The sequence below is a fragment of the Clarias gariepinus genome, chromosome 18, assembly GCF_024256425.1.
Source record: "Clarias gariepinus isolate MV-2021 ecotype Netherlands chromosome 18, CGAR_prim_01v2, whole genome shotgun sequence".
Classification (NCBI taxonomy): domain Eukaryota; kingdom Metazoa; phylum Chordata; class Actinopteri; order Siluriformes; family Clariidae; genus Clarias; species Clarias gariepinus.
The window spans coordinates 17,698,726-17,980,828 of NC_071117.1; the positions used below are offsets into that span (position 1 = coordinate 17,698,726).

At 38.2% G+C, this 282,103-nt stretch overlaps 11 protein-coding genes and 1 long non-coding RNA gene across 13 annotated transcripts; 9 read left to right on the top strand and 3 right to left on the bottom strand.

Moving 5' to 3' along the window:
* Positions 1-1,828: 1,828 nt before the first annotated feature.
* hpxb (hemopexin b) lies at positions 1,829-7,954 on the bottom strand. The gene is made up of 10 exons (XM_053477734.1): positions 7,854-7,954; positions 7,506-7,522; positions 7,275-7,400; positions 6,299-6,462; positions 5,953-6,106; positions 4,888-5,100; positions 3,375-3,458; positions 3,135-3,265; positions 2,286-2,430; positions 1,829-2,148 (listed from the first exon to the last, which is right to left on the bottom strand). Exons 1-10 carry the CDS (start codon positions 7,916-7,918, stop codon positions 1,931-1,933), a joined length of 1,317 nt encoding a protein of 438 aa, XP_053333709.1. The 5' UTR covers positions 7,919-7,954; the 3' UTR covers positions 1,829-1,930.
* Positions 7,955-54,183: 46,229 nt separating this feature from the next.
* LOC128506796 (helix-loop-helix protein 2-like) lies at positions 54,184-57,894 on the top strand. Its single transcript, XM_053477387.1, has 2 exons — positions 54,184-54,713; positions 55,996-57,894. The coding sequence occupies exon 2, from the start codon at positions 56,065-56,067 to the stop codon at positions 56,434-56,436; it is 372 nt and encodes a 123-aa protein (XP_053333362.1). The 5' UTR covers positions 54,184-54,713; positions 55,996-56,064; the 3' UTR covers positions 56,437-57,894.
* Positions 57,895-72,715: 14,821 nt separating this feature from the next.
* Positions 72,716-130,141, top strand: LOC128506209 (vang-like protein 1). Its single transcript, XM_053476548.1, has 9 exons — positions 72,716-72,887; positions 93,910-94,181; positions 104,413-104,542; positions 115,178-115,609; positions 116,315-116,490; positions 120,633-120,766; positions 127,146-127,299; positions 128,507-128,741; positions 129,815-130,141. The coding sequence occupies exons 2-9, from the start codon at positions 94,111-94,113 to the stop codon at positions 130,073-130,075; spliced, it is 1,593 nt and encodes a 530-aa protein (XP_053332523.1). The 5' UTR covers positions 72,716-72,887; positions 93,910-94,110; the 3' UTR covers positions 130,076-130,141.
* Positions 130,142-137,716: 7,575 nt separating this feature from the next.
* LOC128506604 (calsequestrin-2-like) lies at positions 137,717-146,699 on the bottom strand. Its single transcript, XM_053477132.1, has 11 exons — positions 146,394-146,699; positions 145,326-145,410; positions 145,137-145,237; positions 142,887-142,998; positions 141,652-141,725; positions 141,262-141,392; positions 141,127-141,172; positions 140,958-141,012; positions 139,681-139,781; positions 139,520-139,594; positions 137,717-138,775 (listed from the first exon to the last, which is right to left on the bottom strand). Exons 1-11 carry the CDS (start codon positions 146,628-146,630, stop codon positions 138,539-138,541), a joined length of 1,254 nt encoding a protein of 417 aa, XP_053333107.1. The 5' UTR covers positions 146,631-146,699; the 3' UTR covers positions 137,717-138,538.
* A 2,682-nt stretch (positions 146,700-149,381) lies between these two features.
* poglut1 (protein O-glucosyltransferase 1) lies at positions 149,382-157,096 on the top strand. The gene is made up of 11 exons (XM_053476616.1): positions 149,382-149,486; positions 149,983-150,073; positions 151,650-151,793; positions 152,245-152,380; positions 152,776-152,897; positions 153,472-153,531; positions 153,621-153,720; positions 153,813-153,871; positions 154,027-154,194; positions 155,792-155,848; positions 155,942-157,096. The coding sequence occupies exons 1-11, from the start codon at positions 149,411-149,413 to the stop codon at positions 156,096-156,098; spliced, it is 1,170 nt and encodes a 389-aa protein (XP_053332591.1). The 5' UTR covers positions 149,382-149,410; the 3' UTR covers positions 156,099-157,096.
* Positions 157,097-158,632: 1,536 nt separating this feature from the next.
* timmdc1 (translocase of inner mitochondrial membrane domain containing 1) lies at positions 158,633-167,387 on the top strand. The gene is made up of 8 exons (XM_053476636.1): positions 158,633-158,722; positions 160,468-160,728; positions 161,005-161,170; positions 161,952-162,040; positions 162,138-162,205; positions 162,564-162,642; positions 166,707-166,817; positions 166,922-167,387. The coding sequence occupies exons 2-8, from the start codon at positions 160,493-160,495 to the stop codon at positions 167,055-167,057; spliced, it is 885 nt and encodes a 294-aa protein (XP_053332611.1). The 5' UTR covers positions 158,633-158,722; positions 160,468-160,492; the 3' UTR covers positions 167,058-167,387.
* A 1,530-nt stretch (positions 167,388-168,917) lies between these two features.
* gk (glycerol kinase) lies at positions 168,918-194,285 on the top strand. Of its 2 annotated transcripts, XM_053477432.1 has the most exons (21): positions 168,918-169,054; positions 173,643-173,716; positions 174,008-174,114; positions 175,484-175,561; positions 175,688-175,767; positions 178,432-178,569; positions 179,187-179,296; positions 179,883-179,949; positions 180,421-180,438; positions 182,058-182,093; positions 182,202-182,269; positions 184,024-184,066; positions 184,159-184,239; positions 184,360-184,438; positions 186,123-186,219; positions 186,351-186,435; positions 186,520-186,640; positions 187,194-187,337; positions 189,023-189,109; positions 189,632-189,718; positions 191,563-194,285. In XM_053477432.1, exons 1-21 carry the CDS (start codon positions 168,962-168,964, stop codon positions 191,571-191,573), a joined length of 1,704 nt encoding a protein of 567 aa, XP_053333407.1. In that variant the 5' UTR covers positions 168,918-168,961; the 3' UTR covers positions 191,574-194,285. The 2 variants fall into 2 exon arrangements, with proteins under 2 accessions (XP_053333407.1, XP_053333408.1); XM_053477433.1 differs by lacking the exon at positions 180,421-180,438.
* Positions 194,286-199,433: 5,148 nt separating this feature from the next.
* LOC128506651 (nicotinamide N-methyltransferase-like) lies at positions 199,434-203,210 on the top strand. The gene is made up of 3 exons (XM_053477202.1): positions 199,434-199,627; positions 199,792-199,999; positions 202,113-203,210. The coding sequence occupies exons 1-3, from the start codon at positions 199,468-199,470 to the stop codon at positions 202,543-202,545; spliced, it is 801 nt and encodes a 266-aa protein (XP_053333177.1). The 5' UTR covers positions 199,434-199,467; the 3' UTR covers positions 202,546-203,210.
* A 7,501-nt stretch (positions 203,211-210,711) lies between these two features.
* Positions 210,712-214,022, top strand: LOC128506855 (nicotinamide N-methyltransferase-like). The gene is made up of 3 exons (XM_053477460.1): positions 210,712-210,936; positions 211,077-211,284; positions 212,905-214,022. The coding sequence occupies exons 1-3, from the start codon at positions 210,777-210,779 to the stop codon at positions 213,335-213,337; spliced, it is 801 nt and encodes a 266-aa protein (XP_053333435.1). The 5' UTR covers positions 210,712-210,776; the 3' UTR covers positions 213,338-214,022.
* A 2,289-nt stretch (positions 214,023-216,311) lies between these two features.
* On the bottom strand, positions 216,312-234,787 carry pwp2h (PWP2 small subunit processome component). Its single transcript, XM_053477545.1, has 21 exons — positions 234,653-234,787; positions 232,642-232,754; positions 231,502-231,596; positions 231,328-231,427; positions 231,081-231,224; positions 229,917-230,052; positions 229,147-229,418; positions 228,892-229,035; positions 228,605-228,675; positions 225,607-225,743; positions 225,383-225,531; positions 225,146-225,293; positions 224,863-225,013; positions 223,000-223,180; positions 222,699-222,846; positions 222,448-222,556; positions 221,833-221,898; positions 220,483-220,701; positions 218,482-218,632; positions 216,846-216,920; positions 216,312-216,703 (listed from the first exon to the last, which is right to left on the bottom strand). The coding sequence occupies exons 1-21, from the start codon at positions 234,668-234,670 to the stop codon at positions 216,529-216,531; spliced, it is 2,802 nt and encodes a 933-aa protein (XP_053333520.1). The 5' UTR covers positions 234,671-234,787; the 3' UTR covers positions 216,312-216,528.
* Positions 234,788-237,650: 2,863 nt separating this feature from the next.
* On the top strand, positions 237,651-239,819 carry LOC128506897 (uncharacterized). The gene is made up of 3 exons (XR_008355759.1): positions 237,651-237,719; positions 238,558-238,670; positions 238,857-239,819. It is a non-coding gene; the product is annotated as an uncharacterized LOC128506897 (long non-coding RNA).
* A 40,114-nt stretch (positions 239,820-279,933) lies between these two features.
* On the top strand, positions 279,934-282,009 carry LOC128506722 (transcription elongation factor A N-terminal and central domain-containing protein). Its single transcript, XM_053477288.1, is given in 3 exon segments — positions 279,934-279,955; positions 279,958-280,008; positions 280,366-282,009. Coding segments are annotated over 3 exon segments (1,143 nt in total). The 5' UTR covers positions 279,934-279,942; the 3' UTR covers positions 281,445-282,009.
* The last annotated feature ends 94 nt before the right edge of the window (positions 282,010-282,103 follow it).

Here is a 282,103-nt window from a genome sequence, read left to right on the forward strand (position 1 = left end):
CCTTTAGGGTTCAGGTTCGATTCCAGCCTCGGGGTCTGTGTGCATAGAGTTTGCATGTTCTCCCTGTGCATGATGGGTTTCCTCTGGGTTGTCCGGTTTCCTTCCACAGCTCAAAGACGTGCAGATTAGGCCGTAGTGCGTGAATGTGTGTGTAAATGTTGACCCGAGCTCCTAACATGGCTGTAAAAATGGGAATAAATAAAATGGTCACCATTGCTCTCCACAGTCCCTAGTTGGACTACAGAGGTTCCTAGATGGATGGGTGAATGGATGGAGAGGGCGGTAATGCAAGCTACTGGATTTTAACCATTGTTAAATAAGAAAAAGATACAGAAGAAGAAGAAGAATGAGAAGACAAACAGGGAACAGAGAACTAGCTTGGTATCCACCAAATATTCGAAGTGCAGTGCATTAACAAGGGTGACATCATAATGAGTCAAATTAGGTTTGAGGTTTTTTCTGACCCATTTGGGAAAATTAATTGTGTTTATTGGTTGCAAGTTCAGACATATGCATCAATAACATTTCTGAATTAATTTGAATGCTATTAAATCCACTGGCTCTTATTGATATATAGATAGACAGGAAGACAGACAGATATGCTGTCAGGAGAATGATTTCATCTCTGATCATGTTTCTAGTAAGGCCACTTGGTATTCTCACCCTGCCTTATCTCAGAAAGTATAGGACTTCTCTTTTTCAGATGTCCACTTGGTCTTCAAAGCCATTTATCTTTTCTTCCAGAAGACAGCGATACCTAAATTGGCCATAATGTGATATGTCCAATTCTTTATTAGTCTCCTAATTTTCTGATTATGATGAAGCACTGAAATATCCTCTAGAAACACCAAAATAAGGACATACCATTTTAGATTCATTTAAATAAATGGTTCCATGGATGATATTTTAAATGGCATTCAAAGTCTGGCTATTTAAAGCCTCTGTCATGCAAACAGATCCAACATGAATTACCAGGTTCATGAGGTGTCAGTGCATGGTGCTCAGGCTTTAATGCAATAAACAAGGGGACATATTATAAAAAATTAATTTTTTTGTCATGTTAGACATTCGGGTGTGTGTGTTCAAACACAAAATGTGATTTTCTCCGCCTATTTTTTAATTGGCCCGGGCCTTAACAAACAATTTGATTTGTCTTCTCTTGTGACCTCATATCAGGGGATACACCCCCCCCCCCTCCACCAGCTTGTTACTCAGCTCTGCTGTTCTCTGGTTCTCAGCAGTAGCTGAGAGAAGGGAAATAAGGACAAACATTGTCTGAGAGGTATTTCAGTTGGAACATTAACCTACACAGTTTAGGGGTGACCTGTGTTAACTTGTTAAGGAAATAATAAAATATGGGACCTTTTAGACAGTGAACCCATTTTGGGCTTTAAATAAAAGTCCTGATAGTATGAAACTCTCTGGGGGTTAATTTCTTTTTGTTTATAGCTGGGAGTGCTTTTAATTTAGCATTATACAAATATGAATATGAAAAACTGTTTCCATGTAAATATTTTTGTAACTCTTAAGTCACTAGCTCTGAATTTAGCGCTAAGACATGGGACCAGTGACTAACATTTACAGTCTTTACAGGACAAAGATCGGAACAGTTTGATATAGTATTTGTTTTAAATGTTGGACAAGTTATTTTTTAGCTATATAATCTAAACTTAAGTTAGCCAGTATTTGTGGGACCCACTATGATCCTGATTAGAATTAGATTCTTTAATAAAATATACCGTATATAGCATCTACTGAAACCAACAGCACATCCGTCTGAGGATGCCTAGAGAGTGAGTGGTGTGGTGAAAAATTACGGTAACAAAAATTAAATGAAATATTTATTTAAATGTATGATGTACAGGAAATTTAATAAAAAGGCATTTAATGCATTTCATGTGAAGTTTGTTTCTGTTTGCTTCTGTTCTCTTCAACCAAATATTTCAGATGAGAGCTTATGGGGTAGTGGGTTAATTTTGCTTGTAGCCAGCTCTTTAGGGCTTTGGTACTGGTAATATACCTCACCAACAAACACTTTCACTCCCTCAACGTTACACGTCGCAGCATCAATTTTAGGGAAAGGAAGTGGAGCCTCCACCTTCACAGCTCTTGGAGTCGCTGCCAGATCAATATCGAGCATTTTCTGACCTGTGTGAAGAATTCAGTCATTTCGAAATCATTTACTCAAAGTGAATTAAAGCTGACATCATTTGTGCATTTACTAAAATGTGTTCATTATAGTAACTGGAAAATATTGTCACGACTGAGATGAAAGAGACACATACCTTGTATAACATGGACAACATGTTCGTTACATACAAATGCAGCATCCACAGGTCCCTTGATGCCCAACTCCTCCTCTAGTGGTTTGGGATATCCTTCAATGAGTGTGTAATGTGCTGCTGATTTGTAGATATATATTTGATCACCCTGCCAAAATAAATGGTAAAACTTTATATTAAAGGTTGCTAATTACCTTAACTATAGAAATAAATTATTAGTCATAACTAGTACACATCGTCTATACTGATATCCTGAATACAGGTTCGTGGGGACCTGGAGCCTATCGCAGGAGGCATGAGGCAGATGATAGGGTGCAAATCCATTGCAGGGCACACACACACACACACTATGGCCAGTTTGGGAATGCTAATTAGGCAACTATGTATGTCTTTGGACTGTGGGAAGAAACCGGAATATCCGGAGGAAACCCACCAAGCACGGGAAGAACATGCAAATTCCATGCAAACAGAGGCAGGTATTAAACCTGGATGGGAATCGAACCCGGACCCCGGAGGTGCAAAGCAACAGTGTTAACCACTAAGTCACTGTGCCGCTGCCATAACTAATATTAATTTTTAAATCTTAGCTACAGAAATAATACATATTTCTGAAAAACTTGTTAAACTCATTAATGCAATAAATTCCAAGCTTATTATTCGTATTATTTATTTTCATAGACTTGACAAGTGATTGTTATTTATTACAATGCAGATGTTTTAAAGTAGTAATGCAATATACAGTTTGTCCTAGTATGTTCAATTTATGTCTTACCTGCTCAGCTCAACTGTAAGTTAAATGGTTTAATATTATTTACATTAAAGTTAAAAACAAACTGTAGTATTTTGCTTTACCTGGATGATATAAATCTTGTCATCATAAGAGAAGACTGCATCTACATGTCCTGAGACTTCCTTCCATGATCTTACAATGGGGAAGGGATGAATACCATCACGGTGTGTGTCCAGTCTAATGTACATTGTTCCTAAAATTGTAAATAAACAGATATTTCACTTGATTTTTCATATGAAATCTAATTCTACAATATTCTCTCCATTATCCTCACCCACACTGTTGCAGGGAATTATACTCACCCATGAACGCATATGATTTGCCAGTGCTGTCTGTGGTGATGGCGTCGAGTTTAGGAAGGGGCCTTTTGTGGCCATCCCCGTGACCTAGGTTGATAAAAACCAAAATATAATCTATGGGAAATTACCGTATACACTGGAGTTTAAGTGTTAAAAAAATGTGCAGGCTAATTTAATTTGCATAAAATTATCATATTCTACAGTATATTTGCTGCATTTTTATACCTCCATTTTTCATTTCCATTCTGTAAAATGCATTCATATTTGAATTCTACAGAACCTTGAAGTGGTTAAATCATAATTTGTTTAGGGGGTAATTAGTTCCTTTAGTCTTGTTCATAACAAGAGCACAACTTTTACAAAATTGTTACAACAGACTTTTTAAAAAGTTGTGCACATTTTTTAATAAAACACACAAACATTTTTACTAAAGTGCAACCACAGGGGGTGCAATCCAGTGTCTTCTTGTGCCAGTCCCAAGTCTGGATAAATGCAGAGGGTATTGTCAGGAAGGGCATCCGACGTAAAACATTTGTCAAATCAATAATGCGAATCACAAAGAATGTTGTGTAGTCTTCAGGGAGGAGTTGAGACAGGCTATGGGAGGTCAGGAGGTGCTTTCAGTTGACTGGACAACTACAGCCAATGTGATCAGGGAAACAGGTGGGAGGGTACTTGGTGTATCATCAGGAAAGGGCAAACTGGACAAGCGGACTTGGTGGTGGAACAAGAAAGGACAGGAGAGAATACAGAGGAAAAGGCTAGCTAAGAAGAAGTGGGACCCTGAGAGGACTGAAGTTAGTAGACAGGAGTACAGGGAGAAGCAGCGTAAGGTGAAGGTAGATGTGGCAAAGGCCAAAGAAACAGCATATGAGGACTTGTATGCTAGAGGGAATACATGTGTGTAAATGAGAGGGACCCAAGAGGAACGGTGAGGCTACAGGGAGCAGAGGAACAGAGGGTGCAGGACTTTAAGTACTCAGGGTCAACGGTCCAGAGCAACAGAGTGTGGAAAGGAGGTGAAGAGGCGGGTACAGGCAGGTTGGAATGGGTGGAGAAAAGTGCCAGGTGTGTAAATAAAGAGGGAGAATGAAGGAAAGGTGTTCAAGGCAGTAAGACCAGCGATGCTCTACGGCTTAGAGACAGTGGCACTGAAGAAAAGACAGGAGGCCGTGCAAGAGGTAGCAGAGCTAAAGATAATGGTGTTCTCTTTGGGAGTTACAAGGATGGAAAGGATAAGTTCAGAGGGACAACCCATGTTAGATCATATTATATTATATTATATTGTATTGTATTGTATTGTATTGTATTGTATTGTATTGTATTGTATTGTATTGTATTGTATTGTATTGTATTGTATTGTATTGTATTGTATTATATTATATTATATTATATTATATTATATTATAGCCTTAACACACCAATAGACGATAAAGATAAAAAACAAATATTAAGGTACATTATTACAAACATCACACAAAAAAGAAAAATTAGGTAACAAAGTTTGACCACAAACCAATATTTGGGCATTTCATGAAGTATCTTCTAGTCTCCTTCGGATAATTTCCTTCCACGTTCCCAGTCACCGGGTGAAATCTGGTAAAGTTGTGACCATGGAAACAGTAGTAGTGCTCGAGCCAGCGGAATGCAGATGTGCAGACTGGCAAGTGATCCCACACCTTCTTCTTCACTGTCTTGGTCTTGATATCAAAGATGGACACTTCATGTCCTAATGAATGAATATAAAATAATTTCTCAGGTTACAGAACCATTCTCTCCTGTTAGATTTATCTAGCTGTGTGATTATCTAAGTCTGTAATATTAGATTTTAGAATTTTGAAACAAATATAAAATGTACAAGGTAACTATAGCGGTGACTACTTACTATATTGAAAAGTTGATGTTTAAAATGTTTAATGCCATATTTCTCGGCCCCTGTTTAAAATGTAAGCAAATGTCTGACATTGACCATGCTATTCAACATGAGTTTAAATGGCTGTCTGATTGATTTTATCTTAAATGCATCATTGGTTTTGCACAACGATTGTAGAGTACATGCCAGCTCGGCATTAAAGCAAAAAAGAGGACAGAACAAATATTGAGAAAATGTAACATTTATGTAAACATTTGAAATATTCCACTATTCATTTAAGGTGTTTTTTAAGTATAATAAATAAAAAATTGTCAATAAAATACTTTGTAATATATATATTTTATTTTAAAGAACATAGAAATGTTTCACTATTGCTTTTAGACTTTGAAGCCTCACTGTACTCATAAACCGATGATGAAGCATGAAACCAGATGTGACCTGTTGGGTGCTTGGGCCCTTAACGCTATGTGCCAATATATAATACAGCGTTACTGAGATACAGTGTATCCTCATTGCCAATCCCAAACCTGGAGAAATGGACTTGTGTATACATATGTATTCCAGTTCCATAATTTTTAGAAACTTTCTAAATAACTTTATTTCCAGAGGTAAAATGATCATTTTGTCATTGGTGTCTGGACGCAAAATATCTACCAATATCACAGTACATGAAATATCATAGATATGGAAATATGAAAATGTATTTACCCTTGAAGAACAGGACTGAGTCAGTGGTGCACTCTCCCTTTGGACACTCCACCGCAGCATCAAGGTGGCTGGGAACATCTGGAAACACCTGCTGGATCTCCTGAGGGAAGCCTTTCTCCAAAGTGTGGTTGTAGTAACTAAAGACTTTGTCATCCTATAAATAAAATTGATACTTATGAAATACATCACACTTACTTCAAATTCAAAAGCAGGTCATTAAAAAAAAACAGCCAAATTAACAATTTAATGAAATTTGGAGGCATTTTAATAAAGTTTGGTAAATTCTTTTAAACTCAATGCAGATGTGTGAATGTGTCATGCATTAAGATATCTGACAATATCATACCAGAAAGAAGAAGACATGGTCATGGTGTTTGCTGTCTTCCTCGTCTTTATTGTGCATGCGGAAAGCTGCTTCCACGTGACCCAGGTGATGATTTTCATCTAATGCCTGAAATGTACCATTCGCAAGCTCAGCAGGGCCTGAAAACCCCTTCCATAAATGGTCTCCTGTAGGGTTTCAAAACAAAGTCACTAATGTGGCCAAGAATTTTGATAAGAATACAATTAAAGCCAGAGCTGACCCCCCCCCCCCCCCTTTTCTTTTTTAAAACAAAAAAGCTAATTAGAAATTCTTAATTATAGACATTGATTGGACAATTATGTGATTTATCTAACCTACATTATTATTATTTTTATTATTATTATTATTATTATTATTATATAAGTTGATATTTGTAATCTTTATATTTTTAACAGTTTTATTATTTGACATTTACTTCTTACAGATATTTAGGGGCAAAAATAATATTAAAACTCATTTTCCCAAAAAGTCAGGCAGAATTTTATATAATTCTAAGGATTCATATTTATTTATTTATTTATTTATTTACCCACTTATTTGTAATCAATGTTAGCTTTGCATAATATTAGCATAATATGCAGTGGGATTTAAATGTTATTTTATTTTAAATGTTATTTCTGGCCATCAAGAGGATTATGATCTACAACACGCTTTCTTAACATCAGTTCTAGCGGCTCTTCACACTTGTCTCAATAGCTCTTCACATGGCCATGTGTCATATGTCTTTAAAATAAAAACTTAAATCTCTAGTGAATCATTAGGACAAAATCTCTACAGAAGAATATACAGTAAATCTGAGAATATAGGAACAACCCATCGTTATTGAATCTAATCCAGACATACTTGCTCTTCTGTGGTTCCTCTCCAGACCAGCCTGATTTAACCTGATGTTCTACTTCAGCTTGGCTTTCTGTACTTCGACAGTAATAAATATAAAATAAAACTGAATTGAATGAACCTTTAAAAAACAGCGTGGTCCCTTTCTCGTCAGGGGCGATGGCGTCAAACTCGATGCCCTCACAGCGGTCGTACTTAGCATTGTGAGGGGAATCTTCATCAGCATGTGGCTTTTCTTCAGGATGAGCTAAAACAGCATCATAAATAATCTGGCTGTGACTTAATCAATCAGCACAATTGCAGAAAAGTCAGAAATGCATTGCTGACATAGAAAAACACTGCATGTACTTACCTATGGCATCATGAAGGCTACAATGAAAAGAAAAAATATTATAGGTTATTTTCTAGTATGTATTTAAAAGTACTGATAATTTAGCATTGAATTAGAAATAATAGGAAATGTAAATGTAAATGTAAGTGTGTGTGTGTGTGTGTATGTGTGTGCGTGTGTGTGTGTGTGTGTATGAGTGGTGTAAGCCTCTACATGGGAGTTTAAAGGGTTAATAGTAAAGTTAACTTTGGTCATGCATTATTGATCCAACACTGTACTTTGTACCCAAAATATCACAATATGAGATTTAAAAAACATATATAATATAAAATCTAATTTAAATTTCTCTCCTCTGTAGAAGATACTCACGCTGGTGCTGCACAGCTCAGAACCAGAACAGAACACGCACAAAAAAACACAAAGAGATGCTTCATGATCAGCCGTCTTCTCACACCAGGTCAAAATGCACCACAGCAGTAACAAGGTCAGACTTTTATACTGGTCCCTGCACAGGGAGGGTTCAGGTGGAGGACTGTGTGGGTTTATCTGTTTATGGACAATGCGGAGGACGTGATGTGATTTCCCGCCAATGACAGAAAGAACGAAAGGGTGAAAAGTCCCATGTTACAAAAGTTTGAAGTGAGGCAACCTGCTCCCAGGACAGGACACTAGACATATAGTGACTTTGATTTCCTTATTATTTACTTATTTTGTTTAATATATATTTTGCTGATTCAAGGCATTGGTTATGGAAGAGAAGTTAAAGGAATTTAATGTTTATAAAAATTATAATATTTATAATCTATCAACAATGGTTTAATTAAAATATGAGAAAAAAATGAGATATGGCAAATAATAAATAATAATAAACTATAATAAACTCCAGGTCATAGACTCACCAAATATGTTAATGATAAACAGTAGTGGCCAAAAGTATTAAGAGAAAAAATTTTATTTAATGTTTTATGGAAATTCTCCAATTTTTAAATAATGACAACCATTTGTTATTTTATGCATCCGTTATTTATATGAAGTCCTTTACTCGTCAAAAAGACGTCTGCGGTACTCTGGTGTCACTCACTCAGTCCATGCCGGCTTAAATGTTTCCTGTAGATGGTTTTTTAACTGCTACTGCATTCTTCACCATTTGTCCAACAGTTTCCTATCTACTTTAGGTCTAGTTTTAAGCTAAATAATAATGACGTGACAGCATTTTACTACTTTTTTAGCCCAACTCTTCAGCCAACTGATTAGTGTCGTCAGCAGTTCTGTGCACAGGGAGGATTATACTGTAATACATGGCATATATTGTCTGAATACTTTTGGCCACCACTGTAAATTTGCATTAGCAAGCTAAATATTTGGCATGGAATCTAAATGAAGTCCAATTCAGTTCCAGGTTGTAACAATTTTTAATCCGTTACTTGTCACTAAAATTAATGTTCTGGTAAAATTAATTTGAGACTCCTGCACTAAACCAAATGAACTAGTGAGTTGAATCAGGAACGTCCAAGCAGGGAAATCATGAAGTCAAGTGGACTCTGACCTTCCCCTCTATTGGAATTGGACACCAGCACTAGTCTCTAGCACTGTTCCTATCAGCAAACATGGACAGCATTCTGTGCGGTTTGGAAAATAGATTTTAGTGGTGTTAGTAAGGTCTTGGAGGGGTTTATAACAGTTTTGCACTCACTGTGTTGTACCATTCATATTTATGCCGGGATCTAAACAACTGTATTTCATAATCCTAGAAAAACAGCTCAGATAATATACTGAGTAAGGTGTCTGTGTCATGACTGATATATGGGGTGGGGGTTCATACAGTATACCTTTCTTTTTAAAATATTAAGGATGAACTTTTAAACTTACATTGTATCAGTCTTAATTCTTCATCGTAGTGTAAAATAAGCAATATATTAATACTTTATTTTAGTTCTAGGCAGCACAATGGCTTAGTGGTCAGCACTGTCGCCTTGCACCTGAAGGGTCTAGGTTCGATTCCCGTCTCTGTGTGCATGGAGTTTGCATGTTCTCCCCATGTTTGGTGGGTTTCCTTCGGGTACTCGGTTTCCTCCCACAGTACAAAGACATGCAGATTAGGCTCATTGGCTTTTGAAAATTGCTCGTAGTGTGTCCATGATGTACCCCGCCTCATGTCCTAAGTTTCCTGGGATAGGATCCAGCAACCCTGAGACCCTGTATACAGGTATTAAGCAGTATAGACGATGTGTGAGTGAAACAATGGTTGTAAATTTACATCTTATTACACCTGTCTACTAATTACAATAATAACTTAAGTATTAATAGTAAAATAATAGTCAACAGACAAACACTATTTTTCTATCACATTATGGTCCATTATGTGCTTATTTGTGGACCTTATAGTATACAGTAGTAAATAAAGTCAAAGCAACTGATGCACTAATTGCAGGTATTTCAATTGGAAGTGTACTGTAGGAAATGCTTTGAAAGACTTTCCCCAGTCATGTACCACTGTTTGCTTTTTAAGGAGATGTATACTTGCATAATCATGAACCAGAAGGGAATTAAAGTCACACTGCTAGTAACAGAATTTTAACATTTTTACAATAAACAGACTCATTAATACTCTCATCAAAAATCATCGAGATAACACTTCGATAGCAATAACTGGTGTGACATCATCAATACTGAAATACAATTGATTGCTACTTTTTCAAACAGAATCAGATAGCTTGTTAAGACTACAGAAGTGATGGCATCAAAAAGCCAGGGACTTGTATTATTATGGCATTTCTAAACCTGATTATTGTTTTATACAGCTGTTAAGGAAGGATAATGGGGTCAAGTCAAAGCATGGGTAGGTAGAGTGTTTCAAATTGCATAATGCACCTGTGGGTTAGAAAGGAAAGTGAGACATTAGCAACCTGCCATAGAAACATAGCTACTGTAGGATACTCTCACTTACTTATCATCTATACCTCTTTATCCTGTATTCAGAGTCACGGAGACCTGGAGTCTATCCCAGGAGGCTTAGGGCACAAGGCAGGGTACATGCTGGACAGGGTGCCAATCCATCGCAGGGCACACACACAAACACACACACTACAGGCAATTTGGGAACCCCAGTTAGCCTAACCTGCATGTCTTTGGCACTGTGGGAGGAAACCAGAGTACCTGAAGGAAACCCACCAAGCACAAGGAGAACATGCAAACTCCATGCACACAGAGATGAGAATCGAGCCTGGCCGGGAATTGAACCCAGACCCTGGTGGTGCAAGGCGGCAGTGCTAATCAAAACACCACCGTAGTTTGAACATACTGAAATGAACATATAGAAGTTATAACATAACAAAACTTAGCATAACATAAAATAACATAATATAATATGTATACAATATGTAGAATTCATCTGTATTGACATGAGGCGGCAGATTAGGCTAACTGACATTTTCAAATTGCCAGTAGTGTAGGAATGACAACGTGAATTAGCACCATGTCCAGGCTCCCAGCAACCCTGTACAAGATAAGCGGTATAGAAAACAGCAATAACTGTAATAAATGAAAGTAGCAAAGTTACTTGGTTGACACAAGAGGTCAGTTGTTAACTGATCCAGGAACAACAATAATGGTTAACATTGTGGCTAGCTCCTCTGGTAACCACAAGACCAACTGTTTGTTCAGCTTCACTATACCTAAAAAGCAAGCAGGCTGTTGCAAAGAGACCCATGTGGCCACTTACTGTACCTACCTACTGTACGATGTCATCTTCTGGGAATTCTGGTGATTGTTCCACCTTCTCCTTCCTTCATTTCAGGATGAAAAATAATATCTACTGTACCTCAGATGGTTGAAACCAGAAGTTGATACACCTTGATTTCTCAAGAGCATGCTATTTAACTACCTGATAAGTTATGCATTTTTAAAATTTAATTATTTGATATTTTTAGTTAAATTTTGACCGAGTCTGATCACTAGCACAAGTTCAGAAATAATACTGTGCGAGCATTCTTCGAGACACATGCAGTCTGCCATCATATCAGCCTGGATCACAGTAGATCTACATTTATTAATTAGAGATCAACAATTGGTCAGAGGAAGTAAAACATGGATGCATGTATTCATACCAGCACAGTTTTTATTTGATGCTAAGAGATACAATATTGTCAAACTGAAATTGTATTGTTAAACATAATTCCCATACATTGCATAACTCAACAAAACAAAAACAAAAAACTTCTAACTAAAAGTTATTTTAGATCCTGATATCTTTCATTTGTCTGACTTTTATTTTTGCAATGTCTAGTTTTTGCCTATAATATGTCTCAAATGTCTAATAATTTGTATGAAAAAAAACATCAATACTAATATTTTATAGAGTAATTTTGACAAAACCAACTGTACAAGTGAATGAATCAGATTGTGCTATAATGTATAAGCAATTTGATAATTTTAGAAATTATAGAATATAAAAAAAAATATATAATAATAAAAAGTTGGAGAGAAATTGTAATCACAATAACTAATCTTTTAAAAGCTTAAACAAACTGTGTAACGTATATATACGTATACAGTATACTGTATATATAAAACAACAAGTACAAGCATTACTTGTAGCGATAGATCTTAATGCAGTGGTTCATGCTATCCGAGACCACAAGGTGACCTTCAGGCAGCAAGGCAAGACCTCTAGGGCTGCTTAGTCCTTGAGTAACAATATCTCGACCCACACCAAATGCGGGGTACAGCACCACACGATGCTGCTTGCCCCAGTCTGCCACAAGGACATTTCCATCTGCATCAATGCATATACCCCAGGGGCTGGTAAGCACAGGTCCCATGCCAGAGCATACACCCAAGGTGCGAATGGTGTTCCAACCAGGTTCCAACACCCTCACACAAGCTGCACGTCCAGTTTCATTGCCCCTCTCGGTCACAGCCATGAGGCCTGTAGTGGGACATGCTGCCACCAGATAGGGCCTGTAAAATCCTGTGACAACAGTACGCTCTATCTTGGTTCCTGTTTTAGGGTCAAGTTTAAGAGTTGTCAAAGTGCCACGCCGAATATCAGCAACTAGAAACTCATCTAGCCATGTCACGGTGACACCTCTCGGAGCCTCAAAGTCTTGCTGTGCACCAGAGCTCCCAAAGGTCTGTAAGAGGCGACCATGGCGGTTAAAGACCAGCACAGCACGTTCTGCAGCACATGTCAGTGCTATCAAGCCCTTGGAGTTAGCAGCAACATCAAAAAAATTGCGACAATGTCGAGAGGTAGAGTCAACTGCAGGTAGAGTTACTTGCTGCACAATGTTCTTCTGTAGGTCCGTTACCTGCACGCGAACATTTCCACAGTCCACTACAAATAGCTGACCTTGAGCTGTTGCATGAACACCGCTAGGCAAAGTGAAGTCAGTGCGTCCTGAGCCCTGCTTTCCAAATTTCTTTACCAGAAGTGCCGCTCTTAGTGTTCGTCCCTTTTCCACAACCTTTTGCAGGCCTGAGGCTCCCCGTTCTTTTTTGCTTCTGTCTACATTATGGTTAACTCTGGTTCCATTTCCTCTTCCTTCTATATCAGACATAGACCAAGAACGAGATACTTGTTTGGATCTCTCACAGCAGTCTTTCAGATGCTGGTCTTTTAAATCTAATGTTTCAGATCTTTTAAGGCCTTGACCCTGGGGCCTAGGTGAATTATTCTGATTTAACTTCTTCTGAATTTTGTCTTTTCCATTCCTTAAATGATGACCCCCAGCAGATAAGTCAGAGGTGGAGATAGAATGTTGGTTTTCTTCTTTTAGCGAGCCACTGCAGCTACTGGCAGACCTGATGGTATAGGTGTAACTGGAATCTGTGCTGCCTGCTGGGGAAGGGGATCGTCTTGGTCCACCAAAGCTTTGACCATATTGTGGAAGTTCCTTCCAAGAGAGGTCCACACAACTATAACTCGATTTAGCTTCTGCAAAAGATGTCACAGGAGATGACATTTCTCTTTGGAATCCAAGGTTTTGATCATAATTCTCAGGCCTTCGTTCCTCTGGTGGACAGGACGGCTCTTGGCTTGAAACTGGAACAAGGACTCTTTGTTTCTGGTGGCCTTTGGAAAAACTATGTCTCATGATTTCACTTTGCTTGGATATAGGGCTTTCTGCCTCCAGTTCTCTTTGGCTTGATGTTGTATCAATTGCGAGGAACAGGTCTTCTCCATGTGCGTCAGAACTAAGAAATTCCTCATCCTGAGAGGATTCTGAGGTGTCGCGCTTACGTGGCCATACCTTATATGTTTTGGGCCTGGGCATCTTTACCTTCTCAGCTAAGACATCATCTTTGGCTGTCGATAAACGAATCTTTCTGACAACACGACTTCTTCCACTGTTTGATTTTGTGGATCCTTTTTCTCCACCACTATTACATGAGGCACAAAGCTGTTCTGATACAGCCACTGGATTGTCAAGTTTTATTTCACCAGTGTGAAGGGCACATTTTTGCCCATGTGGTCCACAGACTCCAACTGGGAAAGTCAAGCTGTGTTCTTGAACATTAATCTCCCCAAACTGAATTAAATTTGACTCAGGACTGGGCTGGAAAGTAACTCTTTTCAGGGAAAGAGAGATCTCCCAAGGTTGCATTAATTCTTTAACTCCTCTCAGCAACTGACTTTTGTTTGGTCCAGTTGGGCATCTACCCCACATACGAATTTGCTCCTTAAGCTGGCCCATCTTTTGCATCTGCCGGTCAATTAAGGATTGGCCTACCCGTGCTGCTGCTGCATTTTCTCTTTTGAGCTGTTGCAGTCTTTGTTGGGCTTCCCGATGGTCTTTCTCAACCTTCTCCAGTAAACGGCGCTCTTCTTTCTGAGCAGCAAAAATTGCAGAATCAAGGTTCTGGTTTACTTCATCCACTTCAGCTGTTTGTTTCTCTGTAAGGCGGTGAAGTTCTTTCTCACCGTGTCCTAAGTCACATAGGGCCTGTGTTATCCATGTAGGCAGGGAGTTGAGGGGCTCAGTGGAGCTGTATACTTGCTTAGAAACCGTGCCAAGGGAGGGTTTACTATTGAAATGCGATCCAAGTAACATCATTATGAGAGTTTGCTAACTTTTGTCCAACAATTTACTGATGAAATGTTGCTGTTAAAAGAGAAGAACAGCCATTAGCTTAATAACACTATTTAATGCAATACATGCAAGTAAACTTAAAAAATTAAAAAATCTAGTGAACAGAATATGCATCCAAAGACAATCATTTGCTCCAGGGTGGTGTGACGGTGGTTTTAGCCATCATATGTTGCAGTGATTTGACAACGATTTGCAATTTTGTATTTACTCAAGGACACTTCATGCTTTTGATGTTGTGTAACATCTACAAGACATATGTGAGCATGACATAACATATGGAACTTTACTAGCTTCCATTTAATTCTGTCTTTTAAAGTTAATAAGACAAACATACCATATGATATTCCAGAGAAAGTGGAAAAAGTAACCAAAAAAAAAAAAAAACAATTCCTAATGGCAGAAAACTTAATGCCTGTTATAAAGGACTGACACAGGAGTCTCCTTCCATAACTGGTAAAAAACATGTAAATAAAACTTTTCTGTAACAATGAGTATACAACAGGTAGTTCTGACCAAGAGATCTGATTGGATGAGAGGCATTTCACAAGTGTTAATATGGAACATAACAGCACTGGGACAATTGTACTGTATGTATCACTTCGGTTGACTGGTGTTCTAACAATCATTAATTACGCATGGGTGAAAGTCGGTCAGGATGGTCTGGAGTACTGAGGGGAAAGCAGCTGCCTGACAAAACCTACATTCAAAACTAATCACAGAAGCAGTTACAGTGAGAAAATATCCCATAATCTGACACTTTGTCTCCTACAGTAAGTCATTCTGAATTGCCTCTGAACCATCCGTCTTGTTTTGTTCATGGCTAATGTAATCTACAACGCTAACTGGAATTATTTTAAATTCAAATCCCTTTTTAACCCCTGACCACTGGCACTACTTGTCATGCGAAACAAGGGATTCTAATGTTTCCCCTACTGTATATAACACTCAAGCTTTCCATTTAACACTATTAAAAGCTTTAACCCTGGAACCAGGTAGTTAGGCGATATTCCAAAAGCAGAACAAATGGAAATAAAAAGTTAAACTTGTAAGTTGAAAGTGGTTAAATAGTACCGTTAAGACTTTAAAACTACTTTCATCTGAAAATTACTGCTGTTAACAACTGTCCATCACTGTCCATCGGTCGCCAGCTCCACCAGTCGCGGTTAGGTCCCTTCAGGAAAATGAAGAAGGATATGTGTTGGAGAACCAAAATGACTGGTTAAATAAAGAAACAAATCATGATCTGTTAATAATAAATGTCACTTGTAGTACATCACTCCATCTCATGTAATATTGATTCATTATTATATGCTTTTCTTTGTCAAATTACCAATACTGTATTTGTTTATTATTAGGCTTTCATTATCCACCTTGTGTGAACTGTCGCCATAGAAACAGTAGCACATTAAAACAAGTGCATTAATAAAAAGCATTCATATTACAGTATTTGAAGTTAGGACACTCTACATAAGCTTGATCATCAATCCCATATGCTCTGATTGATGAGTAAATCTCTGAAAAACTTTGATATGGTATAAAATTATTATCCCTTCTTTCTCACCACAGTCTGTACAAGAATGTACTGTATAATGGAATGCACTCTCTCATGCCCTACAAAAACAGGGCTTCTTGTGTGATGAAAGGTTAATGGTGTCAGTTTACCAGGGTGCTCGGACAAACAGATTCCCTGTGTGCTGTATACTGTATGAGCATCAGCTTATTCACTCTAACCTAAATACTCCTGATGCTGTCAGTGGATGGACTGTTTAGGATTTTTAACACAGTTTGTGATTTTTAAACTAGATATATATATTAATATAGATTTGAGAATTATGCATTATAATAAATAATTGACACTGCAAATGGGTCTTTTTTTTAACGGTAAAGTGCCACTGTGTGTTAGTGCAACAAATCCACTCCTTTAGTGTGGCCACCAGTGACCTATCAGATTACTTCACATTAAAGATGAATGAGGGCTCGGGTTGCTAATGTACCAAAGAGTCTGCGTAGCATTGGTGAGTGGATCAACAGAAAAAAATATAAACAATGCTGCACCATCCGTCGTTCACGCTGTTGTAAGGATATTTGGCAACCGTACTGTATGAAATTATATTGCTAAACATCTAGTTTGCAAATTTATTTACATTCACAAACTTTTTTTTTTTTTAAACATGGATGCCACTAAATGGCATGCATGCATGTATTTGTAAATACATTTCATGCACATGCATGTCATATATAACCTATTACATCTCTATAAGGAAATAGACATTTTTTACACACTCCACACACACACACACACACACACACACACACACACACTGCACATACAGCCTGATAATATGAACATTTCATGTTATATTTATTCATGCATATTTATACACTGTTATTAACTAGGCAGATCTAAAATGTTCTTACCTGAGCAAAGGTGTTCGTCACATGCCTTATTCAGACTGGGTGTACACGAGCAAGCCCTCCCTCTGTTCCTCTCCTCTGCATCCTCCCACTATCTCTCATGTTGCAAACCCACACAGCCCCCCTCCACCTGTGTCTTCACATCAAAAATTATTTATTTACCTTTTCTGTTTTATTCCATCACATCACATATATATATATTTTTAATACTTGTGGTTGACCTTTATGATGCTGTAATTACAGTGTGTTAATGGCATTACTCTACCCTATGTTAATTTACAATTCCTAAATATGCCTTCATCAGGACGTTACCTGAAACGGAAAGACTGAGTCTAAAATATTTACAACGACACCAGGAGAGCTGGCTGGAATGGACGTCAGTTAATTAAGGCACTAATAGTTCAAGCCCCAGCTGCACTAATCTGCCACTGCTGGACCCTTGAGCAAGGCCCTTAACCTGGTCTGCTTCAGGGGCATATGCAAAGAAAAAATAATTAGCCTTAAAAAAAGAAAAAAAAAATGCCTTAACTTTAGTCTTGTGCTATAAATGCACAAGCATTAATAATTCATTGATTCTCCACTAGATGGCATCCAACATTCTTGTTGGTGTTGTTCTTTAATGGTGCAGCAATACAATACAATCCTCATGTTCAATACCTCAGTAACACTAATAGTCACATGGACTTTAAATGTGAAATGCACTGTATGTGTGATGGTTTACAGATTTTCCACATGAACTTGTGTTTCTATTTTATTTGCTTGTATTTGATTTTATTTGCTTGTATGTTATTTTTATCATGGTTCATGCATGATTTATTTACATGTAAGCCCATATTATCCACAACATCACGTGATTGCTCTGTAACAGACACCATGACCGCTGGGGAAAGTGTTCGGATTACTACAGTGACTTATCCTTCTTAGAACATGCAGTTTCTGTTTATTAGCCCCTGACTGTTAACTGATTAGGCGGCACAGTCGTGTAGTGGTTAGCACTGTCGCCTTGCACCTCCTTTGATTCCCACCTCTGTGTGAGAACTCTGCGAGTTTGCATGATTTGACATTAATTAAACGGATGGCGGGCAACATTGTAATGCAAGACGTTTACGCATTTAAACATGCACATACTGCAAGCATACGGAACACAATAAGGTTACAGGAAGCACCAAAACGAGACGCTTAAAAAGCCCTGAGACCAAGTGGGCGAGATTCAGTTACACTGGTGCACTAGTATGATACACAATCACTGTATGATGTGAGTAACAGCGTAAACGCTTATGTTTAGATTAGAAAAATCAATGCACTGTCGTGTGATCATCATCTGAAAATTAACGAGTCTGTTTAAAATGAAGTGAGTAAAAGTACAGGTTTTTCATCCAAAAATGTATTGAGTAGAAGTAAAAAGTATCAATTCTCAAGATAAACAAAAAACAAAAACAACTCAAGTACTGTAATGAAGTATATGCACTTTGTTACTGGCCACATCTGATGATTGTTGTCTTAAATCAGGAAGAAGTTTGCCGACAGTCCTTATACACACTAGTTACAGTAGAAGAAACTGTGATGTTCAGGTTTATACAAGGACAGTCAAGTTTCATGGGGCTACAGTTAAAGCTAAATAAAATAAGAATTTGTCCTGGAAAATGAAGAAGTTAAACCTGGTGAAGTTAAACCATTCTGAAGGTTCCTGGTTCAAAATTTTAATCACTAAGGTTTAACGTGAACTTTTTGAATGAAATGCATCATAAAACCTTTAAGATGGATCTGTGTGAGACGATCCTGTGGTTTGTTACCACCACTGAATCCTGAACCTCATTTCACTTGTTCCTAGAAAGCTTCACATTTCTGTTAAAGAGTTAAATTTGACAAACGCCTTTATCCATATATTGTAAAATTCTAAGAGATACAGGGTTTCCACAGTAGTGGATTCTGTTGTAGTTTTAGGATTTAAAGTCACACGCTCTTAATAAGTAGCTGTTTATTAAATGAATAATTACTGTTCTTACTCCTGGTTTCCAGAAGAGGGCATCTGTAAGCTGATGCAGTGCTAGAGGTAGTCATCAGGGTGGTCTTTTTTCTTCTTCTTCCTCTCACTGGGTGTCTGCCATTCCTTGGAGGTTTAGCTGATGGTGGTTCAGCATCAAATGTACACTGATACATTTGATCTGGCGTTATCATTCACATGTAAATATTTCTGTTTAATGCATTTTTAAATCCTGTTATACTGCATTTCTCTTGAAATAGGCCTATGATTAAAGCACTTTCTCTAAGCACGTCAGGTTTTTCACTTTTTAATGCTGTCTAGGAAATTTTTGTCACCAGGTTTAGCCGAGGTTTAGATAGAAACCATTATTCAACTTAAATAGTTTTACCATTCAGATACATTTATCATCCACACACAGCCAATACTCTTGCAGGGACAAATGTCATGACATCATCATTTTGATACTTGACCCCCCCAGGGGGGTTTTCTTAAGGTTTATTTCATTTATTTTTTTACAGACTCATCTCTGAATCATATTCGTTATTACAGTATGCTATACTGCTGCTGTTGTTGTTGTTGTTGTTGTTGACTGTGGTACCTTCTATGATGTCACTAAGTTATAGTGTTGCTGTAGCATCCACTGTGTAGCTGCTGAGGTGCTCAGACGAGGCCGCCTTTAAAAAAATAAAAAAATAAAGAAGGACAGAAAAGCTTTAAATCACTGCAATGATTGCCATCATTCATTATTTATCCAGCAATTATTTTATCCATCTGGTTGGCTTCTTCTTGAGGAGGCACAGATATTCATATGGTTAAAGCAAGACACTTTGGCATCGTTCTACTGAACAAGACGAAACCGTTTGTTCTCCGATGCAGATCGGCATTTAATTTCCGTTTTAAGCGTGCAGAAGGTTAGATTGCTTTGCTTAGGCACAATCTGGCTTCTTCATATTGCAAACTAAACTATTTGCACATGAATGTTGACCCCTGAACTATCCTTTCCCATCTGGTCAATAGAGAATTTCCTTCTAATTTGATTGTAAGTCTATATGATTCTTCAAGATTTATGTTTTTATGAAATTAAGGCAATGTTGCAATGTGAACTCGGGACTATTGCACTGTTATGATAATCAAAATGAGTTAAGTTAACCAACAAGGTAAAACTAAAAAGGTAAAGATAACCCTCCCTCTTAACTGTAACTTATTGATAATCAGCTCTTTTAATGATTCTTATGCATTGTATACATCATAGGCATGATAAAGGAATAATTCAGTTACAGTTCGGACTGCTGAAAGGATTATCGGAGCAAAATGCACCCTAAAATATTTAATTATATTTTTTATCTCAGGCTGCTTTTCATTCATATTGGATTTAGGTCTACATTACCATTTAATCCTGTGGCATGAACACAATGAATAATCTGTACATCAATTAGCCAGAACATCAACACTACCAACAGGTGAACTGAACAATATTGATTACCAACTATGCCCACCCATACCCACAAAGACCAAAAGCCAGCCCATCTGGCCTGATTCCACCGAGAAGCCAATGCAGCACAAATAGCACAAAAAAGTCAATGCTGGCTTTGACACAAACTAAACAAACACACCAGAACACCCAGTGCATCAGCCTTCAAACTCCCCAGATTCCAATCCAATTGAGCACCCATGGGATGCACCAGACAAACATGGATGTCCAATCCACTGAGGCCCCACCGCACATCCCACAGCACCCAAAGGGTCCACTGCTAACATCCTGATGCCAGATGCCACAGCACACCCCAAATGCCCTGCAGAACCATCCCCCAAGTGGTCAAAGCCATCCCAGTGGCACAAGGGGAACTCCAAACCTGGGTCATTTATAATGTTAATGGCTGATTGGTGTAATTATGCAGGTTTCTAAGTTGTGATGGTTTAATTTTGCTTCTTAATAAAGATGCAAGCAGACACAAACTTGGAGAAGAGGAGAGGATCTTATTGAAGCTTCATGAACGTACACAGGTGATGTCCCTTCAGGGTTCAGTTCTCAGCTAACTACTGTACATGCCAAAACATTCTTTTCTTAAAAATCAAGCCAAAAATAACACTTTCTCCCAGTTCCAGATCCACACTCTTGCCCACAATGTCTCTTCACTGAAGAGGATTAGTGTTTAACGTGTTCTAATAAATCTCCCATACAAGGTTGGTAGTCAGTTAATAGCACAAAATCTAAAAGGGCTGAAATAAGAATCTTTCAAAATACAGGTCACAGATTTCAGTTAACAGTTATATTATACATATCAAACCATCACCCAGTCTTTTTTCATTCTTCGTCTGTGCAGTTTTGGTGAGCATATGGCTCACAGGACTGAAAGCTGATATGGTCATCTGTTGCTGTAGCCTGTCTGACCCCACATTTAACCATGTTGTGCATTCGGAAATGCTTTTCTGCTCATCATGAGTGTAAAGAATGTTTGGTTGGTTACTTCCATTTAGATTTTACCAGTCAAGTGATTTCCGGTTATTAGCTTATCGTTCATACTTTCACACAATGGATATTTTCCATCGTTGGTCATATGGTTGTGGTTTTGTCATTGTTACACTCGCCAACGTAACAACGGCAGACAAACGTAATAAACCACAAACGTAATACAAATCTGCAGCTTTTAATGTAATAATCCCACAAACATCATACATTAGACACGGCGTTATATTTGTGCACAGTTATTAAAATTTTTAATGTTAAAGATTTTCACCTTCCCGAAAACATAACAAATTCCTGCAAATCATAATTATTCTTACATTTGTCAGAAATTTGCCATGCTTATTGGATTAAATGCTGCAGATTTGTATTATGTTTGGTTTATTACATTTTTATTACGTGCTGTTATTACGTTAGAGACTGTTACTGTTCTGATCACTGTAGATGTACATGACTGGACAAACATGCATTCCACTAAACCTGTCTGTTTTACACAGGAACTACAGTAGTGTTTTAATACTGAGCATCTGCAATCATGATTCAAAATAATAATAATAAAATGTGCTTAAATGGAAGTGTGTTAACAGGGAGGCTTCAGACATTTCTGATGTGTTAGGTAGAACAAATTCATTTTTTTTATTTTATAATTTTTTGATCATAGAAGCACGTGATCAATTGTATCTCTGCTATTTATTTGCTTATATGGCACATTTTTTACATTTTGTTAAAATGAACAAAAATTCAGTATATCCTATTTTTTGCTGAAATATACTATACACTCCTGAGCCTTATATATGTTTATTTAAAAAAACAAACTGAAAAATGTTTTTTTTAAAGCCTACTTGTGCCTGCGCCACACACAGTATTATAGTTGTACACTACTGTAGCATTCATTCATTAGTAATGAAGCATGAATCATTACTCATTCTAAATAGTTACTACATCTGTTCAGCATTTGCTCTGGCATACAGCACTTATTGTAATGTCTGGCTAGCTTTATACTACTGTTACACACTCCGGAGTTAAAAATTTACAGAAAACATTCTGTATACTTCTTATACTTTTTTAAATCATAATAAACTTTTATTAGGTAAAACTACAAGATCAGCTTTGATAATCAGATATCCTCTCATGTTCGCTCTTAATAAACTTTTACTGTAATGGAAACAGCTGTTTCAAATTGATGTTACATAGCAAAGTATGTTTAATGATTATTGATTGAGGATTACTGACGGAACCGGTCTTAAACCTGCCCATGAAGTGGATCTAAAGTAAAGTAAATAGAAGCATTGAATAGATACTGTGTAATATTGTAGACATTAGGTTGAAAAAGGCATGAATATTTCTCAGACTATGGAACAAATCACACTGGTATAAAGGAATAGAATTCGTCACAATGCAACTCCATGATGCAAATCCAGATAAGCAACATAAAGGTTTTAGTGCACAAAAGGAAATTGTAAATCAATGTGTTCCACAGGTGTACAAATCAGGGTCTTTAAATGAGGGTCTTGAGCGTGTTTAAATGAGGGTCAGTATGAATGTGATTTCGAGTTCCATATGCCAAGATCAAAATCTTACAAGTCTTAAAGTCTTGGCATGTAGCATCTGCTCCAATGCACAACTTAAAAAAATTGGTTATTAAAGTAAAGTTATAAAAGAATGGGCAAATATGTGATTTTACGTTTGTCAGATAAACAGCCTAATATACCATGTCAGAATGTGTTGTCAGAGTTCAAATAGAAATACAAATGAAGGGAAATATAGATTATGGATTACAGTATGTTGTTGATTGATGCTAAATAGGGCTCAGACCAGGAGTCTGTACGAGTCCACAAATGATAAACATTTTCACAACTAGCCATGAAAATCCTTTTTCTACAATCCAATCCTCATAGTATCCACTTTCACTTTCCATCTCTTCCATCTCTAATCCTGACCCCCCCAACCCCTGTTCCCTCCCCTGCATCTGTCCATCACACATGCCTGCCGCCACTCATCCCACCCTCTACAGAGCACATCATCTTCTTTCTGTTTCTGACGGAGAAATGCTAGCGCTGTCTACATCGTTATATCCGTAATGCGTGATAAATGTTCTAGCAACCAGAAAAGCAAACCTGGTACAATTGAAGAATTTCACCTCACGTTTATTGGATATTGCATAGGGGCAATTACGGAGAATATTTGCTTGCCACGGCCAATTTTGAGTATTGTTTTCCAGATTATTGTCTTGTTTCAAATAATCTTTCCCAAGCACCTGCACCGCTGACGATTCAATAAACATGTTGCCTTATTGCTTTACGTCTTTGACAGTGAACAATGAGGCAACGGGGCAAACAAATATTATGCCTAATGCCAAGGGGGTCATGCGAAATGAATTGTTCGACACCACAGATAGGCAGTGCTGGTTATGTAGGCCTAGCAGTAATTCCAGAAATACCCAGGATGTGCCCTGAAAGACAGATAAATGGTTGGAGTCTTTCTAAATTTTGAATACGTATTTCACTTTCTCATATCTTCACAGGCAGCAGAAGGACTGTCAAGGTAGTCAAATTAAATCCTCCCCCTCCACGTGAACTTTTTTTTTTTTTTTTTTCTAATTCTAATTCAGAGCATATAACATTATAGGAACAATCGCAGAAACAAAACGAGCTGGAACTACCGAGTCGGGAACAGATGGCCCATAATTGCCTCGTGGAGGAAGCCAGGGAGTCAATTTTTACAGGTCTCGAGGGAGTGGCAGATGCAAAAAAAAAAAAAAGTGCAGGTGCATTCGGGTTTGATCCGAGACGGCCTAAAGGAGGCATCTGAAAAAGCAAAACATTAAGGGGGAATTGAACATAGCTCAGTGTTCATGATCAAGGCGGCTGCTTGAGCTTAGGGCCGGCGAGATAGGGGGAAAGTAAATAAATAAATAAAAAACAAAACGTGACGGCAGCATGAAACCACAACAGATGCGGCACGAATTAGTCGCATCACGGTGCACAGATAAATCAGGGAGCACGTCAGTGGAAAAAAAAAAAAAAAAAAAACAGCAACAGAGACACGACACATTTTCCCCTCATGTCGTTACAATTTCACATGCAAGCATCGAACCCTGTAAAAAACAAAAACAAAAAAAAACTAAGGTTGAGGTTGAGCCAAGAGAACCTGTGATCTTTTTTTTTTTTAACGGGAAAAACCGCATGCACACCCCCGAGGTCACCGCGCTGTATTATTACTGTGATTTATTATGTCACAAATCAGCATCAAGAAACAAATGTTGGGCCTCGTCGACTGTTTATCAGTTCTTTTGTTTGGGACAGTCTAACAGCTTTTATTTTCAAACATGTTGATTGATCTATAGCCAAATACTGTTTGAGTATGAGCAGCGTTCAAGTCAAACCGGGACTGTAGGTCTGAATGATCTGATGGACTTTTTCAGCAGACTTCAAACTAAATATGGTGATGAGACTCAACAAGCGAGACGCCTGATCCTTGACAAAATCAACGCATAAGTCTTGTTACCAATTTGCAGAAGAGAGGCATCCGTCTGTGGGAACTGAACACACTATCATCCACCAGCACTACTTGCACATTACAGGAACTGGTCTGGGAGGCCCAAGTACAGTCTTGACCTTGCTCCAAACCACTTTAATGGTAATGGAATTCTTGGGAGGCCAGCGTTTTAGATGTGAAATGATCATAGTACTGAGAACACATTCTACAAACAGGGATTGTATAGAGAAATAAAGGGGAGTTTTTACTCTGGTAAATGTGTTCTGGTATTCTGCACGATCAAAAGTCCCGGTTTGACTTGAACATTACTTGTATAAAGTGTAAACCTGTTTAAAAGTAAAGAAGTGCGTAAGGCTGTATTTTTTTTTATACATAACAGACAGACAGACAGACAAATAAATAGATTTGTGCTTAACATACTCATATGATTTGAAAGAATTATATTGATTTATAATTCATTACCGCTTATATAATGTGAAATAATTGCCCACGATCATGCTTATCTACTGAGATTTATCCATAATATGTTCTTATTGGATTTATTTTAATACAAACTTGTACTGTATGATACGCAAGACAGAGCCTCACACAGACAGGCTGCAGGAAGAGAAAAATCCACATGCACTGCCCACGTCTAAGCGAGCCCATAGAGAGCTTTAATCTGATTGACTGTCTTCTATTTTACCTCATTTAGCGTTTCTCGTCCTTCAGACATCATAATCGAATCGTTAAACAATACAAATGAATCATTTAATTGATTCCTCCGTAGAACAGGCTGCACCCTGGAGTCCTCCTGGTTACTCTTATGAGCAGTGACAGTGCTGGCCATATTCTGAACGAAACACAGCCCAAGGCTGGTCACTTGTCAGTCTCCGTCGATACTGGTCTCCATCACCAACGCCATAAAGAGCGCTCTTAAAATTCAGCCCGCATCCTGAATATGCTTTGTTCCAAGCGCTACCCCTTTTATAATCCCAAACTTGAGCGGCCTGGCAATATCAAACTAATAAATTACATCCTGCCTCCCCTATAACTCCCTGATAAATAAAAAAGAGGCTCCACTTTCCTCGTACAGCTGTGACCCAGGGTTACCTAGCAACAGGTCATGCCCAGATGAAAAAGCACAAGGTGGAGATCCACCTAGGAAGCTGTGCGCAAGGTGGGGGGGGGCGGTTTGTCTGTGCGTGTGTGTGTGTGTGGGGGGGTGTGGGGGGGGGTGTTGCATCTTCACTCACTGACCCTTGACAGATAGAAAACGCACTCAGAAGAAACGTTTCTCGGAGTGACAGTGGTGTGAGGAGAGGCCTGAGCTCATCTGTGGCATGATTTCAAAAGCGTATTGTCAAGGCTGGGATGTGTGTGTGTGTGTGTGTCAACTGCAGATAATAACAACCTTATCAACAACCTTTCAATTCTAAGATCCAACATGACTTATGCTTTCGAAAAAAAAAAAATTAAAAACAACAACATAATTTTGCTGTTAATGCATTAGATCGCTATGTGCAAGAATTAACCCTGTGTAGTATATACTGTAAGTGTGTGTGGGTGCATCTAATATTTCACGACAGTATTTGTGACATTTGTGCATTTTGGATCGCCAATATTATACTCCGGTCAATGCATTAAGCATTATTAACACCTGAAACGATATTTGTTCTCTTTCCCTATTAGCCAAATCAAGGTGAATCAAAGCGTGCTGCCTCCAATAACAAACCGCCTGTGTCGCCTCACGTGTCGTCCCTGTGGAGCCAGGCAGCTGTGTGAGCTTAGCGCACGCTCGAGGTGAGCCCTCACACAGCACACACATAATCAAAGCCTATTTTATATGCGATATAAAAAGAAGTAAGACGCGTGTGGCTAAGACACACTCGGCTATTACCATAAAGATGAAATGTAGAAGTGAAACAGTTACGTCTTCAGCGGAGCAGCAGGATCGTGGGCCATCATTTTTCTTGCAGAAAAACCAAAGTAGGAAGGAAGGAAAAAACCTGTGTGTTTGTGTGCAGGGTTTCATAACCATTATCTTGATTCATAGTTGCTCCTCCTGAGAATCCACCGTCCTCGTTACCCGTTAGGACAAACGCATGTGTTGTTGCCGGCTGAAAAACAGAGCATCATTGTGTTTACAGACTGCGGATAAGTCATAGAGAAGAGTGGGGGGGCATTTTTTGGGGGGTGTTTTTGTGTTGTCATTGTTTTCCAGTTGCAACAGTGCAGTAAGTACATCTCAAATCTCAAATTTATAATTGATATACTTTAATCTTCTGGATTCATAACATCATCCATCCATCCATCCATCGATCCATCCATCTATGATTATATGTGTAAAAGTGCACTACAAATTCTAATCCCAATCAAACAGAAATTAATATAATCACAAATCACACTTCCAATTCCATACACACCAATACACCAGTGCCATGTACTTATGTACATACACTGTCAATACACACCATTAAAACTCAAGGGTTTGGAATAGAAAGTGTTATAGTTCCAGCAATCATGGAGGTTTTCATACAAACTCCGATAGAACAGGGCATAACTCTAATGGGGTGTAATGGAAAAACTGTGCAATGGGGAAAAAATGTGTATTGGAAACAGGTTGTAATGGAAAAAACTGTGTATTGGAAATAGGGTGTAATGGAAAAAGTGTGTATTGGAAAAAGGGTGTAATCAAAACAGGGTGTAATGAAAAAATGGAAAGATGGTGCAATGGGGAAAAAATGGATACAGGGTAGAAAACCTGTACTGGAAACAGGGTGTACTGGGAAAAAAATGTAATGGAAGTGGTTTATTCGATTCCCGGCCAGACTCGATTCCTGTCTCTGTGTGCATGGAGTTTGCATGTTCTCCCCGTGCTTGGTGGGTTTCCTCCAGGTACTCCAGTTTCCTCCCACAGTCCAAAGATATGCAGGTTAAGCTAATTGGCACTCCCAAATTGCCAATTGCCAAAAGTGTGTGAGTGTATGTGTGTGCCCTGCGATGGATTGGCACACTGTCCAGGGTGTACCCTGCCTCATGCCCCAAGCCTCCTGAGATAGGCTCTAGGCCTCCCGCGACCCTGAATGAGAATAAAGCGATATAGAAGACGAGTGAGTGCGTGGTTTAATCTGAAAATTGTGCAATGGAAAAACAATGTAATGGAAACTGGGCAAAAATGTTAAAATGAGGACATACTAAAAACAATGCACCAGCATAAACATAAAAAAATTGCATAGCGGTAAAAGTGTAACAGAAACGGTGCATAACAAAAATAGTGTCCTGCCATGCAAAAGTTTTCTAAACTCTGCATGAAAAATTCATCTAAATCCGAGACATGAGCCATACAACATAATAGTAACTAAAATGTCCAAAATGTTAGCATTGAATGGACAGTCCATAGTCATGTACGCACTTTATTCACAAACAGGACAAATCATAATGTCCAAAGTTAATATTGTAATATGGTGTCTTATCTGAAATAATGTTTTGACCAAAGTTTGTACATAGACAGGATTAACAAGTTAGACGATCCATATTAGTTTAATGGTAATTTACAGTGCTCCCACAGACAAACTTACAGACGATACAGTATCAACAAACGCCTGAGGTGCTGGGGGATGGGAGAGACGAGTTACAAAGCCGACTCCTGTCAAAGCGAGCCCCTGAATATTGCCCTATGGGCACTGCCGTACCCGATACAGGACAAAACGCCGACACCTCGCTTTTGAGCCTCCAACCAGATGGATGCACATTATCCCACCCCAGAGGAACAACCCCCTAAAAATGTGCTTTCCGTACTGCGCCCTTCCACTTCTACGAATCGGCAACGTTTCAGAAAGAGTCAAGACATTCATACGACTTCTCGAGATTCTTACCATCTAACTCGTGTGATTAGATAAGAGTACAGGAGTAGCGAGATTTGTTATGATTATTTATTTATAAATATCTTCTGTACTTCAAAGAAAGGCACGTCTGTGGATTTAGCTTGAAAGGGTTAGAAACAGAGTGTACAGTCTGCTGTGTGCCCCTGCGAGCAAGAACACGCGTGTAAAAAGTGGGCATGAGGCCACGATAACACAGACCACCCCCCGCCTGTATCCGCGCGGAGGCTGAGTCAATGGGCATCCATCACTGATGCTAACAGCTCTGATTAAAAATACATCAACTGCAACTGGCCTCCTGATGGCAGTGCGTAGTACTGCGCATAATTAAAGGGGCCAGGGAGCTGTGATGATGAAGGGCAAGGCACACCTGCTCTCCGTTAAATCGCGCTTCTGTTGCTAGAGCTTTGCCTATTTCACCCTCAGCAAATTAATTAATATCAAATCAAGGGAGGCGGATGCTGTTTATATTTACGGCCCAAACTTTGTTAACTCGCTAATGCGATGTGCCAACTCTTGCACTTCTGTGCCTCTTCCTATGATTTCCAAAGTGCAACTTTTCATTTGTTCGTTCGTTAACTCGCCACATATCCATCGCTCTGTTTTTTTTTTTTTTTGTATGTGTGTGTGTGTCTCTCTCTCTCTCTCTCGTTCTCTCACACATTCTCACTGTTTTTCCCTCAGGTTTGTGTGTGAGAGGAAAAGGCGACTGCTATAGAAAGCTCACCGGGCTAACACTTGCGGTGTTGCGTCCAGCCTCACCCAATTTACACCTTTTCCTCTCCTGTCAGCGCCACGCCATTTCCCCTGGTGAACAGAGCCATGGCAACTGTCATCCCCACTCCTTCCATAAGTAGCACGTGGGACAGAAAGTCACAAGTAGCAACACGAACAAGTGCAAGGCCTTGACGTTCTCTAGAAGGAGAGCCAGGTGAAATCCCCACTACCCTTACCAGATAAAAAAAAAATATATACAAGCCATCCACAGCGACGCCTGTTTAAACAACTTGATGGGATTAAAGCGGAGTTAAAGTGTTTGGTAGTCGCCGTTAATTGAAGCGGATGGGATTTTTAATAAAGCATGCAGAGGCAGCAGCTGACAAACAGGCCTGCTGGCTCTTTGGGGAGATGCCGCTTAATGGTATCAGATATGTGCTCTGCCGGAACCCATTGCGTTGCGCTTTTTTTTTTTTTTTTCTTTCTCCTCTCTCATTCACGCTTACCTTAATCGTTAAGGTTTTTTTCCACTTGAGTTTTAATTACGGTTCATGTGCAGGATTACATGGGGAATAAGGGACGGGCAGGCAGATGAGCAGGAGAGAGAGAAAATCAGCGTGACAAGCAAGGCCTTCGTCATCTTTATCAAACAAAGCTCATCATCACAGGAGCAGTTATTTCCATTCTCCCAAATCTCACTGAGTAGGTTTTTCATCATGAGTGAAGATCCACTGATGCCATGAATTGGCACTAAAATTGGCACTTTGCTTCATTGTAACAAATGAACTGGAAAATTTATAGCAGCGGAGGTGTAAAATATTGTCAAGGAACTGTAAACTGTAAACGGGTTAGAATCACTTTAATGAAATGCTGCCAGACTAATGTTGGGACTGTTGGGATTAAGGTTGAACGAATGACCCCAACATGACACGAGGTTGCAAATGCAATGTTGAAACAACATTTATTTATGCCATCTATTTTTTCTTGCACTTGAAAGATGGTACGTCCTTTTGTTGCCTTTCTTTAGCCAGTGCCCTGCGTGAGACTCGAACCGCGGCAGTGTGAGCACTGAGAACTTACTACAGAACATGTCCACCAGAAAACCCGCTGTTTAGGCTAATGTGTTCGGCGTGAAGTCAAACCCAGACTTGCGATCAATAAAGCAGAAATCCAACCACAGTCCAACCACTGATCCTGGCCGAGGTGACTGGGAACCTACCATGGATAACTTGCTGTCAAACTTCTGTCTGTGGGAACTGTACACACAACCATTCACGAACACCACTTGCACGTTACAGGAACTCTTTCAGGAGTTTTGAAAGAGTAAACTGAAAATCTGACAAACTTCAAATTTGTCCTTTTTCACATTAAAAGGTTCAGAGCAAATACTGTAAATGCATAGCTATTTTTATTAGTTGGAATTTCCAATTTATTTAGTAACAATCAAATATTGATAAAACTGGATCATAGGCACTGCTGTCGAACCCCCTAGAACACATTTTCCCTAAAACTGGATTCTGCTATTTAAACTGAAACCTTACATTTGGGGGTTTGCCTTAAGGAAAGACCATATAAAAGCACCTGCTGGGAGAACTCGTTTTTATATTTCACTTTTACAATGGCACGGTCAGTCCTGCAGGGACAAGGCCTCATATCATGGGACAATTAGAGAGTTTCATTTTCCATCATATCAGTCACACAGCTCATGAATAAAAACAATTAAATGCTCATAAGTCATACAATCGGGATCCCTCCCCGGTCCTTCGCATGTGGAAACCAAAGCCACCTGGGTATTTCCTTCTTTATCTCTCCAGGTTTTGGGGAGGGAACAGGAACGACAGGGTGAAATTCAGGCGCTTTGGGTGGGTGGGTGTTGGTGGGGGGGTGGAGGCTAAGGGGGAGGTGAGAAAGAGTGAGTGACAATGCAGGACTCGTTACTGAGCTCGAGCTGTCTGCAGAGCAACTGTCAGTCTTTATTATGGAGTGGAAGGATAGTGTAGCTCGCAGGTATGGTGGGATGAAGCAAGGACAGGGGAGGGGAGGGGAGGGGGGTGGGAGGTGTTGGAAATAGGGGTGGCAGCTGTGGTACTGTGTCCTGCTCTCCTCCAGCAAAACACCAGCTTTCCTACTGCGCTGAACCCATCTCCTGCTCTCCCACAGGGGAGGAATAGAAAGGAGGAGGTCTGTGCCAATCATCAGAGCTGTCCGTCATGTACGAGATACACTGATACCATCAACTACACTCTGTGTCGTGCTCCAGGCGCTGGTGCTGACCAAACTCACACCGTCATCACGAATTTACATTCTGAATAAAGTGGAAATGCGCGGCAGTGTTTCATAGTAGACGTCGATTCTGAGACATCAGTTGCACAGGCTGTTAACCATGAATATTTATTAGCTTATTCATTTGTTTGTTTATTTGTTCATTATTTTCTTTATTTGAGTGATTGCATGCGTTTGTTTGTCTGATTGCTTGTGTGCTTATGTTAGTTAGTTTGTTTATTGCTTTCATGTTTGCTGAGCACTTCTTATTTTTCCTGTTTGTTAAATAAATGCTTACAAAAAATAAAAAATAAATAAATACCAATGCCTTTTAACCAAACGTAACTTAGTGTTTATTTGTTTGTTTCTCTGATTGCTTGCTTGTATTTGTTTTTTTGTGCTTGTTTATGTAATCGCTGTCTTTTTTATTTGCTTGTATTTGCTTGCTTGCAGTTGAGTTATTTTATTATTTGTTAAGCAAATGTTACACAACCTAAGCTAACCTAGCGTTTGTTTACTTGTTTATATGATTATTTGCTTGCTTGTACAGTATTTGCTTGTTTTTCCATCTGTTTGCTTGCTTGTGTTTTTTTCACCTGTTTGTTTGTTTGCTTGCAGTTGAGCGCCTAAATTTTCTTTATGTAACATAAGTACCACAATGTTTTTAAACTAACCTCATCTAACATAACTTAGTATTTGTTTGCTTGCTTGTTTGCAGTTAAGCACTTATTTTATTTGTTAAAGAAATGCTTTTTAACCCAACCTGACTTGATGTTTGTTTGCTTGCTTGTAATAAATTTAAAATTCACACAAAGTTTAAAGTTCACACAATATCAGAAAATCCTAACAGTTTGTTTGTTTGTCTGTTTGCTTGCTTGTGTTTGATCACTTGTTTGTTTTTTACTTGCTTGCACTTAAATGTTTGTGTTTTCTATTTGGTAAAGAACTGCAAACATGTTTAAACTAACCTGACCAAGGGTTTTCTTGTTTGTTTGATAGTCTTTTGTCTTGCTTATGTTTGTTTGTTTGTTTGTTTGTTTGTTTGGCTGATTATTTGCTTGTTTGTGTGTTGGTTTTCTTGCTTGCAGTAGGGGACTTCTACAGTGCTATTTAAACTTATGACTGTCCATAAACAAGAATTTCATATATTGGGGAAATATAAAAGAAGCAAAAAGAAAAAAAAAAAAAAGCAGGTTTGCCTTTCTTATATTTGGAACTTGATGTCTCATAGCAGTTGTTGAGTCAATAAACATTTTAAAATCAGTCATTTCTATCTTGTCAGGGTTTGGACGTGAAAAAAGATACAAGTGCAAATACAGGACAATTTTTTTTATTTCAGTTTAAGTTAGGAAAAAAACAAAATCATAAACATGCACTATGAATTCATGACAAACCCATCAGATAAGGAATTGAGTCCAACAATTATGAAAATTCAAGACTAGGAACGTTTATGCACGAGTGAAAACAAAAAAATCATGTGTCATTTTTGTTTGTTTCTTGTTTGTTAAACTGATTAGTCACTAGCATGTTAGCTTGTTTGTTCATTTGTTCCATTGATTGTTGCCTCACTTGCTTGTAGTTGAACAGTTTCAGTTGTAGCTGTTTGTCTTCTTGTTTGCTTGTTTGTTTGCTTGCAGATGAGCGCTTGTCATTTTATTCTGTTTGTTAAAGAAACGCTTTAACGCCATGCTATAAATACTGGGGCTTATTATTCCAAAATCTGATGCAAACAGTCATGTGACATGACACTGTGAGGTGCAGTGGCTGATGGGAGACGTAGACGTATTTGGCACAACCATGACAAAGCTCGGTTATGCTGTGCTTCCATTATTAGATTAACTGCTCTGACTCAAGTTTTATTTTAATTTTAATGATCATGAGAAACATTTTGTTTACAATCAAAAGAATTTCGAAATTTTTATGAGATGTGAACGTGTATGAATCAGAATGATAAGATGAGCAAGCCAAGGACGACGCCGACAGTGGCAAGGAAAAAACTTCCTGAGATAGTAATAGGAAGAAACCTTGAGAGGAACCAACAGGGATCTTTTCTTTAGTGCAATAATAAAAAAATATAAATAATAAAGCATTTGATCATCCACTGTGCAGCTCAACTATGCTACTTATGCTCTGTAGAAATTTGGACAAAATGGATAAATCCTTTTTTTTTTTTATCATAACCAGTTTTCCAACAGTATGGAAAGACTGTAGGATATTAAACAAGAGTTCTTGAGTGTGTGTAATAGAGCAAACTATCAGAAGCTTCACAGACCTCATTCATAGTGTGAGCGTATGTTCTAGCAGATTGGACGATTTAGTAATGTAAACACTGGTGAGCCGTTGTTTACCAGACATACTCTCTCTTTCACACACACACACACACACACACACACGGACACATACACCTAACTCACTTTATTAGCTGGGTCAAACACAATCACAGCTCAGCCACACAGGGTTAGCTAATTATGGGTGGCAGCTGGCAGTGAGGGCTTCCTTTAGAGGCTGGCTGCTGGGTAATGTCCATGCGTGAACTGTGTGTGTGTGTGTGTGTGTGTTGTTTTCATCTTCTTTTAGGGAGAAAATAGACTGAAAAGACAGGAATTTTTAATCATATTTGGACATTTGCTCACTAAGAAGAATTGTTTGTTTGTTGTTCATGATTGCTTGTTTACTCATTTGTTTGTGTAAATGTAGAGTATGTTTGTTTGATTATTTATTTGTTCACATTTGTTTTTTTGTTTTTTTGCTTTTTGCTTATTGTGTTGTTTACTTGCTTGTTTTCACTTTCCCATTTAATTATTTGATTTGTTATTTTAATCAAATTATTTTTCATTTTTTCTATGTTAGTTTTTTGTATGTACTGGTTAGTTCATTTGCTTGCATGTTTGTCTATTTGTGTCCTTTTTTGTTTGCTGTTCTGTTTGTTTTGTCTTTCATGTTGGATGTTTATTTTTTGTTTGTTTGTCCAGTTAATTGTGTTTGTATGTTTGATACTTTGTGTTTTTCTATTTGTTAGTTTGTGTGTACTGTATGTTTGATTAATTTTTTTTTTGCTATTTCATTGTTTTTTTGTTTGCTTTGTTTTATTCTTGTGCTTGCTTTTCATCGCTCACCCGAGTTTATACTGTTTGCCTGCCTAAATGCTTTTTTAGTTGTTTGTTTGCTTGTCAATTTTTATTGTTGTTTTGTTTTACCTGGTTTCCCTAGGTTATCTATTGTTAGTTTGCTTATTTTTTTGTATGCTATACTGTATCTTGCTATACCTTGATTCTTATTTATTTATTTTTTTAATGTTGGCTTTTTTGCCCACTTCATTTTTCTTTCTTTTTTTTTTTTAGTTTTATTACAACTTATACTTTCAAAACTAAAATAGATTATTCAGGGATCAGGGCAAGGTGTAGACACTATCAACGTACTGTCGTGTATAAGTAAGTGCTCCCTTTTTTAACTCTTTGTTTTTTTGTGTAATGACATAATAAAGAATATCCGATTGTAGCAGGCTTCGGTACTAAGCAACCTCTAAAAAAACTAAACTAAAAGTAACACATGCAGGCAAGACCAAGTACCCCACTGATCTAATAACTTAAGCCACCTTTAGCAGCGCTAACTTGAAGTAATTGTCTCAACTCATTGTAGAATTTTGCCTCATTCTTCTTTACAACCTCGCTTCAATTCATTGAGGTTTTTGGGCATTCGCTTATGCACAGCTCTCTTAAGGTCCCACCACAGCATTTCAATTGAGTTGAGATCTGGACTTTGATTAGGCCATGAAAATACCTTGATTATTTTATTTTTAGCCATTCTGATGTGGATTTACTGGTGTTTTCGGATTGTGCTGTTGGCCCCACTCAGTGTCTGCAAGGTGCCCAAAAACAAGTCTAAACCTTCACCTTGCTTCCATGTGCTTTAGACTAAAGAGGCTTTCTCCTGGCAAACTGTAGTTTTTCAGTCTTCTTCTAATTGTGCTGTCATAGACTTTAATAATTAACATGCTCAGTGAGGCCTGTAGGGTCTGATTTCTCTAAACATTGCACATTCTGCCGTTGAGGTGAATGTGTTGGGACGTCCACTCCTGGCAACAGTCTTAAATGCATTCTACTTGTAAAATAAGCAACAACCAAGACCAGCAACCTGCCAAAATGTCTGCATTCTTTAGAGGTCTGGACACCTGCGGATACTCATTTAATCAGGGGCTGATGATTAGCAGCACCTGGCTACAATCTACTCTTTTAAATCATGTAGAAGCATAAAGGGGGTTTAGAAGCATTAGTCTTGCCTGTATGTTTTTTTTTTTTGTCTTAATTTCAGGTTAAATAAATAATAGCATGGCAAAAACAGTTATATCTTCTTGTTTTTTCTGAGGTTATATTTGTCTAATATTAGGACCCACTACAGACAGATTTAAAACATAGAATTAAAAGGATGGCCATTAACCTTAACACATGACTGTATCTAACATATTGTCAGTTATTCAGAAAGAATTGTGCTTGTTCGAGTGTGTGTGTGCGTGTTTGTTCATGGAGCATGAAGAATGCATCTAACATTGTTGTACACAGCAAACTGTTTGCCTGCATATTGATTTCAGGACAGCCAGATACTGTATGTGGAGGCGAGCCTGAATTAATTAAGCGAATGAGGCATTAAATTAATGCAATGTAGCTCGTTTTTTGAGTGTGTGTGTGTGCGTGTGCATGTGTGTAAGCGTGATAGAGATCCAAACAACAGTATAAGTAGCTGTTATGTTTCTAGAACCGACAGCCTTACCTGTGCTGCTGTTGTATTGATGGTATTGAGATAAGTTATTTGATGACCAAGTGATGGTGAAACATTCTATCCTTCACACAAATTGATCCAAGGCTCCTTCGTCCACTGTGCTCTATTTGATTTAAGTCTCAATTTACACGAGGCAAAAAAAAAAAAAAAATTGTGATGACCAAGAAAAGAGAATCCTTCACAACCAACTGGCGGTGCTGGATATTCTGCAAATTGGACGGCAAGAGGACGAAAAGTAATTTCCATGAAAATCAATATTAATATCTGTCTGCACGAGTGGAACATTATCCTCGCACCCTTAACCTACTGCGGGTGAAATATGAAAGGGAGGGATATGAGGGGAAATAAAAAAAAAAAGAAACCCATTCATCGGGCACACTAATTTTGATTCTGATAGGGAGCACTAGAAAACAGCGTTTCTCTCCTCCTTCAGCAGTCAAATTGGAGGGAAAATATATATCAAAGTTGACAGGTTTGAATAGGAAATGCAAGGCTACTCCGACCTGCCAGGGAAAGAGAGTGAAAAGAAAACAACTGCATATGACAGGCGGAGAGAGAACATGTTTTCTTGATAAAAAAAGTTATCTGTGCGAAATGGAAACACAAACAGCGAAGATTCGACGAGAATAAGGGATTAAAAAAAAGACTATAAAAGAGGACCTTATTATACCCGTCATGGAGAAGAGAGGCCGACATGGTATATTTATTTTTTGCTGAATGATTTACCTGCAGGCAGGATGGTAGTATGGTGGTGAGCACTGTGATCTCACACCTCCAGGGTCGAGGGTTTGGTTCCTGCCTCGGGTCTGTGTGCATGGAGTTAGCATGTCTCACCTCCCCGTGCTTGGCGGGTTTCCTTCATTTCCTCCGGTTTCCTCCCACTGACAACAACTAATATAATTTATTCAGGGGTCAGTGCATGATGTAGAGACTTAACCGATGTATCATCCAAAGAGCTTGTGTGTATGTGGGTGAGAGAAAGATTTACAATACATGTAGACATTTCCAAATCGACTTTAGTGCATGAGTGAGTGTGTGTGCTTCTGTGCCCTGTGACCTGATTGGCATCCTATCCAGGGTTTACCCTGCCTAGTGCCCCATGCCACTCCGTAGGCTCCATGCCACCTGTCACCTTGTACAGGCTAAAAGGAATAGAGAATGAGAGTCAGAAAGAGATGTGACCGAGGACGAATTGCAACTTCTTGCTTTTAGAAGCACACACACTTGGTTCGAAATACCTTAATTCATAATTTAAAAACAATTTGGCTTTACTTTTTTTTTTTTTTTAGCTTGAACCACATCAGTCGTTAATTCTCTAATCTGATTGGTCAGGATGTGTTGATTAGTTTTCTATAACAGGTAGTGTAATCTACAATTCAATCATGCAATGTTAATGTGATCGTTCTTATATATTAACAATTCTACTGTAACAACCTTGGGGGCTTAAAGACATTCCCAAATTTGATCCCGAGCTGGTGCAATCCCAAGATCTTCGAAAATCAAAATGCCATTATCTGGAGGTTCATCAGAGTTTCATACCTACTACCATGCATATCTGTATCTGTTGAGACGGGCATCCTTTAGTTAGTTAGTTGCTCCCAATGCACGAGAGAAGACACTATAGGTGAACTAAAAGTACATGATCTTGCTTAATTATCACTAATTGGTAGTGCTGGGCTTCAAGTCCTGCCACCACCAGGATGCCACTTTTGGGTAATACCCAGGCAGTAAAGATGCAGGGCATCCTCCCCTCCGGTGCCTGGAGAAATGGAGGGCATATGGCATAAAGCCTGTGGGAATAGCTTGCAGATCGAGTGATCCGATGAGGCAACCCCGAAAAAAAGGGAAAAGCTTGGGGGGAAAAAATGATCAAATCTGTTAAACAGCCACAACCATTTAGTTGAAGTTCTTTTTGATGGCATTAACTTCAGTCGTGCCTTTTCATTAAACACACGCGTAATTAGGAAGCTATTTTTGGATGTCAGTTTTTTTTTTCACATTGGACAAATGAAGATCATAGTTAACAAACGGTGGACATCGGCTAGACGTATATCTGATGTTATTGAAGAGGGGGATAAAAAGACAGGCTGGAAAAAAGACAGGAACGACTTTTTTTATAGCTGATATGACATAAGGGATCTAAATCCAACTCTGAATGGATGAACACAATATTTAATTTCTTACTATATTGGCTTCTGCAACAACATCTTTGAGAGTAGTTAAAGCGGATGACAGGTTGTGCTGTCTATAAATGCACTCCTACTTCTATGCTATTGTAATATCGTGATCGTGGTAGAAACACTGGCCTCCCAGGAACTCCTTTAATGGAGTGTAATCAATGGATTGTGATTTAACAAAGGTAAAAACGTATGTATGTTATACACTGTATTTACAAAGGAATGAAGTAACTACACATACAAATAAATATGTAATATGTAATAAAAAAAGTGTTATTATTGAAAGTAAGAAATAATTTTTTTTATTTTTTATGATACATTGCTCTGATATATAGAGGGAATAAAGCTATTTGCAAGTGTTATTGCTATCCAACATTAACATTCATTATTTTTTGTCTTTTATTCCATATTTACTGTATCTACAGTAACGCCTGTTAAAACCTACATACTCCCACTGCAGTAAAATGAAATAATATAGATTGTATAATATGGTGTGGTGTATAATCCTAAACTTCACAATCATGCCAAAATGTACACGATGCTCAATATATTACTATTCTGTGTGTATTTTATTTTTTTTTTAAAAGAGTTGAAGATCTTGAAAAAAAAACATGCACACACACACACACACACACACACACACACACATTAGCTTACTGCCTACCCCAGAGCAAAGATGCCTGATATACTGTCTGGATTTATCGATCCACTTCATCCTGGCGAAATGAGATGCAGATAGCTGTGTCCCGTCTGTAGAAGCCATAATCATGATCCAATATGGGCTATCCTGACCTCACTATTGAATTTTGGTATGCCTACATAAATCTGATCGATGTCTTATTAGCGTTCGTAGTGAGAACATTTGTGTAAAATATTCCTCACTGTTTTATAACCTTGTATCGAGTTTGAGACATTTATCCTTGGATGATATTATTCGAATATTTTTTTTTTTCGCAGAGAAAAAAAACACGTTTTCAAACAGGGAGCAAGAACAAATTCTCTGGCAGCAAGACAAACTTTTCTTCCTTTAAAGAGAATAACTTAACCCTAGAACAGAGGAAGATATGGGGATTGAGGAATACTCCTAACAAATTTTCCGCGTATGTCTATATTTGTTTGTTTGTGGTGTGTGCGTACACTTTTCATCTTTGCACTTTGCCTTTCTTGCTTTGCCCCCCCCCCCTCTTCCCAAAGCCCTTGTAGCCATGGCAACAATGCTGATCGATCCAATGCCATCTGATGCCAAACCCCTAGAATTACTAAAAAGACGAGAAGGGGAAGACGGGAGATGATTTTGGTTTTAAATGTGAGCCGGATTAAGAGGCACTTGAAAATGATAGAGTGACTGATTTATGGCTGATTTATGGAAATTTTTTAAAAATAATAATGCATTTAATTGTGAAATTGAGTCAGAGATACATAACCAGGTTGGAGAGACGGGCAGTTATCGTGCTGTCTATCAGCAGAACACGGAGACGAAATGAAATTCTTAAAAGCACCTGCATGCACATATGTACTCGATTCCTATTGAAGCACAATCCAAATGCCATGGGGGTTCAGATACTCTGCGTGTGTGTGCGCGCGTGTCTTGCAGTGTCTCAGTTTCTGCATGCCTGCGGGACTCAGGACTCCGATCACAGGCACACGTCACATGCTGTTTCTTCATCTGGGCCAGGGCCATGCGATTGTCTGAACTCCGTGAACTGGAGCCGCACGTAGCTGTTTTAGGGTACGACAAGACAAAGGAAAATAGCTGGCTTGATTAAGCATATGATCAACACTGAATTTGATTTAAGGCCAGTGGAAAATATTACAGCTTCCAGTGGGTAGTTCGGGATGATATCACGAATAGAGGCACATTATTGAGAATAATGGTTTTGTGTCTAGGACCAGGACCGTGCCTGTTTTTACTCGTAAAAGATGCCCCCAGCACTGACCCCAGGTGCTACATCATTGATGTACTAATATACACAAAATAATAGGGCACTGGATGTATTTTGCAATTACTGATGGCAGGCGAATCAACAGACTGTAAACTGTGCTATAGTGCAATATCAAGAGATGGAACTCTGGTACATCATACATTTGACCTGATAAAACATCTTAAGCATAAAACTAGACGCACACAACAGCAACCATTTCAGCTCTTCCCTGGTATGATGTTCTGGATAAACAGAGTGAGAGCTGTTGAGATCATCTTCTCCACTCAACTCAATCCAAGTTAACTAATATAGATAGTAAGTGCATGAACTTAGCTCATGAAATCAGCTTATTCATTTACAGCAGACACCCTTATCCAGAGCAACTTAAATTTTTTCCCATTATATGTTGCAGCAGTTGAGGATTAAGGGCCTTGCTCAAGGGTCCAACAGTGGCAAATTGTTGATTGTGGGATTAAGAAGGCACCTGATAACCTCTGAACTGAAGTCCAATACCTTACCCACTGAGCTATTACTGACCTCTTCTTGCCGACTACATTATCAGCATGCCGGTGCCAATCAGACTGCCTGCTTCACATCTGAAACCCCGGCCTCCCAGGAACTCCTTTAAAGGCCCCAATGTGCAGAAATTGGAGTGTACAGGGGATGTTGCAATAATTCTGAAATCCAGCTGAGTTCCTGTAATGTGCAACTCATGTTGGGGATTGATTGTGTGTACAGTTCCCACTGACAGACGAATCTTTTCCACAAATTAGTGACAAGTTATCCAACAATTTTCAACTGACTGGATGTTGATTGCAGTGGGTTCTGTGCGACCTCGCCAAGGATCGTCATTTGTTAATGTACTGCCTTCTTTAAAAAGTTTGCATCATTCATATATTTTACTAGGGCTAAGAGTCTCATCACAGTTCTGTGTTTGATGTCTTCTCTAGCTAAAATTTCATCACAAGCCCTGATTTGATTTAAACGTCCTTCATAATAATTTAACTTAAAATAAGCTCCCAAAACCAATTTACAGCATATTAATAAAGTGCACTGTCTTTCTCCTGCCAGGAGGTCATACAAGAACGCAGCTGAGATACGTCTGGTTTCAGTATCAGTAACAGTGAGCATTAAAAAACGTCGACTTACTCTTATAATTGGTCTGAATAAACAGGGCATTGAGGAAGCACTTGGAAAGAGAGTCTTTAAAAGATAAAGTGTAAAGAGTCTCCGATCGCTTTTGTGCCTTCATTAGCCTACTGGAGTTTAGTGATTTCTGGCAGTAGAAACTGGGTTATGTTACTGGTGATGATGATGATGATGACATAATGCACCTATAATATTTTGGGAAAAAGTTTAAATAAAAACCCATGATAGCTGTTGCACAAATATGAACACAAATTTTCCTAAAAAACTTTTTCTTGTAATACCACACATCTTGGACTCCAATCTTACTTGCTTCAATTCTTCAAAATCCATCTTCAAGTCATACCGCGGGTTTATGATAGGATTTAGACCTTGATTCTGACTGAACTGTTGGTTCACGTCTTCTAAAGCTGTTCCTGTCTTGACTTGGATTCGTACCTTGGATTGGTATTGCATTAAAAGATGAAATTCTGGTTCATTCTCAGCTGTCTAACAGAATCAGTATGATGCTGCCACCACCATGCTTCATCCTGGACAAGTTTTTTTTTTGGATGATAAACTTTTCTTTTGTCCTAAGCTTATCCATTAGAATTATGACCAACAAATTCCACCTTGTTAGCACAGCTACGTATTCCTGCTGTGTGAATGGCAACACTGATCAATGCTAACTAAGAGTTATTTGACTGAGTTTCATGGCATAAAACCAGTTTCTTAAAATCAAAGACATCGAGCAGGTAGTGACCATATCAAATAAAGTACAAAGGACGTTCGAGTCAAACAGGGACTTTGTTATGAACTTTCTCGTGAATGAAGGTGTAAAACGAATTGAAATTTACAGAAGACTTCAAGCAAAGTACGATGATGAGATTCTTAGCCACACTAAAACACTTGAATAACGCAAATGTTTTACAAAAGGTCATAGGACTGAAAATTAATAAAAATCCCAGCTGATGTGGCTTGGAACAAACTGCAGTCATTCCTGTGAAAATTCAGCAAGTGAAACACCTGATCCTTGAATAATGGAAAACTTGTCAACAACGTGCAGACGAGACACATCTGTGTGTAGGAACTGTTCACACAATTATTTGTGAACACCACTTTCACAGTAAAGGAACTCAGCTGGGTGTTATTGCATTATCTCCCATACAGTCTTGACCTTGTTTCAAGCCATTTCCACATGTTTGGGCCATAAAAGGAGTTCCTGGGAGGCCAGCGTTTCAGATGTGAAGCAGGCAATTCGGTCATGGATTGATGATATCCAAACACTAGTGAAACACTGGGAATAAGTGTATTAGTGTAGCAGGGGATTATATAGAGAAATACAGGGAGTTTTTACTCTCATAACTGTCATGTGTTATTTTGCACAATCAAAAATCCTAGTTTGACTTGAACACCAATCTGTAATTTTCTTCCTATTTGGAAGCAAATTATATATAATCTCTTTTTAATCCTTTTTTAATTCTGTCTGTACGATCATAAAAAAATGAATATATAAGTATATATTTCCATACCTACTGTATATACTGTACAGTGGAACCTTGGATTACGAGCATAATTCATTTTGAAGGCGAGCTTGTGTTTTAAAATACATGTAAACCAAATCAAAATTTTCCCATAAGAAATAATAAAAAATCTAATTATTTGTTCCACAGCCCAAATAAAAAAAAAAAACATAATAGTTAACACAAAATATAAAGTAAAAATAAAACAAATTAACCTGCACTTTACCTTTAAAAAAAAAGTAAAAAATTAATCCTGTCTGATAAGTGTTTGTGCGTGCAGGCGCTGTTTGTGTGTGTGTGTGTGTGTGTGTGTGTGTGTGTAAAGCTAAAGTAAGGAGCCCCTCCCTTCTCCCCCTTTTTGTATTACACAGTTACCCTTCCTCCACTCTTTTCACACACACAACGAAAACACTGTTTTATTGGCAAAAAAAACAAACAAGAAATCTCTCTAATGACACTCGATTGAGCGACACACTAACGGAATAACAGCTGTAAGGTAAAAATAAAACAAATTAACCTGCACTTTACCTTTTAAAAGAATCCTGACAGAGCAGTGTTTCTGTGTAGAGCAGAGAAAAAGAGTGTGTGTGTCTTAGATGGTAAAAGTAGGAGGGGTCTGTATGTACGGCTGATACAGAGAGAAAAAATGGATCTTTAACCCCTCTAATGAGACTTGCTTTTGCTTTACATGCGCGCTGTACACTCACGCATACACACGTGGTCACAGTGTTATAGTAAACAGTACACGCAGACACGGATGTTAATTATACCAGTAAGAGACAAGCACTAAGACAGCACAGGAGACAATTGCCCACAATTCTGCAGCACAAGAGAGTGAAAAACCGTTGGCTCAGTAGTGATCATGTGACGCTCGGTGTCGAAACAAGAAGCGCATGCGTGATACATGATACTCGGTACTCATAAACCAAGACTTGTTCGTTTTCCAAGTCAAAATTTATTAAAAATCTTTGCTCGTCTTGTGGAACACTCGCAAACTGTGTGTACAGTGGAACAGATTTTTATGTGTTATACAACGAGATAGTCGAGAAAAGTCTACTTATGTACACATCGCTGAAGCAGCTCCAAAGCCAGTTATAAACAACAGCAAATAAACAAACAAACAGGAGGTTATGCTCGGATAGCGTAATTGGTAGTGCTAAAGAGGTGCGATTACGCAAAATGGTGTGAAGGAAATCAAATAGAGAGAAAGAAGAGACGAGGATAAAAGGAAGGCGAGCGTAAAATGTTATTAGGGGAAAAACAGATGGCCGAATTCAGCAGACCCTGGGGAATACAGGGGACAACTCGCCACACCTATGCTTATGAGCTCCAAGTAGGGTTTTAATAAGTGTGTGTTTGTGTGTGTGTGTGTGCGTGTGTGTGGGTGTGTGTGGGTGTGTGTGTTGTGTGTGGCAAAATGCACTTTTAGAAAGTAAATCAGTGCTGCATGAGTGATGTCATAAAAGAAAGGGAAGAAGTCTGCACTGAATGCCGAGTACCTCACATATGCAACATAATACGCTCATACACTCACACACACTCACACACACACACATGCGCACGTACTCAGATGACAGGCAGAGAGTGTAAATGAAGGATTTGGGGTTCCATCCCGTTACATTATGCAGCAGATGGCGTACAGGCCGAGCCAGGCCGGGGCAGTCCCAGGGGTAACACACGCTGGAGGGGGAGGGGAGAGGGGACAAAGCTGCCCTCCTGCCCTTCTCTTCTCCTCTCCTCTCATCTCTTCTCATCCCCTCTTCTCATCTTCTCCTCTTCACTCCTCCCTCGTCTTCTCACACCTCTCCTGATTTCTGATTTCCTTTTGTCACGCTCATGTCTGAAGCACAGCATCCTTCACTTCTTCAGCTGCTCCTCACCTTCACCGCTGTCTCTTTTCTTTTTCCTCTTTCACGATTCTGCCCTGTTCTGCTCAGATAACCATTACTTCAACCTTCCTCAGAACTCTTTCCCTTTCTTTTTTTTTTTTGCTTTCTCTCCACTCAAGTGAAGCTGCACCTGAGGACCACTGCAATAGATGGTGAACCTGAAGGACCGGAGAACCCATGTGGGTGTGCGTGCATGCGTGTGTGTGTGTGTGTGTGTGCAGATGTGGCTGGATAAATGGAGGGTTTGAAAAAGACAGATGAAGAACCTGACTTGTGTATGCATACAAAGAGAGAGAGAGAGAAAGAGAGAGAGAGATAATTACAATCATCAGCAGCATGGTTCTGGTTGTTGGTTTTAGAGTTATGCTGATTAGCATCGTTATGTTTATGATCGCTTTCGCTGTGCAGGTTCATTAGTTTAGCGCTGCTCATTACAGCCCGCTGCTGTACCTGAAACAAGGGCACACAACAAACACTGAGTTAGAACTATTGCTCAATCATTGTCAATATGATAATAGACTCCTCTACCGACATTTAAAAATCACTTCTCCATCACACAATACACAGGTATGAGGTTATTTTCATTTCGCAACTCTGACTGCACTTGATGTTTACCTGAAGTTAAAACAACCTGTATGTGAAATATGTAAAGTTTTGTGATTTTTTTTAGTTTTTTGCATCTTGATGCATCTTAAAGAAAACTTAATGATTTCACAATCAGGTTTACATTCTTAGAACATATAGGATTTTGGGATCTTTAATCCTTAATTGGGCAAATAACAATGTTTGGTAACTGCAGAGGACAAAATTAAAAAATATCCACAGAAGTTAGATAAAGAAATCTAAATAAAATACTGTAAGTCCTCAACATACGAATGAGGGCTCGTTCATAAGTCCGATTTGTTTGTAAGTACGACAAACACTGTCAACGTACTAGGATACTAACACAATTAGCTATACACAGTATAAAATTATCATGTTTAATGATCTTGCACTTGTTCTTTGGTTGAATGATTTATGGTAAAAGAATGAGCAATGTCTGCCATCTTTTCACCTCGCTCCATTCTATCAATTACTTTCTATCACTTTTGTCTCCATTGTTATTGCTTCCTGCTTCTCAGCAGCACCAGTTTCACGCCGCTGCTTTTATGCTAGCTTCCAGATATCCAGGGATACACGCTGCACACACGTGACAATGTATGCCAAGCATCGATATATACAGTACTGTGTAAAAATCTATAGGCACCTTATTATATACTGTACCAATTTTGTTGTATATGTTCATCATGTCTGTGTGTGTGTGTGTATATATAAACAGTGTTATTACCACTTCAACCAGATAATCAAATAAAACACGTTAGATCAAATTACAGATAAAAAAAAAACTAGGCTAAACAAGGAGCCAATTCAAAACATGCAAAGGTCAAATAATTAAAGGATATACAGCTTGGTAGGGAACTGGATATAAATCACAGTGTGTATGTACAGTACAGTATGTGTGTGTACCGCACAGTGACTACAGGTTTCACAATCCTATTTATAGTATAGAGAGAGTGTGTAATGTAGTTCAGTGGCTCATTTGTATTCAAGTGACCTTAAATGTGTATGTGTTCAGAGTTGTGCAAGGCATGTTCAGGTCAAACTGGGACTTTTGATTGTGCAGAATAAGAGAACATAGAGAACATAGATATAAGAGTAAAAGTAAAAGTAAAATTTCTCTCTTTATGATCCCCTGCTACACTACTGCACCTATCCCTGTGTTTCACTAGTGCCTGGATACCATCAAGGTAAAAGATTTTCTCAGTACATGGAAGCAATGATTGGACTGCCTGCTACACGTCTAAAACGCTAGCCTTCTAGGAACTCTTTTAATGGCCCAAACATGTAAAAATGGAAATTGGTGAATGATTGTGTGTGCACTTTCCACAGACAGATGCGGCTCTTCTGCAAGTTGGCGACAAGTTATTCATGGATCAGGCGTTCCACATGCTGGGTGTTCATGGGGACAGCTCCGAGCCAGGATTGTCATTCTTCCCAAGTCTTTTGTAAACAAATTTCAGTTAATTCACAAGAAATTATTACTTTTACAAGTGTTAACCTGGAACAATTAAGGAATAAAATGTGTATTCTGTTATAGGAAATAAATTCAAAACTAGGTGATTAAAAAGAAGCCCAAAATGTGAGCATTATAGTTTCAGTTATTGTTGTGTAACATCAATTCAGTTATATTCCACATGGTGTCAAAAAAAAATTTCTGTAAAAATGTAATACTCCAATAGCTTCTCGTTCTTGTCTTTGTCTTGAACTTCCAAAGAAAATTTCTTTCTGTCATTTTACCAAACTGAAAGTCTTCCATCCATGTCAGAAAACATAAAGCTTTCAGCTTCACCGCTGACTATTAAAAAACTGGAGACTCCTTCCATATATGTAAATATCTCTCTGCATATCAACGATAATATATGGTTTCCAAATTCATCTTCCTAATGCAGAGCATCTATACTTCCCATGTAAGTTGTTACTATAGTAACAGTAACAGATTTGAATGTGGGGATCGATATAAACCTGTGCTATGGCTTGCAGCCAAACTACTGTCAGAGCTGCTGTTATGGAAAATTAATCAACACCATCTGACCAATCAGAATAAATAATTCACTAATGCTGCTGTAAAACGTAATAGAATGAAATGCATTTGAACGTAAAGGTTGCTTATACGGAAGATTTGCCGGGAAACAGTCAATTAACCTTATCATCATCCTCTTTTCAGACTTGATTTCGACACAATCAGATAATTAGATAGTACTGATATATATTGTCCCGCTGTTCTGAAGTGAGCTGCATTCTTCACATGAAGTCACATTTGAAGTTTAATGTCATGTTTTCGTAGCCCTGGTTATCAGACGGGAACAGAGAGAAGGATCTCCTGAGGCTTCTCCAGAACAGAGCTGTCTGCTTTCACATTACTCTGCCACAATCCCCATGTTCTCACAGTGTTCCCAACACCTCCTGCTACACCATAACAAGAAAAGCCTCCCGACATACTGCTTCATGTGAATGTGCAGTTCTTTAAGGTAAATCACCAAGCTTGTGATTTAATCCAGAGTTTCTTTAAAAAAAAAAGAAAAAAAAAAGACACACACACACACACACACACACACACACACACACACACACACACACACTTTTTAATCGCCAAGTTATACGATCTCAGGTTTGTCTTGTTTGGCTTGTATAGTACCTCATTGCCCATTCGATCCCTTGCCATTTTTATTTGTAGCAAAGGACATAGCAAATCTGAACAGAGCAACCAATGCCAGTGCCACGCAGCCATCCGCTTCGCAGTCAAACAGCCCGTCTGGGTGCCAAGAGGCTGGTTGGATTCTTGTAATTCAGGAGCTAATGAATGAGCCAATGCACAAACAAGTTCATTAAAGCAGAGACACTCAAGTCCAAGTCCACCCAAAATGGCCTCCCCCACTCCATATACTACCATGTGGTCACCCTGGATGCTCGTCCCAGCACCAGGGTGGATGCCAAGGGAGCTGTGAGGGGTCTGCAAATTGCAGACACACACACACACATGCAAACACCCTTGTGGTTTTACTGGGGCATTGTGGAGTCCTGGCATGGCTGTCAGTCTAATGAACCCATCAGCCAGCTGGAGGAGCAAAAGAGGAACGATTTAAAGAGCCGAGCAAAGCCGGGCCACGCTGCCATACAAACGCAGGCCAAGAGGTGGTGGAGGAGGGAGCGAGGGAGATAGAGCGAGAGCCTGAGCGAGGCTGGGTTAGATGTGAAGAGTTAAATGAAGAGAAGCAGCATGAACGGTGACCCAGGGTTAGGTGGAAAAGAGTTAAGAGGTTTGAGTGTGCCAAGACTCAGCCTTCTTAAAGCGCTGATTGAAAGGCTATAGAAATTGAACAAAAGGGTTGAGTGAGAGTTATTGGTATCGGGTGGATGGAATGAAATGGATTAATGATAGACAGAAGCACTGGCCCAAAACATGAGTATGAGAGAAAGTGGGAAAGCGACTGGCAGCAGCATTAGCGAGCGAAGGAGAAGGGAGATCAGGCGTTGTTGTACCCAGATGCTTGAGACATCTGTATGTACCTGAATCACTAGCTAGCTAATGGGGCCTCTTCTCACCTGTCCAACTGATGTTTAACATCTTTATCAGTCTCACCCTATGCTTTGTTGGCGTTGTTCCCTCTACACAAGCCAAGAATTTAGTCGTAGCATCTGGATCCAGTGCAATTTCTGTCTGGTGCTGCGTGGAACAGTGAGTTGGTAGTACACATTGCACTATGCTGTGATGAGGAAATATCAGTGTTATGGAACAGTATTTATCTTTAGTAACAGCTTTGTGATAGTAAAAGATTCAGAATGTACCCCAGGAACACTGGGCACCAAACACAGATACACCTTGGGTGGGATGCCAGTGCGATATTTCCTGTCACTGTGGCTTTCTGATATTCACAACAATTTTTTTTCAGTAATATTTATTCATTCCAGTCTTCCCAGTTTTATAGGAAGGTAGTATATGTAGATCTAGAAAAAAGCCAAGAATGCATTATAGATTACAGTATATGCCAGACCATTACAGGGCACCAGACACACTCACACTCTACACACAAGTGCATGTGTGAATGTTGAGTGCAGGTCCTACCACGGTTGTAAAAATGGGAATAAATACAATGGGGTCACCATTGGCCTCCATGGTCACTAGTGGGACTACAGAGGTTCTTAGATGGATGGATGATGGATTCAGAGTGAAGATGCAAAAAAAGCCATTAACCTGATCTCAGGATTGAATAGGTTTTCTTGAAGAGAGCACACAATTCCAGACAAACAAAGATAACGATAAATTAACCATTTTAAAGTTTCATACAACTTGATAATTTCACACAGGTAACTTCTGCTCTGATGGCAACATCTGCTTTGATGATTGATTCACAATCATCAAAGAACATAGCAATATACTGTCGAATAGACCTTTCATCCAGCTGTATTAAACATTGTTTTGTACACATTTAACAACGAAACTGTTGGAGAAAAAAATAAATAAATAATGTAATAAGCAGATTTGTTTTACTGAGCCACAGCAAATCACCGACAATCTCAATATGCCTCTTATATATGCCTCCATGTGCGAGTGTGTGCACGTCTGGCTGCATGTATGTACTTGTGCATGAGGGAGGGGGATCCCTGCTGGGACTACAGATGGTGCAGAAGGCTCGGTGATGGCCACATTTTCACTTGGGACCGCCGGCCCCCTGCTCGCTCTCCCACACCTCCTGTTCACTACTGGCCAGCTTCAGTGTCATTGTTGAAGCCTCCTGCCACATGCACACAGACACACACATACACACGCGCGCGCACACTGCCAGAAGCAATGAACAGAAACGGCAAAGGTGCCAAATTGTAACACAAATACAAAACAGTGTTTAATAGCTTGAGATCGAAATAAAAGTGTGATACGGACTCTGGAGTACGTCTCGAGCTGGGTGCAAACTAGCCGGGAATCCAGCTTCAGCAGTGTGAAGATCCGAAGAGAGAGATTTGGATACATCCCCGATGGTTGACACTACATTATCAGTCGGTTTTCAATTATTCACTCCCAACAGATGTGTAAACAAGCCCCTGTGCTGCGCTCCCCTCACTACTTTTTTTTACCGCCTAGTGTCTGAGTTTAAACACCGAATTAGGAAAACATCCATCTTGATGTGGTTTAACAGTCCTAGCCCACATATCCTCTTCTCTTAATCCCTCCTATCTTGGTGCATCACAACAACCAGAGTGAACAAGTGAAACGGGAGATGGGTAGAACACGAGAGAATCCGTGAGGACACTTCTCAGCATTTTAAGGGCTTTTGAACAAGTCGTGCCAACTCTAAACACTTAAGGTTTTCAACACAGATTCATTATAAGCTGGCATGGTTACAGACAAGGTTACACAGAGTTGCAGGAAGTAAACAGTCATGCATTTTAGCTATTGATGCATTAATAATACTTGCTTGACTTTGCCTTAGCTGCTTTAGGAAGAGCAACTTGTCTGGGCATAGAACGAAAGAGCGATACTTTTTTTTAAACAGGTCATGACTCTGTTGATGTTTTATCCCTCGTTTAAATTAAAATATAATTCTTTTGATGGTACAAATGTGGATTTTAATATTTAAGAATTATTTTTCCAAGATATTCTAAGCTTAAAAGAAAGAAAGAAAACAAAAGTGATTATGATAATGGCAAGTAAGTTTGGTGCATAACTTTTTATTATAGAACTATGTGTGTACTGTATTAATATGTCTGTTTGTTCTCCTCAACCAGACTGGTTGTGTTTCGGCCCTACTAATACTGTTTGAATGAATAAAAGAGCCAATAATATAAAATGTCTGTCTAATTGAAAACAAAGGTTAATGTTCTGTTTCTGACCTTTGATCAAGGTGTGAGTGATGTCCTTGTTGCACATTGTTTTCTGGACAATAATTGCCACGTTAGAGTTGGAGTCTCAGGATAGGTGCTTTCTGCCTGCCCCTACTGACACTACACAATTAGAGTGACCCCATGTGTGCTCCCTGTCAGTGTAGCATTCTTCCTCTCTTCTGACAGGTCTCCAATACCACCGGCACACACATGCATACATTCTTGGCTTTCTCTCCATGTCACATCTTTCTCGACTCAGGCCTGAAGGCGACTTGTCCATCATTCACACACTCCCTCTTTCTATTTTATCCCTCTGTCTACCCCTCTGATGCACCCTCATCAGCCCTGCGGGCCTAAACCTCTCCAGTCTCTCCTGATTCCCTCTATTGCAAAGAAGGCTTTACTAACCCTCAGACAAACACAGGCACCAATGCACACACCAACACACATACTGTACAGTAGAGGCAGACACTCCCCATGCAGTGGCTCAGGGCCACAATACCTCAGCGGAGCCTCCCTCATCGTTTTAATCAGCTCGTTAGGCACGGTCGGTCGCCACGACACACTCCCTGACCACCACCACAGGCACATGAACACACTTGCACAGCCATGACCTAGACCTACTGCTCTCCCTGGGTGGGATGTGGAGCAGGGGCAGGGTAACACCAGGGTCACGATACAGATCCAACTGCTGCCAGGCTGCTGCTTGGATGCCAAGCATACACAAGAATCACTGATGCAGTCAGGTGGAAAGATTCGGGTAAGAAAAAGAAAGAAAAGTGCTTGAGTAGAACACGGATTTTTTTTTTTTTACAAATCCAATAAGTCTACATGTTTTTGTTTGTTATACTGTCTGCAGTTGAGGTTCGGGATATTGCTGATGTTGAACGCTGAGTTTGTTCTAGGAGTTTGAAGAAACCGATTGTTTGAATCATAGTAGCAACATTTCGATTAAAGTATTTCAAGAAAACACTGTTTGTTATAAGTTAACATATTTCTTCTTTTATGATGTACGGTAATGAAATATTTTGTAATGAAATGTAGAAGGACTTCTGCATGAACTGAACCTAGCAGTTGGGTAAACTGTGATCACAAATCCAAAAAAGATCCTTTAGCATCAGTTTAACCCCAAAGCAACTACCTTGTTATCTCTACAGTAGATCTAATTTTCATTTATATCATTTAATTTTCATTCCTGTTTCATTCAACTTTATTTGAAATCATGTCATCTTTGTGGTTAAATTGCTTTTATTGTGTAAAATATTTTCATCAACTTTATCCCTTAATCCATTCCTTGGGCTGCTTGGAAATACATTCTCAGTCTGACCAAAACTTTATTTATGAATTCACTTGTCAATACCTAAAACCAAGAATCATCAAAAACTGAACTTTTAAGTGATTATTAACTACAGATTATAATTATATAATGTGAAAATTGGTGGCTCAGGGGTAGGCTTCTCATCTGCCATGTGGCAGGCCTAGATTGGTTTCCCAGCCAGTGCCACAAATTCAGAAACTGGATGCAAGGCATCCTTAGTGGCGGCTCCAAGCACATAAAAAATATGAGGGTTGCATCAGGATGGGCATCCAGCATAAAGCCAAAAGAACAATGACAAAAACATTTTATAATACAGTATTAAGTTAATATTGAACATATTAAATGTAATCTGAATGTATCCAAACACATGCAATAACCTATTCCACCATGATGCAGTAATTCATTTGCTTTTTAAACATTTGCTGTAATTAAAGTGTAGAGAATGATCAACTCAAGACAACACTTCTTGATTTATCACAAAACTATTTTATCTGTTATGAAAGATTTTACCCTAGGTATAAAAGCTGTATGCTTAATGGTAAGGACACATTGATAAAGGTAAGGTACAGATTAGTACTCTGAGGATCTAGGCTAGCATAATGTGTGACAGATTGTGAACTATTCAATCTGTTTTTATGATGTTCGGAATATAATGAGCTCCAAAAAAATGATGTTTTTTTTTTAATGTTATGCTTAATAGTCCATAAATGACGAAGCAAAGTTGTCTCTCATTTTGCAAGGGGACACAAATAGGACTGTAATATCTTGTAAAAAAAAAAGATCTACAGAGGAAGTCTTAAAACCCTACAAATATTAGGCTAACAGTTGTCCTTAGAACTGTTTTTTAAAAGTCCTTACTCTAAAGTTGTCTTGAAGATGAAAGACCACTGTTGAGTTTTACACACCTTCAACAGACAGACATGACGGTTACAAGTGCATGTCCACTGAGCTGCTCATGACACCAAATCTGTTGGACTTTCACTTTTTACATTTTTTTCCAGTAAAATTATGATTTTTTTTCTCTCTCTCTCTCTCTACGCTCAGCATGATTGTCCATGGACCCTTCTTGGTTTCTTGGGGTTGAGAGGGAAAGAGTGATAGAGGGGGGAAAAGAGGGAGAAGGGGAGGGGGGGGAGTGGGGGTGGAGAAGTGAGGGAGGTGTGGTGGCAGAAGGGGCGGTGTTAGACAATACCGCCCCACAAATATATTCCATCTCTCCGTCAATCGGGACAGCGCTTCACTAGGAAGTAGTATTTTATTCCTCTCTTACACGTTCCGTTTTTTTTTTTTAAATATCAGGAGTGGACACGACAGCGCACGGGTTCGGCAGCCTAGAGAGGAAAGCGAGGAAATGCTTTTTGATTTGAGGACTGTTTGCTCTGCTGGCATTCGGTGCTTGTGATCGTCCAGGAGATAACGCATTTCTGCACTTTCCCCATCATCTTTATCGCCACTGCCATCTCTATTGTCTGAAGCCGGGGGTCAGGAGACATCACGGTTGTTTGTTTATTCCAAAGTCGATTACTCCGGAGGGGGGGAAATTAATCGGATCGACTAATATACACAAAAAATAGACTAGATGTTTAGATAGAATCTAGATTCAAAATAGCTTTGCCGTTCCAGCAGCTGATTTGTTTCTGGATCAGATTCAAAGTGATTTGCAAGAAGAAGAAAAAAGGATGTTGCATGAAAAAATCCACGGAAAGACCCGAGAGTAAAGAAAAGAGTTGGAGCGAGGACTTCAAGATCATCAGGACTTTTTTTTTGGACCTGTCACAGTTTATTACGGTTGGTTGAACAAGAGTTATGTTTTTAACATTAATTAGTCTACAAATACTATATACTTTTTGTAACTATATTAAGTTGAATGTGTAAACGAAACAACATGAAATCATGCAGTTAGTCAGATTTTATTTAAATAAAACAATAATAATAATAATAATAATAATAATAATAATAAACAAAATCTTTAAAACAGAACTATTTGAAAAAATGTTTGTAAACGAAACTACTTTAAAGTAAGATTTGCAACAATGTTGCATATTGTATTCTAAACGAAAATTCTTTCAAGTACAATGTTTTATTGATTAACTAGAATGTACCTTTTACACCGAAATGTCTCGTTGCACGTGCGGTTTATTAGGGAGGAGAATTGATGCTGATCGAAACCCAAAGTTCCTACAACAGATGTTAACCTTTTGAACCTCTTTATTATTCCGGTTCCGTTTTGTCCTGTCACGCAGCACGCGCCAAGTGTTAGCGCGTGACAGATGGATGATTTTAATTACGGGAAAAAAAGACTCACAAAATTATCATATTTGCAATGATTTCGTTTAGTGCTGAACAATACGTATACCGTGCATATGCATGTATTAAAAACGCAAGCTGTTAAGTTAATAGAATTAACTGAGTTCATATGGAAACTTTGGATATTTGATTAAAAGTAAAGAAATTGACAAAGAAAAAAATTAAGACAGATTCACGTGCACTAGATATTAATTTATTTAGCATTTAAGAGAATGAAAAGGTAAGATTGCTTTTGTATTATTTATTTTACTTTTATATAACACGCCTTTTTTTTATTTTCACGCGAATACAGATTTCAAAACCAAAAACTTTAGGGATTTTTTTTTTGCTCATTTACCAAAGTAAGGGATGTTGGGATATTATACTAGGGGAACCTTTAAGGCTTCTAGGTAAAACCCTAGAACAGATTCCCTATCAGAATGGACTTTTGGGAAGCTCAGAACTCAAAGTGTGTATAATTAAATATTTCATGCAATTTCTTTTCAAAGAGTGCACAACAGGTAGTAGAAAAAAGAAAAAAAAATTAAGGGGTTATTATATAATCAAATATTTTTGAGGTTTTTTTTTTTGTGTGTTTCAAGAAAGTGTGCAACAAAGGTTAAGTAGTATTTTTTTTCTTCTGCGAGTGAGACACTCCAAAAAGTAAAGGAAAAAAAAACACTAGGATGCCGTGATGTGTGTCAAATTTTCCTGCACTTCATGCAAATCTATTTATTCTATACATTGCATTGACATCTAGCCTATACTGCGTGCTTCCTTTCAGGTCCTGTAAAACTACAGAACTGTCAAACCTCCGTATTCAAGCTCCCATCAACTAACAAAAGAGGGGAAAATGATGCTGAGCCCAGATCAGACGGACCCGGAGCTGCCCTGGAGCCACTCGGACGCCGAAAGCGTGTTGAGCGACATGAAGGCTGGCTGCATGTCCGAGGAGCTCAGCACGGACGCCGAGGGCAAAGTCAAAGCGCTCGCGCCGCAGCCGCTCACGCGCGAGGAAAAGCGACGGCGCAGGCGCGCTACGGCTAAGTACCGCTCAGCGCACGCGACTCGGGAGCGCATCCGGGTCGAGGCGTTTAACGTGGCTTTCGGTGAGCTGCGGAAGCTTCTGCCCACCCTGCCTCCTGACAAGAAGCTCTCCAAGATCGAGATCCTTAGACTGGCTATTTGTTACATTTCCTACTTGAACCACGTGTTGGATGTTTAGTCGTGAGAATGGACAAAAAAAAAAATTAAGATGATTTTTTATATGAATAGGCTAGGTAAACTTACCTGCTCACTCGAAAAGTGTTAGACAGAGGTTAGGGATTAGGATAAGAACTTTTTAAAGGTTTTATTTAAACGTAGAGGCGCTATAACAAGCCCAAGCATTCGATTGGAACTGGAACTGTTCTGAGATCAGTTTCAGGAGCGCGGGGCGTATTCGAGTGAACGGGTTTTGCGGTTCTAGAACTGATCTCAGAACAGTTTGCGCAAATGAATTTCTCCAGTCGGATAGAGCGACGCATGGTGAGAGCTCCAAGAGTCGTGCACCATTAAAAAGACAGACTGCGGTCCTTGCTGTAGGCCAGACATCCAAACAGAGATGCAAGAACGCCGAGAGGGACCTTAAAAAAATCACTGGAATGACGTTATAACAGTGTAAACAAGTGGAGAGAGAGCAGGGGCTGTAGACCACCAGTTGCACTGAGATTGAACACAGACTGATTAGTTGCGTGGTATAGATCTGACATGTCGGGGTTTTTGTTTGTTTGTTTGTTTGTTTGTTTGTTTTCATTGAGGAAAAAAAAAGAAAAACCAAGTATGTACAAGTGCCACTTAGATCAATTGTTATTTATTTATTTACTTATTTATCTGCACTTTTCTCCTATCGATGTGTTTATTTATTTATTTATTTATTTATGCTTTTAATTCGTTATTTTAAATTGTACAATAATGCTGGGTGTTTGTAATGTAGGCTATCGCGTAAACAACGTTACCGTATGTGTTAGACTGTGACGTTCAAATTTTCACACACACTCAAAAACACACACTTACATACACACGCACATGCACATACACAAAAAGTTAAAAATATATATGACTGCACTTTTTGGTGTTTGTTAATATTTCGTATATTTATTTTGTGCAGAAACAAAAAAAGAGATTAGGCTACTCTGAAAAGAAACAAAACTAGATTCTTCCCCTTTTCCAACTCTGAAAGTAGTTTAATGTGAATCTTGTAAGGCTGCTATAATTTCAGCTATAATGAAAACTTACAGTAACAGAATGAACAGGTGTTATAAATGTGTTAATTTTTTCCCCAGCAGTAATTCCCCTTATGGTTGATGTGATACAATGAATAAGTGGGAGTTAAGGACTTCCTGATGCGACCAAATATACTGTAACATGACAAGTATTTTTTTTGTTCTTTTGTGTGTGTTTTTTTCTGTGTCGCAGTTTGAAAATGTTCTGTTCATAATAATAATAATAATAATAATAATGCAATGTTTTATTTTATAATGGGGAAAGAACCATACCTGCTATCCAAAGAATTCTTGTCTTTTCAGGGTCTTGCCCTTATTGCTTTATGCACATATTTTGTAGTAGAGTTGCTGTGACAGCTGGTTTTTAAACAAAGACATTTCTTTTAATATTTTACTGGTGGGGTGATTTTTTTTTTAAATAAAATAACGGTAAAATAAATTGCAAAAAGTCTCCTGGTTTTTGTTTGTGCATGTGTGTTTTTCACTCTGTGCACTATATGTCAGCCGAGGCATTTTGCTTTGAGCTTCTTGATCTGCAAAAGATGTGAGTAAAAATAGCCAACATTTGTGGGTCAATTTATTAATTTATTTGTCTCTGGAGAAATCATTTGTCAGCTCTAGTTAATTTTGGAGCCTTTAGGCAGCTCTCTTCTTTCTTCTTTCGGTTTGAAACGTGAAATATTTACTTGCAGAAAACACCAATATGGAATGGAAAACGGTCAGTCATCGAGATTTAGCTTCATGGTGGGACTTTATTTTATTATTAAATTTTTTTTTTATCCTGCAAGTGTTTGCTCCTTGTCTTCCTCCCTCTTGGCTGAAAGGCCATTTCCCCAGAGAGGGGGCAGGTGTTACTCCAGACGAGCCAAGACAACCAAATTACTGGCCGTCTGGCACCTCCCGTGGGAAACACACACACACACACACACACACACACACACACAGTGGAAGATGGAAATGTGTGTGTATAAAAGCGTCCTGTATCATCCATCCTGTTAAAAAATGACTAAATGTTTCAATAAATTAAACTGACATTTTATAAGCTTTTGAAATAAAATGACATCTCAGGTGCATCACACCTACAGCAGTGTTAGAGCACCTTCTGATAGCTTTCCTTTCATGTATATAAAAGATGCTAAATATTTGATGCAGGTTATGCAACACGGATGTAAACACGGTGGTGTGATCCTGAGGGAATCAGGCTTTAAAGTGACAGCAAGAAGTTTCCAATCAACATTTATCTTGAAATGACTTGAGTTCATTTGTGACACTCGTTTCACATGTTCTTAGTGTTTCATCTGGGCTCTCTGGTTTTTTTGGTCTGTCGAAACCCATACTCAAACAATCTTGTCCAACATTACTTGCCATTTTAAAGTTAAGACATTTAACAGTAAGCTATATATATATATATATATATATATATATATATATATATATATATATATATATATAAAATGTATATTAATGGCTTGTAATTGTAAATATTCCATGTGAGGTGAAGTGTCCCCGACTCTGTACGCAAGAACCGGGGTTTGGCTCTGGATCCACACTGGTGCAGACAAAGATGAAACAGTTACAAAAGATGTGAATCAAGTGAATACTTAAACCTTTAATCCAATTCCTTAAGAGTTAAGCATCAGGATAAACTGAGCTAAGGTCAGACCGATGCATAAAAGAGAGCACTGCTAGCTAGCTTCCTGTCTAGAAATTCCACAGTTCTGAGGCGTGTTCAGTGGCATTGCATTAAATGGTTGGAAAGTGTAGTGCACAAAGAGACATATCAGGTGAAAGTCTATACCGCCGATGCAAACCAAGTGTTTCAGGAGGTGTAGGAGGTGAAACCAAGTTTTCAGAAAAGTAAAAGGTGTGTATACATCTGAGTGTATGTTATATCTGTAGCTGTTGATTTTTCTTTCTGTAAAAAAAAAAAAAAATTACAAAATGATCTTAATTTTGTCTTAATTTCTCCAATTTCGTAAAGGAGTTTCATAATTAGGTTTAGGTAAAAAAAAAAAAAAAAACATAAATGAACACCTGTTAATTTGGTTGTACCATGGAGAGGATAGTGTTAGTGTTAAGGGTTTTACTGTACAGTACATTATCTCAAGGGTCATGGGTTCATGTCCTGAACCAGGTCTGTGTGCTTGGAGTTTTCATGTTCTCCACATGCTAAATAGGTTTCCTCCAGGTACTTCGGGTTTCTACCACATTCCAAAGACACGCAGATTAGGCTAACTGATGTTTTTAAATTGCCTGTAGTGTGTGAATGAGTGAGTATTTTTGTCCTGAGCCTGGTTAATGAAGAAGGGTTACATGGAGGGGTGCAGATCCCTCCATTTGTAAAACAAAAAGAAATCAAAAGATGACAGAACTCAATGGAAGGTTAAGAGTTATCGATACCAACAGAATAATCAAATAAAATAACAAAATTGTAGATCTATTCCTTAATGTGTGTTTAATGGTTGTCTGTGTATATTGCCATTTATTTGAATTGGCTTTTGCATTATTGTAAAAATGGTCATGCCATTTAAGCACACTTTGAACTTGAGTTTTGATAGACAAATGAATTTGACTAGACAAAATAATTGAAATAGTTGTGTTGAGTTTTGGGCGCACCTCGCATACAGTAGTACTGTACCATGCTTTACAGTATGAGCAATGAGCAGGGGCCAGTAGTCTTTCTTAGCTTTCTTTTCATTATGATAACACACTGTCTTACACTCACACACTCGCTGATTCACTTAGGCACTCATACACAAGGCCACCAGAGAGAGTCTGAGAGGGTATCTCTGGTAATCCAGGGCTTTATATGCTTTTAACAGGGTAGCTATGGGCATGAAACTGAGAGTTCTTAAAGGATTTAATCATCCATGTGCCATTGCGTTTTTTTTTTCATATTTCAGAGACACTAGACCAGCTTTGGCTGTAAAATAAATAAATAAATAAATATCTATTCAGTTTTGTAATGTTTTTCTAGATCATTAGAATCATGTATTTTGTTTGAATTATAATTTTTGTTAAGGAAATTCTATACCTGGGGTTTCACATTAAAGCTACAGTGGTATAGGGATTTTCTGTTCAAATTAAAAGAATCAAACATAATTATTAAGTCAGAGGAAGAAATAAATAACAAAACAGAATTGCGTAAGAATTTTGTAACAGTAATTCACAGTATGTACTGTACCGTGTCAGAACTGTCGCGTCGGAATTGGCAGGGAGTTTTAACGCATACTTCATACGTCAGCTCAGATATGTCAATTGTCATCACGCAATTTGTCATCTTCAGATGCAAGAGAGGTCTGAGTAGTTATGATGATGACAGGCAGGCAATTGGAGGAGAGTAAGTGGAAGAGTGTCAGCTGGTAAACAAACTAAACAGCAATCACAGTGAGGGTCAATGTATTACTCTAATGAGGAAAATGGATTTAGGAGTTTTCTCATGATAACAGACACTGCATTCATTGTTATTATTATTATTTTTTTTTAGAACTCAAAAGTGAATAATGCAAAATGTGTCCCTATTGTAGAATTCATATTATTATCAATTCATAATGTGAATTTGTTAAGCTAGAGAACGTATCACGGACAAGGCCAACTAAACAGAACATTTGTTTTTCAATTTCTTTTATTATTTTATTTATTTGGTGACATTAAATGACAGTTTTATTGCTCTGTGTTGTAGTTAGAGTGCTATTACTTTTGCTAAGGTTTATTGATTTACACAAGCTGCACAAACATTAGATAATAAAAAACAAAACCTACTCAATGGAAGTCGCCAGAAGCGGTTTATTAAGTTTTCTGGATGTTAGATTTTACATACTGTACCTAACTAAAATTAGCTGGTAGGCACTCGAGAAGCTTTTTCTTAAGCCGTCATTAGTCACATTAACATTCGCAATAAGGGAAACATTAGCAAATAATGATATCCTTGGATTCACAAATATTTGGATTAGACAGAAAGTATACTCACTCACTCACTCACACACTCATTTGTTCTCTATACCACTTATCCTGTACAGGGTCACAGTAGGCCTGGAGCCTATCCCATTGGACTCAATTGACCGCGTGCCAATCTATCACAGGGCACAAAAGCACAGGCTTACAAAAGCACAATCACTTACACACTAAGGAAATTTGGAAATACCAGTTATCCTAATCTGTATGTTTTTGGACTGTGAAAGTAAAGCGGAGTACCCAAAGGAAAGCCACCAATCGCGGAGGGAAACGTGCAAACACAACGTGTACAGACTCAAGTCAGGAATTGAACCCTCTACCCTGGAGGTGCGAGGCCACTACACCAGAAAGTATATTGCTGTAATAAATAGTATGTCAGAGCACCACTGGTGTCACACCTCAGGATATTTCTGTTGTTCGGTGTGACATTTTAAACTCTTACATCCTGTAGCTTTAATTATTAAAAGCATTCTGATCGTTTAACGATCTGATCGTTTAATGTTTAAGCAATTACCTGATTAAGTCATTCTGTAATTCATTATAGAAGAGATGTTTTGTTGAAACAACCCCAAAAAACAACATGCAACATTTTCCCAGAGTTTTTAGATTGTGTGTTTTCTTAACGTTATGGGCTCAAAATCCAATGTATAATTAAAATGAATTGTGTATGCTGCTTGAATAATGACTAAGCACTGACCACAGTGATATATATATATATATATATATATCTTTTCACCTGAAATTGATTGCAGTAATCAATCAGCACTCAAACATGTTTCTACTTTTAACTGTTAATGCTTTTCTCCTTTGCTACCTCATTTGGCCATGTGTGCTTAGCCATACATCTATTCCTTCCATTCCTTCTCATCTTCTGTGTGTATTCCAACCCAAAGCTCCTGCCAGCTGTAGCCCTGCTGTGGGCAGGAGCAATCTGCCAGTGTGGGCAACGCGAGTGTGTATGTGTGTGTGAGAAAGAGCTATATTGCACCTCTTTTCACCATGGATTATGTAATGGCAAAGGCCTACAAGTGACCATATGTCAGAAAGTGTACAGACGGACCCACAACCATAATCACCATTGTCTCTTTTTTGGGAGTTGCACACTCTGTGCACTCTGTTCATTCAGGTGGGCTTGTGCAAAAACCTGAAATGGGCCAACAGACACATTTCCCTTTTGTTCCAATGGAGAGCATCTTGTCTTCTGGCTGGAGGAGAAAACATGACAACAAGCAGCCATATGTCCACAGGTCTGGAAAAAGCATCTCAGTTCAGGGGGGGTGAGATGTAGTTCTCCTCTGTCTGTGCACCTTCATTATAAGTGCGCTCAGTCTTCAATGCAGTCCCCAGTCCCCCCCCCCCATCTTCTACTTCTTTCTTTTTTTTTTTACCTTTGTTTTGTTGCTCTTCGTAACCATCAGAGGTGTGTTTCTGTTGTAGACCGTGTGCTTGTACGTGTGTGCGGTGTGTGCCATACAAGCAGCAAGACACAAAGGCAGATCCATGTGTTGAAATGTGGCCCCCGGGATGGACCACATTATGCCTGCCTACTTCACCAGCAGGGACCCAGGCTGGAGCTGGCTCACAGCCCTTTGTCTCCAAACAGATGGAAATAGATTGAGAGGGGTGAGAGGAAGACAGAGAGAGAGAAGAAAGGGAATGTTGAGGGGGGAAAAAAAAGAAAGTCAGTCTGTTCTCATTAACTCGCATATTGAGAGAGGCCGGATAGACTCGGCCTTATTCAGGCTCACGCTCAGACCATCTGTACACACTGGACCCATGCATGCATTAACGCTCACGCACCAAATACACGCCGCGTTAACAATTCAGCGTGGAGTTTTAATTTACTCTCAGCCATTTTCGAAATCTCCTGTTCACTCCATGGGCTATCAATCTATTATATCTTTTATTTCTGCTAAGCAAGTGGAAAAATAAATGCACCCTGAATAGAGACACTGTAAGTCGCATACAAATTACATGTACAAAAAGAATTTGTCTAGTGGGAAGGATTAAAGAAGATAAAAATAGCTCTCAGAGTTTTGTTGAAGCCATGTCCATGGTTGTGTAAGGACAAACAGTATGTAGTGCATGTATCATATAAAGTGTAGGTTATATGTAGTGCATGACCTTTAAAGTTTTATTATAAAATTTCCACTTTTGCACACAATGCAAATCATTTTTTAGCTGAATTTATTAATTTGTGTTTCCTTAAAAATGCAAATGGTGCACATTTTAGTAAACCTAAACAATTATAAAGAAAGGTCAGGCTTTACACTCCTTAGAGTGCCAGGACACAAATTTGTGCTCAATTTTTACACGCTCAAAGTGCAACACTCACTATGGCACCGTGCCTTGTAGTTATTTAACCTATGCTATTTCAGCAATAAATAAAGCAAACAACACTGCACGTGAGATTTACTGCATGCAAGCAATTCCACCACTATTTAAGACACATTTACAACACTGAAACGGACCGCAGTCTTAAAAAATAAAAATAAAAGCCGTGACCCAGTAATCGGTGCATATGTGTGGCCTCTGATTTCTTCCCACTGGCTCTTAATTGTGCGTGGCCTTTTGTAAAAACCCGCGATCCCTAAACTCATAAGACTCGTGTCCTCAGGCAGAGGGGAGTCATTCATCTACCGCGCGCGCTTGATGAATGCGGTGACGTCAGAGGCGCCGCGCGCGAGCGCTGAATAGCGGCCATCTGCGCGCGCGGACGGCGCTCTTGTCAAAGATGCGCGTGACGCGAACCTGTGGCCTTTAGCGCGCGCGCGCGCGCCCTTTTCACACGTGACATTCACGGTCCCGCGTTAATCGATCAAGGCATGGCGTGAAGTGAGTGAGAGAGAGAGAGATTGAGAGAGATTGCAGTGATTTCAGCACTATGTTGCAAGCCATATTTCCTGTATGAGGGTTCCCCAAATTAATGCCCCTGAGGCCAGGAGACTATTACAGTCTAATGACACGTGATTCAAGCCACCAGATAAGAAACTGTGCTGCATTTTGGCACCGAAGCCGACACCAAAAAAACTGCTGTCGAAACTTCTGTTGTACCTTTGTCATGTCTGTAGACACTATATCCTCCAGGGATTATCCTCCTATGGGGTCAAGACATTTTCCTCCAACTTCATTGTCTCTCTCTCTCTCTCTCTCTCTCTCTCTCTCTCTCTTTCTCCAGCATATATATTTATGTGTGTACCATCCTCAATTATTTTGCCAAATTGTTCTCCTAATTTTAGTCAGTAAATAAATTTATAGTTATCAGATATTAAAAAAAAAGAGAGAGAGAGAAACAGTTAGTAGAAATTGCAATGTACACAACAATAGAGTCTGATCCACCAGACGTCTGGCTAGGATTTCCACTAGATTTTGAGTTTGAGTCAAGAGCATTACTCGGGTGGGGTGAGGAGGTCTGGGGTGTGTTCAGTGGGGTCGAGGTCAGGGTTCTGTCATGTCATTCAAGTTCTTTCATGGCAGCATTGCAAACATGGAGCTTTCTATTGTATATTTTCAGGGCCATTGTCATTGCACCTTCTAGCATGCAAAAAAATAATAAAAAAATATCCCCAATTTTGTGCTTCCAAAATTGTGGCAGCAAAACAGTGGCTTGGTGGTTAGCACTATGGCATTGCACTTCCAGGATTCCGAGTTTTTACATTCTTGCTGTGCTTGGTTGGGTTCCTTCTGGTGCTTCGGTTTCCTCCTACAGTACAAAGATATGCAGGTTAGGCTAATTGGCATTTCCAAATTGCCCATAGTATGTGAATGACAATCAGACATAAAGCTGGCAACCCGACCCTTTAAGTAACTTTCCAAAAAACAGAACTTCAGGGTATGAATTATTCCTTACCCGATATGGTGGAAGCACGTGGATGGACTATATATATATATATAAATGGGTGTGATGGTGAGGTGTTCACAAATCTTTGACGATAGTATGGTATATTTTTCAGTATTATATAGTATGCAATTTTAATTGCTTTCAGAGTCAAGCTTTAAGAAAAGTATATTAGTAGTTCAGCTCAGGTTTTATTTTTAGGTTTGCACATGTTTACTTGTAGACATTTTAAAGTTTCACATGGTTACACTCTGTTTATGTAGATTTCCTAGAGGAACCCTGTTTTTCTCCAACCTTCCAAAAACATGCCAGAAAATGGACTGGCTATGCTAAATTGCCTCGAGGTGTGTTTGAAGGTGTGTGCATGGTGTGTTCACCCATCGTGCTCATGGTTCCTGCTATAGGCTCCAAATCCACAGTAATCCCGACTAGCATAATGTAGTTGCTGATGATGAATGGATGAATATGTAATAGTGCACTACATTAATGCATCCAAGTGAAAGATTCATATTACTGTTCGAAAAGAACCTTCATGGTAAAATGAATTCAAATCTACAATGTGTTATGAAATAAATTTAACTGTACTATGATAACATGGCACCAAAACATCATAGACTGCAATCATAATAAATGACATATTAATGGCCAAATGCCTACTAATAGACCAAATTTTAGAAGTAGGTACCTTTTTTTGAGGTGTTTTTTTTTATTTCTTGTTTCACTGACCATATGAATGTTGTTATTTCTAATCTTTAATAATAAAACCATGTGATCAAAATCAGACAATGAATATATGTGGTTGTCACAAAGGACCAGGAGATATAATATAATGTTCTTGCTAGTTCAAGAGCAAGTTAATTACAACATGTGTAAAATATAAATGTTTAAGTATAAAACTGGCAAACTCATATGTGCTTTAAATTTGGTATATTATTCAAATATTATTAAAATATCACTATGTATTGGACAGCTGTTTTTCTGCAAGCAGGTCATTCGAGTTCATTACAAAGATTTTGGATAAGGTTGAGATTTGGGGACAGAGAAGGCCAGTGAGGCAAGGCAAACTTGCTGAAATGCTCCTGGAAGCATTCAGTAATGATACGTGCCTTGTGTCTTCGTGTATTCTCATGCTGAAAGACATGACTATCCAGGTGTGGAGAAAGTGAAGCCGTGGAGAAGTAAACTTGGTCAACACAGTTCTATTTGAACATTCTGCGGTGGATACCAAGAAATGTAAAGGAAAAAAATATGTTTTTCTTTTCTAACTTAGCAGCTGTATAACTGCCACAAAATTAATAAAATATAAAATAGTTACTTAATTATGTACTGAGCTTTTTAAAAACCTGTATTTTTTTTACGGAACAACACATGGGAAACAATTTAATAAATTATTGACAATTGTGTATCATAAATATAAATAAATAATCAACAAATAAAACTTTATTTCATTATTAAAAACAAACTAAAGTAATGGTTCAATTAACAGTCCAAATTCTGTAAACTTTAATCTAGCTCTTTGTCTAACTTTATCGAAGAATAATTTTTTGCCATGTTAACAAAATAATTTATTAAGCTGAATCATTATAGAATGGGTATACAGGTGCCATGCCATAATACCAGAGTAAAAATAAATAAATAAAATGTTATCATATAAGTCATATAAGTTTTAAATTAAAATATGAAGCTACTTATCATTAAATAATACATTAAAACATACCAGCAGTTACTTTCTTTCTTTTTCTCATATAGTGGCTTTGGCACTGAACTGTATGACACATTTAAAGTTGTATACTCATTTGATAAAAGTATTTTATTTAAAAAAAAAAGGAGAAATCATTCCTTTAAAATATTGCTTGACCACATTGCTCGAATGTCACTGATTATCAGTTACATACCAGTAAACTGGAGACAGGATCATGAGCACCCAAGGGCCATTTACACCTGTGGGAAGCAAAGTCTAGTCTGCCTGGTTCAATTCCATAGAAAAGCCTATGTAGCACAAATTGCTAAAAAAAAAACAAAAAAACTAGTCAATGCTGGCAAAGAGTTGAAGGTTGTTGACTCCGCCTCCAAATTCCCCAGATCTCAATCCGATCGAGCATCCATGGGATGTACTGGACAAACAAGTCTAATCTATGTAGGCCCTCCTTGAAAGAATCAGCATTTAAAGGACCTGCTCTGCTGCTTACGTCCTGCTTCCAGGCATTCAGCGGTCATGCCTTTAGGGGTCAGAGCTGTTTAATGACACAAGGGAAAGCTAAATCCTAGGTGGTTTTGATGGTAATATGTTTTAATGTTTATAGCTGATCGGTGTATGTGCCAGGATGAAGTGTAATAGTGTTGATGCTCCTGATAACATTCTCACCTGACATGGACTTTTTCAGCTGTTATTTGAATCTGATACTTAGTTATGACATTCTAGAGACCCATGTTAAATTTAGATAACTTTTAATTATGTCTTTTGGCAATAAGTGCAACAAAATTTAATTTTCATAAAAATGTAGGTAACGTTTACTAATACAGTGAAAGATGTACACATATATAATTTTTTGGAAGAGTAATTACTATTACTTATGTATTTACATATATAAATATAAAATTGTTCCTTTATGCCTGAATCTTTAATAACCTGTATGGCATTTTACTAGACTTCAAAGTGACTTGAGATGAAGTATATTATGAAGTTACAGTGCCCTCTATAGGCCATTAACTAGGTGAGTAAAGTGGTAATCTGACACATGGTCACAATTTGGTCCATACCTCATCTTTAAAAAAATCTGGAAAAAATTCTAGTTATTTAAATCCAAACTATAAAGAATAATAGGTCAGTTTGTGATAATTATCTGTATAGTTTGTGTAAAACAGCTGATAAAAGATCTGCAATACACACAGTTTTCCATAAGGGGGGAGTCTTTCCTGATAATACAGAAGTTCCATATGAATTCCCAAGATTAGGTCAGTGAAATCTATTTCAGTGTTTGTTTTCTTTTATTTCTGGACACTTGTACAAAGCAGCTTGTGTGACAAAGCTACAAAAGCCCGCAGATGAAGTGGGGTCAGGACAGCTTATGCGCTCTAACGGCTTCACCCCAATCATCACCCGACGTCTTCATTACGCCCCATAAAGAAAGCAAACTGATTAACTCAATGCTGGTTAATTCAAATGGCCCATCATGTTTGTGTATCCCTTGAGGGCCGAAGAAAGAAAATGTCATAGGTTATGAACTCAGTATGACCCCAACCTCTTTTAATACCCAGTCATAAATAACATGCATGCAAGCAGAGGGGGGTGTAGAAAGTGGGGCATGCTTGGTCTCTAAAGAAGGGGCATAGACTCCACAAAACCACTGACACAGCTTCACCCCGATTTAATCCCTGGCAATAAATAACACGTCAGGGGGTCCCTGAGAAACAGGATAAAGTCTGTTTACCGAACAGCAATGACCTAAATATACTAATCTGATAGAAAATATAAAGTTTGCATACATTTTTTATTTACTTCACTGTTATGAATCTGCATCTTGAAGTTGAACAGGCATTCCTATCAAATTTAAATAATACCAGTTTTTTACATTTATTTATTATTATTTTTTATTTCCACAGGCAAAAAAATATCTAATCTGAAATCAGCATTACAAGGTCACCAGGGCTATTCTGGCAGACTGAAATGTAGACAGGTAGGTCCATAAACTTCTCCAAAGATCCCAAAAGATAAAATACTTTACATTCCATTTTAACAGTCCCCTAGGCTTAACTAACTTTTTTTTTTCTTTTCTTAAGCATTGGCTCTAAATAGAAATGATAACTACCTTGCACTACATGCAAGGAGGTAAGGCCTTACAGAATTTTGCATATACTGTATATATTTTTGCCAATAAAATCTGTGGGAGGTAAATCAATCAGTCCCAACAGTAAGACCATACAGTATGATAAAAACGCAACCTTTATTTAATCAGATGTTTTCATTACTAAAGACGTATACGGGTAGTAGCCTGCTGCGTCTGTAAGGGGCTTTGAATGAAGCTTTATTTAAGAAAACATATATGAAAATTCACTTGCAATATCTTGAATAGCTTGAATTAATTTGGGTGTTTAGTCCAAGAGCATTTTTATTTTTAAAGGTTGGCTGCAAACTATGTAATATCATACTTTATGGACATTTTGTCCCTCTTTCACCCTGTCCATTAAGTTAAAAGGGACCACTAAAGAAAGATCACTGACCGGATATTATTTGGGTGGCAGTTCATTCTCAGCATAGCATCTATGTCTCAATATCATTCATTTAAAAATATCCAGCCAAGAGAGCCAACAGCAGCTCAGCACTTGACACTCATGATGAGCTCTGGGGTAACTGTAAAGCTACAAGGAGAGGTAACAAGGTGAAGTATCAGTGAGCTACTGTACCATTTCGCCCATTTCCTGCTCCTGATGATCTTTAGGAATTTATCGAGCAGGCACGGATTGAACGAGTGACACCAGAGTACTGCAGATGTTGAAAATGCAAAAAATGTAAAAAATGTTTAAAATTAAATTTTAAATGAATCTTTTTTAAACATTGATGTCAAGCTTTTTCTTTACAAACATTTAAACCCCACTAACTTAAGTAAAGTGAAAAATGTAAATTTTCTCATAATGTCTATAATTTTTGGTATTTAGAGGCCTTTATTCATGAAACCTTACAGTACATGGCCATTCCTATTGTGTAAAGACAAATTTCCCAAAGTTTTAATACCAGTTGATTTGGGTTAGATTTTATACCAAAAATAAAATGCAGCTGCTTATTTTTTGAACAGTGTATGAAATTTTCTCATTCTAACTTTTTTGTGCAAGTCTTGTTTTGTGCAAGTCTTTTTAGTGCTGGTCTGAGTGGATCTGAAATCTTGGGAATGCTGGCTGTGAGGCAAAAATACACCCAGAATAGGATGCCAGTCCATCAACACCTACAGGCAATTTGGTATACATCTACTGACATGTTACAGTTAAAAACATCGACTGCATTGAATTGCAAGAATGGCATTGAAACCACAAATAATTTAAAGATGCACCACCAACAGTTCTGAGAATTGGTGGGAGAACTGAATAGAGCACGTCAGAATCCACACATGGTCCAACTAAAATGCAGCAGGTACCAGGTGTAAGAGTATTGCGAGTTTCCAAGGAATCTGACGATGAGTTGGCTATCACAGACACTGATTTGAAGATTTTAGGAATCATCTAGTTAATAGAGGTATACAATGCAGTTAGTTTAGGAGTCTGACATTTGAACCAACCCAAGTCTGACCACCACACCCAATAGCTACTGTATGTGCCCCTCTTTGCATCAGACCAACTCCAAGCTGCAATTCTTACCTCAGGGTTGTACTGAAAACTCAGTTCTAAATCACGTCTTGTCCAATTAAAGAAGGAGCCTAAATCGAAGTTCTAGAATGGCAGAAGCTGAGAGAGAACATGCACATCAAAAGACTACTTTGGGATTTATTAAGGATGCAAATGCATGCATATTAGACTCATTTACCTCAACACACAAAAAAACAGGTTTAAAAAGAAACTTTACAAATATATACAGTACCAGTCAAATGTTTGAACACACCTTCTAATTTGTGAGAACAATACTGAACAATAAAGCACCATGGTGAAACTGGCTCTCATAAAGACTATTCCAGGAAATTAAGACCAAAACTTACACAACCTCTGCTGCAGAAAAGAAGTTCATGTAGAGTTACCAGCCACAAAAATCATCAATTAACATCACCTCAGATTAGAGCTGTTATGAAGGATTTACAGAGCATACGATGCAGACATATCACAATATAAACTGTTCAAAAGAGATTTTTGTATTTTAACACTATACAAACACACTGGAATTAGAAGGTTGGAAGGTGTGTCCAAATTTTAGACTGGTATTGTGTAATAACAGTATATATATATATATATATATATATATATATACAGTGCCATGAAAACATATTTGCCCCTTCCCTATGTATTTATTTTTTGCTTTTTGACATACATATTTGATACTTAGGATACAAAGTGCATTAAAATATATACTCAACAAAAAAAGAAACATCCCTTTTTCAGGACAATAATGTTGTAAAAATCCAAATAACTTTACAGATCTTCATTGTAAATTGTTTAAACAATGTTTTTCATGCATGTTCAATTAACCATAATCAATTAATTAACATGCACCTGTGGAATGGTCGTTAAGACCTTAACAGCTTACAGAAAGTAGGCATTTAAGGTCACAGTTCTAAAAACGCAGGACACTAAAGAGACTTGTCTACCGACTGTGAAAAACACCCAAAGAAAGATGCCCAGGGTCCCTGCTCATCTGCGTGAACGTGCATTATGCATGCTGCAGGGAGGCATGAGGACTGCTGATGTGGCTAGGGCGATAAATCGCCATGTCCGCACTGTGAGACGCCTAAGACGGCGCTACAGGGAGACAGGAAGGACAGCTGATCATCCTCGCAGTGGAAGACCACGTGTAACAACACCTGCACAGGATCGGTACATCCGAATATCACACCTGCGTGACAGGTACAGGATGGCCACAACAACTGCCCGAGTCACACCAGGAACACACAATCCCTCCATCAGTGCTCAGACTGTCCGCAATAGGCAGTCCATGAGGAGGAGATGCACTGCAGTACTTCAAGCAGCTGGTGGCCACACCAGATACTGACTGGTACTTTTGATTTTGAGCCTCCCTTCATTCAGGGACACATTGAGAAACATTTTTAGTTTATGTCTTATGGTGTTGACTCTTTTAGTGTTCATACAAATATTTACACTTTAAGTTTACTGAAAGTAAAATCAGTTGAAAGTCAGAGGACGTTTCTTTTTTTGCTGAGTATATAATAATTTATTTTATATTTAATAAAATATTTTAATTTATTAAGTTAAAAAAGCTGTCCAAACCTACAGTACTTGGCCCTATGTGAAGAAGTAATTGTTCCACTTGCTATATCATGAATGAACTGTGATTTATTTATTTATGAGTTAAATTTCACTTGCAACACCCAGGCCTGATTACTGTCAGAATGAAGAAGTTGAATGAAGTTGAAGGAAGAAGTAACTTGAATCGATCCTTAAATAGTAGTGAGGGAATGGTTTGTTCTGCTTTTTATCCCTTAGTACATGAAATCATTTTTTTTAAAAACTGCATTATGTATTCAGTCGGGTTATCATTGCGCAATATTGAAATCTGAATAATTCATTATATATATATAGCCAGAAGATCAGCAATCAACTGGCTAAGACTGATTGACTGCTTTGAGAAACTGAGAAAGCCGCCACTTGTGGAATTCTGTAGCTCAGACTCAGCGTTATGAAGCGTTATAACGCTGTAGTGAATAGGTGTTGTGCCCCTGGTTCCCCTAGTGCGTCACCGCCGTATTACACCTTCCTCTCTCTCTCTCTCTCTGTCTGTCTCTCAGCTCCACACGGAAACACTGCCCCCGCTGTTTAGTCCTGATGTGGATAGCCCGTTCCGGCGCTGGGGTTTCCCAACCGGGCTCGGTTCGGTGCCAGATTTACCCAGGGATTTACCTACAGCGGTATCCGGATCTCGGGTTTACACTGCGTGCTGTATGGGAATGCCACGCTGCTGTGAAGGTGAGTGACTCGGGGGTTGTTCACTGGATCTTTCCCTGTGCTGTACGGAGCGCGTTCACACACACACACACATTCACACACACACGCCCGGTAACGCAGCAACTGGCGGTGAGGTCGGTTAGCAAAGCGTTGCGTCTGGGTCGTGTTTGATAAAAGACGAATCACATGATTTAACACCTTATTCTCAGTGCTGTGTGTCTTTGTTTTATTATTACTATCATTACACACAAACACACACACACACACTTTGGATAAAATTTGATCCCGTTGGTTTGTTCCCCCCAAAAAGCACCAGCTAGCAAACCTGTAACGTTAAACAGGACAGTGTTTATTATTACTATATCCATGTTTGTTCAAAATTAAACAGACCTGCTATGGGCAGGAGAAACATGAATTGTTTTAAAAGAAAAAAACACACACAGCGACTTAAGAGCAAGTTTACAAAGTGTCATTGACTTACAAGATATTACATTCCATCGTGCCTACCTGAATTTAAAGCCTAACGTTAATAGTTTATACACGGTTTATTGATCTACTTGTGAGAAACTGTTGCCATGGGCGAGCGGTCGGTGTTAGCGCGACACTGTTGCTGCACCTCCGCCGTCTTGCTCGTGTTGTCCCTCGGGTGTCCTCCGGCGCTTGGACAGGGTTTTATACTTCAATATTCCTGGCTGTAACTCCACTGTTTTTTCTTTTTGTGCTCGTTTTTTGTAGTCCAGAGGTGTGTGAGTGTGTGTGTGTGTGTTTCTGTGTCGGTTCCTGGAGGCCTTAAGGAGACCGCGGAGTTTCCTGCTGCGACCGCCATTGATTTTTTTTTTTTTGAGTTGGTGTAACACCCTTCTGTAGTGCTACGAGTATAACAACACAAAAAACACACATCTGTAGAAAACGTCACATTTAATGACAATATTTTAAGGTATAGAAAGCTGTCAAAATGCCCCAAAGTCAATAAGGAGAGATGGCAGTTGGTGCAGTTCTGTGGTAACTTTGGTGTATCTTATAACACAGAGTAGGGTGAGTATTGGTAAAGTGGGACATGAAATGGTCGCAGAGTGGCATAGTGGTTAGCACTGTCAGCTTGCACCTCCAGGGTGTGGGTTTGATTCCTGCCTGTCTATTAAGTTTGCATTTCCTTCCTAGGTTTTCTTCATGTACCCCAGTTTCCTCCCACATTCCAAAGGCATGCAGATTAGGCTCGTAATTGTGTAAATGCGCGTGTGAATGTTAACCGGAGGTCCTACTACGGTTGTAAAATGAGAATAAATACAATGTTCATCACTGTTAGCCTCCATGGCCTAGTTGGACTACAGATGTTCCTAGATGGGTGGATGTGACACTTAATATTAATCCTCTGTATTTTTAGTTGTGTAGTTATAAGTAAATTCTACATTATTTTGCATTTTAACATTTTAAAAGAGATCTTGGTAGCTTAGTGATTAGCATTGTTGCCTTGCACCTGGGTTCGATTACCGCCTGAAGTTTTCATGTTTTTACCCGTGCTTGGTGGGTTTCCACCAGGGACTCTGGTTTTCTCCGACAGTCCAAAGACATGCAGAAGAGTCTAATTAACATTTCCATGTTGCTCATAGTGTGTGAATGTTGACCGTACCACAGTCATAAAATGGACAGGGGTAGCTCAATGGTTAAGGCATTGGACTACGGTTTGGAAGATCCCAGGTTCAAACCCCACAACCACCAAGTTGCCACTGGTGGGCCCTTGAGCAAGGCCCTTAACCCTCATCTGCTCAGATGTGTAATGAGATAAAATGTAAGTCGCTCTGGATAAGAGCGTCTACTAAATGCCTAATTGTAAAATGGGAATAGATAGAGCAGTAACCACCATCGGCCTTCATAGTCCCTACTTGGACTACAGAGGTTCCTGGATGTATGTATGTATGTATGGGACACATATGTCTATTTTTATTTGTTTAGTCATCTGTAAATTGTTCATTTATTGTATTTGAACCTTTTAAAAGAAATCTTAAAAGTTATCTTTTTTATACTATAAAAGTGTCTCGTAAAGTGACAAAAACATGTTCTACTTTAGTAGTGTTCACTCTGTTTGATTTTAGTAGTGCCAAACTTGTTGAGACATGTTTATAACTATTTAGATGCAATGTAATACTATTTATTTCCTTGATTCCTTATAAGAAGCTGGAGAACTGTGGAAAGGGACTTAACCTCACATGTTCATCAAGGCTAGGCAACAAGCATCGAACGATTCCCAGTAGCAACATTCTGGTGTTTTTTTATATATATTTTTAGGTTTTATAGTATCAGTAAATAGTTTGGACGAAAGTTTCGATTTATGTTCTACATACAACAATACTGAGGATTTCGAAACTATGAAATAACACCTGGAATTATGCAATTAAGAAAAAATACCAAAAAAGAATAACTTTCATTTGTTATTATAAGACATGAATGTCAGCTGTTCTGGGATAGTTCTTGCAAGAACAGGAACGTCAAGTGCATTTGCAAAAACCATTAAGCACCATGCTGAAAATAGCCCTCATGAAGACAATCCCAGGAAAGATCAAAACTTGTGCATTTGGAGTTACCAGCCTCAGAAATCATTAATTAACAGCACCTCAAAGAGTTGTTACGAAGGCTTTACAGAGCATATTCAGCAGACACATCACAATATCAACTGTTCCAAGAAGATTTTTGCATATTTTGGATGCCTGTAGCATTGTGTAATGTAAAAATAAATAAAAATCAGTAAATTAGAAGGTTTGTATAAACTTTTGACTGGTAGTGTATCGGTCAGAACCTTCAACCATCCTAAGAACCCTTGCGGAAACCTTTTCTTTTTTTTTTGCATTCATACTAACAGTCAACAAGTTGCTTCAGTCACTTGTAGTTTGTCTCTTTTGGGAGATTAGACACTGATTAAAAAATAACATTTAATGTATAACCATTTTAAGAGCTAAATGTTTAAACAATTATTAAAATGAAACAATCTGTATCACATGACAGATCCCCCTGAAACAAATGCAGCATAATGTGAAAGTGACTGGAATTTCTTTTTAACATGCAAACGTTTCTGTAAGGCATGCTTTATTTGAGGAACAAATATGGCCGAAAAAAGAGATGCAAGTAAACATAAAATTTCGTCAGATCAGATGATTAAGCATCTTGTTTCGAATCCGCAATTCTTCCAATCGTAACTAATGGCATGTAGAAACGGAAGTCGTGAGTGGGAAACTGAAGAGGCATGTGGGGAACTGAAGGGCCCATGTGCCTCATGGGATTGATTTAAGAAATCACCAGTTATTTGAATTAATGTTTTTCTATGTTGTATCAATTTTGCATAAAGTTATTCTGATTTAAATGCTAGTACTTGTTAAAAATACATTGTGCTAAAAAAAAAAGTCATCTGTTACTTCGTTGCTTGTTAGGGCGGAAATATACTTGCTTTTAACTACATGTACGTGCATGCAGAAATTAATGTGTCGCGCCCATATGTGCCCACAAGATGCAATATGAACGTACTGTAAATGGTACAGGCAGTGTAATCAGCCAGCATGTTAAAAATGGTGGAAAGTTCAAAGGAAAGGAAAGTTGTGAGACCAGCACCTGCATGAAATACCTTTATCGCTGCACTGTGACAAATATGCATGTCAAAACAGCTGGCGGGAGATAAGTTCCATCTTAAATGTCGACATAGCAAGTAGAGATGTGAATCAAAAGGACCATCCAATAGAATATCATCACAATACCTACTGTAGGTAGGTGCATTCAGTTTGTATTGCGGTTCTGTTAGTATCATGATTATATAAATATCCTGATTATGTTTTTTTTTTAACATATTGTTACTGTTCTAAACAAATTTGCAAATAATTTCCCCCATCACACAGCAGAACGCTGTGCTGCTTGCCAAAAAAGGAATAGTTTAGAGTGTACCACCTAGAGGAATTGCCCCATATTACTACTTTAAAGTCAAATATATACATTACTGTATATAAACAAATAAGTGAAAAGAAGCTTATATCGTGATACAAAAAAAAAATCAACAATTTTTGCCTATCTAGTGAAAACCAAGCCTCTTGAGAGTCTTTTTCTCTGAGAGTTTGTTTGCTCCGGTGGTCCTCCATACTGAACTCCTCTTGTAACATGTATAGCATGTAGACAGGCAAGTATGTGAACAAATTGAACCATTGACCATGTGGACACAAAATCGCTTATTATTTCCTCTTTAACCGTAACATATTAATTGGTGGATTAGTGGCAGGTTTCTCGCCTGCCATGCAGAAGACTCGAATTCAATCCTCCCAAGCCTGAATAAAATGAGAGGGTTGTGTCAGGAAGTAAAACCGGCGTAAAAGAAAAGTGGTATATGGCGTAAAACCTGTGCAAGGTTGTGCACGGGTTGGATGGTCTGCTGTGGCGACTCCTCAACGTGATCAGCCGAAAGACTAACAAAAAATTATTTTTACCCTTATCAGTGTTATCTTCTGCCTAAAACAGGGTTTACAATATTATCGTGATAATGCGGCCTATTTTTATCATCACATATCTGGTTGTCCAATCCTTGTGTCTTAAAATAACTTTTAATTTATTTTCTATTTTCTTAACATGAACAAGCAGGAAAACCAATATAAATGATTTATATATAAATCACAGCTGTCTTCATTTATTTTGTAAAAAGAAACAAGCCATATGGTATACTAGGATGTGACTGATCCCCATGGTACTCCCTCCATGTGTGTGCAGCTAAGCACCGATCGAGTCTCTCAGGGCATTTAGACTGTGATGCCTTCCAGCGGTGTTTTAGTCTCATGCATGCTTGAATGAATAAACATGAATCTTCACACTTGTGGTATTTATCCCCCAGCCAATCTTGCATTTATCTCTTTTCTCTTTAAGGACCACCTTGTTCATTGTAGCAGACAGCTCATCTCTTTCTGCCGCTCTGAAAAGGAGCCGTTCTGTTGAGAGAACATCGAACACAGATATTCGCTTTTGCGCTTTTGTGGTAAAACACACCCTGGCACCGTAAAGTGAGAGAGAGAGAGAGAGAGAGAGAAAGAAAGATAAAACACTTCTCTCTTCAGTAGAGCACGGTTTTCTCCCCTGCTATTCAATGAATAATGCAACACCGTCAATTATGAAGGGTTTTCTTCCTTTTTTTTCTCTCTGAGCCTTGAACCTGACAGCAACGAAAGCATGCGATTATTACAGCTCGTGTTCACACGGGATTTGAAAGCACCCTTTCCCGCCCTCCCACAAGGAAACCTATGCATGGATCTCACCTGTCTTACATTGCTTTGAGCTGAACCGATCTAATCCCTTTCCTTTAAAGATGTCAGAAATACTAATTCTCATTTTCACCTATAACAAGTTCTCCGAGGAATTTTGTGCTTTATAATGCCGGTCTAGCTTTTCCCACGTTTGTCCAGGTTTTCCCCAAAAGCTATGATGTAATACTTGGCACACTGTTGCTAGTTAGCCCGTTGTACCGTGACACTGCGAGTTCTCACTTCCGCCCTTGTGACTCTTAAGTCTTTGTATTCTTTTCAAAAATGTAATGCAGTTGCTTCTGGACATTTGGATAAACTCTACTTCTGACAAAGGAATCGTGTGTATGTAAAAATTAGCGTTACATACACACAACAGAAATAGGTCTCATCTATTAGTATATTTAAGACATTTGTCTCCTTATTTTCTCACATAAGTCTGTGTGCCTGGAGTTTGCTCTCCCTCTGTTCTCCCTGTGCTTGGTGGGTTTCCTCAGAAACCCTTGTCTGAAAACATGCTCCAGCGGCCAAAGCGTACATCGATGCCATTGCCATTTCATAACATTGCTGAGGCCTATGCGATACATGTACGCCTGTGTACTCTCCTGTTTTTAATTTACTTTAGATTATAGATTGTATTTGCTTTCTGTATTATGTTTCAGGAATTAGGTGTAGTACTCACTCCAGAAAAGTGTAGTCTCCAGGAAAGCTTAGGTATATAAAGTGTGTACAATGGTGTCTCAGAAAATGGAGCCCATTTTCTCTCCCTATTGCCTATTCGCTCACGCTTTCTGTCTCTCGCGCGCTCTCTCTCTCTCTTTTCTTCTTTTTTTTTTTGTTTGTTTATGGGTTTAGTCTCAAGGACATGCTGGAGCCGAGGATGGTGTAAGTCGGCGTTGGAGGCGAGCCAGCACCTTTTCTTTTGTGTCCTATAGTAATTTGTCTCTTCTCTTTTTGCTTTCACTCGCACTCCTTCCCGCCGCCCCTCTGGCTGAGGTCTTGATTTCACACGTTCATTCCAGCAGCAGCCAGAACGCTCACCAAAATCAATGAAGCTTCCTCGTGCTCATCACTGCAAAATCCAGACATATAGGAAGTTCATTAACATGTCCATCACACAGAGGATTTTTGTGGATCTTTAAAAGATGCCTTTTTTTAATTTTCCTTTTCATCCCATTGTTTGCTGATACGATGCCACTAAGATTAATCCCAAGATTAGCTGTTTTAATGCAGCCAGCTGTAAATGGATTCTCATAGCCTCAGCACAGCACAATTTCCCGTGATGGCGAGCACGGTGAATCGATTGCCTCCTCCGCCTTAGTGCATTCTATCTTCCCTATCACTCGAATAGTCTCTTTTGTAGTCTTTTTATTACCAGGCGTTCCGCTCCAGGCAGGGAAATGGCTGCTTGTTTTGTCTGCTTGTTTACGGAGATGCTTTGCATATGCTTGATGAGGTGTCACTAATGACCATGACGCAGGCGATTTTCACATCTTACATTACCGTTGGCGGATTTGTTTGCTTACGTTTTTTTCCTCACACGCTGCCTTACTCACGCTCGATTCCAGCAGCTAAGTGACAGAAGGTAAATGTAAAATGACTACCCCTGGCAGCTGTATTGAATAAATGTCACCCAGGTCAGGGGTTAAATGCAGAGATAGCTGAATGTTTTGGATCAGATAAGATCTCGCTTGTATGCTCGGGTCCCCAGTAAACATTGGCAAGGCTTTCGATTCCGTACGAAGGTGTTCCTCTGGAGTTTTGGAATGTTTTCATAAAAGGTGTGGCAGGTGATTACGGGAGGATGTTTATGCAGGGGGGGAAAGGAAGTAGCAGAACGGATATAAGAAAATAAACGTGGGATTTGGTGAAGCCTGGCAGGTTTCCAACAACATCACAGTGATGGATTGCATCTGAACGAACCATTGACTTGAATGGAATATTTTTCAAGGACTTTTTTCTACAGCGTTCTTTTACAAGCAAGCGCAGGTCACTTGTGTCACTTGTAGTTTCCCTCTTGTGAGCATGAGCATGACCATGCTGTCTATTGCATAAAACAGTAACAGCTAGTTTTTTGTTTTTAATGCATCAAAAAACAACTGGTAATTACTGGTAGGGGCTAAAGGGTTGAGTAAGAAACCAAGAAATAAATGACCGACCCCATCCAAACACTGTACCTTCTGGAAAAATGTCAGTTTATTGCATACTTTCAGTAGATTTTGTGTTATCTGAGCAGCACGTATCTCTGTCATTCCCCATTCCTTAACAAATCTAGCAACAATTTCACTTCTGCCACACAGGATGCCAAAGTGTGAATAGTTTAAAGCGTACTTTACCACCTGTAGGATTGTAAAGAAGCAATGACTTTTACTGCCTCAAATGCCTCCAAAGTCTCAAAACTCAGTTTAACAATAAACATGGATTGACATGCGAGCAACATTTGTTGCCAATTTGAACTGCATAGACTAATTTGCATTGGCTCTTCGTAAACATTCATAAGTCCTTGATTAGAAAGCATATATGTCCAATATACTGTAACAGTACAAAGCCTAGTAATGTGACTACACGGCATAAGGTTGCACTTCCTTTTTGTTGGGGTAGACTACAGCTGAATGTGTAATCAGGGGAAGAAGTACTGCTATGATGCGGTTATGATTAGCTACAGTACCTCGCTGAACTTATTCTCCTCAGTAACAAACGGTGCAGGGTAGGGTTGCGCGATATGCCCATTGTCATATCGTCCTATCGTCAGCCTGTAAGATCGCCGATACACGATAGTAGTCAAAGCCCAGGGATTCTGCGTGCTGTCGCGTTGTATTCAGAGAGTAGTACATATTTTTGTGGTTATTTTTTTCATTTCATGTCTGTTGTTTTATCGATAAATCTGCTCATATCTGCGCACGCGTTTATCAGCCTTTTGATCAAAAAGTTGCACGCGCAACTCACTTTCACTTTGCACAAGGCAGTGTTTATTGTTTAGTGTATATTTAAAGGCGCATAAACACAATAAAACAATTGTTTTAGGCTAACATATCATACCTCATTGTAGTTTTTTTGCACACACGCGCGGGTGCGTTACAATAATAATAAGGAAAAATCACAATAATAAATTCGGAGCAGTACTACTAATAATAATTATACTGAATGAAGAAAGCGCCGTCGAAGAAGTATCATCATTGAAGGAGAGAAGAAAATGAAGAATTAATACTTATCAGTATTTACAGTTTGAGCTCGACATGTTTATGAGCTCTGTCGCTTGCTGTCAATGGGTGACTAGGAGAGAGAACACATTTTCGGCTTCAGTAGACACACAATACTTCAGACTGAAACACGACTGCCCCATACAGGTAATGAAGGGCATTTTCACAGCTTGCCGTGCGCAGCCGTGGCAAGTCACGGGATTCCTTTTCTTGAAACGTGGGTTTTTAATGGCGACATCTGTATCGTCCATATAGCTGACTATCGTCGATAGACGAGACTATCGTCGATAGACAATAGTATCGTCTATCGGCACAACCCTAGTGCAGGGAATGAATAGCTTTATACTACAGTTCATATACTTTGTCATGGAAAGCTGGCTTACGCCGACGATGGTTCTTCTTCTTCTTGGTGTTTGCTGGCAGTTGCTGTCCACTTACATTACTGCCACTTTCTGGACTTGATCTCCCTCACCTTCCTTTCAGTATAAATTCTTATTTCTAGTCCCATCCCATGTTTAATACTGTCGGAATAAATCTACTGTGTGAAATTCCTCATCCTGATGTGTTTTTTGCCTCTCTAAGCCAACTTGCCATCTTAAGCCAATGATACCATACAAACATCGGCTCACCACAATACAGTTGGAATGTTGTTCCATATTTCTTCCCTCGGTACGAATCAATCAAACAGGAAAATGGCCTGACAGTCCTCATTCATTTTACATATTTAATGTGAAAATGTAATATGAATAAATGTTTTAAAAAAGAACAGAGAAAAGTACAGGAATCCTTCTTGTGTCACCTGCCTGTGAAGCATTAGCACTGTCATCTCGCGTCGGCGTCATTGTCGTCCGTCGTCCGTCTTCATCACAGTTTTCCTCTATCCGCAACTCCATCTAAACCATTCATCGGAATGAAACCTTCACAGAGCCTTTATTAAGAAGCGTAGATGTGCACTAGCTATTTCATTTATAGACGTAACATGTCAAGTGGGCAGGAGACACATTTTGCCTGAACCCGTAAAATTGTAATACAAATGAAAAAAACAAATCAACAATCTACCTAACTATAATTTCAATACATTCTAACTAACACCAACAAAAAACATTATTATACGTTTTTTTTAATTTAGTTAAATTATTTTACATATTCTCATCTTGTTCAGCCCTAACATGAGCATCGTCTTCTGTGGCTTTAGTGTTTCATTCCTAATTTGAATAACATGTAGAAATCCCCAATTTAGATAAAATTTATGGTATGCACTTGTGTACGGTTTCAGTTTAATGATGGTAATTACACATAAATACCCTATAAGTAAAGCAGTAAGTAGTGGAGTGGAGTAGCACAGGCTGGTGCAGTTTAAACTGTAACTTTAAAGCCCAATATGTCATCCCCAGACGACCTGTAACCTCACGCCCCCTCCGCCGGCTGTCTAACTGTATAACTCTCAGCTAGGCTCCGTCACCATTTGTCAGCGGTAAGAGGATTATTTTTGAGTGATAATGATGGCACTTGAACAGACAGCTCCATATTCCTTACAAGAAAAGTTAGTACTTCTCGACCCCTTCCCTCCCTCCCGAGCAGCTCAGGTTTATGAGTAGAGGTGTAGCTTAAGGGCAACGTATGATGGTTAGATGATGTTGATGTGACGTTGACGGTCAAGTTAATTTCAGGTTTCCGATGTTTGTCTCGTCAATTTGTAAAAGCTGACTTTTGCACTTAGATGAGGATTACCGAATTAGCTCTGTGACGTTTTTAAGTGCCGGAGGTTTGGTTTCATATAGAAATGTGGTTTGCTGAGGCCTGCCTCTAACCGACTAGTGGTTTTTAAATCACGTGTGGGCTCTGAGGCTGCCTGTAATTGCACATTTATTAGGTATGAATGACAGCTAACTGGCTGTCAGTTTTAGTACAATGGGGAAGGCAGCTCTGGGACAGAATTCCTATTGTAAGAGATAGTTTTACAAACTGAAGAGCAAAAAAAAGTCATATTAGTTCATGACACAAATCATTTTTTTTAATCAAAAATTTTTTTCTCTAACTAGTTTTGCCATAATATAAACTACTACTTTTGCTAACAAACAGTCATACATGGATCTGTCATTTATTATTATTAAATGTTGGATTAATTGGCTTAATACTCTTATTTGTCTTTTTAAGTTACTAAAGAGTTCTATTTAGCTAGCTAATGTAACATAAAGAAGATACAGTGTACCCTCAACATGCAAATTTAATGCGTTCCGGAGGCAAGTTTGTAACTTAAAATTTTGTATAGCAAACGCATTTTCCCATTGAAGATCCAATGCAATGTAAATGCAAATAATATGTTTGAGCCACCCAAAAATGTTATAAAAAATTCCAAATTTCCAACGCTTGAATCAGTTTTTGCATATTCATACAATTAAAACATTTAGAAAAGACATTTATGTAAAATACAAAATAAATACACATTAAACCTCATTTAACCTTTAATTATGATTTCGTTTTTTTAAATTTTTTTTTATTAAAAATGTGACAAGTTCAGGAGATGTTCAAAACCAGAAGTGTGTGAAACCGGAAGTGCGTGCGCCCGGTTTGAATGTTTGAAGCTGAATCTGCTTTGCAAGGCAACGAAAAATTCAGCCAAAATATTGGTTCAGGATATAGTCGGAAAAATTTGTGAGTATTTCATCAAAGGCTAAGCTACAACTATAACACAGTTAGCCAAGTCACCAAATGAGCTAACAAGTAACAATTGAAGTTATTTTGGTTATTAAGAATACCAAACATGAATGTCTAAAAAGGAGTCTAAAAATGGGTGTTTGACTAAATTATTATGTTTTTGAATTAGCAAACTTGAACTGTAACCCAACAGTTCCAACAGAGTACGTTAATTTGATGAGAGGCATTCCATGAGTGGTGATATATTAACCACTGGGATGTTTAACTATATGTATCACTGTGCATCACTGGTGTGTTAACGGGAATTAATTACACTAACTCTCGGTCACCAGCATGGGTGCAAGTAGGTTAGTGTGGTTTGTAGTATTAAGGGGAGAGCAGCAGCTGGCCAAAATCCACATTCAAAACCAGTCACGGAAGCACTTTCAGCAAGAAAACTCATCCGATGACGTTATGTCATTATAACAACACTTTGTTCTTCTTAATAATTGTCTCTAAATCCTTGTGAATTGCCTCTGAATTGTCCATATTGTTTTGTTCACGGCTAAAACAAGGGACAAAACTAACAAGTAGTAGGACGACTTTACTTCTAGGACGACTTTCACACACACACACACACACACACACACACACACACACACTAACGGAATCACTGCTGTCTGGCTTACGGATTACGTAAATTGTCTGAATAACGGATTAAATTTTTGCAAGTACAGTACTTTGTAACGCGTTACACCCAATACTGTTCATTACACTAACTGTCGGGCGCCGGCTCCGTCTTTTGCATTGAGTTAGTTCCGCCAGTCGTGGAAGGATCAACATTACTATTTAAATAAACAAAAAATTGGTGTTACCTCTGATACTCTCAGAAACAGAACATATAAAGATAAAAACACACCATGTTGCAAACTTTTATTAAAGAAGAATGTTTTGGTTGATCCTCATGGTCCAGTGCAATGAATCATCGCGCTGAAAAAGTCGGACAAGGCGGAAAATTACATTTCAAGCTTTGGGCCTCCTTTTTTTTATATAAAGTCACCAAGTTTTCCTGAGGGCAAAAAATTAAACGTGACACCTTCGGCATGCTCCCATCCGTCAAAACAAAACGGGCTATAACTGCCTTAAGATGTCCATGTGATCTTTCACAGTGTCACATCCCTTACAGAGACCAATTCTCTTTCAAGCCTGGGTATAACTAGTGGTCAAAGTGAAAGCATAATGTTTTAATCAAAATGCCTTTCCGTTTCACTCGTGAGTGTTATAGAGACAAAATCTCTCGCACAAAATCTCAGTCGCACAAAAAGGCATGCCAAGTTAAAGAACTTCCTTCATTAAAAGACTTTTTTCTTTGTTGTTTTTTCTTCTTCTTTTGTTTAATCAGTCGGAATGCTCTTTCTGGAAAGGTCTGGGAATAAACGAGCCATAAAAGTTTAAAACAAAGAGAGTGTGCCATGCAAGTACATGTGTTTTGTATTCGGTCGCCGAGACCTGTGTAAATGAAACTCCACTCTGATTAATAGAGTGCGGTTGAGCACAGAGGTGAGATTTGATATGGCTGTTTGGCTGTTTCGGTATGAGAGGCACTCAACTCCATCATCGCACACTTCATCTTGGCATGTACGGAGGTCACTGCAAAAGAAAAAATAAGACAAGGGTGCTTTGTAGGGCTGCAGGATTTGTTTAAAAAAATCACATTGTGATTATTTTGACAAGTTTGATATGCAACTTTCGAATGTACCCTTTTTTTATTCAAACGTATTTATCTGGGCGAAGAGCAAATAATTGAACAAATGATCTCATTAAGAGGATTTGCCAAAACAAAAAAAAAAATGCTCAAAATTATATATACCCATCAAACAAATACTTAAATTATTGATTACATAAACTCTCGACTATGTGTGTTTTAAGTGTAATAAATTGCGGCCTTTTGTTTTTCACTAATTGCATTGTTTTAATTTTATGTAATTAATTGTGCAGCACTAGAGCCGTTTTGAAGAAGCTTGGGGGTCACATGGTTTAGTTTGAAGCACAAGACCATTCTTGGCTTTTACAGTACATAAATAAATAAATCTCTCTCTCTCGCATGCCTTCCTACTTTCTCAGCTGTGGCTGAGGGTGAGATCGGTGCATGCTGCTCGCACACATAGATTTTGGATGCAACACATGACTTTGATGACAGTGTATTCTAAACAGTGTCCACTACCATGTTCAGGTATCGTTGGCATTAATATTTCATTCGAGTTGTGCCATGCTCAAGACCTCCTCGAACTTGAGCGCTGTGCACTGATCTGTGCACCGGCACACTGTGTTCATACATGCAGTATACAGTATGTGTGTCCCTCAGCCAGAAATTTGAGAGCTTCCTAAAATGCTTCCATATTCAGCAAGTATCCAGCTTTTTCTTCTCCTTCCATCCTAACCATCATGCTCAATGCGTGCATGCTTACATTCCAGCTCCAGTTATATTAAATTGCTCAAAGAATTTGTCGTTCTACATGTCTACAGTCATCTGTCTTTATTATACATTATCCACGTTGTGCAGTCCATCAGATCCATTGATAGAAAAACAACGTCAATGCATGATGCTACCGCCACCATGCTTAACAACTGCTATAGTGTTCATAAGGTTGAATACTTTACTTCTCCAGTAAAGTAGCCATTTGTCTCAGTCCATGTGATCAGCTGCACACTGTGTAGCCAAGCTTGAAGGTGTTGGTTTTTGGACCAGAGGTTTCTTTTATGGATGGCAGCTTTTTAGCCAATAGTGATATGAACTCACTTGACTGTAGACAGTGACACTGGTGTTTCAGTTCTTAGGTTGCTCCTGACTACCTTAATCAGTTTCCAGCTCATGGTGAGTGAAATTTGGGTCTTCTTGGGTGGACTGATCAGACAGACTAGTCATTCTTCTAGGCATTTAAAAAAAGTATTCCTGATTTCTGATTTGCGCTTTTTAATTATCACAGAAAGTATGCGCTTTGTAGTTGTACTAATAATAATGTGTGTGATGTGGGTGGACACAGATTGCTTACATCTTTAATGATGCCGTCTCCAGCTGCACCAGTTCTGAGAAAGAAAGGCTTAGAGAAGCATCATCCAGCTGTGTCAACTCACATGCCTAGGTGAACGCAACTTTGACTAGCTTGCTTTGTTTCAGAACTGATGGAGTGTAAAAGTCAGTGTATTTATTGTCCTTCATTAAATGGACTCTCTGCTACGGGTACACACTTCTCATTGAAAAACCTGTATATTATGTGGTAATATGTGTATATTATCTGGAATAAATTGCAGCATTTTGTGATTAAATATTTTACATTTTCAAATGCACTTTCTTTCGCATTTTTATGCAAATACTATTCGCAGCTCAAATTTTTAAAGGCATCTGTCTTCATTATACATTATCCACATTGTGCAATGTATAAAAATAACGCCAATGCATGATGCTACCGCCACCATGCCTACAACTTGAGATCAGTGCTAAACTCTGCTTCTTCCTCACTCAAGCAAAGCAAGGATTAAGGGCCGTGCTGAAGGGCCCAACAGTGACAACCTGGTGGTAGTGGGGTTTAAACCTGGAACATTCCCAGCAATAGTCCAGTGCATTGTCTACTAAGCTAACCCTAATCCAATCAGAAGGGAATGATTGCATGGTTCTGGCTTGACATTGCCAGGAAGTGAAGATTGTTGTGCGAAGGCAATCAAGTGGTAGGTTTAAGACATCCACAGTCTCAGGGTACGATACATGTTTCCTTGCAGCCTGTTTTTTTCCCGTATGGACTTTAATAGCGTAGTATTTTATTGGTGAATTTGAACTGTAGAGCAAAGCAGCAAAACATGTTTCTCCAATGCATCTTAGCTTCGCTCAGAAAACAGTCTGTTGTTCATCATGGTTACTTTGCTATACAAGAACCCGGGCTCTCCAGTGCTGTTACTTTATTTTTATAAAGAGCCTTGTCACAGTTAATAATGTCCAATTCTTATTGAAGAACCAGGGCAATGATGTGTTACACACAATCCACCCTTAACTACTGTATAAACATCCGCTCTTGATTTTCGGTTTCCCTGGGAAGCACTTTAACTAAAAGAAACGCAAGGCGTAAGTGCCAGCACTGTAAATGCACTACAACGCCGAGCCGGTAATGCGGAAGCTTTTAAACACAGCATCTGATTTTATCTTTTAACCTGCTCTGCAAATCGTAAACCTCCTGCTGCAGTTTAATTAACCGAAGCAAACCTGCGAAACACACATACTGCAGCAGTGCTTCGATTTATAACACTGCCAGTCTTTCTCATTACTGAGCATCATTCTGTAACGCTGTCACGTCACCTCATCAGGGTCATTTTTCAGTTTTTTTTTAGATTTGACTATTGGGACTTTGGGGACTCTTTTTTTAAGCTTTTATGGTGCTAGCTGTTATTAGTGAGTAGTCATGATATTTGCATAATCCCTTGTCGTGTTGGAAATGGAGGGATGAATGTACGGAGCTGGGATGCAGTCCTCGATTCGACTTCTGATCCTGTCCTGAGGGATTAAGGAGAAATTTCTGTTTTTAATTTTATCTCGGAAACTTTGTGACTGATTTTTTTATTTAATAATTTTTAACAGTGCCATAGGACACAGTAATTCGAACCAAACTACAAACCGACTATGGATTAATATTTATTTTACATTTTGCCCTCTCTTGAGATGACACAGAGGAAATACGTATTTGATAGTATCACGCTCATCATCCACATTTTTCCCCCAGCTTTGTGGCAAGTTGTCGATACACTTCAATTCCTCTGTGTCGTATTTACATTCATGACTCAACGCATCTGTAAAGAAGCGCCTATCTAAGAGATTATATAAACAGAGATGCTATCAACACATACAAAAAAAGCTTATCACGTTTTCTGCGCATATGTCCACGAAGCCTGTGCGTAGCGTTCCCCGTAACACGACTTGTCGGATTTGACACTGCCGTGTGTGATGTGTCTGGGAGGGATCTGTGGCTTACTTCTGCAACTCCGCCCACACTGCCTCAGCGAGTCTATCTGACAGATGCTATCAATTTCTGTTACGCTAATCCAAGACAATGTGCACGGTGCAGGTATCACGAACACGTGGAGCTTAGTGAATTTTTTTTATTTATTTTTTTTCCCTAATGCTCACCTTCAGATTCCAGTCCAGTGCCTTCTCACTTACTTCTCACTGACGAGATTAGGGCGAGCGAGATCTAAAAATAATTCAAGTTTTTTTTTAATGGGAAAATAATTATGAGAACGTGTTACATCATATCGCTCCCACATACCTCACCTTGTTACTGTATTAGAACGTTTACAGAATGGTTGTCACGGTAACCTGTGTCTCATTGATCACACAAGTTTTTTTTTTCTTTTATAGCTTGCATCAAGTCTAGTTTCATAATTGTGGGAAACTTGTGTTAGGTGTTTCATCAGTCTTATGTGATATAATACGAGGTGTGTTCAAGTCAAACCGGGATTTTTGATTGTATAGAACACAATTATGAGAGGTAAAAAAAATCCCTTTATTTCTCTGTATAATCCCCTGCTACAATCCATCACTAGTGCATGGATACCATCATGTAGGAAGTTTTCTTATTATACTGGAGCCATAATTGGACCGCAAGCTTTACGTCTGAAACACTGGCTTTCCAGGACTGCTTTTAATGAGCCAGACATGGGAAAATGGCTTGGAGAGAGGTCAGGACTGTACACTGGCAAGCAACGCTTCCACTAGTTGCTAGTTGTTTGGATTGTTATTTACAGATGTTCAGCCTTTTTTAAAACATGTGCACGATTTAGATGTTTTATGTTTTAGGATTCCAGTTCTTTTCCAGTTAGCGTCACTTCATGCTGCTTTATAATAACCCGGATGACCCCATTCCCTCTCTTTCACTCTACCTACTGTTTGCTCTTTCTTTTTCTTTTTCTTCCTGCTCAGTCAAAAAACACGGAAATTTACAAGGCATTTCTGTTGCAATAATCCAAACTTGCCTCAATTCTGGCCTTTGTCTCTGGATCACAGGTATCATCTTACCAAAATTTTGTTCTGTGACTAAGAAGTAAAAAAAATGGTAGCAATCGTCATAGCCAAGGTAATAAGAAACAAGAACTTGACTAATTATATTGACAATTATCAAAGGCAGGCGCAACTGCTATTTTCTTGTCAGTGGTGTCAAATTCTGCTGGTACAATGTAAAATTTTTTAACAATGTTCGTTGTCGCAAAGCAGCTTTACAGAATCTAAACAGAAAATACGAGGAGGCAGGTTGTACCGTAGTCGGAGTAGTAACACACTTTCCGTTTTGTGAGCACAATGTTATCAGATTAAGCAGCCGTTATTTATAGCCTGAGGAAAGAATAGAAATGGTGACAGATAAAATTTTATTTTCCCAACTCTGTGGCAGGAGTTACATTATTGAGCTAAAAGAGAGCCAAAAAAAAAAGGGTCGCCATGTTGTAGCCAGTGATTTTATTGAGGACCATTTGAAACCTTTTTAAAAATGTCTTCACCAGAGATTTTATTCAGAACAGTAAATGGATAATTCATGCTCCTGTAGAAAAACCATGCTGTTTTTTTAAAAGTTAATCTGCATTAGAATTAGGATGGAATCTAAGTGGAAGATTTTCCAGTGCTGGAAATTTGTAATAAAATCCGGTTTTAAAAATCTATAAATAAATCCAGTGGTGTAAATCTGTAATTAAATCCAGTTGTAAAAATCTGTAATTAAATCCAGTGCTAAAAAATTGGTAGTTAATTCCACTGCAAAAAAACTGTAAGTAAATCCAGTGCTGAAAAAAAAAAAAAATTGGTAATTAAATTAATTGCAAAAAAACTGTAATTAAATCCAGTGCTGAAAATCTATAATTAAATCCAGTGTAAAAAAAAGATTTAGAAGATTCTGACTTTCTACAAGTTTAGCGAGAGGTTGTGCACAAAGTAGAGAGATGCTGGAGAAAATGTTTTTTTTATTCTATTCTGGAGATACGACCGAACACTATACTCTGTGTTAGTACAAAGTATTTCTGTTTAAGAGTCTTTGCAATTAATAAAACATTAGAAACATAATATGTTTTTTTTGCCATCAATCATTATGAAGGTATGCTTAAAAATAATGATGTAAAAATGCTAGAAATCAGATTTTGTGTGGAATTTCCTTTGTAGTTTGTCTTCCAGCTCTTTAGGAATGCAGTTATTTTCAGTGTGTGATTCAGTTTTGACTTCAGACTCAGACTGTGTGTATGTTTAGTAGACAGCTCTCTCTCTCTCTCTCATTTTCTCTCTCTCTCTCTCTCTCTCTAAATCTTGCAACACACACGTTCACACTGCAGCTTTCGGGCAAGGCTCAGCTTGTCAGTTCCTGCCCAAACCCTTAATATTCAGCTGTAGATCTACACACAGAAGTTGAGTATAGCTGGTAGCATGTACCGAGCCTGGCACTCTCTATTCCTCTCGTCTCTTTTTTAAACAGAGACTCATTAAAGTCCTTTAAAATCACAGCTGAGCATCTTGAAAAACACCACAGGGCCTGCTCTATGTCGAATCTCTCCAAGCATCGTTAAATTGGCTCTTCTGTGGGTTTCCTTGTGAAAAGAGTATCATCTTAATGATCATAAAACACACCATGTTTTTTTTTTTTTTTTTTTTTTTCCTTTTCTTTTTAGTGTCCATCCTCATAATACTTAGGCACTTACACCCTTAGAGAAGCACACACACAGACAATCGGGCACCTGTGCCACTGATTGTTAGTCAGAATTCAGCAGAAATGATGAAACCTCTAGCGAGCAATTATAACTAGTGCTATTCAGGTCAAGCCTGGTTAAGCAAATCACCAAAAAATGAAGCAAAAAAAATGTTGCACAGTTATGAAGAAGATTGACAATGGTCTTAGCAGATGAGTGACAGTCCTCCTGTCAATACCCCCTGATTAGGACGGCTCTAATCTTAACATGGAAGCCATTTTTAACTGAAGTGTCTGCGATAAAGTGTGTGGAACAGAAAGGTCTGTCCTTTCACCTTATTTTAAAATACAAGGTTTCGCTGATTGAGCTCATCCTCTGAAATCTGTGTGTGTGTGTGTGTGTGTGTGTGTGTTTCTGTGTGTGTTGGCAGACCTCAGAAAGTCACTCAGTACCTGTCAGTCTTATTGTGCCTGTGGTGTGTCTCCGGCTGGCGATGGTGTCATGGTGTCTGGAAATCATTCTGATAAGTTGTCAGGCTGAGAGTAGTGCAGTTCGACTGCGAGGAGTGAGTCACAGTACGACCCTAAAGTATAAATATTAATATAGTAATATACTGTAGTATATAGTAGGGCTGCATCTAAGGACTAATTAGATATTTGATTAATCTATCGATTATCAGAACAGTTGATTAATTAATTAATTAATTAATTAATTAATCAGATTACAAATTGGACCCGCCATCTTTCAGCTTTTACATTTTTAAAGATTGTTTCGTGCATGTGGTAACCAATAATCAAGATGAATACTTCATTAAAAATATTAACTTTCATGATGAAACTAAATTGAAAAGCTTAATAGCAACAATAATGTATAATCAATAATTAAAGCTCAAAGATGGTGGATAGTAGTTATGGAGTTTAGTTGAAATGTTTAGAAAATTGAGATTAAGATTGTGGTGAAGGGGTGTGGTCTAGTGCAGGGGGCGTGGTCAAGCAAACTGAAGTACAGTTTGGTGACTCATCCATATAAAAAATAAATAGAATAAATAAATGGAGCGAACATTAACAATGTCTAAATAATTACTGGATACAGCATGTATGTCCCAGACCTTCAAGATCTCAACAAGTGTCTTTAAAAAGCATGGATTGTCCTTTAACATTCAACAGTCTCAAATTCTCAAAACAAAGTATTTGGTTATAACTCTGCTATTTTATGGCAAAAGGAGCGAGCTAGAACGGCTCAACAACTGTGACATAATTACGCAACCTATGCAAATGACAACACAGCAGTGTCACTATTTCATAGTTCATCCTCTGTCCTCTATTTATTAATGTCCCAGCTTAAGTACCTGTTGTTGACGGGTAAAGAGGTTCAATCTAAAAATAAGCTGATCAGCTTTATTGTACTCAGTGATATTATTTTAGATTGAAGCCCACGTACATGTCTTTCGGCCTCGTTTCCTTACTCATTAAGACAAAAAAAAATGCTTTGTTTACTCTAAGTTCACTTCTTTTGTCATCAGCCAAATACAGTCCCAGTTTGGTAATCGGAGTGTGAATTAAAAGTGGATTGGATAAAGATTACGTTTTGTCTTAAAATGACTCCAATGCGGTAAAATTCACTTTCACCATTTCAGTTAATATTTGGGCGGTAAAAAAATTAGTTTAGATTTTCTAATGAATTAGTGCAGGTGTTTGTTTACATTAAACAAGTCCAGTAGCTTTTTAGTGGCTTGTTTTAAAGTAGATTTGTTAAAATTGTTATTAAATATGGCAAAAAAGCCCTGGATGATGTGATGTAATCTGGCACATAAATGCTCATGACGTCACTTCTGCCTACTATTATGATTTCAGTACTTTCAGGCAAATATCTAAGTTTTTAAGTAAATATATTAGTTTCATTTAATTCTAACCAGTTTTTTTGTGGACAAACATACAGACAGAAAGTTTTCCAAAACTGGTTTCGTTTCCTCCAATGTATGACATGTAAAGATATCATTGTACAGTATATGACCAGTGTCTCAGAACTAACAAAACCTTTTAATTTATTTATACAGATGTACTGTACATGGCCAAACTTCAATCTCAAAGCCAAACTCATTTCCTCCTTCTCAGAGCTTTAGATGATGTAATTATGGTCATGTAATAAATAGCTGCTTTTGCTGTTTGAAATTCACAATGAACTATTTTCCATTGCACACACTTTTTACAGACCTGAATTTTTAAACTGTTGTTTCAGATTGATGTTTGACGGCTGGGAGCCTCCAGGCTCATATCCAAGATTGACACTCGACAGCACACACGCCACACCAATCTCCTGAGTGAGTCCCACTTCCTGGCAGATAAAAACGTCCACAAGCTCCCGCTACACCTGCCCGAAGCCAAGCCGAACAACATACTAAACGCCCTCAGCCAATCGCTGGGGCAGGAACCCGTTACCATGGACACCGAGTCCACTTACTCTGGGTACTCGTACCACTCAGGCCGGTCAAGAGGATCCCACAGACATGGGTAAGGATCAGTATAACAATAATGCATAGATGTCAAGGAGGTTTGTATTTACAGACTTTTAATAAGGCTGTGTTTATAGTTGAGCTTATGTAAATAAAATGTGTATTTTTAATAATGAAAAATACACATTTACTGACACAATCTAAAATTAATATTTGGGCTGCAACAAAAATGTAATTACATTGCCCTAGTTCCTCACGAGCAAGATTGGATCAGGATTCACCAATTTGCCAGTGTGCATCAGCGAATATTCCTGCATTTGAAAAAAGCTTCCTGAGAAACAAATTGGACGGATTTTGGTAAATCTTGGTCAGTCCAAACAAATTCTCTGCTGAACCCACCGATGCAAATTAAGGCTTTATTACGTTGAGCAGAAGCCATACTTTTCCAGAAGTGCTGCTGACTTCTCTGGCCTCGTTCTCATTAGAGATAGACGGGAGCAGAATGAAATTACATTCAGTTGTTTGGTGAGACAACATTTCAAATATTTATTGGACATTTATCATGCATAACAGTACACAAACCATCCAGGCTGTTATCAGTGCCAGGTCCAAAAGCCAGCATCTTTTCTCGTATAGGGAACTTGCCACTTGCAGGATGATGTGAACACATTTTACATGATTTGTAATGTAAAACATTATTTTACAGTACTTATACAGTATTGTGCAAAAGTCTTGAGCCATCATTTTTTTTAAAATCCAATTAGCCTTTATGTATCGTGATAGTATCATATCAGGAGGTGACTGGTGATGTCCATCCTTAATCACCAGTATACAGTACTAATCACCAGCCTGGTCATCTGTCATCATTTGCACTTGTTTTTTACTGGTTTATTTTTTCAGTTAGATTTTTTTAATGATATTATAAATAACCATTCCTCTAAAACTAGTCCGGTACATGGACTGGATTAAAATGAGATCCAAAAATGTGACTAAATGTGAGGCAAAAAAAGTCCCTCAGGAAGCCAGAAGAACTGTTTCTCAAGACTACATTAAAACACAATGAAGTCTGGCTCTTTGGAGGCAAAATGTGAAGAAATGACTCATGAATGGGTCAAGAATTTTGCACAATACTCTATGCTGACATCCAGATGCTGCCGTTTTCCGGGAAGGTTCCTGCATTTTTCAGCAGGGCAATGCTGCAAGCAGAGAGGGCAGGGTCCACACTGTTAGTGTTGCTCCAGTAGTGGCAAAAACTGTCAGAATTTTAAAGTGTTACAATCATTCGAAATTGGTATATAATAAAAAAAACAAAAAACTTAAGATCAATGAAATTTACACATCACCTCTTTTTTTTGTGATTTTTAAACATCATGTGGGAATAAACCATCTTCCAGAAAAAAAAAATCATCTTTCAGTGAAAACGTACAGTATAATGTACCATGGTTACAAAGCCTTAAATCATGTTGTTTGGATGTCTCGCTTCTTTTCTCCCTCTTTCTGTCCTCTCGCTGTTTGGTGGCTTAGCGTTCTCTGGGCTATTTGTCTGTCGCTGGTGAAATTGCTTTGACTGACAGGTTCAGGAAGTCAGTAGTAGACAGGTGATGAATGCTATCACTCCACTCTCTCTGCGTTTTTTCCCTCTCTCTGGGGCCGGTACACCTTTATCTCAGTGTCTTTTCTTTTCTTTTTCTCGCACCAGCTGCTGAATTGGTTCTAAGGATTTGGAGGCTCCGGAAAACAGATATTTTTCCCTCTCCATTTTTTTTTCCTAGCTCACGTTTCACATTCCAAAGAGACCTTTCCTTTTCCTCAGGGATGGCCCAGTCATGAAATTATTAGCTAGGCCACCAGGCAGGTAAAAGCTCCAGTGTGTTTCCCAGTTTCATGGGTTGGAGGGTTGGTTAGGTCCGTTAATGCAGACTAAAGAAGATAAATCTGTATAGGGTTATGATATTAACTGTTTAACGTAACACATTGCGATTGCAAAGTCACTGGCCAACATTTCACTCAAGGTGCCTCACATTAATGTCAAGTATAAATATAGCTTGAAAACCACATAAAAGCTTTGTTTTATTTCTGTTTCTTTTTTGAGTTGTTGAACCCTTTCAAATAAATCCTACAAATAAACAATTGCCAGTGGCATAATGTAAAAGAAAAATGACCAGAGGATAATATCTCAATATTACCTCACTTTGAGCCATTATTTAAAAGGCCCCTAGTATGCAAAAATTTAATTTTTATTACTTTTTAGACATTCAGATTGGACTCCAGTGTGCATTTACGAAAAAAAAAGTAAGAAAAAAATATCAGCTTATTTTTATAGATTTCCCCCTAATGTGATGTCATATAAGAACAGCCCCTCCCCAGTTGGTGCTCAGCTCTGCTGCTCTCTGGAGGGGTGTGGCTCAACAGTATCGCATTTACATAGACACTGAAACAGCACATTTAAACCAGGAGTGGTATTTTTTAATTAAGAGACAATCCTTGGTGCATTTGGTGAGATCTAATAGTCAAATATGGGGCCTTTAAACCATATTTTTTGCACAAGTGAAGATTTCTGTGATAGATGACATAAGCAGAACATAGTAATGTTCTCTGGTCGCAGGTATGTTGTTAAAAGATCACATAATACAATACATTATATATGGATTGTGATTACAAGTAAGACATACTAAAAATAAGCAGTGGGGAAATATATTTTCTTGGAGTTCATGCATGTACTGTAGTAAGTAACAGAGCAAATGAATTAAAAGAACTTTAAATTTCACTTTTTTTCCATATGTGAGAATAAAAAGTCCCTGTGGGACTCGCTACAGTGATTGCTACTTAAAAGAACAAACACACCATCACTTTTTATTGCACATTTCTGTGTGGAAATTACGAGGTACTGTTAATATCTGAGCAGGTAATAAATCAGTGCATGTTTTAAACATAAAAACCGGTTATCCTGGTTTCGGCAAGGCGATCATGAACAACCCCGAGCATTCCGGTGACTAATAATTTACTGCCTGACCCTAGTCATAAACACGTGTGTGTGTGTGTGTGTGTGTGTGTGTGTGTGTGTGTGTGTGTGTGTGTGTGTGTGGGTAATGCATTGCTATCTTGTGACACAGCTTTCTAAAGAGTGAGCCTTTTTATCTTTTGAGAGGATGTGGAAATGTTTGCAATTATAACTAACTTACCTGCTTGTTATTTTTGATATATTGATTTTTCAATATATATATATATATTGCTTGATTGTTTTTCATAAAGCAGTGCATGTTGTTCTCTGTGTAATTTCAAAATAAAAATTAATCAATTATTAAATAAATTATTTGAAAAAGAAATGTGTTTAAAAACATGATTTTTATAATCAGTGATGAAGTTCTTTTTGCTAGAAGATCTTTAGGAGACTTGTGAGACTTGTGAAAAGTTTCTGGCAGCTTTAACCTAAGTAAAAACAGATAGTAGAGCCTCTCTTGGACGATCCACATTTATAAACGTGCAATGACGTAGAGTCACTTTGTTAAGTATGAGCACTTCCATATGCATGTCTTCTGTCCTATACAAATTAGGGTCAAGAGTTCCGTGTAACCACTAGTTAGCTTATGTGAGAAATGTAGCTTTCTGATTTGCCTAATCTTAATTATATGCTTCCCAGAATGAATTAAATATCCCAGTGTCAAAGGCACTAATCCTTCAGGGGCAAAGGGGAGCTTGAAAGCTACAAAAACCCGTCTCGCCGGATTAGGCAGCACGTCCTCCAGGCTCTTCTGCAAAGGATGGCTCCGTTGTAATGGGAAAATAGTTTCCAGAGCAATGCTGTACAGCCCTAATGTTTCCACATTCCGTCTCTTCTATCTGTAATTGCCGTAATTGTCTGACATGTTATGAAATTGACATTGAGGAGATTTTCAGGAGGGATGCTCCATCAGACACCCCTTGATTAGGAAGCCCATCAATTATTTATAGGCTTTAAAATGAAGAATGTTTCATTAGCCCATGAGGACTGCACTGTTCTTTATCATATTTTTATCATCGCTTGAAAACGATAATAAAATACAACACAGATACAAAGTTGCAGTGAGAATTTTAATGTAGCGCGTGCAGTATTTAACTGTAATTCTTTTTCCAGTCGAGCGTGTGCAGGTAGCCAAAAAGGCAATAAGAAGCACTTTACTGTGCGGTAGCGAAGTAATTTAGTTTAACACCGAGACTCTGTGAAATCAGAGCCGCCTGCTCTTTCATTTCTAAGCATTAGCTTCCTTACAGAAAAGCCTCAGGAGTTGCCGGCCTTTAGCAAACAGGCTAATCTCTCTATATAAATGAGTAGTTTTCTTGCTCAGAGGTTCAAGCTGGCATGAAAACGAACGAGAAGATTTATGAGTGTTTCTGTTTGGTTTGACTACTAGATGTTAGAACGGTTTCTTTCAGAATGTTGGCTCAAATGTGGGAAAAGCTGGCAGAACCCCAAACCCCCACTGGAAGAACATCTACTTCGCTCTAATACCTGTATTTGGAAGCACTAGAAGTCAAATACCATTAATCAAGCCTTGCAGCGTCTCCTACTGAATTTAAAATGAACTCGCTCCTTTTAAGTGCTAATTTATCTGCCCCTGTTGCCATTAAGTGATGGTTGATTTCGCCCTCAGTAAGAAAAAATAATCTATTTAGATTAACCAAGTACTGTTGTAACATGACCCTTATGAAGTTTTTCAATTGTATGCATCCCAGTGCCCTTCAGAAGGATATTGTTAAAGATTTAAATCCATTTAAATTAAAGCCTTTGAAGGGTTAAGCAGTTCAGCCAATTTCAAAGCAAAAGCTGAAAAACTGGTAGAGGGCAATTCCATGCAATGGTGATGTCTTCAATGGGGGGGGGGGGGGGGGGGGGGGGGGGGCGACATAATTTATAGGGATCGAATCATACTAATGCACTTAAAATATTTTAAATACATTTAAACTTTTATATTTAACAAGTCCAATGTTGAGCATTAAAAATCACAGAGGCACAAAGTTTATGTATTAGGTATAAATCATGTAATAATTAATAATTTAATATTGATCATTACGAGGTGGCAAGGTGGATTAGGGGTTGGCACTGTCGCCTAGCACCGCCAGGGTTCAGGTTCAATACCTGCCTCTGTGTGCATGGAGTTTGCATGTTCTCCCTGTGCTTGGTGGGTTTCCACCAGATACTCCGGTTCTCCTCGCACAGTCCAAAGGCCAAAAAAAAGGAAATAATTACTGATTTAATGACATCATAGTTATTTTTTTTTTATATATATAATTAATATTACAACCCCATTACATTAAAATGTACTATTTAAGCATGTTTTTAATATTTGTAGAGGACATGTCAAATCCATAATGTAAAAATGTCACATCCATAATTTATCATCTAAAAAATCGACAAGTATTTGTAAATCTACACTTGTTGTTCACCTGTTTATTCAAGTGTCTTTCACTGTTCAACTCTAATACTATCTGCATTTATTATAATTCAGAATTTGTAGAAAATCTGTACTCTCATAAAAGTTTCTCACTTACTGTCACTTTTATAACGCTGATAAAATACTGTATATTTTCAGGATGTAATTGTATAATTTTTAGAGGATTTGTTTTGTTTTTACTTGAAGATATTACATTTAAAATATACAGATTTATTCATTAAGATTGTCCATGCTCTTACTTTCTTTCCTTTTTTTAACCAATAAGAAAAAGAAGCAGAAGTTCTTTTTCAGAAAACGTATCTTTTAAAATAAGACAGGGAGTAAGATTGCAATTTAGTTGTTCAAGGATTTATATTAATCAAGTTAAAAGCTATAATGAATTAATAATTAATCTAATCTTAAACCTTGATAATGGTGATATTGAGGTTTGTTGTGGTTGAAGTCACTGGGCGCCTTTTTAAAAGTTATGACTCCTTAGTTAACAGCCTGATACAACTTGTGTCAAGAAGATGCTCATAAAACATGAATTATCCATTTTCATTTTATTGTTACGCTGCAATTACTTCCTATTCAAGTCATTTCCATACACTTCCAGCTGCGAGTGCTTTTTTTAACTACACAATGTTGAAATGCAGGATAAACAAGATATTTTTGGGCAGGCTGGAGAACACCGGAGAATCCTCAGGAAGCTCACATCGATATGAGGAGAACATACGCAGAACATCCTCACAGACAGGAACCCAAGTTCAGGATGGTCCCAGTTATGTTCCTAGAGCTTCAGACTTAATATGAAGAAGATTTATTATTTGAACCTGTTTTCAGATAACAAGCTGAAAGCTGAAACTTGATCTTGTACAAGTCTGTTTTTTTTTTTTTATTATTATTATTATTACTGTGTTATACCTAAGGGCCATCTGTGTAATCCTCTGATTTCACTAATGATATCAATGTATTGAATTTGATTCTTGTGATGTATTAATCACTGTGTATAATCTGTTAGAAGGTTGAGGTGAGTCACTAAGAGTGCTTTAATGTGGTTATGTCCAAGTAGAACAGATTACAGTGTATATTATTTATAGCATCCTTATGTCCAACTGGCTTATGTTGTAAAAGATTGCTTCTAGGTTCCCAGTGGTATTAGAAAATTCATACTAAACCATGCATTTTAGAACAAAAAGCCAGGTGGGTAACTTTCTAAACACAGCCAGGTGCTGCAGTTCCTCAGGATGAACTCAGGATGCCAGAACTTGCCCCCACTCCACCCCACTCTCTATATAATTTATGGTTTAATTATTTGCGAAGGCTGGAGCGAAAACCATTTCTGGTTTAGCTCTTGTAGGGGTGTGGTACTGTACATGTAACAGCCAGGAGACGGAGTATGTTTATTAGGGCGTTTCCGCCAGTTCTAGTTTTGACAGCTAGGAATCAAAGCAAGAAAGGCAGACTAATCGTAATTATAAGCGCTTTCATAATTTTATCAACAGTCTGCAGGAGAAAATACTAGCATTCACAAAAAAAACAAGTCCAAAGCCATCACGAGAGCTGACTTAACCTCTTAAGACCCAAATGTTCAAATATGAGCACGTGACATTGTCTCCCAACTACACTGTCTGTATATCCATACAGTGTGGGATCCTCATAATAATTCTTTAGTCAAACTCCTTGCTGGTTAAAGACATTGATTAAATTCATAGTTGAGGCATTTTTTTCAGGCTTCTCACTAATTAACTCCCACCCATTATTAGGCCACTCCCTCATTAAGGCTACTACTACAAATCAGGGCGATCCGGAAGACTACCATGCGTTTTCTCTGAGCCACCAGCCAACCAAATCTTATTCGAACTGCTGTTGTGTGGCGTTACACACTCCTTCTGCTTGTGAGAGCTTACAGATGCTCGTGACTGACTGTAGAGCCATGATTAATGTGGGAGCACTAAGAGCCTCCCATCCCTCCCCTCGAGAGAGCCCGGCCAATCAGCTCACTTCAGGCCCCCTGAAGTGACTTGCAATCTATGGATAAACGGGCGAGCACTTTACTGCTGTGCAACTCAAAGGTGTAAAACCCATTTGTTGTGTACGTTGCAATTTCTCATTATTGTTTCCATTTATTATTCTGCATCAAGTCTGCACTGTAGGTCTCATGTAGCTGCATGCTCTATGCAGTACCCTATGGCGTAGCATGGCATGCTCTTTCCCAGACATGCTACACGTCTGAGCAGTGCAAATTGTGCAATTGTGATTGGTCCCCATGGAAAGAACATGCTTCCAGCTTCTTCTTCTTCCTCTATAATTTATGGCCTCTTTCATTTTTAATCAATTTGAAATGTGAATGAATTTGGACCAAATCAGTCAAAGACTAATCGAAGATCTAAATTTTAATAAAAAAATAAATGTAAGTATATGTATGTATATATGATAAAAAAAATTTTAGCTTCAACTCCTACAAGATCTGCTCAATTTCATTCGCCCCACTAGAGGCGGTAAAAGAGACGTAGCACAATGGCAGAGAAACCCAAACTCCAACTAGTGGTTTGGCGGTGTAACTGCAGCATAAAACAAACATACTAGTGCACAAGAATAAATGCTGACATCGCCGTAGCGAATTGTGTAGCATACACTGGACGCCAAAGAGTAAATGCCAATAAAGGAAGTGTAGTGTCTGGGTTTCAGGGTGTTAAGTGAGATTATACTACAAAGCTTATAGGTATGATGTCATGGATCATGCATAGGTTTATTCATCTTACTTGAGTTCATGAATTTGAAGTCCTGGGCTTGGGAAAGGGAAGCAGGTGATGGAAATCACAACGTTTCTAACGACAAAACAGTGTGTCTGTCAAAGCTTCAGGATATCCGCTTTATACCGTGTTTATTTTTAGGGTTTATATAAAGCAGCCTCAGAGCGTTTCCGCGCTGTGAGGATTTCCATATTTACCGCTGGGTATCCCTAATCACTCAGACCAGACTTTCTAACCGGAGAATGTTTTTATTTAGCATGGTTATGTGTCACCACGTTGTGTAACAGGAGACGCAACCTCCTAGCAAAGCCTGTGCTCTTCAGCTGTCCTACTGAATTACGTGAAATTGAACTTAAATTTTTTCTACAAAATGGTCAACAGCTGTTTGTTCCAAAATCTGTCAGTTTGAATCGAGTGTTTGCTCTAAAATATATTCTTCACATGAGCTGAAGACTGTCGCCTGGTCATTGTCTAATTTCCATTTCTCTGGTTTGCGTAGTCCTCTGTGCAGGATAGGATTTTGTACTCTAGTAGCTCATTGTACCTCAAGGTTTAATATTTCGTGCCTTCTCACATAATTTTTTGATCACCATGGTTGTAAAGAGTGGTTATTTGGGTTAATACAGCTTTCCTGATAGCTTGAACCAGTCTGGTCAGTACTGATCTTAGTACGGATCTCCCTTGAGAATCAAAAAGATATTTCCTCCTTCAGCACACATTTTCTCCCTATTCTGATATTTAGCTTCATCACCTGAAGCTTTCATCTGCAAGATTTTATGCACTGTCCTGCTACCCTCATTATTGAGTGTTCCCTTTAAAGTGTACAATGCGTGTATACTCAAAACGTTCCCAGCTATCCAGTGCATCTGTGGGACAAATCCAATCAGCAAACGTTGTAAAAGACATTACTTGTGGTTCTGTTGAAGAAAGAAAAAGGAACTACTACGTGAGTGGCTAATTTATTGAGTTTTGTAACTTGGCCACTAGGAAAGCTGAAATGCTAAAGAAAGGTTAGCATGCCTTCATGACAGTGCTTTTGCGTTTCCCGTTATCAAGTGTGAACAGCTGCGTGCTTTCTATGTATCCGTGTCTGTTTTTGCACTGATGCAGTGAATAAAAAAATAATTCAATAAATAAAGTCAAGGAAAAGTCAAGCACAAAAGGATTATAGCTGCTTTGGCTGCTGCATAGTTTGCATTCTAGTCAATCTTGGCTAAACTACGCCGTGTGTGCGTGTGTGAATGGAAAACGGTTTTGCACAGAAAAAGCAATGACAAAGAACCCAATGAAAACCAGACGGCTAAAAATGCTGCTTCAGCCCTTAAACCAGACACTGCTACAATTGCCTTTCACAATGGCAGCTATTCTTTTGTGCAGCGTGATTTCCTTCCAGCACCAGCGCCTACACTAAAGGAACCATTGCATTAAAGATGTTAACATTCCTTAATTTTTTTTTTTTGCCACAGATTGGCATTATGTAATCATATGTAATCATATTCAGTGTGACGGATATTGCAGCAAGCAATGAATGATTATCGAGCAATCATAGTGTTGTGGATACATCAAAATGAAACGAAAATTAATTTATACAGAATGTGGATTTAATAATGTGCAACATCTGCAGAAATCAAATCAAAGGATGTATAAAGACTTACAACTATACATTTCATAACTGATCTAATGATCAGGTATTTTAGCAACTGAATAGATTTAGGCACATTTACATTTATGTCTAGTGTTGGGAATCACCAGGGGTTTGCCGATACAATATTATCACGATACCCAGGTGCCAATTTGATTTGTATTATGATTCTTTTAATATCACAATACATTTTTTTTTTTAGACTTTATTACAATTCTAAACAAACTTAGCACATAATTTCATAATTTGCTCCTACCACACAGGATTCTGTACTGCCTTCAACCTGTAGGATTATAGTGGAACTGCAAAATTTAACCACCTCAAATGCATACATATATAAATAAAAAACAATTTTGGAGTCAGTGTGGTGATACGTGAATTGTCACACAAAAGAATCACTGATCGATAACTGAATCGATCCCCCCCCCCATCTCTATTTATGTCCCACATTCACCTCATAGCCCCTTTGTTGTTTTTCAGAGAGCGGAGCAGAGATCGGCACAAGTCCCGCAGTAAAGACAGCAGTCGTTCGGAGAAGTCTGTTACCATCAACGCTCCCCCTGTGGAGCCCCTGTTAGGAGACCACTCCATGCGCGAGGACGAAACACAGGTAAGATCTACTGTCGTAACTGAGCTGTTTCTTTGACTTGCACAGTTACAGAATATTTCTCAAGAGTTGTTTGGATAGTTAAAAAAAATTGCAGCTGCCCCGAGTGGCGCAGCGGAGGTAAAGCGCTCGCCCTATCATCCGGAGTTCTCCGAGAGAAAATTTCAGTGCAGTCTCCTAAAGGGGTAGAACCTTTAAGAGTTCTGTGGGGAAAATGCTGGACATGTCTGCAACCTGTCTGTGATCAAAAATATGATTGAAAGAAACTGGAATTTTATTTAATTCGTAGATAAAATACGGACAAAAAAGGACAAAAGCAGTGTTGACGCCTAATGCATGATTTTTCTTCTATTAGCATAAGAGTTGTGGGGAATAAATCGATTGCAAGATTTTTGCTCCTGCTTCTTCTTCTTTTGAGCTTATGGACGTTTGGTGCCATACCGCCACCTGCTGGACTGGAGTGTGCTGCATAAAAGGAGACGTGACGTTTAAACAGGCATCAACACAAGTTACAGATATTAGTTACGTGTAGTAGTTTTTATTATTTAATAAAATGGGCCTCCGAGTGGCGCAGTGGTAAAGTGCTCGCCCTATCATCCGGAGATCGCTGGTTCGAACCCCGGGTGATGCTGTTTTCCTCTGACAGCCGGAGGCACAGAGAGAGCTGATTGGCCGAGCCCTCTTAGGGGGGAGGGATGAGAGATACTTGCGCTCCCTCACTAATCAAGGCTCTACAGCCAATCAGGGGTAGCGCTTTCCTCCGTGTTATTTCTCAGTGTTACTCCGCCCCTAACGGTGCGTGAGCGAGCAGTTCGAAAAGATGCGGTCGGCTCGCGTCACGTGGTTTGGAGGAAACACCTGAACACCTGGAGAAAATCGGGGATAAAGAATTGGACAGGATTTATAAAATTATTTTTTATTTTTTTAAAAAAGCCTGTAAAATTTGTAGCACTAATAAACATTACTGCAATTCAATCGAATGGAATCAAATCGACAGTCTCGATAAGATTCACTGCTCTGGTCAGGTATAAAACTGTTGTTGGTTTTTGGACTTGTGCATGACGACAGGCTGAGTCAGATTCAGGAATGAAATGAAGGAAGTGAGGTATCTGGCCTGCAGTTAGAGAACTGTGGATCATTTGAGTTTCGTCTCCACAAACGGGTGAACAGATCGGTGAAGATCTGCAGAGGAGAGCCAAGTGTTCCCTTTCTCTTTTTTAACCTCAAACTGCTTATATAATTAGCACTGCTTATTTAATTATAATTAGAACCATTACAGGAACAGAGCTTTCAGACGTCATGTTATTAACCCTCAACTTTTTCTGATTATCTTTCTCACCCTATGCCTTCATCTCTGATCTGTATATCTGTCTTTTGCTCTGTCCATCTTACTCTCTCTTTGTTTTCATATCTTTATATCTTATCACTCCGTCTTTCTTCCTGTATTTCTCAGTATACAGTATCCCTCTAATATGTTTCCATATTTCTCTGTCTGTGATCTGGCCCCCCTCAAGGGTGTCTCTCTGTCTTTATCTGTATCTCTCTCCCATTCTCTTATCCTCTCTCTCTCTCTCTCTCTCTCTCTCTCTCTCTCTCTATGACCTACTTTGCCATCATGGACTCTGCTTGAGTGTGTAAAGTAGTGAGTAGACATGAGGAATAACATTAATGTGTGTCACATCAGCTCTGTGTTCGGCTTTAATATTTATACCCAGCGACTCGGTTTGAAGCTCAGCGTAAAAGACGATAAGTGATGGAGTTGACGGCTAATCGGATCGATTCTTTCTTTACTTCTATATGTTTTGTTGTTTTGTTTCTGTCTTTAACGTCCATTCAGCCGCTTGTTCCTGTATATAATAAGAAGATGTCAGAAATGTGTGCTGTGATGTGTGTGTCAGAGAGAGACAGAAAGAGACGGAGAGAGAGAGAGACAGAAGCGCACAGTTGTACACGCTTCAGCCTGGGACTTGCTCCAAATCTCAAGACAAATGCGAACACAAAATCTTTCTCTCATAAGAAATATATGACACTTGACATATCTTGTCTCTATATTATTATAGAATTATACCGCTTTTTTCAGCCTTATAACTGGAAAGCTTTTTCCTAGACAATTAAGTAAATGTTTTGTAAATATTAGTTTACAGTAGTTGTGACAATGTGGCAATCTTTGATTCACTAAGATTGCATATTTTCTCTAGATAGTAAAATATTAAGGTTTAGATTGATGGGAGGTTTATTGTTTAACAACATATTTATTCATCCTCGTTCTTGGAAATACAATCTGGTATACATTCAGTATCTATAAAAATGAACCATGTTATATATGAGGGACATTCAAGTCAAACCGGGACATGTGATATAGGCATGAAACAATGTCCACAGTTCAGTGATGAGACTCTTAGCTGGAGTAAAACATTCGAATGGTGCAAACCTTTTAAAGAAGGTTGTATTTCCGTGAATGACGATCTCAGACGAGGTGCCTCGGAGACTACTGCATTCAGCGAGTGGAATGTCTGATTCTTGAAAACGGGTGGATAATTTGCAGATCAGCACACAATAATTCACGACCACATTTGCACATTACAGAATATTGGCTAGGAGTTATTGCCACATCCTTTATACAATCCTGACCTCGCTCCAAGCCATTTTCACATGTTTGGTTTATTAAAGGAGTTCCTGGAAGGCCAGTGTTTCCCGACCTGAACATGGCTCTGGCGTACTGAGAAGACTTTCCACCTCTATGGTATCTAAGCACTAGTAAAAAACAGGGAAAGGTGCCTTGGCAGGGGATTATATAGAGAAATAAAGGTAGTTTTTTACTCTTATAAATGTGTTCTGTACAATTAAAAGTCCTGGATTGGCTTAAAGACTCCTCTTTGCAATCCTTGATTTAAGAAGAATAGGTTTTGTGTGTGTGTCTGTGTTTATATATTGGTGTTCCAGTCAGCCAGTAGGTCACCAGACTTGTGTTGTTGACTTAATAAGGATGTCTGCAGACATGAGTCATTCTAGGATGATCTTCTATAAGCAGCAGCTGTTTGTACTGCCATGGAAAATCTCCTGGCAAATTAGTTAATAAGAGTAGGAGATCTCGTCAATCACATATGCAATCGTCTACTCGAACAATCACGTGGCAGCAGCGTTGTGCATGAAACTACTGGTTTATTAAGTTCACATTCGTTTAGTTTAAATAAGTCATCAAAGTGCGGTAAATGATTTCACTGGTGCAATTTTGGGAATTTTGGAAACATCTGCGATTTTAATGCACAGCTGTTTTTAGAGTTGATGCGAAAAAGGAGGACCATCTAGCGAGCTCCAGTTCTGTTCCTTATTGATGAGACAGGTAGAAGAAGAATGGTAGGTCTGGTTCTTATTGACCAGAAGGCTACAGTGACTCAGATAAACACTTTTTACAATGGGGGAGAATAAAAGCATCTCAGTACAGTATGTACAATACCTTGATTCTCAGGGTGGATGAACACACAGGTGGTGCACTCTAAACTATTCAAACACTGGCAGGCTCCACGACATCCTGAATTTTGAATTGTAGGATCAATAAAATCATGATACATATAGAATACAAATCTAATCGGCACCTAGGTATTATTGGGTGGAAGTAGTTACTGAATAGTTTATGATCAATGTGTCTCTCTCACCCCTAGATTCCAAAATGTATATGTTTTTTATTAAGTTTCACATGAAGGTGTGGAAAGCAACCTCATACAAAGAGCAAGATCAATTCTGAAGATTTGATGTTGATATAATATAATATAATATAATATAATATAATATAATATAATATAATATAATATAATATAATATAATATAATATATCTCAGGCACATGACAGATAATTAGTTGATGATGATGTTACGCATCTCTCTAAGGGGAAAGGATGATTTGTAGGATGGATACACACTCTCTCACTTTCTTTTCCACTCAGTGCGTCCCATGTGACCCGTTCACTAAAAGCCCTCGCAGTACTGCACTGCTCTTCTGGCGGCATAATACGATGGGAGATTTTTTATTTATTTTTTTTACTCTAAAAACAGTAACAGTAAAGTCAGCACTCGCTTCAGAAAACGAGCTTGTTCGCTTGTCACAAAGGCCACTTCTCGCAGCGCGAAACACACACGAACACACTCCGGGCTTCAGACAGAGATGGATGTGCTGGTGTTAGAAAGCGAACCTACAACGCAGGAGTTGAGCTCACCACCATCCGAGCCTCAGGAGGTAGGACCCACACACACAAACACACACGCACATGCACACGGCGGTATGCACCGGTGCTAGATGGTATCTCAGATGCCGGATCTCTCTGAGGCACATTGGCTGCATGAGAAGTCTGACCTCAAACAAGAACACTATGGCCATTTTTTATGATATGGAAGTGATTTCCTGTGGCTGCTCAGAGCCAGACGGACAGACTGCAGTAATGTATGTGTTGATCAGTTACAGCCGTGTTGCATGGGGTAATTAGGTTTGTCACCACATCAGCTGAACACATCCGAATTACCACATCTTTGTGTTGTAAAACTATGCATGGGGATTTTTTTAGGATTTTTCAGATGCCTGTTGGAAATGTGTTTATTTAATACATTCTCAGTTATCTAGGAGGAAAATGCCCTGGATGTTTTTTTTCCTGGTCATGCTTTAAGTCATTTTATTTTAATTACACTTGCTCATATACCATGACTGTTGATCTAGTTCAAAAATAACTATTTCACTTTCAGTCTTTCTTTTTTTAGACCTTAGTGGTGATTTTATTTTTTTTGTGACGTAAATTGTTGTTTTCCAGCCGACATAAAAGCAGCCATTTTTTCACTCCACTCTCCATTCTTTGTGCTACAGTATATATATTTTTTCTCAGTCTGAGAGCACCTAAAAGTACCTCTTTCTGTCTTTCTTTTTCCTCTCTTGTTTACTCCCATGAGCTTGTTGAGTGCCTCTTTTATACTTTCGAGCAAGAATCGTCGACACATAACATGTGGTCGACTTTTTGTATGTTAGGTGCGTTTTGTTTTGGAGATTTAAGGAAATAGGAATGTTCAAGGTACTGATAATGAGAACGTTCAAAGTTTGCGGAACTTGCGGACGTGTCAAGAACCATACCCACTAAAAACAATTTTACATTACAGGATCTCGGCTAGGTGTTATTGCCATTCACATTTCATTTGCATTTTTGCACATGGCAGTTGCCTTTATTTAGAGTGACGTTCGTCGCATCTAATTATACATCTTAGCAGTTGAAGGTTAAGGGTCTTGCTCAGGGGCCCAACAGTGACACCTTGGTGTTTGAACCTGCGACCTTCCAATCAGTTGTCCAATCCCTTAATCACTGTGCTCATTATAGTACAGTCCATACAGTCCTGGCCACACCCCAAGCAATATCCCACATTTTTGGCAAATTAAAGGAGTTCCTGGGAGGCCAGCACTGCAGACATGAAGCAGGCCATTCGATCATGACTCTGGCAGACTGAGAAAATGTTCTACCTTGTTGGTATCCAAGCCATAGTGAAACGCTGGTGAAAGTGCAAATTGCAAACAGTTTTCTGTTAATTTTCTGTCTTAATTTTCTATAGTAGCATAGAGCCATATATGAGACAGTGGTTGCATCTGCAAGGCAAACCACAGGTTTATTTTACTGAGCTGATTCTAGTCCATTATTGTTTCTGCAGTTAGAGCTAACAGGAAGTTTTCCATTAGGAGACATGTGAGAAGTCCTTAGTGTCAGTGCTTTCTTTATAATGGAGATAAAGTTGTAATGTTTGGATCTTTCTTTTACGTAAGAAATTTAATGAAAAGTTTTGCTGTAGTACAGGAGCTCCTGAGTCATGTAAAAGTGTTTGTTGCTCCCTATAATCCAAAGGCAAGTTTTAGTTTCCCATGGTGAAATCAGAGAGAGCAAATCTAGCCATGTTCTATGGGTTTGCAGGATGAAACACTCTCAGAGAAGCAATAAACAGTGCTGAGCATTTTTATTAATTTGTAGAAAAGACAAATTGATAATTTTTCAACATAATCTCCCTGCTTTTCAGTACACTCTGTCCATCTTTCCTCAAGCTTATCACTAGTAAAGATTCTATTTAAGAAACTTCCACGTTCCTTGGAGTAATGGTCCAAATTTTTTTTGCAGATATGCAAACTCTTTTGTTTATGCTCTTCCCTGAGTTACTTCAGCACCAGGTACACCCATAGACCACAAGAAAAAAAAAAGAATCTCTGCATGCTGCTCTTCTGTCATGCACATAACAAGTGGGGCATCTATTTCTGCCCCACTTAGTGATGTAACACATTTACACCTGAACAGCAGTGACTGGGGGACAATAGCCTTGAATGGAAAGTGTTGATAAGACAGCCAACAAAAGTTTTAATATAGCTGGAATGCAGATTATTTTTGACTCACCCTCATATAATATGTCTGGAGTGTTGACTGGAGGGTGGAAAATGGTTGCATTCAATAGAAAATATTAAAAATATTAAAAAACTTTTTGTTTGATGACTAGATTTTTTCCATAACAACACAAACCTTTGTATTTTATTTATTGCATAATACTTGTTCTACAAGGGAGCTTTTTTGTCAACGACTTTAAGTCATTCATATCCACAAACACTTAGTTTAGAGCAAGAAAGTGATGGTTAAGTTTGTGGATCCAGTTTTTCTAGAATGGCGCAAGCACGTATCCGGAAGAGGAATTTCAGCAACTTGTTATTACTTTGTCTGCCCCTAGCAAATTAGCAAGACAAAAAAAAATTGAGAAAAGCTTTGTGTCTTGTAGGAAGCACGTTAGCTGTCATCCTCCCAGGCTGGTGGCTGTAAATGCCGTAAACATGTTGCAAATAATCGCTATCTGTTCTAGACAGAAGTGTATTTACAGTCTCTCAGTGTAGTTGAGTGTGGTTTGACCCCTAACATTTCTGTTCCAGCACTCTCCTGGAGTTTCTGGGGCTGTTAGAAAGACCAGGAGATGATTTGCGTATTCTAGTATCTACTGTATGTCACTGTATGTGTTTATTTTGTTACCTATTGAGTATATTCACACCACATTAGCACGCTGGAAGCGCAAGTTATTTTATTCATTGTCCACATTTTTAAATGTATTTTAGATGGGATGTTACCTTCTGTGTTTTTCCTAGATTTTTTTGTAGGTGTTAGTTGAGATGAGGTAGCGAGAAGGTTCTCACCTGTTGGAACAAACAAAACAAAAAAACTCAGTCCCTCCATTCTTCCTGTTCCACCCTCTATTCTTTTAATTATGCTCCGTCTCACAGTTTTCTTTCCCTCTATTGTCAGCCTGCTGCCCTCCGGCTTACTAAAGCGCTCGACCAGCTCGCTTTCACTCTATTTACATCATCTGAGATACACTCAGACACCACCATTCTCACTCATTTGGACATGAGTGTTGTTGTAGGGCCACACACTTAACGATGACAGGAAGTACAGTCAGGCCAGTATGAGCATACTGTGAGGAGTGCTATTTCATAGGCATTATTCTAGCATTCGTTTCACAGAACTGCTGAGCATATAGTGTCGAGCAGTCCTGAGTTCAACTTCAAGCTTTGTAGCTTTAGCAGCACCATTTGCTGACTGATTATTTAACATCTGGCAGCAAATGGTGCCACTAAAGCTGAGCTTAAATAATGTTTAAATAATTAACATACAAGGTGAAAATGATAATATACATTTACATTTATAATAATCTTATGGCTATACCCAAGCCAAGGAATAAAAAAATACAGTATATTCAATGTTTGTTTTAACTCTTTAATATTTATTATCAGTTTAAATTAAACTTTTTTTTATGCTCAGCTACTGTATTTGGCTGCAGTCATACAGTATTCTGCAGCTATTTCTCTAAAAAGTACAACAAAGCCAGTGCTGTCAGTTCATTCAAAGTTTCTCAAGTCTTACATTTAGGCTTCTTTTGGCCCGATCATAGCTGTATATAACATCCATTATTGTGCTTTGTAGTGAATTAACTTTCAGGAAGCTTATTATAAACTCACTCACCTTCTATATCCTGGGATAGGCTCCTGGCTGCCCGCGAGGAGACTTAGGGCACGAGGCAGGGTACACCCTGAACTGGGTGCCGATCCATCGCAGGGAACACACACATACAGTACTCACACACTCATTCACACACAATGGGCAATTTGGGAACGACAATTAACCTAACCTACATGTTTTTGGAAGGTGGGAGGAAATAAGATTACCCGGGGGGAACCCACCAAGCACGGGAATAACATGCAAACTCCATGCACACAGAGACAGGATTCGAGCCTGGCCGGGAATCAAACCCGGACCCTTGAGGTGTAAGGCGACTGTGCTAACCACTGCACCACCGTGCCGCCCTCATTATAAACTACCATTCTTTGTGTGCATGTTACTACTGATATTAAATACTTCCCTGTTGCATTACACCTGTGAAAGTACCTCTCTTGATTATGGCGGTTCACTATATCCATTTTACACTGTCATACCATGAGAAAAAAGACCGTCCTTCCATTTGATACACTTTAACGCTGTGATTAAGCTCTAGGAGTTGAGTGTAAGATAAAACAGAATAGAAGGTGAGAGTAGAAACATGCTCAAAATGCATAGGCGTAAATGGCTCCAGGCTTAAAGGGGGATTCGTATATGACACACTATGAGACTAATTACTGTACATTATATAACATAAAATTGAAATCACAAGCATTAAGCCCAATATTGTGTGGGTCTTCCTTACCCCGTCAAAACAGCTCTGTCCCTTCGATGCATGACTCCACAAGACCTCTGGTGGGTGGGATGGGATGATCCTTTAAGTGCTATAAGTTGCAAAGTAGGGCCTTCATAAATTAGACTTGTTTGTCCAGCACATCCCATTGATGCTTACGCTAATAGAAGTCTGGAGAATTTGGAGACTGGATCAACAACGTTGAACTCTTATGTCGAACTACACATGGCACTCTTGACTTTCCAGTGATCCCGACTCCCTCTGCCAACCGGACCTTTCTACCACATCTAATTGGAGTTCTAAGGGTGCCAAGGATGTGATCAGCATGGGTGCATGTGGTGACTGGGGATGGTTCCACTTGACCATGAAGATGGTCTTGGACTCTGGTGCAGACAGTTTTTTTCTGATGGCTAGTGACTGCAGTAATACACAACAGTCAGGACTGAAATTCTCACAAAGTTTTGTACCTGAACAAACTGGAATTTATATTAAATTAATTTATTTTAAACACCATCGCCTTCTGCTTGTTCATTAGGGACAAAGTGATAGTTATAATTTATGCATATTTCCTCACACTTTTTAAACTAATTTCCATAATTATTAATTCTGTAAAGCTGATTTTCTATAGTGACCAGTGGTAAAAGCACTATATACAGTAAATAAAAGGAAAATAAATTGTGTTCGCTTGCTTTTTGTGATGTACTGAATGTTTTGATACCTTTTTTATCCATCAGACTGAATGTGCTGGTCTTTGCTCCTCACATGCATAAATGAGCCTTGGGTGCCCACTGTCACTAGTTTACTGGTATATAATTAATAATTAATGTTATTCAGTTCATCTGGCTGTGATGTTAGTGTTGTGGCTGATCGGTGTAAACTACCTTATTTTTAAGTTATATAAAATATATCAAGCTTTAAAAAATGGAAGGGTTATTTTTGACTTGTGATTTTTGACTTATGATAGTTCATTTGTGACTTATCTCACTCTGAAAATATGAGCAAAATCAAACTTTTAATTATAGTAAATTTATGCAGGTTGAGAAAGGTTTAAAAATATTAAACGTTCTAGAAATTATAAACAAAATGTATTTGAAGTAAATTTTTGACCCATCTTTACCAATGGGTGCTAATAATTTTGAAGCTGCCGTTAAAAAACCTCATAATATTGTGAGATTTTGCAGCTTGTATTTTTTTTTATTGAGACTTAAACTTACATTAAGGCATAAAGTTTGTGAAGCATTTGGTAGTGGGTTAAGTATGATTCCCTTTATTTTGTATTTAAATAGCTTAAAAACACATCTACACCCACACATACACACACACACACACAAACACACACTAAAGGCTGCAGTTTTTGTTCATAAGAAAAGAACAAATGTCAAAATAAAAAGATTTTATCCCTATGCTAACATTTGGTCCCCACTAAGATATAAAAACAGGCCTAAACACACACACTACATTATTTATGGTATTCCATGTAAAATCGTTCCCTCTGTAAACAAGCTAATGAGTTGTGTTATTTACCTCAGAACTAGAGTGTTAGCCTAAAGCGCTAACCACTTGCTGTTTTCCCGCCTTTTTCAAGCCTTGCTATGGTGGCATGACCTCGAATTTTGTTTATCTTGCACACAGTGGAAAGGAAAAATAAACAAAGATCACAGCCACTTAATTGCATATGTTTGCATTTCGATTTCTGTTTGATTTTTTTTTTTTTTCGTACTGGTTTCCTTTTCTACTAGTGTATAAAGTAAACTTGGATTTTTTTAACTTAAATTTTTTAACCTATAACTTTAAACCAATCATAAATATTATATATACATATATTTCTGTGTGCTGCTTTAAAGACAAATTTTAACCCTAAAAAGGACAAATGTGACCAATTTCAAGATAAAATGTTTCACACTGCTGCTTTTGTTTACAGGATGACAACTGGGGTGAAACTACCACTGCAATCACAGGCACTTCAGAGCACTCGATCTCGCAGGAGGACATTGCACGCATTAGCAAAGACCTGGACGACAGCGTGGGCCTGGACTGTAAACGCTATTTAGTTGTCTCATTCTCCATCATCTTGAGTCTGCTGATGCTCCTGACGCCACTCGCGTTCCTCATCCTGCCACAAGTGCTCTGGCCCGAGAAGCTGCATCCATGTGGCACGGCCTGTGAGGGCCTCTTCATCTCCGTAGCGTTCAAGCTGCTTATTTTGTTGCTAGCCATGTGGGCACTGTTTTTCCGGCCATCCAAGGCAACTATGCCACGCATCTTCATTTTCAGATCCCTGCTGGCCATGCTGGCGTTCCTGCTCGTGCTCTCCTACTGGCTGTTCTATGGAGTGCGCATCTTGGACAACCAGGTAACGAGACAAAAACAGCTTAAATGCCAATTTGGAAACATTTTTAACACAGAAAAAGGTCAGGAAGAGATGTGGAGATGTTTCCATGGAGACAGACTCGACGTGATTGCCTAGGATTTTTCCCTTTTTGTTTCTTCTTATGCTCTGTTATTGGTGAAAGTGTTTATCAGGTTTTATATATACCCCAGAAATGGGTTATAATATATTGTTAAGTGTTAATAGCAGTGTTTTTCAGTGTTTTTGTACCATTTGCAATATGCAAGTGAATTTTTTGTGGATAACAGTATAAAAAAAGCATTTTATTTCAGTCAGTACATTACATGCATGTGTCATCAGAATGCTTTAGTATCTTGAAAGCCAACCTGTAGCCAACAGTATATTTACAGCTTTGCAGTATAATTCATTTTAAAGCTGATTTGGATGTGTGTCCATGCTTGGAGGTTTATGTCTCTCTCTCTTTCTTTCTCTCTCTCTCTTTACATATATATATATATATATATATATATATATATATATATATCGCTCTAATATTACTCCACAAATTGTTTTAAAGAGTGGCCTGCCATAGAATGCAAGTGTATCTGGCACAACTTAAGTGTTCCACTACAGTTCACCACCCCCACCAACCCCCCCAACACACACACACAGAACCTCCACACGGGAGTTTTATATTTGTTGTCTAACATCCTCTTGGTGTTGTTTCAGGATGAGGATTATCAGGGAATCGTGCAGTACGCCGTGTCCCTGGTGGACGCACTGCTGTTCATCCACTATTTGGCTATAGTGCTGCTGGAGCTCAGACACCTGCAGTCCTGCTTTTCGCTCTGTGTTACGCGCTCCACAGACGGAGAGACACGACATTACAACCTAGGACAGCTCAGGTGAGTGTTGCGAGTGTGCAGCATCAACAATGATCTAACGAGATTGTGAAGGTGGAAATGTGAACAATAAATATGAATGTGTTAGCTAAGAGAGAGTCAGGTTTATCTGTCTTACCTTCAGTGGTGTATCAGTGATGCACAGTTCTTTTGATGCGTTGACTTTTACTTCAAAGTCAATGTCTCAACTTTGACATATATATATATATATATATATTCAATTCAATTCAATTCAATTTTATTTGTATAGCGCTTTTAGCAATTTTCATTGCCGCAAAGCAGCTTTACATAGTCAAAAGAATTATTTAGGTTTGTATGAAATGTGAATTTGTATGAATCAAAATGGTCAGTTTGTCCCTGGTGAGCAAGCCGAGGGCGACAGTGGCAAGGAAAAACTCCCTGAGATGGTAAGAGGAAGAAACCTTGAGAGGAACCAGACTCAACAGGGAACCCATCCTCATTTGGGTGAAACAAAAAGCAGTAAATGATCTGCATTTATACAGTGTGTAGGGTGGGAGGCAGTTCAGCTATAATAGCTGATGTTAATTGATGTTAATATGGAGTCCAGGTAGTTATTGAAGACCCAGGTAGACTTGTAAGAAGTTCCAGTCATGAACTATCGAACTGTCAAGTCCCCAGAGAAACAGTTGCCAACACCAGTCAAGGCCAGAACCATTTTCTAGGTAGAGAGAATCATTCCCAGACACCAGATGCATCCCAGAGAGACACACGGGGCATCCATGTGACGAGATCTTCAGCCAGAAGCGGGGCACCTTATATATATATATATATATATATATATATATATATATATATATATATATATAGTTTTTACATTAGAATCCTAAAGGTGCATTCTAAACTGTTCACACAGCATAGCAATTGTTAGCAAATTATTTGTTTAAATTGTAGAATTTAAAAAAATATGAAAAAAATATGATATCAAATCATAAAATTGTGATACATACAGAATTGGAATGCAAATCGATTCTGCACCTAGGTAATGTGATAATATTGTATCAGCTCAGTGATTTAAAAAAAAATAGAAGTACCTAAAGTAAATGTTGACGGCTCAAGTATATTCCTTTGTAGGCTGAAGGGCTCTGCATGTGCTTGTTGGTCTTCTCCTATTTAACTAATACCATGCTTTTCATGTTAACAATAAGAACAAGAAGTCTACTGTATATAAAACAGAATCCAAGAGTTAATCAGGAGTGAAAGGTGATGAATCTTTTGCATTTTCAGTCATTGTACAGGGTGTAGGTGTGAGGAAAAGGTTATAAGAACCTTTCCCTGCATGTTGACTTCAAAAATACCAAGACAGAAGCTAAAACCAGTGTTATTTTTTTACCTTTCTTAAATAAACAGAGGTTTCTTTCTGCCTTTCTCTCTTGCTTGTCTTGTTTATTCAGTGTTAACCATCCGAAACAGATGGTCAAGACCTTCACACATGAAAGCTTTAGGATTCATTAATTGACAAATTTATATGCACACAGAGAATTCTCCCAGAGAAAAGCATAAACCGCACTCTGTTATCATTAGCATGACACTGTTTTTCTCTTGCATTATCATTATACCTCTCGCCATGCCCTCCAGCCTTCACCCTGATGTCTCTTTCCACATCCGGTTTTGCGATGATCCAAAACATGTCTTCTTTCAGGTCTCTCAGAACTGTTATCCTTAAAGCAAAAGGTCCACCAAAACTACTAATCAGACATTTATTGCTCTTAGTTATCATTTAAATTAGTGAGAAATAATTGATTTATTAATGAATAATTAATTTTAATAGTTTGTTTACTCTTCAGAATCATGACACAGAGGTGAGACACTGTACATACTATACAGTACAGTACAGAGGGACACGAGGAAGTGCAGCAGACAGCAGCACAGCGCAATAGTAATTAGGCTTTGTTTGCTTGTTTCAACCTCTTAGCAACATGAATAATTGATCGGAGGATTGGAGGTTCTGCAGATCGATCTGTCGCTTGTAACAAATTCTATTTATAGATTACTGACACAATAAGATTGTAGATTAGTGTTCATTTTTATGTTAATGATTCTTGAAAAGCACTGTTGGAGTCAGCGGAGTGTCTTGGACACTTTAGATCGTGTTTCTGTATTCCTCCCGGCTCATGAGTACATGTGTGTTTTGTAAAAATAGCAAGCACATGCTTCAGGCATATGCTGTGTTTGTAAGAAGTAAATGAGTGTCACTTAAAGCATGACACACGCTGCCTGGTGGGGTGTGTGGCTCGACATTGTAGTGTGCTCTCTAGAGCACACAAATTTACAACCACATAGCCATGCAGTCATAAATACAGGAAAAGGGAGCAGTTAGGGTGTCTTAGGGTGGTTTCATACAGTAGCAATTTACTGAACAGACAGTCAAAGCTTTTAAGGTTGTTTGCTATTAGTATTTGGTTGCTGTTCACACTGTACATAATTAAATGAGACAAAATATTCAAATTAATTGAGTAACACACTGTGGTTCGAGTCAGATTATTTGAACACTACATTTGCATAAGTGCGGACTAGACAGTGTAAATCCACTTGACTGTTGGAAGGCCAAGCATTAAGAAAAAAGGTTTCTTTATACTGGACACGTTACAATAGCTAAACGGTATCTAATTCAGCTCAGATGTTTAGGATTACATAATTATTTTCAGTGCATATCCTTTTATGCTGTTATAGCTGTTATCTAATAAAGAGTTGTTGCCACAGGATATTCTGGCAGAACAAGTTTGAAAGCAAACATTAACACACATACGGTAAAACAGAGACAGCTTAATGTATGCACAGAATCTTTTTCCTGAAGCAGATCCTCTCTGCGAGCATGTTATACTGGACAGTCACCCTGGGGTCCTTAACAAACCGGAAACATTCCGCCTATTCCTTGAGGTTCTCTTTATCTGCGGATGTGTGCAAAACAGGAAACAAACAGGAAGTGGATGGTTGATCTTTCATCACAGGGATTACCAGGGCTTAGTCTGTAAATGTACAAGAATTCAAATCAGTGAATAAGTTGGAATCCAGAGCATTGCCTAAAACAGAGACTGGACTAGAGACAGCAAAAAGAACTATCAGAGACAGGATCAGAGAGAGAGGCGTGGCAGGAACAGGAGCACACTTTCAGGCTGACGCTGGCACAGGGACAGGGTCATATCTCTGGGCTGACACTGGGACATGAGCATGCCTTAAGGATAAATGTGACATTGAAGTAGGAACGGCTCAAGTCAGACATTGGGACAGAAGCATATTTCTAGGCAGATAAATGGACAGGAGGATCGCTATGCTTACATTACAATATACTAGGTTGCCCATCATGTTAAGGATCAGACAATGATACCCTAAGCTCAAGGGTGAGAGAAAGGCAAGTGTGTGGCTCAGCACTGTCACCAGAGCAGAAGAATGACAATATTAAAAGTCTGACACTAATGGTTTATGGCTAGTACTTGGAAAAGAATCCTGATGCTGTGATGAGAGAATTGCTCAAACCTGAGCCTCAGGCAGAACTAGGGCTCATGCCTCACACTGAGACAGAATTATGGCTCAAGTCTGACAGTAGGGCAGGAATATGGCTCAAGCCCAAGAGTGATGCAGAAGCATGGCCCAAGATGAGATCGATGCAGAAGCATGGCCCAAGAGGAGATCGATGCAGAAGCATGGCCCAAGCTGAGATCGGTGCAGAAGCATGGCCCAAGCTGAGATCGGTGCAGAAGCATGGCCCAAGCTGACCATTTTTAGTCTACAAGGATGTTTCAAGCATAACTAGAGTAAAATAAGAACTGAAACACAAGACCATTTTACTGCTGGAGCATGACTGCAGGGAACTGGTGTAAGGCAGCAGGCTTAATCAGGAAATGCTAAATAATTATCAATTAGTTACTGTCAGGGCACAAATCACTGCATACAGTTTTGCCTGTTTATCATTTGTAGTTCTTTTCTACTTGCTATTGGCTTTACTTTAGGATTTTTTACTGTACCGCTGCAGCTCCCATACACAACAACACAAGCTCAACTTTGATTTGCTGGCATTGCTACAAGGCCCAATTGTTTGTGTATGCTCAGCTTTGTTTGGGTGACCAATTTTATTTTTATTTTTACTTATTACCTAATCCTTATTTATTGTTCTTTTCTTGTTCCAGTATCCAGAGAGCAGCTGTGGCAATCTTGGAGAACTATTACAGAGATTTCTCTGTGCATAACCCATCACTGCTAACAGCCTCCAAATCACGTGCTGCCAAACACCTGGCTGGCCTCAAGGTCTACAATGTGGACGGTGAGTTAACAACCTTTTAAATTTAACCCTCTGAGCAGATACATTATTATTGTTTATGTTCCTTCTGGTTTAAAATGATCTCCTCAATGTCAATTTAAATTATGTGCTGTTCAGTGACCTCTAGCCCACTTATATATTTATGTTTTGTTATTATATAATCAGTTCAGTGTGTTTATTTGAGCTGACTGCTGGAGTCCTCTGTGATATACAGAACTACAATGTAAATGTAGATCTCTACTGTATATACAATCTGTTCATCATAAATAAGTACAGAAAAGAGCATGAAATGGCTTCATTTATTTTAGTTATCATTTCTAAATTGCATTTGGCAGGTACGTGGCAACCCGGCCTCCATCGGTGAGGTCCCATTTCCTGTAAAATTTACTAGACCCATGTCACAATGTGTTATAGCTCTAAGATTGGAACCAGATGTTGGAGAACATGATCTATACATAGTGGTATTTTCAGTATAGTCAGTCAGTATTGCTATTCACGCTGTTTACATACTATTTTCTGGTTCATTGTACCCCTGCCTTTAAAGCTAAGTTGAGAGCTTACCTTTTTGATAGTAAGTAAAACTTTACACTATTTTAACACATTTATGATCACTAAACACATTGTTCCTTGTTGAGTCCACTACACTGCACAGCACAGGTGCATGAACGATTCAAGGTGCTTACACTTTCTTAATTTTTTTTTTTTTTGCTGAAGCATGCTGTGCACTTGGTTGGATTACCCAAAATCTATTGTTAGGCAAACAGTATACAGTATGCTCAACTATAGATAAGAAACTTAGGTTGCTTTTGCACTAGGAGCTCAGGGACATATACCGATCCGAGTATACTTGACCCCAAAACCTGGCACATTTGCATAACGTGAACACTCCTAATCGTTCTTGGACACTGATCAGCATGCTATGCTCGAGTCCATATGAAAACGCGCATGGTTCAAATCAAATATGAAAGCCATCCATACCTAAAGATAGACGCAGGCCGCTGTTTAGAACACGATGTCATCAGTGCCGCCTGTCTATCTCTGCTGATCTCTGAACTAAACAACCATAGCTGAGTAGGAAAGCACATGAGAGGGTCGCTCTTTACATTTTCTCTGGAATTTCCACTATATTTAGACATAGTATGAAGTTTAATTCTGATCTGCCTTTTTCTCTGTGAGTGAATTAGTCTCAAACCCACTCATTACACACACCCACACAAGTCTCAAAACACAGCGATTGCAAACTAGCCAAAACCAATTGCTTGTAGCCACTCAAACCTGTGCACTCACTCTCAAGTCTTGATTTTTGAAACTTTAAAGGCATTTGAGGTGGTAAACATTGCTGATTATTTATAATCCTATAGGTGGCACTCTAAACTATTAAGTGCTGCCCTTGGTTTTTAAGTGAGAAAAATAATGTTATATTGAATAGGCTACATATAATTAAACTGAAACATGAAAATCAGGGTATTTATGAAATGGTGATACTTAGTGTATATAATCCAAACTTTAATCAAATCGGCACCTACAGTTGGTATCATAATAATACCCTATCGACAGGTGAATGGTGGTACCCATCCGTAGTGTACTGAAACATGCTGTATCAGAGAGTGTAAATACACTCGGGTACTCGGTATGTACAAATGTACTCGGGTATGGAACGATATTACTAATGTGAAAGGAGAGAAAATGGGAGAACAGTTGCACCCAGGCATGATTTGAAGCATCCGTGCCTAGTAAGAAAGCACCTTCGATTTACTCTTATAGCTTTGAGTACATTTGAGATAAACATACACTAATGATAATTTTGGGGAAATCTGACCATTGTAAATTCTATGGAAGAGTGTACCTTTTGAGCAGGATGTTCACTGTCTGGATATGTCCACATCTTGCATTAATCACAAATTGAATTTGTTGGAAAGGAAAGTCTCATTAGATAGGCATGAACTTATCTTTTGTGTTTAGGTTCTTTGTCTTTAAGAACAACATTCAGAATATACTCAATAAAGTACAGTTAAACCTTGATTTGCGAGCATAATTCATTCCGAAGTGTGCTTGTATATCAAATCACTCGTATGTCAAAGTGAATTTCCCCCATAAGAAATAACGAAGACTCAGATGATTCATTTCACAACCCAAAAGTATTCATTTACACACACATACACTAACAGAATCGCTGTTCTGTCGGAAAATATTGTTAACAAGGAACCTCTCTAATGACACTTGCTTTTGCCGTTGCATTGTCTGTCCGTAAACAGATTCATCACCCGCACTGGTACAGGCTTTTTTAACCTTTTTCTCGTGGTTGTTGTTACTAAAGTACAGTCACTACATTTGGACACAAAACGAGAAAAACAATGCTCATGCACACACGTGGTCACAATGTTATAATAAACAGCACATGCCTTTACGGACGTTGGCTATACGAGTGACGCACGTGCACTAAGACTGAGCATGGGAGACGATTACCCACAATCCCACAGCGCGAGAGAGAGAAGAATCTTTGGCTCAGTTCTGATTATGTGACGCTCGGCAGACAAAGCGCATGCATACTACTATACTATATCTAGCCCTAGCTCGATTATTAATTTAAAAATTTTGCTAGTCTTGCAAAACACTCGCAGACCAAGGTTCCACTGTATCTATCTATCTATCTATCTATCTATCTATCTATCTATCTATCTATCTGTGTCTGTCTGTCTGTATACTCACATCGAGCTGATCCTTTTAGCCCAAGCCATTTTAAATATGTAATTTTTTTTTTTGTTACATTTCTGTAATAGTTCATTTTGTTGTTCTTATTTAATTTATTCCTTTATAATGGCGCTATAATAAATGAAGGTTTGCACCTAATTACATTTACTGATCTTTTAATAAACGAAAAGTGAAACCTTGTTGGAACCCTGCTGAATAATATCCACAGTATGAAGATGTGAGAGTTGGGTCTACGTAAGGCAATCAGATATTTGCCCTCTATAATTTAGCATTCACGTACTACATGGGTTTCAGTGCCTCATGCTGTGATCTGTGAAGATCATACCACTCCTCATGCTGTTAAACACCTCCCCGGAGGAATTCTATCTCTAAAAGCATTTTGAAACCCTTTAATTTGTGCTGCTTTTATGTGTAAACAAGTCATTGACCTTATGTATTGCATTTTCATCTGATAAAATGGCACACTGAGGAAAAACATTCAATATTAGTGAATCCTGACAGCTTTTGGAACTGAAGCAGAATGCCGAAATTGAACACCAGCTTTGGTTTTCACGAGTTCTTTGATGCTCCACCTGATGGCGTTTTATCTGTCTTTCCTTTCATTTCTTTATCCTTCTGAATCTCTCTTTCTCTCTGTCTTTGCCATCCTCTCTGCCTGTCTGAGCAAGACAGCAGTTGTGTTGAATCAATAGTTCTCACATGCTTCAGCTCCAGAGTTGACCCTGGGGAAGCAGAAATCCCTGAACTACTCACTCCTGCCTGAGGAAGTGTGTCGTGATCTTACTCTCTCAACCTCTCCCTTTTTTTTTTCTCTGTCTATTTTTCTTAAGCACTCGCTACGCCAGCTTGTTATTCTAGCAGCACATGCTAGAAAAGAAACCTTTAACTAAATCTATACATCCAAAGGATTTTTTGTTGTTGCGTTATTATGTTTTAATAAATACAGAGGTGCACAAAAAATATCTACATGAATACACACTTCAGCATGAAAAATAAATGCCTCTCCTCTGACAGGCATGAGATAGCATCAACGATGGTGCGACTACTGACATTTTTGGAGGAAACATAATACTACACAATGCTTAAATTCAATTCTAGTTTTTAAAAAGGCCATAGATAACAACTGTTGATCTACAGTATAGGGGTCAGGATTGTGTGTGTGTGTATATATATATATATACAGTATGTATATATATATATATATATATATAAAGAGAGAGAGAGAGTAACATACTTTTTTTTATTGATAAATTAAATTTAATTACATTTTAACCACCTACAGTATTAGTAAAAATATATATATATATTTTTCTAAATGTTTTGATTGTTTATACAGTGAAACCTCGGATTACGAGCTTAATTCGTTCCGGAAGTGGGCTCGTATTCCAAAACACTCTTAAACCAAATTAAATTTTCCCATAGGAAATAATGGAAACTTAAATTATTCGTTCTACAGCCCAAAAAAATAAATACATAAATATAATTAACACAAAATATAAAGTAAAAATAAAACAAATTAACCTGTACTTTACCTTAAAAAAATGTAAAATTAAACCCCGACAGATAAGGGTTTTCGTTTGTGCATGCAGAGTGTATGTGTGTAAAATGTGCACACACACACACACACACACACACACACATTTACAGATAGACCGTTTTTACAACCATTTAAAAATTAGCAAGGAACATTCCTAGTCACACTTACGTGAGCGCATACTAACAGGATCACTGCTGTAAGTAAAACAACAACAACAAAAAACAAATTAAACAGCTCCTCACCTTTGAAAACAATCGCGACAGAAAGGAGTTTGTGTGTTTATTTGGCAACCTGAGAGGAGGGGGGATGAAAGGGGGGCTTGTGTTACACAGACACAAACACGCGCACGCAAAAACACTGCAGGCACTAAGACCCAGCAGGGGAGACAATGGGTCTCGGCTTTACAGCTCCCCTTCTCTCAGGTTGCCAAATAAACACACAAACTCTTCTCTGTCGCGACTGTTTTCAAAGGTGAGGAGCTGTTTAATTTTTGTTGTTGTTGTTGTTGTTTTACTTTACAGTAGTAATCCCGTTAGTATGCACTCACGCGAGTGTGACTAGCGATTTTCCTTGCTAATTTTTAAACGGTTTTAAAAACTGTCTCTCCGTTAATGTGTGTGTGTGTGTGTGTGTGCGCGCGCACGCCCATCTCACACACACACACACACACACACACACACACACAGCGCGTGTGTGTATTCACCCAGCAGGAGAGACGATTACCTACAATTCTGCTGCAAGAGAGAGAAAAACCGTTGGCTCACTTGTGATGACGTAACGCTCGTTGTTAAAACAAGAAGCGCATGCGTGAAACATGATACTCGGTGCTCGTTAACTAAGACAATGCTCGTTTTTCAAGTAAAAAATTATAAAAAATTGTTGCTCGTCTTGCAAAACACTCGTAAACCACGTTACTCGTAATCCGAGGTTCCACTGTATATGCAAAAAAAATATGAATATGGTGTTGGAAATTGGTAATGTTGGTAATATTTTTGGGTGGCTAGAACGGATTATCTGCATTCATTTACATTAGTTCTTAATAGAAAATGTGTTTCTCAGTAGACCTCGCCTCTAAAACAGATTAAATCCGCATGCCGAGGTACCACTGTACTTTGTGGAGAAACTTTGAATTAATAGTATATTGAAATGAGATCTCAGGGTAACAGATCAATATCTTCTGAAGCCAAAAGCATCTTTTAGTCATAATGAACTGGTTTCCAGTTCTATTCTGGAAACCTTTTACTCTTTTTCCCCTGATTTAACCCATCAAAATTAAACCATAAAGATATTAAATCACTTATTATACATTAAGAAGAAACACGCTACTATGTAGGTCTGCTGTAACATCAAATCCACATGACTCATTAGTCAGCAGTCGAGTAATTAAACAGATCCTGAGCCGCCCCCGACATCACTTATTCATGATGCCCCAGCCCTCTTTTAACCTACATTAACATCTATCTCCAGGAATCCACAGCCCCTGCTGCTGTACCAGTGCTTTAATTAGCATGCACTGAACAATACCTTTGATGCCAGGGAAGAAGTTTATGAAGACGGACACTTGGTACCACCCAGAGAGACCGAGTACCAGGGCGAAGCAGAATAGCTGAATATTAATGAATCCTGTGGTGCAGAAACAGAATTTGGGGAATGTAGATTAGACTTTTAGATTAGATAGCTGTTTCATCGTGAATTTATGGAATGTGAGCACCGGCGTCCTCCATGGAAAAAGTTGCTGTACAGCTGGAATGTCCAAGTCTTTTTTCTTTTCTTTTGTTCAGTGGATATGGTTCTGCTGGGTTGTTTTTATGCACAAGAGGCACAAGATGACAGATGCATGTGTCAAAACCACACTTTCAGTACACTGTTAAGCTGAACATTCTGCTCACAACATCACCATTTATCTTCTCTTTACACAGTGCTGAATTTACCACCTCGAACAAGTAAAAATACTTCCTTTTACTCTTCTATGCTTTTGGGTTTTGTCCCAATATCCAAAAATATTACATTTATTCTAGTAAATAGTCCCAACCCAATACAAAAGCATTCAGTCTCAGCTCAGGCCACTGGCTCTTGTCACTATGGCTTATTACTAACACTGTAAGAAACTCATAGCTTTGCTGCTGTGTTTAGGTCCTGGAGGGAATAATGCTGCCGCGACAGGAATCTCTCAGTCCCAGTCTCGTGCCATGATCGCTGCCGCCGCCCGCAGACGAGACTCCAGCCACAACGAGCTGTACTACGAGGAGGCCGAGCACGAGAGGCGTGTCCGTAAACGCAAGGCCAGGTAAGAGATCCAAAATCCAATTCCAAGGTCTCCGATTATTATACGATACACTAGTGGCAGAAAGGTTTTGAGGCGAAGTGAAATTCTGTGTCTTGAAGGCATTGTCAATTTTTTTAAATAATGGCAATCAAGGTAGTAAGAAGGTAGCGGTGGCTCAAACAGGTTAAGGCTGTGGGTTAGTGCCCAGTGGTAAAGTGCTTGCCCTATCATCGGCAGATTGCTGGTTCGATCCCTAGGTGATGCTGTAGCCTCTCGCAGCTGAGGGCCTAGAGAGAGCAAATTGGCCAAGCTCTCTCAGCATACTTATGGCTCTCACATTAATTACAGCTGGGCCAGTCAGGGGCATCTGTAAGCTCACGCAAGCAGAGGGAGCGGGTAGAGCTATCTTCTGAGTGTGTTACAAATACAGTATTAAACATTGAATGCTTCACGTCCAATTTGTTCGTAAGTCAACATACATGTTCCAGTTTCTAGGATACTAACACAATTGGCTGTACACAGTTTGTTACATACTGTAATAGTTGAAAGAACGAATTGTTAAAACAATGAGCTGCCACATTTCACCTCTGTCTCTTATCAGCTTCTTCGCCGCTACTTTTATGCTTGCTTCCGAACATCCTGAGATGATAATTGCTTATAATGTACACCCGACATGTGACCTAACTTCAGCAATTGAATTTGTGCAAACGCATGTTCATAACTTGAAAAAGTTTGTAACACGAATGTTTGTACTGTATGTAGGGAACTGTAAATTAATCTTGATGAAGATGGTTATGTCATGCAGTGAAATTGATTTCAACAACAGTTATCTATTGGGTTTAGATCTAGAGATGACCTAGGCCATGGCTTTACACACTGAATAGCTTCATCACAGTTTTTCACTAGTTTTTCGGTTAATTAGCACAACTCTTCAGCCAGATATTCTCCAACTAATTAGTGACTTAGCCTGTTTTGTTCACAGAGAGAAATATAATATGTGACAGTAATTGGGAATTGTTTATTATGTCCGACATGCAAGCAAGAAAGGGTAAAACAACCCACAGAACGCTGCAAAACAAGATGTTATTCAAGGCTGATGTGTTCAAGCCGGCTCTTGGTGCTTTGCTGCATTGATGCAAATATTATCTGCTTTTCGAATTATTATTGTACTACAGTTCACTTAAACTAGACTTTAAACACACACACTGCCTTGTTTTTCCTTTTCCAGGCTGGTGGTGGCTGTGGAAGAGGCGTTCACACACATCCGGCGCGTCCAAGAGGAGGAACAGAAGAAGACTCCAGGAGACGTGATGGACCCGAGCGTGGCGGCACAGTCCATCTTCCCCTCGATGGCCCGGGCGCTGCAGAAATACCTGCGAACAACACGGCAGCAGCACTGCCACAGCATGGAGAGCATCCAGCAGCACCTGGCCTTCTGTATCACACACAACATGACACCAAAGGTAACGAGAACTACACACACGATACAGTGTGAAATATATAGTAATGGTTGGTAGAAGAATATGAAAAGTTGTGTAACATTCATACTACTGTTTTGTGATGTTGAGTGAGTTCACAAAAAGAGTAACGAAAGAACATTTGATGTGTTTATTAATAAAGCTGACATTAAAATAATCATACAGCAAAGAAGAGACTGCAGTATATATAAAAAAATAAAATAAAAGACATTTCACCCTTGACGCAAAGGTTATCAGTTCAGTCAGTCAGTGCTGATAAAGCCTCTTATTTCAGGAGGGACAGCTTTATCTGTTAAAAAAAAAAATGTGTATATATACAAATCCCCTCAGTCAAAATCCGTGGACATAATCCAACTATTCAGATATTAGGATTGGGATGGAGAAATGGAGATTATGGAGTGGATTAAGTCAGTAAAGCTTTATTTGCTGTGACTGTAAAATGTTTTGACTATGAATGGGGGAAAATCAATGTATCTATTTCTTGTGTATGGCAATTCATGTGTCAGGACATTAGCTTCAAATGACGGCTAGTGTCCGGGTTCGATTCCTGCCTTGGTTGGCGTATTCTCCCCAGTCTTGGTGAGTTTCCTTCCGGTACTCCACTTTCCTCCCAAAGTCCAAAGACATGCAGATTAAGCTAATTGGTGTTCCCAGATTGCGCGGAGTGTGTGTGTGTGTGTGTGTGTGTGTGTGTGCCCTGCAATGGATTGGCACCCTCTCCAGGGCGTACCTTCTTTATGCCCCAAGTTTCCAGGGATAGGCCGCCCCGACCCTGTACACCGGACAAAAGCAGTATAGAAAACGAATGAAGGTGGTAAAATGTTGCAGTTCCTCTATAGCCCTACAGGTGGCATGCTCTAAAATGTTCACATTGTAAAATACTTTATACTAATAATTTTAAAATACTAAATGATTCTTATAGAATCGCAATACCAAATCAAATCAGCAACTTCTGTAGGTATCGTGATAATATCGTATCAGACGGATACTTATCTCAGATTTTTATCTTGTATGTTTATTATTAATTAATTTACTCGTCTGTTTAAAATTTTACACAGGCATTTTTGGAGAGCTACCTGACCCCCGGCCCGACGCTGCAGTACGGGCGAGAGCGCTGGTTCGGGCGCCAGTGGACACTCGTCAGCGAGGCGTCAGTGAACAGCGGCCTGAAAGACGGCACTGTCTTCCTGCTCAAGTGTCTAGACTTTAGTCTGGTGGTCACCGCCAAAAAGATCCCCTACATCAGGCTGTCTGAGGAATTCATCGATCCCAAATCACACAAGTTCGTCCTGCGGTTACAGTCGGAGACCTCAGTGTAGGACAGCGTAGGACACCTTGTGGTATTGTCTCTACTTACGGTCATTCACAAACAGATTTTTTTTTCCAGTTAGTGGGGGGGCGGGCGGGGGGGTTCTGCAGTTTTATTATGTTGTCTTTTTATATATAATATATACATATAAATCTGTATACCACATATTTGAATATATTTCCTTTCATTTTTGTTGTTTGGAGTTTGGTTAAACTGAATGGACGCGCTGATGTGAGGTTGTGCACACAGAAAAAATTCGATAAGGGATATCATGATACAAGACTCAACGCTCTTTTATTAAAAAAGAGACAATCCAGAGAAAAGAAGAAGAAGAAGAAATACACTCACAAAACACGGACCAATTACAAAACAAGACACATGGTTTTTGCTGTTACTCCACAGCTCTGACAGACACAACACTTTAAATCAGAGCAAACCCCTTTGTTAGCATCAGAGAACTCCCAGAATGCTTCTCTTTCTCCTGAAGGTTCAAATGGCAACCTTGTCTTTTCTACTGAAACTGCAGACTGCCTCTTGGTGCTCTTTAAAACACATTTGGTTTGTATTTCAACTAATGATACGCAACCATCTTCTTTTTTTTCCACATATGCACCGTGTACAGATGTGAGGTGTTGGTGTGTATCTATTGGAGTGTATTCAGACGAGTTCTGTCCTCAAATGGTCAAAAAATTATGATTATAGGTCATCTAATGAAAGCACTGGTTCTGTTCTGTTAACATTATTGAGGGTTTTTGAATCAAAAAACAGTCCAGTGCTGCAAATTGTAAATTCTGTCAGTTTAAAAAAAAAAAAAACTACAAAACTGGTGTGACTCTTTATCAGAGCACTGACCAGCACACAGACAGGCATGTAATGATATATTGTTGGCTTTCAGCATGGTCTAAGAGTTCAGATTTGATCCCAGCAGGAATTTTTGAAGGTGGCGTTAACCTAGCAACGTTATGGACAATGGCACAACGTTGATCGTTTTTGAAAGTTAGAATTACTTTGATAAAATGACGTCGGAACAACATCGTCTTCATGATGACAGGATAACATTGAACAATTACACAGTGTTACAAAAACTAATTCAAAACAACATAAACTGCAGTGGGCGCAACAAGAGCACTGAGTAGTTAACAATGGACCACTAGGGAATTGGTGTTAAGAAATGCGCAGCACAAAAATAAACCACTTAACAAAGATTTAAATTTAAATAGCCAGCCAAAAGGGGAAATAAACTCTTAGTGCCTGAGATCGGTTTTGTGAAGAAATGCAGTTTGGACGCTGCGAAAACTCCATATTACACTAGAGTAATGCATGAGCTAAGATGCACCTCAGGGTAATACAGGTGTACCTAATTGGGTGTATCTCCAAAAATGAAACAGAGAGGAAACATTACAACACTAAGAAGTATGTAAAGTAAGCATTTCACTGCATATCATACTGTGTATGGTCATGTATGTGATAAGTAAAATTAGAATTTGAATTTGAGATGAGATGCACACATTGTGCTCGGGGAAGCTGGTGTATCTGTCCCAATCTTTGTTTTTTGGAATTCTAAACCCTATTAAATAAATAAGGGACCAGGGTGGTGGTGGGACGTGGTGCGATTGGATGTTAATCAGCGTGAATGCTCAAAATAAATTATCAAAGTCATTCAAAGTTTCAAAAACCAGACGGTGAATAACTATATTAGAACGCTCATACTACTGTTGGGGTTCCTGCTGGGAGAGCGTCTTAACGGATCAAAGGACAGACATAATATCATAGATCAAAAACACTAATGTGGCAAATGAAACTAAGATGACTTCATGCTACTAGATTTCAATGTTTTTTTTTTTGTTTGTTTCTTTTTTGTGGAACTGTTCTGTGAATAATCTGAAACATGGACTCATGGACTTTGGGGACATTCTAACTGACGTCAGGCACATTTTAGCAGCAGAGATTTTGACCGTATCCTGCTCTCTTTCCACTACCTGTCTACATGAAACATTTGGCCAAAGATGGAGACATTACCTGATTCTTTATTTTAAAATATAACTAATAAAGCTTATTATATGGTTATTCAGAAAGCACTTAAATGTATTGTAGAGATTATGACTAAACACTTATCACCATGTGATCTCAAGTCAGGACGATGATTAAGGCTTTGATAAATGTCATTGATAAATGGGGTAAATGTCAAGAACGCCATTTATCGAGTTAATATCAAACAAAATGGATATAACATTTTATTTTTGTCTGATGCAACCTCTTCTGTTTCTTTATTGGTCCTATTCAGGAGTGGAACAGTATGCAAGATTGATGGGTTGATAATCATAAAGTAGTTTCACATTTTAAAGTTTTGATATTATGTTTCTGACAATAAGGTTCCTTAGTAACCCAGTTGCTACACTATGTTAGAAAATATTATAAATGGATATTAATCATGTGTTTAATAAACAGTCCTTTAATTAAATAAACCTTAAAAGAGGACCCCTGCTATTGCAGAGTTAATTATTTTGTAGTTACAGAACATCCTAAACTATTCTATTCCTCTTATAGTATATCACATTGATTTTAAATAATTTAAATTTTTTTTACAGTAGTACAGTTTTTTATCAGTTTGTAGTAATATTCATTGTAGTTGAATGTCTGTTACAATGTACGTTACAGCAGTTATACATAGCTGTCCCATAAATATCTATTTTTCTTGTTTAAAGAATATAAACCAAAAAAAAATAAAGCTTGTCATAAGAAAGCCTTCTATGCTGAAAATTACTAAAAGTTACAGCTTCACCATTGAATGTTACAAAGGGCTAACAACAAGGGCCTCCTTTCAAAAAGGCTAAATTATTTCCTATATAAAAAAAAGCATGCTGGTTATGATACAGATTTTTTTTTAGAGGTCTCTCCACTAACAACTGATAGAGACCATCCAGAACAGGCAAGGGTACCTGCTTCCTTCGTGACACTTGATGGCACCTGATTGTATCTTTTTACCAATCTTTTCCTCAAACTATGAGAAAAGTTCTATCAGCTTAAATCCAACTGTGTGAACTCACAGATGACCAAGATTGTCTATTGTTGCTATAATTGATTGTAAGAATGCAAGTAAGCCATTTTTCTCCCTAAAACTCAGACAGCTCTGGCATCACCAGGATTTGAATTTGCGATCTCTGGATGAAATGCCATTGTTGCACCATTTGTGAGTCCTTTACACATGTTTTTGAGATTCTAATAATGTAGAGCCTAGTGCACTAGCTTTCCATTAAACACTATTTGGGATTCAACCCAAGAAACCCAGAAGTTAAATAAAAACTGTACTTGAATAAAAGAAGAGATACCCTAGGTCAAATATTACCCAAGTAAAGGTCCTCCATTTACTTCTCTACTTAAGTAAAGGTATAAAAGTTTCTAGTTTGAAATGTACTAAAGTATAAAATATACCACTGAGCTTGTGTAAAAACAATGCCATGAAGAAATGTAGTAAAGTAAAAGTACATATATTTCCTTAAGATGTAGTGGAGTAAAAGTAGCTTCTCTGCAATTGTACACAACTAAATTAGGAAGCAAATAAAAAAACAACAACTGTCAAGTAATGTACAGATACGTGAAATATTTACTTAAGTACAATAACACAGTACATGTACTTAGTTACCCTCCACCTCTGGAAATAAGTGGAAATATTAAGTATTATACGCATGTACTTCCCAGGACTATCCACCACCTCCATGGTTTATTCTCCTCACCTGTTAACTACATAGTACTGAAAGTATAAGAGTATAATATAGTAATGCATAAAGGGCTTAAATATTATTGCTGCTTTTAATATTTGCATTAACATCAACATTTTTGTTATAGTTACTGGGCGATTTTTAAGGAACCTTATTGTTACTCACATGATGATAATATTCTGGAGGCTACTTTAGCGAGGATGTTTTCTCTACTTTAGAGGGTATTTTACTCTTATTATAACTGCGAATCATAATTTCTGATCTCTAGATACTGTTACACCCCTGCTTATTTTTTTTATTACTAAAGCTGCTTTCACACTGCATTTTTCCTACAGTAAAAGTCATATAGAGTTCCTTTTATAGTGAGTCAAACAAATATGGACGGTCAAACAATAACACTTATTACGTGACTTATTTGTTTAGATTTATGCAAAAAGATTAGATAAAGTTCTTAGTATTCGGTCAAACTATTGCAAGAAAGAGGATGACATTGAAATGACATTGACATGACTATGCATATTATTTATTGAAGAGGACATATTATGCAAAATTCACTTTTATTTTAATCATTCAGATTGTTTTAACTGAGGATTTCACTGTGATTTAACCATTGTGCGTACCATTATTTTGTTAAAAACCCTGAAAACATGGCCAGTTAATTTAAAGCTACAGACACTGAAACAGCGTGTTTGGAAAAGGAGTGTAACAGCAAGAAAATCATCCATGCCAGAAAGCAGGATCTTAGTTTTGGACGTCATTAAAATAATAAAATAAAGAATGACAGTTACCTTTTTTCCATTTATACAGTTACCTGTAATGATGTGAAACGTCAAAGAAACAAGGTTTCCTGTTATTACATATGATATACTGTAGCAGCTGTAAACAGACGTCCCCTCAGTAACGCTTTCTCTTTTCTCTCCTAAAGTTAAAACCAAAAAATTTTTTCTTTATAAATTATTTTTATGTAAGTGCATTATTATAAACATTAACATTAACAATATTACCATTATTATAAATATTTTTTATATTCTGTTTGCATCAGCCAAAACCCTTGCCAGAGCTGATTTTATTAAAAATTGATCAACACCTTTTGACTTCAAGAATTCTCCAGCATTATAGTGTACATCTGATTATATTCGATAACCAACAAGACCATGTTTTTCTACTGGCACTCACTCTACCTGATTGGGTAACTTTTTCAAGCTCTCGGTTACAATGGAAATAAACCTTATAAACTCTAATAATCACCATAATATCCTTGTTTAAATGGATACACTATATGGCCTGGATGGATGGAATGTATTGTATGCTAAAGCTGTATATTTGCTTTAACTGGAAGAAAGAGACACAAACGTGTTCCAGCATGACAATGTCCCGGCGCACAAACCGAAGTCCATGAAGAGTTTGGAGTGGAAGAACATGAGTGTCACAAATCCCCACAGCTACACTCCAAAATCTAGTGGAAAACTTATTATAATAGCTAGCAAAAAGTTTGATTGTTCAGGTGTCCAGATGCGTATCGTCTGCCGTGTTGTGTGAACGCTCCATAAAACGCGTACCGATAATAAAGGAAGAAAACACCAAGTGTGAAAGCAGCTCTCAAGTATTGGCACAAAAGATATACGAAAGCCATTTTAGAACAACATTTATAGGCATTCACTTTTCACTTCATGGAATCTCAATGCTTAATTTCTTCTATAAACTTTCTTCAAAATATAAGAAAAAAAACACCACTTTCTAGGATAGATCACTAAACGCATCAATCTCCAGCCAGCCTGCTAAATTATGAATTATATCTGTTAATATAATATAGATTTTTTTTTATCTGCCACTAAAAGAAACTGTGCAAATGTGATTTTTGTACTGCAGCACAAGATCCTCCTCACAAGAACAGACTCTTGTCTTTTGATAATGATAATGATATTGACGATCACTGGTGTACTTTGTTATGAACCTCTTTCACAATGTGACCGTGCCTCTGTTTTTACACAGTGTGCTTGTATTTATACTGTATATGTGCAAAATGGAGTCATTCCTACTTTAAAACACTTCAGTTACAGCTGACACTCTGAAAAGCTCTGAAAAAAGCCAACGTTTATATACCTGATGCTATGTTGTAAAAAATGTTTCAAAGCTCACAAGACAGATTTGTATGAAATAAAGATTTGTATGAAGATTGCGGCTTTGTTTTTTGTTTTTTTCCCCTCTCGGTACATTCTGAGTTCAATCCCGTAATATTAGTTCGCAGTCAGAGCTGTGGAATCTTTGGACCAGATGTGAGAGATTACTTTGGGTGGTTTGAATGCGTGAGATTGAGACGGGAAATGCTAGTACACATTACCATAGTATATACAGGTACTGTGGTAGTCCTACGGCACCTGTACCATTTTACACAACCATCGTTTTTATCTACTTGTACTGTATAATACATGCACACATTATTGTACGTGGTGCTTTCTATGGTACATACTCTCATACTTTTGTACTATACTGTTGTACGTGCTTCTACTACTTTGGATCATTTACCAGGACAAAAATTATTTTCATGTACCATAGTATAATATTTATGTAGTATACTTCATATATACCATCATATCTCACTCACTCACTCATCATATATACCGCTTTATCCTGTATTCAGGGTCGCGGGGACCTGGAGCCTATCTCACGTGTAGTATACAAAAAATACAGTGGACCAGATACCAATATTTACAATTTTATACAATATAATTTTATATATTGTGTAAGTAAATGTATAAAATGTCCGCTATATTGTATGTGTGCGCATGTGGTGATGCGGAAGAAATGATTCGTCCTCACCGGTTTCAATTAATCACTCCTTAAGCATGATGATAGAAAATGGCTGTCCTGTAAATCTGTCCTAATTTTTAAAAATTGTCAACGAGACAGAGTTCAAAGTCCAATACAGTGGAAAACAGCTCCGAGACAAAATGGCGTCCGGGATTCCCCTTGTGATTTAAAGGCACGGAGACAACACTGTTACATTGCTGACGTGTGAGATTTATTCATTTAGGCGCAGTTACAGTTTGGCCACATGATGGCAGTGTGGGGACAGCATTTTATTCAAGTGGATTGTATGCTTTACATTGTATAGTTGTGTCAAATGTCAGACTTAAGAACAAATCCAACTTACGAACGTTCTCCTGGAACGAAACTCGTTTTTAATTTGGAGACTACCTGTATAATATGGTATAATACTTTAGATTACCATAGTACATACCATAATAAAATTTCTTCTTATTTTTAATATTCTCATTTGGTATCATGTCAGTTAGTGGTCTTGTCATGTTTTATTCCTTTAATCCTCCTGTATCTAGAGTACTAGATACAACCCTCTTTTAGATTCTAACCCACAACACTAATAACATTAGTGCTTTAGGCTTAGCATGGGATCTGCGATTCCTAAAGTCCTTAGCTGATTAGTCACATACCTGGCTTTCAACCCCCATGCCATAAATTAGGAATGGGAGGATTTTCATAAGGAGGTAATTATGAGTAATCCCGAGCAAACGTCTATGAATCATGTTTATCCCCTTTACTTAGCCCCAGTTTAAGGTTTGTGCAGAAGTAACGATTGTAGGGAGGATGTGCTTCCCACTACAAAGATCCGCTTTCAGCTAACAGCTTTAATATTATGTTAACACAAAGCTTTTTAGAGGAAAGAGTGCGTGGAGCATCTAATCACTAGCAGATATCTAATTATGCTTGAAAGCTAAGCCTGTCTTACACACACACATACACACAAGCACTATACACATTATAATAGACTATGCTGCTTATTGAATCATCAAACCTTTTCTTTTAGCAAAAGGAGAGTTTGTGAGTCTTTTTGAAAGTGTATGTGTGGCTGTGTAGAGGTATATCTTGGTTTGGACCAAAAGATTTGAAATATCTGACAGATTTCACCTTGGCCTGTCACTTAAAAAAAAAAAAAAGATTTTCTAAATAAAAACTTTAGGTGGCTGAGATTAAGTTTAGGTTTAGGTTTATGTGTAGGCACGGCATTATTTATCTGCATTATTAATTATAGCAATGAAAGGTCTTCATCAGGATCCAAAAAATTTATTCACCTTCTATACCGCTTTATCCCATCTACATCCCGAGAGACTTAGGGCACGAGGTGGGGTACAGCCTAGACAGGGTGGCAATGCATTGCAGGGCACACACACTAGGAGCAGTTTGGAAACCCCAATTAACCTAATCTGCGTATTTTGGACTGTGGGAGGAAACCAGAGTACCCGGAGAAAACCCACCAAGAGGAGAACATCCAAACTTACACAGACCTAAAGTGGGAATCGAACCCCAGACCCTGGATGTGCGAGACCACAGTGTGAATCACCACCTCCATGTGACACCGGATCCAAAAAAAACAGATTTAAAAAATGAATCTACACCACATGGTTGAGTTTAATACCTGATTACATGAAGCATTTTGGGTCTGATGCATCTCCTTGATCAGAGTCTAAATGAATAATTTCATACAGAAATATGCGTAGTTCTACTGAAACATACAACATACTGTACTCTACATAACACGTTTATGAACTTATTAATCCTATAACCCAGTCTACACATGCACTGATTTTTCATTTTATAAATCATTTCCTATCAGCACCAGTGGAACTGTATTATTATTATTATTATTATTATTGCCATCATCGAGTGATTTTCATCTAATTAGATTCTATAAACACTGCAAAAGTCACATATCTCATTAGTGGCATGTCTGCCAATCATTCGTCATCGTCATCATCATCATCATCGCTGCCATCATCGTCGTCATCACTGCCATCATCACCATCATCACCATCACGTTCATCATCATCATCATCATCATCCAAATCATCTTCATCAAGGTCATCGTCTTCTGTGTTGACCTTCCCTGAGAGGACATCTTCAATCCAGTCCTCCAGCTCCTCAGCGGTGGGCAGAGCCTCGTCATTAGTTATCGTCAGCCACACGCTGTCCGCCTGTAGGAGGTCACACACGCACACACATATACTGTATATACATCAGGTAATATGAAAGAAAAGAAAAATCTGGGATGATGTCATGGACTATGTTAATAACATAGCAGTCGAGTCTGTTTGATGGTCTATAGCCAGAAAAACGGAAAAGTCAGTTATAGATAGTATAGATACTGTATATATACTGTATAGCAAAATTGTTATTTGTTATATTGCTTCTGCATTGGAAAGCTGGATAACGTAGAACATAATCTTTCTATTTTTTCTTTTAATCTTGTACTGGAAAAACATATCTTTAATGGATTCAGGGCAAAATTTGTTGTGGTAATCTTCCAAAAGCTACAGATAAATTGATTAGTTCTTACGTGGAAAATGTTGATGTATACCTTTAAGGTCAGCTTGAAGTAGCATTTATTTGTTGAACCGAAATAAATATGGCTTATGGACAGAATCAATACTGACTGGAAATAGCGGTTTAGCTTTATACAACATATTAACGATCTCAGAAGAACGAAGGGTTGCTAAGAAACAGAATCCAACCCATGGTGTCTCCAGAGATGTCTGCAAGTCACACTGATTAGATCTTTAGGTAAACTGCTGTAGGCATGGGAACGTATGGGAAAGAGTCTCCTTCACAAACATCAGGTGTATGTGTGTAGCATGTTTAAAGTCTCTCCCTAATCCTTCACCATTTACAAGTTCATTTTAAGTGGGTGTTCTTTGTTTTTTCCTTCAAAGCAAACTCACATCTGTCACGTTGACCACACCGATCTGAGGTCTGAACAAGTCCACTTTAAAGGTCTTTTCCCAGTAGGCGGTCAGCTGAGAGGAGAAGGGAATGAGTAAATCTCTGGCACAAGAATATTCATGCTGGATCTGATAAATGCTAACACTTTAAGACATCTCACCAAGGGGAAGTCATCAGGGTCAATCCACACGATACTCAGATCTGGGTTCTTGGTGTTGTCTCTGGCAACCTCTTTCAAAATCTCCAAGAACTCATACCCATCTAAAATAAAGGAATGTTAAACTACTAAACGAAATATTAAGCTACACTGCTTACAAGATTTATCAAGTTTTTTTGTGATTGATTACACTTTAAAGGGTACCTACGAAGCAATTTTACTCTCCAATGTGTGTGTATAAACATCATGAGAAAAAGATTCCCTGCTTTTTTTTTGTATTGGCCTGGCCTTAAACAAGGCAATTAGATTTTTCCTCTGTTGTGACCTTATATAAGAAAAGCCCCTCTTCCGCTTGTTGCTCAGCTCTGCTCTTCTTTGTTGGGGCGTGGCTCATTTACATAGTCACTAAAATGGCGCACTTAAAGGAAGAGTGAAATAGAGAGAGTTTGAGGTATTATCTGAAAGGTATTTCAGCAGGGGCATTAACTGACACCCATTGCAGGAGCTCTGACACCTGTGTTAACTTGCTTAAGAAATAGTGGAACATGGGACCTTTAACACTTAATACTGGTTTGTGTTTTATTACATATTAAGCTCCAAGTATGGTACAAACCAGAAAGTAGATAAGGAAAAACACATTCTACCCTGATTTTTTACTTCTTATTAAATTTTCATCCTATTGTCACTCTATCTATTAAATACGGATGCACTTTGTATTTGTATTCATTCTCAAACCATATATAGTCATAATATAATAAAGTAATGAAGATCTCGACTTTTTTATGCCTTTAGATGTTCAACTCATGGGTTTTCAAGGTTCAGTATGTACAGTATTTATCTGCTTTAAAGAAAGTTATCCATCCATCCGTCCATCCATCTAGGAACCTCTGTAGTCCAACAAGGGACTGTGGAGGCCAATGGTGGTTACTGCTGTATTTATCCCCATTTTGTACGACCGTGGTACAGGTAATTTGGAAACGCCAATTAAGTTGACCTACGGACAAATTGGAAACGCCAATTAACCTAATCTGCATGTCATTGTACTGTGGGAGGAAACCGGAGAACCTGGAGGAAACCCACCAAGCACAGTAAGAACATACAAACTTCATGCACACAGCCTTGATGCGGGAATCAAACCCAGGACCTGGAGGTGCAAAGCGAAAGTGCTAACTCCTTTACTGGTAGAGTGTTAAATTGTAGTATGTTGTCTGATTTGTCTGTTCATATTGTTTGTTTCCATAGTTACTACCTCGACAAAAATGCAACTCATGAAGTCAAACCTGGGTCCTCTTCCTCGGCAAATGCCACAATGTGGATCCCATCCATGTCATCCTCCTGTAAAAGAGTCAAGTAGAGTGTGAACCATTACAAAATTTCAGTAAAATACTGTAAGTTTGATGATAATATGAAAGTTTGAAATGCGTGACACTTTATTAACATTCTACTCACCCAGGTCTCAAACATGTCCTCCGCACGTAACTTCCTTAAAGTTGGTCTGAGACAAAATCACGAAAAAAAGACCAAAAATCAATTCCTAAAGCAACTTAATATTCATTGATTGAAAATGCTGGGAATAAGTCTCACCTCCTGTGTCGATTGACGAAATCCACAATCTCGCTCTCCGAATTCGGTTTGTCTGGGATTGTGACTGGCTCGTCCATGAACGGCTCGTAGAAATCAACTTCATTGATCTTAAGAGTCAGCTGCTTGGCCACCTGTAGCAGAGCACCATCACTCAGCACTGCCCCACACATTGCAGCCTTTATCCTTAATGAAGTGCTCTCAGCGAGCGCCGAGTCAATTCTCCCCAAATGCAGACAGTTCAATTCAATTCTGGAGATGAGCTCACCTCAATAGTGGTGTGAGGGTGTTTTTGGACACATGAAAAGACTCTCCATTTGAGATATTACCTTGTAAAAAAAAATATATATATCCATCTGTTTCATTAGTGTTTGAGAAGGAGATGGCACTCACCCCTTTGTCGAACGTGGCGAAAAACTTCACGTAGGGCTGGAATCGTTCTGCGGCCCCCTGAAAAGCCTTATAGTCTAAAAAAAAGAAAGGAAACGTTGAATGAGAAAGGTAAGAGAACAAGAGAGGCCACCCTCATTTTCCAATCCATCAGAAAGTGATAATGTGGAAAACTGTGAGCAGTTAAATGCTGCCACATGTTTAAGAGTGCCATAACAATACAGCTGAAGGTCACAGCAGAGGCCTCTTCAATCTCGTCTCTTTGAAATGGGATTTTTAATAAAAGCTGCGGAGCAGTCATATACAAGAAGATTACTTTTCTACTCACGCTTTACAGCAAGAAAGCCCTGTAATTGCTCCTGAACTATGGTGAAGTGCAAGCGACAGAGACAGAGAGACAAGCAGACATGCAGAAAGACAGACAGAGAGTATGGAGATAAAAGTCTATCTATCTATCTATCTATCTATCTATCTATCATAACATTTTGTTCAAAACAAAAACAATATAGATAATGTTAGATCTTTTGTCCACCTTTCAGTGTCATGAAGAAACCCCCAACATCCTCTCACTCACTCTCTCTCATCATCTATACCGCTTCATCCTCTATACAAGGTTGAGGCAGCCTATCCCAGGAGACTTAGGGCACAGAGCAGGGTACAATCAATCCATCGCAGGACACACTTAAACACTCATTCAGACACTACCAGCAATTTGGAAACACTACTACCTAATCTGCATGTCTTTGGACTGTGGGAGAAAACCGAAGCACCCAGAGGAAACCCATCTAGTACAGGGAGAACATGGCAAGAGGTGCAAGAGGTGCAAGGCAACAGTGCAAACTACGCCACCATGCGTCAACAAAAATTTAAGGAAAAACTAGTAGAAATATTTAAGAAAAAAAGAAAAACGTACAAGAATCTGGTTGCATAAGTGTGCATCCTTATACAATGAGTCATGTGACTTTGCTCAGAGAAGACCAATCAGATTCATAAACCTGGTATCAATCATTTGAACCTGATTAACATAAAAATAAAGATCAACTCCTTCAGTATATGTATCTGTCTGCTGATCTATCTATCTATCTATCTATCTATCTATCTAAGATCAGCAATTTTAATAGTCACATATATTATTTTTAATCCACTAGATCATTAATTGCCTTTATATGGGTGGTGTTAAAGTAAATTTTAGTACGCTGGCAGTGAGTGTGATAGTAAATAAGATTTATAAGTCTCACGTTCTGAATCTTTGCCCTTAAAGAAGCCAATGAGACGGATGTCTTCGTCCATCCTCTCAAAAGCACGTAGCTCCATAGGGGTACTGATGAGCTCCACTGCATCCTCCAGAAGCTACAGTTTGAACATACAAGGAGAGAGAGGAAAAGAGAACAATCTCATGTTTACTATTTGGGATTTAGATCAGCTATGGATCAAAGATAAATTAACAACTATTTTGTGAATATTGCAGAATATGTGCTAAAGAGTAAATTGTTCCCATATTTGTACAGTTATTAATATATTGCTTCAATACAGTCTCTGACCTTTATTGTGGCGTGTGTAATATGCTTACTCACACTCATCGTCTATACTGCTTTGTCCTGTGTACAGGGTCATGGAGCCTATTCCAGGAGACTTATGGCACAAGGTGGGGTACATATATATACATACACATATACATGCTCATTCACATATTACAGGCAGTTTGGGAACACCAATTAGCCTAATCTGAATGTCTTTGGACTATGGGAGGAAACCGGAGTACCCGGAGGAAACCCACCAAGCACAGGGAGAATATGCAAACTCCATGCAAACAGACATGAGGCGGGATTTGAATCAGGGCCCTTAAAGTGCAAGGCGTCAGTGTCACCCACTAAGCAACTGTGCTGCCATGTGACATGCTAATATTTAGGCTTGAATTTAAAAACAAACACACTTGAATGACAAAAAAAAAACTAAAACCTACAAGCAAGTAAGACGTGAGAAAAACATCTGTGAGCAGCTTAAATGTTAGCGGTCATTGACTGTCACAAAATATGACCTGTTCAGAGAACAGAAAACAGACTTTCTACAACCTATTTGCATTTTAGATTACATTTTACACAATTGTTTACATTTCTGTGAGCAATGACTTGTGAGACTGATGGTCATTGGAATGTAAGCAATCAATAAGACATAAGATGAAGTGATGAAGTCACTGGTGATGTAGCATGGTTATACCATAGGACTCTATCTCTACCTTACACTAGTATTGGCGGCCTTTTTCTTATTCTTTATTCTTCTCACCCTCTCACAGCTTCAAAACCTCTTCACTAGCTAACACCCTGGACCTGTTACAGTTCACCGAATTCTCTCATTCGACGATGCCATCACACACCTCCTACACAGCCCTGAGCCATCTGGCCATCAGGAATGGAAAATTTGTTAAAAATCTGTTTGTTCATTACAGTTCATCATTTAACACTATAATTGCCTTCCTACTCACCAACTACAGGACGTAGCCCTTTTGTGCATCAGTGGATGCCCAGCTTTCTGACTGACAGACCACAAGCAGTACAGGTGCCCAGATATATCACACCCACCCCATCCCTGAGGAACCCCACAGGGTTGTATTCTAAGCCCCATGCTGTATTAACTGATGCATTGACTGTTTGGCCATTTTTAACTCTACTTCCATTACTAAGGTAGCTGTTGTGGTGAGGTGTGATAATCATGAGAAGGCATACCTGGAAGACAAAGCCTGGAGAAACAACCTCCTCCTGAACACCAGGAATGCAAATGAGTTAAAAGTGGACAAGTGAGCTATTACCTCATTATGATCGACAGGAACCCTGTAGCTTGGTGCTCACATCATGCAGAACCTGTCATGGTCCGTTATATGTCTTTACCATCAAAGATGTCAGAAGCTTTTTAAACTGTCTTCCAACGTGCTAAGTAACATTTATACCTACTGTACACAGTTGAAATCATCCTCATGAGAAGCATTACAGCTTGATTGACTAACAGCACCAATGACAGGCGGGCTCTCCAGATGGTTGGGTGATCAGTTGAGCTCACCATCCGCACTAAGCTTCCTGACCTGTGATATATCTATAGCAAGTGGTTCTGGACCAAAGCCAGGAAGATAGTGAACAACCTCAGTCATCTGAACAATAACTCTTTTGTGGTCAGGGAAGCACTTCTGCTTCCTGAAGGTTAACACAAAATGACGGAACTACTCAAGCCATTAACATAGACAACACCAAGGATAAATTGCTCGAACAGTTCACACAACATTCACAAACCTCGTATCCATGCTAATACGGCAGTAAAGCATTTTCTTAAATGTATTAACATTTATTTATCACATAAAAAAAACACAGGCACAATTGAAAGCTACAGTGTATGCATAATGTAAAATAACGACCAGTGCATCTGTTGGATACAATCTGATGAAATTACATCCACTTCCACCCCATAATGGTGAATCCAAGAAATAATGTTCTACTTACATCAAGCAGGAACTCAACCAGTGTATCTGCAGAGAGCTCGCCATCAAACTCAATCACACGTTCATCCTTAAAGACATAAATGCTGCCCTCTTCTTCCAACCCTATTAAAAAAGTTCAAAAAAACAAATACTGCTCAGTTTTACTTTTTAGACATCAGGTACTGTTTGAGTCACAAGGATTCAACCTTACCAAGCTTCTTGGCCACCTTGGCATCCTTATGAGAATCCACCAATCCGAACCCAATGTCTCGGTCTTCCAAGATTTGGGCAGTCAGCTATAAATTCCAAAATGAGAGAGACAAAAAGAGAGATGGCAGAAAAAAAACATGTACACATGTTACGTGGAAGTAGACACTCTGGAATCACATGCCATATGTTATAGCTAAACAGAAGGTTATTTATAAGCCTCGATATTAGTAAAGTGCCAGTCTAGTGTCATATTGCCAGATTGACTCAAAGTGGAATCACTTACAGGATCAGGGACGACTTTACAGAATTATGTGGCTTAGGTATGATCTGAGAGGAGACCAAAACCAGACCCATAGAGAGGCTTTGGGTCTTTTTACAGCCTCAGAATTATGTCAGTACCTCAAAGTTACACACCAATTATCCAAGACTGTTAGCATTTTATCTTTAACAGTTTCACAAAATAAAAATAAATACAGTAAATTAATGCAAATTTAGGAGCTATACATCCAGCCAATAGTCTAATTTTATCCTGATACAAGATCAGTTTGGTATTAATTCAACCACTGTAAGCATGTAATCTATACCATATATTGTCCCACATATTGCAGTGTTCAGTAAATGAGGGACTGCATCCATCCAACTAGAACCCTCTGTAGTCCAACTAGGGACCATGGAGGCCAATGGATTTTTAAAACCATGGTTTGACCTCCAGTCAACACTCACACACAAACTCACACACTATTGGATATTTGGAAACGCTGAGTAGCTTAATCCGTATGTCTTTGGACTGTGGGAGGAAACCGGAGAACCCAGAAGAAACCCAACAAGCACAGGGAGAAAATGCAAGCTCCATGCACACAGACCCAAATCGAACCCAGACCCTGGAGATGCACGAAAACAGTGCCAACCACTAAGCCAAAAGAAGAGTCTGTCATCATTATTTTCAGATTGACATAAATCTACCACTCTTAACATATTTCTAAATACATTTCATTTGTCTTCAGTTAATGATTAGTAACTTGTCATAAAAATCTTCCACCACCATATCCATCACTCCTTTACATCTTACCTCCAGGACCATCTCCCTCATGTGGAACTGCTGCTGGAGCTCCTTGTCAGAGGGCAGCGGTTCATGGTAAAGCAGGCACAGCATGTCATACTTCTTCAGTGCCTTCTTGTAGTTCCTCTCGTTAATGTTTAGCACTCGGTCCTTGCCATCAAAGCTCGGGAATTCCAGACCTTCCTCTGTAGAACTTCTGGAAAGCAGAGACAAGCAGGAGAAAAAGACCAGCCAGAGAGACATCATGGATCGAAGAACGGAGGATCCAAGCGAGAGGAAAAGAAGAGGAAATGGAATAAGCGTGCAAATCCTAGAGGGACAGGGGTGAGAAAGGTTGAGTCCTTGACCTAATGGGGGGGGAAAGTGTGAGAAAAAAAATCTGTTGCAAAAATCTGCAGTGAAGCATAAGCATCGAGTCTGGTATAAACTCTTACTTTCATCTAGAGTGAGATAAGTGTCTGGGAATATATCTTCTATATCAGATAACTAGACAGATTCTACACAATTATGTCCATTCTCCTGGGACTGAAAGCCATTTTAGATGGCCCCTTGTTTCAAAGATAAATATAGATGATGTGCTGATGAAAATGAGGACAGTTGGGAGCACCACTGGGAATCACTGACACCTCAGATATGAAAAGAAATTAAACCTTTAAGAAATTAAGGGATAGCAAGAGTTTTAGTCAGGTGATGTTCATTAACTTTTACACACCAGATAGTATAAACTTCAACTTCTTTGATATTCAGATGCACTCTAAATAGTGAGAAATATGTTGTCGTCGTTGTTGTTGTTTTTGCCTTTTGTAACGATCTAAAGATTAAATTGAATCAACTTGGAATTTTAACAAAACCCAAGGACCAAGAAAGGAAGCTGAGGAGCAATCACCCTCAATGTGATGCTACCACCATGCTTCAGCTGGTAGTGATGGTGGCAGTGGTGGTGGGGTATTTGTGCTTGCGCTCATCAGACCAAAAAAACCTTTCTCAACCAAAAAATAATGAAATTTCAGATTGCTTTGTGGAGAAGTCAGGAAATGGAAGTCAAATAAAGAGCTTTTCGAAGTATCCAGCTCCTTCACAGTTGGTTTTGGCTTTTTACTTACTGTACGCAAGGCAGTTACTGAGATTATGTTAACCACCAGCTGCAAGGTTTAATAAAAATACATAGATGATCAGGTTTGCCTTGATAATACTAGACGCTGTTACTAATGCTACATGGCCTGCTTTCAATATTATTGTTCCATAACATCAACACTATCACGGGCACCCAAGGCTCACCCATGCCAGCAGAGACCAAAGGCCAGCCCATCCTGTCCAATTCCACATAAAAACCAATGCAGTAAAAATCACAGAAAAAAAGTAAATTCTGGAACACTCACTGGAATACTTAGTGCAGCACAGCCCGCCGCACAGAAATCACAGAAAGCAAAGAGCCTGAGGACATCAACCCGGCCTCTAAACTCCCCATATTGCACATTGTCCATTGAGCACCCATGGGATTCACCAGACAAACAAGTCTGATTCATGTACTGTAGGCCCCATGCCACAACCCACAGCAACACCACAACCTACCCCCGGAGGCTCTGTGAAGCCATGCTCTCAGGGACCAAAGGGGTTCCCCGCTGGCACCTTCTGGGAACCCAGAAACTAGGTGGTTTTAACATCAATGGTTTTAATGGCTGATTGATGTATATGATTAATGTCTAACTATTTGTAATTTTAATGGTGTAATCTAAAGTAATACATAATAATGAACTGGGCCAAAACTAGCTCATATTCAATCAGCAAAGTTCATAATAAATAGAATTCTAAATGCCCAACTGACAAAACAGTTACAAAACATTACCATCAATAGGTAATAGGAACATATTCAGACACTTTTTAAAAGTTATCTTGGATATGTCTTAAAGGTTTTTTTTTCCCCTCATGTATATTCTGATGTGCAGAATTTATGAGCTATTTAGGTCATGTGTCATTGCATAACTGTAGGGCCATTTGTGTCACACGTTTTCAAATATGTATGTAAAAGGTATTTTAATTACGGGTAAAGTGTCTTGGTCGGCATTTTATACAACATTAATAAAACATCTGTTCGGCAGTACCAGGTCTCTATAACTGAATTGTATTTTAATCATACTTAGATCAGATTATTTTGGAAATAAAGTGTGATTGCATTCAAAATGTAACGCTTAAAAACACCGCTTTTTGTTATATAGGTTATAAAATCAATCTATACTGCTTGTCTAGTGTACGGTTTCAAGGGCTGCCCGGAGCCAAAGGTATCTCAGTGACCTCAGGGCACAATGCTGGTTACATCGTCAATGGGGTGTCAACTCATTACAAAGTACAAGCACACATTTATGCACCCAAACATGCACTATTTGGAAATGTCTTTAAACTTGGCAAGGAAAATGGAAAATGGAGTTCCTTGAGGAAAGCCATCAAGCATGAGGAGAACATGCACACACAGAGCGGAGATGAGATTCAAACCCCCAAACATCTAGGTGTGAGGCAACAATGGCCATTTACCCATCTAAACTATTTGGAATTTTCAACAAAAAGCATCAGCGTCTACATTTCTCGAAGAATACAGAAAATTAAGGTATTGATGTTTTGAGAACAGAATTTTACAGCTGTAGTGTGTGATGTTTTGTACGCTAGTGTGTGATGCTTAGTATAAAACAGTTGTATTAATAATACAGTAGTTTGTGATATTTTGTTCAGTAGTGTGTATGTTTAGTACAGTAGTGTGTAATGTTTTTTGTGTGATGTTTAGTATAGAACAGTTGAATTAATAGTACAGTAGTGTGTGATATTTAATACTATTGTGTGTGATGTTTAGTATAAAACTGTTAGATTAGTAATACAGTGGTGTGTGATGTTCAGTGCAGTAGTGTGCCGATGGGTTTGGTGTCCAGTGCAGTAATGTAACTTTAAGGCAGTGACTTTTAAGGCACTCAGACCAGACTAGCAGATCACCGAGCGCGTGATAAAGTTTCTCAGTCACGACTAATCCATACAAAAACATGGAGCTGCTCTGTTTGTTCATTCCGCTTTTTCTTTTACTCCTGACTGAACCCGAGTTTAGCCTCGCTGATAAAGGTAAAAAATTTTTCATCCCGATATACTAACTTTAAATATATTGAGCAGAGTGAAAATTTTAGACCGAGCCGCTTTTTGTATCTCAGTATTCGTTGATTAGCGGCAGACTGCGGGCTGACATCCAAACGTCCTTAAGCCTCCTGTATCACTGACCTACATAGAGTGTAAAATAAGGGCTTGTACGCGGCATGTAGTGCACTCTGTAGGGAATAGGAAGCTGTTTGGGATTCGGGATCTCTTTTACTTTAAAGATTAGCCTGTTAGTAATACTTTTTGTCGTGTGACCTGTCCTGATTTGTTCTGCTGTGTTTGTATGTTAGTATTTCTTTTTCTATTTTAATTCAAGTGTGATTAATTTAAACATGCTTATTAGATATATGAAATAATATATTTTTAAAAAACTGTTGCAGCAACTGTTGTTGAACTTTCTGGGTTTAAAGTCTGTGCTGTTACAAAGTAGTAGATCCTGAACAACATTTCATGTAATTTACACCAGGAACAAGATGGCAGAAATATATCACTCAGATTACTGAGACCACAAAAAACTACCAGCCATGCAGCCAGGAGAACTGCAGCTGCCACATCAGGTAAATTTCTCTAAAAATGATCCGTCCATCTAGGAACCCAATTTCCAGTCAACATTTACACATTTGGGAAATTTGTCAGGTTAGCTTAATCTGCATTTCTTTGGACTGTGGGAGGAAACCAGAGTGCACAGAAGAAACCCACAAAGCACGAGGAGAACTCCATGCACACAGACCCCGAGGTGGGAATCCAACCTGGACATCTGTGTGCAAGGATGCAGGGCTAACCACTAAGCCACCGTGCCATAAAAAAAAAATCTAGGTTTAACCTAATTCTCAACTGAAGTCAGTATTTCCGGTTTACCAATGCGATGGATGCAGGGATCTCACTTCTGCATTGTTTTAATACTCAGTGTCCTGGTTTACTTTGACTACACAACTGCTAGCAATGCACACTTTTCCCCCACTACTCAGTATTGCGTTCCTGCCCCCCCCCCATACCCTTTTGTTTTAATAAAAGCAATCTTATACAGTAATCCTATTCACCAAAACAATGTTTTTTTTCAGACTGGGGAATCCATTTTTTGTTAACATACACTAGATAGACACAAAATTGTTAGGATATTACCATCACACATACAAGGTGGTATCAAAAAGGTTCAAGATTTGCTCTGTTTACAAGCTGTTTTTTTTTTTTTTTTTTTGCCGTATGTCTTTCCTCAGATGCCCTAAAACCTGGAAGTAGTTTAAAAACTCTTCGAACGACTCATTGCAGCATCACCGTAAAACGTGCCGAATCACGACTAACAGATTTTCCCAGTTTAGCACAGAATTTAATGTTCATTCTTTGATCTAACTTGCTGGCCATGATGAAATAGCAGATGTGGTAACAGAATAGCACCAGTTGCACAGCTCCTGATGTACACAGGATAATGTCTTTTGGCACGCTGACTTATGAAGGTTGGTGCATCCTGTGATTGTGCATGCAGCCTTCTGATGTTATCTGTTTGTATGTTACAAAATTAGACCCCCCTTGTACTTAGTAATAGAACATCTATAGTTGTTATAGTGTGTATATATACTGTAGTATACAGATATAACAAGTGCCACCCTTATGGAAAGGCTTTCGCTTAGGTTTTGCAGCATGGCTATGAGAATTTGTGTCCATTCAGCTACAAGAGCGTTATCATTGATGCTTGGTCAAAAGTGTGTCAACAGTGTCAGCAGTGCTTGGGCTTGAACTCAACCTTCTGATCAGTAACCCAGAGCCTTTTGACAAGGAGTTTGCTAAAGCAGTCATTTTCCAAGGACTGCTAATTCATTCATTAGTGATGGCCCTGCCCAATCCCAGGACTCTTATTCTGTTTTATTAATCTGCTCTTCTATTTAATATACTGTTAGGCTTTACAGTATACACTTACTGATTTATAACCTCACTATCGAGTGCCACCCTATACAGTAGAGTATATGGGTTGCCTTTTGAGTATTAAATTTTTTTTTTCAAGGTTGTCTCAGGTAGTTTTTCCTTGTCTCTGACCTACTCATTAGGAATATCTAGAATCTATTTCGAAAACTGCTATGCAAATTAAATTTAATACAGACATGCAAAGACTTGTAATTGTTTTCTGTTATATCTTAGTGTCCTGAAGGAGGACCTGAAGCCATTCAACAACGGCATCACGAAAGAACTCATGATGGACACAGTGCGGCGTGGTGTGGGTACCCATTACCAGATCATGAATCGCAAACTATACAGAGAACCGGAGTGCATGTTTCCAGCAAGGTTGGTGGAATATAAGCTGTTTGTGGATGATGACATAGGGTTTATGCATGTTTACTGAAGCTCATTTTACATGTTTTTTTTAAGTTGAAATAAAACATTCAAAATGAAGATTTAGTTTTTTGTCACATGTAACTTACAGCACAGTGGAATGATTTTGTCATAAATACTAGTTAGGAAGCTGAGGTCAGAGTGCAGGGTCAGCCAGGATACTGTGCCGCTGGAGCAGTTAGGGTTGCTCAAGGGTTCAACAATGGCAACTAGGTAGTGCTTGCTGCTCTGTAAGACCTTCTGATCAGTAACCCAGAGCCTTAGCCATTTGAGTTACCATTGACCCAATGATCATATAGAACCATATTTTAAAGGATTTACAGCTGTACTAAAAATAAGATTTGCTAGCTATTTGTCAAAATTTGTAAAATATGTTTAGAATTTCTGCTTTTTTTCTGTGCAGGTGCAGTGGAGTTGAGCATTTTATCCTAAAAGTGATTGACAGGTTGCCGGATATGGAGATGATAATCAACGTGCGTGACTATCCTCAGGTGCCATCATGGGTTCAGCCTGTACTCCCCGTTTTCTCCTTCAGCAAGGTGTGTCATGTTGCATACTTTTTGCTCTAATAAAGTATTAAAGGATCACTAAAATGTAGTTTATTTATTCAGTGTATAATGTGCATATTCAGTTGTCTGTCATTGTTCTGTTGTACGTCTTGTCATTTAAGTTATTTGCTCTTCTCTCTAATTAAATTAAGTTAAAAGTAACTGTTTAGCTTGACTGATAAGACGTTGCTCCTAAAGAGCAGATAGTAAATAGGTATTGGATCTTTGACAGTGAACAAACTAAAAATAATCTAAGTAGGTCATCAGTTTGATCTTGAAAGCGAACATCTCTATGACAAATCTTTTTTTCTTATGTCTTGAGCAAATCATAAAACGGACTATATTACAGATGACACATTTTAAAACATTCTGCTGTGTGCTTTCAGACATCAGATTATCGGGACATCATGTACCCTGCCTGGACATTTTGGGAAGGAGGACCTGCCGTTTGGCCCATTTACCCCACTGGACTGGGTCGCTGGGACCTGATGAGAGAAGACCTAAAAAAGTGAGTTTGTTAATGTGGGACAGGAGAGAGAATGTTTTTTTTTTTTCTTTTTTCTTTTACATCATCTGTATGAAGATTCATGGAGATGGCTATAGATGTGGATGGATAATAATGGACATGGATGGATAGGTAGATAAAAATCAAGATAAATGGGGGAAGATACATACTGTATGTTGAGGGTGTAGATATATAGAAAGAGGAGGAGTGATTGATTGAAGAGGTTGCATTAAAATGAATGGATGGAAGCAGGAGAATTGATGATTCAAAGAAGAATGGGAGAAAAAATATGGAAATACGTATGAAGATATAAAGATGGATGGATTGGCATACATGTGGATGTGTAAATGAATGAGCAGGCATAGATATGGATGGATGTACAAATTGATTGGATGAATGGATGGATGATGTATAAATAAAAGGATGGATGGATATATAGAGGACTAGAGCCACCAACCATATGTGTACAGTACATAAATGCAAAGTAAATGACAGCTATGAGGTTAAACTTTTATCCCATTTAATCTAAAAGCCTCTTGTCTCTTTCTTTTTTTTTTGTCCTCTTTTTCTCTTATAGAGCAGCAGCACAGTGGCCTTGGAAAAAGAAAAGCCCCAAAGGGTTCTTCAGAGGCTCCAGGTGAGACCAGGCAGAGCTGATGTAACCTCACCACTGGTGTGTACGGTGATGCTTTATAAGTGCTTTTTTATTTTTCGTTCTTTACACAGGACCAGTCCAGAGAGAGATCCATTAATCTTGCTCTCCAGAGAGGATCCGGGTCTAGTGGATGCGGAGTACACTAAGAATCAGGCGTGGAAATCTGAAAAGGTCTATCAGCTATATGCAGTAGTGTACACACATATTAAAATCTGTACTTCTTTTGAATATAATTGTTCCTCTGTATGTCCTGTCTGCATCAGGACACTCTGGGTAGACCCCCAGCCAAGGAAATTCCCCTGGTAGACCATTGTGAATACAAGTAAGAGCTTGGCTGCTTGGCTTGTCTAGAAATTGAAATGTGGAAGAAATAATAAATACACACTGAATAAGCAGTTTGTATAAGGTCTATGACAGTGATGTAACCTGTGTATGCCTTTATTTAAAGAGCTGTCTCTTTGTCCCTCTCCACATTAGATACCTTTTTAATTTCCGCGGCGTAGCGGCAAGCTTTCGCTTCAAGCACCTGTTCCTCTGTGGCTCGCTGGTCTTCCACGTAGGAGAAGAATGGCTGGAGTTTTTCTATCCTCAGCTTAAGCCTTGGGTTCACTACATCCCGGTGAAACAGGATCTCTCTGAGCTCAGGTGAACTCTTTAATTTCATATAATTCCTGCAGACCGATTAGAACTATGAAAAGTTTTAACTTTTTAATTCGCCTTGAAACAGAAACAAATCAATAGGACTTTTAAATGTGAAATAATTTCCAATTATAGAGTGGTTGGAGGTGGTAAAACCACCTGCCGTGTTTCATTTCATCTTCCACTGCTCGGCCAAAAAAATAAAGTCTGAAGATTCACTCCAAGATTTCATTAATTAAGCTTTGATTTTAGTGCACAGGGTGATTCCTCATGCTCCCAGAAAGACACTTTTTGAATCCTGAATTGTGCCTGTGCCATTAGGGAAGAAAAGCTCCATTGAAGTAATACCCTGGTCATTCAGATCATCAGCTGACTTTATTTTATTGTTGCATAATGTTGCGAATCTAGACTTGACCAACGACAGATCATAACACTGACTTCAGAGGCTTATAAAGTGAGCACTATGCATTATGAGTGCATTGCTTCATACCATAAATCACTCTGGAATAGGAACCTAGCAAATTTAAGTGTTTTTTCCCCCCCAGATTAGTCCCACTAACAAGGGGTTTTCTTATAGCCACATAGATGTTTAATCCGAGTCCTCCTCACATTCTGCATGTAGAAATGCACTTACTATCACTATTTAACAAAAATTATTATTATTTTTTTTTCTTTTTCATTTGAGCATTTGGCAGCCGCCCTTATCCAGAGCAACTTTTTGGCTGAGTATATCAGTTTTGTTAACATTTAAATTTGAGAGAGCTAAAAAGTGCAGATAAATAGTGTGTTTACAGTTTTATGGAAACTCCAGGTTGTCAGTGACAGCATCATGTGATGCGACCTGACTTGAAGTGCTACCCAGGAGTTGATTACAGCGTTACCTCGCCTTGCGAATAAATTTTATTCATTCCGGAGACAAGTTTTTACGGTGAAAATTTGTATTGCGATACACATTTCGCATTAAAAAATTATGTACAGTTAATGCAGATAATATGCTCCAGCCATCCTTAAATGTTACCAATATTACTGATTTCTAACACTATAAGCACATATTTGCATATGAAAACAATGAAAACATTTAGACATATAAATGAGGTAAAATATAAAATAAATAGACATTAAACTTCTATTAAACCTGACCTTAAGGTTTGATTCTTCTTGGCACCGGCTGCTTTTTTTAGCAATGATGTCTTAGCAGTGATGTCTTAATTTCTATTGAAAGTGAGTCCCTTTTCTTTTTGCTACCGTCCAATTTAACTGGTGCTACAGTATGTCTTCACTAAATCTTGCACAAAATGCAAAAAAAGTTTTGAACCGCTCCCGGATGTATGGGCAACATAAGAAGGGTTTGGTTTCGTTTTTTTGTTCTTATGTCGAAAATACTGCAATTACTTTTCTTAAGGTGAAAACCCATAAGAGGGCAATCATAATTTCCTATAAAATATTTTTATATGGTTATCTTTGTGGTTATTTTTGCAGTATAGAAAGAAATAACTGTACAGCAAATTGTTTACTGATTTTGGGTGAAAACTGAAAATGTAGTTGGTGTCGTCTTTCCTATAATTGAATGTCGCACAACTTTGACATGTTGATTTCTCTGCAGAGAGTTGCTGCAGTTTGTCAAGGAAAACGACAAAGTGGTAGAAGCCATTGCGTTGAGGTATTAAGTAATTTATCGCTTTACTCTCAGATCGATTACAGATTAGAGTCTTCTGTTTGTCTTTCAAAATGTCACTGTACTGTGTGTTTTCAGAGGCCAGACGTTTATCGAGGATCACCTCCGTATGGAGGACGTGTCCTGCTACTGGGAGACGCTCCTCACTGACTACAGCAAGCTGCTCGAGTACAAACCTAAACGTAAATCCAGCTACAACCAGGTTACCCGTAAACCCGACAGGTCTGAACTTTGACCTGCAAGCGCAAATAGTTATAAAGTGTCCAGAAAATGACTTCCTTGTTGTTTCTAGTTGACTTTGGCACTTGTTTCAAAAAAGGGGGGGGGGGAATAATGACTAGAATGTAGCTTAGTTGTCCAAAATTGGCTGAAAAGTGAGAATAAAGTGCATTAAGGGTTAAACATTAAAACATCTCTCAGTGCTTTACGTGGTGCTACTGTAGGATGTAGTAAAGGCAGCTCTTTTCAACTATTCTGTGCTTAGTGCTCTCGTAATGCTCTTTCTGCATTGTCAATAGGACTAATATTATCAGTGAAGCTTAAAACCACTTCTGGACAGGTGTTCTTTCCATCTGTATATACTGAACTATTGAAGGTAGACCAACTGAAGACAGGTACATACTGCCCCCTTCTGGGTGGTAATCAAAATAAGAAGGAAAAAAAAGCAGACACATGCAAGCAGTGTTCACTTAGTGTTTGTAGATATTTTCCTGCTGAAGTGCACTTCGTTAGAGTTCTCGTTAGCATTATATCATTTTTATTATCGAGCTGGAGTTAAAATTCTAAAATAATTGCATCTTAGCCCAAACCGATCATCTTCCTTTGTTGTACAGTACATATCCATTTAACCACCAGCAAATCAAGCTCTTCAACCAACATGAAAGTGCCACTGTTCTATGAATGTGAAGGTTCTTTTGCCATTAAGACCATCCTAAGGAGCCACGTTGGCATGACCGTGTTGAATATGTTCTAGTATTCTCCAAGTTCATCAGCAATAAGTGTTCATGTCTAGTGGGTTTACATTGTGCTCCATTTTGTTCGAAATCCAGTGACTGTAAACAATGAAATGAAACGGAATATGCAGTTGAGTGTGGAGATTTAAAACATCTAATATTTTGCATTATTAGACGAATATGAAAACGTGTGGAGGTTTTTAAAAAGTCTAATATTTTGCATTGTATGTTTATCCATTTGCTTCTAAGACCAAATAAATAATATTTTTTAAAAGTTGCACAGAAATCTTTTTTCTTCTTTTTTTCTTCCTTTTTAACAGTGAATTATCTTACACTTTTATTTTTTTACTTGGTGATTCATGAAGATTTCATAAATTTAAGAATGACTTTTTTCCATAAAAATGTGTTAAATATGTGTAACAGAGTAACAGCAAATGTAATTTTCACTTACATTACATATGAAAGTTATGGTCATGAAATGCCCTTTAGGACATAAATTATAGAAGTATAGTCATGAACCACTGTTTTCTTCTTAGGTGTAGTCCTCCTATTCACTTTTGTTTATATCACTATTGTATGTTTTACACTAATATAATTAAACTACCCTTGATGTTTCCTTTTTTTTTTTAAATATGTTTTATGCCTGATGTTTCTGTTCTTTTGCATGTAGAATGTAAAAACAACAACGATAATAATATTAATCATCGTCATCTATACCTTTTTATCCTTTATACATTGTCATTAATTAGCCTTCCACAGCATGTCTTTGGACTGTGGAAGGGAACCAGAGTACCTTTAGGAAACCCACCAAGCACGAAGAGAACATGCATACTTCATGCACATAGACTTGAGGGAAGATTTCAACCCAGACCCTGGAGGTGCAAGGCGACAGTGCTAACCAATAAGCCTCCGTACTGCCTCATATTAATCCTAATAATCTTAATAATGTTGAGGGACATTTTGCCGTCATGGTCCAGATCCCCCTGTCCCCTTTGACCAAATCTTCCTAACTCTGGTCTGGAGTTAGCCCCTGACACTCACCATGTTAGTGCTTTTCCTGCTCTGTTAAGAATAAGCCCTTCCTAAGCTGATGTGTGTTTTAGAGGGAAAGCCTCTACACCACGAAAGATAGTGAATACTCCAGGACCAGGATTGGGATCCTGCGTTTTTCAGGAGAATGTCCCTTTACTTGAAAAATTAGCAAAGTTCTTCTGACTGGTCAGCTTTATTTGACAATTATGAGTATATGCGTGCCATCTATACAGTATGAAGCCTCATGAAATGGTTTGACAGGGATATATCTAATGCAAATCATTTACTTTAAACTCTATAAGTCACTAGTTTAAAGCCTTTTAAAAGTTATGTGATATTTATGAGCAATCTGCTAGATAATGCTTTCTACCACATCACCAAAACACTACATTCAACAATATAAAACTGAGAAATTGTGAGGTGAGTCAGAGGAAAAGGATGCTGGGAGTATTAGGACTGTCAAAAAGCCATGGAGGTGCTTTACTTTGTTAACAATAAAATAAAAAATGTATTAACTGGAGTAACCCAACTGTCGGATGCATGAAAATTCAAACCTCCGATGCAAACTTCGGATGCACACAGACCCTGAGGTGGGAATCGAATCCAGACCCTGGAGGTCCGAAACCACAGTGTTGATCACTAAGCCACCGTGCTCAGTTGGGTGTTAAAGCTGAGTCAGGTCTTTTTTTGATTATATCAGAGAAAAAGGCAGCTAGAAGTTCAATCAAGTCTACTGTACATCACAGGCTCTACAGGAGTACTATTACAATTATCACGTGGTCCTCCGGCCGCGGGGTGGCGCTGTGAGCGCTGTGAGCTTGGGGACATGGACGCGCTGACATTGAACCTGCTTCAAGAAAATCTCAAACAGGAGGTAAGCAGAGAATTGTAGTAAATGTGAATGTAAAACGTTACGTGTGTGTGTGTGTTTTTTTTTTTTTTTTACACAGAGTGTAAATTTGGTTTATACGGTTAGAGAAAGAAAGACCGCGTGAGAGAGCGCGAGCTTGTGCACGAGCCTTCGGCTTTAAGTCTCTACTAAAGCGCCTACAACTGACAGTGTGTTCAGCTGGTGTATACATTCACTACAGGGACCATTACTGATATTATATTTTAATAGTGTTTTATCATAAAGCAAGTAAACCTAAAACAAAACCAGGATTCTGTCAGGGTTTATAACATGAGCACAAGGGCATGATAAAGTCATTGTGTGTATAAAAGAAAGGTTTGGTCTATACATTGGTCAGAGCCTTTTTTTTTTTTTTTTTTCAGTTATATTTTTATGTTTCATACATTGGAGAACCCAAAACCAGTCTCAGTAAATTTTATGTATGTATATCTGTTCAGGCAGATTTAGTCACAGCATCACACAAAACTGACTGGACAGAATGTAGTGAAACTGTTGCAGTACTTAGATATTTGCTGCACCATAAGCGAAATCAAAATTTCCACTGCTGAAATAACAGCGCTGAAGTGGTACAAGTGAATTTTAACAAGCTGGAGTTGTTTTAAGACAAAACGTAATCTTTGTCCAATCTACTTTTCCGATTTCTTGTCTGTGATTCACTTTTTGATTACCGAACAGGAAGTGGATTTGGCTGATGATGAAAGAAGTACAACTTGGTGTAAACAAGGCGTAAATATAATCTTTTATATATCCTATTTTTTCCCATTGATTGCGATAAGATGAAATGACAGTCAATTCAAAATCCTCCGAAAACTAGGTAGATTTTGTACAATTCCCTACAGTAATTTTGTCACACCAAACCAAAATTTTGTGAAATTACAGCTTTAAAAAAAATTAAGGGGTTCATCTATGTTGCAGGCAAACATGTACTTTTTTTTCCTGGATAGAACCGTCTGTTAAATGCCTAAATGTAATGTAAATGTACATGGGCTTCATCCTGAAATAAACTTATCACTGAACACATAAAAGCTGATCAGCTTATTTTTAGATTTAACCGTTTATCTATTTTTACAAACCCTTTACTTTAGCTAGTACAGTATAATTCTCATTTCCACTCAGTTTAAGTCGTACTGGTTACCTCAAATCTTTTAATTACCTTTTAATATTTTATATATAAAATTAATTATTTATGGTGGCGTAGTGGTTAGCACTGTCACCTTGTACCTCCAATGTCAAAGATTTGATTCCCACTTCAGGATCTTTGTGTGTGGAGTTTGTATTGGTTTCCTCCCACAGTTCAAAAACATGCACATTAGGTTAATTTGCGTGTAAATGTAAGTGTGTGCGCCCTGTGATAGATTGGCACACTGTCCAGGATGTACCCTGCCTCATACCTAAAGTCTTCTGGGATAGGCTCCATGCTCTCACTACCATGCATACAGGATACACAGTATGGAAGGTGAACTAATGACATCAGAACAAAAAGTCTTGTCAGTAGAGTCAAGAATGGTAACTGTGCCTCATTTTTGCTTTAAAAGCTTGTTTCACTCTTCAGAGATGTTTTGAGTTTTAGGAATCTTTTTTTGGTATTTTGGTCAGTCCACGTCCACAAACTATAGTCTCTAACTCCTCTAAACGCTGTAAAATTCCCTGAAGTCTGTGCATGCTACCACATGAAACGTCCTAACGCATCTCCATGTGTTTCCCTGCAGCGACTGAACAGCCCGCTGATGCGTGATGCACCCTGCAGGCTCGTGTACACACACATTCACGTGTGGGGACACAGATAAGTCCAGCGCCAGAGCCTTTTATACTGGACTGCTAGAGGCATTTTGTATGTCTGCCCTTCCTCAAGTGCATGCAGCTGACGTTGCTGATCTGCAGGCCAGTCTTCAGTCGTTACCCAAGCACGTGGGCAGGCCAGAGTTTCCAGACACCGGATGGGACCGCATTAAAGATCTGTTCGACCGAGGGTTCGTTTTTTTTCCCCTCAAATCTGCTTCTGTATGATTTTGTGAACCCTCACTTGAACCCTCAAAAACTAAAAGCAAGTTATATTATTAATAGTATCAACTTTGTCAAAATGTTCAAGAATAAATGTTGAATAATTGTACACACTAAAGTAATAAACTTCGTACTTGGGTTGTTGTTGTATTAAGATTACAGTAAAATTTATTTTACATTACCCATTTTGAGATCTCTGTCATATTATCATTATATATATTTCTCATCTCTGTTTTTCTCCTTAGAGATGGTCAGGTGTACCCAGAAGAGATGAGGAACGTAGCCAAGAGTGCTCTGACAGCGGCCGTGGTGGGACTGTTTTATGGAGGTCTCCCCGCAGCCCGACATGCCCGCGAGAGATTCATCCAGCTGAGCCAGGCTGAAATCTACCGCAGCAGAGTGGAAGCAGTGGTAAGAAAAGAAGGAACAAAAAAAGCAGAAGAAATTATTGAATTTTGATCAGCGCTCTCTCTTAAGTAGATAAGCGTATAGAATGGGAAAGGAATGTGATCTCTGTGACTGTGGCACATCTTTGATCTGTAGGAAGAAAAGATATTGTTTTTTGATTTGCATGTATGTGAGAGAACTATTTCAGTAACAGACCGATCAGCTATAACATTACAGTGCAAACATGTACCACTTGGGCAGCTCTAGCCCCCCAGGGCATGACGCAGCAAGACACTAGTGTCTGGTTCCAGGTCGTTTGCAATGCGTCTTGTGGGTGCTTTCGAAGGGTGGATCGGACTTGTTTGTCCGGTGCATCCCATGTGTGCTTTATCAGATTAAGAGTTTGGAGGCCTCGGGCTCTTTTCCTGCCGTGCCCCGGAGGCAGCAGACTGGTGCATTGGGTGTTTTTTTGCCTTTCTATTGTGGCCGGAGTAGACTTTTTTCAGAGGGCTGTGCTGCATTAGCTTACTGTGTAGTCAGCCGAGACAAACTGTCTTTTTGTCCCCATGGGCGGGGATGAGCCTTGCGTCCCCCTGATTCTGTCACCAGCTTATTGGTAAATAATTGATAATCATTGTTGATGTTATGGCTGATCAGTATAATACCTGCTAAGGTATAAATTGAATAAACAAAGAAAATGTAGGCAATTTTAAATCTCTTTAACAGTACTTAATGAGTAATATCTTAAGAATAAAAATCAGAGTGCCGTAACTCCTTTAGAAACAGTGGAATGTTTTTTTTCTAGCGTTCTGCTCATAACGCGGCTATCCGTGGCTTTGTGAGATACGGCTGGAGGTGGAGCTGGAGAGTCGCCGGCTTTGTTACACTTTTTAAGTAGGTTTCAACTCTTGATCAATATGGGGTGTAAAAACTTGTGAGCCTGGCATTAATGAAGCACATCTGACCCGCCGTCTCTTTCTGTTTTAAACAGCACTATCAGTACAGGCATTTCTGTATACAGAGACAGTAACGCCTTGAGTCATTTCTCCGTGGCTGGGGGTAAGTAACATCTCAGCAGGGTTTATTGTGTAAAAGCTTTTCTGTTTTAAATAACACTCAAAATTTTTATCGACTCCAAGTACCCCTTGGATAAGAAATAGATTTATTTTTTTTAATAACTATAAAGGAACATAAACTGTAATGGTCCATTAAGCATAAGTACTCTTGAGTCCTTAATTAAATATCACTGTGTTGTTTTATATTGGGAGAATATCATTTATTTAGTCCTAGAGAGTAAGACAGTGTAATATAGTTATTTAATATTTGTAAGAAACCCCGAGGTGTGCTCTCGTAGGTGCATACACTGTATTCGAAAGCTTTTTGTTGATATTTAGACCTGTGTTGTGTGTGTGTGTAGCTGTGACTGGAGGTGTGTTTCGGATGAACCTGGGCTTTCGGGGATTGGTGGCAGGATCAGCTATTGGAGCTGCGCTGGGGTGAGTAAAGTAAAGGGAATTACGAACTCTATGGGTTGCATTGGATTGGATTGATGGATTTGATTAGCTTTTTTTCTCTTTCACAACATGTAAATATCAGGGTTCAGTCTGATGCAACCTGTGTGAATAATTAATGGACCATGCATGGAGTTTGCATCATCTCCCCATGCTTGGAGGGTACTCCTGTTTTCTTCCACAGTCCAAAGTTTGGTGTTCCCAAATTGCCCAGTGTGCGTTTGTGTGTTTTGCTTTTGTTTCATTTCCTTTTGTTTATTTTCTTGACCATAGAAAGTCTAGCCAGTTTAACTTACCAGGTAGATTTTTTTTTCAAGTGAAAAACATGAATTTTGTCCGACATTTTGTCTTACATTGCTGTCATCATGTTCTCAGTGATTTATGGGAACAGTCAGAGGTGTGGTAAGGTGTACAGTAGGTGGTGCGACCGGTGATGGACCAGTGTGTCCTGTCTCAGCATGCTGTCTGGCTCCACCACGTCGAAGAAGGGCGATCAGCAGAGTGGTTTTACTGAGCATTAACTAAGACTAAAGCCCAATCCCAATTCTACCCCTTACCCCTTCCCCTACCCCTTCCCCTACCCCTCGCCCCTTCCCCTTGTCCCTTAAAACGAAGTGGAAAGGGGAAGGGTTAAAATATTTTCCCTAAGAAATGGGACACCACTACAACACTGTTATACGTCATCATACGTATCCGTTCATTTACATGTACACATACAGTATGGCCGTAAGCAAAAAAAACAATGCGTTATCAAAAGCTCGGCAAACTGCCGTGCTACTGAACTTTCATATTTGTTTGTAGCATGTAGTAAAGTGTATATGACATAAAAATATATTTTTGTAATATTGCGCAATCGGCGCTATCCGCTAGCAAATTTTAGCGGTTTTTTTGCAAACGTTTTTTTACAAAACATCACCATAAATACAAACACAAGACTAAAATTAATATACATATAATAAACACTTGTCATAAAAATCCTTATTAATGGCAAAAAATCGTTAAATTTATGGGTCTGCTTGCTCGAGTGAGCGGCCATCTTGAAAATTTCGTTAGCCCTTCGTTTGAAGTGAGGTCCCGAAAAATCTTCGTTTCGAGGGCTATCTGGCCCTTCCCCTTACCCCTACCCCTCCAACCTAAAGAGAAATGAGACACCCCTACCCCTTCACGTGAACGCGCCAAACGGAGGGGTAGGGCTAAGTGTAGGGGTAAGGGGTAGAATTGGGATTCACCTTAAGTGTCCACCTGGCACATCTGGATGCAGATGCCACTTTCCCTGGCGTACACTCTGTTTGGACAGCCTGTCCCCTAAATCATTGCATCTACCTACTGTAGATTTTGTAACCGTGGCTTGAGCCACCTGAGGAGCTCGAAGCTCGCGCCTTGCTCATGATTGATACCTCTGTCATGATGTTGTCCGAGCAGGCCGACAAAACAGCGACGTTTTTGAACACTCCATTCCACCTGGCTGATCTCACACCAGGTGGCACCACAGTGCTCTCCAGGCAGGAAGGGTTACAAATATCTCTCTGCTGTCTGTCTTCAGGATGCTAGAACATTTTTTTTCTCTCTTGAGACAGGGACATGTCTTTTTTTTTTCCTCCTTCCCTAGGCTAATAACCCACTTCTGAACATCGTGAAGAATCTGATTGTGCAATCTCACTAAGGAGCGCTGTACTGCGCTGATGTTTCTGCCCTTTGGGAAATCACCATACTCTCTGTCTCTGTCAATCCTGACATAATGACACGTCCTCCCCTCACCCCCTCCCCTTTCTGCGAGGTCTCTGTTGGCCAGCTGCTCCCTCCTAGCAACTTGCTCTCTCTCTCTCACACACATACGCACACACTGCCAGAGGAACCCATGTGCCATGCAGAAGGCTCAGATCTTTAGGGCAGAACGGCACGAGTGCCTAATCCAACAGCTGCACTGGCTATTTTAAATTTCCCTGTCAGCTCTGTATTCCAATCCCATCCATCCCTTAATCTCTACATCTCCTCCTTCTGGCACTGCCCGCCTCATATCTGGGTTGGTCCCGAGCACGAGCTCCATCATCCTCCCCTTCATTTGGCTCTGTTTTTCTTATTTTGAGTTGAGACCTTTCCAGTCATCCTTTCCATCCAGGAGCGCTACCAGGATTAGCTTCTCATACTGCACTCAGCTCTCTCTCTCTCTCTCTCTCTCTCTCTCTCTCTCTCAGTATCCTGGCAGAGCTGGCTTTGGCGTGCTGACTGGCACCTGGAGCGCTGCTCGCTGCGTATGTAAACATCCCCGGCGCCCGGCTAGGTGCAGCGAGGCGGGGCGCAAAAATCAAACCAGGCAGCTAATCAAATCGGTACATCACGCTCTAAATAGCACCATGCTAGGACAGGGGAGGACGCCGTTATGAGTAAGGGATACTTAAGATAGACATGTGACTCCTAAATGATCATCGCTCGATTGTTTATATCATCTTGATATTCACTAATCTCATATCATGCTTGTCATAATAACATACAGAGAAAATAACAACCTTTTATTACCGACCTTGGATAGTATAACACATTGGACTTCCTTTAAGAATTTCCAATGATCATGACCACGGAAAACAGGTAGAGGATGTGAAATTACTTCTTAAATCAGTACACCACTGAATACACTCACAGAAGTTTATTCACAGTTCTAAATAAATTTGTCAGATTATTAAAATGAAATATCGTACACTTGCTGAAGCACTCGGTGGTTAGCACTATCTGGTTCATGGTGAATGTCTTTAATAATGGACCTGCATCGTCTGACGTAAATGTCCCGTGATCGGGCAATACAGTCCTGGTGATGCGCTCGGCACACCTGATCAGACTTCTCAAGTCCCTTTTGTCCTATGAGCGGCTATTTCCATACCAGACGGTAACGTTCCCAGAGACAACAGATTGGATGATCGAGGTGTACTGTAGAAGGTTTTTTATAGACCCCCGGAGATCCTGAACTTCCTCAGTTGTCTGAGGTAGTACATGCGCTGTCTAGCTTTCCTCACCAATGAAGAGCTATGGGGTGACCAGGACAAGTCCTTAGAGACATAGACTCCCAGATACTTGTAGCTGGTCACCCTCTCCACCAGAGTTCTGTTTATTTTGAGCGGTGTATACTGAGAATTCTGCTTACTTCTCCTGAGGTCCACCACCATCTCTTTGGCCTTTGAGACATTTAAGTCCAAGTTATTGTTCTTAGACCAAGAAGATAGTGCGGCTGTCTCCTCCAGATAAGCTGTCTCATCGTTGTTCTGTATCAGACCAACCACCACTGTGTCATCTGCAAATTTCACAATGGAGTTGGAGCTGTGATGAACATAGCAGTAATGGTTGTAGGCACTTTGGGGCATTCATGTTGTTAAAGTGCTATACAAATAAAGATGAGTTGAGTTGAGTGAGTTGAGTTAGAACACAACCTTGAGGTGATCCTATGTTTAATGTGGTGTCTGTCGTCTGTCTCCGTAGACCCCCATGTTAAAGTTTAATTCTGATCTTACTCTCTGGGTTTCCTCTGGGTATTCTGGTTTCCTCTCACAATACAAAGACATCTACAGGTTGATTGGCACTTTCTAATTGCTGGTTGTGTGTGTGTGTGTGTGTGTGTGTGTGTGTGTGTGTGTGTGTGTGTGTGTGTGTGTGTGTGTGCATGCCCTAAGCAATCCATTAAAGGTGCCACTTGGTTCCTGAAACAGGCTCCAGGCCCTAGTAACCCTACAAATGATAAGCGGTGTAAATGATGGATGGATGAATGGATGACATGCTCATTATTCAAAAGTCTTGACAATACTGTTGCTAGGCAACATAGTATACTAGATCCTGACCTGAGAGACCTGATGATTTAGGATGCTAGTAAGTCACGTAACATTTTTGTACAAGTGAAGACACAGGGCTGTGGAAACAACGGCGACAACAGCAGTTTGTTAAAGATATTAAACACAATATACAGTATAGTTTTAAGTTGAGTTTATTTAAGAAGTTTTAAATGACAGATTTTAAGGCCAAATTGTTGATTTGATGGTTTAGCTGATAGACTCATGTTTTTGCAGTGTGCCTGCTGGAGCGTTAATTGTTGGACTACAGAAGCTGGGAGGAGAGACCATGCGAGAAAAGCGACGACGGGAGCGAAGAGAACTGTACGAGCTCAGAGTGGCCGAATGGTATGTCCTTATACTGTAATATCAAAATCATGTTGTAAGCTTATTTCTAATTGCAAGTCATCTACATAGGTTTTCTAAAATTATTATTATTATTTTTTTTAAAGGAATGCACGTTTGCAGCTTACTGAAGGGATAATCGGTGAATTTAGTGGCCGGGACCAAGACGCGCAAAATGACCTTCAGCGAATCAGTGAGCTTCTTAGTCAACCAAGGAATGAAGATTCAACAAAGGAGTCGTAACAGATCTAATTAAAGTGACTGTCTAAATTCATAGAGTATAACATATTATATTGACAAATGAACTGGTTCGTCAGACGGAAGGTGTATGTACAGGATTTAAACTTGAAGCTAAATCGGTTGTTCGTAAGACAAATAACAACAAAGGTGGACAGAATGACCTGAATATTTTTTGTTATTTGCACGGCAATCATCAGCATTTTCATTTCATTTTGTGTTGAATTAAATGCTGTTCAAACTCGTATGCTTCAAACCAAGTCTTCACAATCTTTTTGTCCTTGTAAAAAAGTTTTAAATGGAAGTTGTTTCTTGTGTGTCTTTGGTGCATGGAATTTTTAAAAAAATAAAATCCAAGACATACTAAAAAAAATAAGTTTTTTATTGGATTGACATTAATTTATTTATTTGATATTTATTCATTTATTTTGACACACAAGAGCAAAAATGAATTGATTGTCTTGGTAGAATGAGTGTGTGTGTGTGTGTTTGTGTGTGTGTGTGTGTGTAAGAGAGAAAGAGAAATATGGTGCTGCGAGGTCATCACATGATTTGGCCCCTTCTGGAAACAAGATGCCACACCAGCTGAGGCTCCATGTCCAACATGTGGACAAATACAATCACAGACCTACAGCGCCTCCAAGCGAACAAAATCAGGGTTACATGGGCCTTTTGTGAATAATAGGAATTTTATTTAGTGTCTTTTGATCACATATTTAGATATGAGAATTCAAATGTGCCAAAAACTGTTCGAGAAATAACAGAACATAATAGATTTATTTCACTGTTATTGCGATGTACAGAATATAACATGTGCTTACTGTATGATTAACCAAATGAAAAAATTAAACATTTATGGCACACACGAATGCAAAAAAAAAAATCAATTAAACTGTCTTTTGAAATAATTTTTTTGTAAGAAAAGGCATTTGATAAAATTATTATACGTAGTTGTGGTGGGTTCCCCCAAGTACTCTTGTTCCTGCTTACAGTCCAAAGACAAATACTGTTACGCATTTCCAAGTTGCCTGTAGTGTGCGATTGTGTGTGTGTTTGCTTGAGTCCTTTGCACTACATCCAGGTTGCCATAAGTTCTCTGGAAAAGACTCCAGGCCCTCTGTGACCAGGGCAAGGACATGAGGTTTACCCACAGCTTCACGCACGTGCAGATTCTGACACCTGCATGCTGCCATTATGGAGTGTGTGGTCAACTCGCTGCCGCTCCTCACCCTGCTCCAATGCTCTAACTTCTACCTGTCATATAATATACTCTATCACTGTAGACGCTCTTTGGTCTAATCCGGGGTTTCAGTAGCTATGAGCTCGGCCTGACATACTGCACACTTTGTCGCCATGAGATTTACCTCAGATCTGTCTGAATGCTACTAGTACCTGTAAATGGAGTGTGTGGTTAATATAATAATGCTTATGACATGCTCATGGTATGACAAAAAAGTTGATGATGTTACATTCAGTGCGGAATTCCTTTGCAAACGAACAGAATTTCTGTTATATCAGTACGTTCTGGAGGGTTTTGTTGCTTTTATTTCACCACAGTGCTGAAACCTTAAAAAAAAACAAAAAAAAAAACAGCTTCACAGCGTACCCTTACACAAAGCAACATTTACATATAAAAAAAACCTAAGGTTTCCAGAAAGATCTTTTAATGTAAATAAGTGCAGTACCGTTACACCTGTGCGTCCCCTCTCCCAACCAACCAATCAGATTCACGGATTCGACAGCTCTGAGGTCAGCAAATCGGTATTCACTTATTTGCGTCGCTCCGCCCCTTTCTTCCGCGCCTATTGCGTCATTTTCAGGCCGCGTCGCGTATCCGCATGCGCACTAGTGTTGTCTGTCAAGCCGTGCCGGATCTGAAGTGAGCAGTCATTCCCTGCCAGGATTCTCCAATGAATGGCCCGATGGCTGCCTCGTCTGATAGGATCTCGCTCGGCCCTCTGGTAGCAGCGATCGATCAGGGCACGAGCTCCACTCGGTTCCTGGTAAGTAAGAGTGTGATTGTTCCCCGGCTGGTTACATTCAAGTCCCGCTTTCTCTTTTCAATTCAGAGTCCTGGGTGTCCTTGTGAGCATAAACGCGACGTGTGTGTGTGTGTGTGTGTGTGTGAGAGAGAGAGAGAGAGAGAGAGAGAGAGAAAGAAAGAGATGAAGTGTTAGATCCAGCTTAGTGCAAAAGTATTAAACAACCTTTGTGTAGCCAAGACTTCATATCCTTTCTTATGATCTCATGAGGCTTTTACATTTACACACGAGCAAATTATCCGATTAACTTTATACTACTCCAACTACTACTATCTCCAACCAAATACTACTGGACTGAATGTTTAGGAAGTATATTACTCCCTGAAACTCATACTGTACTTATGGTTTAGAGAGTATACTACACACTGAACCACATACTACTGTACTTATTATGGTTTAGAGAGTATACTACACCCTGAACTTCATACTACTGTACTTACTGTATTGTTTAAAGAGTATACTACACCCTGAACCTCATACTACTGTACTTATTATGGTTTAGAGAGTATACTACACCCTGAACTTCATACTACTGTACTTATTATGGTTTAGAGAGTATACTACACCCTGAACCACATACTACTGTACTTATTATGGTTTAGAGAGTATACTACACCCTGAACTTCATACTACTGTACTTATTAGGGTTTAGAGAGTATACTACACCCTGAATATCATACTACTGTATTTATTATGGTTTAGAGAGTATACTACACACTGAACCACATACTACTGTACTTATTATGGTTTAGAGAGTATACTACACCCTGAATATCATACTACTGTACTTATTATGGTTTAGAGAGTATACTACACCCTGAACCTCATACTACTGTACTTATTATGGTTTAGAGAGTATACTACACCCTGAACCTCATACTACTGTATTTATTATGGTTTAGAGAGTATACTACACCCCGAATCTCATACTACTGTACTTACTGTATTGTTTAAAGAGTATACTACACCCTGAACCTCATACTACTGTACTTGTGGTTTAGAGAGTATACTACACCCTGAACCGCATACTACTGTACTTATTGTTTAAAGAGTATACTACACCCTGAATCTCATACTACTGTACTTATTGTTTAAAGAGTATACTACACCCTGAACTTCATACTACTGTACTTATTATGGTTTAGAGAGTATACTACACACTGAACCACATACTACTGTACTTATTAGGGTTTAGAGAGTATACTACACCCTGAACTTCATACTACTGTACTTATTATGGTTTAGAGAGTATACTACACCCTGAACCTCATACTACTGTACTTATTATGGTTTAGAGAGTATACTACACCCTGAACCTCATACTACTGTATTTATTATGGTTTAGAGAGTATACTACACCCCGAATCTCATACTACTGTACTTACTGTATTGTTTAAAGAGTATACTACACCCTGAACCTCATACTACTGTACTTGTGGTTTAGAGAGTATACTACACCCTGAACCGCATACTACTGTACTTATTGTTTAAAGAGTATACTACACCCTGAACTTCATACTACTGTACTTATTATGGTTTAGAGAGTATACTACACCCTGAATCTCATACTACTGTACTTATTGTTTAAAGAGTATACTACACCCTGAACTTCATACTACTGTACTTATTATGGTTTAGAGAGTATACTACACCCTGAACTTCATACTACTGTACTTATTGTTTTAAGAGTATACTACACCCTGAATCTCATACTACTGTACTTATTGTTTAAAGAGTATACTACACCCTGAACTTCATACTACTGTACTTATTATGGTTTAGAGTGTATACTACACCCTGAACTTCATACTACTGTACTTATTATGGTTTAGAGTGTATACTACACCCTGAACTTCATACTACTGTACTTATTATGGTTTAGAGAGTATACTACACCCTGAACCACATACTACTGTACTTATTATGGTTTAGAGAGTATACTACACCCTGAACCTCATACTACTGTACTTATGGTTTAGATAGTATACTACACCCTGAACCTCATACTACTGTACTAATTATGGTTTAGATAGTATACTACACCCTGAACCTCATACTACTGTACTTATTAGGGTTTAGAGAGTATACTACACCCTGAACCTCATACTACTGTACTTATTAGGGTTTAGAGAGTATACTACACCCTGAACCTCATACTACTGTACGTATTAGGGTTTAGAGAGTATACTACACCCTGAACCTCATACTACTGTACGTATTAGGGTTTAGAGAGTATACTACACCCTGAACCTCATACTACTGTACGTATTAGGGTTTAGAGAGTATACTACACCCTGAACCACATACTACTGTACTTATTAGGGTTTAGAGAGTATACTACACCCTGAACCTCATACTACTGTACTTATTAGGGTTTAGAGAGTATACTACACCCTGAACCTCATACTACTGTACTTATTAGGGTTTAGAGAGTATACTACATCCTGAACCACATACTACTGTACTTATTAGGGTTTAGAGAGTATACTACACCCTGAACCACATACTACTGTACTTATTAGGGTTTAGAGAGTATACTACACCCTGAACCTCATACTACTGTACTTATTAGGGTTTAGAGAGTATACTACACCCTGAACCTCATACTACTGTACTTATTATGGTTTAGAGAGTATACTACACCCTGAACCACATACTACTGTACTTATTGTTTAAAGAGTACACTACACCCTGAACCTCTTACTTCTGTACTTATTATGGTTTAGAGAGTATACTATGGCCAGAACCGCAAACTACTGTACTTATTGTGGTTTAGAGAGTATACTACAACCTGAACCTTATACTACTGTACTATAAAGCATAATATTAACCACATATTACTGTACTTATGTTTTTTTTTTTTTAAAGATACACAACCTGAACCCATACTACTGTACTTATGGTATAGAGAGTGTACCATGCTTTGAACCTCAGACCACTCTACTTTCAGTTTAGGAAGTATACTGTACTTATGGTTTAGAAAGTATACTACATCCTAAACCGAATAGTACTGTACTAGATATTATAATGCATCCTAAATCACATATTACTGTACTTATGGTTTAGAAAGTATACTGTATTCTGAACCACATAGTATTGTACTTATGGCATAGCGAGTATATTGTATTCTAAGCCACATACTACTGCACTTAAGGTTTAGAAAGTATACTACACACTGAACCTCATACTACTGTACTTAAAAAGTATACTTCTGATATAAAAAAGGGTTTTCGCTATTGCCAAACACTGTACGATCAGGTCTGCATACAAATCTTTTCTGCTCAGGTTTAGGGTTGATCCATGGACACTCCTGAGTGCACTTTGGTGTAGTCTTGTTGACTAGCACCAGGCCTATCCTCAGGTTAAATATGCCAAGGATAGAAGTTAAGTTTAAAATCCCTTGTGAATTAGTGCTGTGCATGTAAATAATATTTATATATTCAGTTACACGGGGACACAGGGAAGCTATACATGTCAATGGAGGCATTCATCCTGAGCACAGCACTCAGTCTCACCCGCCCACTCCTCCTGAGATCTTTTAGCCTCTCACACTGCCGAGACTGAGGCTCTTCTACATGTCTGCAGCCTCGGGGATAAAAAAACGACCCTGTGCTGTGTATAAACAGCGTATAAGGCATTATAATAAGGTATAATAAGTCTATAATTATTATAGTTGGGTGTTATGGCAAAAATCTGTAAATACTGTATCATAATGTGTGAATATTTTTCCCTGAAATTCATTTCTCAAGGTGCTGCGATATGTGTAATGCCATGTTTTGCCATTTTTAGGCACATGTTTGAGAACATCCCTGCCTTGGATTTTATTCAGATTTTAATCTTTATAAAATGGCAGCCATTGAAAAATGCGTTTTTTAAAACACAACCTATAAGTTCTATGAAGATGTCCATTGTTGAGCCTCCTCGCATATCAGTAATAATTTTACTGATAACTGATAAACAGAACTTTTTGTTACTTTGACCACCTTGAACTCTACTTTTACTTAATCAACCTGCATCAGTTATTATAAATTTTGAGCCACTGGGCTTTAAGCCGTCTTTCATAAGATGTAATTTTAAAGTTATGAAATTAAGTGTGCATTGTCTCATGACAAAGAAACTTATAAAATAAAACATATATAACAACAATTTCAGAAAATTTTCTCCAATATATGTAAAGGATTTTACATAGAAGTGTACAATGCTTTCTTGACAGTGAGTTAATTTTCCCCTTGGATGAAAATCTGATGCAACTTGGGTATTGCGTCGTGTTCACTGAAGGCTTTTGAAACTAACTGGGTAATCCCTCATTGCAATATCGGTTATTCAAACCTTTAGGTTTGAAATGTGCTATTTAAGGTTTTGTAACCAAATTTAAATCTTCTACAGTTTGTCTTTGCTCTAAATTGTAACTCTGTAATAAAATGTACTGTATAAAGTTCAGAGGTCACAAAATACACATTGTGCATGGAAGTAAAGTATTTACAAATTATGTAGTTTTAACGATTTAACGATGATTTATTCAGTTTTAATATGCTTCTTTTCCTTGCAGGTGTTCAATGCTAAAACTGCCGAGCTGCTTAGTCACCATCAAGTCGAAATTCAGCAAAGTTTCCCTAAAGAGGGGTGAGCACTCGCACACTGAAACTCACTACACCTACAATAGCATCACAAAATGCATGGCTGTTCATAATCAGTTTCCTGTCTGTTACAGAAATTCATTATCTACCGCTCATAATATATTAATTATTTCCATCCATCATATCCATACCCAGTTTTCAATCCTAAATGCAGTTTGATCTTAAGTGATTCAACTTTTGATTGAAGTAATCCTGTTACTGTTTTAATCAAATAGCTGGTTATTACAGATTTTGTATTATTAAGTATTATCTATTTAACAAAGCACCGTCTCTGCAGATGGGTGGAAGAGGACCCGAAAGAGATTCTGCAGTCCGTGTACGAGTGTATGGACCGAACCTGTGAGAAACTGACGCAGCTCAACATTGACATCTCCAACATTAAAGGTATTAGATGTTCCTCATGTTGTTCGTATAGAACATTTAACAGTATCATCTGATGATGGATCCTATTTGTGTGTGAATAGTGCCAGTTATTAGTAGTAAATTTGAAATGTTTACATTGTTAGAATAATGCTGTACTCGATATTCGTGTCACAGACGATTTTCAGCTTTCGTGTCATGCAGTCAATTTTCAGCTTTCATGTCATACGTGTTGTTGACGATTTTCAGCTGTCGTGTTATACGCGTTGCAGGTGATTTTCAGCTGTCATGTCATACGCATCGCTCATGATTGTCAGCTTTCGTGTTGTACGCGTCTAAAGCTATTGTCAGCGTTTACTACATGTCATACAGTCAGAAACACCAGTGCACCGTCACAGGCGTTCCTCACCAAATGAAACATCAGGCTGCGACATCATCAGCTTTTAAAGCACAATATGAAATAACAGTCCTAGCCCCCCCATTATATTCCTAGAAAGCTAGCCCATCAATAGGCAATGTCATCATCAACTTTTATGTCATACTGTGAGGGTGTCACCGCCGTTACATTGAAGCAGAAACGGGGACGTCAGGCCGAGCTCATAGCTACTGAAACTCTGAATCAGACAGCAAAGCGTCTACAGCGACAGTGCATACTGTATGACAGGCAGAAGTGGCGAATTCTGAAACATTTGAGCAATGTGAGCAGCAGCAGCTTGTTGATCGAACACTTCATTGGAAGGTTATGGTAGCACGCAGCTGTCAGGATCTGATTCAGGGGGAGGCGGGGGGTAGCCTCATGTCACCTCACTTCACCTCATGTAACCTCGAGTTTCCAGTATAAATATAGTTTCAAGCAATGATGAACGGGTCCAAGCACCGGTGCCATCGCCACCTGGGCAGAGCAGAAAGACAGTGGGCACAGTGGACACGTGCATTTAAAGGGGACATACCGATACAATAACGATATAATTTTAGAATAGGGGGAGTTTTATGATAAGGCCTCCAGGAAACTTGGATGCTGGGTGTGTACCGGGTTTAGCATGTATACACGCAAGTGTGTATGAGCTAGGCAGCTAAAGCTTGCTAAGGCATCCTAGTGGCAGCAGATTTCAACCTGTGTGCTAGTGCATGCTTGATTGTAGGGAAAAAAATCTTTAAAACAAGAAGGCCCTTGACGACATAGCGCTGATGTCATAGTGCTTGGGCCCTAACATTGAGATATTATATATTTATTATACAGTAGATATTATACATTTAATATCTATATTGCTTCTTTATAATATTTTTTTTATTTATACCATTGTATTCCACCTGTCTATATCTTATCCATCATGTATGTTTGTATGACTGTTATCCAAATATTCATAAGCAATCTCTTGTAAATTCCCTTTAGCCATGGGTGTGACCAATCAGCGAGAAACCACACTGGTCTGGGACAAAGAAACGGGTGAGCCGCTGTACAATGCGATTGGTAAGTATGCTCGGGTAACAAAGTCAAATTGATCAAATCATCTAAAAATAGCTAAAGACGATTGATTCGATGTGGTGCTGTGCAGGACACACTGATTTAAAGTACTGATGTTGTTGATCTGTGCAGTGTGGCTGGACCTGCGCACACAGTCCACTGTGGAAAGACTCATCAACAACACGCCGGGCAGGAACAAAAACCACCTAAAGGTACGAACAGCTTGAGGGTTTACAGCAAAATCATGCTCTGAATCCTCATCAGTTTAAGCTGAGTGTATAGATGAGGCGATACAAGGTCCGTTGAGTTGTTCTCTTTAGGTAGAGATGAATTCTCACTAGTACTACTGTTGGTGGGTAGTCAAACAGCATTGTGGGTAATGGAGGAAAACATGGTTAGTTCAGGCCAAGAAGATTTAATTAGACGAGTGGCATTCCACGATATATAGAGCATAACAGCACTGGGACGTTTAACTATATGTCTCACTTTGGGTCACAAGTGTCCTAATAGTCATTAATTACACCAATTTACTTTTTTGATGTAAGTTATTTAGTTATTTTTTCGAAAATATATAACCGTTATTCAGACAATTTATGTAATCTGTGAGCCAGACATCAGTCATTCCCAATCCATTAGTGTGTGTGTGTGAAAGTCGTCCTACAAGCCCCGCCCACCGATAACCCGCCCCCCCTATGTTATACCTCTATCTCACCTATGTGGTTTGACTATGTGAGGACCGACACACAGAAAGATGGAAACCTAATCACAGCGCCAGAACTCGCGATGAATCATGATGATCCGTACTTCGGGCACCGCGTGAAACCGCGTAGGTGAGATAGGGGTATTAGTAGTTACCATACAATAGGCTAAACTCTACTGAGTGATGATGGTAGAATAATTATAAAGGTCTTGACTAAAACAACATGCATGAGGAATCACAAAGGAGTTTTCATTTTCTGCAATGGAAAAGTACTCGAACTAGTTACTTTTATCAGAAAGTAACGCTGTAATGTAACTGATTACTTTTTAAAGACAGTAATATTGCAGTGTAATTGGTTACATTAAAAAGTAACGTCCCCCAACACTGCTCCTTAGTCATTGCTTCGAAATGATTCCAAATTGTCTCTGAAACGTCTATGTTTTATTTTGGACTAACTACTGTAGCCTCTAACTCAAGTCTAAATCCTAAATTCCTTTCTAACCCCTGATCAACTTACACCCTATATAGTGCACTAGCTTTTCATTTAACACTATTTAGAATTTGACTCTAGAAAAATATTTGTGGAACTGTTGTACAGGTATAAAGGCAAAATCACACCTGAATATTTGCTTACTGTATTTATTTGCACCTTCCTGTCTATAGCCGCATCACAGACGTGCTGATATTCAGCACGACAGCACTTCCTCTCATGTGATATAGCTTGAACATGACATATATTCAGGATTTCTTTTTTTTTTTGCCCCCATTTTATGACCTTTCTATAAAGAATAATGTTCTAGGTTTTGTTGCTGTTGATAATAATATGGATTAGAGTTGGAATGGATCTAAGCCAGGAGGCTAGTATATCTTTATAAAGATACTGTATAGTCAAAGACAGTAACTGTCCTCCCATCAATTGAAACTCATCCGTACAGTAAATTTTAGCTCAGTCGTCAACGCATTGGACTACGGTTCGGGAGGTCCAGATTCAAATCCCATGGTGCCACTGTTGAACCCTTAAGCAAGGCCCTTGACCCTCAACTGCTCAGATGTATAATGAGAGGAAAAAATATATAAAAATAAGTCACTCTGGATAAGGGCGTTTGCCAAATGCCTAAATGCAAATGCAAATAATTATCTTTGTACCTCCATGTGAGGTTTATTTGCTTATTTTTCAGTGTCCACTAACTGATGTACAGTTGGTAGACAAGTGTACACCGAATTAGACTTTTGACTTTAGTGTTTGTTTTATAATGCTGACAAAAATGTGACCGGTCAGGCTGGAAGGAACACGCCTTGGAACCACAGAGCAGGAGGAAATTAAGTTAAATGAACGAGACGCAATGCTCCGAAGCAATCACCTTTTACTGGAATTAGTCATCCAGCAACCATCCGGATCCTTTAGTTTTTACTGTAATGTAAAACTGAAAATGATGATCAAGGTTTTATTAATTAGGAATAATTTTGTGCTGCCTAGGAGGAGCATTCTCATGTTTCAGAAGTGGTTTCAAAATGTGACTGTGTGCTGTAGTGGATGTAAAATTATTTATTTATTTATTTGTTTGGTTGGGGGGAGTTGTACCCAATAAAAAATTGGGGCATAGTTTTTTTGGGTCATTCTGTATAGCGGGGTGCTGATTCAAGAGATTAAAGTCGCGTCCTCGACGGACATCCACAGCAGAATTGGACAGAACGGGAGCACCGTTCACCTCGTTTAAGTGGAGCCCATGGAAGAAAAGGGCACAACACTCAAGGCCAAAAATGACCTTTTTCGACACTCTCAATACTATATTCCTTTTCCAACTAAAATAAAAAGAATCAGACAAAATTGTTGTCTGTAAAGACCTTAGTAATTCCCCTATAGACCGCTTTTTTGACAAAAAAAAAAAAATGTGATCAGCAATTTCTTTATAAACCTGCACAAAGCATATCCGAGACCACTGATATGTTTCTTTTTTAAAAAGCGAATAGTTGCCAAATCCTGACATTGTTTTATTTATTATTGTTTGATGCTCCTTATATAGTATATTTTTCATTCTCATTATTTTTGGAGGTTTCCTTACTTTCCTTTACACATGCTTGCACATGACTTTTGCTCAGTTACGGTACACTAAAACTATCGTCGTATGACACACCACAGAGAAGTGCATATCATCATTCCATCACTCTTCTACAGCACAAGACCGGTCTTCCCATCAGCACGTACTTCAGTGCCGTGAAGCTGCGCTGGTTAATGGACAACGTGGAGGAGGTACGCCAGGCCGTGCTTTCACACACAGCCATGTTCGGAACCGTCGACTCCTGGCTCATATGGGTAAGTCACACACACACAATGCAGAACATCTTTTTTTTTTTCTTTGTATGTGGTTTACAAAACCGGTCCAATCAAGAATCCTAAAATCCTAGAATGCTGAATTGCATCTATAGCTAAAATTTCAAAATTCTGTATTTTTTTTTTACTTAGTATTATAAACACTATGAAATATCACTCTAGTTATAAATCAACAGAAAACTGCACTGTAGATCCCAAAAGTATGGATAATGCAAACATTTTCAACTGTCATCAGTTACTGGCACCATGCTGGCTTAGTTGTTGCACACTGTCATCTTGCACCTCCAGGGTCCAGGTTCGATTCCCACCTCGGGTCTGTGTGCATGGTCTTTGCATGTTCTACCTGTGCTTGGTGGGTTTCCTCCGGGTTCTTCGGTTTCCTCCAACAGTCCAAAGACATGCACATAAGGTTCATTGGCGTTCCCAAAGTGCCCGTAGTGTTTGAATGCAGGGGTTCTGCAACAATCACAAATTGGAAATAAATACCTTGGCCTCCATGGTCCCTTGTTGGACTACCGAAGTTTATAGATGGATGGATCGATGGTTATCTATGACTTGCATGTTACTCTATAACATATCATATGCTCGCTATTTTTCAGTGCCTAACCGGTGGGAAGAAAGGAGGCGTCCATGTTACAGATGTGACCAATGCAAGCAGGACCATGCTCTTCAATATACACACACTGGACTGGGATCCAGATCTCTGCAAGTAAGATATACGAACTCGAACTACAAACTGGAGCTGTGCGATTCGAACTATTATGTAATTTAATTGACTGTTTGTTGGTCGATACATTGAATTGAATCAGTGGTTCAGTTTTTAATCCAGGATCAAAATCAAACTTGGGTTCGAACTTTTGACTGGTTCTGTATACAACAACTTTTGCAGAGAATACTGACTGCTTCTCATGTGTTTGAGAGTATTGCTTTTTATTACTCCTTCAAGTTTATAGTTTTTTGGAGTGTACAGTACACTTGGTACAATATCACCACCTACTGGACTGAGGTGTGGACCAGAGGAGTGGCAGGAAAAAAGATAATTGCTTTGTATGAAGAATGACATTTAATAAGTCAACAACACGCGTTTACTGTATCATTTCTTGGGAAAAAATCTGAGAATAAACATTCCTGCTATTCAATTGAAACGAATCGAAAAACTCTAATGAGTCACAGCTCTATTAAACACACCTTGTACATCTGTTACTGAATGCCATGTTTGTGTTTAAACTCTAATCAAATGTGAAGTCATTTTTACAGCTGAATGGTTCATTAAACAGGAATGTGTTTTGTTCCAGCTATTTTGGCATACCAATGGAGATCCTGCCAAAAGTGAGGAGTTCCTCAGAGATCTACGGATTAATGGTAAGCTCCGATGACATTTTACATCATGCATAAGTATTCGCCCCCCCTTCTTCCCTTTTAAACTTTCCCTCTTTTGTGGTGTTTAAAACCAGGAAATTGCATGTCATGAGTCTACACGTGTTTATCCATAATATTCAAGTGCGATGAAAGTTGTGATTTCATACAGTGAATATTCACACTCTCAGCTGTAGCAGTAGCACATTTATACAGTATAGTGTGGATTCATGACATGAAATCCTATTGAAATCAGTGTCTTTCCAGGTTGCATTTCAAAGGGGGTGAATACTTATGCAGCAACATAAAACAATACTTTTGGTCCATTTTTTTTTTTAAATATAAAAAAAAGTCGAATATTTTATAAACAACTATTATATCCCTGATTGGATTTGCAAATAAGTCCCGTGTGGAATTTTTTTCTTTTCAATCAAATCAAACCTTTTTGTCTTATCATCTCTTTGGGCTTTCTGATAGAAAATCAGTTCTAGTCTGGTGAGTAGGTCTTGACTAATATTATTGACGTTGTCATTTCTGGGCAAATCGAGTCTCTCTTTCCTTCCCCTGGTTGGCTTTGATCTCCCTTTTATCCCATTCCATCTATCAGTGCATTTCCAACATGAAAACCACGTCTGATTCCATCTGATTGTCTGAGCAGAGCTCGGCTGCAGTACGGTCCAATAATCAACCAGTATGAAGTCGAAGCAACACTTTGTTTATTCTATTGTTTATATTGGTACAGTTCTGGTCAAAATGATTTGTAGAAATAATAAAAAATTATTCTGTCAAATTTATATCAGCCTTTTTACATTAGTATAAAAAAAAACAAGAACTCTTAATTCCGATGAAATTCTACACCTGTAAGAAATTTCCTGTATAAAAACATGACGTGTTCATGTGTTATGAATAATGGCTTTAAAGGTCCCATTCGACTATTTTTAACGAGTAAACCTAGGTCTCCAGGCTTCCTCAAAGTGAGTTTGTTAATACTTTGATGTTTAGATAGTGCATTTTTTTGGTCATAACTTAAACTCAATCCCAGAGCTGAGCAACAATACGGGGGAGGGACTTTTCTTATATGAGGTCATATTAAAGGGAAAATGCAACTGGCTCATTTAAACCTGAGCTAATATAAAAATAAAAAGCAGGAATTCTTTTTCTCTTTTTTTTGTTCATTCAAGGACACTGGAGCCTCGTCCGAATGTCTTAATGTGACAATAAAGACAAGTTTGCAAAATAGGTGCCTTTTAATGTGTACAGACGTTTATGCATTTTTCTCTTTGTAGGTAATAAAAACATACATAGACAGTCATGAAAAATTGAGAAACCATTTCCAAATCACAGTGCTGTTAAAAACCATTAATTTATTATACATTATATTATACTGTACATGCACGATGGCTGTTTGGCTAAAATTTACTGTAATGATCCTTAAAAAAAAGTCTGTTTTTGTTAAAGCAGTTGCTGTTGTTATAGGAAACTAATTGACATCTTCCGATTTGAGAATTGAACCCGGGTGCATTATAAAGATGTCTGAAGGCTGTCTTCTTGGTCTTTCATTTAGGACATCCTGTTCAGCAATTCTGGAAAAAAAAATATATATATTAAACAATACATCTAACAGTAAAATTGACCAGAACTGTAAACTCATTACCGCTAGCACTCTCAGGCTTTTTATTAATTCCTAGACTGGATTTTGTTTCTAGTTTGACCGTTTGTTGGAAATGTACTGGGTGACTTCCTTTGTTTAACGGCACACTGGCTGGATGCCATGAGCTGACCTCTGACCTCATGTGTTCTGAACCACCTTTATCCAAAGCTGTCTTTCTAAAGAGCACTTTGAGGGGTTTTGTTGCTTCTTCCAGGTCACTTTCTGACTGTGAATCTCTCCTCCATGTCTCTGCATGCTCACAAAAAGTGAATAAGGGACTGGTAGACACGGCATGCCTCGGTCACAGAGTAGTTCATGTAGTTCTTCACAGATGTTCAATTGTATACTGTTCTCGGAGACAATTCAAGGAGATGAACTGAAACCTAATAAACACTGATTAACACTACAGTCACTCTGAGATGACGATTGTCTCATTTTTATTTATTTCTTTTTGCTTTCACAGAAATCTGGTCCTCTCACTGGTGTTCCAATATCAGGGGTAACTTGCACCTCCTTATTTCTTATTCTACACTAATCATTTTAATACATATTACTTTATTAAAGCTGTGTAATATCAGTCTGAAACACTCACATTCTTTCGCCGCAGTGTCTAGGGGACCAGTCTGCCGCACTTGTGGGACAGATGTGCTTTCAGGACGGTCAAGCCAAAAACACGTACGTCTCGTTTTTATTTGTCTTTAACACGGTGGTGACTAGTGAAAGGGGAATCAGTATGTCAGAAGTAGATCTGCATGCTTTATTGGATCATATGCTTTCTAAGTATGTTTTAGGGACTGACAGCACATTATCTTCTATCATTCCATGATTGTCATGTTTGTATTTTTTTTTTTTCTTGAAACACCTGGGCCCGTATTCACAAAGCTTCTTAAGCCTAAAAGTTACTCCTAGTAAAGAAATTCTAAGAAAATTCTTATAATTTTGACATTTTCCTAGAATTTCCTCTTAAATTTAGGACTAAATCTTAGTAAAGATAAAAATGATTCATGGACCATCTTAGCCCTAAAAACAGCTCCTAGGGTTAAAATTGTTAAGGATAGAGAGGAGGACTTTTAAACAGCTTAAGAGTTTCTATAGCAGAGGACAAAATGGCGGAAAGAAGAAATATTCTCTAAACACTGAACGTAAAGCTAAAAGTAAACACTGATCTTCTGTCCAATTAGTTTTTCTTGTTGTTTTACTTCCTTCCATTTCTCTTGGATTGTTGGCTTCATACCATTCAAAAGTGCAACTTAAATAAACTGTTTTTTTTGCTCCCATCAATCTGAAATGAAGTAATAAAATCAGTATAGTAAATAAATGTAAGAACTTAAAAATAGTAACTACTGCGTGGAAATTGATTGCTTTAAAAGTAAACACATTTTCAACATTCCGCTGTTTTATTTAACATTAAGATATTTAGCCTATTACAGAAACTTTGCATAAAGTAGCCTGTAGTCATGATTATACAGTTTCTTTACAACAAACATAATAATATTACTGTCTATTCTATTATCATATATTACATTTTTCACAAAGAGCGCACTTTAAGACCTTTACATAGGTCAGAGATTATTTTTTTATCAGCCAATCGCAGACCTTGAATTGCTACATCATCCTAACCACACCTCCTCACTAAGATAAAGGTGCTCAGAGTTCCTCTAAGAAGTTTCCTAAATCACTTTTAGTCTAGGAATCCCAGCTTAGACTTTTTAGGCTAGGATAGGAGCTCTCTGAGGGAATTCTAAGAAGCTTTGTGAATACGGGCCCTGGTCCTTATGTGTTTCGTTCCACTTAAACAACCTCTGTTTTTTCATCCATTTACTGTTCGGTTGAATCAGACAAGTTGTTTTAGCACAAGTGGAGACTATCAACAGATTAAAAGTATGATATGTTGCTCATTAATAAAAGGGGGAGTAACAAATGATCTGCACTCCTGGTTGTAGAATTTATTTTAATTAACTTTTAGAAAAGACAAATATATAATTTTTTACATCATCTCACATCAGTGGTGTGTCTTTGTCCTCGTAGGCCTGCTTTCAGGGAACCAAACAGGTGAAATTGAAGCGAGATCAGTACTAAAGGGAGAATGCTTTAACACCTAAAAAAAAAAAGTTTTTTTTGGTGTTTTTTTTTTATTACAAGCGGGGCATACATTTTTGCTCTCACTGGAGTCCCAAATGAACTGATGTTGCTCTGATTTAGACAGTACAGCCAACAGAAGTTTTCAATATAACCGGAGTGCGTATAATTTTTGACTCAAGGAATGAAACACTTGTGGAAATGATGCTATTGGGATATAATAATCAGCGGAGCGGTTACTGCTCACCATTCCTTTATTAATTACTTGTTAATAATGTAAATATAAACATTTTAACAAACGAACTGTGCGATATCCTCCACCTTAACACGTCTTATCTTTCCTCTTTCAGTTACGGCACTGGATGTTTCCTGCTCAGAAACACAGGAACGAAGGTATTCCTCATTCACTGCTTCTTAGTAATGATTTATATACACGTGTGTGTATGTATTTCTGTCTAAGCTCTCTGTCTTACTTTATTCTGCAGCCGGTGATGTCAGATCATGGCCTTCTAACCACAGTAGCGTATAAACTGGGTCGAGACAAGCCGGCCTGCTATGCGTTAGAGGTAACATTCTTTAATGCAAGTTTCTTCTTATCATTATCTTTAATGCACCTTTGAGTCAGGTGAATAAAAGTGTATGATTCATTGCACATTAACTGTTTTTGTATATAATTCTTTTTTTAGGGTTCAGTTGCCATAGCAGGGGCGCTGGTGCGCTGGTTGAAGGATAACCTCGGGATTATCGAAAATTCAACAGAGCTCGGTAAGTTCATTAAAAAGGTAGATAGAAAACGCATACACTAGGTAGTACAGGATATTAAACCAATACACACATGAACACCAGGACACCTGTCTGACACCAGGACACGTTAAACACCATCTTCTGACTGAAACACACACATAACGTTTATTTTTGTAAATCGCTTAACCTTATTAGAAGTTTTAAACCTCCACGTTTTGACCAAACCATGAGACATAGTCGGAAGATTTTCAAGCTTAAGCCGATGTTTCGTATAAACATGATCGTATAAAATGTTTCAGCGCTTTCTGTTCAAGGCCCCTGTCTCCCCAGTCACTGCTGTGCAGATGTAAACGTGTCACATCAGTTCTCTTATACAAAAAATTTTGATCTGAATGAAAGAAGAGCAGTGCGTGCGGTGATTTTAGTTTTTTGTTGCGGTCTGAGGGTGTACCTGGTACCGAAACAACTCCCAGAAGAGCATAAAAAGAAGCATTAGTTGTTGTTGGCATGGGACCAGTACTGTATCCAGTGGCTGAGGTTTGGGCACTGGCTGGGAATCGAACCCGAGCCTTTCGCATGGCAGGTGAAACACCTACCACAGAGCCACCAGTGCCCCATAAAAAGAAGCATTAGGATATCTGCGAACAAGATTTAAAGCGATACTCTACTCTAAGCAAAGTGAAAGTCTCTTAAAGGGAATCATTACTAGTGACGAGACGTGGATACATCACTACGAGCCTGAGAGTAAACAACAGAGTACGCAACGGAGTCATCTTTAATGGCCAATTGAGGAAAAAGTTCAAAAGTTGACCATCAACTGGAAAATTCTTACAGTTTTCTGGAATTCTCAAGCGCTAGTATTGGAACATTATCAGGGAAAATCAATCATTATCAGGTTCAATAAACAACTGTGCTCATTACAGTGAGACGCTTATTGAGGAGCTGAAGCCTAAACTTCGGATTGAAGACAGTGGACCGCTACCCAAGGGTTGTGATCTTGCATGATGATGCACGTCTGAACACTTCAACAATCAACACTCTGTGAAAACCTTGTTTTCAGGTGTTAAAGCCTTATAGTCCTGATCTAGCTCCATCTGACTTGGTCCCCTGAAAGCAGCCCGATGAAGAACTGAAGACAGATGTGCACTCGTGGCTCGCAGCTCAGCCGTAAAAAATTTTTTTAATAAGGGAATTCGAAAGCTTGTTGACAGATGGACAAAGAATATTGGAAAGCAAGGAGATTTATGTTAAAAATTATGTATTTGTCTTTTCTAAAAAGTTAATTCAAATGAATTCTCCAGCCAGAGTGCACATAATTCTTGACTTACTCTTATATATTATTGATGCTTAATTGCATACTTAAATAACCACAAACGCAACAGCAGACTGATTCATCTATTGTGCGAAAATTCGCAGTCGGGGCGTCTGTAAGCTTGCGCAAGCGGAAGGGGCGGATAGCACTGTCCTCCGAGTGTGTTACTCCGCCCCCCCAACGGTGCATGAGGGAGCAGTTCAAAAAGATGTGTTGTTCGGAGAAAACACGTGATAGTCTGCGGCCCTCCCGACTGAGTGGTCGTAGTAGCCTTAATGTGGAGTCCCCTAGTGACGGGGAGGAATTATCTCATTTTGCTGTTAAACAAATTTTGCTACTTTTTGACCCCAGTCTTCCTGTACAATGATAGAACAACGTTCCTTTCTTCCACAGAGAAGCTTGCAGCTGGAGTTGGAACGTCATACGGCTGCTACTTTGTCCCTGCATTCTCAGGTCTCTACGCCCCCTACTGGGAACCGAGCGCTAGAGGGCAAGTGGTTAAACGACTTTAATGCAGAATCATGAGATAATAATACAGTATGCCCTGGAAATCTGTTACTCCAGGCTTACGCTATTATATATATATTGAAAGAAATGTTTGATTTACTTTGTTTTAAACAGAATCATCTGTGGTTTGACTCAGTTCACCAACAGGAGTCACCTGGCCTTCGCTGCTCTGGAAGCAGTCTGCTTTCAGACACGAGAGGTAACGTCTACGTGTGTAAAAATCGTCCTGTCGTCTTTACTCGTGAATCCATGTGCCATTCAGTTAATTATCTTTGCGGTTCAGATCCTGGATGCGATGAATCAGGACAGTGGGATTCCACTGACTCAGCTCCAGGTGGATGGAGGCATGACCTTGAACAGACTCCTCATGCAGCTCCAGGCTGATATTCTCTGCATTCCAGTAGGTAAGTCATGTAACTGAGAGCTCCCTTGTGAGATTCTGTTTCATGGTCGGCTTTGAAATGCTTTGTGTTGAGGGGAAATCCAGGATGAGTGCACCTATTACTAAGCCTTAATAATGCGGAAAGCCGGATGAGCCTAAATCCACCGAGTAGTCAGAGATACGCCGAGCATTTTACACTGATTACTGGAAAAATTATCACAGCATAGCATAAAGCACTGACTGGAATTTCCCCTGGTGGATCAGAAGCTTATTGAATTATTGATTTTATTTATATCATCTTTGTCGCTTCATGTCCTTACATCATATGGCTCATTTGTTAACCTAAATGTATGTTTTTGTTTTTTTGTTTTTTAAAAAGAAAATGCATAATACTTAAACGTTTTCCTACTTAGCAAAAAAAATGTGCCATTGACTCGTCATCTGTTGCTTTTTCTGATATTTTATCATCAATAAAAAAAATCAATCAAGTTAGCCATGATGCTCTTTTTTTTTTAAACCTCTTTTTTTTATATATAGAGAGTTTAATCTAATTCTCTCCGGATCCGTTTGCACAGTGAAGCCGTCCATGCCGGAGACGACAGCTCTGGGAGCGGCCATGGCAGCGGGAGCAGCGGAGGGAGTCCGAGTGTGGAGTTTGAATCCTGAGGACCTCACTGAGGTCACCTCTGAGAAATTCGAACCCCAGATCAACCCAGAGGGTAAGAATGTCTTACGTGATGTTAACAGCAGTAAGAACTTTTCTTCATCCGATCCGTGGAAAGGGAAAAAAAATGTGTAATTCGGGTAAATGTGTAACTGTAGGTAAGAAAGCAGGTGTGAAACCCAAGACAAACCAAATGTATACACCTGATCGAGAAAATAGATTAATACCAGAGGTTTTTTTTACAGAATTTCCAATTCTTTTTTTCTTGTTTGTCTTTGCTAGGCCTAAACAAATAAACTTTATGCATTAGTGATGTTTTTTTTCATATTTATTCTATGATGGGTTAGTTATAACTTAGTTAGTTTAAATCAATTTAATCAATCTTTTGTTGATCGGTTCAGTTAGTTGAATCGATACATCAGATTTCTTCCACATTTTCCCGAGAATATTCGCTTCTTCTTTTACTTCTCTTTTAGCTTCAAAATAAATGTAATTAAATTGACATTTCAGCTATGTTTTGTTACAGCTACAGAGGTGTAGCTCTAGTGTCTAGTGTATTGCACATGGGGTGTTCAAGTCAAACAGGGACTTTTGATTGTGCAGAATAACAGAACATACACTACCGCTTAAAAGTTTGCCATCACTTGCAAATTTCTTTGCTTTTGTTTAGTAATTTATTTTTCACATTCTGCAACAATACTAGGAATTTCAACATTATGAAATAACACGTGTGTAATTATGTAATTATGTAACAACAGTCAGTTGTTATTTTAAGACACGAATGTCAGCTGTTTTGGAATAGTTCTTGCGAGAACAGTGTTGTGTCAAGTGCATTTGCAAAATCCATCAAGCACCATAATGAAACTGTCTGTCAGGAAGACCTTCCAGAAAAACAAGACCAAAACCTACCTCTGCTGCAGAGGAGAAGTTCATTTAGAGTCACCAGCCTCAGAAATCACCCATTAACAAACAGCATCTGAGATTAGAGCCGTTGTAAAGGATTTACAGACCATGAGTAGCAAAAACATCTCAATATCAACTGTTCAAGGGAGATTATTGTATAGTTTGGACGCCTTCAGTATTGTTTTTACAGTGTAGAATGAAATAAAAATCAGGAACGACCATGGAGTTAGAAAGTTATCAAAAACTCCCTTTATTTCTCTATATAATCCCCTGCTACACTAATGCACTTACCCCAGCGTTTCACTAGTGCATTGGACTATGGTTCGGAAGGTTCCAGGTTCAAATCAATTTCCCTCTGGGATTAATAAAGTTATTTGAATCTTGAATCTTGAAAAATCCCACAACCACCGAGTTGTTTGCCCTTTAACCCCTTAGTGCTCAGATGTGTAATGAGATAAAAATGTAAGTCGCTCTGGAGAAAGGTGTCTGCCAAATCCCTAAATGTAATGTAAATGCTGGCGTTTCAGGAACTCCTTTAATGGCTCAAATGTGCAGAGTGTCTTGGAACGAGGTCAGGACTGTACGGAGGATGTCCCAATAACATTGTGAGTGATGATTCCCTCGGCCTGGATCGTCACCCACAGACATTTTGCCCTCTTTAAAAACATTTAAGTGTTTTACCGCAGTAACAGCCTGATCACCGTCCTGAAATCTCAATCAGGTTTTTTGTTTTTCTTAGTTTGACTTGAGCGCTTCTTTGTAATTTGTTTGTGAAAGACTTGAAAAGTTGTGAAATCTGGGAAATTTGTATATTTTTTTGTCTTTCTTTCCACATAGAGAGTGAGTTCCGCTACGCTCGCTGGAAGAAAGCGGTCCAGAGAGCCATGAACTGGGAGACTACAGAGCCAGTCAGCAATGGAAACAGTTTGTACCTCAGCCTTTTGTTCAATTCAGCAAACAGGGAGGGAACAGCAAGATGTTCACATCGTCCAAAAACAAGAACTGTGTCACATTAACTGACAGAAAAAATCATCTGTACATCTGATGTGAAATAACAGGACCTAAACAGTAACACACTGTATTTAGATAACCTGCATGAAGGTTGCAGTCCTTTTAAAGTCACATGTCTCTAATGTTGTTACTGTATGTTTATTAAGTTGAATAACCAAGTAACTTAATAGAAAGTAAGACACATCTGGAAACACACATCTGCAATTTAATATTGACCGAGGGGAAAAAAAGCATAATAATAACACCCACCAAAAATGTTTTTCACAATAAATATTATTAAGAAAATGACAAAAAATATAGTTATAAAGAAAACAAGGAGCATGCAGAAATGTCTTAGATGTTACTTGATCCAACCAAATCAGTGGTTGCTCACGTGTCTCCTTTCTTTCTTTCTGATGTTGCATGAATTGGACCTGGGTTTCGGACATTCTCCAGATGAATCTAGTTTCTTCAGTAGTGTTCCCCTGGGCTTTTTCATTCTGGGTAGCATGTGTATGTTAATTGGAGCGAAATACATTGCAGGTCAGTGTGTGTTTGACACAGAGAATAAACCATCCTTTGTGCATGCATGTGTGCTTATGCTGCTTCATACTAAAGCTCGTAACTCCTCCTCGGACTAGGAAAACGCACTTTCCACTGTAGCACACACTTGAGTTGTGCTGTAATGTACGTGCAGGTGTTTGTTTTAGATCAACCACCATACATATGAATTAGCTCGTTAGATCTATAACGCTGTTTTAAGTAGATGCGTCACTCGTCACCGTTCGTGAGATAGATGATTCAAAATTTAACATGAACACCGATGCATCTGTGATTCAGTTGTGTAGTTTGAGAAGTCGGATAATTTTCCGAAGATGACACAGCATTTGATGCATACTATGTAAGATCAGAATATTTCTTTTATCAATTTCAGACTACAGAATTTTAAGTATCCAAATGTGTAAAATAAAAAAATAAAAAAAAGAACTAATAAATGATTCTAATTATTTAGTAACAAACTAAATAATTTCTTTTGTTATAGTCAAATCAAGCATGATCTGCATACATGAAACATAAACTTCATAAGCTTTTTTCGAAATCTGACATAAACCTATAAAAAGACTTATTTATACAATTTAAAATGCAATATTTAATCATTAAATGCAGCATTTTGTATTAAATGTATTTATTTCAACTAACACCAAATGATGGCACTGTACAAACGATCACATTAACATGATGTTTGTCAATATTTAATTATCACCTAAAAAGTTTTTTTTAAGGCTTTTGCAATTTAATAATTGCGCAGGTCCATATTCCGATTTCAGTTTCTATATGATTAAATTGTAACTAAGTTAACTAAGAGGCCAGGGTTGTGAATAAAAGCCGTCTTTAAAATGTTATGCCTGTTAGTACCTTTATTTTTAATGGGTTTGATCACTCATGTAAGGTGTAAAGGTCGTGTAGTCATATATTAGACACCACCCTGAAGGTAAACATTACCAAAAAACAAAAAAAAGACATTACACATTTATAATAAAGGTTTTGGCTCTGGATAGTACAAGTTATTTTATAATTGTTTATAATGTAAAAGTATAGAAAAATGGCTGTTAATCCACTCAAACTTTGCTTTTGTGACACTGATATTTTGTAACCCAAGTTGCCTATTTTCATTAAGAAAGTGTGAATTTGGTTCGTTTTATCCACAAAATTTTAAGAGAAAAAAAAATCTGGTAAATTTCAAAATATTGTCTTTTTTTAGACTAACTGCTTCAATAAATAACTGCACACTGGGAGGGGCTTAAAAGTTTGACTTGAACACCCTTTGAAATGAGAACATGATGGGAGACATTTGGGGGCTGCTTCATTAAAGTGATATAAAATACAATCATAAATCTCGAATGCTTGCTTTTAAATCATTTTTGGTTATTTTGTGTAATGACAAATATGTATTAATTATTTATTTATTTATTTATTTATTTTATATATTTTTATTTGACTTTGTGGACAAAAAGATGCTCAAATTTTTTTATGAAAATAGGTTCATTTCAAAATGTCTATGTCACAAAAGAAATTTTAAATATTAGCCATTGTGTTATTTAAGGCAAATAGAAAACAACATTTACTACCTAAGAACAAAATTGTAATGCATAGTGTTATAATAGTTTTAATTTTCTATATGCCTTGGATCCTACATAGTATTGCTGATGACGCTTGTGAAAAAATGCGCAAAACTTTGCTAAAGATTTGTTTTCGCTTTACATCGCCACAAAACACTTCTTTCTCATTCTTCACTTTAACAATTTATTGATTTCTTGTTGTTTTCAATTATTTCATTAAAACCATTATTTTTGAAACTAACATTATTTTTCATCTTTTTTTAACAGGTTTCAAGTAGACTTCTTCTTGAATCCACTACGATATTGAATAATGACCGTAGAATGAAGGATATTAGGTACCTCCACTAGTGGCGAGTCACTCTCTAGCAAATATGGGACAACTGAATCATCTCTATCTGACCTCGAAACAATCAACGAAAGGTTGTTTTTATACTTTTGGTACGTGGTTGCCATAGCATGCAAGCTGCAAGTTGGTGACTGAAACAGATTCTGTGAAGAAGAAAAAAAAAAAAACGAACAAAACACTTAATTGAAATTGCAAAGCACTGTTGTACTTATGAAGAAACAGCTGGCAGCGTTGCTGAGCAACGTCATCTGACCCAAGCTGGTTGCTATAGCTCCTTAATTTCCTTTATGTAGATGATGAAATTTTTCACACAGACCTCTGTGTGTTTTGTCGTACTGTATTCTAAATTCAGCCAACTTTTAATTGTGCCACATCTTATTTCGCTTCATCATATCATACCATGTGTTAGAAGGTGCTGATTGTAGTTTTCCAGAGTACTTCTTCTAAGGAACGGCGGAAAATATGGAAGCACTGAGGTATAAATCCTGGCACGCACTGCATGAGGACTGTGAATGGTTTTACTTTCACAGTCTTCCATATGGTTGTTGAACAAAACTGTGTGTTACTCTTCTGTTACTGTGAGACCCCCAACCCAGAATACTGTGCATCCCAAGGTAGAAAAAGCTAATAAAAGTTTTCCTACTAGGATGTCAAACGTTTAAGAAACACTAGAACTCTGAAAAACTTCTTGATAATCACAGTGTCTGATGATGTCTCTGACCTAGAGACTGTGCTTTTCTATCATATACAATACATCACTTGTCATATGCTGTAATATATGTAATAGGGTGTAATATTCTCTTGCTGAGAATATTGACTGAAAGCAGAAAGCTTGCTTTTACCAATAACCTTTTGAATCATGGTGTAATAAAAACAGCTAATGTTTGTCATCTAACTAGAGGTCATATTTGTTTTGTCCTTTGTTAACCTGGAGTTGGCTTTTAGTCATTATTTAGCTAGCTCTTGGGTTATTGGCTAACTATCAACGAACTAGGCTTACATTCAGTAGAATAAAAAAAAAATCATGATGGTTTCTAACAAAAAATGCTTTTAATCATTAATAACATGTTTAAAATCTAACGTAGGCATAAACAGTACTATTTTGGTTCAAAGTTAGGTTTACAAATACAACTGTGTAAAATGGAACATAAATGAAAATGAATATTGCAATGCCATTTGTGCCTCTAGTAAATTCAGTTATGTTGGTAGGACTACTTAATTTGACATGACAATTTATTTTTCTCCAAAGTGGCCTGTTGATCTATCGATCTGTCTCCCTTATTAACTGTCTCTGAGGTCGTGTATGTGGAAGAGGGTGGATAGCACTTTCTTCTGAGTTCGTTCCTCTGGAGGGAGGGGAACAAGCATGTATTGGTCATCACCCTACGTGATTTGTAGCTGTTCTAGGATACGATAATAGACTGACTGGTGAATTGAGATTACCTAGTGAGCGCAGGAAAAAAAATAAAAAAATTCAGCCAACATGATGCATTAACATAACATAACTTTGGCCCAAAAGTGAAATAACTGTTTTGCGTCAGTTTGTGTTGTCATCTTAACATCATTGACGTTATCACAGTCGTCATAAAGTACATATATTTAATAGGTGTCATTTACTTCTATGAGCGCTGTTCTTAAGTATTTACATAATCTTTTCATCTGTTTTATCTGTATTTTAGGTATAAACATGGCAAAGGTATTAATCCTGCCAGTTAAGTTAAATATTTATTTTTGCAGATAACCACTAGATAAATATTACGATGTGATATTAAGCCCTGATGCTTAAGTTATTTTGTCATTAATGAAGAATTCGTATTTTCGAGTCTCTTTGATTAAAGCATTATCGGGGCCAAAAGCCAATGAACTTAATATCAGTATGTGAAATACCATAAAGCACTCACCAACAAGGTTTCTTTTTTTTTTTTTTGTAAATTTGTAACGGGGATTTTTTTATTTTTAAGATTTGTGTGTTTAACAGGAATTTATAATATATTCATGCATTTTTTTTTTTTATGTACTTGAATTTTAAATTGACCCATACACTGTTCTAGCACATACCAGTAGTCAGTGTTACTGAGGTATTTTGTCTCAAATCATGCACTTTGCGGCACTTTCCAAACAAGTAGTGCGTGCAAACTTGCAAATGAAACAAATATAATGTATCATTAATGCTTGATGTACTACTGTAGCATTTACAACTTGTAACTTGTGGCTTCACATTTTCTACATTAATATTTCAGTAAGCGACAATGACACGATTCCACAGATCAAACTGTAAAAAAAAAAAAAAAAAAAAAAAAAGTTAGGTTTTAACTTTTAGGGTTTTTAAAAATGGTTTTTGCTGTGGTTTTCTCATGCAGATCAGTGATATCATGTGATCTGTCTAATAAATACTGTTAATTAAAATACTTCAAATTTATGCTATGGTTTAACTTGGTACACTTGCATAGTGTACAGTCTAAGATTATAGTGAACAGTGCAGAATTTAAGAGACTTTTTTTTAAGGGTTTGATTGTTTTTTGTTTGGTTTTTGCAAGAATATTTTCTTATGTTGGTACAAATGCATATTTTGTACATTTGGCTTAGAAATCCCACATATGTAAAAATCTTTTGCTGCACATTAAACTTGTGGACTTGGTTAATATTCCATCACCTTGGAGTCTTTATTTTAGGCCTTTGGATTATTTAACATTCTGCCAGAAATATAATTATTTGGTACTTGGTATTTATAAGTGAACCAAACCAAGAGTGCCAAAACCACAAAGCCAAATTTGATTGTCTTTAAAAGTGAAATTGTAAATGTTGTCCAATTCTCTTAAATGTTTTTTAAAATGTATTTTTCACTTATTTAAATTCTAATTTTTTGATTTTCTGTTAATTCAAATGTCTTCCCCTACAAATGCTAATAGCAATTTTATTGTTGTGTAATTATTTTTACCGATTCATATGATTTTTTTTTTTAACAGTACATAATATTTTAGAGCTCATTTACAGTACCAGAATGTACTTATGAAACTCCAAAAAAAAGGATTGGTTCAAGACTCTTCTTTTGTAGGCTCCAGTTGCAAACCCTATTACATACACTTATTGAATGCTTTTAGGAGCCCTATACTGTAGTAATACTGGGTAGAGCCTCTTTTTGTTCTCAAAAGGATTCCACAAACTGTTGGAAAAATTCCCTTGAGATTCTGGTCTCTTGTTCTACCACATTACAAGCTACTAAAGAATAGTGAAATTTTTGCAATGTTCATCACACCAGGTCGAGACAACTTAGCCTCGAGACAGGTCGAGACAACTTGTGATATGGTGCATTATCATGCTGGACAAGAAGCCTTAAGAAGATGAGTAAACTTCAACAGGCCCAAAGTGTACCAAGAAAATGTTCCCACAATATTTTACCACCTCTACCATCCTAAACTCTTGACACATGGAATGATCCTGTGCACTGGACTACAAACTACAAAATCCCTACAAACAATTTAGTACCAGAACCTCTAATAATGAAAGTGGACTTCATATAACTTAAATACCTTTCCTATTATACTAAACTTTCAGCCTCCTAACAAACCGTATGACTGCAGATCAATTCCTGCTATCTGATATCAGCAAAATGAGAATGGCTTCCCTGTTGAGTCTCGTCCCTCTCAAGTTATCTTTCTTTTGCAATCTCAGGGAATTTTTCCTTGCCACCATCGCACCTCGGCTTACTCATTTTTACCATTTTTCCTTCTTGGATCATTTTGGTATTTCCTGACCACTTACACTTTTGGAGTCCTCTAGCCCATACAATTTGTCCCTTCTCACAGTAGATACATTTCCAATATCATGAAACAAGGGTGGATTGAAGTGGGTGGGATATATGAGGCAGGAAGTGAACCATATTTCCTAAAGTTAATGTGTTGGAATCAGATAAAAAAAAAAAAAGGATTTAAGTGACTTTGATAAGAGCCAAATTGTGATGGCTAGAGGACTGGATCAGAGCTACTTCAACACTAAAGATGTTATGGGGTGTTTTTGGTCTGAAGTGGTCAGGACATACCAAACGTGATCCAAGGAAGAAAAACCGGTAAATTAGCGACAGGGTGCTGGGTCCATATTCCGATTTCAGTTTCTATATGATTTAATTGTGACTAAGTTAACTAAGAGGCCAGGGATTTGAATAAAAGCCGTCTTTAAAATGTTATGCCTGTTAGTACCTTTATTTTTAATGGGTTTCATCACTCATGTAAGGTGTAAAGTTTGTGTAGTCATATATTAGACACCACCCTGAAGGAAAACATTAACAACAACAAAAATGACATCACACATTTATAATAAAGGTTTTGGCTCTGGATAGTACAAGTTATTTCATAATTGTTTATAATGTAAAAGTATAGAAAAATGGCTGTTAATCCACTTAAACTTTGCTTTTGTGACACTGATATTTTGTAACCCAAGTTGCCTATTTTCATTGAGAAAATGACTGAATTTGGTTCGTTTATCCACAAAATAAAAAATAAAAGAAACAGGTCAATTTCAAAATATTGTGTATTTTTTTAGACTAACTGGTTCAATAAATAACTGCACACTGGGAGGGGCTAAAAAGTTTTAGAATTCTGCGAAAAGGTTACATTTCAAAAAAATTATCTATTTTATTCAAGATTCTTTTTTTTTTTTATAAAAACTCCATTTATTTCTTTACATAATCCCCTATAAAAACAGCTAATGTTTATGTCATCTAACTAGAGGTCATATTTGTTTTGTCCTTTGTTAACCTGGAGTGGGCTTTTGGTCATTATTTAGCTAGCTCTTGGGTTATTGGCTAACTATTAACGAACTAGGCTTACATACAGTAGAATAAAAAAAAAATCATGATGGTTTTTAACAAAAAATGCTTTTAATCATTAATAACGTTTAAAATCTAACGTAGGCATAAACAGTACTATTTTGGTTCAAAGTTAAGTTTACAAATACAACTGTGTAATTAAAAACATAAATGAAAATGAATATTGCAATGCCATTTGTGCCTCTAGTAAATTCAGTTATGTTGGTAGGAAAACTGGTATTTGACACCTGGTGTTAGTTCCCATAAAGAGGCCTCTTCGCGGTTTTCATGTCATTTGACATGACAATTTATTTTTCTCCAAAGTGGCCTGTTGATCCATCGATCCGTCTCCCTTATTAACTGTCTCTGAGGTCGTGTATGTGGAAGAGGGTGGATAGCACTTTCTTCTGAGTTTGTTCCTGGAGGGAGGGGAACAAGCATGTATTGGTCATCACCCTACGTGATTTGTAGCTGTTCTAGGATACGATAATAGACTGACTGGTGAATTGAAATGGACTAGTGAGGGAAAAAAAAATTCAGCCAACATGATGCATTAACATACCATAATTTTGGCCTAAAAGTAAAATAACTGTTTTGCGTCAATTTATGTTTTCAGCTTAACATTATTGACGTTATCTCAGTCCTCATAAAGTACATATATTTAATAGGTGTCATTTACTTCTATGAGCGCTGTTCTTAAATATTTACATAATTTTTTCATCCATTTTATCTGTATTTTAGGTCTAAACATGGCAACGGTATTAATCCTGCCATTAAAGTTAAATATTTATTTTTGCATATAACCCCTAGATAAATATTACAATGTGATATTAAGCCCTGATGCTTACAGTAAGTTATTTTAGTCATTAATGAAGAATTCGTATTTTTTAGTCTCTTTGATTAAAGCATTATCGGGGCCAAAAGCCAATGAACTTAATATCAGTATGTGAAATACCATAAAGCACTCTGTTTTATACAGAGCCATGAAGTTAATAGTGTCGCCAACAAACTTTTTTTTCTTTTTTTTTTGTAAAATTGTAATGGGAACCTTTTTAAACATTTGTGTGTTTAACAGGAATTTCTAATATATTCATGTGCATTTTTTTATGTACTTGAATTTTAAATTGACCTATACACTGTTCTAGCACAAACCAGTGGTCAGTGTTACTGAGGTATTTTGTCTCAAATCATGCACTTTCCAAACAAGTAATGCGTGCAAACTTGCAGAATTCGAGAGACTTTTTTTTGTATATGGAAAAATCTTTTGCTGCACATTAAGCTTGTGGACTTGGTTAATATTCCATCAATTTGAAATCACCTTGGTTCCCTGTTGAGTCTCATTCCTCTCAAGGTATCTTTCTTTTGCAATCTCAGGGAATTTTTTCTTGCCACCATCGTACCTCGGCTTGCTCATCTTCACCATTTTTCCTTCCTTGGATCATTTTGGTATGTCCTGACCACTGCAGCTTGGGAACACCTCACAAGAGCTGCAGTTTTGGAATCCTCTAGCCCAAACAATTTGTCCCTTCTCACAGGAGATACATTTCCAATATCATGAAACAATGGTGGAATAAAGTGGGTGGGATATATGAGGCAGGAAGTTAACCATATTTCCTAAAGTTGATGTGTTGGAATCAGATAAAAAAAAAGATTTGAGTGACTTTGACAAGGGCCAAATTGTGATGGCTCGAGGACTGAATCAGAGCTACTTCAACACTAAAGATGTTATGGGATAATTTTGATCTGAAGTGGTCAGGACATACCAAAAGTGATCCAAGGAAGGAAAAACGGTAAATTGGCGACTGGGTGCTGGGTGGCCAAGGCTAGTGATACTGTATCAGGTGATCTGTCTAATAAATACTGCTAATTAAAACACTTTAAATTTATGCTATGCTCCAACTTGGTGCACAATTATAGTGTACAGTCTAAGATTAAAGTGAACAGTGCAGATTTCAAGAAAACTTTTTTTTAAAGGGTTTGATTGTTTTTTGTTTAAAAGATTTTCCTATGTTGGTACAAAAGCATATTTTGTACATTTGGCTTAGAAATCCATCATATGTAAAAAATCTTTTGCTGCACATTAAACGTGTGGACTTGGTTAATATTCCGTCACCCTGGAGTCTTTATTTTAGGCCTTTGGATTATTTAATATTCTGCCAGAGATATAATTATTTGGTACTTGGTATTTATAAGTGAACCAAACCAAAAGTGCCAAAACCAAAAAGCTAAATTTGATTGTCTTTAAAAGTGAAATTGTAAATGTTGTTCAATTCTCTTAAATGTTTTTCAAAATAATTTCTCATATATTTCAATTCTAATTTTTTTATTTTTTGTTAATTCAAATATCTTCCCCTACAAATAATAATAGCAATTTTATTGGCACTTATGAAACTCCAAAAAAAAAAAGCATTGGTTCAAGGTTCCAGTTGCAAACCCTATTTACATACACTCATTGAATGCTTTATTAGGAGCCCTATAGGGGCTATATAGTAATATTGGGTAGGGCCTCTTTTTGCTCTCAAAAGGATTTCACAAAATGTTGGAAACATTCCTTTGACAGGAAACATTCCTTTGACAGCGACAGGGTGCTGGGCGGCCAAGCCTTACTGATGCACATGGAGAGCCAAGGATGGCTCGTGTAGTCCAATCCGTAGTGTAGATCAGATTAATGAAAAGGTTAATGCTGGTTGTGATAAAAAGTGTCATCACTGGTATGGTGGAACTTACTCAATATTAGGCAAGTGGTCATAATGTTAAGGCTGATCAGTATATCAGCATATTTATTCATTCTGTTTAAATAGATTTAGACTTTTTTTGTTGCAAAATTCACAATCCAGTTTCTATATCTGGTGAGGCTACAAGTCCAAACGATATAAACAGGAAACTTTGCCAGCACTTACACTAGGTGTCGTTCATAATTGCGAATTGACTCTGAACGCTGATTCGTTCATTCGAGTAAACAATAAAACCGAGAGTTTCGTCCTCAAATTCTCATTCCCACTTGAACTTTTCACTAAACATCATGGCGGAGAGCTCTCAGTTCACCGAGGGAGACTACTATCAGGAGTGTTTTAACTCAAGAGCCTACATGAATTGTTTTTATCGTCTTCGAGAAGGTCACTCGGATGAGGAGGAGTATCTTAGTTTTGTTTTAGGATGCCTGAGCAAGATTTTTTTGACTGGTAAGGTCATTGAGGAACAGTGTGTATTTAACATATAGCTTTATTAGCTTTATACCATGTTGTATGTTGAATGTAACATTTGTTTATGTTTGCTTCAAAGGAGCAAGTGTTTCAAGTGTGTTCTTGCGTTCTCTCTCTCTCTCGTGCGCGCGCGCGCCTCTCAGGCCAGATCAAAGGGAGGAGGCTGATTGAAGTGGGAAGCGGGCCGACTATTCACGCCGTCATCAGCGCGTGCGAGCACTTCGACGAGCTCGTGCTGTCTGATTTTACAGACAGGAATCGCGAAGAAATCGAGAAATGGTTAAAGAACGAAGACGGGTGCTTCGACTGGAAGCCCATCATCGAATATGTGTGTAAACTGGACGGTAAAAGGTGAGAAAGAATGATAAAACTATATTAACAACAATTCTACAAATACAATATTAACACTAATATCTAACCATTTCTATTAAAACAAATGCATAGATTCATTCAGATCGTTTGAATGCTTCTGAAAAGCTCAGCAACACACAGGGTGGTATTAAAAATTGTAATAAAAAGGCTCTCAATTTCATATCAGCGATGTTTCCTGAAAAAAAAGGACATTTTTTTTTTTTTTTAGAACTGGCGTGCCAAGACAAAAAGCAAAAGGAATTTACACTTACACCTTTTGACCACATGGTCATTACATCCATATGTGCTTTTTCAACATCACTCACTCATTTTTTTTTTAATCCATTCTGCATAAATGGTCACGGGGAGCCTGGAGCATATATTATTCCATGAGACAATCCCAGACACAAGGCAATTCATCACATACACACACTCACTCACACACAACAGGCAATTTTGGGAACGGTAATTAGCCTAATCTGCATGTCTTTGGACTGTGGAAGGACCGGAGTACCTGAAGGAAGCCCACCAAACATGGGGAGAACAGGCAAACTTTATGCACACACACCCGGCAGGAAATGAACCCAGACTGTGAAGGTGAAAGGCGAAAAGTGCTAACCACTACGCCACTTTGCTTCTGCTTTTTGAACATCCCACTCCAAATTTAGATTTCCGGGGACACAGGCAGCACCGTGGTTAGTGGTTAGCACCGTGGTCTGCACCTCCAGGGTCGAAGGTTTGCATGTTTTCCCTGTGCATGGAGGGTTTTCTGCAGGTACTTCGGTTTCCTCCCACAGTCATGTACATAAGGTTAATTGCTGTTTTATAATTGCGGATAGTGTATGTGGGTGACCTGTATTAGGTTGGCACGCTGTCCTTGTCTCGTGCTTTAGGTCTCCTGGAACAGGCTTCCGGCCCCGGGACCCTGTATATGGGCTAAGCGGTTTAAAAGATGAATGAACACTCTATTTTTCAGTTCATTCCAAAAGTGTTCTGTGGTTCTATGGTTATCCAGTGAAGGGAAATATTGCAGCATACAGAGAGAATCTATACAATTGTGTCCTTTTTAGTTTTACCAGGGCTAGAATAACAATTTTGTGGCTCTTGCCAACTTTTTAACCCAAAAAACCCAAAACATCAAAAAAAGAGAAAATGAGTATTCCTTATAATCCAATAACATGGTGAACCACTCGTAGGAACAATAACCTTTTATATTGTTTTAGATTAGTTTTGGTACACCCTTCTTACCTAATTGTTTCAGTACAGTGATGTTTGAAATTAAGCCTGTTTAGTATTTTTCTTATTGTGCCATCATAAACATAAACATCAAATATGCTTAAAGTGTCCTGTACATTTATAACAGTTGGCGATACTTCTTGATCTAACATTTCATTGGACCGCTTATTTTTTTGATTACAGTTCCGATAAACGATTACATCAGTTTAATAAGCTTATGCAATACATATATCACTACAGAGCTGAATTTATTTCTCTCCAAGATCTTGTATTGACGATGGGAGAGCTAAGAACTGATAAGTGGTTTTCTTAAAGCTACACAGCCGTTTAGGCCCAATCCCTTGAGTTCCCTTTTATGTGTCAAATGCTTTTATGTTTGGAATGCTCTTACGATTATATTTAATGAGTGAATTTTTATCAAATGATTAAATGATCTCCTATCATGCTCATTTATTTACCAACATGTTTCTTCCTCGAAGATGATGGTTTACCGCTTTCCTGTAATTTGTTTTACAGTTCATAATCCAATTTTAGTAGTTTCAGCAATCTCCTTAGTTGTTTTCTTAGCTTGCCAATAATTTGACCCTCCTAAAACAGAGAACATAACAACATTATTTGTCTTTTGATATGGGGGTTTAAGAAATGAGCAGCTACTCACTGCATCAATTAGGGTTAAATAACTTATAAGCTGAACCATGATAATCAGTGCAGTAATTATCCAGTGGAAGGCTCTTAACTATTTGCTTAGTTAAATCCGGGTGACTTTTTTGGTGTATAATGATAAAAGTGAACTAATAATAAAATTAATTGATAATAATGTACTAGTTACTTTAAAAGTGAGAGTTTAAAGTGCCATTAAGTTCTATTCTTTCTCCAGATTATCTGATGTGGAAGTGAAACTCAGACAGCGGGTGAGACGAGTGCTGAAATGTAACGTCCTCTCAGACAACATGTTTCAGCCAGAGATCATTAAACCTGCAGAGTGTGTGATAACATCCCTGTGTCTTGAGGTAGCGTGTAAAGACCTACCAACGTACAGGGATGCACTCTGTAGAGTGTCGAAGCTGGTTAGTCCAGGTGGGGCTTTGGTGATGATTGGGGTTTTAGGAGAGACCTTCTATTATATTAATAAAGTCCGCTTCTCTTGCCTGAAACTAAGCAAAGAAACGATTGTGGAGATTATCAGAAACCTAGGCTTCATTCTGCAGAAATTTGAGGTTTTTCACTCAGATGATCATGAGAGAAACAAAGTTTCAGATCATGAAGCTTTTTTCTTTCTCACCGCTCTGAAGCCTAACAAGTCTACTTAAGCATGTCCTAACATAACCCAACATAACATACATAACAAACAACAAACATAACATACATGAAAACATAAACATTGCATTAAAAAAACAAACATTACATGAACATAACATACATACATAATAAAAAACAAACTTCACACATAAAACAAACATTACATAAATATAACATACATAAGAATCATAACAATCAAACTTAACACATAACAAAGCAGACATTAAATAACAAACCCAACATAACATACATAAACAAACATAAAATAAACATATAACGAATGCTTTTAGTTGCCTTCTGGGCTTTCAGCAGTAGATTACTAGATTTCTGGCAAATTTAGCTAGCTAACACAACCCCACCAGCATTATACAGTATTACCTACCTGGCATTAAATAGCTGCTTTTTGTAGCTTATTATTTCTAATAATGATTTTAACCTGAGAATAGCAAGCAAATCCAATCATGAGTGAACAAAAATAAATAACAAATAATAATGTCAGTGTATATCCAATGTGGTTTAAGACATCTTTTAGTTCTTATATTAGTTTGCGGGAATAAAATCTAAAATCCATCAATGCATAGCCAATGAAACAGTTAACCTTGATCTGTAAATTATAAGACAATGGATAATGATGACGTTGGACAAACTATTATACGCACATACTGTTAAGGCAAAATCAAACTTGAACATCGACTGAATTCAGGATTTTTAAGTAGTTTCTGTAGTCTGTAGTGCCTTACTTGCTTTATACTGAGGTTCCTGCTGAACACCAGATATGTAAAATGTAAAAAAATTATGGTAAACAACTACAAATGTAAACATAAAAAAAATCATCTGTCATTTTCTGCACTTTTACTTTCTAATCCAAAGCAAAAAAATAAAAAATAAATCAGAAAATAAATCTCATTCTCATTAAATAGACCCCTGACTGTATTTCATATGCATTTATTGGAAACAATCTTCCTTAAGACATTTATTTAATTTAATGTACTCATATTTATCTGATGTGGATGCCCAAAAAAAATCTACACTTAGTAAGCTTAGTAATACTAGTACATTCATAGCAGTGCAACTAATCTTCATACCAAGGGAACCTTTGCATCTGTGATGTGGAAAATTTTTATTGGCCTACAACTGTATTCTAGTACTAAATACCCAGAAGGCCTTGATCTGCTTGCTACTGTACAATAAAAAAAGAAGGCGCCTGCACGACAAATTGGGAAAGTAAAAAATATACAGGTAGAAGGCAGGGATAGAAAACAAAGCAAAGTAAAAAAGATTATACTAGAAAAAATAATAATAATAAAAATATTTACTCTGTTTATTAATATTTAGCTGTTTACTTATAACTAACTAACTAATTAAGCAGAAAACACAGAGAGCAAAAAATAAGAAACTTTAAAGCAGACAGATCGTAATGGAAAAGTGCAGAAAGTTCTTTTCCAAGATAAGATTAACAGAGACGCTTAGGAAAAGTTAAAAGAAATAACTTCAGTTGAAACTTATTGCAGATTCAGTCTCCCCAGCCTGGTGCAGGTCTACAATTTTGTTCCTGGTGTCCTTTGACAGCTCTTTGGTCTTGGCCATAGTGCAGTTTGAAGTGTGACTGTTTGAGGTTGTGGACAGGTGTCTTTTATACTGATAACGAGTTCAAACAGATGCCATTAATACAGGTGACGAGTGGAGGACAGAGGAGCCTCTTAAAGAGGAAGTTACAGGTCTGTGAGAGTGGGAAATCTTGCTTGTTTGTAGGTGACCAAATACTTATTTTACTGAGGAATTTGCAAATAAATTATTTAAAAAATATGTGTTTTTTTGTGTTTTTCTTTTCTTATTTTGTCTCTCATAGTTGAGGTATACCTATGATGAAAATTACAGGCCTCTCTCATCTTTTTAAGTGCGAGAACTTGCACAAGTGGTGGCTGACTAAATACTTTTTTGCCCCACCGTACCTCCAAGATCTACCAAGGAGCTGAACATATGATATACAGGGGTGTTCAAAATAATAGCAGGGTGTTAAAAAAAAGTGAGTAAAGCTCCATACCCATATAACTTTTCATTTAAATTACATAAATGCATTGGACACCCTGCACATTCTATTCTCAATCACAACATGAAGAAAAATGTGCTAAATGTATTATTAGTTTAATGTAAGTGAAGAAAAACAAATATAAGCCTGTTCAAAAAAAATAGCAGTGTCATAATTAATCTTTACAAAGTGATGAATTTACTGTTTAAACAAAAATGCTTGAAGTTTAATCTTTCTTGAGCATCTCTGAACTAATATTTAGTTGTATAACCATGCTTTCTGAGAACTGCTTCACATCTGTGACAATTGTACAAATGTCAGCCCACAACTATTCTATTGGATTAAGGTCTGGAAATTGGGCTGGCCACTCCATAACGTCAATCTTGTTGGTCTGGAACCAAGATGGTGCTTGCTTACTGGTTTGTTCGGAGTCGTTGTCTTGTTGAAACACCAATTTCAAGGGCATTTCCTCTTTGGCATAAGGCAATGTGACCTCTTTAAGTATTCTGTTGGACTCAAATTGATCCATGATTCCCGAAATGTGATAAATATTCCCAACACCATAGTACGAGAAGCATCCCCATATCATGATGCTTGTGCCTCCATGCTTCACTGTCTTCACAGTGTACTGTGGCTTGAATTCAGTGTTTGGGGGCCTGACAAACTGTCTGCGGCCTCTAGACCCAAAAAGAACAATCTTGCTTTCATCAGCCCACAAAATATTGCGCCATTTCTCTTTAGGCCAGTCAATGTGGTCTTTGGCGAACTGTAACCTCTTCAGCACATGTCTTTTTTTCAACAATGGGACTTTGCGGGGGCTTCTTGCTGATAGCTTAACTTCACATAGCCGTCTTCGAATAGTAACAGTATTCACAGGTAACTTTAGGTGTTATTTGAGTCAATTTTGTCGTCTGTATTTTTTTTAAATTAATGTATAATACTGTATTTTCCACAATGGCTTTAGCACCCAAAGCATAGATTTGGATCCACAGGTTTTGTTCAGGTTTTGTCTGAGGATTCCAGAGGACATCCTTATCGACACACCAGATTAACATTTTTATATGCCAAAGACCAACCAACAAGCAAGGTAAAAAGTGTGTGTGGGCTGACATTAACTTTGGTAACGGAAGCTTTACTACGCTAAACTGAGGTAACGTTAACGGTAGTATTTCATTTTACATACGATTTTGTGAGTTTATTTAATTTCCAAAATAAAATCCAAATAATTTTAAACGAGAAAAGTTTAACTTAGCCAAGTTGGTTAATGTAATTGTCTCTGTTTTGGAGTTAACGTTAGTTAACGTGGGTTAATAAGAACCGAGTTGAGAAATTTAACATCTGGAGTTATAGGTTAATACTTTAAAAACGTCTGTTGATGATTAGCCATCGTGCTTGTTTTACATTACCGTTGGATTTTTGTACGTTAGATTTATTTTATGCAGTTAGAGATTCCCTTTTTTTTAATTGATGTTTATTGTCACATCGGTCAAATGCCAGTGTACCTTTTTTAATTCATCCAGACATAACTTACTTTTTCTCATTTCTGACATTAATTGACTAGATTTATTTTGCGATTTCAATAGACACCAGCAGGAACAATTTCAAATATGAACCAGGAACTGCACTCAGTTTTGGCCTAAGAAGGAAGGAGTTTCAAAAGGACATGTTGACGGGCACAGCTGACGAAACTTTTCTCTTCTGCTCTCAACAGTGTTGCCAGTAAGTTACTGTAAAAACCCCTTGAAATGTCTAACAGTGTATCATTTTCTGCCCTTCTTTGTAGAGATTGTTCCCATCTCTAATCAACTTTTGAATCAAAGTACGCTGTTCTTCTGAACAATGTCTGGACAACCCATTTTACTCAGATTTTCTGAGAGAAATGCACAGGACAACCTTTTCTGCATTTATCCTTATATAAGGGGAACTTGTTTGACACTTGTTTTTCACAGAATAACACTAAAGATGTTATGGTATATTTTTGGTCTGAATTGGTTAGGACATACCAAAAGTGATTCAAGAAAGTAAAACTGGTGAATTAGCGACAGGGTGCTGGGCGGCCAAGCCTTACTGATGCACATGGAGAGTCAAGGATGGCTCATGTAGTCTGATCAGTAGTGTAGATCAGATTAATGAAAAGGTTAATGCTGGTTGTGATAGAAAGGTGTCATCACTGTTATGGTGGAACACTTATAGAGGTTCAGTAGATCGATTGCTCTTAATGAATGGTTACAATCTTGGTGTCAACAAGATTACCCTTTATTGATAATTGCAATGTTTTCTGGGAGCGTCCTAGGCTTTACCACACCAATGGCCTGCACCCTAGCAGAGCTGGAGCAGCAGTCCTCTCTGACAATCTCCAGGACACTATGAACCATCTGACATGCGGTAAGTCATACCTTAGATTCCTTAGATATTAGCCACAATACAACTCACCATACTGATATACCGCACACACATAGCTTGTCCTACAGAAATTGTGTCTGTTCCCCGAATAGTGAGAAAAAAGAATAAATTTGTTAAATTCGACCGAAACAATCTGATAACCATAAAATCAAAAAAGGCCAAATAAGTTATCGGAATCTACCTCTAAAGTTTGGACTTCTCAACATTAGATCCCTTGTGCCTAAAGCACTTATTGTTGATAAAATTATCTCAGATTATTGCCTTGACGCACTTTGCTTCATTGAAACCTGGCTTAAACAAAATTAATATATTGGTCTGAATGAGTCTACTCCATCAGGATATTTCTATAAGCACGTCTAACTGGTCATGGTTGTGGTGTCGCAACTATCTACAATGATGTACTCACTGTTACTTAGAAAACAAGGCCCAGGTTTAACTTATTTGAAGTGCGTATTTTGCACTCAATGAAATACATATTAAACCAATATTTTACAATGGCCACCGTGTACAGACCCCCGGGGCCGTACTGTATGTCGATTTTCTTAAAGAATTTGGACATCTGCTACCAGACCTATTGGTTAACTCTGACAAAGTGTTAATAGTAGGAGACTTTAACATTCATGTAGATGATGCTAACAATGCTTTAGCACTCGCATTTATGGATTTATTGAATTCCTTTGGGGTTAAACAAAATATAAATGAACCAACTCACTGCTTTAATCATACGCTAGATTTAATTATATCCCATGGTATAGATGTTTTTAATATAGAGATCTTACCTCAAAGTGATGATATCACAGATCATCACCTCCTGATATATACTCTACCCGTAGAACAAATAAGCTGTGTCTCCCCACATTATCAATTTGTTAGAAATATGAATCCGACTACTAAAGACAGATTCATAAGTATCCTGACGGATCTGTCCCAATTTCTTATTAGACCCCCAAATGCAGACGATCTAGATGGAGTGACTAGCAGCATGGGCACTATTTTTACCTGTACATTAGACACTGTTGCTCCCATCAGATTAAAAAAAAGTCAGAGATAAAACGCTTGCACCATGGTACAACAGTCATACTTGCACCCTAAAGAGAGCAACCCGTAACATTGGGCGATATAAAGACAGTATGTGAAGCTATAGACAGGCTCTAAAAACTGCTAGGACCGAGCATCTGAGCCAACTGATAGCAAGAAACCAAAACAATCCCAGGTTTATATTTAGTACAGTGGCTCGCTTAACAAAACCTAAGATGCCCGCAGAGAGTATCCTATCACAGTTTAGAAGTGAAGACTTTATGGAATTCTTCAATAAAAAAAAATCGATAGTATCAGGAAGAAAATAACGGAGGTCCAACCCCTAATAGCATCTCTTCAAATTTAGATTTTCAGTGCTTTACAGGTGTAGGACAGAAAGAGCTGTTTAAACTTATCACCTCAGCTAAATCAACAACGTGCTCGTTAGACCCAATCCCAACCAGATTTTTTAAATAAGTGATGCATATGGTTGGAGAGCCACTTCTAAACATTATTTATTCCTCATTATATCTAGGTTACGTCCCTAAACCTTTCAAGTTGGCAGTTTTTGAGAAGCCGCTTCTTAAAAAATCTAATTTGAACTCAAATGAAATAACAAATTACAGACCGATTTCAAACCTTCCGTTTATATAAAAAATATTAGAAAAGGTAGTATCAGCTCAAATATGCACATTCCTACAGGAAAACAACATCCTTGAGGAATTTCAGTCAGGTTTAGGCCCCATCATAGTACAGAAACTGCACTAGTTAAGATTGCAAGCGACTTGTTTTTAGCTTCGGACCAAGGCTGCATCTCAATACTAGTCTTACTGTACTTGATCTTAGTGCTGCATTCAACACTATAGATCATAATATTCTCATAGATCGCTTACAAAATCACATAGGTATTCAGGGACAGGCATTAAAATGGTTTAGATCATACCTGTCTGATCGATACCATTTTGTAGATCTAAATAGAGAACTGTCTGGTGTAATGCCAGTGATATATGGGGGCCCACAAGGGCCGGTTTTAGGACCTTTGCTGTTCTGAATATACATGCTTCCCTTGGGTAACATCATTAGAAGACATGGGATTAGTTCCATTGTTATGCTGATAATACCCAATTATATATCACAACAAAACCAGACGAAATACCTAAGTTGTCTAGACTAACTGAGTGTGTCCAGGATATAAAAGATTGGATGACCAATAACTTTCTTTTACTAAATTCAGACAAGACAGAGACATTACTCATTGGCCCAAAAACCAGCACACAACAGCTTTCACAATTTAGCCTGTGTTTAGAAGGATTTACTGTTACTACCAGCTTGACAGGAAAAGACCTGGGTGTAATATTAGACAGTAACTTGTTCTTTGAAAATCATATTTCAAGTATCACAAAAACAGCCTTTTTCCATCTTAGAAATATTGCCAAGCTTAGGAGCATCTTATCTGTATCTGATGCAAAAAAGCTAGTTCATGCATTCATGACCTTCAGACTGGACTATTGTAATGCATTACTGGGTGGTTGTCCTGCATCCTCAATAAACAAACTTCAGTTAGTCCAAAATGCAGCCGCCAGGGTTCTCACTAGATCCAGAAAATATGATCATATAACCCCAATATTATCATCCCTGCATTGGCTACCTGTCCAGTTTAGAATTAATTACAAAATAGTATTACTTAAATACAAGGCTTTAAAAGGTTTAGCTCCCACATACCTAACCAGTCTTCTGATTCGCTACAATCCATAAAGTTCCTTAAGATCACAAAACTCTGGTAGTTCCCAGAATTTCAAAATCTTCAAAAGGGGGTAGGCCTTTTTCATATTTAGCTCTAAAGATTTGGAATAGCCTTCCAGACAGTGTTCGGGGCTCAGACACAATTTCCTAGTTTAAAAGTAGACTCAAGACGTATCTCTTTAATCTGGCATACGCGTAACTCACCCTACTCCAGTACATCTATCCTGAATGGCAACTACGCTAATTCTCTCCTTCTGTTCTGTATTTTTCTACCCATCCCGAGGCATCTGGAGATTGTGCCAGCCTAAGTAGACAAAGGCCAACCCTGCGAGGATTCTGAGGCATCCAGAGAAGGACCAGCCCCAGCTGGATTCAGCTTTATGATGGTTGGAGCTACGCATGCTGCTCCTGTGTTTCCAGTGACCCAGACCCCATCTGTCCTCTGCACCTACTGACTCCCTGTGCTGAACTGGACTTCATGTTATTTTAAAGAACTTCTGTTGTATTAAACAACACACATGATGTTATTTCTATCTGTTATCACTCAGATGAGGATGGGTTCCCTGATTGAGTCTGGTTCCTCTCAAGGTTTCTTCCTATTGCCATCCCAGGGAGTTTTTCCTTGCCACTGTCGCCGTCATCGTTGGCTTGCTGATCAGAGACATTTCATTCATTATTCATTCATTCATCTTATTATTATCTAGACACATTTTTCTTACACATACACACTTGCAAAAAATTTCTTTAAAATAATTTTTTCTTTCATTTTTTGTGAAGCTGCTTTGAGAAAAGCGCTATATAAATAAAATTGAATATTAGGCAGGTGGCCAAAATATTAAGGCTGATCAGTATATAAGCATATTTATTAATTCTGTTTAAATAGATTTAGACTTTTTTTGTTGTTGCAAAATTACGATATAAACAGAAAACTTTGCCAACACTTCATGCTTGCAAAACGACTCAGCTGATTCGTTCATTCGAGTAAAAAACAAAACCGAAAGTTTCGTCCTCGAGTTGTCATTCCCACTTTGAACTTTTCACTAAAACATCATGGCGGAGAGCTCTCAGTTCACCGAGGGAGACTACTATCAGGCGTTTTTTAACTCAAGAGCCTACATTAATAATTTTTATCATCGTCCAGAAGGTCACTCGGATGAAAAGGAATATCTTAGTTTTGTTTTAGGATGCCTGAGCAAGACTTTTTTGACTGGTAAGGTCATTGAGGAACAGTGTGTATTTAACATATAGCTTTATTACATTCGTGTCATCGGTCATGTTTGCTTTAAAGGAGCAAGTGTTTCAAGCGTGTTCTCGCGTTCTCTCTCTCTCGTGCGCGCGCGCGCCTCTCAGGCCAGATCAAAGGGAGGAGGCTGATTGAAGTGGGAAGCGGGCCGACTATTCACGCCGTCATCAGCGCGTGCGAGCACTTCGACGAGCTCGTGCTGTCTGATTTTACAGACAGGAATCGCGAAGAAATCGAGAAATGGTTAAAGAACGAAGACGGGTGCTTCGACTGGAAGCCCATCATCGAATATGTGTGTAAACTGGACGGTAAAAGGTGAGAAAGAATGATAAAACTATATTAACAACAATTCTACAAATACAATGTTAACACTAATATCTAACCACTTCTATTAAAACAAATGCATAGATTTAGTCAGATAGTTTGAATGCTTCTGAAAACCTCAGCAGCACACAGGGTGGTAAAATTTAAAATGAAAAGAGTCTCAATTTAAAATCGGCGGTTTCCTAACGTTTTTTTTTTTAAACTGTTGTGCCAAAAGAAAAGCAAGAATTTTTTTTTACCACATGATTATTACATCCATATGTGCTTTTTAAACATCACTTACTCAAATTTTTTTATCTATTCTGCATACCCTGTATATAGGATAAGCGGTATAAAAGATGAATAAACACTCTTATTTTCCAAGTGTTCTGTGCAGGGTTCTCGAGTTCTTCTACTTCTACTACCTGGGCAAACCGTGCCTTCACAGATCTTACTGTCTACAGGATATGGTTGTCCAGTAAAAGGAAATATTGCAGCATACAGAGAGAATCTTTACAATTGTGGGTTTTTTTTCAGTTTTGTGCAACAGTTTGGGGAATTCTCTTATACATTCATGATTAATTTTTCAATGCTATTTTATTTACCAGGGCTAGAATAACAATTTTGTGGCACTTGCCAACTTTTTTCCCCCAAAAGGTAATCCAACATCAAGAAAAGAGAAAATGAGCATTCCCTATAATCCAATAACATGGTGAACCACTCGTAGGAACAATAACCTTTCATATTGTTTTAGATCAGTTTTGGCACACCCTTCTTACCTAATTGTTTCAATACAGTGATGTTTAAACATCAAATATGCTTAAAGAGTCCTGTACATTTATAACAGTTGGCGGGCACTCTGCCAAATGTTCTGCTTGTATAGTGGTAGTGACAGTTTTTGATACTTCTTAATCTAACATTTCATTGGACCCCTTATGGCTTTGATTACAGTTATAATAAACGATTACATCAGTTTGATGAGCTTATGCAATATTACTACAGAGCTGAATTTATTTCTCTCCAAGATCTTGTATTGACGATGGGAGAGCTGAGAACTGATAAGTGGTTTTCTTAAAGCTACACAGCTGTTTAGGCCCAATCCCTTGAGTTCTCTTCACCTTTTATGTGTGAAATGCTCTTACTATTATTTATTTTATGAGTGAATTTTTTTCAAATGTTTAATTGATCTCCAATTGTGCTCATTCATTTACCAACAATGTTTTACCCTCGAAGATGATGGTTTACCGCTTTCCTGTAATTTGTTTTACAGTTCATCACCCAATTTTAGTAGTTTCAGCAATCTCCTTAGTTGTTTTCTTAGCTTGTCAATAATTTGACCCTCCTAAAACAGAGAACATAACCACATTATTTGTCTTTTGATATGGGGGTTTAAGAAATGAGCAGCTACTCACTGCATCAATTAGGGTTAAATAACTTATAAGCTGAACCATGAAAATCAGTGCAGTAATTATCCAGTGGAAGGCTCTTAACTATTTGCTTAGTTAAATCCGGGTGACTTTTTTGGTGTATAATGATAAAAGTGAACTAATAATAAAATTAATTAATAATAATGTACTAGTTACTTTAAAAGTGAGAGTTTAAAGTGCCACTAAGTTTCTATTTTTTCTCCAGATCATCTGATGTGGAAGTGAAACTCAGACAGCGGGTGAGACGAGTGCTGAAATGTAACGTCCTCTCAGACAACATGTTTCAGCCAGAGATCATCGAACCTGCAGAGTGTGTGATAACATCCCTGTGTCTTGAGGCAGCGTGTAAAGACCTAACAGCGTACAGGGATGCACTCTGTAGAGTGTCGAAGCTGGTTAGTCCAGGTGGGGCTTTGGTGATGATTGGGGTTTTAGGAGAGACCTTCTATTATGTTGATAAAGTCCGCTTCTCTTGCCTGAAACTAAGCAAAGAAACTATTGAGGAGATTATCAGAAACCTAGGCTTCACTCTGCAGAAATTTGAGGTTTTTCATGCAGAAGATCGTGAGAGCAACAAAGTTTCAGATTTCGAGGCTTTTTTCTGTCTCACCGCTCTGAAGCCTAACAAGTCTCCTTAAGCATGTCCTAACATAACCCAACATAACATACATAACAAACAACAAACATACCATGAATGTTTTTTAGTTAAAAAAAAGTAAACATAACCCCTTGCCTTATGGGCTTTCAGTAGTAGATTACTAGATTTCTGGCAAATTTAGCTAGCTAACACAACCCCACCAGCATTATACAGTATTACACACCTGGCATTAAATAGCTGCTTTTTGTAGCTTATTATTTCTAATATTTATTTTAACCTGAGAATAGCAAGCAAATCCAATTATGAGTAAACAAAAATGAATAACAAATAATGATGTCAAAGTGTATATCCAATGCGGTTTAAGACATCTTTTAGTTCTTATATTAGATTGCGGGAATAAAATCTAAAATTCATCAATGCATAGCCAATGAAACAGTTAACCTTGATCTGTAAATTATAAGACAATGGATAATGATAACGTTGGACAAACTATTATACGCACATACTGTTAAGGCAAAAAACAAACTTGAACATCGACTGAATTCAGGATTTTGAAGTAGTTTCTGTAGTCTGTAGTGCCTTACTTTATCGTTTCACTTGTTCCTGCTGAACACCAGATATGTAAGAAAATTTATGTTCAACAACTACAAATGTAAACATAAAAAATATAATCTGTCACTTTCTGCACTTTTACTTTCTACTCCAAAGCAATAAAAAAAATAAAAATGAAGGATCTCATTCTCATTATTTAGACCCCTGACTGTATTTTATAGCATTTATTGAAAATAATTCTCCTTAAGACATTTATTTAATTTAATGTACTCATATTAATCTGATGTGGATGCCAAAAAAAACTACACTTAGTAAGCTTAGTAATACTAGTACATTCATAGCAGTGCAACTGATCTTCATACCAAAGGAACTTTGCATTTGTATAAAGAACTGCCAGATGGGATTCTGGAAGGAATTACTTTAAAATATCATTAGACCGCGGATAGCTATGAATGTGTAGAACCAGAATGTGAAAAACTGTCAGTGGAATTATTAATGCAGATATCACAGCTTTAATTAATAATGAGTCGAGGTGGCGTGATACAGGTCTCACCAAAAGTAGTGATTAACTGGAAAAGGATCTAAAATATTTAATACATATAGTGGGACAGCATCTTTTAATATAATTTAATCCATAACTATGAAGCAGCTTTGCACTTTGCTTAAAAGTAAATGTAAATAAGCTCTTGTGGTTTATACTAAGTGTGATGTAATATGTAAAATTAACATTTTAATCTTGTAAAATGTTATAATGCGATTTTTTATTGTAATCAAACATTTTCAATATGAGAGCCTGAGGGTGTTTTTGTTGTGTGAAAGGACACACAGTGGTTTCTGTAATTTAGAGTGATTTAATAGAATAACCTTTTTCTATGTTAAAAAATGTAAATGATGTTATTAAAAAATGGATGATACTACAAAATAAAAATATGGACAAATGGTACACATGGACATGTTACAAGGAGGTGGAAAATTACAATTCAATTTAAAGGACCAAAACTTCTTAGTCCCATTCCTCCATGCAGATCTCCACTAGAGCAGTGATGTTTTGGGGCTATCGCTGGCTGAAACCCAGCTATGTTTCATCTTCAGTGCCCTTGCTGATGGAAGAAGGTTTTCATTCAAAATCACATGATACATGGCCCCATTTATTCTTTCCTTTACACGGATCAGTCATTCTGGTCCCTTTGCAGAAAAAGAGCCCCAAAGCATGATGTTTCCACCCCCATGCTTCACAGTAGGTATAGTGTTCTTTGGATACAACTCAGCATTCTCTCCTCCAAACACAAGTTGAGTTTTTTACCAAAATGTTTTATTTCGGTTTCATCTGACCATGTGACATTCTCCCAATCCTCTTCTGGATCATCCAAATGCTCCCTAGCATACTACAGATGGGCCTGGACATGTACTGGCTTAAGCAGGGGGACGTGTCTGGCACTGCAGGATTTGAGTCTGTGGCGGTGCAGTGTGTTACTGATGGAAGCCTTTGTTACTTTGGCCACATCTCTCTGCAGGTCCTTCACTAGGTCCCCCCCATGTCGTTCTGGGATTTTTGCTCACAGTTCTTGTAATCTTTTTGACCCCACTGGGTGAGATCTTGCGTGGAGCCAAAGATCGAGGTAGATTATCAGTGGTCTTGTATGTCTTTCATTTTTTAATAATTGCTCCCACAGTTGATTTCCTCACACCAAGCTGCTTACATATTGCAGATTCAGAGTTATTGGCCTGGTGCAGGTCTACAATTTTGTTTTTGGTGTCCTTTGACAGCTCTTTGGTCTTAGTCATAGGGAAGTTTGGAGTGTAACTGTTTAAGGTTGTGGACAGGTATACTGAAGAGTTCAAACATATGCTATTAATACAGGTAACAAGTGGGTAACTGAGGAGAAGAAGAAGTTGCTTGTTTGTAGGTGACCACATACATATTTTTCAGAGGAATTATTATTATTTATTTATTTTTGGTCTGTTTGTTGACTGTTTTTCTACTCATTGTAAAGTGTCCCTGAGCTCTGGAATGCCGCTATATAAATAAAAAAATATTATTATTATTATTATTATGACCAATTAATTCCTTTGAAATCCTACAATTTGATTGTTTTTTTTTTCTTTTCTTATTTTGTCTCTCATAGTTGAGGTATACCTATGATAAAAATTACAGGCCTCTCTCATCTTTTTAAGAGGGAGAACTTGCACAATTGGTGGCTGACTATAAACCTTTTTGCCCCACTGTACCTCCAAGATCTACCAAGGAAGTAAACATATGATATACATCATATTTGTCTCTTTTGATAGTACGGACATTTCAGAGCACTACCTCATTTAAGCACTTCTTAGGAGAAGTTTCTCTTGTTTTCCAAATTTAAATTCTTCAACAAACGATGACCAACTAAAATAAGTGGTCCAACCAGCCTGATACACTATATGAAGGTTTTTCCTCAAAATATAGTTGACAAAAACAAAAAATGTAAAAAGATATTTATGCAGTTTTAATCATTTTATACACACAAACATGAGCCGTATAAAACTACTGATGGTAAATCAATGCTGTTATCAAAACATATAAAAGATGATAAATTATTCATACAGTGTACATGAAACTAAAGAGGCGGCTCCGTTCTTTAAACTGGTCCAATCCAGCTTGCCATGCAGTTCTTGGTTTAAATGATTTGTCTATTGTCCTGGTCAGTTCTCCACTAAGAGTGACTCGGTCATCATATCCTCCTCTTCATCTTCGGAACCCATGACCTCTGAAGATGCCTCCTCTTCCTCAAAAAGGGAATCTGGTGCCGTCCTCTTCGTCCCTCTCTGTTTGGACAGAGCCATGGTGTAGCGAATAGTGTACATGTTCCAGTCACAGCTGAGAAAAAACAAAATTATATTGGTTTATTACTTGCACAAGTTTTACTTTAGCCTTTAATGATAGTCTTTTAGCTTTAGAGAGATAAGAGAGTAATGTGTAATGCTTGTGTGCGTGTGTGTCAGTGGAGTTTTGGACTCACAGTTTGGAGAGGTCATCATGGTGTTTCTGGCTGCTTTTTATCAGCTGCTGTATTGTGGGGAGTATCGCTGATGACCTGTCAATCAAATACGCTGGTTAACACACAACGCACATTTATTCATGCTACCGACACCAGTGTAAAGCATCATTGCATATTTTACATATTTAAGCAAAACAGATGCATTTGATTTCCACTGGTCACAACATGCCAGTATCTACAACATGCGGTCTACAGCATCACAGTATGCGATTTAACGACTGCATTGTGTTTTGTGTAAACCATGGTTATATGAGGTTGAGTCAAAAATTATTCGCACACTGGCTGTAGAATTTATTTAAATTAACATTTAGAAAAGACAAATATATAATTTTTGCGATATAATCTCCTTGCTTTTTAGTACACTTTGTCCATCTGTCAACAAGCTTTTATATTCCCTCGTCAAAAAAAAAAAAAACATTTTTAGGCTAAGCTGCAAGCCATGAGTGCACCTCTGTGTTCACTTCTTAGATGAAACTCCAATGGAGCAAGTTCAGGACTATAGGGAGAACGCGTTTACACCTCAAAATAAAGTTTTTGCAGAGTGTCGACAGAAGTGTGTGGACGTGCACCGTCATGCAATATCACAACGCCCTTGGTTAGCTCTCTCTTTAATCCGAAGTTTAGACTTCAGCTCTTCAATAAGCGTCTTACTGTAACGAGCACTGTTGATTGTTGAACCTTATTTCTGATAATACTGACCCTTGAGAAAACTGTAAGAATTTTCCAGCTGATGGTTGACTTTTAAACTTTTTCTTGTCGGTGATTGAGGATGTTACCGTTCCATACTCTAGCATTTATTCTTAGACTCGTAATGATGAATCCACGTCTCGTCATCAGTAATGATTCTCTCTAAGAAACTTTCCCCTTCCTTAAAGTAAATGGTCAAAATTTTGTTTTTATATATCCAAACGCTTCTGTTTACGCTCTTCTTGTTTCAGCACAAGGTACACCCTTAGACCACAAAAAAAGGAAATGCTGCTCTTCTTTTGTGCAAATCACAAACGAGGCATCCATTTTTGCGTAAAAAAGAAAAAGAAAAAAAGAACCAATGCAACATGTTCATACCTGCACAGCAGTGACTGGGTAAACCACGGGTGACGAGACAGTGCGGCCAACAGAACTTTTAATATAACTGGAGTGCGGATAATTTTTGACTCACCCTCATTATGTTAATACAGGAATTTGGGCCATTCTTCAATAAGATCTTTTACATACGTGTTTGTAAGTTAAGGTATTTATTAGGAGTAACAATGTTTTATAGCTGAATCTTAGCTTACTTTATTTAAAAATCTTAATTGCTCTCTTAAGCGACAAAAAAAAGTTATTGAATCTATTTTGTATGTAGTGTGCACATATGGTGAACATTGTATTTTCTACATGATGCATTTAAGAATTAATAATCATAAGTTTATTCATCCACATACGAGTAGGCTGGACTTTGTTCATACAGCAAGCCATGTTATTGTACACCCTATACATTTAAGAGAAAACAATCCAAATTCTCTTATTTATAACTATAAAACAAGTATATATTTTAACAATAAAAAATCAGCTGTGATCAGCACAAAAAGGTCTACTGTAAGCCTTCCTTCCTTACTTGTTCTTAAGCTTCTGCCCGTGTAAGGTGAGGAGGTTCTGCACCCAGGTGAGGTAAAAATGCAGGTGTCGGGATTTCTCCAGAGAGGAGGCCACAAAGTCCAACAGCTTCTCCACATACACGTCTGGCAGCGAGCTGGAGATCACTTCAACTTAAAGAGCAGAAGAGAAGCCACGTGATTCAAAACAAAAGATGCAATATTTAATGTACCAGAACTGTCCTGGTTTTGCCAAATTTAGATTTTATTACATTCACCTTCAAATATGGTATTAAATCCACAAAAACATCTAATATTTGACCAAATTAATTGTCAGCCTTCCATCAAGGTTTTTTCTTCACCAAAGAAATAACTTAATTATGCTATAACGGGACTGATAAGCATCTATATGTTGCACGAAATGCAACTATAAATTGGTAAAAGGGTGACATTCTTTAATCGATAAACCAAATATAAATCACTGGCAAATCACTGTGGCATAAGAGGAATAAAACACCAAGCGATGTGAGGTTATTGGGAGGAACGTACACTAATGACGAATAGATTTATATTATTTTTCCGAAAAATAGATTTATAGTGCATCCGGAAAGTATTTACAAGCATCACCTTTTCCACGTTACAGCCTTATTCCGAAATGGATTAAATTCTATTTTCCCCCTCAGAATTCTACACACAACACCCCATAATGAAAACATGAAAAAAGTTTGAGGTTTTTGCAAATACATTATAAACAAAAAACAAAAAACTGAGAAATCACATGTACACAAGTATTCACAGCCTTTGCTAAATACTTTGTCGATGCACCTTTGGCAGCAATTACAGCCTCAAGTCTTTTTGAATATGATGCCACAAGCTTGGCACACCTACCCTTGGCCAGTTTCGGCCATTCCCCTTTGCAGCACCTCTCAAGCTCCATCAGGTTGGATGGAAAGCGTTGGTGCACAGCCCATTTTAAGATCTCTTTAGAGATGTCCGATTGGATTCAAGTCTGGGCTCTGGCTGGGCCACTCAAGGACATTCACAGAGTTGTCCCGAAGCCACTCCTTTGATATCTTGTCCTGCTGAAAGATGAACTGTTGCCTCAGTCAGGAGCGCTGTGGAGCAGGTTTTTTATCCAGGATGTCTCTGTACATTGCTGCAGTCATCTTTCCCTTTATCCTGACTATTCTCCCAGTTCCTGCTGCTGAAAAACATCTTCACAGCATGATGCGGCCACCACCATGCTTCACTGTAGGGGTGGTATTGGCCTGGTGATGAACAGAGACTGGTTTCCTCCGAACCTAACGCCTGGCATTCACACCAAAGAGTTTAATCTTTGTTTCATCAGACCAGAGAATTTTGTTTCTTATGGTCTAAGAGTCCTTCAGGTGTCTTTTGGCGAACTCCAGGCGGGCTGCCAGGTGCCTTTTACTAAGGAGTGGCTTCCGTCTGGTCATTCCACCATATAGGCCTGATTGGTGGATTGCTGCAGAGATGGTTGTCCTTCTGGAAGGTTCTTTTCTCTCCACAGAGGACCTCTGGAGCTCTGACAGAGTGACCATCGGGTTCTTGGTCACCTCCCTGACTAAGGCCCTTCTCCCCCGATCGCTCAGTTTAGATGGCTGGCCAGCTCTAGGAAGATTCCTGGTGGTTTCTAACTTCTTCCACTTACAGATGATGGAAACCACTGTGCTCATTGGAACCTTCAAAGCAGCAGAAATTTTTTTGTAACCTTCCCCCGATGTGCCTCAAGACAAAGGAATTGTCTGTAGACCTCCGAGACAGGATTGACTTCATGCTTGGTTTGTGCTCTGACATAAACTGTCAACTGTGGGACCTTATATAGACAGGTGTGTGTGCCTTTTTAAATCAACTACAGATGTATGCCTGTGGTTTAAGTGCAGCCTTATTCTGCAAAAAATATCTTACAATCTCACCCCTGGTCCACTGGAAATACTCAGACATTACTTATTTAAATTAAATATCCACTGAAATACATGAAGATTATCATCATTTGGACTTACTCTGGTCGTAAGGCACCGTTTCCAGCACTTCTGTAATGAGAGCGGTCTCATTCAGGCGGAACGCGAGCACTATCGCTGATGTCCATTCCTTCTTCCTGAGCTGACGTCGGATGCTGGTTGGCGTCACGTCCATGTCCAGGTCATAGGGGTCAAAAACCAGCGGGGCGTCCAGGGAGTAAATGAGCAGACCTTCGGTGGAGGCTGCCGCCCAGCTGCGTCCTGAGTGAAGGACAGATGTTGTTGATTAGGGTTGCAAATGTCACGTTTTCCCTAACTGATTAAACTGCAAAAATTTATTAAATGTTAGTAATAGAAAAGTAAGCGCTGTGTATTAGTTATTCAAACAGTTCTAGTAGGACAATCACAGTATATTAATTATTTGAAACAAATAAACATTTACATTTTACATTTCAGCATTTGGCAGACGCCCTTACCCAGAGCAACTTATATTTTTTTATCTTGTTATACATCTGAGCAGTTGAGGGTTAAGGGCCTTGCTCAAGGGCCCACAAGGGGCAACTTGATGGTGGTGGTCGGGTTTGAACCTGAAACCAAATACTTTAAACAAAGCTAAAACATTTCTTTAAAAAATCTTGCGAAACTAATTGATTTTTTTAAATTTTGGTAATAAATTACTCTTATTTAAGTTAACTATGTGAATATATTATTGGACTACAGTATGACCTCTAGTATAGATATTATTGGGCCTGGTTTTTATCAGGTTGGAAGGTTTTCAGTACTGCATGGGGGATTTTTTTCAGTTTGATCTGGCAACCCTGGTAAATACAAAAAGGTCCATACAAATTTGCTTCTTTTTCTTTTTTACACAAATTAAAAAACATTTTTTGTTATGGCATGAAAGTGTTTTCGTGCAAATAAAAAACTTTCCGCTCAGGAATAGTCCAAAATATTTCACTATACAGAGGCAGTAACATTTTAATTTGCACAAGAATAGTTAATGTGTGCAATTAATCTGCATTTCACCAGATTGCCAGGTAGGTGACGAGGTAGGATTGATCTGGATCAAACGCAGTCGACTATTATACACTAGTATGCTGAATGTCTTAATGCATTTTTTAAATAGCTTTTTTTTATTATACATCATTTTGCTTTTGTTGCCATTTTTTTGTTTGTTGTTTTAGCAGGTTACGACACCACACGGCTAATCTGAAGCAATGTCTTTCTGATTACACTCCTCCTCATCCATAAAGAACTTCATAGAATAATTTGAGACAAAAAAATTGAGCAAGAGACACAATAATGCGTTGTGTTTCCAAGGGTACAGTAGCAAGAACTGGTTGTTACTTGTCGTGTTTGTACAGTATATACGAGAGTATAACTTTTACTTACCAGTGGGGGAGAAGCGAAGAGAGGTGACGCGAATCTCTGGCTTAAAGTGGCGTGAGCTCATGTCACCTAAAGGGGTGTTTAACATATTAGTGTTAATTTGGGCTGGTTTTCTCCCTTGACAGAACATAACCTTAGATTACATCACACTATTGGCTATCTGTCCTCTATCCTGAAGACAATGACATGCCAGAACCCTTACGGACACTGCACACTGCAGTGTGTAAGTACAAAGCACTTACACACTGCCATAAATGATCAATACAGAAAGTTTCCCCATATCACAGATTATATGTTTTTCTGCTGGATTACAAAATACTTTGATCTTTTTATTATTATTGTGAAGAAAAAAAAATTAAAGATTAGTTGAAACCTTTGATGTGTGTTGAAGTATTCAACACTTTGACAAATAAGATAAGAGCACTACTGTGGTTAAAGACTGTAGTATACAACACGTAAAATATAAATCATAATAAATCATGAAATTCTCATTTACGCAGGTTTGAGCTTACAATCATTTCTACTTAATCTACACGTTACTAAAAAAAGAAAAGCATTATCATCAAGGTAACTGGCTCTTTAATAAGTTCAAAATCTTGGCAGCAGAAACCATCTCACCTTTCTTCACTCCAGGAAGGCTGAGTCTAACTCCGTCCCCGTCTCCTGTTCCTTCATCCACTAGTGCCAAACTACCAAACTCCGTCATCTTACGTCTGTCCAGGAACTCCTAGCGGTGTCCGTGACATGAGAGTTAAAATCACTGAACCAATCAAAATCTTTCAAACAGTCACAATTATACGAAGCCTCGCATGCACAGAAGCATGTCTGACTTGTTTAGGATTCATCAGGATGAGCAAATGAGACTGTACCTCCATGGCATCCAGAGACATATTGCAGGAGATTTCAAACTTTTTCATGAGGATCTGCTCCTTGATGTTGTAAATGCAAACAAACTTTGAGTGGCCACCAGCCAATATGGACTCGCCATCGGCAGAGTAACATAGCGAAGTGAAGGCCCTAAAGAAAACAGAATATTAAAGTGGCTTTAGCTTTTAAAAACCTTTTTGCTTCATAACAGATACTTCATTAACCCCCTGGAAGTTAACAGATGTTCTTAAGCAGTTGTTTTAGGCCACAGAGCAGTTCTATTTTAGCTTCATAAATACTCACTTGGCCTTGGCAGATTGCTTCGCCGTGATCTTGTCGGTCTCTTTGCGACCCATCTGCAGGTCATGGCGGCCGGCGATGGAGCCGGCCTGAGCCGCTGTCTGAGGATTCCAGAACGTGATCTCACCATCCAGAGAGGCCACGGCCAACTCCTGACCGTCAGGACGATACGTCACTCCCAGACCTGGGCAAGAACGAAAAGATGCACTTTTATAGACATACATATACAACTCATCATGTTGCACATTACATATTAATGCACACACTGGAACTTTGCACAGTATTCTGCACATTGTCTTCCTCATGATTGGACTTGCGTTTCTATATCCGAATGCCATTTAAATTTAATTCTACCTTAGTTTATTACGTGTACATATAGTTCATTTTTGCAGCTAAAAGTTTTTTCTATATTTGTATAATTGTTCTTTTATTTCATACTTTATCTGAACTCTTTTATCATTTGTAAAAAAAATGCGTATGTGACAAATGAAATTTGATTTAGAATTTTTTATTTGAATTTGTTCTCTCACAATCTTTTCAACGATTCTTTCTATGTATATTTATCCTTATGTTCTAATAAACCCAAAAAAAGCTCTTTTATAAAAAAGTGCCACATAATCTTGCAAATTTTACAGTACATTTACTTGAGTAACTTTTTGAACAATTTTTTACTGCACCATATTTTTTCCTTTTACTTTAGTAGATTTGTGAAGAAGAAACGCTACTCTTACTCCACTACATTCGGCAACAATAATCACATGACTCTGTTTGACCAATCAGCCGCAATAACAGTAACCGCATGGAGTCAAATAACCAAGCAAAAACGCTGCATATAGCGGGGAATAAAAATATTCAGCTGTGATAGAGACAGCGAAGAAAACCTGTCGCTGTTAGTTTGGCTGTTTTATTTAATGCTGCAGTGTTAAAATATATAATTAGCAAATAAGCTAGAAGCTCAAAAATATAAGTTTCTTACATTTTTGTACACGTTATTTTCTATCTGCTGAGTCATTTGGAGGGCAACTGAATATACAGTTTGTCGTACACTGGAAATAGTTTACACTCTTCAAACATACTGTACACATGTTCCCTACAGGAGGTATTTATTTCAAAAGCCTCATATTGTGGAAAAAAGTGAGGAAATTTGTTTGTTTTATTTCTTAATTTGCTATTTTGTAAAGATATTAATTTTATTCGTCTATTTTATCAAATTTATTTATTTTATTTTATTATTCGGAAATTTCAGAATTAGTACATTATTTCAGCATTTAGTTTGGCCGCTTATATCATTTCTAAATAATAATAATAATAATAATAAATCGGATTATAAATAAATAAATTACTTTTTTATTTTACTTTTTTTTTTTTTTACTCGTACTTGAGTAATATTCTGGATGATTACATTTTACTTCTACTTGAGTAATATTATTTTGAAGCACAGCTACTCTTACTTGAGTACAATTTTGGGCTACTCTACCCACCTCTGAACACAGCTTATAACTAAGCACATCTTTAAACACCAAACTAGATTCCCTGTGCCTGGCAAGGTTAGCGATACTTCGAATTAAAAATTTTATTTGTCACATAGTCATACACAATATGATATGCAGTGAAATGCTTAGACGACCACCCGTGCCCTTAATAAAAGCTTATCAATAGGAAATAAATATGGAATAAAATAAGAAATAAAATAAAGAAAGAAGAACTTTAGCTAAGGAAAAGATAGCTGTAGAGGATAAAACAAAATATAAAGTATAAGAAAAACCTAGCTGTGCAAATATAGAAAATATACAACAAATGACACCTAAGACAGCGTCGCAGTACGGTCGTGTTCAAGTGTTCGACAGACAAGTCCATCTGTCTTACCATCAGATGTGAGTCGCAGGATTTCTCTAGTCTGCCAGCTGTCCTTCATGTCCCACAATCGGACTGTTTTGTCCCAGGAGACGCTGGCCAGCACAGACTGTACGGGGCTAAAGCACAAACTGCTCACGGGCCCCTCATGACCGCTCAGCACCTGTCTCACACACAACGATCCATCAATCCACTTGCATTAGAGTTCTATTCCACATTCTACATGTTTACATTAATATTTTATTAAACGCTACTTGGATGCTTTAAGCTATTATCTATTAATTGACATCCTGACCTCTAGAAGGCGTCCAGTCTGCATGGACCACAGGAAGATTTCGAACGAGTCCTGAGCTCCAGCACACACAAGTTCCCCGCTCACATCCACCGCCAGTGAGGAGAACTGCTTTGGCCGTGGAGAAGTTAGCGTCCTGAAGTTACGGTACCTAAACAGAAACGATTTTTACACTACACTACTTGCACTTTGGCATCTTAATATTCCACAGACCTGACACGTGCCACGAATACGATTTACCTGTGCAGATCGAAAGCTCGGACGGTGCCATCCAGAGATGCGCTAACCACCACGAAGCCACTGGTAGTAAAGGTGACCCCGGTTACGCCGCTCGTGTGCTCCGTGAACGTGACGAAGCACAGGCCGCTCGTGGTGTTCCACACTTTCACCTGCACGTGATAAGATGTTACATACATAAAAGGATTTATTCATTTATATTTACACTTCTATGAAAATGAACTCGCCTTGCCATCATCCCCTCCGGTGACCAGATACTGTCCATCAGGAGAGTACGCCAGAGACGCCATGTTGTTGAAGTGACCTTGCTGCTTAAACACATAGGATTCGCTCTGCCATTCCCAAACCAGCAGCTGTCCAAGACCTGTGAAATCAACACGCAAATTCAAATGCACAGAAAATCATTTCATATATACATACGTTCCTATTGAGAAAGTAGCTCCAGGCTGGCTGGATTAGTTTTTTCCTCCCTGAGGTTTAGTAATGTAATATGGAATGGACTTATTTCCACTGTAAATCTCATTTCCATCACTGTAAAACTACCTGTACACTGATATCACTTCCTGGATGACTTCCTGGATCAAATTTCCAGATGTGCCTGGAAGATGGTATGTAGCAGCAATTTCCTTGCATCTATGTATCGATCTTATAGTTTATAAAAAATTCAAACGAGACTTACATTTTATCTCATTATAACGGGCTTTGCTCAAAGGCCTGACAGTGGCAACTTGGTGGTACTGGAGTTTTGAACCCAGGACCTTCTGATCAGTAGTTCAACCCCTAGTCCAAAACGGATTCCTTTTTACGCATTTGTCATAGAATTTGTGGCCACACAAGCTTGTGCATTATCACTTGGTCTTAATGGGCCACATGCCCCTAACAGGTATGTAGTAGTAATGGGCTCTTTACTGTGACTCAGATGAACGAGTAGTCTCAGAGAGTGATTTGTTCATTTTCTACTGGCCACGCATGCGAAAGCATCGCAAAACCTCTGTAGGTTACGTACAGGAAACAGAAATGAGTAGTTACCTTTGAGTCTTCTAGTCCGAATTATTCATTCTTTTGTCATGTGACTTCCATAGACACTATGTAATGCAGTATACAGGAAACAGAATCGAGTGTTTCTTCTCATGAGTTTTCTAGTCCTAGTCTTTTATCCTTTTGTCACGTGACTCCCTAAGACGCTATGCAGTGCAATAGATGATTCAAAAGAACAAATGACTCGGACTAGAAGACTTATGAGGAGAAGCATTTAATTTGAACTGCACTATTTGAACTGAACTGACAAAAAAAAAAAAAAAAAGATTTAAAATGAACGAGATTCAAAGAACTGAGTCACTAAAATGACTTATCCAAACTTCCCATCACTAGTATGTAGGTATGTGCTAGGAACTCAGTAATCTGCATAATACACCAGCAAGGGTTCATTATGTGTTAATTCTGTGCTTCGGTTTCTACAGAACGCAGTAGAAAAGACACATTCCTAGTGATATACTCACTGGACACCATCGCTGACAGCCATCCAATCAGCGTACAACGTCAAATCGTGCCACTACAGGTCAAAGAGCTTCTACTTCTCACATTAAAAATGCAATATCATGAACTTTCACTATGGCATGGTTCAAGTATTTCTGAAACTGTAAAATCATCTGGGTTTTTCCACACATTGTCTCTTTACAGTTAACACAAAATAGTGTGAAAAACAAAAACATCCAGTGAGTGTCATACTGCTTCTGTTGCCTTGCTGATGAGAGAGGTTGAAGGAAAAAAAACAAACCGGTATGAGCCGACAGGCAGGGGTTACTGTAAAGCCTGATTTATGCTTCTGCATGAAGTTTATTAGCATCTGTGTGTTTCAATTATACAAACTATTTTCCAATGCTAGAGTTTAACTTCAACTTTAAAGTAAATTCAACAAAATTTTTTAGCAAGTAGCACTTATCTCGGTCATCCACCATAACTGTAATTTGTAAACAAACTTAGCAAATCATTCATTCCTACTACAGGGGATAAAAACGTGCAAATAGTTTAGACTGCACCAACTGTAGGATTATTAAGAAACGGTATCAAAGTCTCAAAACTCAACCTGACAATCAGTGCACGGATTAAGCGACTGTGAGCATGCAATGTGTGCAGCTTCTTTGGGTTAACACGCCCCTCCCATTAAAATAATAATAATAATAATAATAATAATAATAACATTCCAAACTGTGTTTTGACTTATGGTTCTTATGGTTAGTAACCTAGTAAGCCAATGTAGGGATCTATCCAATGACGGAAACTTTTATAAGTCGCTCTACATAATAGTGTCGCCCAAATGCCTCACATGGGAAATGTTCAAGAATAATTAGCGCTAGCAATGTTTTGAGACTGGTGTAAGTGTGTGTGGTCAGTGGATTAGACAATTAGTCATTTATATCTGAGGCTGATCTGTGAATTAAACTGAAAACCAGCCGATCAACCAGTGCATTTCTATTATAAATGTAAATAAATAGATTTTAGAATCAGTGAAATGCCACACAAAATATTAAAAAAATTAAATTGACTTGATTCATAATTGAATTGACTTTCCCCCATTTCAGGCTTTTCCCCCTACACTACCATTTTTTCATTCAAAGTTGAATAAGCCTAAACCAAATTAAGGAAAGACTAAGTTCGTAAATATGTACAGTTGTACAATTCGTCCTCGCTGCTCTATAAAGATTGCCAGCAGATGGCAGCAAAATCTTGGTGAGAGGCTGTCACAAACATCAGTTTGAACGTCTCATTCGCCATTGTTTTAAGTACCAAAAAAACGTTAAAAAAAAAAAAAAAAAAAACGCACCAGAGAATTTCTACGAGACTCAACACAGTGATATAAAAAACCCATCACCAATTAAAGGTTCAGCGGTCTAATCGCAGAGTCACACAAACATGAGTGCACAAGTTTAAATGCTCACAACGCTCTACACAGACTTGAGACTGAAGCAGAAACTTAAATAAGCACTCTTTACAACCATGGTCAGCAGAAAAGTATGTCAGAATACATCGAACATCAAACCTAGAACAGGAGATCACACAGTGTTTTACTCCTGTCAGTCATAAACAAGGATCTGAGGCTTAATTGGACAGCTAAATACAGGAACAATGTTACCGGGTCTCATTCATACAGGACTGAAGTGCCATTACTTTATCCCACTTGCCCGTGTAAAACTAACAGGATGTGATACTGCTGTGTATCTGTACCTGAGCAGCCAAAGCCAATCCAGTCTCCGGTGGGGTTCATGGCTATCGCGGATATCCTCTGATCTGAAATGCTGGAAGTTTAAACCAAAAAGAACAAATAAATAATTAAGAAAAGTGCATGTTAAAATATTAATATTACCAATTATAAGACTGGCACATCACATCATGTCCAAGGTCTTGATTGTGGCAGAAAACACACACAATAATTAATATGGCTTGTTGAGGTTAAGAGATCTGGCAGTATTGTGTGTGTGTGTGTGTGTGTGTGTGTGTATATGTGGCCAAACCTGAGTGAGTGAATAAGGTCGAAGTCAGGCAGCTCATGGAGGTGAAAAGCTCCCGAGGCAAAACCCGTCACCAGAATGTGTGTGTCCTTGTGAAACGCTGCTGCTGTCAGGTTGTTGTAGTCGCCCTCTTTGTTGAAAAAGTGTCTGCGATTTAAAAAAATAAAAAATTCTAATTCATAGTTGAAAAATTCACAATTTAACTAAAGTGCTCTAAAATATTTAAACATGCACAATAGTCTAAAACGCAGGACGTACTTGCTTTTCTGCTTGTACCGGACATTTTTGATGCCCTCCACCTCTTTTGGAGCGTCCGCACTGCCTTTTATCACGTCTCCCTTTGGCTGGCCGTCTTCATCCAGTTCCACGATCTCATCATCCTCTTCTTCTTTGGATTCGTCGTTCTCGCGTCTCTTTCGTTCCTCCTCCATCTTCTTGCGCTCGGAGTATTTGGGTCCCTTGCATAAGCCATCGAGCTCGGTGTTGCTTTCCCACGCACACAGAGTGCCATCCTGACTCACCGTGTACAACTGCACAACAAGACATATGGGAAAGTATAATGACAACACAAAACAACTGACTTTCCTGGGTTTTCTCCCCTAATTTAGTTGTAGCCAATTCCCACTCATCATCATTAGGGCACAACCACCAACCAGGGCGAAGGCCATCATGAGACATGACACCAGCCAGCCTTATTCCCCCCCACCCAACTGCTCGTCCTCATCCTAAACACTCGAAGGAAAGACCTTCAGCTTGCAAAACTCTCAGACACCCATCATCATGATTGATGCGAGAGGACTAGGGTAACTCCCATTCCAACAGAGATGAGCCAATCAGCTTTGTCTAAGCTACCCAATCCAGGAGGCTACATTATCACCCCGGATTCGAACTTGCGATCGCTGGATGATTGTTCCGCTGCGCCACCTGCAGGGCCATAATTTATCTTAACTCGAATTAAGGCTGCATACAAACGCTTTAAACAAGTTTTTTAAAGTCATGTCAGAAAACAGGAAACACTAAAAACTTACATCCAGACTGTCCTTCTCAAAGAAGCACCCCACGATGACGTCCTTATGGCCTCCTATAGAGTAGTAGATCAGATTCGCCCATCGCTCCGCTCCAAATATCCATGTAGTCATGTCTTTACTCCCCACTGCAAAGCACCTGAGACAATGACGATTAGATTAAAAACTCGACTCATTGAGAAGAAAGGTATTGTTAGAAAGAAATCTCAATAAGAAGAACGTAAGCAGGATTTATATGGAATTCTTACTGCAACCAATGGAAGAACAGAATTAGATACCAAGTGCCAATGTGCCCAATAGTTTTTTTCCCTTTAAAAGGTGCCTTCCTGTTTGAGGTTTATATGTTGAGAGCTAATGTATTTAGTGATGACGGATGTTTCCTGGAGAAGACATGCAAAAACGAGGTACTACATGCCCACTTCAACATGAGCTCACTAATAAACACATATGATTGTCTTATGTTGCTATGACTGAAAAGAACAAAGTGAACAAATGGCAAAAGACAAAAGGACCTCAGCACTGAAAGACTGTAGTAAAGCCATAACACTAAAATCACCAAGGTTTTGGGTTCCCCTTGTGCCAATGGGAACCCATTGGCAGGACGCCTGGGGAATGTGCTGTGTGGTGTTTAGCACTAGGATGTTGGCAGCAGATTCTTTGTATGCTATGGGTTGCGGGTCTGGGCATCTGTGTCCCGTGTCCGTGGGTACTAGACGATATTGGGATCTGGGGAGTTTGGACGCAGGTTAGAGGCCCTGTGCTCTTTGCCTGGAGGCCTGTTGATCGATAGTTGTTCTGGTGGCTTTCTATCATGGCCAGCATTGACTTTTTCACCGTAAAGGCTGGCCTTTGGTCCCCACTTTGGGTGAGCCTTGGGTGACCATGATCCGGTCACCAGTTTTAAGGTGTGTAATTGATTTTCAGCAGTGATGTTATGGCTGATTGGTGTATTTTAAGGGTTTTTAACCAATGCTATTTATTCCCAAGAAGACAAGCTACTTCGGTGATGGAAGTGCTTATGCCAATCATATAAACTATTTATCTTGACATTCTGTAAAAGTAATCTTTAAAGAGAAAATCTTTGTTTTTATGAAACGTGAACATCTGATTCAAAATCTTATTCATTCAAACAAATTTTTTAGAGCTGGTTAGCTGCAGGTACTATACTTGGAATCATCAGTCCAGTCGATGCAGGTCGTCTCATCAAAGGGTCCGTAATAACTTTTATCCAGAACGAACGCGTTAAAGGCTCGGTTCTTTCCTGGTGCGTGGTACATCAGAGCGACATTTTCTTTAGTAACCACAAACTTCCTACAGAAAAAAATAAAAAAGACATGGGCAAATAAGCAGGCCATGGATTTCATCAAGTTACACATGCACGGCAAATGTGTTCGAGTGTTTCGGAGTGACTTACTTGCCATCAGGAGAGAAGCGGATGCTGTTGACTGGCTTGTGAAAGTGATAATGGTGAAGTACAGCTCGGGTTAACAAGCTGATCAATACGGCTGCTCCATCTACAAGAGACGACTGAACGCTAGTGACCTAATTCACCGCTTAATTTATCACAGAAACCAAGTAATATGGATACCTTCGTCAACAAGTATGGCCGTGTTTCCATCAGGGGAGAGCCCCACGCAGGTGATATTCTTACTGGTGCTCACTGGTAATGTCTCAGACTTGTTACTAAAGCAAGAAGAACAGCATTAATGTTAATCGGTTGGATGCTGAACAATGAGTGTTGCTTTGTCTACTGCGTTAATTTGGTTCGGTTTGTGGGCTTGGCGTAAACTTAAAGTAAATAAATATTATTGGTTCAATGTTTTCCAGGGAGGTTAATTAGTGATTATTTATTTGATTAATCACTGTTAAGTCTTAATCTATTCTAAATGTTTGTTCTGCAGAAATAATCCTCCGTAGCTCAAACGTCTATTATTTTATAGACCACAAGTAGGGTGGAATTGCAGTCCAAAAACGGTCAAGTTGTCAAATTTACGAACGATTTCCGCTCTGTGAGCACATTCATAAGTAGGATTTGTTCTTAAGTCAGACGAGGTAAATCTTATATGCCTTTGATTTGAATATACAATGTAAAGCACACCAATCCACTTGATATGACCCAACACATTTCTCCCCCACACACATAACGGACTTTTTTCACTTAAACTGAAAATATTGTATATAATTGTAAATACTGGCATTTCGTGCACTGCAGTGGCTATTCTTTCTTCAACACACGGGAACTTGGTTTGTTTGCATCTACGAATGTTCAAATGTTTAAAAGTTGGTGATTACCTGTAATTAAATTGCCCATAATCGTGCAGCCCTAGTGCCAATTATTGCAGATGAGAAACACCTGCCCTAACCCAGCACAACGTGGCCCTTGTTAAAGTCTCTCAGATCTTTTTGCTTGCCCATCTTCTAGCACAACAACTTTGAGAACTGACTGTTCGCTTGCTGCCTATTATATCCCACCCACTGACGGGCGTCATTAAAAGGAGATAATCAGTATTATTCATTTTACCTCCTGGTGCTTTTAATGATCGGTTTATAATTGTGCAAATTAATAGAAACCAGAGATTTAACTACTGTCAGAGCTGCTGTAATCAAAAATCAAAAGTTGGTATTAAAGTAGTATTTTTTTCCTTTCATGTTTAACTTCTTAGACAGGTCTGGATAGCTGGCTGACCAAACTGACTTTGTCGGAAATTATCAAATGTGCGTCACTTACTTCTTGAGGTCAAACAACGAGACGCGGTTCCCAACTGGACTGATGACTGAATTGCCATCTTTGGAGAACGTCAGATTCCCGTGCCGATAAACAGCACCCAGTAAGTTGGAAAACTGCAAACAGAAAGTAAATAAACTCCAAATTTCACATAATTCATTTATCAAGCTTGGGATATGAATTTGTTTTGTATGGTTTTACACAAAAAAATACAGTATTAAAAGATTTTTTTTTAAAGAAAATTAAAATTTTAAAAATTCTTGTGATGCAGACAGCTGTTCTTTGACGGCCTGCAGTCGCTCAGTAGTTCATGACTGAAATTCCCACAAACAGTTTCGTACCTGAGTCTGAACTAATACCCCTATCTCATCTACGCGGTTTTGCACGGTGGTCATAAGTACGGTTCATCATGATTCACCGCAAGTTTTTGGCGCTGTGAGTACGTTTCGATCTTTCCGCAGGAAAAGATTAAACATGTTTATCTTACACGTTTAATTTTTTTGCCGGTCCTCGCGGAAGCTTGCGGTCCTTACAGAATTTCGCGGAACGCCAGCGGACAACTGCGGCAACCCACGGTGTTGAACTCGGGCCGCATTTCACCCTGAGTCAAACCGCATAGGTGAGATAGGGGTAAAACAGACTTTTAACACACAGTATGACTGCAGATCAATCCCTGCTGTCTGATATCACCCTGTTGAGCCTGGTTCCTCTCAAGGTTTCTTCATATTGCCATCCCAAAGTTTTTCCTTGCCACCGCCCTCTCGGCTTGCTCATCAGGGAAAACGTGATTTCATATAAAAAAAATCCCCCTTTTTTTTCTTATGCAAAAATGACCACTGCAAAATCTATCTATTCATCTATCCATCCATCTATCAAACTTATTATTATTATTATTATTATGGTTGCAAAGAGGATCAGAAAAAAAGACAAACTAGTATCCTCAGTGAAGCATGGTAGCATACTAGTTAGCACTGTCGCCTTCCACCTTCAGGGTCTGGGTTCAATTTCCGCCTCAGGTCAGTGTGCATGGAGTTTGCATGTTCTCCCCCGTGCTTTGTGGGTTTCCTCACACAGTTTAAAGACATGCAGATTCGGCTAATTGGGGTTCAAAAATTGCCTGTAGTGTGGGAAGTTTGGGAGAGCCGACACCTTAAGTAACTGCCACAGAAATGACAGATATATTTCCAGGCTGGGGATGATGCATTGCTCGATGTATTAGATAGCACACGTTGACCGGTCAAAATACCAAACAACAAAAAGGATCCCCTGGAACAGACTGCAGACCAAACAGTATAACGCACAAAGCATGTTTCTATAACAGCTTCTTTCCAGCCACAGTCAGACTGATGGAAAAAGAAACAAGGGAACAAAAAAGCATGTCTGTCTCATTCCTGTCATATAGAGAGATGAGTTCATATTTTTTAGCAAAGAGCAAAAACAAACGGTGCCTTTAAATGTGCAATTAAACCTTTAAGACAGAGTGCAATTTGGAAATTTGAAGACAATTTGAAATCTGGGAATCACAATATACTTTAGTGCACTACAGTACTACATAATGTTATAGTGGGTTATAGTCTGACAAATAAGATTCTTAAAGTACGCCATCATTTGCATTTTCTGATATTTTTAGTATCAGATCATGGAGTAGATGCCAGAAATATATACAAGAGCACAACTTTACAAGATCCTTAACACTCAAGACACCAAAAAGTGAATTTAGGTAAATTTGCTATGCAACACACACACACACACACACACACAAAAATACTATATTTATTATATTACTATAATATTTGAGATCTGTCAGTCTTTAAATGTTTCAGCCGATTCTGCGATCAGGTTGAGTTGTGCCAAACACTTCCATACATTCTCTCTTGGTGTTTATTATACAGATTTTACACTAAGTTTACCCAAATTTATCCAGATGTGAGCCTGCTAGCTGAATTAGCTCCCTTAGCTTACATACTGCACAGTAAAAGGATCACTTTTAGAAGCGTTATGGGTCAGAACGTACCTTGTACGCAAACTTCATCTTCGTCTCAAATGGCGTTGAAATATTTTGACATTATTTACTGATGGATTTCGGTAGAAAGCCCGGCTTATGCACACACGACTGTTTCTTCCACCAAAACACGTGGGGATGTGTATGGGTATGTTGACGAGTAGTACTTCCGGGTCAGACGTTACAAAATAAAATGACAGCGGGGGGAAATAAAAGAAAACATAAGGATGTAAAAACACTAATGTTTGAGATTAAAATGATATTAAAAAAATAACAATAACAATAATAAAAATAAAAATAATTATTGTAATAAAAATAAAACACAAATTATTAATTTTAAAGTAATCAAAAGTGTACTTCCGTAGAAGTCGTGAACTGACTGAGAGGAAATGTGTTTATTATTATCATTATTATTAATATTATTATTATTTCTGCTATTAAATATACATAAGTTAAAATGTTCTCACAAAATGAGTATTCTTTTTTTACTTAAATAGATATGAAGAAAAAAAAACACTACGCATTCGTGAGCATTAATGTTAATATATATGTTAATTAAAAAGATATACTCTGTATATACAGACGTGGCCAAAAGTTGATGATACAAATATGAAGTCTGCTGCTTCAGTGTTTTTAGATATTTTTATTAGATGTTACAATGGTACGCTGAAGTATAATTACAAGTCTTTCATAAGTGTCAAAGACTTTTATTGAGAATCACATTAATGACGTCACCCTTCTTTTGCAAGACCTTTACAATTCTCCCTGGCATGCTGTCAATTATGTCAACTTCTGGGCCACATCCTAACTGATGGTAGCCCCATTCTTGCATAATCAATACTTGGAGTTTGTCAGAATTTGTGGTGTTTTATTCGTCCACCTGCCTCTTGAGGATTGATTACAAGTTCTCAATGGGGTTAAGGTCTGTGAGTGTGCCCACTCCCTTAGCTGAGAAGCAACCCCATACATGAATGGTCTCAGGATGACTGATGTTTGTGCTATATATAACATATAGCTTCTCTATATTTTTTGGCTATATATACACTGCAGCTTAAAAGTTTGGGATCACTTGCAAATGTATTTGCTTTCCATGGAAAAACACATATACATGCAATTCACAAGCAATTTGATCCTTTTCACAAACAATTAAAGTTAGCCGGAGTTCTGACTGTAATGGAGCGGCCAGCACAGTCTCCAGATCTGAGCCCTATTGACCGGTTGTGGGGGCAGCTTAACCGTATGGTACAGAGGAAGACTCCATCAAGCTGATCCATTTTGTGGGCGATGCTCCAGGAAGCACTGGGTGAAATCTTATTAGACTGTCTTGAAAATTGACAGCTAAAATGCCTGCCAGGCAGATCTTTTTTCATTTTTTTTTTTTGATGATGAAGGCAAAGTTTGAAGAACACATTTATCATTTTCATCAAAATCATTATTTCTAAGTCGACAATGTCAGCATGTCTTGTTCTTTTGCTATATTTTCTATTTAGACTAATCTCGTATGTGTTTCCTTGGAAAACAAAAGTGATCCCAAACTTTTGAGTGGTCGTATATATCCTACATCCTACAATGATGTGACAATGATACTGATAAAGTAGAGCCGTGTTAGTGAGTGTTTGTATGAACGTGTGTGTCTTTTGTAAGTCGCTCTGGATAAAAGTGTCTCACACTCTCACGCACATTTACACACGACTTACAAAAAAACACATTTTCATACAAACACTCATTCACAAGGCTCTACTTTGTCAGTATCATTGTAAGATACTGATCCACTGTGCAAAGGTCAGGGTTGTTGCTGTTATTTTTCCTCTTCTGGTCACCACTCTGTCATATTTGATGTGGCACAGGTTTTATGCCAGATTTGTTATTAATGTCTATGCAAATTTCTCTTTTTTTATTCAGTATTGAAAGCACAAAAAGTGACAGGTCAAGGTTTGGGGCACTGGCTGGGAAGCAACCCTACACCTTTTTAATGGGAGACGAGAAGCTTACCACTAAGATGCCAAAGCTCTTAATGAGGCCAATGCAGTTAGATGCACAAAGCACACAGTGAGAGAGAGAGAGAGAGAGAGAGAGAGATCTTTGTGTGTATGTTTGAGTTAAAAATAAATAGCCACTTGATGAGATCAAATCCTTGATGAGATCAAACCTTTGATGAGGTCACCAGTGCCAGTGGTGTGGTGCACATGTACCAGTAATGGATGAATAGGTAAAGCAAGACTGACATAGTATGCATAGCAACAAAGTGTTTAGAGTGAGCATGGTGGAGCTACAGGTAGTGAACCCAACCCAAAACTCCCCTGATCAGAGATAACTCTCTCTATATCCTTCATGAAACCACACCAGTTTCTTTCCAGTAGTTGGCTGGCTACAGTAAATTGCCCATAGGTGTCAAATTGCGTTAACACATGTGTATGGTGTACCCATAGATAGGACGCATAGATTCACCATGAACAGGACAGAGGTGATACTAAGGATGATAATGATGATGGCCTTTACACTTTTTCAGAGCTGTCATACCTGACCAACCCTACCTTAGTAAGGGTCACCATGACAGACTTAAGGGCTGACTAATATTTAAAAGTGTGCATAGCAACAAAAGGGATAATGTCAATGATTGTATATGTACAAATGACTAATCTATTGGGTGAATATAATTAAAGGCCCATTACTTGTAGATTAAAAAAGGCATAGGTGTATACAGTACATAGTGATTTAAAAAAAAATCTCAGCACCACTACTGAATGTCCACCAGGTGTCACTAAAATACTTTTTTTTTTTAAAGCGCGTTCAAAGTCAAGACATCAAACAACCGACGGATATTTTGTAACGTTCGATATATTGTAACGCATTTACACTTGCGTCAGTGTCTATATGCTGATAAATAAAGAGATTCATGCTGTTGAGGTTCGCGGTTATCACATGAAGTCAGTTGATCCAGTTTCAAGGCGGGGCTTCTGGGTGACGTCACTCTCTCATTTGCATACCCCTCTGCATATATGCTGGTGTGCGCAGCGTCGCGCCACATTGCTGCAAGCCAGAGATATCCGAGATCCTAAACGCTAATCGGTCTACATAGGTATGCATCGTGATTTTATTATTATTATTATATTATATGTTTATAAATATATATACCTAATGCTTATGTGTTTTTGATTGATGATTGCGTGTTGCACAGATTGATGTTTGATTTTTGTCGCATCATGACATCATGATATTAATCGCATGCCGTGTGTTCACAAGTACAAGTCGAGAATAACGGGTTTTTGTGGTCGTTAATGTATTTCGTTACTGCTGGTTTCATTGTGTGTGAGCAAATGAGGACCACATGTCCTTTGTTGCATGTGCGCCTTTTGTGCTGCAGGCTGTTCGTGCATGCTGAGATGCGCCTCATGCTTAGAAATGCATGAATTAGATAACACAACAGGATGTATGCACGGGACAGTAGGGATGGGGTGTGACTTCAACCGTTATATTTTACACAATATTTTACAGATTAAGCCAGAATGGGCGGTGGTTCCTTGCGTTCACGAGCGCTGAATTCGCAAATCTTTGTGTCCCGCACGTGCGGTTGCGCAAAAACTGATCACAGGGAAAAAAGGATGTCGATACTATTAATTACAATAGCACTAACAATATCATATATTCCCTTATGTTTGATTGCATGCATTCTGTTTTGCTCTCGTTCTGTGCACTGATGTGTAAATGTGCGGGTGGGTTATTTCTTCAGACGCCATTCAAAAGGGTGCGGTTTTGTTCTCTTGTGCGGTCAGTACAGTCATTGTGGCTGAGGGAAAAAAAGCTCACAATGTGAACTCCACAAGCTGGCTTAATAAAAAGAAGAACTGAAATGGTTTTTCAGAAGAAGAAAAAATTAAGACTAAAATAAAAAAAATTTTCCTTTTGTCTCCTGACAGACACTCAGCAACCATGTCTGACAAACCCAAGCTCGATGAGGTCAACTCATTCGACAAGGCCAAACTGAAGAAAACCGAGACTAAGGAGAAGAACACACTCCCATCTCAAGAAAGTAAGGAAGTCCTTTATTTTATTTATTTACATTTTCGGTCAAAATGGCATTGCATTATGTGCAAACTAACATAACTGGGAAGAAGTGATCTCCAAGAAAACCTGTTAAGAAGAGAAAAAAAAAATTGGGGTGTGGGCCAAAGCCACAATGGCATCTAATTGTTCTTTTTCTCTCCTGCTTCTACAGCCATCGAACAAGAGAAGCAGGCATCATCGTGAACGCCCCCCCCACACCCACCCACCCAGCTGCCATCATGCACTGTGCACACCCCCTTTCCCACACATTGCCTTCTTTTTGTTCACTTCTTTTAGCTGTATAACTCTGTAACCAAAATGTCACAAAAAAAAAACAAACAAAAGGGAAAAAAATGCTAAAAAGAAAAACCGAATGCTGCCATCGACGTTGGGCGGACCTGAAATCAAGCCCCCTTTTTCCAACCAGCGGTGAAAGAGCACTTCTAATGCATGGCGCAAGTCGCTTGGTTCCACCTGGCTTCCGTGGCCTCGGCTATGGGTGAAGAGACAGAAAAGGGGCAAAGGACAAAGGGGGCGTGGCTTCAGAATGTGGACATTCCCAAAAATTTTCATTGACCAATTGAGGTATGGCTTTATGTCAACGTGTGTGACCAGCTCACCAATCGTGGCGTCTCATTTCTTTTAAATTTTTTTTTTTTTAATTCAAAAATGGCGTTTTACAGTAAAATGCACAATACATGGTTTTTGTATGTCATCAGTGATCAATACCTTCTTGTTAGTGCTGCTTAAAGCGAATGGCTTTTAATTGACACAAACGAGGAAGAGGAAATGATTGAAGCCACCTAGATGGGGAAACATTCCTAAGGCACACAAGGGTTTTTTTGGGTTTGTTTTTTTAACTGATTCTACCATTTTTATTTTTTTTATTTTTGTACGTGTGGGCTTTTTTTGGGGTTGCTTTTTTTTGTTGCACCCAATCTCAATTGTCCTGTTGTACGGAATCTGTCAATTCTGGAAATGAATAATTCATAATTCATGTTGCTTTCAAGTTTTGACGATTGATTTTTTTTAATTTTTTTTCCTTGGGTTTCTGTAAAACCATGTTATTTTGCCACAAACCCATTCTCAAAAATGGAAAAAGGAACGTGTTGTAATAAAGCCTTTGTTATCAAAATCGTCTTCTGCCCTGTTTACTGTTCACTTACATCCTATAATTAGGGAATTTTACAGGAATTTATATCATAATACATGAGAAATATTTAATGTTGTTGTATTTAACATTCATAGACAAAATTTTCCTTTAACTTTATCGTTTAAGCAGATAAAGGAGATCGGTTACTCAAACGAAACATCCAACATCCGTTGTTCATAATGCACAAAAAAGATCTAAAGATTAAACTCGATTTGTCATTTTGGAGTAAATTTATGCAGTCACCAGTGTCTAAATATAAATCAATAGTAGCTGGCAGTAAGGCTTCCTGATACGCAGGTGTCAACTCGACACTCAGACCGTCCATTTAGTCTACAGTACAACTCAGTGATGCACATGCTGAGTTTTAAAGCCTGCTTCCTTTGCTGAAGATTAGTGTTTACCTGCAAAGTCTAATGGCATTACCTCAGAGTGCTTTAATTATAGTACACAGAAATGGACCATGTGAAGATTTGCATCATTCCAATACTAATGTCTTACAGTAAATTAAGTTTCAGCCATGTAGTCAATATTGCTGATAGTGCACATACAGTAAGTGAGTTGTGATATTTAGAATTGACCGCAAGCTTACACAAGTATGACCGTTTAATTTTGAAAAACGTTGCTTGAAGTTTTTGAGGAAGTACGACACAGGTTCCCCAACTAAATAATTGAATCATTATAGTGTTACTACAGCGTTAATTTTCAAATTCCATCTCCTAGAGTGTACTGCATAGTGCATACTATCATATTGTTCATTTATATGATTTTTTTATTGTTTCGTGCATTACAATATGTAAATCTCTGTAGCTTTTAATGTTGCAAATCACAACTTGGCTCAATTTGTCATTTTCTTTACACTTTCCAAATAGTGGCCTAGCACTTTGCGACATTAGCTGTGTCACTACATGACGTAATACAGTACAATAAACACATTTGGCTAGCTTACCCAGAACATGCTGCTATTAAACCCACAGGATGATTACATAAAGATGCTAACTAGTAAAAACAGAATTTCATTTACCCTGATTCATTTACTAAATTTTTATTTACTTAGCTAGCTACCTTAATCCTGAAACAAAGCAGATTTTTCCAAGCGTAGTTAGCTAATGCTGCAATCATGCATCGTGTTTTAAAGTGAACTAGCAATAAAATTATCTATCTTTAACTGTAAATCGGTATATTTATGATTAAGTGAAGCTGTAACCAAACCATTTATTGTTAGATGTATTCTTATGGAACATCAAGGAGACAATTTACAATTTTTATCCACATTATAGCAGCTACAAGAAAAAAATGTTAATAAAATATCTTATGTTACAGAGAACCTAGAAAACACACCACCCTCTGTCCTGGAGAATTTGGCAGAAAATATTGTAATACAAAGTTCTGGCAGTGGAGACTCCCTCTGTTTATACTCAATAAACGTCTCCTTACCGAAATCCTTAGCACATCAATGAGTAAAGGTTGTTATTTGGGAAATAACAGTAACCTTCCATAATATACAGTAAATCCTCACCTTAAAGGTCCCATATTTTACTATTTTGTTAAAAGCTAAAGTAGATCTTAGATGTCCCACAAAGTTCTTTAAACAGTGTTAAACACTGTTTCATTTCTTCAAAAACGTTTTTTTTTCTCAGTATTTGTGTAAACTAGCTACTGCCTAGTCACACCCTACTAGTAGAGCTGAGTTGAGCTGAGCAACAAGCCGGGGGAGGGGCATGATCTTAAATTAGGTCACATTAGGGGGGAAAATCTAATTTGCTTGTTTAGCCGCAGTACGGGGCACAAAAAAAGGACAAAAAGCTGTAAAATTGCTTTGTTTGAACATGCACACTGGAGACTATGATCGAAGATAAATGTCTTTCAGAATTGAACTGTATTTCAATTTTAAAAAATGGTGTTACAATGACCCAATAAGGAGTATAACTACAGGGGAAAAATTGTAGTTATAAATTAATTTATGCTTACAATTGATTGACATTTAGAATGGTCAGAGAACATATATGGGGATAAACTTTGTTTTCCTATATTTATGATGCTCAGTTTTGTTGTAGTAATGTCTGTACTGTGTGTAAGTACTGTCTAGTGTATGTACTGAAGTTCTGTTTTTTTTATATGCTGCTGACTGCTGATTGTTTTAGTTGCAATCCAGCTTTTTATTTATGTATTTATTTATTTATTCTTTTTAAGAATTATTTAAAATGATTATTTATTACCAATTAGAAATGATTATTATTAATAATAACAATACAGCATCTTTGAAGTATTTGAATAGTGGAGGCGGGACAAATTTAACAAATAAGGGGGAAACTCAATACAAGTATGGATCAACTCCTTGTCATTCCTTTAGCTGCTGACTGGTCTTAGGCTAAAATATTAATCCTGTCATCCTCTGCTGAACATCATTCCATCTGTTGATCATGATGGCTCACTGAATTAGCCAAAGTAAACAGAGAGCTGAGCTCCTGTTTCCATGGCGACTCGAGGCAGAACGCATCATTGTCGAAGTCAGTTCCAGCACGGATCAGAGCAGACGCTTCTGCGACTGCACATGCTGCAGCTCTGGTACAGGAAGCCCTACTGATGAAGGGGAATGATCCTTGCTTCTGATTACAGTGGTGATATTGTCAGTAGCTCAAAGAATAATTTACATGGCTACAGTTCCTCATCACGTAGAATGCATTTGTTGTGGTGCTAGACCAGTATCATAAGTGTTCTCATTAACATACTGATTTTATTCAGATAAAACAGATGGAGGTAAAGAGATCATGACAGCTACTCAGCCAACCCAAATCAGCTAAAGTTCTAAAGGTTTTCATGACTTCCTTTCCTAACCTTCCTGATTTCCTTTCCACGGGCTGTTTGTGTCTTACATTTCATCTAGGGCTTGTTACACAACAGACGCAGTCTGATCTATTGGCAACAAGCACATCCACAGCAAAGTTTTGATCTTCATCAACGTTAACATGAAAGTGAGATGTTCTCAGCAGAACAATAAAAGGTGAAATAAAACCTTAAATGGAAATAATAAAAAAGGAAGATAATACATTCGTTCATTCATTTCCCATTTTCTGTACCGCCTTTCCTGTGTAGGGTTGTGGTGGGGGACAGAGCCAATTTCAGGAAGCTCAGGGCACAAACCAGGGAACAGGCACACACTCACACACCCAGTCATACACTATGGGGTCACGCTGTTAACTGTAGGGGGAACTCAATGTACCTGGTGGGAACCAATAAAGCATAAGGGTGCGGGACAAGAACCCTGGCCATAGTGGTAATCATCAAGCCAAAATTATTCCAAAAGGACTTTGGGTTATAGGTAACTTATAAAGATGCTGATTAAAATATATATGAAGCTTTCAAGCCCTGGCAGAAAAAGGTATTAATTATTTCAGTGGAAAAACCATTTGGGGTTACTCAAGGAACTTAGTGATGCATAACCATTTCTGTTTTTTTCCAAGTTGAACAGAAGAATAATTAAAAGCCATGTGGAAGATGTTTTTTAAAAATAAAAGATGTCTACAGTTGCACCTACGAACCTTTCTTGTCCTTTTCTTTCTTTCTTTATTTAACACCCGATCCTTGAAAATCAACTTGTTGCAAACTTGCAGAAGTTGCATCTGTGGCAACTGTACACACAATCATTCATGACCGCCACTTGCGCAACGTGAGGGTTATTGCCACATCTCTGTACAATCCTAAACCTCGCTCCAAGCCATTTTCTCATGTGTAGGCCATTAAAGGAGTTCCTGGGAGGCTAGACGTGAAGCAGGCAGTCTGATCATGGCTCTGGCGTACTGGGAAAATTTTCTACCTTCTTGGTGTCCAAGCAGTAGAGAAACATGTGGGGAAAGTGCATTAGCGTAGTAGGGGATTATATAGATAAATAAAGGTAGTTTTTACTCTTATAAATATGTTTTGTTATTCTGCACAATCAAAAGTCCCAGTTTGAATTAAATGCCCCTTGTACAATACACTACGGTGGACAGTTTTCTTTTCTTCTAATGCATCAATGCTCCTGGTCCTAGAGGACCCCTACCTGATTTACTTAATTAACTAATTAGCACCCCTTCTGCATAAAAGTGTGTGTGACAGAGCAGTGGCAAAGATTAAGATATGGTATTTGGAAGAAAGTCTTCAATGCTGACGCTACATTTCGGTTCCGTGTGTATATCCAGCTGTCTCTCCTTGAACCGACATGGTCCCTGTCTTGGGGCGTTGGCGGTTCTGTAAGTCCATTATAAACAAACAGAAAGCTGCTGATGGTTCATGTGAAGTGCTTTGTATGCCATCTCCTTCCCATTAGTCCTGACCGAGCTGAACAATGGAGTAGCTGAGGGATGGACAGAGGTCTGCTGAGTTAATGCATCACTGGCAGGAAACAGCAATCAATAGTGTTGATTTGGACTTTCAGATCAAGAGCTGTAATGCTCTGTGGTCCTATATTCAGGATGAATATTGAAAATATTGCTTGCTGGGTATGAGCTTGTGTCTCCACTTTTCCACTGGACAGTCTTTAACAGGGGATGTTACTAAATAGACTCCTGAAGTAGTCACGCCCTGGTCGAGTGCCTGGAGGCCTATTTATTTTCACCCAACCTGAAAGTAACTAAACGTTGTAGGGTGGTGACGCCATTTCCTTGCTTCCTCTAAAATGAAGCAAAGATTAGTATCATCTATTATTGTGAACAATGACACAAAATTAAAGTGCTAGGTTACACTACCAGCCTCCATTTCCTCCGTTTTTATTATTGCACTCACTTTACAGTTTCTTAAAGCCTAAAGGTGTTGATTTGTAGATACAGTATGTGGATCTGATAACTAGGTTCATGTCAGTCCAAGTTTACTCATTTACTCCAGTTTCCTCTTCACAGCAACACACATCCTTTGTTCGTGATTTTCAAAATGAAGGCATCAAATCGTCTCACTTCCTTTACTGCATTTTGATCCCTTAATATAGAACTTCTTCCCATCTAAACACTTGTCCCCCTTCACGAAGACTATACTTTATTAACCCTAGCTGTAAATAAATGCAGATTTAAAGGTCACGCGAGGTCCTGAGATGTGGATCCTTGAAACCTGGGATTAATGCAGGGTTACAAATACATATTTGCTGAATTATGTGGGCTAGAATGCACTTATACGGGATTAATAATTTTGAAACCTAAGGCTGTTAAACATTCTGAAACTAGAGACAACAGAGACAGAAGCATCTCTGGTGAGTGCCACATCAGCTTTAATCACATCGAAATCCTGTGTCAGAGAGAGAGAGAGAGACAGACACAGAGAGAGAGAGAGAACTCGTGGGCTTAATTACCCGCAAGCTGTTTAATAGCAGTTCTAGAACCAGGCTTCGGGCTTTAATTAGAGCAACGCAAAAGGGAGCAAGTGCACTTTGTCTCATCTGATGCCTTTGATCAGCTCTCAGGAAGGAGGATGCGTTTTAGAGCCTAGTATCTACAGCCACACCCAAGACTTATAAATCCGTTTAGGAATGAGTTTTAGTATTCTATAGCTTTTCAAAAAAAGTAAAAATATAGCCTATATGTATTATAAAAAAAGAACAAATAAGATGGAGCTTTGTTACATGGAGGTAAAAAATAGCATGGTCACTCAATACTCAATTTGTATAGTTTACAGTTATAGTTTGTCAGAAGGGCGACACGGTGGTGTTAGTGGTTAGCACTTTCGCCCAGCTCCTCCAGGGCCCAGGTTCGATTTCTGGCCAGGTTCGATTCCCGCCTTTGTGTGCATGGAGTTTGCATGTTCTCCCCGTGTTTGGTGGGTGTCCCCTGGGTTCTCTGGTTTCATCCCACGATCCAAAGACATGGACATGTAAATTGGGTTAATTGGAGTTCTCAAATTGCCTGTAGTATGTGTGTGTGCCCTGTGATGGATTGGCACCCTGTCCAGGGTGTACCCCGCATTGTGCCCCAAGTCTCCTGAGATAGGCTCCAGCCCCCCCGCAACCCTGAATACAAGATAAAGTGGATGATGAGTGAATGAGTTTGTCAGAAATAGCTTACTTAGCCCATTACCTAAATTAAACTAGCTTGATAGTTAAAGATTAACTAAACCTTGTTAAAATTTGACTAGCTACAATATACTGTAGCTAACACTGATTATTTTCAATTAAATGTCAAACTTCAATTCGGTTTAATTTATATAGCTCTTTTAACAATGGTCATTGTCACAAAGCAGCTTTACAGAATAAAAAGAAATACTGAAATACGTTTAAAAGTGTACGAATCATAATGATTAGATTGTCCCTGATGAGCAGGCTGAGAAACCTTGAGAGGAACCAAACCCATCAGGGAACCCATCCTCATTTGGGTGATATCAGATATCAGGGATCAATCTGCAATCATAATGGAAGTTTAGTTTAACAGGAAAACTTTTTAAGGTGATATAAAGTCCACTTTTATTTAATTTGAGGCTCAGGTACAAAACTGCTTGTGGGAATTTCTGTCCTGAACTATTGAGTGACTGCAGTTACAAGTCATCAGAGAACAGCTGTGCGCATCAGGGGAGGCCAAGGCCATCTTCATGGTCAAGTGGAACCGGCCTCAGTCACCAAATGCAGCTTGGTAAAATTTGCTACCAAAGCTAGCTAATGTTAAATACAGAATGTTGGGTAAAAACCAAAGTTAGCGTCTCAAAGGTATGATACCTATAAAAAATATCTTTGTAGCTATTTTATTATCATTTAAATCTTGACTTCTGGGAAAACACTAAACATCTTTTCATTCACATTTGTGTTTGTTTTTTCAACATTCAGCGAGTGGAACACCTAATCCTTGAAAGCTGATGGATAACTTGTCGCTAACTTGCAGAAGAGATGCATCTCTGGTTGAGAAACGTGCACACAATCATTCAGAAAAAAAAAACACTTGCACAACTTGGGAGTTATTGCCACATCCCCAGTACAATGCCGACCTCTCCCCAGGCCATGTCCACATATTTGGACCGTTAAAGGAGTTCCTGGGAGGCCAGACATGAAGCAGGCAGTCTGATCATGGCTCCAGCAAGAAAACTTACTGAGTAAACTTTTTAACTTGTTGATATCCAAGCACTAGTATTTAGAGTATCTAGTGGAGTATTCAGAGAAATTAAGGGAGTTTTTACTTTTTTTATTTGTGTTCTGTTATTTTGCACAATCAAAAGTCCCCGAATCAATTTGAATTCCCCTTATAAAGCCAGTAGGCACATTATAAGGCTAGCTATTGTGTTTTTTCAATAAAAATGTAAACAAATTAGTTAAGAGTAGGTGACCCAATGTCTGTTTTAGTTCAGTAAGCAATTTGAACATATAATTCTATGCTAGCATGCAGACAATAGTATACAATACACTGTTGTCCAAATTTATAGATAATTTTATGGAATCTAAAATTCAGTCCATTAGTTTTATTTTGCACAGCTTAGGCTTTACTCAGAAACACTGAAGATGTCTACGTGGCTTAATACAATTTAGCATGAAGCCTAAGGTCATTTAATTCACGACTCCGGGAGACAAATGTGTTTGTCATAACCTTGGCTGGAACAACACTTAACTATTTGTTATTTATCACTTAGCATTTACTCTTCAGTATGTGTGTGCTTAGTTACATCACCAAACACACGAAAAGCAATACTGATATGCTTTGCTGTGCTTACATTTTCTAAAGTTAGGGTTAGGGTTAGGGTAGGTCTTTTATAAGAGCAGCATTATTGTGATCGCTGGTTGTATCCCCTGATCTGCAACACACATTATAACTCGTTCAGTAATAAAAAAAAATGCTTTTGTGGCATTCTGTTGTGCCACAAAATGCTGTTGTGGTTTTACAAAAGCTTTTCAATATCATACGCAACATCTGTTTGAGTCAGCAGTAAATGATTCAGCTTTGCTGCTAAGCTTAAAGGGCTTTGCAGTGCAATTACAAATGGACTATTTTGTTTGCTTAGTGAATTTAAGGTGAATGTAATATTGAAACTTTTACAGAATGGGAGTTTACTGTCTCGCTTGTTGTCTAAAAATCTATCTTAAAAATAAAAAAAAAGTATTAGGCCCCATAGGGCATCAATATTTAGCACTAATGCTTTCCTGAGGTCATATGGACTTATACAGTATAGCCATTTATAGGCATGACTTTTTATTCAGATAAAAGCAAACCGTACAGTGAGTACTAGCTATATAAAGTGACTAAAGGAGATTAAATCAAAGAACAGGATAGACGCTTGTATGAAATTAACAACTACTTGTATACATGCATCACATACTGTATATACTGAGAATTAGTGGCTCATTGGTGGGTTTTTTTTTGGCTGCCATGCGGAAGGCTGGGGTTAAATTTTCAACCCAATGCCCAAACCCCAGCTAATGGATGCAGTGCCAGTCCCAAACCCGAATAAAATGTAAGGGTTGTGTCAGGAAGGGCATCTAGTGTAAAACCTGTTCCAAGCTGTGCATGTGGGCCAGATGGTCCGCTGTGGCGACGCAACAACAGGAGCAGCCGAAAGACTAACAACAACATGCAATATATATAAAATTGCCATTATATCCATGTCTCGGAGTTGAATGATATGCAAGAAGATTTGAATTAGTCATTAGCTAACATTTGAAATAATAGCACTGATTAGCTTTTGAAGAACTGTTTTTCAAGCCCATTACTGGGTATGTTTTTTTTTTTTTTGTATGTGCTTTGGTTATGGAGTTTATCTAGCACTCAAGGTTAACCGTGTTAGCACTGCCAACACCAACAACATTCCCCTGGCACCACCTAATCGAGTCAGAAAGTAACTCAGCGCTAGTCATAAATTGAAAACGCTAGAACAAACTGAACAAGCTCTAGTAAAACTGAAAAAGGGAAAAATTGTCCATGGTGTGGGCAAGCTGTATCATAGGGGAATATCATGATATCTTGAGACACTAAAGAAATAAACAGAGCTAGCGATTACCGTAATTGCTTAGGAATTGGAGTCTCAAAGTGCAACAGGGAAAAAAAAGGATACTTGTAACATAACACATTCAGCAGATTGATCCTGCTTAATGTTAACATATCCTTCAAAAGCCCTTGGAATTTTGTTAAGGCAGCAGAATAAATCAGCTTCCTGTTTTATTCGTTTGCTTTTTTTTTCTCTTCTTTTTGATGGTGGCACAAACACATGAATGGGCACTGCTCCAGATCTGGCAGATTGTATTCATTACCTTACAGCATGTGTTACTGGCCTTCATTTGGTGCATTGCTGAATATAGGGCTAAAACTTGAGATGTAAGGAAAAGCAGGCTGTAGATTAAGTCGGGTAATTTTCTTAAACATTGGAGCCTTTAATACAAGAACAGTAACTGATTACGTATTATGGTATATTTAGTTATACTGTATAACATTCTGCAGTCCCAGAATATATATGTGTATATGGATTGCACATACATTAGGAAACAAAAGTTAAATCTCACATATTGCAACATATTCGAAGGCATGTTAAATATTGTAGGTTTTTTTTTTTACACTAGAATTCATAATCATATGCTTAACTCTAAATCTCATGTAACGCATACATATAATCCTCTCAATTTGTTAATGCAATAACAGGGGATGTTTTTTCCACCCCTACATTTCAGAGCATGTGCAAACATGCTCACACACTCTCTGCTTTTTATTTGAAAGTGTAAAGGTATGCAAGGAATTGCAAAACAGATTGTATTTTGTCTCAGCTAAGAATGGATCCTCTTATTGAGCCCATCTGTCTCAGGGCAAGAAAGTTTTACTTTATAGTGTTGTTCAGTCATATTACAGCATTAAATTACTTTTTAATGCAGGTGTTTTATTCTTTTTTTTCCCCCTAGTACAGTATGACCATGATGACATAGAAAGAGAACAATTTTTTTTAATAATATAAAACAATGTATATTAGATAGGGCAGGGCATTTAAAAAGTACAACACAGGAATCCTAAATGCACACACACACACACACACACACACATAAACACTGTATTAATAATATAATAGTGTTAGCCTTTATATACTGCAGTTTGAAAAACAGAAGGTTTTTCAGGTTTAAGGGAAGAGCTCAGGTGATAGCGTAGGTATTCCAGGCTCAATGGCTGTATTTGTGTAAACAAAACCTGCATTGAGGTTAAAGTGCTATGTATTGTGGCTCATTTTTTCCCATGCTTGAATAAAGCCCTCTACAATAGGTATGTAATACTAAAGCAGAAGTCATGCTTTCACTTCCCCCACTGTCACAACGTGCAGTATAACTGCGACGTTGTCTTGTATTATACAATCATACAGCACCCCCTCCAGTGACACCAGCTGCTAGTGTGTTTATGTGAGTGCAAACAGTGGCGAGGATGTCACCCCAGTCAAAGAGCATTCTGTCAGATGAGGCAAAAAAGAAACAGGAAGTTCTGGAGTGTAGAAACAGCATCATTTTTGTGTTGCTTTCTGTCTCTCTGACTTCCTCAAACTGATCAGCAAGTGGCTTGATCCAGGCTTGGTGCTGTTACCGCGAACCTGTTACTTCCACTAGGCTGGCGACTGATCTGAAGGACTCACCAGCTGTGATGCGGCTAAATGCTGACCTCAGTTTCTGATCTTAGGCTGAGTTTTGAAGCTGTAATTGGTTGTTGTCTGGGAGAAATCACTACATGTAGGGGTAGCTTCTGATACAAACTACAAATTATCACTGGTGTAGATGGGAAAATCTGAGCTCATACTTATTAAAAGTATAGTCACTTTTTTTATTCAAGATTTAAACACATCCTTTCAGTGTTTCCCATAAAGCCATGATCCAAAACAAACTAAAGAATATTGATTGAAATCCCCAAATTCCACAATGTTAGACCGAACTGCACTTCCAAGTAAAAATAAATAAATTAAATAGTTTATCATATTACTTAACAAGTTTTAATGTGTTAAAGTGTGTCTAAGTATGTTTAAGGTGATTTTGCATTGGACAGGCCCCCGGATTAAAATACACATTGGTTAACTGAGGCATGACAAGTTTAGGCTTTTTTGGATCGATGCTACCAAAAGTGTTGCTTCCTTTTCTCATGTCTAACTGAATTTTAGTGTTCAAAGTTAAAACCAACAAGAACAAGGACATGGTGGATCAGTAAAGGGTTATTAATCAAAAGGTTAGGGGTTCAGTACTTGTTTGTTTATATGTATGTATCTATCTATCTATGGATATTATTTTTGTATAATTCCTAGGCTCCGATAATATCTTTATATCTATACCCGATCTGTATATACCTGTACATTGAAACCTTATGCTGATAACTTGTTACTAGTTTTATTTTCAATTTACATATTTTATACTCTATTTATGAATAATACATGCTTACAGTATATCACTTATATAATATATGAGCTTTTCTATTCTGAAGTTGGAATTTTTTATTTCTCATTTTCTCATTTATATATATATACAGTAGCTACTGCACATATTAATTCCCCATGTTTATATATTATATATCAATTGTTATATAATATTTAATTGACTATATATACTTATTTAACCTACACCTTAAAGTTGCACAATGCCAATATTTGAACTGATGTATATATACTGTACTACTATTTGCACTCCTGGTAGATGTAATGTCATTGCATGGTACCTGTACTATGCAATGACATTAAAGCTCTATCTATCTATCTATCTATCTATCTATCTATCTATCTATCTATCTATCTATCTATCTATCTATCTATCTATCTATCTATCTATTTATCTATCTATCTACTCTATCTGTTTTAGAGGTTGTGTATCAAGGCTGACGCTGCTTTCTGGCAAGCTTGGATATGTGCAAATACAACGTTCTACATTAACTTATTATGTAGAACATTGTATTCCATTACAGTGGAATTAGTAAATACTCAGGATTAATCTATTTTTTCTTAAATTTCTGCATGTATTTAACACAATTTAAATTTACATTCGTCATAAAAACAGAGTTTCAAAACTTAAATGAAGAAACGTCTGCTTGTTCAGCCTGGTTGAATATTGGTGGCCAACACCCCCCTGCCCCCCCCCCCCCACACACATTTACAGAGGCTATATTTATAATAGGATTTTGCAGAGTGACTTCACTTGCATCGAAGAAATTTTATGCCTTAGGAAATACAATTAAAAGTGGTTGTGACTTATAAGAATAAGTCACACCTAGTGAAACTCTAAAAGGACTTTGAACCTAATGTTTACTTATGACTGTCTCAGAGAAAAATCCAGGCTAATGTTACAGCACATGACCAGACTAAACATGATGACGCAATACATGTAATGAACTTATCGATTTAATAGCTCAAATATTAAAGGCCATGAGATAACAATATACAAATAACCATAACCAGATTTCCCCTTAAAGCGTGAAGTATTATTATAACTAACCCATTTACTAGGTCATGTATTGATCATGAAAATGCCCCAAAAAGCGTTTATTATTCTGTCATTCTGGTGAGTTTATCTAATGTCATTTGACATATATATATATATATATATATATATATATATATATATATATATATATATATTGTTACTTTAATAACATTATAATTTAATACATGATAATACATTAATAATTTTGTTACTTTACTAACATATTTCATACAAAGTCTACCACAGTTATTATTGGGTAGAAATGATAGCTTAACCTTTACTTTTCTTTAGCGAAATAAGTCCTGTCTTTATCAGGGGCTTATTCTGTCAGGGTGAAAGTTTATCTATTTTTCCTACTTCCTCATAACTCTCAGTCAACAGACAACAAGTGCAAACCTGTTCATATAGTAAATGCAAGTAGATAACAGGTTTGAGAAGGAATGTTACAGAATGATATACCAGCTAAGGACTTAAACCTTAAAGGTACCAATAAGAACCCCCTTCAAAAATCCCTTTAAAAAAAAAGGTTAACTCAGATTACTCGACTGGAAGTGTGTATGGAGGGGACTGATTGCACTTCCTGTTTTGGTGTTGCATTCTTTGGCAGCGGAACAGAGATGAGTGTTCTTCAGAATGCCCCCCCTTTATTTCCTCTCTGCAGAGCCATGTATCAAACGTAAACTGCGCATAAAAGAATAGCTGTGAGTGCTGTAAAGAGTATGAAAGGATTTAATTAAATTACAGAGTTTTTTTTTTTTTTTTACTACATACATTAACATACCAATTCAAGTTAGGTGTATATTTATGTACTGTATGTTTTATTTGAATATGGAGAAATTGCATGCATACAGTTTGAACCGATATTAAAAAGCGGTCTTTAACGGTCATTTCGCAGCTGGGCCTTCAATAGGAGTCAAAACAAAGCTAATCCAACGGCTATCAGCAGCTGCTAGACCCATGAAAGCGAGTTGGCCATTTCTCAGTGAGCTTTTGAGGCGGAGGAGAGGCTCACAGCCTTCGCCTTGTGCATGCCTTATGTCCTACGCGCCCACAACCTACGCCTTCTTAGCTGGACGTGTGCCTTCTGGTCCCCCCTCCCCCCACCCCCCCATACACACATGCTCATACACACAGTGCAAAACACAAAAGTCTGGCTGGCCGCAAGCCCAGTTTGGTTCCCCCTTAACTTTACATCATGAATGTCTCTGGAGCTGGCAGACTATTCTACTTACTGCAGGGTGCCCCCTTTTCTCCCAGGATGCAACATGTCACCATTTAAAGCAACATTACCCCCAAACTTGGCCCTGCAGCTCATTTTCAATCATCCTTCCTTAACAACCCTAGAACAACCTTCAAGTTCTTTCAGTAACGGCTTTATCTGACCTGTGAATACATTAATACAATGTTATAATGCATCATAACACATCATGCCTTACTGTGATGTTTATTTTAGCATCATAATTTAGCATATATTAGCATAATCTATTACACAGTGTTTATTATAGTATATGTATATATTTATTATTTTAAAGAAAATCAGTGCTGGTGCACACTGTTTGTTAAAGTAGAGTGTTAGCCTATAGTGGAGCAGTGGTGACTCAAAAAGGTTAAGGTTCCTGGTTACTATCGGAAGGTCAGGGGTTCAAGTCCCAGCACTGCCAAGCTGCCACTGTTGAGCCCTTAAGCAAGGCCATTAATCTTATCTGCTTCAGGAGGGCTGTATCCTGGCTAACCCAGCTTCTGGGGAAAAATAATTTTATTGTCCTGCAAGGTACAATACATGTGACAATTTATTTATTCTAAATGTAATTTTTTTTTATGCTGCCGCATACGACCAAATAAACATTAAAACCCACAGACATTCTTAGTTTTTTTCTCTTATTAATAATACTGACCAGAAATATAAAAACATAGTAAGTTAAAGCCTTTTTATTTTTATTATAGAGTCTATAGTATAGAAGTCACAAAATGATACTACTACTACTACTAAAACTACTACTACTACTAATAATAATAATAATAATAAAAACAAAGATAACCATTGGTTAATCAACTGAGGTTAAAGAAAATATTTTTATTTTATAAAGGTGTTATAAAAATGTCATAATGTCAAATTATTTTATATCAGTCACCTGCCAAGTCAGTTTTCTCATTAAATTACCTCCTTTTTGTTATTAATTTACCAATTGTGTCAGTCGTAAATTTGATGAGATTTGCAAAAACTAATGGTCATAAAGCATTTACAATTAAGACTTCATAATACGCATTAAACATATTTATGAAGTACAGTGTATTAAAATGCAGTATGAAAGCATGCAACCTTATGTAAATGATTATATTATCGTGTATTTCCCTAGAAATATAGTGATATGGCAGTTAGACACTGTCATCCGTGGTGCCTTTTATCTGTTACATCTTGGAGGTCTCTACTACTATGAACATCAAACATGTATTGTAATGTTTGCAAAATTTGAGCCAAGTTAAAAGCTTGTTTTAATGCCTTGTAGACTTAAACTTCTTGGTAATTTCTATATTTATATTCTATTAAATTTAATTATATTCTATAATTACTATAAATGCATGCTGCATAAATTAAGACACCATCCAATAGCATACAAAATACTGTAATTATGAGAAAAACAAAATGATAATATAGTATATTATATTTAAAAATGTAATACACCCTAATTGTTATACTGTATCTGACACAAATTTTGAAAAAAAAAATATTTATATATAAAAGAAGGGAATAGTCAAGCAAATGGTCATACAGGCAAAGAGTAGCCAAGACTAAATTTGTATGTGTAAAATAGTCTATTGTCAAAACACTAGAAAAGAAAGACAGATAAGAAAGATCTGCATTTGTCACAGAGGCAATGTTGGACCAAGAGTTAATGAGCCCAAATTATTTATAGACGGTAGTGTGATTGTTAGCAGGTGAGTGTCACTAGTAATAGAGCAGAGATTGAAAATGGTTGTGAGGTCGATTGTGTACGATTGTGAGCTGTGAGCTAATATGTATCACGGGACTTGTAGCCTGCAACTTTGAAAATTGCAAACACTGGCTTGACAGTAAAACTCCAAGCACATGATTTTAAGTCCTTGACTGACAGCCATATCCAATCACCTGGTTTATTGGAAGGGTCATGGGACAGTGTCTGTCGATGTCATTATAATGCTTGATTTATGTACTGCCTCCCTCACAATTTTTTAAACAACTTGCCAACAGCTGGAGCATCTGTTAGTGTGGGATTTTAAGAAAAGAAAGGTGGTTGGCAATCCAGAACTCACTGGAAAGTCATGGGGCGGGTGGCTAAATGGTACAGAAAGTTTTGGCAATTCTACACAAAGGAAATTAAACATAAGCATTTTTGTAATTGATCATTACAGAAAGTATGAAGAAGTTTTTCTATGTCTGTAAAAAGATTATAATCAGAGATCAAACTAATTAATAGTTTCCTCCATAAATTCCAGCTATACTTGTAGAGTGAAATGTGGTACTTGGTCACATGGTGCACAGAGGCCTGTTACTACTAAGAATATATTTTAGCCTTTAGTAGAAAGAAGGACTGGTAAGGGCAGGAATTTGCAATCTGAGAGATTTTTTATTTGGGAATGCACACAGCCTGTTTTATGTACCTGTGGATGTCCACTTATAGTTTGTATTAGACAGAGCATCACAAAAAATTGAACACCTCCGTGCACATGGCAGTAAACTCCTACACCTGGAACCTCGCTTGGAGGTCATTTTGGACCAAGGGACCAAGTAGGTTGTGTATTTCCATAGAAATATGGTGATATAGCAGTAAAGAAGGGAAAGTAAGACATTGTCATTCATGGTGCCTTTTACATCTGTTGGATACTGTACATCTGTAGGAGAGAATCAGATTTAACAGGTTTGGAATGTGGACTATGTGATTGTCTTGGGTTGAGTCATTTGGGTGTTTTTAACCACAAAGCGGACTTTATCTCCAATCCCATTCTTGGAGGTCTCTACTACTATGAACATCAAACATGTATTGTAAAGTTTGCAAAATTTAAGCCAAGTTAAAAGCTGGTTTTAATGCTTTGTAAGCTGGACCTGCTTGTTAATTTCTTTGATCCAGCCCTACAGACTGATGTTTGAGGGGTTGCAATGAACCTCAGTGTATCATCTATAGAAATGTGTTTAGGGAGTGGACCATTTGGCTACCGCTTGAACCTTGGCTGCATTTCTGACATCATCCTCTAAACATATGATGAAGCCTGGAAAAGCGATGTGAGACTTTCACACTCCTCCACTTTGACTGAGTTTATTCTGAATCTCTCTCTCAAATACTCTTAGTCTTGTTGCATTGGAAGAGTAGATGAACAGAACTCTCTATTTGTAGTTTTACAACTGTCCTGCTCAACTCATAAAAAAAACTTTGAAAAAACAGAAAAAAACCCTGTCTTATATTTTTCTAGTGGTATGTGCCTTAAAGGCTCAGACTGTAAAATATTAGTCTAAGACAGGATGATGATAAGATGCATGAGCAGTACAAAATAGTAGTATTTAAAGGACACCCTTGAGGCATCAGCTGAATCATTGTAACTTTTGACATTTCACAGACAGCCTGTTCTAACAAGGCATGACATACTTGCCTTTGGTGCACAGTCTCACCTGTAATACAGATTCTCTGCACCAGAACTCTGAATATAAGGCCTCTAAAAGATGTTCTATAGCTGAATCAGAAATAGCCTTTTACAAATGAATAATGACTCACCGTTAAGTTTAAAACAAGGCCAACGGTAAAAATTGCCCAATATGTTTCGTCTTGATAAAAACACTCAAAAACATTAATTATGTTTGAGATTTGGGCAAAAAGAAAGATTTGGTAGGCCGATTGTTTAACAGCTAGACAACAACAGCAAATTAGTTACATGAACGAAAAAAGAAACTTTGTTTCTGGCTTTCATCTACTCATGAAAAGGATGTTTTGGGACAGACTGTACTGGAGACTGTGAGTGGAATATTACTAAAGTGGCTTCACTCCCACAGGAAGTCAAGCAGGAAATACCAACGGATTAAGAAAGAATGAAAGTAAATGAAGCCAGTAAGGGGGGAGTCACAAGAAAAAGTAAATAATCTCCAAAAACCATCATTTTAAGGGATTCTAAGGTCACTTCACACTCAGGTCGAATTTAGGACTACTCTTCACACACACCCTTTCACACTTTCAAAAACAAAACACAGACAGTGCTTCTGGAAATTTATGGATCCGCAGCAACCGGGTAACTGTTTGGATGTTGGTCCCCTCTGCTGCATTTAACTCTGGGGAAGAGTATCCAAATATCATTATTTAGATAAAAGCAAAACATATACTAATCCCTATGTCATAACAATGTTCGAGTGAGTGCCGATGTACTGTAAACCAACCCTAACCGGCAATCCAGAGGCTCTTATTAAACACAATAAAATGAAATGAAAGTGATTCTACTTAACAGAAAGTACCTAGAGGTACATTAGCATAAAATTCCACCCCTCTGTATGCCGGGGATGGGTGGGTGGTTGTGTGTGTGGGTGTTGTGTACCACAATCAGAGCGTAGTATTGAATTCCCAGATTGTAAACTTTAATTAATTTCAATTCTATTTATTTGTATAGTGCTTTCATTTCAGAAATATAAAAGGATATAAACGAGATACAATGTAAGAAAAAAGGAATAAATAGAAGCATAAATTATTAGTTCCTGATGAGCAACCTAGAGGTCATGGTGGCAAAAAAAAAGAAAAAAGAAAGAAACCTTAAGAGGAGCCAAACTTAACAGTAATTCCGCTTCATTTGGTGATATCAGATAGTAACAACCATAAATTAATCCCTGCTGTATCTGTACTATGAGGATGAAAGTCTGATTATATAAGATGAAAATGTTTAAGTTTACATATAAAGTCATTTTATGGCTTACGCTTGGGTACAAAACAGGTTGTGGCAATTCCATTTCCAAAACTATTAAACGACTGCAATCACACGCCATCGCAGAAAAACTGGCAGGTTCAAGACCATCTTCATGGTCATTAAGTGTATCTGTCCTTAAACACCACACACATCAACAAACATCAAAAAAAAAAACAATTATGTACCCAATTCTATTAAATAAGTTAAGCTTAAACATTATACATAACTTTTTTTAAACACTTTTTTAAAAACTTTTTTTGTTTCGAGTTCATGTGAGATAATGATACTTCATGCTCCCAGCACCACTCCTTCACAATTTGAGTCCTAGAAAATGGCATCAGGGATGAAAAACGCCATAGATGATGGATAGTAACCTGATCATTCAGTACATTCAGCTGCCTTTATTTTGTTGCCGCAGAACGTTGCTGAGCTTAGACGTGATCAACTGAAGCAACCCCAGATCAGCACACTGCCTCCAGAGGCTTGCACAGAGTGCACTATGCATGACTGGTGCATCGCTTCACCCATGGCTCTGGAATGGGGTCAATCTGAACTCATCAAACCTTATGAACTTCATTTATTGCTCCAAAGTCCAATCTTTATGCCCCCTTGGAAATGTTTGTGATTAGTCTCACTAAGAATTGTTTTTATTATGGCCATACGGTCCTAGTCCCATAAGTTCTTATCACGTTGTAATGATCTTACTTTCACTATTAAACATAGATATGGCTTTTGCTGTTGCTATTTTTTTCCATGCAACTTTACCAAGACCAACTGTTAAAGTCGTCTCTATTTATGATTTATTTTTCCGACCACGTTTATTCTACAAAGTTTTAGTAATTTCGAATCTTCTTAGTTGTTTTCTTTATTTAATGCAGCCTGATAATTTGACCCTTGGTAAATGGTGAAATTAATTAATCTATTTATTTAGGGATATTCACCCATTCACAGTTGTTATTTATATTATGGAATTTACCATCTATGAATACACACCTTTGCACACAGCTGCCTCGAAACTACAAAACGTTCATATTTTAAGGTTGGCTATTAATTTGTATGTAAGAATGATTAGACAAATACTAAGGGCAAAGCTTTAAAAATCTACAGTAATACATGTGTGTGTGTGTGTGTGTGTCTTCTCTAGCTTCTTGAAAATACAACTTTGAGCCCTGAATAACTAACTAAAGGGTGTGGTGTCTTGTCAATACTGTCTGTTAAATAACTTACCTGGAATAATGATTAACCTCAGACTGTTCCTACAGTAGAGCTATGCCGTTCTGAGCACAGTCACTACATACAGTTAAACATAGCAACAAGCCAACAAAGAGTTTTGATGTGAAATGTCATATCTGAATATATCCAATACTGTCCCACTGTCACACTGTCGATGTCTGATTTGACAAAAGTTATGTTATTGCGTGTACAGAAGTGAAATACCTCACTGAAAGGCTTTCACGAGCAAAGTGTTCAAGCAATATGTTAAAATACAAGCAAAATGCTTTTTCAAGATCAATCTCATGACATCAACATACCATCTTTCTATTGGTAAAGCAGGACTGTATGAGGTAAAATCTATGTTAAAAAAATAGTACAAAATGTATAAGTGGCTGCATAATGACATCCTTGCGTTTTTTTTTAAATACCTAGAACCCTACAATAATCATATAAATTAAAAAGAACTGGATATGACTCTGCAATAGTCGTGCAAGAGTAATACGTCTCTTAAAGATGTGATTTCTATTCAGAATTGGAATGGCAATGATTAAAGTTATCATCTTGTTCCATTCATATAATCACGCCCTCACTCAAGGGCCCAAAAGTTACTCCTAGTCTTGGGATTTAAACTCATAACCTTCTAGTGACATCACAGAAACATCAGACTTGATTTAACAGTTTTGTCATAATCTGAATGAAATTATATTTATATATTTAAAATCTGCACTTCTCTGCCTAGAGAGTCTCTCTAACGTAATAAAGGCCCAGAATCAAGGGCAATATGGCCAGCATTAATAGACAGGCAGTTCTTAGTTTTATTGCTCTATTCAAGTCTCCCTACAATGAACAACTTCCTGCTGTGATAATAAGACAGCCCCTTACATTCGGAGCACTTCAAAGCAGTCTTAAAGCAAGGCACCCGGTTGTGTACACTGATGTTCAAAGCACATCTTAATGTTTGGCCAATGGGAAAGATACTGTACTCTGACTGATGGCCAGCTAATACAGTTTCACACTTCTAACAGCTCTGCCAAAAGCTACCTTAAATAACTCTTATCAAGGTCATAACAAATTGATATATATCTGATAAGGGTTTATATCTGTGATGTTCCACTTGTTAAATCACACACACACACACCCTTCCATATTCATGAGAATAGATTTAATTTACAATAAGGCACAAATGAAGTCCGTTAAGGTGAGGAATTCCAAACGAGCCGAAATAATGTGCAGAAGGTCCTTAAACACAATGTCTTGATGTATCTGTGTTTGTTCAGGTTTAAAACATATGAACTAATTTGCCTTTACTTAAGATGTGTAGAATAAAGCGAATATACATTAAATTAAGTATATTCATGGAAACAGTCTCCTCCCAAGCATTATGATTAATCAAGAAAACAATTTAATGTCATGTTATGAATTCAATATCATTACAGTTGCACAATATTAAAGAAAAACTATTAGAACTAAAATTCATTCTTTTATTGATTTTAAAATGTATCTCCAGTCTGCATGAACAGAGAAAAAAACTTGAAAAAACACTTTCACTCCTGTTTGTCCTTTTTCTATTTTTGTATTTGCCGGGGCTTAAATAAGGAAATCAGATTTTGCCTCTATTGTAACCTCATATATTAAGAAACCTCCACCGAGGTCAGTTCTCAGCTTTGTCTAGCTCCGCTCAACTCCGCCCAGTTTTGCCATTCTTCATCATCATTTTTCAAAGCTACAGTAAATTGGGCTGAACAAGTGGATAGCAGTGGGTAAATGCTAACGGCTAACCTAGCCTACTTAAGCTTCCATTAGTAGGTTGACATAATGATCTTTAGCTCTGAAAAAGTGCTACAGTGTATATACTATACCTTTTTTAGGCTTTTCCCACCCACGTTTCTGACGATTTAAATTAGGGGAAAATTATACGCAAATTATGATAAGGTTCTGAATGTGGATGTTTCCAATCCCTGCTTTCTGATGAGCTACAGTACAGTAGGAAAATGCATCTTCTCAAAGCAGCAGTTCATTTAAATCTACAGACACAGAAACCGTGTTTAAAAAATCAAGCATGTCAGAAAGCATAATCTGTGATGTGTTTTAAGTGAGATATTAAAAGAGACATTTGGACACATCTAAGACTCAGGCAACCTTCTTTAAAAACCAAATAATAGTTGACCTTTAAACTATGTTTAAAAAATGCATTGAGTGAAATCATCATGTTTATGTTGCTGCCAATAAAATATTAATTTAGAGACTTGATTTTAGAAAAACTGAGGCAAAACAACCAACAGGATGAACTACTGTACCATCATTCAACCAAACATGAAAGACACCAGATTCAACTTGCCTGCAAACATGTTGCTTATCAATTCAGAGATCTTCCTCCTAGAGTTTTAGCCTAGTTAATAAAATCTGCATTATTTGGAAATTGCAAGATCTCTGATTTTCCAAGCCTCCTACCATAATCTGTGACTACACCTTTAGGGCAGCCAGTCCGCCACTTTACCAATCACACCTTAGAAAAAATAACAGCCTTTTATTATTGCTTCTGGTTGTTTTGACAGCCCTGGGCGTCTGATTGTATGTGTCTTGTGTTTGCAAGTGTGTGTGCATGTGTGTTTTACGTTTACAGTAACATGTATAGACAGCTCAGCCTGCAGGGCCCTCATTCCAGTCTAGTAGATTTTGACCACGGTCGACATTATCTGATTATGCAATAACAAAAAAAGATTAAATGAACAGACACTATCACCGCCCCACACACACTCACTCATACACACAGGTTCAGCATCTTGTGATTATGCCTAAACTTGTAAGACTAAGACTCAATATATGCTTTTGGCCTAAGAAGAATCGATAATGACTTTTAATGCCATTTAAATGATCAACTATCAAATATTATCAACACTGCATTAACCAAGTTTCATATCATCCACGAGTAAAATTAATCACCCAATGTTCACATGTAAGTTAAACATGTAAGCTTTTTTAACCTAATGCAACTTTAAGCTGAGACATCATAATTATTTAAACCATATATATAGTCAAGGGCTCTCACTATGCTGATCTAAATCAGTAACAAACTAGTTGCTCAAACAACCAATTCAGAAATAGATTAAAACAGATGATGAAGAGAAAAAAACAAAAAGAAGTGATTAAATCACAACTATGCAAATACACAAAAAAAGGAATTAAATTGGAATTCATGTAACTTAATAAGCAGTTTTTATCTGAACAAATGTGACAACATAATGCTAACACTGAGAATTAAACATTGTTATATGCACTATTCAAGGCTAGAATTAAATTGTTCTCTTACGCAGTCAAAATCTGCATTAATCAAGCCCACGCTGACAAAAAATGTGTCCAACTTTAAAAAAATTAATGCACCTAATGGCCTAATTAGCATACAGTGAACTAATTATTTTGAGCTGTTTTGACAACACTATAGTGAAAGAAATCAATAGAAATAATATGTTGTGTTAATTAACAATTTAATACTCACCAGCAGCTAATTGGCTCAAAAACTACATTTGAGAATATTTGTTGCAAGGTAACATTTTAGCGTACTTAAAGAAAAGTTCCATAAAATGTTCTTTCTATCCCACAGGACTCTGGGCACTAGGTGGGGGCGGGGTGCCAGTCCATTGCAGGGCACAGGCATGCACAAACTCACACACTATGAGCAATTTGGAAATGCCAATTAGCCTGATCTGCATGTATTTAGACTGTGAGAAGAAACCCAGGTACCTGGAGGAAACGTATCAGGAGGTGCGAGGCCATAAGTGCTAACCACAATGCCACAGCGCCACCTTAATTGTAACTATATTTAAATAATATATAATGTTTGGGAAAAGATTTAAAACTCTGCAGTTAATGATGAATGAGAGATCAATCCAGCTAAGTCCAGATACATGGAACAGCAACATCCAAATTTTTAGAGAAACCATTACTGGTAACCATTAACTGTCAACCACATTGCCTGGAAAATGGAAATAATTTTCTCCTCTTGCAATAGCATTTAGGCATTCTAGCCCAAGCATGAATTTTGGGGATGCGGCCTAGGAGGGAGTTTCTGCCAAATTCACTGACTAAAACTTTAAGAAGTGCCAGAAGTGCATAAACAAAGCAAGATTGTGCGTATTGTGAAATAGAGGGTAAAGTTTTTGCGACTGATGCAGAGCACGAAATGAAATTCCTACATACTTATTTGTCTTAGTAAAGCATTCTGGCAAAACTTTTAACCAGACCACTCTGGTTTACACAGAGTGATTTTGATTCTGTGTTTGAGTAACACAGAAGACATTGTACAAAATAGAAAAACTTAGTTGAAAATTTGTGAAATTAGTTATTAAAGCATGTTGTTTGTGGGATACCTGATGTAATTTACAGCAGCAGGACCCACCTAAAGCCTAACCTGTCTGTAATGTGTCAATTTGTCCCTGTCCCAGAGGCATGTTTATTACATATGTATATATGTATCAGTGTCATATGCCTGAAGGGTTCACAGTGATGAGATATGCAATCTTTATTCCCATGTCTGTATATAACATTCATGTCTGCAAGCTAGAAGATTAATGCTTTCTACATCCTACATATACATACTGTCCCATATTTCTAAGTGTACAGTAACAGTGGTTGTAAAAGCAGAAACCAAGAAAATTACTCAGGAAAGATTAAACAACTCATACTTAAACCTTTACTTAAAAGGTATAATACTTTACTATTTCTTTAACACTGGTCTTAGAGCTCCCCTAAATTGTATCTGTAAATATTTATGCTGAAATAGATTTTATTCCTCTTTAATTCCTTTATTTCACTCCTCCTTCAAATACACCATGTCAGTGTCTATGTAAGTGAGCTGCTGCTCGGGGTGGGAGTATCTTCTGATATGAGGTCACAATAGAAAAAAATGAAAAGAATGTTTTTTCTTCCATTTTTTGCTTGTGCACTCACACTGCCGAACTGCCTAACTGTCTAAAAATTATAAAAAGTAAATTTTGAATAATAGGTGCCCTTTTAATAATACATTTTTTATTCTGTTCGTATTTTAACTTATTTTCTAAAAATAAATCTTAATAATTTGTAAAAAATTTTGGTTTTGAGGCTTTAGGAGCTTGCTCGTGTTACATTTATTAATGTTTCCAGGGACATATTTAGCTATCTAGCAAAGATATCCCTTTTCCTAAATGTTACCTTTAGGCTTTAGGATTGCTTAGATATATTTAACAAGCAACTGATAAACATATTAAGTTTAAAACAATATATATTAAAGTAAACATCAAGTAGTTTTAACTAACTAGTTTAGATCACTTACAGTAGCTAAAACTAAAGGTTTACCTGTACATGTTTCTGGAAGGTGGATGAGCTGGAAAATGTCAACATCTCCACATGCCCTGGCATGCATAATTTGCAGATCCTTATCTTGCTGTTTTTCTTTGTGATAACCTGGACCAGCGATGCAAATCTGTCTCCAGTTTCTTAGACATTGCTGCTGATGTCTAAGAACTTGGTCCCTTTAATTTGAACTTCTGACAGATTGTTTTAATCAGGTCTTTAAGGATTGAATTATTTAATATCCGCTTATACTGTATTTTCATTAGCGATCCTCCATCACTGTTGGAGAGTAAAAGAAAATCTCTTCAAATATCCTATAGGAATTATTATAAAATGCTGGACCCAGGTTTAACTCACATGATTTCTCAATATCAATAGTTTTGACCAAATGTGCATACAGTACATAATGCATATCTCATATCATGCATAAATATGAGTCAGTTGCACTAAAAAGCAAAAACTTGAAAAAAAAAGTTCTTAGTGAGGATTCTCTCTATCAGCCAGACTGCAGGTCGAGACAGGCTTGTCATTTGGAAACCCCACATCATGTCCCAACATGCTCATTATGTAAATAATGCACTACTACTCAGGTACATGTACAGTATGTGCAAGCGATCAGCTGGAGGAATAGATGATGGATGATGTTTGGAGCATTTCGTAGCATTTTGTAGTATAAGTTATATAAGTACGTTATATAAGTATAAGTTTATAAAAAAGAAAAAAACAAGATTCTATATGATATCTATATATTAAATACCATTGATGGATAATCACATGCAAATAAAAAACATCTTCCCAGATATGAAGTATACAGTACAGAATTCTTTTAACAGCTGGTTCTTAGAGGGTGTTTTAGGCTTTAGGATAAAAAGGCCAGATATTTTATTTAAGGATATTTGTAGTGAATGAAAAACAAGTTGTTGTTTTTTTCAGTTTTGCCTGCCAGACTTTTCAAAACACCCCTCTATACTGTAGGCAAAGGGCATTCAAGTCAAACTGGAATTGTGTTGAAAGTAACAACTTTCTCGCTCTATAAAATAAAAAACCCCTGCTACACTAAAAAAAAACGTATCCCAGGATTTCACATGTGCTTGGATATCATCAAGTTTCTCATTGCGCCAGAGCTTGCTCCTTTGTCTGAAACGCTGGCCTTCCAGGAACTCCCTTATTGACCCAAACATGTGGAAATTGCTTGGAGCGAGGTCAGGACTGTACAGATGTGTCAATAACTGTGCGTTTTTGTAATGTGCAAGTTGTGTTTGTAAATGATTGTGTAAACAGTTGCCACAGACGGTGTGTCTCTTCTGCAAGTTGGTGACAAATTATCTGCTGAATTTCAAAGATCAGATGTTCCACTTGCTTATGTTTTAGTGGGCTCATTTGAGCCAGCTTGGCCATGATCGTATGGCCACCTTTAAACGTTTCTTTAAAAACTGTGCTTGAAGTCTTCTCCCTCTAGTTCTGTATTTTAAAAATTGTACTGTAGGGATTATTGGCATAATTAACAGGGTCCTCTCATGTCATTAGTAAGTGATCATTATTTTACACGGCCCAAAAGGAATCTTTGGCCTGGTACATGAAAGTGTTAATGGCACAATAAAAAGATATATCACAATGTGGAAGATGCATTTATTTTCCATACCAAACCACTATAGGAAAAAATGTACAACCCCCTAAAAAGAACCACATTCTTGGAACAGCGTCGGTTTGGCCAAAAATGCACTTACAAATAAATAACAAGTAAAACAGCAGGGCACTGTGATAAACCAGAAGTTAAAGTGCTGGTTACATAATAGAGGCCCGGAGAAGAACAGGCAGTAGAAGGTAAAATCCTGAAGTCAGACATGGGGTAGGGGCTGCAGCAGGCTTTAATTGCAAGCATTCCTGGAATAGAAGCATTCCACTGACGTTAGTCTTTTCCTTCCCCACTCCCTCTCTCTCCCTCAATCTCTCCCTCTCTTACCACCTATAGGTTTCTTTTACTGGTGTCATACTCTCCAATATTTTGCGTAATCTGTGGAATCCTGATGCAATAATCCCTTATTGCCATAAAAAGTAATGAAGGCCTTGTTCTTCTCTGAACAGCTGCGTAGCTGATGTTGGGGTTTTTGTATGTCATTTAGCTGTGGCCTAGGAAAGTGTATGTCTTGTTGGGTTGTGGGTTATGAAATGATCCGTGTTCATTTGACTGGTTCTTAAGCTATTCTTAAATGTTAGTTTAAAATTCTCTCCTTAAGAGATGTACTGTAGCACAAAAATAACACAATGCGTGGAAGTTAAATTTTTGTAGATGGTCACTTGACTGATTGTGGAGAAAGGAAGGAAGAAAAATAGAAAGAAAGAACCAGAAAGAAAGGAAAGCAAGGACAGGAAAAAGGAAGTTAGCCAGCAAATAAGGAAGATAGTGTTGCAAAGTTAAAAATCATTGCATTTTTGGAATCATGTTTAGAAAAGTGTTTGGAGTGTAACAACCATCACTGTGATTTATTCATTTTTAAAAATGTGGTTAAACTTTTATATAATGCATGCAATCACTGTGACATCAGAACTGATGACATTGATTTACAAAAAAAAAGTGTAATAGTATAAGCCTTTACAGTATAAATCTTTATTGCTGCTTTACATTAAAGTACCAGCAGCAGGAATCTGATCCCGTTCCCTGATTGGACGTTTTAAAGCCACAGATTCTGGGCAGCCAATACTTTGCCACGACACCAGTCCTGCCCTGACTATAGGGTATCTTACTGAGAGTCAGGGAGAGCAGTAGTAAGAGGCACGGTGAGAGCCGTAGGGAAGGAAAAGAGAGCAGATGTCTGGGAATATCATGGTAAAAAAAAAAAAAAGCTAAGCTCCTTTTCAGTGCCACCCAGGCAGAAACAAAGGAGCAGAGAGTGCAACAGATGGGCCAAGCGTTTTATACAGCATGCTGAGCATCGCACTGCACTCTCAGTGTTTTCCCAAACTTTAACAAAGAGGTGTGTTCGAGACCACTTCGCTAGATCGGGGGGAGGTGAATGGGAGGAAAGTTACATTTAAGAAGAACTGTACGGTTAAGAAACACACATACAAACTTACAAACACAAACCCAGCTGTTAGAAAAGTGCCATATTAGGGTATGAGGCAGCATGTTCTTTTTTCTACTTTAGGAATTCAGCTCTTATCATCATCTTCTCTGCTGATAACATGATCCTACTGCTTAGGATCAAAAATGAACCTGACTCTAACAAGAGATCTGTATGTGAGTCTTTGACGAAGGTTTTCAGAGACTCGTCAACCCCATGACTCTAACTAGTTCTCAAACGATAAGTGACACCTGCCTCAAATCTGCAGGTCTGCAGGAGTCCTGCTGTATTAGTTCAGCTGCATGAGACTTTGTATTGAGGTCACTACAGCTAAAGAGGAAGTTTCCTTCAGACACAGGACCTCTTAGTATCTCATCAAAACCGTCCATTGTTTTAGACTTCCTCATCATTGTCCTGAACTATATACAGGTTTCAGGAGTTTGGATTTAAGCAAAATAATCCAAAATTAGCCATAAATAATCAAAATTATAACTAGTAAATCTCTAACACTTACATGATTTAAACATATATAGGACCAGACCCATAACTATACTGTTTACACTGGGGTGAACCCAGAGACTTTATTAAGGTTGCAATCAAATTACCTATTTGCATCAACAGAAAATGATCAAATATGACTACGGATATCTGTTTATGGATCAGAAAAGAATTTCCATTGAACATTAAATGCGCATAGCTAAGCAAGATCTATCCATCCATTTTCTGTACCATTTATAATATACTGTAGCTAGCAGGAGCTAACAAAAACTGATGAAATTCAAAATAATGTCCATATAATGAATATGGTTATTGGACCAATGTAATACTTCGCTGCTGCATTAGCTAGCCGCATTAGCCACAGTGCTTCAATCTTTTAGCTACATTCATTGGACTGATAATCATATAACTCTGTAATGGAAGATCAAAGGCAACTGATTTATTTGACAATTAATATCTGGTTGATGCACATATAAACTGCGATAATGTCTTATTTCATGTCAGCATACGTTACATGCTAGTTATTTCTAAGTTAAAAATGACGGAATTTATTATGTTTACCTTAGACAAACTGTTCAAACATAAGGTTATTCATACAATGAAGAGGTTAAATACTTGTTTGTAATGTCTGAAGCTGTCAGGTTTTATGTAATATTTAATCAATGTATGCTAACTGGACTACACTTAGCAAAAATACTGCTACTTCTGCTAAACACTGCTAAAGGAACCACTGGACATACTGTAAACTGCCATGATCTGAGTCAACACCTATAATAATGGCATGGTTCATGACATGGTTATAAAGAATAAAGAAAATCACATGGACCTCAGTAAAGGCTGTACATAGCTGATAGGTCACATAGATTTTTAAATGGCTTTGCATTCTCTGACTGGGGTCTGGGCATTGGGTGGGAATTAAACCCAGGGAATGAATGGCAGGTGAGAAACCTGCCCCTGAGCCACTAATGCTCTTGATAAAACTCTTGAGTAATGACTCAATTTTGACCTAACGTTTTTGAAATCTTTACCTGGGTTTCATCTACAATGTTCCTTCTGCAAGCTTAGTGATGCTGTATAACTGCTTTTTTGTGTTTGTTTTCATCAAAGCTTGTCTTTATACAATATGTTTAAAAAGGTGCTTTTACCAGCAGCTGTTCTGACATGTTTTCATGCATTGCATGCACCTTTGATTTTTTTTACAATTATTTTATAAAACTAGCTGCATAATATTTTTCACACCTGGTCATTAGCATACTTACAAAAAGCTAGTCCAAGTATCTTTCCATGCTAAGGATCAAAGACTTACAAACAGCAGCATGAACAATGTTGCATTAGAGAGGGATAGGGTGTGATACATAGTTAGTGTTTCCGCTGGTTTACGCGCCCCCAGGTTAATTCACACATCAAGCAACCACACTTGAGGTAGACAAAAAGTCTGTCTCTCTGAAACCAGGTTTCTTAGTTTTAGGGAGCCAGGGGTAGCTCAGTGGTTAAGGCATTGGACTATGGTTTGGAAGATCCCAGGTTCAAACCTCACAACCACCAAGTTGCCTCTCTTGGGCCCTTGAGCAAGGCCCTTAACCCTCAACTGCTTAGATGTATAATGAGATAAAAAAAAAAATGTAAGTCACTCTGGATAAGAGCATCTGCCAAAAAGCCTAAATGTGGATGTAGTTTTGGAATCCCCCCCCAAAAAAAGGTCTTGTCAGTGCACATACATATAAGATTACTATGAAACTTGGACACTGGAGATAGCTTGCGAAAGACAATTACACCACACTTGAGGAAAGATACAGCTGGTTCTTGTCCCCCCTTAAGTGTCAAAAGCAAACAAACTGTTAAACCATGACTCAGGCCACAAAGAATGCAAACCCTGAACCAAGTCGGCTAATATTAGAAGCAAGCCACAAGCATATTGTTGTCATGTCTTTGGATAACGTGTGTAAAGAAAAAACAGCCTTGTTTTTTTTTTTTTTTTTTTTGCCAAGGGCATTGCAAAGGCTGTTGGGGTCCAACAACAAAATGTTTGGCTTTAAGCAGCGAGATATATCTGATTTGCACATTCGTGCAGAGACAGAGACCTAAGAGAATAATTTCAAGAACTGTTAGTATGAGAGATAATAAAGAAAATGGAACTGCAGTTCTCGAAATGACTTTTTCAAGCGATGGGTCTTGCTCAAGTTAGGAAGTTAACATCTACTTTTAAGCCTGGTTTCCTGTCCACTGACTCTGTTTAGTACAAACATTTCTAAAATACCAATACGGTGCATCCTTTTCTAAAGCAGTTACAATAGAAATAATCTACAACCTTTGCTCGCCAACAGACGATTCATGCATGCACCTTGCACATTACATTGATGGTGGATGTTACCTAAACGAGAGGTCTGATGCAAAAGAAGAACAAGAACCTGAGTAACCGCTGATGTTTCTCTCTGGTCACAAGACACTATGTGAGAGACAGAAAAGAACACTTCTGCATTTGCTGCAATGAAGGGGAAGTGGGAGGCATGGTTTCCTGTCTCTGATGAAGCTCATTTTGAGCAGTTAGTAAATGTTTTGATATGAATCTGAGATCAGGTTCGTATTTTTCTGAGGTTAAGGTGTAATTAAGTAAGAACAGCTGATTCTAGGTCAGTACTGGTTCAACAGTACCTATTGTACAGTATATACTGTTCACAAGCTTGATTTAGTGCAGCATTACAAAATTTTTTTGCACACTGGATAAGATGATTCTTGCATGTATAGTCAATGGTTCCTCCATGAAATACGGTCCCTGATAAAAAATATTTTGCAATCTAACGGTCTAATTTAAATAAAGGCTACTTGCGTCTATCTGCAAATATAATCAAACTAGGATCTTCATCTTCAATATCAAATGTTTCATCTGGATCTTTCTGGGTAGGAAGGATGGCATACTCTCCTTCCGCTTTCAGACAAAGCAACAGAAGGCAATCTTTCAAATATGCAGAAGAGGGCAGATAGCGCAATCTTCAAAGTGTGTTATGCAGCATGAGCCAGAATTCACAAAGATGCACATGTGGGCCTTCAGATGTGTTGGAGGAAGCCTTCATCCTCCCCTGTTGTTAGCAGCTGTATGATAAGCATGGTTAGCATCTTCGACCATTGACAAGTGAACATTTGGGAGGACAATGAGAAAAAAAACGAAATATTACAACAACGTTAAGTTTTCTTTTTTTTTTGTACTTGCTTTCAGTACAATCCTCCCATCCAAAGTTACATTCCTTCCTCGTAACTACATAACTTTCCTATTATTTTTACTCTAGTTAATAAATAATAAGTTAGGGCTGTGAGTTAAAATGACCGTATTTTGAGCAATCTGAATAGGGATACAAGACTGCCATATGGGGGCTACCATTCCAGTCTAGGGTGCAGTAATATAATCTACAATATACACCTGCTGCTGTTTTAGAATATTTATCAAAAATGAGATTCATCAGTGCTTTAGATTAAGCCTTGATATCCTCTACTTCGTCTTTATTATCTAGCTCATTTTACAGTTTCGTTAGACAAGATTTGACCTTTCCTGCTGTTTTGGTCCGTCTTCCTTTTCCACTCAACGTGTTCAGTAACACAAACACAAACACACACACACCGGATTGGAGGTCATGGCTGGTGTTCTCATGTAGCCTGCAGCCTCGGCCTGATAAAAACATGCTGTGGAATTTTGGCCACTTATTGCTCATTCCTCCTCCCTCCTCTCCGCCACACTGCCAAATATGGGCGCACTCTGATCGCATCAGCTGAAACAAGATGCTTTTTGGTGAGGCCTATCCGAAAACTGTGTGCTTGCGTTTGCACAGTCAGATGACTGTATGGAGGCTGGATTTAAACTGATGACATCACATTTTCCTTTCTTTATGTTTCGAACTTTTTTTTTTTCGCTCTTCCTGTGGCTGTCTCTCTTTCTTTCTCTCCCGGTTTGTCGTTGCTAGCCAGGTCAGCATGATAGTGAATCATTCACCATCCCCGAGGAAGAAAAACTGCCCGGCCCCCTTCCTGCTCTCTACAGCCTGTTGATACCCTCTGCCCTATTCTCTTCGCTAGTATTAATGTCTAACTAAGATTTTAAAAAATTTAAGTTAGTTGTACTTGTATTGAATTTTTTCCACTCTTATCAATCTGAAGCAACTTGATTTGTTGCTTTGTTTCATTACTGGATGAAATTGTGTTCTTGCTTTTAGTAGGATGGTATTTAGCAGACCTTGTTTAAAGAACTCTGTATGGGTGTGAGTGTGTGTATGCAAGCTGAATGTCAAGTGCACAGTTAACTGCAACTATGATAAAGGATGAACCATAACAACAGCACAATTTAGTTCAATAGCTTTAATCTGCCTTGATATTTGTTTTATGTTTTTGGGCCAGTTATGTTTGGTCTGGGGAGTTTTTGTATTGGCTTTGTAGGAATGGACAGAGATTTTAAAGCATACATTTTTATTTTATCAAATGAAATAAATTTTATCAATGTAAACAATAATGACATGAACATTTCTTTCCAATCATTGAATCAAATGAGAATTAAAAAATCCTCCTCTCTTTAGAAAACAACAAAGCAAATAAATAAATAATAAAAAGCAAGAAAGAAAAGGGAAAAAAGAACAGGGAGAGAAATAAAAAAAAATCTAGATGTTGGTTTGCCCTTGAGCCAACAGGGCGGCTCTGGTTCCTTGAGCCTTGGTTCTGCAGGGCCTCTGGAGGTGCGCTGTGGTGTCTGATGTCAGAATGTTGACATCGCATCCTTTTGGTGTTGTGAGACTCCATAGATTGGGCTTGTTTGTGGGATCTGGGGAGTCTGATGCCTTTATATCATGGGCAACATTTAAATTTTTTCAGTGATTTGTGCTACATTGGCTTTTCTGTGGGATCAGACTGGACAGGTTGGCGTTTGGTAACTGCGGGCATGGGTGAGACTTAGGTGGTCACAATCCTGTCAGTGGGGGTAATGGTTGGCTAATCTGTGTATATGGGCAAAAACAAACAATTTAGAGCAAAACAGAACAAATACATGGAAAAAAAAAACAAGAGGAAAAAAGAGGGAAGAACAATACAATAGGGAGGAAATTTCTGTAACGTGATGTATTGCGATGGATAAAGATAAGCTAAAGTTGGAGGAATAAGGATGTAATTCTAGAGTCCACTGGGTGTAACCACAAGCATCTGTTCTGCCATGTTTAATTTGTCCCAATAACATATTATTATTATTATTATTATTATTAATATTATTATTACCTTAATTATTATAATAATACTTATTATATATTTTGTTGTTGAATGTCCAATACAACAACAAAGGACCTGTCTGTACCAGACCTTTTTAGATATCAACATGACCAACATTACTCAAAGTAAACACATAAAATGGGCGTGGCTATTTGGTGCCAGATGTGAAATCACATATCTGCGAATTCTGAAATATCTGAAATAAAAATAAAAATGGTACAATGTACAATGACAGGCCTAACTTAGACACTGATTATCTTGCCTCAGTGTACAGGCTATCGTGTTAACATTCATTGCACGTTCCCAGTTCAGAATGTGATCCCGTGCCTTTGGGAACAAAGGGCCTTCGCTACTTGCTGCGAGCCTTTTGTCAGACGACAGGCAAGGAAAGAAAATTTCAGAACCCCGCCCCTTCATTCTTTATCCGTAAGACTTGCTGCTTCATGCATAGCTCCTGTTCTCTCTTCTCATCCCATTCATTCCATTTCAGCCTCTCTCTCTCTCTCTCTCTCTATCTCTGTCTATTTCTGCTTCTCTCCCAGCCTGTGATAAAGTGCCTAAATGCAGCAGTGTGTGTTCTTGCTTGCCCATCAGGCATAGGGAGGGGGCCAGGCGACGGGGAGAGAGAGAGAGAGAGAGAGAGAGAGAGAGAGAGAGAAGAAAGCAGAGATGAAGAAAAGGAATGTGCAGTCCGTAGTGAAATCTAATGGAGGTGGGGGAGGACACGGCAACTTGCACACTCAAGAAGAGTCGCCGTGGGACTTATGATGCATCCTTGTTACCCCGGTCAGTGGATATTATGACAAAAGGGATGAGCTCCAAATGTCAAACGCTGGATGCTGGCTTTATGGCTTTATTTGTGTTACTGGTCTAAACTGTAATAATTTGAAACATGATAGATTTTTATAATTTTTACTTTGCATATATATATATATATATATACACACACATACATACACATACATACATACATACATACAAGAAGTAATGACACACACACACAATTAAAAAAACCCTAAATAAACCAAGTTCCTGGTATGCTGTATAGCCATCCAGATTTTTTTCATAAGCTTACTATATATCAATTCATCACTTCTTATCTGAGCTTGTGCACCTGTTCATGCTGTCTTATAATTAATGGCAACCAAAGCCAATTCCAGACAGTTCCTCCTTTGTCCCTTTCTTTGCCCACAGCATACTTATGACTGTCTGCCGGGTGAGATTCCATGTGGGAGGGTACAGAGTACACTTACTAGGTCATTTACACAGCGATTTTTTCTTTTATATGATGTCATACTTGAATAACATGCCACACCAGTCATTCTGTTGGAATAAGCTATGCTTTGAAGATGATCTCATTCAAAGCAACATGAGGTCATGTCATCCTGCTTTGTTAATGCAAGTTAAACATTATCCGTCCTAACGATGGATTTATAATCATGATCTCATAATAATGCCATTGCTGTTATATTAAAGGACTCAACTAGCTCAAATAGTTTCATGAAATGTGTTTTAATAACCATATTAATCATTATAAGCATAATAAGTATAATAAGTATAATAATAACAATGTCATTGTCATATGTTTTAGAATATTCAAAACACTGACAGTGCTTGAGGTATAAAAAGAAATAAGCACGGAAAAACAGACAGAAATCGTCATGCAACTATGTTTAAGTCATTATTATTATGATAATTATTTTATTTTTTATGTAATTAACTGTCATGCCACAATTAGGAGATATAATTAAGTGTTGCTAGAAGTGTAAGCCTTTACCTTCCCCCACATTTAATGAGCAACTATAATTTTTTGACTTTAGGAGCCCATTAGGTTTGGTAACAAGCTAGTTAATCTTAGGCTAAGCACTAACTATTGTTTAAAAAAGTAGCTATCAATAATTGTCGATGTGAATTCGTCAAGTCCCCATGAGAAATTTTACCATGTAATAGGTACCATGGAATTCTAATGGTACAGTAGCTGCACCATGGTATACAGTACAGTACCATGGTACTTATTTCTATAGTACATGGCTCAAACAGGATACATACTTTGATACAACAGTACATGAACTATATGCCTCCACCATGAAGTGCCACTATAAATAAAGCACCAGGATACTGTGAAAATAGGTTATACATGTTATGATACGCTACGTATGTATGTACTAATATATCTAACATTGTAGAGTGTGTACAAACGTACCACAATGAGTTCCTGCTAAACTTTGGTAACCACTATGTACTGTATTTACCAAAGTGCAGTGCTACATGCCACAGGTCCTACCCTGGTACACTATGAAGTCATATGGTGCCCACTGTAGCAATGTCTGAAATACCACAGTTATACTATGGTATATTATGGTATGCACAATAGTTTACCATGGTAACCTATAGTACATACTATAGTAAAATTTGTTATGGGTCAAACCAAACACTGGTTTATTGAAAGATAATAGGATTTATACATTTCTAAATGTTTTGTTTGGTTTTGTACTTTTTTTTAACTCAAGAAAATGTCAACATCAATATATCTATAGACGTACAGTAGATAACAGTATATCTATCAAGATATCTAATAAAATCTTGTTTATGGGGGAATTAAAATGCTGCTTCCGTACAGCACAATAAAAAGTAATGGAAGGTTAAACACTGTGATGGTAGCATTGCCCGGAACTGGCAGGCTGTAACGGGTGGCCTCCTTTCTGCTTCTTTAGTGCGTTCCCTGAAAAGAAGAACGATTCACGACCTGTGAGTCACCTGATTATAAACACAGCAGGACTCTTAGTCTCTCTCTCTCTCTTTCTCTCTCTCACACACACACACCCTATCTCTCTCACAAACACACAAAAACTGTGTGAGCCAAGACACCTCCCTCTCTCCATCCAGTTCACAATCAACACAGTCTAGAAGGTCAAAGATACATAAACACAAAACCCTGGAGAGAACGGGAATTCCAAAGTGCATGGCGTCTCCATCCAAAACATCGCAGACAGACGGGCAGCACTGATCCCGCTTCTCAACAGCACGGCACGGCACGGCTTCCAAATCATATTACAGTTCAGAAAAATAAGACAACACATAATATTATCAACTGTTTTGAAGCCATAACAGGAGTAGCAAGGTCTTAACGCTCCAAAGCCCAAACAAGAGCCAGCCTTGTCAAACCCGATTCAGTGGAAACAAATCTTTGCGGATTTTTAGTGACGTTCACTTCCATAGAAACATTAAACAGCAGACTAGCTGTTGCATTAGAAGTTCCTTTAAAAGTATTACAGTACGCTGGTCTTATGTGTTAATGTGTTGTAATCACGGAGTGTTTGTATTCAAGCACACAGTTTGCATTATCCAGATAGTTATCTCTATTGCATAATTCATAGACCTAAATCTTGGTCTGAGAAACATTAAAGTAATATCCAGAATGTCAAGTATTCAAATGCACTGTATATAAATATTGTTTAGCTATTTATCTTTAATAACCAGTTTTTCCTGCTCATGGTTGGATAAGTCGAATCAGGGCACTTTAAACATATGCAGATAACATGTACGTACTGTAAAGTAAATGCTTTATTTATTCAGAGTATTATCGTTCTTATTTTAGTCAGCAAAATGTAAATGTGATTTTTTTTTTAGTCTTTTAGCAGGTAGATAAGTTTCTCACTTTTGCTCTAAGCACAGTTTCTGTCTCAAGTCTCCTCACCTTATCTTACCTTTTCTTTCGGTTTGTAGAAGAAGTTTGGCCACACACACACACACACACACACACACACACACACACTTATCCTTGCATTAGTTTTGCACTTGTAATATGCAAGCCCTATGGCTTTAAATACCAAAGTACTAAATCTAAATCTAAATAATAATGATAATAATAATAATAATAATGACTGTTAACTAGCTAAAAGTAAATTTTTCACAGTCTTTTAGGTGCTGTTTTAAAAGCACCAACACATTCGTGTTCTTGTCATCTCTTGAGATGATTTATTTGTGCACAGGACCAAAAGGACCCCCACGCAGAGTTGCGTTTCACTGACATTTCACCGTCCTAGTTTGCCAAACTAAAGCGAAGTGAATGGAGGAAATAGATAAGGGTACTGAAATTTGCTGCGCACTCAAGCTAGACGAGCAAACAAGTCAGTTCTTCATGGCCTGCTTGCTTTAAACAGCGTCAATGTGTGATGAAAGAGGCACGCAAGGTAACCACAAGAGAGCACGAACAATCAAGCATTATGCTAACATGCCTTCAAAAAAAAAAAGGGAAAAAAAAGTGGCTCTGATAAAAGTGTCATGGTTTGGTTTATGAGTTTTGATGCATTTTGTACAAGAGCTAGGTTGCAAAACCGTATTGTGGAAGCTGGTCAGAATTTAATGACAATTGGCTTTGCATCATCGAAGGTAATGGGAACGGAACAAATAGTTGGGTAGAAAAGTTCCACGTCATGCATGTCACCAGCACACTGCTTAATTTGGCTAAAAGTTGTTATTTTTTCTGTGCAAAAAGCATGGCAATGATGACTTTATACGACTGGCTCCACCATGGTTAAAGTACCTCACAGAGGTGGGATTTGGGCTGCTTTCAAGACTGACAGCTACCCTCCCCAAACACACACACACACACACACACATGCACGCACCACTACCAGGTTGCAAGAAAGGTGATAGTTATAACCTGCTGTATATAAGAACTGGATAATAAAATAATGCTTCTAATTAACGTGTAGTAAGAAATCATCTCTATCTACCAGTTATCTACTATGCTTAATTTCTTTACACAAAAAGTTGAATGTTTTAACTGTAACCCGACCCGGTCATTTCTCAGCATTACAGTGTATTACTCACTCTCACTTACAGTGAATTATGGGAAAACACATGAACCTCAGAGCACCAAGTCTATACAGCATGAACCTTTAATACGACAACTCTTAAAAAGTCGTAGTCTAACTGTACATGTTCTCTTAAAATGGCTGACGTACTAGTAAAACACACACGCACACACACTAGACATGAATAATGGCATATGGGACAGGGCCTAGAAGCACAGCAAAGCAGGAAATTACGCTGCTTCTTGCATCCTAGTGGCATGAAAGAGAAAACCATGAGCTCTGATTGCCCTCTTGTGGAGTGAAGTGCGTGTGAGCTCAGTAAAATTCCACTTGCATGCAGCAGTCACACCCGGCTGAGCTCAGATTAGACTGCAGACACATTAGTCAGTGCCGCAATTAGGCCTTGAGCTTTTGGTGGTGATTGCCCCTCACGCCGAAAGACTCCAGAGGCTGATAAGAAATCAGACGCTCGGTTTATAAAGCTCTGATTTATTAACCTATTCATACGGCTCCACCCATGTACTCTAAGTAGAACAGTAAGAGGCGGGGGTTAAAGATAACTGAGTGATTGCGTGTGGTGTGTTTGTGTTTGTGTAAAACCCATTGCTTGTCACTGTGTGTGCATCACTGGGTTTATGCATTTTAAAGACTCGAACACCCCTTTTACACCCTTGTGTATATGTTCACTAGAATATGTGTGTCATTTTGTGCTGATTTATATGTTTCTAATTGTGTTGAACTCTTCGTGTGTTTAACAAGCCTGTGTATGTGTGTGATTCTTTGAGTATGCATTTGTATACTTATGTGTAAAGGCATTGTGCTTGCTCGTTTGCAAGCCTGCCTATGTAAATGTCTGTGTCTGTACATTTATGTCTGTCAGTCTGTCTTTCTGTCTGTCTCTATGTGTGCGCATTCCTACAGTATGTCTATGTTGTACATGCGTGTGTCTGTATAAAATCTCAAGTTTCTTTAATTATGGAGAAAAGCCACACATTGTCTGTTTCTTTACATATCTGTTTGGAAAGGTGTGTCAGAAATTTGTTTTCATCTTTTGTCCATGTTCTTTCACGTATGTTACCGGATATTACCAACTCCCTGTCTGAACACTGTAGGGGTTCACTTCATATTAGCAGGAAATTCCACTAGTCCTTCACAACAGGTCTTTCAGCTTTGGCTTGTGATGAATGTTCAGCTCACAAACAAACCAGCTAAAGAATGGACTATAAAACTGCTCCCTATATCCTTGCTATAAGTGCCCTTCTATGCCCTATACACTCACTGTCTATACCACATTATCCTGTATACAGGGTCGCCTATCCCAGGAGACTAAGGGCACAAGGCAGGAATAACAGGAAAAACATGCAATCTTCATGCACTCAGACCCGAGGCGGGAATAGAACTCAGACCCTGAGGTGCAAAAGGCGACAGGGCTAACCACTAAGCCACTGTACTGCCGCCCTATATAGCCTACAGGTTAATGTTGTATTGCTTGAAACAAACATTATGAGCTTATTATTGTATCTAATAGCTATATTAGTTAGCAATATCGATTTACTATATAGATACTAATATAGATTTTACATCCCATTATATACTAAATATTATAGTTGAGTCTTTCCATTTGTACAGTACTGTGTAATGATTGTATGTAGTGTTTGCGCCCTCTAGCGATGGCGGTGGGGATTGTTTTGCGGAGAACCATAACAAACATGGCGGCTTGGATTTGATAGAAATCGGTAAGAACATTATAGTTGTTGTAGGAGGTTAAATCTGTGGTAATAAAATATATTTTTTGTGTTTTTATATGGTCGGTAATCGTATTTAGTTATAGATATTATGTCGTTAAAACACTAGCAACATAAACCCAAACTGCTCGCACACTAGGCCTAAACTCTGTGGTTGAATCACAAATGGTTTCACACTTCCTCCATAAGTGTGCTTCATAGGGAAAGTCAGAATGGCTCATACGCCCTATGTAGTGCAATAAATGTTCAACAGCATTGAAATAAAACGCGTGCAACATTGCATATGTTGTTCCAGTAATGACATTTCACAAAATCGATTTTTTTTTCTTCTTTTCTTGACATTTTTAGATTTAGCAATGGAGGTGAAAGAAATCACTCGTATGGCGATACAAATAGAGAAACTACACAAGGACAGAAAATATGAAGACATTTCCTGCCTACTAACAGACATTTTCAACACCAATGTGACGTTAGAACAGCTACAGAGCACTGACATTGCCATGAACATTTATCAGCTTTTAAAGTCATGTCCTGTCGAAAGCATTCGGAAAAGAGGAAAGTGCGTTCTGTCAAAATGGAAGCGTTTGTACGGATCACTGCACGACCACAAAAATATCAAGGAAACGAATCAGGCGAAAGACTGTGAAGCAATCAAACAAGATAAATCAGAAACATCCAAACAGGTCCTAGATAAAAAAGTAAATGACGACGACAACAATGACAATGCAGTTATTTGCTTCAAAGATGTGGAATTAGGAGTGTCGAATGCCGCATCTTCATCAAAAGCCAAGACCGAACAAAAAGAAGAAACTTTAAGACATCCTCCAGAACCTCAAGACTTAAGAACCATCTCAATGGTTCCACCTCTGATGAGCAGCTCCACAAACTCTCCGGTCTTGAGAAACAAGTGTGTAGAACTCCTTATCCAGGCTCTAAACACGGATCAAACAGATCCTGAGCTGATAAACCAGCTAGCTCATATCATTGAAACAGACATAGACTCACTTCATGGCTGCAATCCACACAAATACAAGTCCTGCATAAGAAGCAAGGTGGCCAATTTAAAGAACCCGAAGAATCCTCACCTGCGTGAGGGTCTTCTGACTGGCACGTTGGCGCCAGGGGTGTTTGTCAGGATGTCTGCCCAGGAGATGGCTGGTGATGAGTTGCGCCAGCTCAGGCAGGGCTACACAGCAGCAGGCATCAGCGAGCACCAGCTGCCACAGGGACCAGAAGGGACAGCCACGACCAAGGTGCGATGCCAGCGCTGTGAAGGGATGGACTGCAGGTTGACGCAGGTCTCCCGTGGAACACTTTTTTTGCCCTCCTGGGTAAAGAGAGGGAGCGTTGATGAAGAAGCCATGACCTTCATGTCTTGCGCCAACTGTGGGGCGCAGTGGTACCATAATCGCTGGGTGTGCCTTTGATATGACTATTGGGGAGGGGGTGGGGGGTTGGACGACCCTGGGACCCTGAGTTAATTACAGTCTATGCAGAGTCTTGCATGTTTCCATTGTGTGTCATGGTTTTAGCCAACTTAGTAAGAGGATTGGCTCTTCCAAAGTGGTGCTGCGTGTGCATGGCTTCCTTGTTTGGACTGGCACCTAATCCCAGCAAAGACTCTATATCTACTGCCACAGCGACTAGGTTATAACCCTGACAAGGTCATATTAATTTTGCATATTTTATGCTATTATGAATTCCTACTTGTATATTTAGTAGGCTATTGTTTAGCTATTGTGGCTCAATGGTTAAGACTCTGGGTTACTGATCAAAAGGTTGGGTTTTAAGTCCCAGCACCACCAAACTGGCATAGTTCGGGCCTTGAGCAAAGCTCTTAACCCTATCTGCTCCAGGGGCATTGTATCATAGCAGACCCTGCGTTCCGACCCATGCATATCTCTACCAAGCTGGGATATGGTGGGTGGGGGAAAGAATTTCATTATGCTGTAATGAATATGTAACAAAGAAAATTTTTTTCTTATAAAGCTATGGTGGAATAAAGTTTATGTTCTTTTTTTGTATGTGTGTGTGATATAATATTTACAGCCATAAGATTAAAACAACTGAGGTGAATAACATTGGT

Bases quoted from the DNA above. Each gene is read 5' to 3' on its own strand.
- hpxb (XM_053477734.1), bottom strand. From the start codon at position 7,918: ATGAAGCATCTCTTTGTGTTTTTTTGTGCGTGTTCTGTTCTGGTTCTG. The intron at 6,107-6,298 runs GTATGATATTGT...TTTTATTTATAG, and splicing joins ACCATGTCTTCTTCTTTCTG to GATGACAAAGTCTTTAGTTA. The intron at 5,101-5,952 runs GTAAATACATTT...TTCATTCATTAG, and splicing joins CTCAGTCCTGTTCTTCAAGG to GACATGAAGTGTCCATCTTT.
- LOC128506796 (XM_053477387.1), top strand. From the start codon at position 56,065: ATGATGCTGAGCCCAGATCAGACGGACCCGGAGCTGCCCTGGAGCCAC.
- LOC128506209 (XM_053476548.1), top strand. From the start codon at position 94,111: ATGGACACCGAGTCCACTTACTCTGGGTACTCGTACCACTCAGGCCGG. The intron at 94,182-104,412 runs GTAAGGATCAGT...GTTGTTTTTCAG, and splicing joins AGAGGATCCCACAGACATGG to AGAGCGGAGCAGAGATCGGC. The intron at 116,491-120,632 runs GTGAGTGTTGCG...TTCTTGTTCCAG, and splicing joins TACAACCTAGGACAGCTCAG to TATCCAGAGAGCAGCTGTGG.
- LOC128506604 (XM_053477132.1), bottom strand. From the start codon at position 146,630: ATGATGTCTCTCTGGCTGGTCTTTTTCTCCTGCTTGTCTCTGCTTTCC. The intron at 142,999-145,136 runs GTAAGTAGAACA...TTCAAACTGTAG, and splicing joins TGGTTGAGTTCCTGCTTGAT to CTTCTGGAGGATGCAGTGGA. The intron at 141,726-142,886 runs GTGAGACTTATA...TCTTTTTTTTAG, and splicing joins TAAGGGCAAAGATTCAGAAC to ACTATAAGGCTTTTCAGGGG.
- poglut1 (XM_053476616.1), top strand. From the start codon at position 149,411: ATGGAGCTGCTCTGTTTGTTCATTCCGCTTTTTCTTTTACTCCTGACT. The intron at 149,487-149,982 runs GTAAAAAATTTT...AATTTACACCAG, and splicing joins GTTTAGCCTCGCTGATAAAG to GAACAAGATGGCAGAAATAT. The intron at 151,794-152,244 runs GTTGGTGGAATA...TTTTCTGTGCAG, and splicing joins GAGTGCATGTTTCCAGCAAG to GTGCAGTGGAGTTGAGCATT.
- timmdc1 (XM_053476636.1), top strand. From the start codon at position 160,493: ATGCACCCTGCAGGCTCGTGTACACACACATTCACGTGTGGGGACACA. The intron at 162,041-162,137 runs GTAGGTTTCAAC...TGTTTTAAACAG, and splicing joins GGCTTTGTTACACTTTTTAA to CACTATCAGTACAGGCATTT. The intron at 166,818-166,921 runs GTATGTCCTTAT...TTTTTTTTAAAG, and splicing joins GAGCTCAGAGTGGCCGAATG to GAATGCACGTTTGCAGCTTA.
- gk (XM_053477432.1), top strand. From the start codon at position 168,962: ATGAATGGCCCGATGGCTGCCTCGTCTGATAGGATCTCGCTCGGCCCT. The intron at 182,270-184,023 runs GTACGTCTCGTT...TTCCTCTTTCAG, and splicing joins GACGGTCAAGCCAAAAACAC to TTACGGCACTGGATGTTTCC. The intron at 187,338-189,022 runs GTAAGAATGTCT...CTTTCCACATAG, and splicing joins ACCCCAGATCAACCCAGAGG to AGAGTGAGTTCCGCTACGCT.
- LOC128506651 (XM_053477202.1), top strand. From the start codon at position 199,468: ATGGCGGAGAGCTCTCAGTTCACCGAGGGAGACTACTATCAGGAGTGT. The intron at 199,628-199,791 runs GTAAGGTCATTG...CGCGCCTCTCAG, and splicing joins GAGCAAGATTTTTTTGACTG to GCCAGATCAAAGGGAGGAGG. The intron at 200,000-202,112 runs GTGAGAAAGAAT...TTCTTTCTCCAG, and splicing joins TGTAAACTGGACGGTAAAAG to ATTATCTGATGTGGAAGTGA.
- LOC128506855 (XM_053477460.1), top strand. From the start codon at position 210,777: ATGGCGGAGAGCTCTCAGTTCACCGAGGGAGACTACTATCAGGCGTTT. The intron at 210,937-211,076 runs GTAAGGTCATTG...CGCGCCTCTCAG, and splicing joins GAGCAAGACTTTTTTGACTG to GCCAGATCAAAGGGAGGAGG. The intron at 211,285-212,904 runs GTGAGAAAGAAT...TTTTTTCTCCAG, and splicing joins TGTAAACTGGACGGTAAAAG to ATCATCTGATGTGGAAGTGA.
- pwp2h (XM_053477545.1), bottom strand. The intron at 231,597-232,641 runs GTAAGTGACGCA...TTCTTGCTTTAG, and splicing joins TCGTTGTTTGACCTCAAGAA to TAACAAGTCTGAGACATTAC. The intron at 222,847-222,999 runs GTGAGTATTTAT...TGTTTTCTTTAG, and splicing joins AAGCAATCTGCCAAGGCCAA to GGCCTTCACTTCGCTATGTT.